The 281,457-nt window shown below is 51.7% G+C and overlaps 7 protein-coding genes and 1 long non-coding RNA gene across 17 annotated transcripts; 4 read left to right on the top strand and 4 right to left on the bottom strand.

Moving 5' to 3' along the window:
• Positions 1 to 21,000: 21,000 nt before the first annotated feature.
• On the bottom strand, positions 21,001 to 25,111 carry IRF2BPL (interferon regulatory factor 2 binding protein like). Its single transcript, XM_059689537.1, has one exon. It carries the CDS (start codon positions 24,176 to 24,178, stop codon positions 21,842 to 21,844), a length of 2,337 nt encoding a protein of 778 aa, XP_059545520.1. The 5' UTR covers positions 24,179 to 25,111; the 3' UTR covers positions 21,001 to 21,841.
• A 33,035-nt stretch (positions 25,112 to 58,146) lies between these two features.
• Positions 58,147 to 60,389, top strand: LOC132231015 (uncharacterized). 2 transcript variants are annotated; one of them, XR_009451973.1, is made up of 2 exons: positions 58,147 to 58,549; positions 58,888 to 60,389. It is a non-coding gene; the product is annotated as an uncharacterized LOC132231015 (long non-coding RNA). The 2 variants fall into 2 exon arrangements; XR_009451972.1 differs by having other exon boundaries at positions 58,147 to 58,553.
• A 19,702-nt stretch (positions 60,390 to 80,091) lies between these two features.
• Positions 80,092 to 97,885, top strand: CIPC (CLOCK interacting pacemaker). 3 transcript variants are annotated; one of them, XM_059689365.1, is made up of 5 exons: positions 80,092 to 80,239; positions 86,347 to 86,532; positions 90,034 to 90,203; positions 91,049 to 91,091; positions 94,126 to 97,885. In XM_059689365.1, exons 2-5 carry the CDS (start codon positions 86,397 to 86,399, stop codon positions 95,058 to 95,060), a joined length of 1,284 nt encoding a protein of 427 aa, XP_059545348.1. In that variant the 5' UTR covers positions 80,092 to 80,239; positions 86,347 to 86,396; the 3' UTR covers positions 95,061 to 97,885. The 3 variants fall into 3 exon arrangements, with proteins under 3 accessions (XP_059545348.1, XP_059545367.1, XP_059545359.1); XM_059689376.1 differs by lacking the exon at positions 80,092 to 80,239 and adding an exon at positions 80,621 to 80,644; XM_059689384.1 differs by lacking the exon at positions 91,049 to 91,091 and having other exon boundaries at positions 94,170 to 97,606.
• A 15,192-nt stretch (positions 97,886 to 113,077) lies between these two features.
• Positions 113,078 to 121,070, bottom strand: ZDHHC22 (zinc finger DHHC-type palmitoyltransferase 22). The gene is made up of 3 exons (XM_059689350.1): positions 120,499 to 121,070; positions 118,132 to 118,671; positions 113,078 to 113,343 (listed from the first exon to the last, which is right to left on the bottom strand). The coding sequence occupies exons 2-3, from the start codon at positions 118,655 to 118,657 to the stop codon at positions 113,078 to 113,080; spliced, it is 792 nt and encodes a 263-aa protein (XP_059545333.1). The 5' UTR covers positions 118,658 to 118,671; positions 120,499 to 121,070.
• A 20,747-nt stretch (positions 121,071 to 141,817) lies between these two features.
• On the top strand, positions 141,818 to 207,830 carry TMEM63C (transmembrane protein 63C). 3 transcript variants are annotated; one of them, XM_059689411.1, is made up of 25 exons: positions 141,819 to 142,075; positions 156,718 to 156,860; positions 171,467 to 171,529; positions 173,934 to 174,096; positions 174,598 to 174,677; positions 175,104 to 175,185; positions 180,069 to 180,106; positions 183,470 to 183,612; positions 185,013 to 185,061; positions 187,696 to 187,804; positions 189,103 to 189,176; positions 189,788 to 189,868; positions 189,983 to 190,106; positions 190,795 to 190,928; positions 192,275 to 192,397; positions 192,843 to 192,996; positions 194,596 to 194,702; positions 195,639 to 195,725; positions 196,252 to 196,317; positions 198,378 to 198,540; positions 198,739 to 198,844; positions 199,259 to 199,426; positions 201,102 to 201,211; positions 202,619 to 202,687; positions 205,119 to 207,830. In XM_059689411.1, the coding sequence occupies exons 4-25, from the start codon at positions 173,947 to 173,949 to the stop codon at positions 205,317 to 205,319; spliced, it is 2,418 nt and encodes an 805-aa protein (XP_059545394.1). In that variant the 5' UTR covers positions 141,819 to 142,075; positions 156,718 to 156,860; positions 171,467 to 171,529; positions 173,934 to 173,946; the 3' UTR covers positions 205,320 to 207,830. The 3 variants fall into 3 exon arrangements, with proteins under 3 accessions (XP_059545411.1, XP_059545394.1, XP_059545403.1); XM_059689428.1 differs by lacking the exons at positions 202,619 to 202,687; positions 205,119 to 207,830 and adding an exon at positions 201,942 to 202,275 and having other exon boundaries at positions 141,818 to 142,075; XM_059689420.1 differs by lacking the exon at positions 156,718 to 156,860.
• A 6,010-nt stretch (positions 207,831 to 213,840) lies between these two features.
• On the bottom strand, positions 213,841 to 218,784 carry NGB (neuroglobin). The gene is made up of 4 exons (XM_059689335.1): positions 218,477 to 218,784; positions 217,090 to 217,201; positions 216,400 to 216,519; positions 213,841 to 214,967 (listed from the first exon to the last, which is right to left on the bottom strand). The coding sequence occupies exons 1-4, from the start codon at positions 218,563 to 218,565 to the stop codon at positions 214,833 to 214,835; spliced, it is 456 nt and encodes a 151-aa protein (XP_059545318.1). The 5' UTR covers positions 218,566 to 218,784; the 3' UTR covers positions 213,841 to 214,832.
• A 3,740-nt stretch (positions 218,785 to 222,524) lies between these two features.
• Positions 222,525 to 267,819, bottom strand: POMT2 (protein O-mannosyltransferase 2). 2 transcript variants are annotated; one of them, XM_059689440.1, is made up of 21 exons: positions 267,572 to 267,819; positions 257,996 to 258,080; positions 253,517 to 253,621; positions 251,692 to 251,800; positions 249,895 to 250,003; positions 248,133 to 248,292; positions 246,733 to 246,839; positions 245,995 to 246,077; positions 243,595 to 243,704; positions 242,958 to 243,024; positions 240,254 to 240,323; positions 236,125 to 236,203; positions 234,905 to 235,056; positions 234,387 to 234,478; positions 232,993 to 233,069; positions 227,753 to 227,824; positions 227,410 to 227,469; positions 227,216 to 227,321; positions 226,044 to 226,184; positions 225,820 to 225,934; positions 222,525 to 224,998 (listed from the first exon to the last, which is right to left on the bottom strand). In XM_059689440.1, exons 1-21 carry the CDS (start codon positions 267,817 to 267,819, stop codon positions 224,893 to 224,895), a joined length of 2,253 nt encoding a protein of 750 aa, XP_059545423.1. In that variant the 3' UTR covers positions 222,525 to 224,892. The 2 variants fall into 2 exon arrangements, with proteins under 2 accessions (XP_059545423.1, XP_059545433.1); XM_059689450.1 differs by lacking the exon at positions 226,044 to 226,184.
• Positions 267,820 to 268,139: 320 nt separating this feature from the next.
• GSTZ1 (glutathione S-transferase zeta 1) lies at positions 268,140 to 278,861 on the top strand. 4 transcript variants are annotated; one of them, XM_059689523.1, is made up of 9 exons: positions 268,140 to 268,278; positions 272,063 to 272,114; positions 273,840 to 273,907; positions 274,395 to 274,475; positions 274,927 to 275,052; positions 276,128 to 276,206; positions 276,701 to 276,753; positions 277,457 to 277,506; positions 278,296 to 278,861. In XM_059689523.1, exons 1-9 carry the CDS (start codon positions 268,264 to 268,266, stop codon positions 278,420 to 278,422), a joined length of 651 nt encoding a protein of 216 aa, XP_059545506.1. In that variant the 5' UTR covers positions 268,140 to 268,263; the 3' UTR covers positions 278,423 to 278,861. The 4 variants fall into 4 exon arrangements, with proteins under 4 accessions (XP_059545506.1, XP_059545496.1, XP_059545486.1 ...); XM_059689503.1 differs by lacking the exon at positions 277,457 to 277,506 and adding an exon at positions 271,449 to 271,786 and having other exon boundaries at positions 268,142 to 268,278; XM_059689493.1 differs by lacking the exon at positions 268,140 to 268,278 and adding an exon at positions 271,754 to 271,786.
• The last annotated feature ends 2,596 nt before the right edge of the window (positions 278,862 to 281,457 follow it).

The raw sequence follows: 281,457 nt of genomic DNA, 5'->3' as shown, positions 1-281,457 counted from the left end.
CATCACTGGTCTCCTAAACACCAACTGCTTAATAAAGCTCTCATTCAGTTCTCACAAATCCTTGAGATAAAGGTTAACTTTTATTTTCCAGATGAAGAGCAAAGAAGGGCAGCATGGTTAAGGAACTTGGTCAAGTTCACACGGGCAGTAAGAGCTGGGCTGAGAATTCAGACCCTAGTTGGTCTGTCTCCAAAGTCCACGCACACTCTGGCCACTTTACCATGCTGCCTGCCTCCACTGTGCATCTGTACCATTGTGTTTTGGGCATTCACTGGAGCTCTGTTGTCCCTCAATCTCCAAACTTACTATATTATTTGGGGTCCCCACAGGAAACAGGTGTTATTCTCCGACAGGGCGAGTGAGGAGCTTTTCAAAAAGGGACCATCCAGAGCGTTTCTTTCCTGCTTTGGAGTTGACGATGAGAATTTCCCTTTCTTCGGGGTATATATGAGCCAACATGTAAATTTCTGTCTGACTCCAAAGGCCTGAGGATGAGGAAAGCCAATGGTGTAAGTCCCAGGCCAAGGGCAGGAGAAGACCCATGTCCCTGCTCAGCAGTCAGGCAGAGAGAAAATTCCCCTTCCTCTGATGTTTGTTCTATTCAGGCCTTCAACAGATTAGATGAGGCTCACCCACCCTGGGGAGGGCAATCTGCTCAAATGTGAACCTTATCTAGAAACACACTCACAGACATACTCAGAATAATGTTTGATCAACTACCTGGGCATCTTGTGGCCCAGACAAGTTGACACATAAAATGAACCATCATCACGCCATGGATGGCAGGGGGGTAGTGACAGCAAAGGCATTCTAAGCAAACTGCCCTGTGGTGTGACCTAGGCAATGATGCTGACTGCCCAGCATCTCTTGGGTCCTGCTCATCTTCCGAGCTGTGTCTCCAGACTTCTGCTGCTGCTGTGAGCATCCTCAAATCCTTCCAACAGCCCTAGCCAGTTTGGCTCAATGGACAGAGCGTCAGCCTGGGGACTGAAGGGTCCTGGGTTTGATTCCGGTCAAGGGCACATGCCTGGGTTGCGGGCTCAGTCCCCAGTCGGGGGCCTGTAGGAGGCAGCCGATCAATGATTCTCTCTCATCATTAATGTTTCTATCTCTCTCTCCCTCTCTCTTCCTCTCTGAAATCAATAAAAATATATTTTTTTAAAAATACATAAAAATTTATTTTTAAAAAATCCTTCCAATAAATCTTTTCTCTGCTGAAGGATTTCAGAATCCATTCTGCTGTTTGTAGTAAGAAACTTGACTGGCACAACCACCCAGAACACATTGATGATGCATATTGTGGTGGGTGGTCCCCTGACAGGTGCACCAGCAATGCCTCTATCAGGGAGGATGCAGCTAAGCTGCCGGTCAGGGAGGCCATCAGAGCCTCTTGGTTCCCCTTCTGAATGAGGGGTTCCTGCCATGCACGAATTAGGCAAGCTTGCTCTGAGGTCATTTGTGTTTTCAGCTGAGCTGCCTCTGAGTCACGCCAGGGGATTGAATCCTACTACGTGAGCTCCACTGCCAGGCATGGTTTCCCTTGGAGGCTGAAGTAGGACAGACTGCCCTGGCCCCAGAAAAGACCCAGCCCATGTGTTCCTGTTCTGGAAGTCCACAGTCATACAACAGACACCCCTCCTGGAGGAATGCTCTGAGGGCAGGGGCCCTACACGCCCCCGGGGGGCACCCCACCCCCTCAGCAGCCTCCCTGTGCCAGAAACCTGCAGCTGACGTGTGTTTGTCTTGCCTGAGCTGCCCCACGGGGAGTAGCCAGCTGCATTGCCACCTCTATCCCCGCCCAATGTCCAGGATTCAGGATTCGGATGTTTCTCTGGATGTTCAATATTTGCTCAGGGAATTAGAAGAAAAGACAAGCGGAAATCACTAAGGTGACAGGCTGGTGCCTAAGGTAACTGGGCTACACCAGCCTGGTGACAGGGAGGGGCAGGGGACAGGGAGGCCTGGCGATCCCCAGACCCAGGGGCAACCTGAGGAAGGGCAGGAAAGAACCAAGTGGGGTGCAGTCTGGCCCCACCTTATCCACAACACCCAGCCCCACCTGGGGCTCCAGCCCAGGGGCCTGTGTGCACTTCAGCCCCAGAGTCCTACCCTCCTGGGGAATCTATGCCCATAAACCAGGGTCAGGGCTCACACTTCACTGGGCTGCAGTGAGAGCAACCTGCCCAAGCTCCCTGCCCTCGAGAGGCCTAGGGCCGTGGTCAGCAAACCGCGGCTTGCGAGCCACATGCGGCTCTCTGGCCCCTTGAGTGTGGCTCTTCCACAAAATACCACATGCGGGCACACACGTACAATGCGATTAAAACTTCGTGGCCCATGTGCAGAAGTCGGTATTTTGTGGAAGAGCCACACTCAAGGGGCCAAAGAGCCGCATGTGGCTTGTGAGCCGCGGTTTGCCGAGCCGCAGTTTGCCGACCACTGGCCTAGGGCTTGTGGGGGACACAGCCAGGTAAGTGTCCTGGTCAGGAAGTGCAGGAAGGCACAGGCGTGTAGCAAGGGTGCCTTGAACCAGCTCCTCTCCCTGAGCCCCCCACCCTCCTCTTTCTCCAGCGCCTATGGCTCTTGGGGACAAGCCTGTGGCTGAGCCCCTAACTGTTTCCCCTCGCCTCCTCCATAGGCACTCACAACAGGCTGGACACGGGTCCTGGGAGGTGATCTGCGGAGACTGGCCCAGACACAGTGGCTGCCTCTGCCCTAAGTGTCACCGTCCCATCCAGCAGCCCCGACTTCTGGGGGAATGGCCCTTCCCCAGGCCAGCCCGTGTGCACCCTCTCCCAGGACGGATGGCCCAGCCCCCACAAAGTCTCGCACCAAGGACAGCTGGTTTTTGCTGATGAGACCAGGAACAAGGCCCCAGCCCATAGTGAAGAACAGGAACTGGGGGGGTGGGGGGGAGCATTGCCCCACACTTCAGGGACCTCCTCACCAGGCCTGAGCCCATCTGTGACTGGGCCACATCAGCCCCACCAGGCACAAGAGGCCTGCCCCTGTCTGAGGCAGCTGAGCAAAGTGGCTCCCACTCAGAACCAGCTCCTGCTGTGACAGCCAGGTCTGGCTCCAGACGGCCCAGGACCAGGGGGAGTCTGTGCATTTGTGAGCTGCTCTCCCCGCTCCACACCCCCACCCCGCTCCCTCTGAGCTCTGTGGGTCAGGAGAGAGGGATTGGGTGGGTTGGAGCCCGCTGGGACTGGGGACCAAGTGCAGGAGAGTCAGCCTTTCATCTTGGCTTTGTAAGGCAACCTGCCCCCCCCGCCGCCCCCCCCCCCCCCCCCCCGCAAGCCCGAAGCTGGCTGGCATTGCACCATAAACCTCCAGGATGCTGCAGCTGTGACTGGATTATTTATAGCTCCGGTCTTCTTTTCTAACACGGAAACGTCACACAAAGGGAAAGGTAATGAAATCTCACCTCTCCTGCTTGTCCCTCACTCCGAACTGCAGGGCTTTCCAGAAGCCCTAGTGGCTGAAGAAGCAGGGGAGAGGCCCGCTGCCCTCCCCCCTGCACCCCCTCCTCTCCCTCCTTCGCTGTCAGTCACAGACACACATTCCCCTCTCGCGGGGTCCCTCACATCGCTTTCTCTCTCACGCATACAATTCCTCACAGAGGCAATTCTGGTCCCTCTCCCTCCCTCTCAGCTCTGCCTGCCCGCGCCCTTCGCGTCCCCCGGACACATTCTGCACATCTTGCCCTTTTTCTCCCATCACGGCTGTCTCCCTGTGACTCACTCCCTTCCTTGTATGTTTGCTTTTTGCTTTGTCAATGAAGAAGCTGGCACATTAATTACCAGCCTGGTCCTCGGTGGTGAGGCACATCAGCATCTTGTCAATAGTGGGTGGAGGTGTCATCTTGCTCTGCCTTTAAACTTCCGTGGGCACTGTCTCCCCAGGGGGAACCATTCTGTGGCACGTGGCAGGGAGGACACACGTCCCGGGCTTGACACACACAGACACACAGAAATCAGGCCACAGAACACGCCTCTCACTCTGCAGGAGGGAGCATCTAAGGATGTGCTCTGCAAATCGGATGCCAGGCTGCGTGGGGGATTTACGGCGCCGAGGACGAGCCGTTCCTCCTGCCTCCTGGGTTACTGTCTCGATGGTGTTACACCATCCCACAGGCACAGATCGGAAACTGAACCCTGTGCAGGCTTCTGTGCAGAGCCACGGCTCAGCCCCCCTCCCGCCTGGCCCCCTCAGCCCCTCTGGCCCAGGCCCACAGAAGAATAATTGGAAATCAGTACCTCCCACGGCCACCCAGCCTGACATAGACCCCGACTCACTTCCATCCAGACAGTCACAGTGAATGGGACTCTGTGTGCTGGGATTCAGGGAAGTCACAGACTATGACAGCTCACCCTGGGCTGGGGGCTGAGGAGGGGGCCTGGAGACAGAAACCCTACAACCCACCATCACGGTAGCATTTCCTGAAAATCTCTCCCCTTTTTTAATACTAAGAATTCATCTGGCCCTAGCCGGTTTGGCTCAGTGGACAGAGCATTGGCCTGCGGACTAAAGGGTCCCAGGTTCGATTCTGGCCAAGGGTACATGCCTGGATTTCGGGCTAGTTCCCCAGTAAGGGGCATGCAGGAAGCAGTCAATCAATGATTCTCTCTCTCTCATCATTGATATTTCTATCTCTCGCCCTTCTCTCTCTCTGAAATATATATATAATTTTTAAAAGAATTAATCTGGCTTTTAGTGTTATTCACTACTAGAGGCTGGTGCACAGATTCGTGCACTGGTGGGGTCCCTCGGCCTGGACTGCACCCTCTCGAAATCTGGGACCCCTCAGGGGATGTCGGACTGCTGGTTTTGGCCCAATCTCCGCAGGCCAGGCCGAGGAACCCCACCGGTGCACGAATCCATGCACCAGGCCTCTAGTATGCATATAATATCTTTGGGTAATCTCTTCCCACCCTCCCCTCTCCCCCCTTCCTCTGAGATTCATCAGTCTGTTCCATGTTTCCATGCCTGTGCATTGAGCGTCTGCCCCGTGGTCCGTGCACGTCATAGCTACCAGTCAAACGGTCAGACACTTAGCATATTAGCCTGTTATATATATAGATAACATGTCTTTTTCATCGCAGTATAAAAATGTCTTGCCCAGCCAGTGTGGCTTGGTGGTTGCACATCAACCCACAAACCAAAAGGTCACGGATTCAATTCCAGGTCAGGGCACATGCCCAGGTTGCAGGCTCAGTACAGAGCATGTAGAAAGCAGGTAATCAATGTTTCTCTCTTATTGATGTTTCTAACTCTCTATCCCTATCCCTTCCTCTCTCTCTAAAATCAATAAAAATATATATATTTTAATGTTTTAAATTAGTTATAATGAAATATTTATTTTTTTCTGAAATCTTTAGAAAAGATTCTTGACCTTCCTGGACTCAAAAACCCACTGGCTTATCCTGAGACTCTGAGGGTGCAAACAGCCCAGTGGAAGATCTAGGGCTCTAGTCTCTGGGGTAAGGATATGGGTATGAATCCATAGGGTGAGGATAAGAACAAGACTCTTGGATTTACATCCTGGCTTTGCCAATTGTTAGCTGTGTGATCTTCACTAAACCACTTAACCTCTCTGTGCTTCAGAACCTTGGCCATAAAATGGGCACAATTATAGTACCTGTCACATAGGGCTTTTATGAAGATTAAAGGCATTCATGTATTTAAAGTGCTTAGAACAGCAGCTGGCACAATAGAGATGTTTATAATTATTTTTCTGTGGAAGACAACACAGTCACCAAATCAACCACAGGGACTGAAATTGGAGCTCATTCCTGCCTCCCTCCTAGGACTTGCTTCTGTCCCCAGGGCCTCCCGCTGCAGCCTCTGATCAGGCATTCCATCTGCAAGACAGTCAACAACTTCTATCCTGTTCCAGGCATTGTGCTGGGTCGAGGGTCAGTATCTCAAAAGACCTTCTAGAGGGGGAGGCAGAAATGTACAAGCAACATTTTGACCATATTCCAAATTGAAGACCCAAAGATGAATAAATGTCATTCCCTCTTTCAAAGAGTTCCTGCCTCGCTGCAGGGAGCAGGAGAGGCAGACAGATTAAAGAGGTGAATGCAGCACAGTGCGATTCTGACGATACTGTCCAGCGGCCTGGAACACACTGCCTCATGTATATATCAGGTCTCTTTCCTCATGTCACCTCACCTGCAGGGCCTTCCAGAACCACCTGTATGTAGGAAATAACGACACTCTCCCCATCCTGTCAGTCCTGACCTACTTTGTCGATCTTCTTAGCTCTTACCACCACCTGACATATTTAGATATGTCTTTAAAAATATATATATATAAATTGATTTCAGAGAGGGAGAGGGAGAGAGAGAGAGAGAGAGAGAGAGAGAGAGAGAGAGAAACATCAATGTTGAGAGAGAATAATTGATCAGCTGCCTCCTGCACACTCCCTACTGGGGATCGAGCCCACAACCCGGGCATGTGCCCTGACGGGGAATCGAACTGTGACCTCCTGGTTCATAGGTCAATGTTCAACCACTGAGCCACACTAGCTGGGCTAGATATATGTCTTTGTTGGTGGTTTTCCCTACCAGCATGTAAGCTTCCTGGGTGCAGTACCTTAGCTCTGCTTCCTCCTGAATCCCCTGTGCTTGGAGTAACAATTGGAAAGTAGTAGCTGGCCTATAGGTGGCTGTTAAACTGTGGGCAAATCACTCTTCAGTGTCTTGGCTTTCCCTTTGATGAAATTAGTGAGGAAACCTCACTCTCACTTGCCCCATTGGGAAACTATAACTTGAAAAGAAGTCATACATGATTATCAGACATGCTTGTGGGACTCACCCATAGATAGATGCACATGAATTCAGCTGAGACCAAATCCACGCATGGCTCTGCAGTCCCTGCTGTTTCAGCAATGAGGAGGGGCTGTGCTCAGAAGCCGACCAGACGTGCCCACTCCTCAGGCTCTGCTCTGAAGTTGGTCCATCTAGTCCTGGAAATGGTGTACACGGGCTCCTCCATGCTCAAGTGCAGGGAAAACCTGGGAATTCCTCTTCCCTACGCAGTGAACTCCTCTTCACTTGTCAAAACACAAGCCAAATTGCCCAAACTAAAGCCGTTGCCTCTTTATTACCAAGTTGTGGGTTTCTGGAACTTTTCCCCGCTAGACTGTGAGCGTATCAGTGACAAGGACTTTGGCTTATTTATGACCACGTTCTGAATGCTGAAGAAATGATCATTGGCCAGATGACCAGACAAAGCAAGGACAATCCATGTTTCCTGCCTCTGGGAGCCTGATTTCAGCTGTCATTCCTCCCGCATAACTCAGACGTCAGCTTGGCTGAGGGGGCTGGACGTTCCTGTTTGGCAGGGACAGTTCCTTGCTTCAACCAGATTGGTATCTATCCCAAGTTCTTTTTGTTTATATTCTGGGGGCTGGGGATGAGGGAAATGATTACAGAAGCCAGGGGGGACTGTGTCATTCATTCTGTGGGGACCCCCTCCTCTTAAGGCCATGGGCCTCTGGCGAAGGTTGCTCACCTCTTCCCCCAGCCTCTAATTTCCCCACAGCCCCGGGCTGATTAGAAACAAGAATCCCAACAGGTGTGGCCTGTCAGCTTTCCAGACAGCCAGGAGCCCCGCCTCTTCAGGGGTGGAATCAGCTGGGAAGGGAATGTCACAGCCCCTGTGGACTAACAGGCCCTGGGGCCCAGCACTCTGGCAGGGCGCTGGGTGAATTCTACCCTGAGGTCCTGTGAGCACCTGCTCCTCCCGCGGCAGCCTGGCAGAGCCAGTTTCTCGACTCTCCCAGGGCGCTGGTGAAGCAAACACCCCGCCCACTGCGGCCTCTCCACAGCGCAGGAGTCTCAGGGCTCTGGAACAAAATCCACCTCACCAACAACCTCTGGCCTCGGCTTGTCGTCCCACAACTGCCTTTACTCACCCTGAAAGCAGAGAGACAGGGAGATAACAGGCTCCGTGTGTCCTAACGGACAGCTATAGATGACTTCACAGTTTACAGTCATGGATTGTCACATTTGATCCCCTTTGCCATGCTGAGCAGGGCTGTTGAGGACAGGACATGGTGGCCATCCCTCCTTCATAGAGCAGCCAGGAGTTGGAGCCGATTCAAGGGCAGGTAACACACACAACGCTGAGAAGGAGGCACTATTCTTTCTGCTTGACAGAAAAGTGAAAGCTCTGAGAGCACTAGTACAGAAGAGATTTGAACCCCCTTCTGTCCGATCCCAGAGCCTGAATGAGCTCCTTCCAAATACCCCATCTCTGATTTTACAGCCTTTGCTAGGGGAGCACGTGCTGAGGAAGTAAACACATAACCTTAATCCCCCAGCACGAAGGGGACCATGCGAACTTCTCCCCCAAAGGGCTAGAGAGCGAAGGACATCAAATTCCGCTCTCAGCCTCTAAGCTCCCTGCTCCCCAAGTCCACAGCCAGAGCTGGGCTGTGAGGTTGTGGAGCTGCAGGACGGAGGGAGACCGGCTCCAGCCCAGCTCAGCTGATCTAAGACCTGGAGCGCGAGCCTTCGGCTGCCTGGCTCCTGGGCTCATCTCTAGGGTGGGAGCGCCCACAGTGCTTTGCAGGGCTATCTGAAGCCTTAGAAGTCACGCGGGGAAATGCCTGGCACTCATTCCGTCCCTTCTCTCCCCTGGAATGTGACATTTCCTTCAGAAAAACCTCATCGCCAGCTTTGGTTTATTACCGGGAGGAATGCAGGGCTTCAGGTGCTCTGTGCCGGGCACTCAATGAATGTCTGTCCCGTGGAGCGGTGAGAGGGAGACCAGCTGGACCGGCACTGGGGGAGGGGAGACAGAGCTGAGCAGAGAGTGGGCAGGGTGGGCAGGTAGAGATGTGGAGGTGCCCTCTGACTCTCAGCCCGTGCTCAGGGGAGGAGCAGATGGGCGGCGAGGGTGGTCCCTCACGTCTCACTCAGGGAAATGGGAGGAGTAAGCGAGGCCAAGAAGGCTCTGTTCCACCTGCCACTTGTTTGCTGGTGGCCCTGTGGAAACGGCCCGCTCCTCCCTTTCCTTTTTTATTTATTTTTATTCATGAGGATATATGTTGTCCATTTGTTTTCAGAGAGAGTGGAAAGGAGGGACGGAGGGAAAGAGGGAGAGAGAGAGAGAAACATCTATGTGCGTGGGACACATGGACCTGTTGCCTCCTGCACATGTCCTGACCAACCGGGGTGGGGAGTGAACCAGTGACTCTTCCATGTAAATGGGCCAACGCTCTAACCACGGAGACGCTGGCCAAAGCTGCTCTTCTCTTTCTAGGCGTTTTCTCTCTGCGAAGTGAAGTGCTCTGGAAGGTCCCTCCCACCTGGAATTTTCTAGCATGCTCCCGTCAGCCTTCTCCGGGGCAGGTCCTGACAGTGCTCAGGAGGCCTGGTCTTCCTGCTCCACGACAGCCTTCTGCCGCCTTCTTAGTCTCCCACCACTGTACCCTCCTGCCCTCTCCTTCTCAGACATGCGGGGTTTATTTTTAACCAGAGTTTGCAAGCAAGATCTGGAAAAGCCAGTCGCAGAAGTTCCTGCAGTTGCTCCCTTCCTCCCCCACAGTGGGAGGGTGAGTCCGCTGGGGCAAGGCGATCTGCCCACAGGTGTGGAGTGAAGGGCAGCAGACCTGGGGACTAACACGGCTGGGTCTTCCTTAACCAGCTGGAGGACTGGCTGGCCCTGGCTGTGCAGGTGGGAAGGAGAGGGAGGGAGGGGTGTGGGGAGGGAGGGGAAGAGGTGGAACCTTTGGGCTTCCTGATGTCACCTCCCCAGCAGGGTCTGATTGGCTCAGGGCTTCCCTCTCCCCTGGGGAGTCTCTGGGCAGAGTGGCCCATTGCCCTGTTACTGCGGGCCAGGCCTTTGTCCTGCTCTGGCACAGGGGATGGGGCAGGCAAGGCCAAGTTACCCAATAGGCAGATTAAGCATGTGCTTAGGGCACTGGCGGTAAAAGGGCATCAACAAAGTGTTTGATTTGGTTTGTTTGTTTTTTAAGGTCTGATTCTCAGTATTTCAAAATAGTAAGGAAGTAGTCATCCTGGGGAAAATCAGAACTTTGTGAGACTTCCTCAGACAGATTATAAGGTTTAGGGTGGCTTTTATTTTGAATTTTGTGTGTGGGGGGGTACACTTTAGCCTCTCATCTCTCAGGGCTGCTAAAGGTCTTAATCCAGCTCAGGGTAAATCAAGGATCAGAAGCGTGGGGCAGTGGGGCGGCAGGGGGGGGGCGGGGAGGTAGGAACAAGCAGGTATTGAGAGGAAGGAAGCATGTATCCCCTGGAGGGGGAGGCCTCTGGACAGAGGGGGCGCTGCACTATTAGAGGGAAAGCTGGGGGAGCCCAGCCACCCCGGGATCGCGATCGGGGATGGGACGGGGTGAGGCCTGCATTAGAGTACGCAGATTCTGGGGAACTAAGGTGTGAACAGTGTCGGGGAGTGAGGGGCAGGATCACCCAGGGCCTGGAGCAAAGCCCAGCAGCCTGGACCGGACCTAGAATTTGTTCTCCCTCTGCTCACTCTGGAAATGGCAAGGCTCTGGCCCAGACGTGGCCAAAGGTGTGGCCCCTTTGGAAGGGGAGCTGGCAGCCTACTTCCTGGATGATGGTTCCACGGATGGCACCTCTGGAGGGCACAGCAGGGACTCCTGTGCTGTAGAGTAGGAGCAACTGCCTTTCTGGCCCAGCCAAGCACTCGACAGCCAACATCTGCTAAGCATCTACTATAAGCCAGGCACTCTCCATGTATCACCTCATTTAACCCTCATACCACGCGTGCTGCGGCCACTGCATTTCCATCCTGCAGATGGGGAAACAGGCTCAGAGATGTCCAGCACCTACCGAGGAGCGCGCCCCTAGCTCGCGGCAGGGTCAGGACGCGGACCCAGCTGTCTGACGCTGTCCAGCACGCTTGCTTCAGTACCACCCATCTCACCCTTGCCCCAGGCCTCTGCAGGGACAAAGGTGCGCTACCTCCCCCACCCTGCTCACCCCACCACGCACCTCCCGGCTCCTACCAGGCCAGATACAGACGCGCTCCCTCCCTTATGGGCAAGGAGACAAACAAGCTTTCCAGGCCCCGAACCAGGACAGGCTACACAAGGCCCAAGGCAAAATGAAAACGTGGGCCCCTTGCTCAAAAGTCTTCAGAATTTTTCAGATGGCAACAGCAGACCATTAAGTCGCCCTCGAAAATGGTGGGACTGCATGGGTCATATCCATGATGCCAATCCTTCCCAGAACCCACACTATCCCCAAAACAAACTCCTCCCTCACCTGGGAAATTAGTCAAGTCAGGCGATGTGGAGCGCCAGGGCCCCAAGGGTACTGGTCTTGGGAAGCAAATGCTGCCCTGGCCAGAGGCCCCACCCACTGCCTCAGGTGCTCAGGACCCCCGCACTCTCATCTTCCAGGTCACACCTGCAGGTAACTAGGGCTCTGCCCCCCTGTAGCCTATAGAGTGCTGTCTTAGCTGAGGGTATCTAATGGTATAGGACTCAGTGGTCGGCAAACTCCTTAGTCAACAGAGCCAAATATCAACAGTACAACGGTTGAAATTTCTTTTGAGAACCAAATTTTTTAAATTTAAACTATATAGGTAGGTACATTGTTATTAACTTAATTAGGGTACTCCTAAGGCTTAGGAAGAGCCACACTCAAGGGGCCAAAGAGCCGCATGTGGCTCACGAGCCGCAGTTTGCTGACCACGACTATAGGTTATAGAGCAGACTAATCCCAGCACCTCCTCCTTCACCTGCTGCTTAACCCTTGCTGGAGACGCCCTCTTTCCTCATCTGATCAACATTTAGTGAGCACCTAGGTCCTCGGCTATGGATTTAAGAATAATACTGATAATTTCACTCCAGAACAGAGCCTGCCCCTGCCCCGGGGATGTTCCCAGAAGTGGAAGAGGTAGTGTCTGTATAATGTCATTTGGGGTCGGACGTTGTGCTGAGCAGGCCTCCTCACACACCTGATCTTGTATCATCCTCCCCACAGCCCAGCAGGTGGGCATCATTCTCCCTTTGGCCTGGGAGGGGGCTCAGGTTCTGAGAGTAACATGCAGAAAGTCCCATAGCTACTGACTTCAGTGAAGAGACTTGGATCTGGGCCCAAGGGTTTCTTTGATTCTAGCACAGACTGCTTCTAAACCTGCCTGCAAGGAGCCCTGTCTGACCCAGGAGAGAGCCCACAAGTAGATGAACACTGTGCAAAGGGCCCTCTGCCAGCCCCAGGCCAGCTCCCCTCTCCCAGCCCCAGTGTAAGAGGCACCCCATTCTGTCCCGGGTGAGTCCCTCCCCCTGTGTGTTCTCTGTACCAAGCCCTTCTCTGAGTGTCTTTTGGACATCTACACATTTAGTCCACCCATAGCACCATGAAGCAGGCACAATTCTCATGCCCATCTTCCTGGTGGAGAAACTAAGAGACAGAAGAGCGAAACAAATGAATGGCAGAGCTGGGGTTCCAACCTGGGCTCCATGGCCCCAGAATCCATCTCTCGACTTCCACTCACACTGCTGGAAGCACCTTTCTCAAGTTCAAGTTCTGGCCCACCAGCAGCACCACCTTAGCTCTGTAAGCTTCAGCAAGCTATTCGTTCTGTGTCTGGGTCCTTCATCTGTAAAACGCGGATAATAGCACCTACTTTGTAGGGTTGTTGTCTGGGCTAGATGGGTTAGCGGCTAACCGTTAGCCTGTGTGGAGCACTTAGAACAGTGCCTGGCACCTCGTAAGCTCTGAATGAATGGTGGCCATTAGTGATATGACTGCTCACCTGTACTGCCTCTCCTGCTGTCTCCTCCCCCTTCAGAGCTGTCACTCAATAATACCGTCCCCCTTCTGATATATTCAACCTCTCATTCTCGACTAGTTCTTTCCCTATAAACATGCTATGTCTCTCAACTGCCATCAGAAAACCACCCCTACCTGTCCGCTGGCTGCCAGCTTCCGTTCAGATACAAGACCCAGGGACAGGCTAGGCCTTCCGCTGTCCCCACATTTTACCCGCTGTCACCTCACACCACCCCGTATTCTAGCTTCTGCCCCCCGCCATCCTGCACATACCGCTCTGGCCAGGGTCTCCAGTGGCCACTCTGCTGCCACACGGAAGGGACACCTCTCAGGCCTTATCTGCATCTTGTGGCATCTCCTTTGGCAGAGAGGACACTACTTCCTGTTATTGTCCTCCCACCTCTCTCCTCCTCATTCTCCGCCCCAGGCTCCTCCCCCTCCAACCCTGGAAGGGGAGCCCCTCCCAGCATTCCATGTTTTCTCATTCTGCCCACTTTCCCTCAGGGACCTCATCCAAATTCTTACCTCCACCACCACCCACAAGAAGACAACACCTCTCAGCTCCTGCTTGGGCCTGTCTGCAGAGCCCGATTGGCATGTCCACCTGCTTACCTGGCATCTTTCCTCCCCACCTCCACTCCACCCCCCACTGGCCCAGAGCACCGCAGGCCAGTGTCCAAAATTAACCTCCCCTCCGCCCCTAAACCTGCTCCAGTGCTGCCTTCCCTGGGCACCTGAGCTGAGGGCTAGCCTTGCTCCTCCTGCCTCTGCCTCTGCCTCTGCCTCTCCCTCAGGCACCTGGGCACCGGGCCTGCCATCTCTCCTCCTAACAGCTGTCAGACCCTCCCAGAAATGCAACCTCCTCACACACACACACACCTCAACTTGGTTTCATCACCTTCTGCCTGGATCATTGCAATGCGTTGTCGCTGGTTTCCCAACCTTGGTTCTCTTTCCCCACTAACCTAGTCCTCACGCTGCCAGAGGATCTTTTCTAAGGAAAAGATCAGAGTGTGTCCCTCTGTGTACCACAGCCTTCAATGGCCATTCACGATTAATTCTAGGCCACTCGGCTTAGCCCAGGTGGTCCTGCTTACTGGTCCTGCCTCACCTCTCTCCACGCTCCAGCCAAACCAAACTAACTCCTTGCCCTTCTCTGGCGGAATCATGCTCTCCTGCCTCCCACCCCCTTCTCCCCTCTCTCTCCTTCCTTTACAGGCCCCACCTTCTGGAAGGGGTCTTTCCCCAGTGCCCCATCTGTGCTCCTGTAGTCATAGCACTTAAGGATCTCCTTCCCTTCCCAGCACTGGGGAGGAAGGGGGGAGGGAGTAGGAAGGGGAGGGCACCAGAACCAAGCAAGAGTAAGAGTGACAATAGCCAACATCCATTACCAGCCAAAGAACCAAGCTGAGACGGTGCTGACACTGACACACACTAGGTATTTGAATTCTCCCAACAACATCGTGAGGGGTATTCCCATTTCACAGGGCAGTGAGGCCCTGAGAGATCAAGCAACTCCCCCAAAGGTAACAGCAGAGCCAGGATTCCAACCCAAAGACCAATCAGTCAGTGTGTTGGGTGAATCCAAGTCTTTTACTGAAGCACGGACCTTTGATAAGCACTGAAGAAGCAGGGGGTGAGAGAGGACAGAGGGGAGGGGAGCAGCGTTGCAGACGGAAGCAACAGCCTGCTCTGGGCTTCTCCAGCCCAGCTGCCTTGGCCATCCTGAGGGAGCGGGAGCCCTTCACCTGGGAGGGAGGGGGGAGGAGAGAGAGGCCTGGGAAGAAACCACTGGCAGGTGGGACAGGAGATGAAGGGATAAGAGGGCTAGGCTCTGTCTGACTCAGCTGGTTCCCAGGGAGAAGGGCTTGACCTGGACCATGTGGGATTAAAAAAAGGAGGTGCAGGCTGTCAGAGGCCCTCCCTGTTCCCAGGGTGCTGGAGGCAGCCACTGCGGCGGGCTGACCCCTGCTGACCCCTTCTGCCTCGGTGGGGGAGGGGCAGGCTGGGGACAGGTAGGCATCAGTTACAAGGCTGTGCCTGGCGGAGGAGGAGCCGTAGCTGCTGCCCTGCCTCTCCCAGCTCCAGTGGGTCACCCTCCTCACGGAGGCCCTTCAGGGGCAGGACCAGCCTGAAGCCTAAGGAGCTGCCTCCGGGCAGATGGCCTGGCCGGGCAGTTTAATCCCAGGTTGGGGGGAGGACCCCACAGCAGCTCCAGCTCTGGGACCAACCCCCCCCACCCCCCCACCCCCCCACCACCCCCGCAAGCTTTCCCCCTTTCTGTCCTACTGGGAAGCTCCCAATTGCCTCTCTTTCTGTCCCCTAAAACGGTCCTAATTCCAGAGGGCTCCCTCTCCCCACCCCCCGCGCGCCCCAGGGCATGCTGGCAACTGCCCGAGTCAGGAATTGGCTGCCTGGTCTCAGCCGGACAGAGCCTTGTAGGCCTAAGGCTCCAAGCAGACGAGGGGGAGGGTGGAGTTTGTAGGAGGTGGTCACATGACTGTCTGGGCTGAGACCCAGGGACGCAAAGTTAATTCCTTCTTGGTCACGTGGCCCAGCATTCCAGAGCTGCCTCTCCTGGGGTGCTGGCCGCCAGCGTTGCCCCAGGCACCCCCAGTGACCTAAACCTGTTCTCAGAGCAGCCCAGCCTCCTGGAGCTGTGGCTCCTGAGTCACTGCTTTCAGGCTCCAGATTTCAGATGTTCATTCTTTTTTGCAACACAAACCCAGGCCCCGCCCGAAAGGTTTGCACTGGTGGACAGTGCGGTAGAGGGTGGGGCTAGGGTGCGAGGGGGTGACCTTCCAGGCGAGAGGAGTGCTGCCAGGCAGGGGTGAGTTCATTCCTGCTCTGTGCCTTGGTTGCCTTGTCTGTGAAATGGGGATAATAACAGTACCTACTGTGGGTATTTCTCTGTCAAAGGAACAAGTGGCCTTAAGAGTTTGCCGCGATAAAGGAGAAAGAGTAGATCAAAGGCTACACTCAGTATGTTTCTCCCTCCCTTTTTTCTTTTAGCCACAGTTTCCCAGTCTGTCACCTAAGAAAGCAATTCTGCCAGCTTCTCAAAGCTGCCATGGGTGGGGGAGAGGGAGAAGACTGCAGCTATCGGTGAGGAAGGCACTGCACACTGCCAGGGACACTGGCCTCCTCGGCCACCACCCCACCCCACTCCTTCCAGACAACCTCCCAAGCCACACAAGGGTTCCCTTAAGTAGCCCAAGGAACCAAAGCAATGTAGGTGTGGGCCAAAGACACACACACACACACACACACACACACACACACACACACACCTTGCTCAGGAGCCTCTGAAGAGCGGCGCTGAAGTCTTGGACCGGGAAGAACATTGACTGACTTTGGACTGAGTATCTTTTCATGCTGTTTGAATTTTTTTTTTAAATCATGTATATGTAATACCTTTTTAAAAATTAAAATCGTCTCCCCCTGGGATGGAGAAATGGTGGAGGGCTTTGCTTGCTATGCTAAGAAATTTGGACTTTCTCCCGTAGGCAACAGGGAGCCAAGGAAGGTTTCTAAGCGAGGACGGGGCATGCTCAGTGTGTGAGAGAATGCGCTGCCACAGAGCCATGGCCTGCAGTGGGTCCACAGTATGGTACCCACGAAGAAGTAAGTGACCCCAAAAGAGACGGGACAACCAAGGCAGGCCCAAGAGTTAATTGTCACTTCTTTTTCCATAAAACAAGCTCGTAGTGGCAATATTCCCTATGGAGATTAGAACCCCCACCTGCTTCCTGCCCACCTCTCTGTTCAGTCAGAGCTGAGACAGAGCTGGGCTCACTCTCTAATTGAGTTTGGGGGTGGCAGGCAGCGGAGAGAGACTGCAGAATAACAGCCTTGCTCCAGACCCCTGGTTGGACATACTGCTTCAACAGCACCACCATGCGTCCCCAGAACCGAGCCTAGAAAATGCCCTCTCTTTGGGCCTTCCCAGTGCCCCTTCTGTGGACAGCCTTGCTCACTGGTGCTGGCCCGGCTCACATCGAGACCTGGGCCCTACGGGTCAGAAGTCAGAGGCCCTGGACAGAGAGCAGCATAGGAGAGTGCAGGCTTCAGGCTGCCTGGGCCTGACTTGCATATCAAGAATAGCCTTGGGTATTTAACCTCTCTGAGCTCAGTTGGCACATCCACTAAATGGAAGCCATCACACCCTCTTCATAGGCTGGACTGGAGTTGGCCGGCATAATGTGCTTCTCCCCAGCACATCCCACAGCACCTGGCAGGCTGCTTGTCTCCACCACTCCCCCTCCAGTGCCCTCTTCAGCGGTGGGGAGAGAGTGCCAGGCAGAGCTGGGTGACGGCTCAAGGGAAGGCAGGAGGAGTCTGGGTCCACACTCCTTCCTCTCTCCCTACTTACCTCCATGCCCAGATGGCTGCTTACCTGGCTGTCTTTAAACCTTCAGAAGTTTCCAATCAGCAAAGGGAAAGGTGGTATGAAGGTCCACAGCTCAATGGTTGAAAAAAAGACTCCACTAGTTGAGGCCCACCTGATATTTACAGTCAGAAACCTAGAAACTTCTCTAAACATTCCCTTCCCCAAAAGGTCTGGCTGCAAGAGCCCAAAGAACAAATGCTTGTTAGTAAAAATACTGATCCCCACACCACCAGGTGCTCATTCTCCTTTGGCCCATCTCATCATCACCCTTTCTCAAATACAGCTTTACTTAAGCTGCATGTGCTTATGTTTTTTAAAAATGTCTATTTGAACTGTTCCCGAATAGGGATCCAGGCCAGGCTCTGCTTCTGTGTGACCTTAGGCAAGTTATTTCACCTCTCTGGCCCTCATCTCTATAAGGTGGGTGGAGGAGGACCGAAGTTCTAATCTCAAGTTCCATGGATGGGCTTTAGATGTGCATAAACCCCCTTATAAATCAGGGAACACTGCGTGTATCCCAGAAGGACACTGAATGGCAGGGGAGCCAATTGTAGAAAGGAGACCTTACAGTGGTACTGTATTCCCCCTTACATCTTTTGAATTTTGAACCAAAGGAATGTATTATCTATTCAAAAATAAATACATAACATTTATATTAAGAAGGGAAGAAAATGTATGCAAATCCATTTGAGTAGGCGTACCTGTAGGTTCTAGGAAAGAATCCATCATTTTTATCAGGTTTTTCTAAGGGGTCCCTAACCTCAGAAAGGTCTAGAAAGCATTTCACGAGATGACCTGATGACCCATTCCCAGTTCCAGTGTCCTTAATTTGATCAAGTATGAGAGAAAACGAAGTGAATTCCGGTACGCATCATACAGCAGCCTGGGCTAGATGTACTCAGACCTTACGTTTAATAACGTAGGCTTGCAGGCCCACGTGAGCTGAGCAGGTTGACATGTGCATGCCCGACTTGACATTTTGGGTCTCCTGTGGTGCAGCCTTCAGAGATCAAGGTAAATAGAAAGACCCCATTCAACCTATTCTCTTAAAACCTTCTTCACTCTCTCCCTGGCTCGCACCGCTGTCCCCACCGCCCTAAAGACACATCCAGCTTGGGTCAGCTGTTCGGACAACGCATATAAATAAATACAATATGGATTTTTAAGTGCTGGCCACTATGGCTCTCACGGGGGAGTTAGAAGGATGGACAATGGAGGAGGTGGGAGATCAGAGTGAACTGGAGATGAAGGAAGCCCAGGCTCACCCAGGGACCTCCGTCTGAATCTCTGAAACCCTCAAGAACCCCCAGGTACAGGGGAGGGAAATGCTTCCTAGGTCTGCAGTATGGAAGGTTTCAGAGGAGGAGCAATCTAGCTGAGGGATCAAAGCAAGACTGGTTCCTGCCGCCAGACTAGCAGCTGAATTGGTCAGAGCAAAGAGAAAGGTCACATGGTTCCAAAAAAGGAGAAGGGAGTGAAGCCATTTAACAAATGGCCCCTGGCTATGGTAAACTTTAATTAACTGCACCATTATAATTCACTTCCAGTCTGAGTCCCACCCCAACCGACTTTCTCCCTCCCACTCCCTTCCTCCTCTCCCCCAGGTCTCATCAAGGCAGGTTTCCTTAGTGAAACCCACAGGCTGCCTTTGCCCAGTGCCTCATTATTATAGCTACTGCCTCTCCTGCTCCTAATGCACCCAGAAACAGGACCAGAGTGGGGGGGAGAGAGGACAAGCTACACTGTTCTCAGCTCTAATGACAGGCCCCTTTCCCACCTCTGTGCACTAAATCAAAGGTCTTGTAATCCTGAAAGTTCCGGAAGGTAATACTATAGCAATGAAGAGACAGTGGCAGGCCAGCAGGCGCAGATGTGCACACAGGGGCAGATAGCAGGGTTCGCTCCCACTTGGAGTCACTAGGCAGCGCTCACAGGGTCCACGCCCAGACAGGTAATCCACACACCATGTATAGTTCAATGCTGTGGCCGCACCCACCACTCCTTCATTCAACGGTGGTTCACTTACACCCGTGACACTCTATCTTTATTCTCAGGCTGCTGAGCTTTACCCATTTTAAGAGTGTGTGCCTTGAGAGTGGGGGTTGGGAGCACCTCAGAGGATCTTCCAGGCGAAGCATGCTTGGTTTTTATTAATGAGCTTAGGAGAAAAGCCAACCCAGACCTTTAAGTGAAATGTGTGATTGGTAGCCAGGCAAGGATGGGTTTTTAGAATTAACTCTTCCTACAGTCTGCTATGCATTATCACCCCAAGTTAATTACCCCTGAGGATGAAAATAGGTTTCATGACTCATAAGCACCAATACAACACTTGGCAGCAGATGAAAATGCAAGGACACATTTGCAGTAAGCTGACACGAATATCTATTTATATGTGGGGAGATTCTTAAAGAGGTGAGCCAGGCGCCTCCCATGCACCAAGACTAAGAGGCTGCAGCAGATCCATCAACTGCCATTTACACACACACACACACACACACACACACACACACACACAGTCATGGTTTCTACTACTTCAATGATGGTGGTGGCAAGGCAGGAACAGAAACTAAAAGGGTGTTATTAACAGCAAGCCCCAACACCAACCCAACCTCCACACCTCCACACCGGTGATGTTCTGGGCTAACCCGTGATTTGTTTTTCCCCAAACCTGCCCGCACCCATACCACCTCCCTACCCTCTTGCTCCCTCGTTGCTGGGAGGGGGCACGCCAAAAGTCTCCCCTTATTGCTCATTTCTTGGTGGGAACTGTCCTGGCTCAGCTTGCCCCACCAGGAATGGGGTGTGGCCAGGAATGGATTTCAGATCAGATCGCTGGTTGTTTTGCTTCCTCCCTCCTGTTCTCTACTCTTGTTCCATTTGCCTCCCAGGGAAGTACAAGGTTCACACCTGGGTTGTCTGCCCTCCCCAGCTCTGGGCGGGCTCCAGTCTGGACGCTGCCAAGGGGCTCAAAGCTCTAAAGGACATTCCTGTTCCCCAGTCCCCTTCCCCATCCCTCTCTACCTCACAAGTGCCACCAAAAAGCTGATTAGATGAATGATTGCATGTCTTCCCCAGGGAAATGGGCTTTATTTGATAGCGTAAGTGACCTTTACTCAGGAACTGGGTTTGGGGTGTTGTTGTTTTTTCTCTTCCTCTCACCCCGCAACTTTCTTCTAACCAGCTAAGTGTCCTGTCTTTAGAAATACTTGTCAAAACGGGAGGAAAGAAAAACGTGTAATGAATGAGGTGAAATTGCTTTTCCAATGCATCAGCGGGAAGCTCCTGGCTTAGTCGTACATGCATTTGTTTCCAGTTGCCCACACCTCTCCTGCCTCCATTGATGGCTCTTAGTTCTGCGGCGTTTTTGCTTTAAATGTGCAAATACAGTGATTTCTGCCACATCTAAGAGGCAAAGCACCGTAGATGCTCCCCTCCTCCCCCCACGGTCCCCCCTCCCCCCCCTCCATACACTTTACACAAGTCATAGTGCATTTGGGTATCAGTATATCCTCATGGCCACAAGGCAAGGCACCAAAAAGCATTCCTAACTGCCATCTGCAGCTGAGGCAGGGTGCATCCAGGAGAAAATAGAAATGCTGAAGAGTAAACAGAAACTGCTTAGTCAGCAACTGTCCCTGCCCCAGAGGTGAGTGTAAATAGCCTGGTACTGAGCGGGGAGGGGCAGTCAGCCGGCACAGGGCCTTTTACAGACGCCAGCGCGGGAGAGCTTTCAAAGGCACCAGCATTTCTGTTCTCCTTGGAGGTGGGGAGTGTCCCCTATGTTGGAACCGTGTGGCCTACCCCTAGAAAAACACACTTGCTGACGCAGGGCAGAATTAATATCAATTGGATTTATTACAAGTTACTAAGCTCCAAGGCACATTACAGTGTTCTGTTAACTACAGAAATGTATAAAGGACAAACAGAGCAAATTCTCCATGTCTAGCATTTCGCTCTACTGTTCAAAAGCATCCGTGCATCAATAAAGCAAAAACAAAACAACACGTGAAGATCCAACACATTCAGGTCAGCAGAAACAAACCCAAACATTTTCCCTCACAAACTTGCAACGAAAAACACCCCGCCCCCCCAACATCCCCTTTACCATTTTTTGCAAACAAAACAGAAAAAACAAAAACAAAACAGAACAACTTAAAGTGAAGACTTCAACACTTGGGGCTGTTTAGAAAGAAGCTGTCACCATTTTATAGCATCTTTTTTTTTTTTTTTTTAGGCAGCAACACTGGCCTTGGCAAAAAAAAAAAAAAAAGTCATTTTCTTTTGTGTTTTTTCCTTTTAGAGAGTGCATAACATTTACAAAAAATACACACCAGCAGCAGTGTTGCTAAGGGCTATTAATTCTGTACCTAGGCAAACACCCTGCCACCAAATAAATGCTAACAAATATGATGCAAATGACCCAACCAATATTATACTGCTTAACACAAACCAGCTTGTCCTTCAAATGAAGAAGTTACATACCTTAGTTTCAAAATATAGAAACATACGACGAAAATAATGTCTATACATAAGACTAACTTTTTGCAGTTTTGTTATATTCACAATTCTACATCTTGGGGGTGAGGGAAGGGAGGGTAGATGTGGAGAGGGGAGGGGCCCTCTGGATTGGAGAGGAGCTGGTCTAGGTCAAAGGAGGTGGCCGTCTTGTGGTTCAAGGGTCTCTCTCCTTTTTCACTTTAACATCCCCAGCTAAGATCGTTGCGATTTCGCCCTGCATGAAGGCCCAAGGTACATTCGACCCAACTAGGGGGCATTTCTCTCCACTGGGGCAGTACACCTCGCCGGTGGCTCCCTGGGCCTTGATACTCTCTCTTGAGCAAGGGAAGCAGAATTTGTGGCTGGGGACGGATGGGCACTGAACGAAATGCGTGTCCTCCAAACGTTCGTGGCAAATAGTACAGCAGAGGGGCCCGCTGTTGGCCATAGGGGAATCCGGAATGTTTTGGGGGTGCACTTGGTCCATGCCCGGGTGGGTGCTAGGCGGCGGGGGCGCCACCTGCAAATTCAGGTCCCCGTTCCGTGAGGCCAAGCGGCGCTGCCCAGGCACCGAGGCCGGCGACACTGGGCTGCTGCTGTTGCGCCTGGCAGACGCAGTGGTGGAGTGGACGGAACTGCCATCCTTGGGCGAGTGCGCAGTGCCCAGAGTGTCTGCCACCGACATGAGGGCGGCCATGGGGGACGGGCCGTTCTGAGGGGCTGACTCAGGCGGGGTGGTCCGGTTGGAGTGGGGTCCCAGGGGTGGAGGCGGCGGGGGCGGGCCGCCAGCCGCATGCCCCGGCGCCGCAAAGCCCCCGGCGGACATGGTAAGCTTCAGCGCCTCGCTCTGGTTCGCCATCCACTGCTGCCTCTGCTGCTCCTCACCCATCTTCAGCGGGCCCTCGGCGGAGTCGGGAGGCTCGGGGGATGCCTTTCTCTTGCGCAGGCTGGAAGCCGCACCCCGGCCCGAGGGGGTGGCAGGCGGCAGGGCCCCGGTCCCCGGGGGTGCACTGGGGGCGCGGCTTAGACTCACCAGCGCTGTGGGCAACATGGGGCAGCTGGCGTCCAGGTAGGGCTGGGGCAGCATGTCTGCACCGGGCACGCCCTCCTTGAAGAAGCGCACGGCCTCGGGCAGGAGGTCTCCAAGTAGGCGCCAGTCCCCGGACCCGTGCTTCTTCTCGTACTCCAGGTACTTGAAGCCGGAGGAGAGACCCCGGCCGAAGTCCTTCATACAGTCCTGGTACATCTGCTTGGCCACCCCGGAGGCGCTGGAGTACACGTTGCCCGAGCCCGTGGGGTACTCAATAAACAGCTTCAGCTCGTAGTCCATGCCGGGCTTGGAGACGGCGTCGAAGGCGAAGACGCGGCCCAGCAGCGAGTGGTCCTTCTTGAAGCGCACCTCGTAGGGCGTGCAGCCGGCCAGCGTGAGCAGCGTGTCGCGGACCATCTTGGGCTTGTTGGCCCACTCCTCCGCGCGGTTGCGCAGGCTTTCGCTCAGCTCCGCCAGGGCCTCGGCGTTCCGCTGTTTCTCCTTCAGCTCCCGCTCCTGGTCTGTGCTTGACACCGAGCCGGGTCTTTTGCCACCAGCACCCACGCCCACCTCAGCCACCGACACCGAGGTCGAAGACGTCGCGGAGGACGACGTGGCAGAGACGCCCGGCGCGCCCCCAAGACAAGCCGGGCCTCCGGGGGCTCCAGGGGGCGCAGGTGTCGGGGGCCCACGGCTGCCCAGGCCGTGGGGCGGCGGTGGGGGCAGCACGGCGGCGCTGGCCGGACCATTAAGCAGCGTCTGCGGCAGCAAGTTGGGGGGCACGGTAAGCTGTGGGCCTCCGCCACCCCCAGAGTTGGGCAACCCCGACACTAGCCCGCTGTGCGTCCCACGCCGAGACGCCACCGACGCCGATGAAGACGAGTTGGGGCTCTGGCGGTTCAGTTCCGGAGGTCCCTCTTCCGAGGCCGGCTTGGGGAAGCCGTTGGGGCCCCCCAGACCATTGGGCAGCCGCGCGGCGTGGCTGCTGCTTCCCAGGCTCACCGGTGGCGGCGGGTACTCGAAGCGACTGCGCTGCTCCACGGCGGCGGCGGCGGCGGCAGCGGCGGCTGCGCTCAGGCCGTAGCGCTCCAGGCCGGACGGGGCCGCCAGCACCGCAGGTTTGCTGGACCCATCAACGTGGTTCAGCTGTTGCTGTGGCTGCTGCTGCTGTGGCTGCTGCTGTGCAGCGGCCGCTGCCGCCGCTGCTGCCGCCGCCGCCGCCTCCTTAGCCGACAGGGCCACCGTCTTGACCCCGACGGGCGGCGGCGGCCCGGGGGAGCGGCCGTCCTGGAAGCAGCCATGCGCCCGCTTCAGCTGGCGCGCGGTCTCGATCACGAACTCGATGCGATCGGCGCCCTCGTAGTTTACGCAACCGCGGCATACGGGTTCCGAGAAGTCCCAGATCATGGCCCAGGGCATACGAGGCAGGTCGCACAGGTAGCAAGATTGTCTCCGGGACGAGGACACCTGCGCCGCCGACATGATGCCAGCCCTGGGGAAGGTGGGCCCCCGCCCGGGCTGTCTCCGCGGCGCCTTCTCCTCGGGGAGGACTGGCCGGCTGGGAAGTGAGTCCGGCTGCGGGGGAGCGAGGGGGGGCGAGAAAGTTCTGCCCCTGGGGCTGGAGGGAGCGCGAGTCTCCACCGCCGGCGCAACACTTCTCCTCCGGGGCTCCGCCACCTGGGCAGCGGACGAATTCAGCCCGCTACTCGCCCCCACCTCCTCCTGCGGCTGTCTGGTCCGGAGGGGAGCTCGGGCGCCTTCTTCCTGGTGCCGCGGACCCGAGCTGGAAGCTCCAGGCCCGGGGGGAGGGGGCGAGGGTGCCCGGTGCCGGCCGCCGTGGGCTCTTGGCCCCCTCCCCGGAGGGGCTGGTGGGTGGAAGCTCGAAAGGGACTCTTCCTCTCCCTTGAGGGTCCCCCCTACGAGCTGCGTCCTCTCCCCGCCAGGCTCCCTGGGGCGAGGGCTAGAGGGTTCAGTGCCACCCGGTGCCCGGGTCCAATCTTGCTGAAGTCGCGGCTTTCCTGGAGGGCCGGGGCAGGGAGGGGGTGAGAACCGAGAGAGGAGACTCGCCCCTCCGCAGCGTCGGCTGTTCCGCTGGCGGCTGCTGGACTTGCACGGCCACAGCTTCCAGGACGCACAGGAGCAGAGAGGAGCGCTCGCACGCAGGCTCCCGCCGCCCCCAGACCAGGCCGGCGCCCGGACCGCCGCGGCTGGCGGCGCTCACGTTGGCTGCAGGGCACTCGCGCGGCGCCTGGGCACGGGTCGCATCCCTTCCCGCTTGCACTCGCCCGGAATGTGGGGTTGTGATTGTTACTCTACGTTCCGGAGGCGCGACTCGGCGCTCCCGCTCGCGCTGCGGCTCGCGCTGTCCCCGGCTTGGCCGCGCGGGATGCCGCCCAGGCGGAGCGCTGACGTCACCACCATGCTCTGCACCAGTTCTTCCCCCCCACCCCCCCTTTACACTTCCTCTGTCTGTGGAGCCCACTTGTTGCTCGGGAAAGGCGCATGCGCGGCAGGACGCCCAGATTCCTCCCTGTCGGCCCCTCCTCCGCGCCTCCGCCCTCCCCTCCCCCCTCGCCGTGTGTGTACAACAGCTGAGACTCGGCGAGCTAATGCTGCAAGTCCGGGGTTGGGGGGGTGGAAATTAAACAAGACGATGACCTTTCCTTTCCGAGCCCGGCTTTCCCGAGTAAAAACGCATTTAAAAACCACAAGCGCATTTCCGATCCCGCTTCCCACCCGACCTCGGGCAGTGAATTTAAATGTCCTGTTTCAAATTTTCGCTGTGAATTTCACATAGAATATTACCCATTTCATCTGCAATTAAACCTTTCCTCCAGCCCCCCCCCCACCCCCCCGCCCCGGCATGGCTATTACATTCATTGCTAACACCTACTGCTGAAACACCTGCAAAATTCGCTGTTTTCCATTCTTCCAGAAACTGCCTTTTCGATTTGTTTTTGTGTACTAGTCTAGGAACCTGAGCTTCAACGACGGAGCTAAATGAATTCCGGGTGAGCTACCCCTCCCCCCAGCCGCAGTCTAAAAATTTTGGCTGAATGTCTAAAGAAGCTACGAGCACCCGGAGGCCTTTAAGGAAAACAGTCAACTGGCTGCACACAGCTGCAGTTGGGGGCAGGGAGGGAGAGCTGCTGGAGAGGCCAAACAGGTGAGTGGTTTTTACGGGTTTGATAAAAGAAGGTGGGGCAGATTTAATAATACTGATATCTCTTTGTAAAGCACAGCACAATTTACAAAGTTATTTCTCACGTGCTGTGATTTCATTCCATGGTGCCAGAAGGCTAAGCAAGCCCATGGTTTCTTTTCTGTTTACAAGATCACTGCTCCTCATAATGCTTATTGCCGAACAGATATGTTGCTCTAGTTGGGGCATTTCAACTGATTCTTTTAAATACTGGGTCTGGGGTGTTTTTTGCTGTTGTTACTGTTGTTATTTTGCCTTTTCCCTCTCATTAAAAACTGAGATAATCCTGGGTAGGGATGGAGAAAGGGAGGCTATATGGGAAATGGAGGTTCTGGAGTCTGGTAGACCAAGATGGAATTTCCTCTTCATCACTTACAGTACGACCTCACTTAGCATCATCAATAGTTCTATGACCTTAAGCAAAACCAAGTTTACCATAGGCTAATTGTTATAAATGAGAGTTGGGCTCCTACAGTATTTCTTTATCAACATCACTGTTATAAAGAAATGACCTTGAAAGCAATGTCTTTATTGGAGGACCTGCTGTACTAGCTTTGTGACCTTGAACTAGTTACTTATCTTCACATAACCGCACATCTGCAAAATGGGATAATAGCTCCCAACATATTAAAACTGTGAAATTTCATTTTGTTTCTTGTCACAATAGGAGGTAAGTCCACTGAGGCTTGCTGTGAGCCAGGCGCTGGTAGGTGGTTTACTTGTATCATCATTAAACCCTCAATATTGTCTACAGGTAGATTCTATTATTAACGCTGATTTCTAGGCTCAGAAAGTTAAGAGGTTAAATAACTTGCTGAAGGTCACATGGCCATTAGAGAGGGAGCTGAGATCTGAATCCAGTAAATCTAATTTGAGATGTGACTTTGACAAGCTTGGGTTCTCAGAGGTGATTTGGGGTGCTCAAAATTTCCATCAGCCCCTCCCTTATTCTTTATTACATACAATCTCCTGTAAAGTACTATGCAAATACACCTTTATAGCCAACTCCAATCCTCCCCTTCCAAACAGACTGAGCCACTGAGTTCTTCCAAATACAGAAGTTGTGGATCTGCCACTGCCACAGACTGTAACATAAATCACCATACAGTATGCAGAGCACAGTATCAGGCTCATAGGAACCTGTTGGTAAGTATTGTGTATTATTAGTATTGATATTAATGTTAGTACTATTGCTAGTTAACAGGTTAAAGTACTTTGTAAATTGCATAAACTGTAAAGAACATTCTTACTATTACTACTAATTGTAATAAAGTTCAGTTGAAGCAAGAAGTATTTATTTTTATTTTGACCTTCAGAGCCTATTCCCCCATCCAGCACTCGATCTCCCACTCATTCTGGGCCCTAGTTGCGAAGGAAGAGGCGTTTTTAAGGATAGGGAGAAAGGGGAGAAGAAGAGCCCTAGGTAGCCCCTCTTTCATCTCAAAGCAGCCAGATTTCTGTTTTTGCAAAACAGTGAGCTCCCTGTGCACTCCCCAACAATAATAAACTTTCCCTGGCCTGGCTGGCTCTGGGCAGTGATTCCTCTGCAAAGAGCCGCTCCAGGAACCTTGCCTCACCCTCCCAGACTTCAGCCCTCCCCACACCACAGCTACCCTGGAGTGAGTCAAAACATAGGGCTGGGAAATGGAGTGACAGCCCCATCAGCCCAAAACTCAGGGCTCTTTGCTTTGGCTAGACTGGTCTCCCCATTTCTTTACATTAATATTTGTACAGCCCATCCCTTTATTAAACCAAAAATACTGAGGATTAGCAACTTAGCCCCAACCCTCTAGCCAGGCTGCTAGAGAAAGCAAGTTGGATTCTCTCATAGTGTTATGTTTGATATGCGCAAACACGTCTCCATCTCCTTGTCTGTCTTCCTCCTCTTCCCTGTTACTAAAGGATACACACACACACACACACACACACACACACACACACACACACACGGTATCTTCAGACACACCAAGTTACCAAGTTATAAATAAACATGCATTTAAACAAACTTCCATTAAAGTCTCCTAACTCTTTAATTTAAAAAGCATAGCTCTCTTGATACCCTTCCCGCCCTCAAAAAATCAGCATCATTTATGGAGATAAATTAGATAAATTTTGTCTCCATTGCTTGTCTGAGATGGCCCTGTTTAGGGGTGTGCCAGGGATTGTGAGAGGGAAGAACATCGAGGTTTTGGAGATAGATTTTCCCTGAATCCCACATGACAATACTGTGTCCGCAGTGGGAAGGAACGGGCCAGTGGGAGAACCAGAGGCGCTGCTCAACTTAAGACATCAGATGGAGCGAGAGGGACTACTCTGGCGCTGGGGTCTGAGAGGCCAGCAGAGCCAAGACTCAACCAGGAGCAAGAGGAAAGGCCTGCAGCCCTCCCTTAAGGTCTTTTCTATGGTGACTGCTCCCCCCCTCACCCTCCACCCCCGGCTTGCGATCTGAGCTGGCACCCTCAGAGAACCCCGCTCTTAACTGGAACACAAGGTCAGCTCTCCACTTGGCCTTTCCGGAGGCCACAACCCGACATTAGGGGTGAGAAGGTCGCAGCGCACCCAGGCACTTCTGAGCTCCCTGCAATCTCTCTCCTCCTCCCGCCCCCGCCCGTTTGTGGCCGAGATGGATCTGGCGGGGGACTCAGGCCTGGCATCCCTGCAGCCAGCTGGCTGGGTCTTCCAGGAGGCCCGGGCTGAACCTCGCGTCACCCCCGCTGCAGCGCGCGCTGCCAAGCGCTCGGGCAAGAGAAAGCCCTTTTTTGGTAACACTCAGCCCTGCCCTAAGTAGGACCCGGTTCTTCTGCCCGCGAGAGCTAGAGCCGCCTCCCGCTCAGCCGCCTCGGCCTCGGAGTAGAAGAAAACAACCGTCTGGGCTGGGCGCTCCTCCGGTCTCTCTAAGGGCCCCCATCCCGGTTGCCAGGAACGCCCGAGGCTGTGGGGGTGAGGGAATCGAGTCAGCATGGTAATTTACACATTTCCTCCGGGGCGGGTTCGGGGGCGGAAGTATTTGCCGTTTCCTAAAGGATTAATTCTGGTATTAAAATTTTTAAAAAGTATTAGCTTAGGCCAGGACGTAGGGTTACGCAAGAGCCACTCGACCGTGAAATCCCAGGAACAACGTGATTCGCTGAGAACCTCCGGGGAGGGGAGACCGCGCCACCCGCTAAGACCTGCCCAGCCTGGGGCGCGCCGGCCGCCGGGCGCTCCCTTCAAAACTGGGTGGAAGGAAAAGGAGGACGTAGTGGTTGGTGCAGGCGCAGCGGCCGCAGCGAGCGATCAGATCTCTGACTGCTCTCTTCCTGAAGGGGCGGGAAGCAGAGCAGGGAAGTGAAGAGACGCGGGGCGGATGGGGGTGGGGAGGGGGGGGAGGGATCAGGGGGAGTCGCGTCTGGTTCCTGCTTCCTCCCCGCTTCCCTTCCTTGCCAGCGTGCCAGGGCCCGGGGGAGCCCAGCGCTGTCCTCAGCAAAAGCTGATTTTTTATTTTTTTTTTTCGGTCCAAAAATAAAGAAGGCCTGGAATGAGCCTCCCAGGGACCAGGCCTAGAGGAAGCTCCAGACAAGGGTGCCATTCACTGACCCGGTTGGGTTAAAACAAACACCCACACTCCACGAAGGGGGGTAGCTGGGAAGGAGGGCTTGGAGGGCCAGAGTGGGTGGAGAGCCTGGCTGGGACTGTCAAGGCCGCAGGTGCACAGACCCAGGGACCCTCCACCCCACCCCGCAGGCTCATGGGCCTCGGCTGGGTGCAGGAGTGCCAGTGGGTTCCCAGCGGCCCGCGCCAGAGTTGGGGATTTCCACCCGCCAGCTTCGGAGACCCGTCGCCGCCGGCGCTTTCCTGCTGGGGCCGCCAGAAGGCGGGGCCTCAGAACGGGAAGCCCTCCCAGCGGCCTCAAGGTCCCTAGGTCAAGTCTGTTAGTGGCGGGCAGGGATCGCTGCAGTCCCTGGTTGGGGTGGATGGACCAGGACCTCCAAATATTTTGACTTGCCTGAGCTGGGCGGTTCAACCCGAAACTCAGGAGGAAGGGAGGACACTTAGGACTGAGTACATATTTACATGACCTTGTTCCACTTGGAGTTGGCTGACCCTAACAGCTGTTTGACCTTGAGCAAATGACTTGAACTTTCGTCCGTTTCTTAGTCTGTAAAATGGGAATCATTACACTGCCTCCTTTGCCTGACTCATTGGTCTGTGTGAAAAATACAATATTATAATGTACTTACTTAATCAAATGTAAGAGATTATTATGAACAATGTAATGACCAACATTTGTCTAGAGCTCTGAAGTGCATTCCCAGACATTATCTCACCAATCCCCACAGCAGCCCTGTGAGGTAGGTGTTACTTTCATCACTCTCCAGTATAGGTGAGGAAAGCAGGTCCAGAGCTGGTCAACAATGACTGGAAACCAGGTTCTCTGGCTCTAAACCCAGCATTCTTTCTTCTACCTCACCGGTTGCTAGCTTTTTTTTTTTTTTTTTTTTTTTTTTTTTTTGGTGGTGGTGGTGATGGTGAGCGGAAAGATCCCAGATGCGGCTATGAAATGGCAAGAAAGTGAAATGCCTCTCTCTTCAGGAGTGTACAGATGAAGACTGCCAGTGCTGTCCCAACAGATACAAGGTTATGCACAAACTAGCACCAGTTATTTTGGAGTTAAAATCAATTATCGAGAGAGAGGAAGGGAGGAGAGAGAAACATTGATTGGCTGCCTCCTGCACACCCCCTATTGGGAATGGCGCTAGCAACCTGGGCATGCATGTGCCCTGACTGGAATCAAACTGGCAATCTTTTGGTGCACAGGAAGGTACCTAACCAACTAAGCCATACCTGCCAGGGCGGGATGATGACTGCATGTTAGATGTCCACACCTAAGGAGGACCCAGGCTAAATGATGAAGGGTAGGAGGAACGTGGACAGGGTGCATTTATGATGGAAGGAACCTCTTCCAGACCCGGAGGTCACATCACACAAGTAACAACCCTTTGTTCTCACCGAATTCAGGTCATACCTACTGTGCGAACACCCACCGTCCTACACATGAGCTGGAGACCACTTGATGACTATGGCAGGCTGCTGCCCTCAAAGCATTTCTAGCCTAGGGGAGGCCTATAACCCTGACAGTCAAACCTGGCCTACCTGGTAGCTCAGTTGGTTAGAGCATCATCTTGATAGGCCAAGGTCGCAGGTTAGATCCTGGTCGGGGCACATACAAGAATAAACCAATGAATGCATAAATGAGTGGAACAACAAATTGATGTTTCTCTCCCCCCCCCCTTTATCTTTCTCAAATCAATAAATAATTAAAAACAAACAAACAAAAAAACCTGGCTTACCTATCATTGGAGCTAGAAATTGAGGGAGCAGGTGGCCCCCAACCCTGACTCATCTAGAGGACCACCATGCTTTAACCTGAATTTCCCTCTCTGGCCAGATCCAGAGGATTTAAGTCTGATGTGTCCTTAGTGGGTGTGAAACTACCCTCATCACTTACATTTTGTTTCAAAGCTAAAACTTGGCTGCCAGATGGCCTGGTAGGTTTCCATTCCCAACTCCTTACCTTGAGCTTTCCCATTTGCCATCCATTCAGTTATTCAAGTATTTAGTTAGAGAGCACTTTCTCAGTCCTGGGGACTTAATGACCAACCAAGCCAAATTAGCTCCAGCCCCAAACCTAGAAGCTTCCATTTCCTTCTAGGTGTCCTAGTTTCCTGATGCAATAGCCCAAAAGTCACTAGAGGCACTTATTCAACACTCCCACCAGCCACATGACTGATTTAGAGCCATCTACTTATTCTCTCTGGGCCTCAACTTCCTTCCCTGTCAAGTGTTGATATTAAAACCTATCCTCCTTCCTTCAGGGGCGCATGTGAAAATTCTGTATGCTAATGCCTAGGGCTTTAGAAAGGTGGCCCTTGTCAAGAATCTCTTCCAGCACTAAGCCCTTCTTTGTAAAAAAGAAATAGCTGGAAAGTGAGGCTGGTGCTGAGGCCTGTCCACACCCTTCATCTTGCTCTTGGTGGGTTTCTTCCTGAGGTGGCCAGCCTGGCATCTCTGTCCTTCTAGGCTGAAGGACAAAGAAGCAGTGACTACCTGGTACCTAAGCACTAGAGAGACAATAGTAAGGCTAGGCTGTCTCCTCATTTCTCTCCTAGGGGGCCAGGACCGAGTGTCCCCAAATCTCTGGTGGTGCTGAAGACTGGAACCGCTGGATCTATTTGGGGCTTTTACTTTTTTGTTTTGGTCAATTTCAGAGAGAAAAGAGGCAATGACCTCTTCCTTAAAAAACAAAACCAGGCAGGAAGTGTGCTTCGCCTGAGTGGCAGGGACTAAGGGTGTAATTACAGGTTTTTGTTCAGCATTTTCATGTAATTAAATCCAAAGGAAAGCGAGAGCCTGGCCTAGGCTTCTTGGATGTAAGGTAGACAAGAGGGGCGGGTGTGTGTGTGTGCGTGTGTGTGTGTGCGCGTGTGTGTGTGCGCGTGTGTGCGTGTGTGTGTGTGTGTGTGTGCGTGTGTGCGTGTGTGTGTGTGCGTGTGTGTGTGTGCGTGTGTGTGTGCGTGTGTGTGTGCGTGTGTGTGTGCGTGTGTGTGTGTGCGCGTGTGTGCGTGTGTGTGTGTGTGCGCGCTGGGATGGGCAGAAGAGGCAGGAGGAGAGAGATGGATTTGCTTTTCAGGCTGAGAAGAAGCGGGGTTCTCGCCTTTATTAATATCTTTCCATTCTTTTCCCAAAAGGTAGCCAATTATTCATCTTTTATTCGATGCCACTGCACTCTCCTTGGTGACATTTCCCAGCCATGCGCAGCCTTCGCGGCACTGATTTCCCTTCAACCGTGGACTCTCCCCCTCCCCACTTTTTCATGCTGCCGCTTTCTGCCTGGCTGCCCACACAATAAACTCGCTGCAAAATCCACAGCCAGCTTGCTGGCCTACAGCGTTTGGATACCAGCGACCTCCGCCGCAGCCGCAAAATAGTCCCTCCTTTTGTTTTGAACATCTTCTGGCTTTCCCAGTTCCGCTTTCCAATATTTCCACCCCGCCCCGCCTTCCCCGCGGCTGCCTCGGTTTCCCAGGGCAAACACGTCTCTGTGCACACGAGCCTGTGGTCTGCAGCGCCCAGAGCGCTCAAAACGGGTCCTAAATCGCGGGGCGCGCGGCCTCCCCTCCCCTCCCGTCGCCTCTCCCTCCCCCAGCCCTCGTTGTCCCTCTGACGTTTCCTGGACGTTGGGAACTGGCAGCAAGAATGGACCCACTGTCTCTGCTCACATTCTTAAGGGCAGGAAACCTGACCCACCCCAAACCACGCGCTTCAAAGGAAGGGCACTTGCATTTTCCGGGAGGGCGGGCCTCTGCTAGGGTTAGCTGGGCTGGCCTCCGGCACCCCACTCCGTTTCCCCTCCCCCACCAGACCCACCGATTACCACCCCCCCCCCCACCCTGACGCCCCCTTCACCTACTCTTCCCAAGAACAGATTGTTTATCAGAACGGGCAGCCAAGAAGCCTACTCCTGTTTCTAGCCTCTGCCAGATTAATCACAGTTGGGAAAGGCACAGAACTTGCTGTGTTGGGGCGGGGCGGAGGAGGGCGGGTGGAAGGGTGGTTAAAAGGAAAGACCAATAATTCTGACATTTGACAAGCTGACCAAATTGGTGTTACCTTTCCCCTCCTTTCTTTTAGCAAGTCAGGCAGAGGACTGAATTATATTTCATTCCCACTCCCTCTGCCCCTGCACCCCACCCTCCCCTCTCTAAGTCTTCGTCTTGATGCTTTAACAGTCCTGACTGGCTTTTAATTCTGATTAACATTCTCATTCTCAACTGAGGGGTGTGTGTGTGTGTGTGTGTGTGTGTGTGTGTGTGTGTGTGTGTGTGTGTGTGTGTGTTGAGGGCTAGAAAGACACATTCACAAACCTGACTGCCTGACAAATCCCCCCTTTTCATCCTTCCCTTTGAAATGACATCAAGATGGAAGGGGGGGGAGTGGGGATGAAGAGAGGAGGCATGGAAAAAAGAGAGGGAGGGGGAAGCAATTTATGTGCTTTTCTAAGGCAGCTAGTAAAATTCCTAAGGGAGAACAAATGCCAAAATGGACTGTCTTGGTGTATTTTAGACCCGATCATCAGGGTGAGTCATGTCAGGGCTTTGCATTGGACCTGCAGCCTGGAAGCTTAGGGACAGGCATACAAAACATCCCTGTGTCTGGGAGGTGCCCCTCTGAAGGCGCGGGAGATAGGTATTTGCTCTCGCCAGTTTCCTCTCCGTCAGGATTTTTTTTTCTGAGATTCATTGCAAGATGCCTTTTAAAACACACACACACACACACACACACACACACACACACACACACACACGGCTGATAAAGAAAAACCAGGGATAGAAAATGCCCCATAAAACATGGGCCCCAAAGGGAAGGTGCAAAACCCATTTGATCCAAGATATAGATATCTCCACCCTGGATTGTTTTTTCCCTTTGCTTTACAACTCTGCAGACATCAGGTTAGCAAAAGGTAATAAATAGTCCTTGCACAGCAGGGTCTGGACTAGTGAAAACAGTTTACTGAAATTAATGGGCCTCGCCTGAACCAAAACCTCCACTTTGGAATTAATGCCAGACATAGTTTTCCTGAACTCTATCCAACTGCCTAAGCGGCAGACAATTTTTGTTCTATTTGTGCTGGAAAATAAAGCCCGGGCCCTTGATCTCAGTGTAGATTCTATTTTTTTTTTTTTTTTAAATTCAGCACAGTGAACACTGCCAATTTCCAGTTTCTGCTAGTAGAAGCTCTTGTGCTCTGGGCTGTGCGTGACAGTGTGACAACCAGAAGTTATCTGGTAAACTTTCCACTGAAAACCATCTTCAGGCTCCCTCCCTCCCCATCTGTGGCCTCAGAGCTTTCACCACAACACGGTGAGATTCAACAAAGACTCCAGAAACGGGTTGGGTCCTCAATAACCCTCTTTCCCAAGGCTCTTGGAAAGGCTGGATCTGAACCATGCTGCCTGCATGACCTCCATTCCCCTCCCTCCATGAAGCTGCAGAACGCCCAGCCCATGGTACTCAGGGTGTCTACAGTTCGGAAGCTTTTCACTTTTATTTTTAAGGCTGCAACACACACACACACACACACACACACTCTGGCTGTGACACCCAGTGGTTATGGCTGGTACAGCGGAGACCCGTTGCCCTGGCTGTCAGTGTCAGATCCCAGCCTGCCCCCCCGCCCCACCCCCTATTAATAACCGCCCGGTTGCGGGCAGCCGATGTTCTGGTTTTCATTGTACAGTCTGCACTGGTGACACAGGACATGTGGAAATTTTTGAGAGCACTGCGGTGAATGGCGTGGGGAGGGCGGGTAGCGTGAGCAGGGGGGAGGGGGGAGGGAGGGGAGCGAGTTACTTTTTAGCTTCCGCTAAGTACTTGGCAGCTAGCCAGGCCCGGAGGATTCTGGGAAGCGAAAGCCTCCCCAGTATAAACTGCCAGCTTTAAGCAGCCCTGACAGTTCTGCTCCTTCCAAACTTGGCAGCCGTTCAAAGTGCTCTTTCATTTGAAATGCTGGAAGCCTGCCATGTGCAATGCAGATTTGCTGTGCCTGTGCGCAGAAGGAACTGATAAATGCCGTTGCAGTTGCCATGGGGACAGGAGGCTATCAGAATGGCCTTGTGATCCTCAGCCTCTCGGCTCGGCAGGCTCTCGCTCTCCCTCCCTCCGCCCCTCCTCCTTCTCGTCAGTGAGATGGTGAAATAAATGTTCTGGAAAGAGGTTAACCCTCCTCTCCCTGGTTCCGAAGCGGAGAGGAGATTAACCTCTAGGCATTTCCCGGGTCTTAAGTGCCAGCCGCGACCACAGGACTAAGCACCCTCCTGGGCAGGTCACCACCCCCTCCACCCGCGCACCTCCACCCCCACCCAAACAATCACACACACACACACACACACACACACACACACACACACACACGCCCTGCTTCCTGCTCCCTGGGGGCTTGCACAAAGCTGTGTTTTTAATAGAGCTTTTCAGCAAGTCCAAGTGTAAGTCTTTGAGTCATCAAAACCCGGATGTAAACACAGCAGCCCTACATTCTGCACAGTTTGCGTGTATTTTATCTTTTTAATAATATTTTGCTGGCAACTGGGAACTGCAAAGATGCCAGCTACGTTAGCCAGCCGTTTACCTCATGCAGCATCCATCTTAGGGGAGAGTGGCTGCCTGGCCTTTCCAGTTCTCTCTCCGTCCCTAGCCGGAGACGCAGGAAATCTGCAGGAAATCTGAAGGCATCTTATTGCTGTAGAGGCAACCGAGTCCTTTTAGAACCTCGGGGTTTAGAATGAGCATGACATCACCCTGGGCAACAACAACAGAGGGTATGTTTCTGTCGGAGACAAGACACTGGGTGATCTGAGGTGAAACAGGTCTATCATTTATGCTGAGTGGGAGGGTGCGCCAGTCTGGATGGCCGGCCCCCCATTTTGCACAAGCTGCTATTTGAAACACAGACTGATTCAATGCACAGAAACAAAATAGCACATTCAGATTTGGTCCATGTTCAGGTCTATAATGCCAACGCTCCGGGTGGCCTGTTTAATGGGGAAAAAATGAAATACTCCATTCCAGCCAAGGCTTACGGAGGCCAAAGAGGTTTAGTGATTTATTTACATTGAGCAGTAGTCCTCCTCAACCCAACGCGCTATTTCCTGAAGGTTTCCTGAACCTAAACCTTTGTTAACATCCCGGGAAGAGAACATATTTTTCCTGTGGCTTTCAATATTTTCTGCTAAATATATTTCGGCACACTGTTTATCTAAGGTTTCAGCTTTCAGACCTTTATGTACTTTTAACACCTTGAGGCCGTTCCACTGAAAAAAAAAAATGGTGTGTGTGTATTAAAGAGGATTTTTATGTGCTGGGCTCCAAGGCAGTGGGAGTTTCTGTTTGGGTCTGTCTAGATAATGAGGGCCTCAGGATGAGGTCCAAGTGACAGGCCTGTTTGTTTTATGAACCCCTTTTGAGAAAGCGGGCCCTCCATGGCTCATACAAACCTTTGAATACCACAGAATGTTGAACCAAATGAGGTATTTCTTCATAAGTGTACGGCTGACATGGAGGCCAGACGGGAGAAGGATGGAAAATGCCCCAGGTTCCTGGAGCTTAGCTGCGATTTCTTTCAACCTGACACTGTCTGGGTGTCTGCTTATGATTGTCACGGCAATTCTGGCCAGAGCCACGCACACTCGTCTCGTTGGCATTTCCTGACTTCAAGCAGCCCCTTCCAAGTAAATACATTTATCGATAGAAGCCATCTGCTTCACCTTGCCAGCAGGCACAGAGCTGGAAGGGGTAGTGTTCAACGCGGTTTTTAGGATCAATTGGCCCATTAGATATTTGGAGGCGGGTTTAGCTTGGAATTAAACAGGACGGAATTGGGGGGTAGAAATCAGGTGATTCAGAGAGCCCTGCTTTCTCCCCACCCCTCCTCCCACCCTCGCCCCAGCCCCCACCTTCTCCAGACAATCCAGGCAGCTGGGGTTTTGGCTCTGGAAGCTCCTGAGCTTTGGCAAGCCAAAGCACATTTCGTGGTGGTGATTCCTTCCCCAGGTTGACCGACAAGTTTCTGTACTGAGCAAGGGATGCTTCCTGACTGTGCGCATGAATCAGAAGCTGTATTTTTCATCCAGGGTTTCTGGTGACAGTTTTTAAGCTGGAAGAACAAAGCAGATCCTGAGGAACCCTTTATTATCAGGGTCCAGAGAGCATCTGTCCTCGGAGCTGGCCGCACATAGTGCGGATATGTGATTTCCCGTGTTAACCATGCCAAGAGCAGCCCATTCCCCCAGAAGGCGATGCCTGCGTTCACATTTCAGACACTACCCTTCCTCTCTCTCTCTCTCTCTCATGTCCTTGTGGTATTTGCTTATTTGTTGGCTTCAACAGTTCTTCCTTTTTCTTTTTTTCCTCCCAGCCTTCCTCTTCCAAATGGGAAGATTGGCAAAAGCCATTCTGGGGCTCTCGAGTGCCTTCCCAGATGGAGGCAAGCCCCGAGATTGCAAACAGCATTGGCACTGCCCATGCTCTGCCCCTTTACAGTGGGTGGACAACAAAGGGGCGACGGTGGGGTGGCTCCTCTGCACCGGGGCCTGAAGAGGCAGCGTCCCAGAAGCCCATGGATTAGGAAGGTCTGCTGGGGCTGCTTCAGGAGCTGTGGCGGAACAACTCCCTTTTGTTTTGCTGTCTAGCATGTGACCAGAATGCTGCCAGCTAATTTTAACCCCACCAAAGTATGGCTGAAAAAAACACACACACACAAAACAAAACAAAAAAAAACTATTGCATCTGGAGAGAGAAAGGCTGTGGGCTGGAGAAAAGCCTTTTCAGCTTGTGTTCCTTCCTGTTTCAGTTTCCAGACTTGCATTATCGGTAACCTGAAAAATGATGAGTTTCACCAAATTCCTGGATGTTACACAAGAAGACAATGGGGCTATTTCGGGTGCTGTGAGTGTGTCTGGCACAGACCCTGGAAGCCATTGTTTTGGGGAGGGATAATGCTTCAGGCTTTCCTGGTACTTTCCGTGTAGGGTCTCAAAACCCCAAAAGGTAGGGGATGCGGAGGGGGTTGGGGGTGGGGGGCCAGATACAGGCACTCTCTATGGCAACCCTGTGTGCTTCACTCCCAAAGGACCTGGGTGAGAATTGGGTTGTTGATTCGATGATGGTGGTGGTGGTGGGGGTGACGGAGGCAGTGGTGGCCTGGGAGGTGTTAAAAGGTGGATGGAGGGGAGTGTTTGAAGTGGGACAGCAGGAGCAGGAAGAAGTGGGGAGAGGAAAGCTTTCACAATAGCTGAATGAGTGGCCCCCTGGGACAGAGGCCACCAGCTTTCCTACTAAATTTCCATATCCGCTTTCAACACTAGGAAGTAAGTGGAGGGCTCCGTGGAGTGCCACCCCCTGGATACTGGCTTCTCAAAGCATTCCCATGGCAGTTAATTGTTGCTGTCTGGCTTGGTGGCCCATGATGCCCGGTGAAAAGGTATAGAATCTCAGGACCCAGGAAATTAAGCGGTTTGGATAAGCTAACGTGTAGCCCGGCAGCTGCTGCCAGCTGGTCTAAAATCAGGTAGTGAGATGGGCTATCATTAGCCTGAGGTCTACCGTGCAGTGCCAGAAGGCAATATGATGGCAGGGAGACTGAGGGAAAGGCCCCGTTAATGCTACAGCACTCCGCAGACCAGAGGGCTTGGGGGCAGTTGTTCTGACAGCTGCTGAGGACTTCAGCCGCCTAAAAAGCCAATTGCTGCGGCCTGCCCTGTCTGGCCAACCTCTGTGTATTAAAGGACTTGCGTTGGTCTTTGAGGTCCCCTCTCCACCTGAATCCTCAGGCGAAGGCCCCACCTTTGGAAGGGATGGGAACCTCCCAAGAGACTCTCCCACCCTCTGCTATAACCTGTTTACAGGGTCTGTTTATTTGATTGTCCCAAAGGCTTGTTTTGAGCAAGTTGATGCCTTTAATTAAAAAGATGAGAGCTGCCCGGGTCAGGTAACTCAGTTGGTTGGAGCATTGTCCAGTGTGCCAGGGTTGTGAGTTCGATCCCTGGTCAGGACACATACGGAAATCAACTAATGAGTGCATAACTAGGTGGAACAACAAATCTCTCTCTCTCTCTCTCTCTCTCTCTCTCTCTCTCTCTCTCTCTCATCAATCAATAAATAAAAATTCAAAACAAAAGATGAGAGCTCATGAGTAGGTGAAAATATTTTTGACTCTTCACAAATACGTTTGAATTTCTTTCTTGCGTTTCACAGTAAGGGGGCTCAGGTTGGCCAGCACATTTGTCTGTAAGATCACTACGAGCGCTTTCAGTAAGCTAACAGCTGGCTCTTCTGCACAGAACGATAAAAGGAACCCTAAGTCAAGAACTTGTTCCTTGTGCTTCTCTGTCAACAGATTTTTCTGCCAGCATCCAGGTGTCATTAGGACACATTCCTCATTTACCTTTCCGGCCAGAGGATTCCTAAATGTTTCATAATAGCGCCACAGCTGGAATGCAGCTGCTTCAGGGTGGAGCAAAAATAACTCCTTACGGTCGGCAGGGTGAGGGAGGGCAGGGAATCTTGGAGGGCTGGGAAAGTCCTTTCTAAAAGCCAGAAATGAGTGGGGCCTCTGGTGTGAAAACCTTCCAGGTGGGGGAAGGAAGGATAAGTTTTTGCCCACTGCATAGGTTCCAAAAATTCACTTGGTGGGGTGGAGGGGAGGCCAACTATTTTGAAATTGCCTTTAAAACAAACAGCACAAATGTTTAAATTGAGCTGGGAAATGCTTGCTTTTTCCTTTCCCTACAATCCAAGCCTGTTCCCTTGAACATTAACCAACAGGAGAGTTTGTCCAAGCTTCTCTCCTCCCCCATCGCCTCTCTCTCTCTCTCTCTCTCTCTCTCTCTCTCTCTCTCTCTCTCTCTCTCGTTATCTTTGCTTCGGCAGAACTTTTGGAAGCTTTCCCAGGCTGGAGCTATAGAATGTTTCCAGGAAAATGCATAAGGAGTGTCTGTGTTTTGAGTTTCTCTGGAGGGGGCTGGACATGTTTTTCAGAGAGACTGAGCTAAGGGCAGCCAGGTCTTGTGCAAGAGTCCAGCCAAGCAAAAGGGCAGACGCTGCCGGAAAGATCTGTGCGCATCCAAAAAAACGCTGAACCGAAGGTGTGGTTTAGTTGGCCCGCCTGTTCTCAGCCTCTTTCAGCCTTTTATTCACGTGGCTACCTCAATGGCAGTCTGAGAGCGGAAGCCCCCCCCCCCCCCAAGAGATCCACTGAGAACAGCTGGGGGCCAGGGTTTGACCTTTATTCTCAAGTTAGCGGTGCTTGTAATTTCTGCCTAAAGAACACTCTCTGATGTAGATGAAGTGCAGGGAGTCAATACTCACCCAGCAGGAAGGCGCCCCGCCCAGGCGAGGAATGTAATGGGTAAAAGGTGTCCTGGAGATGCTGCCAACCCCCAGCCCATGCCAGCGCTGCTCCACTTGGGCCCAGAAGCACACACACAGCTGCATGCACGCATGTATCAGAAACATCTGGACACAAAACCAGAAAGCGCACACATGAGGCCTGAGGGCAGCGGGACTTGCAGGACCCCTCGCCGATGGAAGTGGCTCTCCAAAGCAAAGGCAGCTGGGGTTTCCCGGAAATACCCTCTTCTTCAGGCCGGTTCATGGGAAAAGGAGGCAGAAGGAGCTCCTAGGAAGGCTGCCCTGAGTGAGCACAGAGCTGCCCCAGCCACTCTCCAGTGGGAAGCCTGCTTCCTCCTGGGCCCGTCCCCTGTGGAGTGTAGTAGCACCCAGTAGATGCTAACGTTTAGGAAGCATCTCAGAGTCAGTGTGTTTGTTCAGTATCTTGAGGACCCAAGACGGACCGAGCAGGGGCCTGCGGTGCTGGAAACCAGAGGACACGGCGCCTGGCTCTCCTCCCACCGTGCGTGCGTTTGAAGACTATTTACCAGGAACACTGGAACTGGTCATGTAAAATCTCTTTTCCTTTCCGTCCAGGGAACACACATTGACTCCAGAAGGCACCTCCCCCACAGCAGGCTGGGAAGTTGCTTAACAGCCCAGGCTTTGGAATACCGATGCAACGATGACAAGCACAGCTAACATTCATTGGACACCCCTTCTGCATCTGGCATTGTGCTAAGTGTCTTAATGCGGCCTCTCCGCTAATCCACACCTAATGAACAAGGTTCAGTGATTGTCCCCATTTTATAGATGAAGAAACAAAGCTCAGAGAGGTTAAGAAACTGGTCCCAGGATACACAGCTGGTAAGTGATGGCTGGAATTAGAATTCAGGGTTGCCTTACTAGAGTCCTCATCCAACGGACCTGGGTTTGAACTCTAGGTCAGCTTCGTGTGACTGTGTGACCCTTTCCAGCCTCCAGGCTTCTTGATCTGTTTTCCTAAGATAAATACATCACATATTGGCAATTTCCTATAACTTAGCCTAAATCTTACACAAGATGTAAGACTGAAATAAGATAATGCATGCAGAGTACTTCGCTGAGTGTTTAGAATGTAGTAAGCACCCAGTAGATGCTAGCTTTTCATAATCATCTCAGCGTCAGTGTGTTTGTTCAGAATCATTAATCATTATTCATAGTCTCTGTGAGTCTCCTTGAACCCTTGAAAGACCCCTCTCATCCCCATATGGGCACATCAGTCCCAAGTCGGCCACATTGCTGATGCCGGGGGAAATAACTTCTAATCCTTTCTTGGTGACTTAATTGGTGCTGGAATCTACACATCTGGAGCACACATCTGTATCGGAGCCACCCACTCCTCCCTTTTGCATTGCCCACTCTCATTCACTTGGGTTCATTAGGGGTTCCAAGTTTTCAAAATCATTCAAATCTGATCACTTCCCAGTCCTGCTTAAACAGTCTTCCAGACGCCGAACAGAATCAAAACAAACCCCTTCACTGCGACACAAGACCCTTGGGAACTGCCTCCAACCCCTCTCTCGGCCTCTTCCTGCCCCTGGATTGCGTGCTGACCACATGAAGCCGCTCTTTGTTCCTGGAATGCCACGTAAACCGTCAAGCCCAGGCCTTTGCAGGCTCTCCTCTCCGCCTAGGAGGGATGTTTCCCCTCTTCTCCTTTGAGCAAACTTGTATACATCTTTCAAAACCCAACTCTTTTTTTACCTTTCCCATGAAACTGGCCTCCAGCATTTCTGTCTCTATACTCCATGGCAATCTGCATATGTCACGAAGAGTTGTAACTACACACCTTCCCTACTGGCAACTTGATGTGGTTCAAGGCTAGGGCTTACCTTCTATCCCCCACATCACCTAGAAGGCCTTAAGTAAATGTTAGTCAAAAGAAGGTGCCTGAATATAGATTTGTGCAATATAATTTTATTGGCAGTAAAATAGTATTTGAGTCTGTATGTATATTATTTATACCTTCCCTGTTCCAGCAAGAATTTGAGGTAGATGTGACTATAAGAATCTTTCTGCCATAACCGGTTTGGCTCAGTGGATAGAGCGTTGGCCTGCGGACTGAAGGGTCCCGGGTTCAGTTCAGGTCAGGGGCATGTACCTTGGTTGTGGGCACATCCCCAGTGGGGGGTGTCGGGGAGGCAGCTGATCAATGTTTCTCTCTCATCGATGTTTCTAGCTCTCTATCCCTCTCCATTCCCCTCTGTGAAAAAGCAATAAAATATATATATATTTTAAAAAGAACCTTTCTTACTCATAACCAGATAGAGAATAGTGCTTGGTACATCCCATAGTAGAAAGAGCCAGGGCTTTGGCGTCAAAGAGTTCTGGGTTCAAATCCTAACTTGGCATCTGACTATGACTTTAAGGCATTACTTCACTTCTCTTGGCCTCAGTTTTCCCATCTGTAAAATGGAGATAACAATAATTACCTCAGTGGGAGACTTTGTTGATTGCTATCCAATTGTCACTACTGCTTTCTTCCTTAGTGCTCTGAACTATTTTTCCAGAAGTCCATGTGCCTGGAGTGGGGCGGGAGAAATCCTGATCAGTGTAAACTTAGCTTGATAAGTTTCCCTTGCTGGTGATTCATTCTGGGATAGATCTGTGACTCAGTTCTGGTCAATGAGATGCAGAGAGGGTTGTTTATGGCGTGTGTGTAGAGAGTTGTTCTAGGAAATAGTCTCCTGCTCTTAAAGCATGAGAGAAACAATTGTCCTTCAGCAGCTGGATGTGATGTCTGAAGTGATGGCGGGGGCCACAGCAGCCATTTTGCTGTGATGAGGACAATGACTCAGAGAACCAAGCCAACACCCTACAGATGATAGAATGGAAACATGGCAAGAACCTGGGTCCTGGTAGCTCAGTTCAGCAGCTGGATTATCCTGCTTTGGAGCCACCCACTTCTGGACTATTTCCTGCCATCCTCAATTCCTTCATTGTTCAGTGAGGGACCACGGGCTCAAACCAATGGAGCTGAGGTTGCTGCTGTTACTTGCAGCCAAAAGCATCCTGACAGATGACCCTCACAGGGTTGTTGTGATGACTAAATAAAACAAAGTTTGCAAAGTCCCTAACAGTGCCTGGAACACAGCAGGCTCTTAAAGATTAAAGACTTTCCTGCTGGGACAACCTGAGGTGAATGCATGACTAACTCTTGATGAGTGACCCAAAGAATGTGGCAGATAGTCATAAAGTCAAATTTAGAGCCGTTCAGAGGTGGGCGGGTGCTGGAATGACAACAAAGATGACGATGACAATAAAGCTCAAACACTGCGCTAATAAGTGTCTGATGGAACTTCTCGAGGCCGTAACAACGGTTCTCCTTTGTTCTTCTCGGGCCTTTTCTTCCCCGGGTCAGAGTGAAACACTGCTAGACACAGCCTTTTCTAATTGTGGGCAGCCACACTTGCACAAGCGGGGTGGTCCCTGGCTTCCCTGGGGCATGGAAGCCCTGCTACAGGGTGAAGGCTAGAGTGTAATTTGTAGCTCCAGGAGGAGCCAAGATTTGGAAGTAGAACTAACATACCCACACGAAGTAAAACAGGGGCAGCAACTGACGAAAAAGCACAAAGCCTGTCCCTTCCCAGACCAGCCCCCGCAGACGTCTACAGCTTGGGAAGGCCTGCATTTGGGGGCCCTGGGCCCTGGCGGCCCGCCTGGCTTTGGGGCCTGCTGACCAGGCCACAGAGCTCCCCTCCATGCCAGCCCCACGGCCCTTCTGACCCTGTTCCAGGAGAGCTCGGCCACACCAGCGTCTGCCAGACTCATGTCCGCCCAGTGCGTGGGCGGCCCTGGCAGCAGGGGATGGAACAGGGTTTGTGCGAGGACATTGTGGCCCCCGTAGCAGGGTTGTGAGAGAGGCGGTCTCACTTCCAGGCAAGCCAGGAGGGAAGCTGGAGGAGGTAAAGAGCAGAAGCTGTAGCCCCATTTCCAAGGCCCTCTTCACGTTAGAATCCTGCTCCAGGCCGTGCACTTCCTGTTGTCTCGCCCCTGCCCAGCCAGGTTCAACATCCACATTCAATTCTGTCCACCAAATATGTATTGAGAATACTCTATGCAAGGTGGCATATTCCTGCCAGCGACTGGGAGTGAGAGAGACACGAAGAAAAACAAGATTAGAGCAGAAAGGACCTCAAATTTCTTTCAGCCTCTATACCTACTCCCCACCCCCACCGCAAGGCCCAAGTATTTAAGAAATAAATAAAAATGTGAATCCAGGCCAGTTGAATCCAGGGCAGGGGCAGGGCTCTGTCTCCTCTGGCCAGAGACAGCCTCCATGGACAGAGTATGAAAAGCCATGGTCTAGACCAGAGGAGAAACTGAGGCCCAGAGAAGTGAAGTGACCTCCATAAGGCACACCCCAGCCAGATTCAAATTCAAGTGTCCGAGCACCTGGCCCAGTGCCTTATCCCTTGCAGGGCCTAGCCCTGGGCACTGTTTCAGAGATCAGCAGGGGAGTAGAGGGAAGTGGACCAGGAATAGAATCCATGTGCTACAGACTAGTTAAAGAGAGCCAATGGTCTGACGCAGGAGAGAAACATCCCTCTGTGGAAGAGGCACAGGGCTGGGCCAGGGGCAGGATGGGCAGGATTTGACAAGGAGCATGGCCAGGGAGTGGTGGGGAGTTGGGGGGGAGGAGATAATTCAGGCCCTGGAGAGAATGATCTGCTAAAGCCCAGCCAGCATGGCTCAATGGTTGAATGTCGACCTATGAACCAGGAGGTCACTGTTCGATTCCCGGTCAGGGCACATGCCCAGGTTGTGAGCTCGACCTATATTACAGTTTTCTCATTTGTAAATCTGTAATAGGGAAGTCTTCCCTACCCCATCCCCTCAAACCAGAGGGGATGTGCAGGAAGCAGCTGATCAATGATTCTCTCTCATCATTGATATTTCTCTCCCTCTCTCTTCCTCTTTCTGAAACCAATAAAAACATATTAGGGGGAAAAAAGATCTGCTAAAGACTGAGGAAAGACTGTCAGCTCAGAGTCCTGGGTTCCAGCCCTGGCTCTGCCATCACAAGAAGTGACCTTGGGCCAGTGGTCTCCCTGAGTGGTTTTGTGTCCTTACCCGTAAAATGTCAGAAGGGTGGGCTAGAATGTTCTACGTGGGCTGTAATGTTCTAATGTTCTTCTATGATGCTTCTCCCTCCCATAGGGCTGCCCTTCACCTCCCCACCGGCACCACCCAGGACACTTTCCAGGGGGCTGGCATTGACATCAGAAGGAAGTGTCCCTGGCACAGTACAAAGCTGGCAGCTCAAGGGGCCTGCCCAGAGTTTGGGGAGCAGTGACAAAGCACGAGGAGGCAGGAACCCGGCCAGAACCGGGTCAGGAGCCATTCCTCTTCTCAGAAGGGTTCATTCCAGTCCAGCCCAGGCCTCAGCCAGTTCTGCTCTACCCAGGCCCACCACGAGGGGGCAGGAAGGGGAGGTCTTGAGGCTGGGGGTGACAAGCCACTTAATAGCTCCAAACCTCAGCACTCTCATTTTTAAAATGAGGTAAAAACAGTACCTTAGTGTTCTCCATTGTGAAATGGATCATTTTAGTATCTCAGATGATGAAATGAGATAATGCTTGTCAGGTGCCTAGCACGTGCCTGGTGTAGAACCACTCAGTACATACGAGATCACATGCATTGCCAGAGGGCTGCCTGCTGGGGAAGACCGCACAATTTGAAGGCTCCTGACATTAAACAGGCTGGTTTGAGTAGGGCCCCTGTACGCCTAACACAGGCTCAATCACAGGAGGGGAGAACGGGAACCGCGGCTGGGGAGGTTGGTGAGAAGGCCACTCGAAAAATGTGCGCGCGCCCCCTGCTGGCTGGGAGAAAAGGTGCAGGCCTGCCGGCTGGGAGTTGGAGGACCCTGGGGGGATGCAGGGCATCCTTGTTAGCACAACCTGCTGTGGCCTGATAGCTTGACCCAATAGTCACATGGTGCCCACCAGGTGTCACCCACTTAGCAACGTGCCAGGCTCTGGGAGGGATGCAAAATGAGTGACAGGTCAGCTAGGTTTGGGGGCCAATTAGCTTTAGAGTCAACCAGGCATCCGTTCAAGCTCAGAGACCACACTCAGAAACTGTCTGTTACAGAAGCAAAGGTCCTTGCGTCTTGGACTTGTAGTGTGTGGAGTGACCTTGGGCAGGGCAGGGGATGCCTCTGAGCTTCAGCTTTCTCGTCTGTAATAGGGAAGTCTTCTCTACCCCCCCCCCCCCAAACCAGAAGGTCGAAACCCTGGGTGTGGGGCCTCCAGGACTCTGTCACTTGGGAGGAGTTGAAAGTCACCACCAACAGCCATGTTGTCACAAGAGAAACCTTATCACTTTGAACCGGGCTGTCACTGGTTGGCTCTTTGGAAGAGTCCCTGTCATGCTCCTGTGGCTTGCCAGGCTCCCCAGGTTCCCCCACCCACCAGATACCCTGCAGACCCGGGCTCAGGCCTTCCTACTCCCAGAGAAGGTGAGAAAGTGAGTCATGGAGTTACCTGGTAGGAGGTGGGTTCCAGGCAGAGGAAATGACAGATGCCAGGGCCTCTGAGGCAGGAACATATCTGGTGACAGGGAGGCTGTCCTGGAGAAAACAAGGGAGAGGAACAGGACGTGTTGTTAGAGAGGGCATGGGGCGGGGCAGGCGGTGTCGGGCCTCGGGCCATCGGGAGGACACTGGTGTGTGTTGATTCTGAGTGAGACCGGAGCCATGGCAGGTTGTGAGCAGATGAGTGATGTCATCTGTCCTGCATTTGAACAGGTTCATTCTGTTGGGGATTAAGGGTTGGAGAGCAGGGGGACAGGGCTATTGGAGGGACGCAGGCAAAGGGACCAGGGTGGTGGTGGCCAAGTTAGTGAGAAGGGACCCACTTCTCAATGTGCTCTGACGGGAGGGCAGCTGGGGTGAGCTGCATGAGAAATCATCCATTCTGATTTCTATAAATATTTCTCTTGCATATTTTATTATGAGTCCCTAAGGTACATGGGGAAAAGGACTAGTGTCCACACGCCCAGCACTGTGGACACAGCAAGGAACTAGAGTGCCCACCGCAAGGCCCCACCCAGCTCCTAAGGTGATGACCCTCACCTCCACAGTGGGAATGGTGTGAGGGCAATGTGCGAACTCTGTGGACTAGATAAAAAGAAGCTACTTTTATTATTTTTTTAAAAATATATTTTTATTGATTTCAGAGAGGAAGGGAGAGGGAGAGGGAGATAGAAACATCAATGAAGAGAGAGAATCAGTGATTGGCTGCCTCCTGCACGCTCCACACTGGGGATGGAGCCTGCAACCCAGGCAAATGCCCTGACCAGGAATTGAACTGTGACCTCCTGTTCATAGGTTGACGTTCAACCACTGAGCCATGCCAGCTAGGCAAGAAGCTACTTTTATTCATGAAATATGGTCAAAGGTCCCCCATGCCCATTTTAACCCTCTTCTGAAAGTTCAGCAATTAGCACCTGTCTTGTAAACAGGACATGGCAAAGCCCTGTCCTGTTTAGAGAAATGTGGTGGGAAGAGTTTAATCAGGGTAGGCTTCCTGGAGGAGGAGTTTGACTGACTTCCTCTCTTTTCAGGTGAAACCAAGGCTCAGTGACATTAAATAACTTGCCTGAGGTCACAAAGCGAGAAACTGGCAGAGAAGCGCTTGTATCAACGCTGGTTTGGCTCAGAAGCTACTGCTCTTAGCCAGGGTGCTGCCATAGTGACCGGCCTTTCCCATTAGAGGAGAATGATGGCCATTCATGAGAGCGCCTGGGACAAGATGATCTGAATGGCCGTCACTCAGTCAGGGTGGAGCACAGGCACCGGAACCTTGGCACTGCCTTGCCAATAATCACAGATTCTCAGTGTGAGGAGCGAGGTGTGCCAAGCCCTGCATCCAGAGTTTTAGATGCACCATTTCATTTAGCCTTCATTTTGCAGATCAGGAAACTGAGGCCTGACAAGGTTACTATTCTCGCCTGTGAGTGTCAGAACTGAGACAAGAACCCAAGGGTTCCAGTCATTTATTGTTGGATAACGATGAACTCGAAACGTTAGTGGCTTAAAACTACAACTTATTATTTCTCATGATTCTGTGAGTCTGGCATTTGGGCATGGCTCAGCTGGTTGGTTTTTCCGCTCCATGTGGCATTAGCTGGGGTCATTCGCTTGGCTGCACGGAGCTGGTGGCTGGATTGGAAGGGAAGGGCCAAGAAGGCTCTGTTCCCAGGCCTGGCGCCCCAGGGTCCCTCTGCATGGCCTCCCGGGGCCAGCATGGTGGCTTCAGGGAGCTGGATGTCTTACCTGGCAGCTGGCGTTTGAAGGAATAAAAGCAGAGCTACCAGGCTTCTGCGGAGCTCGCTGTGGAGTTGGCACAGTGTCACCGCCACCGAATTCTACTGGTCAAGGAAGTCACATGCCGAGAGGAGGGAGTAGATCTCTCCTCTTGGTGGGTGCAGCCGCTCACACTGGGATGTGTGATGTTCATGGCCATCCACAGTGGGAGACTGACTGCCAGCCCAGCTCCTCCCTGCCAGCCTCTCTCCCAGACCCTGGGCCTAACCCCAGGAAGCCCTCATCTGCGGGGACCCAGTAACGCTGCCTAGGCCCCCACCAGAGGGGTGTGCCTGTGTGTTGTCTTACCTGGTCCTCCTGCCCACGGACTTCTTCATGCTCTGTGCCTGGCTTTGCAAGAATTCATCTTCCCTGGTTTCTTCCAGGGCAGGCACCATTTTTTCCGGCTTCCTGTGGCTGCATCACCTGAGTTAGCCTGACTTGTCTTGTCCTCAGGACCCTGAAAGAACCCGGTACATGGCTCACAGGTAGTGAGCCACCTGAACGAGACCGTATTGGATTCACCTTCGCAGGCCCAGCATCAGCACCGGGTCTTCTAGAAAAGCTCGGTAAACAGGGCCTGCTGGCACCTGAGTTCACTTCTCCAGGACCAGCAGCCTCATCACCTGGGAATATGATTAGGAATACGGGCCCTCCCTCCCGACACATCCTGACCAGGGCCCAGGGCCGGGGATGGAGCCTGAAACCGAGGTATGTGCCCTTGACCGGAATCGAACCCAGGACCCTTCAGTCCATAGGCCGATGATCCATCCACCGAGTAAACCGGCCAGGGCCAGAATTTGTAAGTTCCCAAATACCCAGGTGATTCTCATGTGAGACAACGGAGGTCCCCAAGGTAAAGAAACAGGAGCAGGGTGGGAAGACAGGTGCCAGTGAGTCCCCTGGGAAGATAAGGCGTGGGTCTCAACCCTGGCTGATGGTTAGAATCACCTGTGGTGCTTTTAAAACATCCCGATGCCCTGTGTGCGCCCAGATCAATTAGATCCAGGTCTCTGGCAGTCGGGCCCGGGATCAGGATCTTAAAAGCTCCTCGGGCGGGTTCCCCGTGCAGCGGGTTGGGAGCCGCCGGCTCAGTGTTTTGGCTCGTACAGTGCAGTCTGTGGGCCATCGGAACCACATCACTTGGGGCATGGATTAAAGACGCAGTCCTGGACCACACACCGTATTGTGAGTCCACATCTCCTGGGCTGGGGCCCGGGACCCACATTTTTTAACCGTCTCTCGAGGTGATTTAAGCGGCACTGAAGTTAGAGACTGTCGAGTTCAGGACCCTGAATAAGCAATGACAATGGCAATGATGTTTCTAAATGAGAAAATGAAGGGAAGCAAACGTAGGAAGCAAACAAACCTCCATACTCCTCCTGCCTAGAGAGCATCAGGGGCCCCTCTGGGCACCCGCTCTGGAGCAGGAAGGAGCCCCCTGCCCCCCGCCCCCAGAGGAGCTGCCCAGGGCAGGGTCGGGGGTGGACTGGGCTGTGCTCTGCTGCAGGGTGGAGCCTGTCATCTGGCCCGGACAGAATTATTGCCTCAAATTACATGGTTGATTATCAATTACTTGTGTCTGTATGAGAGCATGTGTGCGTGTGTGCGTAAGTGTCTTTGCAAATCATTAAGGGCCGTAATTCTGGATTATCGTTGATTAACGAGAGGGAGACCTGGTACCTCCAGCAGCCGGGATGGCAGCCCCGCAATTATGTCCCAGCTGATCCGTAATTGGCGCATCACAAGATGATCTCTCCCTCTCGGCTGCCTCCTCCCAGCCTCTCCTGCGGCTCTGCAATTAGCGCCATGGCTCATTCCCTCCCAGCCCAGGCTGAGCTCAGAGACCTGCTTTCTGGCAAGCGGGTGCCGTGGGGCTGGCTTTGAAGCCCCCCACTCCGACATGGGGCGGCGGCGGTGGCTTGTGGGGTGGCGGGAGAGGCTCAGCGGCGGGGCGTGGAGCCGGCAGGGTCTCACGCTTGCCGAGAACTGGTGCTGCCCGTGACAGTCTTACCATTATTCCTCCCAGCAAGCCCCCGAGCCGTTCTCCAACCTCCTGCCCCCCCTCACTGCATGGATGGGGAAACTGAGACCCGGAGAAGGAAAGTGGCAAATTAAGGAAAAAAAATCCAAAAACAACAATTCAGAACAGCATGGCCACGTAAGTCCAACCCCACAGAGCCAGGAAGGAGCAAAGACGTGGGAGTCCCTACCCCATCGCTCCCATCCTGGGGGGGCTGTTCGTGTCACCACTGGGGGTCTTCGTTTCCCTGAGCAACACAGGCTTTTGTCCTGCAGAGATGACAGCTCCATACACCCAGCTCCCCAGGTCAGGAGGACCAGCACTGCGGGACGTCCGTGTTAGGTCAAGGCAGCGGCCCCGCCCCCTGCATCAGGGCCACGGCCGCCTACCTGTGCTTCCCGCTGCACCTGGGAGCCCCAGGGTCTGTCACACCGAGACAGAGGATCCTTATAACGCCCTGTTTCACTCCCAGCAAAGCCTCTGAGTGTCTTTTGCATGTCCTCACTCACTCATTCGTTCACACAGGAACTATTTGTTGAGCACCTACTGTGTATAAGGCACTGTGTTAGGCACAATAGGAAACCAAACAGACACAGGCTTACTCCCTCTGCACCATGTCACTCGAGGTGACCCTCAGGATAAAGTTTGGGTCCCCAGTCTCTTTTCTTGCTCCACCCACCCACCCTCTCTACCCCACACAGACACCTCCCTTCCTTGGTCCAGTCGGGTCCCTCTGCCTGGAACCCCATTCCCTCCTCCCATCGTCTTTCTCCTGGGGCACACAACCTGGGGGAAGGCAGTGACGCTTGTGCTCATATTGGGGATCAATTCCTGAGAAAGGGGTCTGTCCTTAGTGGGGACCAGCTGTCACAGAAGCACAAACTTTAGGGCTGGCTTTATAGAGGGAGCAGGGGAGTGAGAAAATGGGGGAAGCAGGGCTGTTCTGGAAACCTGCCCCATAAAGGACTCCCGTGGCTGCAGAGCCACCAGGCCGTTTGTTGGTGAGCCTTGCAGCTGTCTTGGCCATTTTCATTTTTATCTACTTAGGGTGGTCAGCAGGTCATGGCAAGCGGGAGACGCAATGCTAATGACTGGCTGCACGTGGCGACCATTCAGGAAAAAGCTGCAATGTTCTCTCTGCCACATTAATCAGAAAAACACATCAAGAGCTGTTGTGTGGAGACAGCTTTCCTCCCGGTACCTGCCCTGCATACTAATCACCAGCCCTGCTGGCGGTGAGTCAGCTCCGTGCCAGGCGGGCAGGGAGGGAAGGCCAGAAACGCCGGCTCCACGCGTGTGGGGATCAGCCAGAGGGGCGGGAGCCAGCCCCGACCCCCGAAACGCACGCTGCCCGAGACCCTGACCATCGCTGAGTCCCAGGCAGGTGGAGATGGCAAATTCTGAGTCGTCCAAGTGCAAACGCTGGCCCATGTCCTCAGGTCTAAGTCCTTCCCACGGCTACCAGAGAGAACTCTCCGGAAGTCAATCCCTTGGTAGAGTCTGGCTAAAGAGCGGCCTCTTTGCCAGGAGCTTTGATAACAATAAGACAGGACCTTAGTGCTGAACACGCGGCAGGCACACCTGTGAGCAGATGAGGGACGAGCTTGCACCAGCGGCTCTCAAAGCGTGGGCCCTGGCCCCGCAGCATGAGCGTCACCAGGAACTTGTAAGAAATGCCAAGTCATGGGCCTCACCCCACACCTGGGAATCAGGAACTCTGGGGTGAGGCTGAGAAATCTGTGTGTGAACATGCTTTCCAGGGGGTCCTGACCATGCTCATGTTTGGGAACCACTGGCCTGTGCAAAGGCCCCAAGGTGGGCAGGAGCAGGCACGTTGGAGCAACTGGAGGGAGGCCTGCAGGTGGGGTGGGAGAGGGGGAAACAGTGTGGCCTCGATGAGCTGGACAGGGATTGGCTTACCTTGGCCTTGGAGGCGTCCTAAGCATTTCAGCCCTGCATCACTGCCCATCGCCAGGGAGCCCAGCCGGAGGGCTCCTCTGCCCTGGGGACCCTGGAGGAGTAGCAGGTCACCGGAGTGTCCAGGTTGGCCGAAGCGAGAGGAGGGGAGTGGCCACATCAGATGGCTTCCAGAGGCCCCTGGTCACCCGATCTTGCCAATGTGTGAGCTGCGGGAAGCACCGGTCAGACAATGAGTCCTGCTGCTGGGGAAGTGCCTTAGTCCTCAACGTGGGAAAGAACTTAGGAGGAAAGCCCCTCCTTATGGTCCTCAGGAGGCCCTGGGGCCCCTGTGAGCAAAGGAGACTGCACGGCTACCCTCGTCAGGAAACAACCCTGCGCACACTCATACCTGGAGGACCCCGGGCAGCTGAGCCCGGATGAGCCGGATGTGGTCGCACCTGTTTGCAGGAGGTGTTAGCCCAGAAATAGATCAAACACCCGCCACCCCTGGACTCAGCGTCAAGTGACATTTATGGAGTCCTCACTGTGTGCTGGACACCGTGCGGCCCTTTCGCGTCTGCTAGCTCTCAGGGCGGGCTCCCAGGTCTGAGGGCTCCTTCGGCCATTCCGTCCACAAATACATAGGGATTGTTTGTTCTGGCCTGGGCATCGGGACACAGTGCCAAGCAGGACATATATGGTCTCACCCTCAGAGCAGCATGGTGGGGAAACGGGCAAATACAAATGATCCAGAAAAGGTGATTTTAGGGCCAACCACGAGGATTTGGGGTGTTATGTTTATTAAGAAACACTATTTCTTTAAGAGTCCTTAGCAGGGAGAAAGAAACCAAGAGAAAAGGCAGTCTGCCAGAGCTGCTCACACTGGCGTTGCCCACAGTTACTATTAACCATCACCGTAGGACCTGGTAGTGGTTGAGCTCATCAGTGCCCCAGGCCCTTTGCATCTCCTTAAGGACTGGCTGGCCAGTGTCCACTGTCTCCCCAGCCCCGGCTGCCCCCTCTCCGTGGGGCTTTTTCACAAGAGGCTCAGGAAATTCCTGCATCTGCCAAGAGACACCTGCTGTCTTCCCTCCTGGCGTGGCGTCCTGCAAACCTGACAACGAGGATTGGAGGCCACGGGCTCTGGGGAAAGGTGGGGAGCTTTTTAAAAACATGTCCCTGTTGTTTCCCTCGCTGATCTCCCCCACCCCTCCACCCCCAGCTGGCATATGAACTTGTTCTTCCTTTCTAAGACTCTGAGAAAAAGCACCATCTGGCAGTTTCATCAGGCCCATGGCCCGTTTCCACCCAGCCCACTCTGCTTTCCTCCCAGCCCCGGGTCTGCAGAGCGATTCAGCTTTCGCGGGGCACGTGCAGAAGGAGAGAGGCAACAGTAACGGCGGAGACGTGCAGAGCGCTCGCTGCTGGCCCGGAGCGCTTCTGGTTCTGGTTCTGCAGGTGTCGGGGTGCTTGCAACAGCCCCGGGGCCCGGGGTGGACCGCTGTCACCACCCCGGTTTTACAGAGGGAGGAACTGACATGTGGAGACGATCAGAGACATTCTCATGCTCACGTGGCTGGTGATGGTAGACTGGGATCTGGGCCACAGGAAGCATCAGACTTCACTGATTCGTACATGGAAAACCCAGTCTTGGCTAAAAGATGTGGGAAGCAGGGGAAGAGAGTTTAGAAAAAGGGATCTCGCCCACCTGGCTGGGAGAGAGGGATGCCAGAGAAAAGGCCAGTAAATCCACGAGGAGGGGCAGACCTGGCTGACCAGGCTCTGAGCTCGGTGAACAGCAGAGCCGGGGAGCCCCCCAGGACTGGAAAGCCAGGAGCCCCCATGGGGAGCTGGCCAGGGAGCCTCTGGGAGCCTGCAGGAGACCTGGAGACAGTCCTCCCTGGTTCCTTGCCCAGCTCAGGTCCTCACCGCTGGCCCCTCCCTCACTGTGTTCTCGGAGTGATAGGTGAGGCTGCGCCCACGGTGGTGGGGGTGAGCCTCCTTTGGAGCAGAGGGACCTGGGCACGAATCGCAGCTCTGTGGGCTGTGGCCAACTCACCCCCCACCCCATGTCTGTGTTCTCATCTATAGGGCTGCTCCCCTCATGTGAAGAAATGTGAATGAGCTTGGTGTCAAGAACCCAGGTGTACAGTATGTGATTGTCTCTGGCCCAAGCATGTCAAACTCTGGGCCCACAACGAATATTTTTGCGGCCCAGCCAATATAACCGTGTGTAAGAAACGTTTTAATAAAAATTTCATAACTTAATTTTTACAGTATCCTGTTACACATAATTATTAATAATGAACTACAATGTTCGCTAATGACTGATTACTATCATCGTGTTGCATTCATTTCCCTTACTCACCTTACGCACAGGCGCACCATTTTCTCTCCACTAATATTAGCAGCGAATATCTTAGCAGCCGATGGCCACGTCATTGGTCTTGGCCTGACTTGTTTGGTGTGCGCAACAGGAAATATTTCGCTTTCGGAGAACAAGAAAAATAGGTTTCTGTGCGTTACGCTTATTAATTTGTGCAGTTATTCAGTGTCTGGTAAGATAATGTTCAAGAAAACAATATTAACTTTTACTAAAATGTTCTATTATTTTATGTTAACAATGACTCATTTATTCCAGCCCTTTGTATTCAGCATGTCTCTATCGAAGTAAACCTACGTTTCTATAAAAATTGAAGCTTTTGGGTTTTTGCGGCCCACGTAAACTTAAACTTGTTTATTTGGCCGTGTTAGCCTTTGAGTTGGACATGCTTGGTCTATTATATTGTACGCCCAAAACCAATAATGTTACATGTAAAATGTAATTGAAAAAATTTTTAGATTAGGAACATGTTAAAAAGGAAAAACAAACCAAACCAAAAAAAAAAAAAGAACCCAGGTAGGCTCCTGGCACAGAAGAGGTGTGTGGCCCAGGTGTCCTGCCCTCAATCCTTGTTCTTCCTTCCAGAACAAGGAAGGAGGAAGCGAAGACTCCCACGGCGACTGGGGCTGGGCCTAAAGGAGCCAGGCAGACACCCACGCCTCCAGGACACAGGGCTTCCTCCTCAGAGCAGAGCCCCGAGGGCCACAGCCCCTGCCCAGGCCGCTAGGAGGAGGTGGGCAGTGCCAGGCCAGGCAGAGAGTGGAGGGGCCCTGACTCCCTGGGCAGCAAGTCGCTTCGATCCAGAGGCCAGTGTGAGGGCTGTGCCCTAGCCTGGCAGGCAGAGAGCTCCCCAGCATCCCTGTGTGGGCAGCAGCCAGAGGCAAAGCTGTTCCTCCCGCTGGCCACCATCCCCTGGGGGAGGGGGTCAGCTGGCCGTGGGGGGTCCCCTAGATAAGGAGCTTTACTCCACACAGCCCCGCCCTCCTGTCCCTGGGCCTTGCTGGGTCCTTCCCGCCATCTCCCCGGCTGCAGACCCCCGTGGGAGGGGCCGCTCCCCGCAGGCTGTGTCCACCGTGTCTCCCGGACAGCTCACCACCGCGGCGCGGGACTCGGGTCACAAGTCCAGGATGGAGTGTGGGCTGTTCCTGGCCCCTCCATTGTCACAGGAGCCTTTGATGTGGGTGCAGGCAGTGACCCCCACTCAGGGTTTCCCCTTCAAGAGAAGAAACTAAGGGACTCGGGAGGGACCCATTGTCCCAAGAAGTAGGGCACGGAGCGGGGGTTTGGAGGCGGCTGTGAGAGTGTGGCAAGAAGGAAAGAGGGCAGCTTCCTTTTCTTTCTTCTTTTTAACACTCGTTTTTTTCTCTCCATAAAAAAATGTGAACACAGAGCTAAAGAGAGAAAAAGTGAAAAGGTCCTTTTATTCCCAGGTGTGACCCATGTCACTGCTTCCCCAGCAGTGACCTATATTAGTAGTTGGCTGTGTATCGTATATCACTCTGACTTTTTCTGGGCATTTACACACACGCACACACACACATACATGCACACACACATATACATGCACACGCACACGCACTCACGTGTGTGATGCCAGGATCTCTGCTTGTCTTTGCTCTTACATAAATGGGATTGAGCTGACCATATGGCTCTGCAATGTTTTCTCTGGAAATGCACATTCCGGACATGCCAATGACATACAGGAGCACCCCTGTTAGCTTTTGCTTTTTTAAACGTCCGCATAATATTGCTCATGTGGGTGTAACAGGGTCCCCGTTACCCACCCAATCCCGGGAGCGTGGGCCAAAAGGCTCCTGAATGTGGGTGGCATCCCTGGCTCTGACAGTTCCAGCGGGGATGCCGTCCACATTCAGACAGTGGCAGTGCCTTCTCCTCAGGGACAGATAAGGCATCGCCGAGCTTTCTGATCCGTCCTTGCAAACAATCCTGAAGCCAGCGCCCTTGCCCAGCCTCCCGGTGCACACGCGTGAGTCACTCTCTAGGCGTGGATGCCCCGAGGTGGCGCAGGTGGGCAGGGACCCTGCCGTGGTGTGGGAGGGCGGCTTGGGGCCTCCTGCACCCGCGCGGCCTCATCAGTCCCCCTAGCCCACATCCGTCAGGTGGCAGTTGGCTGGGCTGGCTGCTTCCAGGAAATCAATCGCAAAGACTGGCGGTCGTCAGTGCTTGCGCCCTGGAGGCCATCCAGGGAGTAGATTAAATTGTAGGAGAAAAATCGTACTGGGCCCGAGACCACTCATAACGGAGACTCCTCGGTGACCTCTCTGGAGAAGTGAAGAGAACAAAGGTAGACACACTCTCACTCCCATCGCCCACCACAGTCCACCTGCCTGAGCTCAGCCCTCTGCCCTGGGAGAAGCCGCCCCTCATTAGCAGCCTGGTGGGGAGGAGGAGGCCTGGTCCGGGGCTACCGGTGCGCAGGCAGCGAGGCCAGAGGGGGCACCTGCTCCTCCACCTTCCGGAGGAGCAGGTGCCCCCAGCTGACCATCAGGTCCTTAGCTGCTCAGGGTCACGGAGCCCCTTTCTCCAATACCTTCCCCCTTCTGCCACCTGCTTAAGAGGCTGCCTGGCAGCCAGTTAGCAACCCTCCACTGACCCCTCTCTACCTACTCCCCAGGCCAATGGTTCCTCCAGCTGAGTACAACCCACCCCCCGCCCCACCCTGCACACAGGGGTGCAGGCACCTCTTAGTCCTTATTATCCAGCTCGAGACACTGGTCCCGCCCCCCCTGGGCGGAGGCAGGCCTCTCGAGGGCGGTGTGTGTGTGGGGTGGGGGGGCTTGGTGTGGACAAATCCATGCTCCTTAACTGCCAGGGTGACTGGGGCCTTGGCCTGGTTTCAAAGGCAGCAGGTTTAGAAGCCTCACCCTCTAACCATCCCCGCCCACAGCTGGCCTTGCACAGAAAACCCAGCCATGGCTATGAACTTGGGGGAACATGCCTTCATCTTCTACCCCCAGCAGTCTCCCTGCCCTCCAAGCCAACCTACTGATCACGATAAAGATAACTGCAGCTGCCAGGGATGGGGCGCTACTTCTCACACTCTCTGCGAGGTAGGTACGTACGCTGGGATTTACAGGTGGGAAGGGGGGACTCAGAGGGGTTATGTGGCTGGATCCAGGTCACACAACTGTAAGTGCCAGAGCCAGGACTGGAACCCAGGTCCCAATCAGACTCCAGGGTTTATGGGCTTCACCACTGTGCTACCCTGGCTCCCACTGGCTTCCCTTCATTCCCTCTTCTGGGTTGTCCTGAAGACCAGGCTGAACTGGCCAGTTTCCCAGGGCTGCCCCCTGGCGGGGTGGGGCTGCCTCATCTGGTGCGTGGGGCTGTGTGGTAGGGGTTCCTGGCAGAGAAGAGACTCTTACATGCCCCTCCCCTTCTTCTCCAGGTTCTCCAACTCTCTCCTACAGATCCAGCCCCGCTCCAGGCCAGCCAGACCTGACAGGCCACCTGCCTGCCGGGGACTCTTGTAAGTCACTCCCTCCGCTTGCAGGGAGGCAGCGCAGCCTGAGACCCACGGACCCTCTCCCGGCAGCACCTCCCTGCCTGGGCCCAGGGCGGGCTGGTTTCTTTTCCCCAGGCTGCCCAGGTCTGCAGGCTGGGAGAGGGAGGTAGGCCCATTCCAGAGGGGCTTGCTGCCCTCCTGTGGCCTGGTGCCATGGCTGCCACAACTCCCTCCTCCTGCTGTCGCTGCTACGCCTGGGCTCCAGCGGGGAGAGGGCAGGGAAGAGAAATGTGGAAGTGGGAAGGTAAGGGGAAAGAAGTGCAGAAAGAGGGGTGGCCCATCCAGCATAGCTCAGTGGTTGGGCATCCAACCTATGAACCAGGAGGTCAGGGTTCGATTTCCAATCAGGGTACATGCCCGGGTTACAGGCTCGATCCCCAGTGTGGGGCATGCAGGAGGCAGCCGATTACTGATTCTCTCTCATCATTGATGTTTCTAGCTCTCCCTCTCCTTTCTCTCGGAAATTAATAAAAATATATTTTTTTTTAAAAAGAAAGAAAGGTGGGTAGGCATTGGGGAAGGACGGAGCCTTCTGCAGCACCTGGAGAATGGCAACAATAACAAAACTAATAATAATAATTGAAAGGCAGCTAGCACGTAGAACGTTTTACCACTTACATTTTCTCATTTAATCCTTACATTTACAACAATGTGACGAGTAGCTGCTTATGATCATCCAAGGCTTGGTCATTTGTTCAAATGTCCCAACTGGCGAAGGACAGAGCCATCCTCACCACCTCACTGCTCCAGCCTCCAGCTGCTCCTCCCACTCAGGGGGGCACAAAGATGGCGAGCCTCTGGGCACTGCGGGGGGCCCCCAACCCCGTGTGGCTTTGTCCTCTGTCCATCACCCCCGTTCCCTGGCGCTGTACCCTGCTGGGGGCCCACGTGGTCAGGATCACCATCACCAGGAGGTCTGCTGGGACGGGGTGGCCTTGTTTGTGCCTCGGGTCTCCAGCCTCCCTGCTGCCCAAGGACTGATGTTCGGCACCAAGCCACGCGCAGGGCCCAGGTCATTTTTGCTGCTGAGGAGACAGAGGCAGAAAGACCAGGAAATTCCCAACCACCAGCTAACATGGCAGAGCCAATAACAGCGACGGACTGATCCATTGGCCTGAAAAGATGTCCTAGTGCATTGCTTGGTTAAAAAAAAAGAAAGAAAAGAAAAAAGAAAAGAAAGCAGGTTTTAAACCTGTGGACAGAAAGAAAAGATTTTATTAATGAAACAAAATTGTTTTCTATGTATCTAAGTATAGAAAAAGGATATTTGCCAAGATGTTAACCAATGAGTTTTGTTTATTTTCTCTTGGCTGTGTTTTCTATTTATTTTCAATGAGCATTGATTATTCTCATGATTTTAAGAATAAAAATAAACCAATCCCAGACTGATTGTACCTGTCTCTGCCCTTGTGCCTACCCCCAGCAGCCCTCCCCCTCCCGCCCCCCAAATCATAATTTTGTATTCCTGGGCCTTCCCTCTTGCCATGTGCACGTCTTGTGGTGGGTGGGGGCTCCTACCTGCTCCAGCAAGCCTTCGCCTGACTAACAAGAGGTGAAGGCTGCACCCTTGGCCTTTCCTTGCTGACCTGCCTCTGTCAAATGCACCAGGTGGGAGGCCCTGGCTGCCCTTTCGTGGGAGGACGTGCCCAGCTTTCCAGGCATCCTTTGCTCCTGCAGGCTGAGGCCGCCTGCCCTGAGGCCGAGGAGCTCAGGGGCAAGGCCCTCTTGGTCACTGGACTGGAGCCCAGGTCAATGGCTCCAAGGTTGAGAGGTGATTGTTGCAAAATGAAGAGCAAGGGGAAAGAAATCGCAGAAGCGCCTCCTCATCAGAGAAGAAAGAGCAGAGCCTCAGGATGGGGCTAGGCTGGCCCCTTCCAGAAGCTCCATGGCAACGAGGAAGGAAATGGGAACGTAGCTTCCTGAGCCTCTGCTATGTCCAAACAGTGGACTCTACAGACACGCCCCTCCTCCCAGGACACCCTTCCTTTGCACAGGCGGGTGGGGCAGCTGCGGTCAGGAGGTACCTTGCCCTTAGCTTCTTGCATTTCTGGTGCTTCATCTAACATCAGAGTAAGCCCCTAAAATTGAGTCTGGATGGAGAAATCTGTATGGACTGGCAGCATCTTCTCCTCCGCTGCGTTAGGCGCGGCCCAGGCTCCCCAAGAGCCATAGAGACCCCTCTGCTCAGGAGTAGGGACGAGGACCTAGCATTCACCGCTGGGGGCTGGCTTTCAGAGCACCTCCCAGGTTAAGGAGGAAGGTGGCTCTCCTGCCGTGGAAACAGCAGTCATCAGAAAGGCAGCCCAGAGAGCTGGCCTGCAACCCGGCAGTACCAGGGTTCCAGGGTGTCGCCCTGAGCCCTCATCTTCAAATCACATCCCCTGAACTGGCCGCCCCTAGAGACCTGGAAACCAGGTTCCAGTCCCCAGCAAACCTCTTACACACATGCAGGACAGATGTGGGGTTGGGGCACCTAACTGGGAGGCCTGAGAGCCTGGTATTCTACCAGCTCTGCGCCTAATCTGGGACACAGAGGCGAGGCACTCCTCCCCACCACACCCTCCTCCTATTACACAGTGTGGTGGCGTCATGAAAAGTTTCAAAGGGTGAGGTTGAAGGAGGCTCAGCCCTTGCTGAATGGGAGTTTCCTTCCTGAGGGGGAGTCTGGTAATGAGTTCCATGCCCTGAGGATCTCGGGTTGGCTGCCTGTAGTTGAAGTGTGATTAATAGCGACATCTCGCGGACACAATGGGAAACTGCACCCGCCTGGATGGAAGCCACAGTGACAGCCAACTTTCCTCGTTTATGTGGAGAGGAGCTCATTGCAGTTAATCACACTCATCACCTGACAGGGGGAGCCGTCTTAAAGCTGGGAAAGAAAACCTCCAAAAAACAGGAAACAACCTTCCGGCCTCAAATGTCCGTCGGTCTCCATCGATACACCTGGTTCATTTAAAGTTGTCCCATTACAAATATTGACCTGATAGAAGAGTCTAATGGCCATAGAGGGAGAATAATGTCAATAATAATATTAATAAAATGTAATTGACTGTCTATCCTTGCCATGAATTTCATGCATTATCTCCTTTCATCTTTCCAACAACCCAAATGAGGTGCCTGCTCTCATCTGCAATTTTCAGATGAGGAACCTGAGACTTGGAGCATGAGGGGAAGCTGGTTTCAAACCTGCGCAACCTGGCATCACAACCCACTCTCTTTAACCACCACTCTGGGCAACCTCACTGCCCCCAGTGTCTCCCCACACCACCCCGCCCACCGTAATTCCTGAGCCTGGAGAAAGTCTCAATTCCTGGGGCACTGGTTTAATCCCTAGACTGAATGCCCTGGGTCGCCCTCTGTGACAGCCAGAGGCAGGTGGACATGCGGGACTATAGGGTTTGACAGGCCCAGGTTAGAGCCCCAGTTCTGTCCCTCATTAGCTGTGTGACCTTGGGTTTTGTCCTTAAGCCCATCTTCCTGAATTGCCAGATATGGTGCATAACCCCTTGCCTTGGAGGGTGCTGTGAAGATTAGAGACAACATTTGCTGCTGAGTAAGCCCTCCAGAAATGACGGCATTCTTATCTTACCCCAAACCGACCTTTGGAAGTGACAAATTCTGATCCAGCCTCTTTAAAAAGCACCACCGCTAAGAAGGGCTGGGACTCCGATGGAGGGAGGGCCAACCTTCTCACCCTCCGGCTTGTGCTGGTTCAGAAGGAGCTGCTGATGTGTCCTTGTTCGTTCAAAGGATCTGCAAGTGTGCTTGGTCAGGGTGGCAAAGCAGACACAAGATCCCAGGACTCTGAGCCTCCATTTTCCCACACAGACACTATTAGCTAAAGGACAGTGTCCCAGCAGGATTCAAGGCCATGCTTCCAGGGATCTGCAGAGACCCTGGTACCATGAACCAGCCTCACATAGTTCAGGAAGCACAAATTCAAGGCCAGAGTAAAGGGTCTGGATCCTAGTTCCAGCTTCACCTCCCACTTGGACCCTTGAGCTTGGTTCACGTGGACCCTTGAACTTGGTTCTCTTCCCATCTCCGCACGATCACACAGACGAAGGCTTCTCTTCTCGGTGTCTCTACGGCCCCTCCTCCTCCTGCCTCTGCAAATGAATGTTGCCCTTCTTGTTCATATCTGTCACTAGCTGAGGAACAGCATAATGGCCACCAGCCATGAATAGCATCGGGCAGGTGGAAGGTGCTCAGGGCTGGGTGAATGAGTAAGACACCTCACTATAAGGGCTGTGGAGCACACTGCTGGAAATGTCCCCAGAGAGAAAGGCACTGGGACCCCTGACCATTCTAAGAGCCATATGAGGATTACAAAATGCAACTCCTCCTGCTTCGGGTTATACTGAGCCCCCAATATCACCGATATCGGTATTAGTAATCTCTTGCCACACAACACATTACTTTCATACTTAATAGCTTAGAACAATAATAAACATTTATTGTCTCACAGTTTCTGTGGGTCAGGAACTGGGCAATGGCTTAACCAGGTGCTCTGGCTCATGATTTCTCAGGAGGTGGCAGTCAAATGCCAACGGGGGCCGCAGTCATCTGACGGCTCGACTGGGGCTGTGGGATTTGCTCATTCACACGGTGACAAGCTGTTGACAGGAGGCCCCTCTCTGTTCCTTGCCTTGTGGACCTCTCCTTAGACCTGCTTGGCTGGCCTCATGACATAGCAGCCAGCTTTCTCCAGGACGTGAGTCAAGAGGGAGCGAGGAGAATTCACAATGTCTCTTATAACTAGATTAGCTTCTTAGGGCAGCCATAACAAAGTACCACAAACAGGCTGGCTTAAAAGAACAGATATTTACTCTGTCACTGTTCTGGAGGCCAGAAGTTGAAATCAAGGTGTGAGCAGGTCCACACTCTCTCCATAGGGTGTAGGGGAGAAAGCTTCCCAGCCGGTCCCAGTTTCTGGTGGCCGCAGATGTTCCTTGGTTTGTGGCAGCCTAACTCCAAACTCTGCATCTGTCTTCACCTTCTCTGGGTGCGTCTGTTCTGCGTCCCTCTCTCCATTTAAAGGACGCTAGTCATTGGATTTAGGACCTATCCTAATTCAATATGACCTTTGATTACATCTGCACAGACTTTATTCCCAAATAAGGTCACATTTACAAATACTGGGGGCTGGAACTTCGACATATCTTCTTGCCGTACACATTGGAACCCACGGCCGTGACCTAGCCTCAGAAGTTGCAGACTATCTTTTCTGCAATAGCAAGTGTTTATTTTACAAGGATCAGCCCTGTTCAGGGTGGGAGCGGACGCCACCATGGTGTGAATATCAGTAGGTGGGAGGCCTCATAGGCAGTATTTACAAAGGAAGCAATGAAGAAAGAACCAGTTGCACAGCAGTTGGGCCCTTCGACCTATCAAGCATATAGAAAGGGTCCGAGTGTGGAGGACAGGAGGGTTTGGAAAGAGAAAACACTTCAGAGAGAGTAAAACTATGCTCTGAGCTCCACCTCCAGTAGGACTGGAGGCCCTGCCACCTCCATCTCAAGCCTTGCGATACGGGCATCTGTGAAGCCTTTTAGAGCTGTGGGCCCCACACCTGTGCACTGGGATTGGGGCAGGAGCCATGTGAGTGCCCCCTATTGGTCAGATGCAGTCCCGGGAGCAGAGAGGTCCAAAATAGGGTTAAGCCCTGTAGCGCCTCCTAGAGGGGCAAAGGGAGCTCAGCAGGAAGAAGTTGGCAGGGGATCCTGGATTCCTAGGGGCTGAAGAGGGAATCAAAAGTTATTACCTGGAAAGGCAATGCAGACCGGGAACGTCAGGAGAACCCAGGAGATGCCCCCCAAAACAGTGTTCACCACCTGCCAGGCCCAGAGAGCTGGCAACTGGGCAGTCAAAGAAAAATTGCCACTGCCCGACTGGGGTGGCTCAGTGGTTGAGTGCCAACCTATGAACCAGGAGGTCACAGCTTGATTCCTGGTCTGGGGCACATGCCCCGGATGCAGGGTCGATCCCCAGTAGGGGACGAGCAGGAGGCAGGCGATTGATGATTCTCTCTCATCATTGATGTTTGTATCTCTCTCTCCCTCTCCCTTCCTCTCTCTGAAATCAATAAAAAATATATGCAGAAGAAGGAGGAAGAGGAGGAGGAGGAGGAGGAGGAGGAGGAGGAGGAGGAGGAGGAGGAGAATTGCCCCAATCAGGGTGGGGGCAGTCAGGTGAGAAACCAGATAAAATCTTACCTTACCACAGCCCAGTCCCCGAAGGCCCACGCCCCAACCACAGACCTAGGAAGGGCAGGAGGAAGAAGATTTCTCTTCGAAGGAACAGGAGTGGCATTTCATATCTATGTCTGGATGCCTTAAACCTCTAAATCGAAGGTTGATTTTGTGACATAAAGTGACCAAACCTGAATCTAACTAGAAGAGGCGTGGGGTGGGCTGGGCTTCCCCCCTCCCCCTCCCCCCTCCCCCGGGGAAGGGAAAATGTCTCCCTTACTGAATGGTCCAAACGAACAATGAGAGGCTAAGACCAAGCTGCCTTTTGATTGCACCCGCATTCAGCAGATCCGTGTCACTGAGCACGAGCTTTCTCAGGGGAAGCTGGGCCTTATATCCCTACTCCACCCCCGTCACTTCCGTCTCAGCTTTTGTTCAGCATTGAATGTTTACTATTTTTTCCTTTCTAATTTCTGGAAATAACACCAAGAACAACAGCAATAACAAAAAGGACTCCTTGTACCCAAGCAAAACACCCACACCCTCCGAACTCCTCACCCTGCCTCGGCCTGAGTCCACCCGAGGGGAAGCGAGATGAGGTCAGCGGGTCGCCCGTGCGGGAGGAGAGGTTCCTGGGAGGACACGGCGCCTGGGAACACTGGCTGTTTTTCCGAAATCGTTGTGCTCAGTCAAGTCAGTGGGGGAAGGTTGGGGCAAAACCAGGAGAGAGCATCAGGAAGCAGAGTTCTACTAATTTTTTTTAAAACATTCTCCGGGGATGTTGGAGCTGTGGTCTGATCAGTCCTCCTAGTATCTTATTTGTTACTAGTGGGGGTGTGGGGGGAAAAAAGGCTGCCCCTGAGTCTCTCCTCTCTCACTGCCCTTGACCAAGCTTGGGGCTAGCTCAGTGTAGTTTTAGGAGTCAGGTTTTGTGAAGAGGGTCACCTTGGGGAGCAGGCTGGAGGGCCAGCCAGGAGCCGGGCTCTGCAGGGAGCGCAGGGTCTCCAGAGCATCGGTCTGCTGGTCAGACCCCCAGAAGCCCCTAGCCAGGACCTCACTGAGCAGGGGCTGGAATGCAAGTGGAGCTGTGAGCCTGGAAGGTGACCAGCACCACATCTTCAGGGAGCAGAGTCCCGGGTTCTCTATATTTTAGCAGAAAGGATTTATCGTGCTAATGATGACAGTGGTATTTCAAGACCTAAACAAGTTTTTTAGTCTGATGGAGAGAGGGCTCCAACATTTTGAAAACGCTAGGCCCTCAATAAAATCTGTCACCCATTTCTCTCTCTCCCAGATCTTGGTGCCAAGAAGCAGTCACAACCTCAACCAGGCAATGACAGCACCCTGGGATCAGTGTCCCCAAGAGCTTAATCCTGAACAAGTTGCTGTCACGTTGTCTGGAGCTGACCAGCCGGGAGAGGCTCAGGGCGAGGCTTTCCCGGGCGAGAACACGGCCCTTTCAGTGAGCCTCAGTTTCCCCAGGGGAGTAACTCCGGAGCGGCTGAGCTCCGCCCGCATGGGGTTAGAGCAGGGCTTCTCAGCGTCAGCACGAAGGTTGCGTTGGGTCGGGTGATGCTTTGTTGTGGGGACGGCCCTGAGCATTGTAGGATGCTGAGGACAATGCCTGGCCTCCATCCACAAGATGCCAGTAGCATTCCTTCCCTCAGCTCCCCCCTCACTTCCCAAAACTCCCCCAGACATTGCCCAGTGTCCCTGGGTGGCAAAATCATTCCCAAATGGGTGAGAAACAGGCCAACTATTATACAGAAACAGCAAAGGAGAAAAGGTTCTGAGTTGGAGATGGGACAACAGAACCTTTATACCAAAATCGATTTAAGGCCAATCCTTAACAGCCACAACAAAACAGCCCATCCATCTACTACTGTAACTCCAATCACCACCCAATATTGAGAGCTTCCAGGCTCCCCAACGGAGGTTCATGGATCTGGCCCGAAGCCTGGGACAGGGGTGAAGGCTGCCTCGACTTAGGGCTGTCTTTGCTGCTGGGGTTGAGTCTTTGGTAGAGGCCAGTGATGACCAAAGTCATGACTACTTAGCGACACAAGCTGGACTTCCCATGGATATGACACGACGTACCATTCCTTTTTTATTATAACACATGTTTGTGCTGGTGTAAGTGGGTTCCAGGCAGGGGCTCTGCTTTCCCTGGTCTCAGCAGACCTGGTGTTTGTCACTTTCTGCACAGGCAGGATCCTTCTGGTAAATTCAAGAAAGTGCCAGCATTAAGACGTGAAGAAAGAGTGCCCCTGGCTTGGAAAAATCCCAGAGATGTTAAGATATGCTGCATCACCAGTGCTCTTGGCACGAAGGCTGATATTGTCGGGGAAAACACAGCAGTGATTCTGAGATGAAACGTGGCTCAGAAGAGCCGGGTTCTGGTGGAAAGGGCATTCGATGCTCAGTGGGGGTGAGCACGCACACATTCATCTCCTCACGGCCATTCCCATTCCCTCTGGTTGTAAGACCGGCCTCACCAGACTGGATTGTTTTGCACGGTGCCTTAGACAAGGTAATATATCAGGATGGGACCTGGCCGCTCCAGGCCTCACATTTGTGCCAGAGACACAAGGTGACATGATGTGTAGGCACAGAACCACCCTGGGAAGGAGCCCGTCCGCCCGTGGAGGCCACTTGGACGTGATGGAGCTGCCGTGATTGCGTCCAGCTGCCTTTAATAGCGAACAGTTTACCATGCGCAAAGCACTTGCACCTGCACCATTTCATCCCTTCCTCACAGCCTGGGAAGGAGGGTAGACATTGTCATCACTCCATTTCAGAAAACAGAAATAGCAACTTGAAAAGATAAAGGGACTCACTTTCTCAGGGGTCCCCCCTGGCAAGGGACCTTCAATGCCACGCCCTAGGTTCTGCCCACCTTACCCTGAAATCTACCTTCAGGGCAGTCCCATTTCTGCCTTTCCTGTTGCCTGCTCTGGATCTAAGTAGTTTGTTATGTGCTGGCTGTTTTTCTTGGGGGCAGGGCGGGAGAATGGATTAGAGTCTTAGTTTACAGAGAAAATTCTTATGAGTAAGGATGCTGTTTGACAACACAATGTCACATTTGTAATTTCTCTTAAAATGGCTTTCTCACAAATTGCCCATGAGATGGGAACTCTTGTGAATTATATTCCTCATGGAAACAAAAGGTACCTTTAAGGGGGAGGGGGGGCAGTCTTTACCTCATTTTCAAGTCATACAAGAAACCCTCACACTCTCGGGTCTTATGAATTTTGGGATGGGGTTCACAAAACATTCCCACCCCCTAGTCCCGTGGTCGGCAAACTGCAACTCACGAGCCACATGCGGCTCTTTGGCCCCTTGAGTGTGGCTCTGCCACAAAATACCACATGCGGGCGTGCACGTACAGTGCGATTGAAACTTCGTGGCCCATGCGCAGAAGTCAGTATTTTGTGGAAGAGCCACACTCAAGGGCCCAAAGAGCCGCATGTGGCTCGCGAGCCGCAGTTGGCCGACCACAGCCCTAGTCCAATATTAGTATCTACTTTCATCAGTCGACACGCTTTGATTTTTTATTGACGCAGAAGGGTTTCGTTTCAGTTGTTTTGTTTTGTGGGCGTGTTTGCTTGGGTGCAGAGCTCCCTGGGGAGAAAGGTAAGAGTCATGGAAGCACCTGATGAGCTGTCATCCCCATCCTGACCTCTGACCTCTAGAGGGAAGAGTTAGGGCGAGAACAGGAGGAGGAATCATCTGTAAGCCTTTGAGCAACTAAAGGTACGAGCAGTTTTGCTTTGGGACAACAGTGGTGAGAACAGGTAACAAAGTGCAGCCAATCAGCGGAATGGTCATTAGCTCCCCATTGCTCCATCCACCCTCCACGTTGGCAAGTCGGTGGCTTAGAGTGGCCCTGGAGAGAGTGCTGTGCCCAGCGGCCACAGGAGTGAGCACGGTGAAGCAGTGTTCCCACTGAGGCCACACAGGCCGATGAGGCATCCTTTAGGGGGCTGTGAAGAGTTAAACCACCAACGGGGAGGGTGCGGGGCAGAAGCACAGGGGGTCTGCCCAGGGGCCTATGGGACATACCCTGGGGGCCTCTAGGAATAACTCAGAAAGAGTGGCCGGGTGGAGGGCCAGTAGAAAGGTCTACAGACCTTTCAGAGGGGCTCAGAGTTACAGAAACCTAGGTCTGGATGTCAATATGACCTGGTGGGCACCCGGGGCTGGTGAAGTCTGGTTGTGTGCTGTGTGAAACATGACACTTTATCTCCCACATGTCATTCAGCTTCAGAAATCCTACCTTGAGTGAAGATGCCATGGAAGATGCCTATTGTGTAGACTCCTTCCCAGTGCAATTATCTGGGGGACCCCCCCTCCACTGATTGATTGCCCTGCCTCCCCTACCCTCCCAGGGAGGGCCCTTGTGGGGGAGCACCTCTCAGAAACTATCCCCTGGCAGCTGGAGAAGCCTAACTAGGGTTTGGGGGTAGGAGAAAATAAATAGTTTTGTTTCTATGTTAGGCAAAACACCAAATATGATTTGCCAAGGGTTTCTGTGACTAGGTTATTAGGTAAAGAATTCTTGCTATTTCAACTGCCATGTAAAGAATTTAGATTAGAGCAGTAAGGGATTTCCCAATGTCAAAGGGAAATAGATTCTCTATTCTAGGCCCATTTCTAACGATAAAGTGAGAGGCCTGCCTTGTCTGCCAGCCAGCCGCCCAGATCTATTTAAAAGGCTCTCTCCGTGTCTTCTCCTGAACGCCCACCCCTCACCTGAATGCCTGATCCGTCTCTGCTCCGCATCCCCCTCACAGCACTTGACAAAACTGATCTGTGAACCTGTCAGGGATGGAGACTGTGTCTTGTTCTTTCCTGTGTCCTTGACCCTTGGAAGGCCCATGGTACGCAGTATATGTTGGCTGGTTCAGTCGTGAGTGGAAAGCTACTTGGAGACAGGAGAGTGTGTTAGGACCCATTAGAGCAGTGGTTCTCAACCTTGGCTGCACATTAGAATCACCTGGGAATCTTTTCAAAATCCTGATTTCTGGGCCTCATCCTCCGGAAATTCTGTTTCTTTGTTATGGGGTGGGGCCACAACATTAGTAACAAAGAAACAGAATTTCCGGAGGATGAGGCCCAGAAATCAGGATTTTAAAGGGATTCCCAGGTGATTCTGATGTGCAGCCAAGGTTGAGAACCACTGCATTAGAGCAACACGTGCTAGCCCCCTCTGAGCTCATCTGTGGAATGGGCCACCTGGAGGACGGAGAGGTTGTTATGAGGGTGAAATGAGGAAGCACAGGGCGAACACCTCACAGCGCCTGGTCTCATGCAGCCTCCTTCTCCCCTGGCCCTCTTCTGCCTGGCATTGGGTCTGGAAACACAGGGCGGGGGCCCTACGTGAAGACGAGAGGGCTGAGTGATTGCTCCAGAATGACGAAGGATCTGAGCCAACTGGATGATGGTGAAAATGAGCCGAGGCAGGTCTGCACTGGGATCTGGAGAGAAAGTGCGCTGACAAAAGGGGGTGGCAAGAATCCTGGCGCCACGGTACAGCTACCCACAAGAGCTTCCTCTTGTCTTTGTGGATCCTCGTGTAGTCTGTGGAGGGGCATCAGATGGGTGTGGGCAGCACTGTGCCCCAGTGCTGTGAGGACCAGTTACTCCACACCGTGCCCAGGCACCTTCCTGAGGAAGAAAAGATGCCAAGCCAATCCACCAGACACAGCAACTCCAGGGCAAGGGGCTAGTCACCCCCCAGGCTCAGGCTAGCAACCGGCTCCCCAGTGGGGAAAAAACTTAGCTCAAGTGATCAAAAGACTCCCTAATTCAAGAGCTGGAACATCCCAAAGCGCCTCACCCAGTGGAGAGAGACGGATGGCACTGCTGCAAAGCAGACAAAGAAAGGCAAGGGACTCTACACCGGAACGTGCAAGATGGAGGCGGGCAGGCTGTGAACACTGCGCAGCGATTATGCAGAAAGGCTGCGGCGCCACCCTCGCCACCCTCCACCCGCAGCACCCACAGGGTCACACTTCAGCAAGAGCCGTTCAACAGCTGCTAATTACTGAGATTCCAATAAGAGCCACATCTTAGAGGTGATTTTGAACTGATTGCAGCTCTTTGAACTGATTGCTGCTGTAAGCTGTAAAGGAAGGAATCTGAAGAAAAGTGAAAAATCCTTTGATCAAACACAAAGGAAATCTTCCAAAGAAAAATACCTTGATTGTACACATGCATCATCGCTGTCTGCTTCACATGTGTAAACAAACGATTTATACCCGCCTGTTAAACCTATAGGTTCCTTGAGGCAGGGACCATATTTGTTTATCCTTATTCCTCCTTACAGTACCCACATTGAAGATGCTTACAGAATTTAATTGAAGCAATTGCTGTGTTAATAATTTGATCACGTAACTGTTACTTTTTTTTACGAGAATAGGCTACTATAAAACGAATGCTAGGATAAAGCAATACAAAAGGCCATTTTTTAGCTAATTTTTTCTTTGCTTTTTTTTTTGTCTAAAAAGACCATTTTAATACCCTCACGTCTAGGAAAACATACCTATTTTTCCAGAAGCCCCAAAGAAAGATGCAAATACAGTCATTCTTGAAGGCAAGCCAAGCACTCTCCATTCCACAACAGAGACCATGTTGATTGTGCTGTGTGAGTTGCTAGGCAACCACTTGGTAATTCCCCGTGTAATAGAAATGAACCTGTCATCTGCTTCCCTGGCTGTGTGTGACATGCAGAGACGACAGGTGAAGGACAGGCAAGAACGCCTGCACCTGGATGACACGATCACTCCTGAAGTGTGCTGACACCGGAGAAAATCCCCACGCCCTGTCAGAAAGCGCTGGAGGGAAATTGTCATTAAACTATTAGCACAAGAATATTCTTGGGTTTACCCTGTGGGTAAATGCTGTGGGTTATCCTGTTATCCCCGTCCACAAAGTGGGAGACCAAAAGCACTGTCGTTTCGCGTGTGGATGGCTGTCAATAAGAGCTCCAGATCAGCGTGTCCCATGACTCCAGCTGCGGGGAGATTTTACCAGATAAAAGCAGCCTTTTGAGTCTTAAAGGGGACCCTCAATATCTCAAAGTTCTGGATGACTAAACCACACTTTTTTATACCAGAAGAAAATGCTCCTTGTAATTTGTTTGTTTGGAGGTGATTCCCCAGGCATTTGAGGCAAATGAGCTGCCTTGTAAAGACTCCACTCCACTTTAGGTATTGGCACCGTTGTCTTTGAAACAGGCTGAAAACACGACAAGGCACCGGAGAATGCATAAAGGCTGTCTCTAAGCTTCTCTGACATTAAGAAAAAGAGAAAAAATTAAATGCCATTTCAAATTTGGGGGGCTAAGAGGATTCATCTTTTTCACATGAATTTTCAAAAGGACCATCTCCCCAGAATTTTTTTTTTAAATAAAGGATATTTACCGCGCCCCCCCCCCCACTTCCATGAACATCATCTTTGGAAGTTGCTTGCTTTTCAGTCCCGTTTGAGATTTAACTTTGAGATCTTGGACTCTGGGATCAGGCAGTCAGTTATAGAGAAAGCAGATTCTGAATCAAGATAAAATCAACCAGGTAGTTTTTTATCTGGGGTATGTTGTTTTTTTAATATATTTTTAAAATTGATTTTAGAGAGAGAGGAAGGGAGTGGGAAAGAGAGAAACATGGATTAGCTTGCCTCCTGCATGCCCCTCCTAGGGATGGAGCCTGCTACCCTGGCAGGTGCCCTGACTGGGAATCGAACTGGCGACCTCTTGGTGCATGGGATGATGCTAAACCAACTGAGCCACACTGGCCAGAGCTAAACCAAGGAGGGTTTTTTTGTTTGTTTCTTTTTAAAATATATTTTATTGATTTTTTACAGAGAGGAAGGGAGAGAGATAGAGAGCCAGAAACATCGATCAGCTGCCTCCTGCACATCTCCCACTGGGATGTGCCCACAACCCAGGTACATGCCCTTGACCGGAATCGAACCTGGGACCTTTCACTCCGCAAGCCGACACTCTATCCACTGAGCCAAACCGGTTTCGGCTAAACCAAGGGGTTTTGATGAACAACTGGGCAAGGCTTCCACCCCAACATCTGGCGCCCATTTATCCAACCTGTTGTGATGCTGATTTAAAGACGCTGGCCAGCCCCGTGGAGTGAAGCCTGTCAAAAGCGTCTGCCCTGCCTACCCCGAGCTGGGTGTGATGAGTGTGTGTGTGTGTGTGTGTATGTGTATGTGTGTGTGTGTGTATGTGTGCGTATGTGTGTGTGTATGTGTGTGTGTGTGTGTGTGTGTGTGTGTGCGCCACTGCATCTGTCATCTCTACTGACCACCAGGTTTTATTTATAAAGGTCTTCATGGAATTCCAAAGAGTCAGCCAGGAGTTGAATCAAATGTTAGGGTGGAGGATTCAAGGGCATTCTTGAGCAAATGCTCTGAAGGTAATGACCCTCCAATGACAGGGGGTGGGTTTTAGAGTTTGCATGTCAAGCAGTTAGTTACAGGAATTCCAGGTATTGGCAAGAAGATCGTTTTTTGGGAGGGGCGTCCATTGCTTCTGAAATCAAACCTGTGCTGATATATTAACATCCTGACTGTAACCTGAAAGGTATCCATTCCTGTTCCTGCTCTTCCAGGTATCCCCCAAGAATACGAGCCAAGAACTAATCTGGCCAGTGGGGGTCTAGTCACCTGACTGCTAAGGGGAAAAAAGGCCATGTATCTTGCTATCCCCTACCTCTGCCCCTGCCAGGCTGGACCGCTTGTCTCTTCTCGCACTGACTCATCGTTCTGGGACACTGGAGCATACACACACTTACCGTGCCATCAAATCCTCTTTAAACATTGTAATGTGGTTAGCACTATAATACTCGATGCAGGCTAGAAGATAATTATTTTATAGATGGCCAAACAAAGGTTCAGAAAAAATAAAATAGATGCTATCAGATGCCGGTCCAAGAACTGATGCCAACCCTGTAGTGATGTTTCCACTGGTCCTCAGCAAAATTGAAAAAAAAAATGCAATGAATGTTTTCATAAAGCAGAAATTATTCCATTTTTATTTATTTATTTATTTTAATATATTTTATTGATTTTTTTTGCAGAGAGGAAGGGAGAGAGATAGAGAGTTAGAAATATCGATGAGAGAGAAACATCGATCAGCTGCCTCCTGCACATCTCCTACTGGGGATGTGCCCGCAACCCAGGTACATGCCCTTGACCGGAATCGAACCCGGGACCCTTCAGTCCGCAGGCTGACGCTCTATCCACTGAGCCAAACCGGTTTCGGCGAATTATTCCATTTTTAAATTGAGGTTATGGTCCATCTTCCCTCCTGGGTATATATGGGGGAACATGTTGCAATGCTCCTTCTTTTACAACATGATATTGATAAAGAGTTAGGATTTAAAACGGGATCTTTTGGATACATTCACTGCTATTACACTATTTTAATTACTTTTAAATAATTTTAAAATAACTTGTTTTAAACTCAACCTTAAATATTAAAAGAATATTTAAAAATATTTTAAACTATATACTATAGTGTATACCTTAAAATGTCTTTGAATAAAGCTCAGCACAAGATTAACTTTTCATGACATCCTATGCAGGACTGAAAATCCACACCCTGGCAGGGACAGGGCAGGTAACAGCTGAATGAAGTAGACTGGGTGGAGGTGCAGTTTCTGTCCTGCTCTGTGGCACTCCGTGACAGAAGGGAAAAGAAATTCCTACGCGTGGCACCGGAGGGAGCAGGTCTCCCCCTGCTGGCGGTGGTGGTGGTAGAATGAGTCTTGAACCACAACTGGTACTGAGCACTGAAACTGGAAAGGCCTCTAAGGCAAGAAGAAAAAAATGGTGCTTCGAAACCCACGCTCCATCATAGGAACCTCACCTGAGCAAGAGTGTGACAGCAAAGATTAAAGAACTCGTGGCACCAGGAAACTATCAACAAAGAAGCTGATTTCAAATCCTGCTGAATTAACAAAGGAAGATTTCTTTTTCACATTGGTTTGGCTATGCATTTTCATGAATTACTTATTCTGCATGTGTAATCATATAGAACCATACAATGGCTCAATAAAAGTCATGATCGTGCCTATCAGTAAATTGGTCTGATGCAACTGATTCCATTACCAAACTTATCTTTGAAATTCAAGTTATTGATATAGCACTGCTGTGTGCTCATGAATTAGGTAAAATCAGGGGAGTTTGACTTAGTTGCACCTTTCAAGGACTAAACTAATCCTCGTGCCTTTGCTTAATTTACTCTCTTTTGCCTGATATGAATTATGACCTCACCCACTTCTGTTACTGTAAATCCAACTTTTATCTGTCCTTCTTAAAGCTTTACCTCCTGGTCTCTTCATCTTCCAACAACAAAAAACAAGCTGAAGGCTATTTTTTACTCCCTTGATTTTATTAATTAGATTTTCAGACTCCTCTGGCATTTATCACATTCTCTCTCATAGTGTTTTTTATAGCATGTCTTTATTGCCTATATCAGACTCTGAGCTATTTGCCATTACTCTAAGCGGTATTTGCCATTTTAATTATGATGGGTCCTGGTGTGAGCCTCTTTGAGTTCATCTTGTTTGGGACTCAGCACTTCCTGGACTTGTGTGTCTTTTTCCTTCACCAGGTTAGGGAAGGTTTCAGTCATTAGTTCTTCAAATAGGTTTTGGATCCCTTGCTCTCTCTCTCTCTTCTCCTTATGGTACCCTGTGATGCAGATATGCTACGCCTCACGTTGTCCCAAAGGTCCCTTAAGCTATCCTCATTTTTTGAAATTCTTCTTTCTCACCTTCTCCAGGTGGCTCAGTTGGTTGGAGCATCACCCTGTAAACCAGAAGACTATAGGTTCGATTCCCGGTCAGGGTACATACCTAGATTGCAAGTTCAATACCTGGATGGGGGCACGTATGGGAGGCAACGGATTTATTCCCCCCCCCTTTCTCTCTCTAAAATCAATAAAACATATCCTCAGATAAGAATTAAACAATATTTTTCTTTTTGATGTTCTGATTGTTTTCTGCTACCTTGTCTTTGAAATCACTGATTCTATCCTCTGCTTCATTCAATCTACTGTTGTATTTCTTCTGGCAAATTCTTCACTTCAAATATTATATTCTTCATTTCTGACTGATCCATTTCTATGTCCTATTTTTATGCTGTTGTAGTTCTAAGTTCCTTGAATATCCTTATGACCATTTTTTTAACTCTGTATCTAATAAGTTGCTTGTCTCCATTTCATTTAGCTCTTTCTCCAGAGATTTTTTTCTGTTCTTTCATTTGGAACGTTTCTTTGTCTCACTATTTTGGCTGCCTCTTTATGTTTGTTTCTATGTATTAGGTAGATCTGCTATGCCTCCCAGTCTTGGTAGGGTGGCCTTATGTAGTAGGTGTCCTGTATGACCCAATGGCGTAGTTTCCTGATCACCTGGGCTGAGTGCTCCACGAATGTCCCTCGTGTGGGTTATGTGGGCCCTCTTGTTGTAATTGAGTCTTGATTGCTCTTGACTCATTTGTGTGTGGGGTCAACCTTCAGGCTGGCTGACTGTGAAGATAAGCCCTGCCCACAGTGTACGAGCTACTGTGCAGGTGGTGCTGACCACATGAAGTGGAATTTGCCTCAGCAGGGTCTGGGGCCTGCCAAGATCTCCCTTCAGATATGCCACTTGTGAAGCTAATTGCATCCTGGTCTGAAGCTGGCCACTGGGTGTGTTGGTTCTTGGGCCTCTTGGGAGGGACTCTGGTGCAGCCCAATGTCACATCCTGCCTGTGACTGGCTCTCGGCAACCTGTTTGGAGCTACAAAATGATTCAGTTTGTGGCTGCCTCTGCTGGGCCTGGGTGAGTGTGGGAAGGGCCAGGCTGTGCACCAAGGCTGGCTTTTACCTGCACTGGGCCCAGAAGCAGGTCAGCTAAAGTTCCAAGGCACCCCAAGATCTGCCTCTGCCTGCTGGCTGCTGGTTAGGCTCAGTCACTGGTGGTGCTCAAGTTGAATGAGATATGTTCCCAGTGAGTCACCAGGTCGGGGCAAGTTTGATACAGCTTCTACAGATTGACACAGATTCAAACTTGGTGCCAGAGCTGGGTCTGAGGCCACTCAGCAAATGTCCCAGGGTATGCCAAGTCTAGCTGCCCCCCTCAGGGTGCTTGCACACCTTTGTGGTATGGTGGGGTGAGGGTGGGGGGTCTCAGGGAGTCATCAGGGTGAGGCCAGCAGTTTACCAGGCCCAGACAGACCAAGAGTTGTGAAAGGAGGGCTCTGCACCAGTCAGGGATGCAAGGGAAAGATGGCCCTGTTCTAGAGCCACACAACTCAGTCTGCCCCAGATTCTGTCAGGAGCCTGATCTCAGGTTAGGTGGAAGGTGGAGGCTAGTGCATCTCTTGTGAGGGGGAGGTGCCAGTCAGCTTCACGGGAAAGTGGGAGGAATGGCCTGTCCCAAAGCCACACAACCCAGTCACTGATACCCTCTGAGTCTGCCTAGACCTCTACACCCTAACCCAGGCAGCTGACTCATCAGCAGAGCGCAAGCAAGCTCCACAGGATGAGGCAAAAGGGTGGGGCTATTGCATTCCCCCAGGCTGATGCTGTATGAGGGGAGTGCCCCACCAAGAAAGATGGAGTAGGCGGGGTGGGAGAGTGACTCAGCACAGGGATCCTGACAGCTCTCTCCGCAGAGCCACAATCCCAGTCTCTCCTCATGCAATTCTAGTCTATTCCACCCTCTGCCAGAGCCCAGGGTGAATGGCTACAAAGACTTTGTTTGTTGGCCCTTTAATAGGGTGCCTATGTGTCTAGCAGACTCCTCTCTCTCCCTGGCAGACAGAATCCCTGCTGGTTTTCACAGCCAGATGTTATGTGGGCGTCTCTTCCTGGCTCTGGTGCTCTGGCCTGGGGAGCCTGGCTTGGGGTTGAAGTCCCACTCTTCTTAGGGGGAACCTTTGTAGCTGAGATATCCCTCCAGAATCTTAGTTCCCATGCGTGGGAGCAGGGCCAGCCTTTTTCACATCTCTCCCCTTCCTACTAGTCTTGATGTGGCTTCTGTAAATCCTTGATTAGAAGACTTCTCTTCAGCTAATCTTCAGTTGGTTATTCAGGTTGGTGGCTCTACATCTTAGTTGTAATTCCAGGTTTCCTGGGTGGAGGTAAGTGTAGCTTCCACCTACACCACCATCATCTTGCAAGTCCTCAAACTCTTAAGGTATTTGAAGTCAAAGACATTTATACCGTCTCCAAAAAGAGGCAATGTGGCTTAACAGTTAAGATCCCAGGCTTAGCAGCTGTGATTTCTTGGGTATCAACTTCAGTGCCCTCATCTGAAAATGGTAATAGCACCGACCTCATAAATTTGTTGAGGCATCATCAGAGAATGCATGTCAAGTTGCCTGGCTCTTAATTATTTGATAATTGCTATCATTTGTACTCCCTACAAGCCTTACTATACTAGTACACATAGGCTTTCAATGATTGTTGGTAGAGTTTATGCTAATACATCCATGCCTAGTAATACATGGGCGTTGTGTCTGGAGGACGAACGTGATGAATTGTGACCCAGCAGCCCTAAGAAAGGCATGGACTACCTACCTGGGGCCAGTCCCCCTGCTTTATCACCCAGATCATGCCGTCCAATCCCACCTTCTGCGATGCTGGCCACGTACCAGCATCCGAGCTGCCCAATAACGTAGCCATCACCTACATGTGGTTATTGAGGGCTTGAAATGTGACCAGTATATCTAAGCAGCTTATTCCCCCCCCCCCCTTTTTAATTAGTTCAATACCCTCCGAAGATTAGCATTACCCTATTGGACAGGGCAGCTCCAGAACTTGCCGCCTGTCAGGCTCTTTAAATCGTGTCCCCTCCTTTTCACCAGCAAAGGAATATTTTCTAAATGAATAAGCAACACTGATTCAAAGCATCACTTCAACGGGTCCCAACCCTTTTTATTCTTTTTTTAAAAATATTTTTTTTATTGATTTCCTACTAGTCTTGATATGGCAAATCCAGAGAGGAAGAGAGAGGGTTAGAGAGAAACATCGATGGGAGAAAATCACTGACGGGCTGCCTCCTGTACGCCCCCTACTGGGGATGAGTCTGCAACGCAGGCGTGCGCCCTCGGCCGGAAACGAACCGGGACCCTTCAGTCTGTGGGCCGATGCTCTACCCACTGCGCCAACCGGCGAGGGCCACCCCTTTTAGTCTTTAGCGAGTGCAGTGTCTGCATTCTGTCGCTTCACTGAGAGCTGGACGGAGGACAGTGTCCCGAGAAAAAGTAACTTACACACCAAGTGACATGGAATCACCCAACAGGAATGCGGACTGCGTCCCCGCCTGGTCGGCGGGGTGGTGGGGAAGGTAACCGACCGCCCGGACAGGCGTGGCAAACACGTGAGCGGCGCAGGGCGGTCGGGCACGCCTCCGCCGGCAGAGGGGGCGGGAGGCTGGCCGCATGTCCTCCCACGCGGGGCGCCGCCACCCGGGGCGCGCGTGCCAGTCAGCATGGCCTGTCCTGGCCCCCAACCCTGGCGGTGTCCCGGCGTACAAAACGAGAGCCAACCTCCACCCGCTCCCGCAGGAGAATCGTGCCTCCTGCCGTGTCTGCCGGAAACTTCTCCCAACCTTGCCCCGATACCGCACTCCAGCCGCCCGGGGCTCAAGCTCCCCCGTACAAAATGGCGACGGGGCCTGGGAAGAAGCCATAGAGACGCCCGCCCTCCGCGGAGAGAGCGCCGGCCTCTTCGGGACGTCCGCGCCCTCTGAGAGGCTGGAGGGGCTCGCGTTCCGGCGGAGGCGGGGACAGGGTGCGCCTCGAAGGGCCCGTCTAGGAGGACAGCAAGCAGTCTCTATGGTGCCGGGTCCTCCGAGCCTGTCACGTGGCTGGCGGAAGCCGCCGCGGAGGCGGGGGGAGGAGAAAGGGGCGGGAGGCCGAGGGGTTTGCTCCAGACTCGGCGACGACTGGGTTGTCATGGAGCCGCGGGCCCGTGCCGGCGCATGCGCCACCTGACCCACGGGCTGTGCTTGGAGTGGCGACCCCGACCCCGGCCCGAGGTGAGGAAGGGAGGACTGGGCGCACGGGGAGAGGGTTTGGGCGGGGAGCGTGGGAAAGGCGGTGGGAGTAGGGGCAAGAAGAAGGGTCGCGAGGTAGGCAAGAGGGAGAATCAGGACTTCAGGGGGTCAGACAGAGGCCCAAATGGTGGGAGCAGAGGGCGTGCGTCCCTCCCCCAGTTCGTTGGTGGGTTTAGTTTTGAGGGGCGGGCTTTGGTGGGAGAGGAAGTCAAGGGCGAGGAGGGGGCGGAGTACCGAGAGGGGCTGGTGTGGGGTGCCAGTGGGGTGAGACCCTTACTTAGGGCGGGGGGCCGGGTCTAGCCCTGGAGGTGACAGCTGTGGGCTTCGGGGCCGGGCGAGCTGGAGGCCTCCGGCCGGGCTGTGAACTGAGGGGCAGGGAACGGGCAGGTGAGTGGGTGCGGGAGCTGGTAACCTGGTGAGGGCCCTGGGACTCCGGTCTGGGGGCTGGAGGTGGCGCCCCGTTCTGGGCCCGGGCACAGGTGTGCCGTCCTTTCTAGAGACGTGTTGCCACTCACTTGGCTGGTTATTTCTCCTGGGTGGCCAGGCGGCCAGGCCTGGTGCCAGGGGTTGGGGAGATGGGAAAGAAGTGCCAAGAAAGGAGTTAGTGGGTGAGTTGGCGGGGGGGGGGGGGGGGGGGGCTCTGATCCAGGCCGAAATGAGGCTCCCGGCTATTGTCCAAGTCCTGGCAGGTTGCATGGCCTGGGCGTTTGCCCTGGGCGGCTGGTGGTATGCCAGCCACAGCACAGTCCTAGGGTCTGCCCAGTGGTGCCCTGCTGAGCTGGCAGCTGGGGGGGGGGGGGGGGAGAAGGGGCCTGGAGGGCGCTCCTGCTGCCTGGCACAGACGAGCCGCGTGGGCTGGTGCGAATGGGAGTGGGTACTGTTGCTGCGAACCCTGCTGGGGGGGGGGGGGGGCGGGGAGCGCTTGAGGGAAGTTCTCTAATCATCTGCTCTTTGGAAGAGGAGGATGGAGTGAGCCACACCAGGTGCCAACCAGGACGTTGTATGGGAGTGGGGTTTAGGATCTTTGACATGAATCTCTGCAGCCAAGTTGAAGAATGAAAATGGATGTGAAGGGAAAGATGAATGTGAAGAGATCTAGGTATAACCGGGCGGCGAAGGGGTTGTTCCCTGTTAAAATACACAGACATTTCCCCAGAATGGTATCTCCCAACATGCAGACCAAGAGAAAACAACTTCTGTAATGTATTCATAATTCAAACTGGGATTACCCATGGTTTAAGGTCTCTGCTTGGGCTTTCTCTTCGAAGCTCTGTCCACGCATGGCTGTTAGACATGTGACACATTTTAAAGGAAACTTGAGCTCTCGGGAAAGTTGCCAAGTATCTATAAAAGGAGAGATCTGAGAGCAGCATTGCAGATTCTTTCCTTGTAAACCTTGGGTGTCCTTTTTTTATTCATAAGCCTACATCATCATAGAGATTGTTTTTGGATTAGACCAACCTTTAATTTGGTTGATGGATTTATCCCTGAGTTTTCATCTTAGATTAAGGGGTAGATGAGAGATCTTCCTGCAGGAGACCAGAGCTGGAAGGTAGGTCTTGAGGTAACCATGGCGTTTGGAAATGCCGACTCTTGACCTTCAAGCTGTTCAGGTATTTCAGTGACAGCTAAGCTGCTAGGGCTGTCAGCGAGGCTCAGCAGGAGAGAGGATTTGCAGGCATTTATTATTCTGTTGAGTATCTCACACATATTGTTGGGAGCTGAGGTTGCAAAGATTAAAAAAAAAACTGTTGAGGTTGAAGAGACTAATAATTAGAGTCTAATGTTAGAAGTGCAAAAATAGAAGCAGGAGCCAAGTGCTGTGGAGCACTTGCTAGAATTTTATCTTATACCTGTTTATATAAGCCTCTGTGTTTATGTTCACTTTCCACGATAAGTTTTAGTACGTACTGTTCTCTCTGGGAACCTTTGGACACTGTGTTACCTGTTACTTATTAAGAGGCCAGTCAGGGCCGATTCTGACAGCTTGGGGAGCTTAAGTGGGAGTCCTTTTTGTGCAGAGTCAGGCTCATGAGGATCTGAGATGTTTGTAGGTGATGGTAGCAGTTTCCAGTCTGTGCCAGGAAGCAGAGATGGCACAGTGGGTAAGAGCATGGTAACCCATTTTCTTTTTCTTTTTTCTTCCTTTTTTATAGCAAAGGTGGAAATTTATTAAAGAACAAGTACCAATTCCCACGTGGGGAAGGGGAAAGAATCCCACAACACAGACTCCCACGTGGGGAGGGGGAAAGAGTCCCCATAACCCATTTTTAACCCCTAGTCAGCTTATGAGTAAAATAATGCCGAGAAGGAAGAAAATCTTGAGGTTTTCAGACTTTGCCGTTTGTGTGGCCCTGGGTTTGAGAGCAGCAGAAGTAAATGCCATCCCTCTGCTTCTCTCCTGTGGAGAGAGCCTCCCTGTGCTGTGTGCGAGTGGACCCGTTTGATTGATGACCTCAGTGCCGCTTCTGGGGAGGAAGCGCCGCTCCTCTCAGAGCAGAGAGGTCCAGGTTGGGTGTAGCCCTTCATTCAGCATCTTTTTTGAACGTCCCTGGCACTCAGGCTTCCTGTGGCATGAGGAGAACTTAGGACAGGACTTTCACACTTTAGTCACTTTCACATCCAAAGTAGTTAATTTACTATTCTACAGTGCTTATTACCTCCAACTGCCGCCAGTTCCCCAGGATCTAAAATTTTAGCATCTGTTCCCCTTTAAACCAATTTGTCAACGTTTCAGTTTTTTTATTTCATACTCAGTGTTGTCCTGCATATTCTTTTTTTTAAAAAAATATATTTTATTGATTTTTTACAGAGAGGAAGGGAGAGAGATAGAGAGTTAGAAACATCGATGAGAGAGAAACATCAATCAGCTGCCTCCTGCACATCTCCTACTGGGGATGTGCCCGCAACCCAGGTACGTGCCCTTGACCGGAATCGAACCTGGGACCTTTCAGTCCACAGACCGACGCTCTATCCACTGAGCCAAACCGGTTTCGGCGCCCTGCATATTCTTGACTGGCCAGAATAAATTCCTGTTTATCTTCTTGGAGCTCCATTGAATACACTTTAATAACACCAGCAAGACCTTTCTCCTCCTGTCACAAGGATTGTAGAAGGCTAAATTGGGATGCCTTATCTAAAATACCCGTAAAGTAATCCGTATTTTGTAAGATAATTTGAAACTTTGTCAAGTTCTAACTCAGTTGCAACTAACATGAGCTGCTTTCCTAATCTAAATCAACAGTAGGGCAGACTTGAATGATACATCTGATTGGTCACCCACAAGTGACATCTACTTCCATTTTGCAGAAACCTCCTAGTCACTTTCCATGCACATTTCTTGGTTTTCATAGGAAGGGATTCTGATTTACTTGCAGTTGTGTTTATGATTCAGTCTCATTCAGATCAGTGTGTGTTCCCTTTTGCCCCCTTATACTGTGTGCAAACGTATGAACCAGAGGGCTGCTCAGGGACACTCGTAAAGCATCCTTGTCTTCTCTTTAGTGTTTGTTTATCTTGAATCCCTCCTCTGCTTCTGGAGTAGCTGATGTTCTCCATGAGGTCCTGATTGGCAGAAATGTTCAGCCTTGGCCTTGCAGGGTGTTCCAGATACCGTGCTGTTGGCAGGGGGCTCGTGTTTCTCTGCACTCAGGACAAGCGGATGGAGCTGCGAGTGGACTCCAAATTAAAATGCTGCCCGGCTTTGTTTACACCTATTGTCTTAGTCTACTTGGGCTGCTATAACAAAATATCTCAGCCGGGGTGGCTTGCAAACAACAGGAATTTATTGTTAGTGATTCTAGAGGCTGGAAGTCTGAGATGAGGGTGGTTGGGTGGTGGAAGGGGCTAAGGAGCTGTCTGGAGCCTCTTTTATGAGGCACTAATCCTACTTACGAGGGCTCCACCCTCATGATTTAAGCACCTTCCAAAAGGCCCGCCTCCTAATACCATAATTTTGGGGGGTTAGGATTTCAACATAGGATTTGAGGGGAACACAAACATTGAGACCAGCTCGTAGGCAGTTTTATTATTGTCATTTTCCTTGTTGGCCTCCTGTTGTCTTGAGCCCTGTGATAGCTCTTGTGTTCTTATCTTGCTGCCATTCTTCTTTGCCTCAAATGGCCTTGTTAGAATATCTGGAATGCTTTCAGCTTCTGTCAGCCCTTTGAAGGGCTCATTCATCTAATTCTTTGCACTGTTAGCTTAGTTAGGGATCTGCAGTGGACTGGCTCTCACTGGGCAAACCTGTGCTACTTCGTGGGCTCCCAACATGTACATGTGACGGCCGACCAAGCATCTCCACTTGGAAGACCCACAGTCGCTTCTCTCTCACGGCCTAAACTGAACCGCCTCGCCACCACCATATGTCTTCTGGGCTCCACTGTCCATCCCCCAACATGCAGTCACCAAGCCCCATCAAGTCAGCCTTCTAAATAAATGTCTCCAATCTGTTCACTTCTCTCCTGTCACTGCCACCACCTTAAGTTACCGGGATTACATAGTAGTATCTAGATCAGTGGTTCTCAACCTTCCTAATGCCGCGACCCTTTAATACAGTTCCTCGTGTTGTGGTGACCCCCAACCATAAAATTATTTTTGTTGCTACTTCATAACTGTAATTTTGCTACTGTTACAAATCATAATGTAAATATCTGATATGCAGGATGTATTTTCATTGTACAAATTGAACATAATTAAAGCATAGTGATTAATTACAAAAACAATATGTCATTATATATTCAATATGTGTTTTCCGATGGTCTTAGGTGACCCCTGTGAAAGGGTCATTGGACCCCCAAAGGGGTCACGACGACCCACAGATTGAGAACCGCTGATCTAGATGGTCTCAATGCCCATCCGGCCTCTCCCTAAATTTAGTCTCCAGCATCCAAATGCTTTTAAAATGCAGATCTGATCTTGTCACTTTTCTGGTTAAAATCCTTCTGTGACTTCTCTTTGCTCTTAATACCTGAAGTCTTCACAACATCGCTTACAAGGCACTGCCTGTCTGGCCCACACCGACCCTTCTCGTGTCACGTGGCCTTCTACCCCCTGCACTGTGCCCTGGCCCCCTGGGCCTTTCAGTTCTTTGACTGTGTCAGGCTCCTTTCTCCCTAGTGCTTTCAGACTTCACACCCACCGGCCCCCTTCCCCAGCCAACTTCCCAACTTCTGCTCCTTCCCACTAACTCTGTCTTCCTCCAGATCCCAGCTACATGTCACTTCCTCAGGAAAGCCTTCCCTCACCTGTCCCCCCAGACTCTTAGCCCCTCCCCTTCATAGCTGTTATCAAAATAGTAATTAATTGTGTGCTTACTTGATTAATGTCTGTCTCCCTCTAGAATGTAAGCTCCAGGAAGGTAGACCATGTCTGTTTCGTTCACCCTGTATCCCCAGTCCTGGTTCATGGTGGGCACTTGATAAAGATTTTTAAAGGACTGAATGTCACTTAGCTGAACCTCAACTTCCTCCTCTATAAAATGGGATAGCCAGAGAGGAGGACGTGAGAGTTGAGTGAGATCAAATTAACAGCAGTAATGTTGTGGGCTTTTATAGAAGCAAAGCACTGTTCTATATGATCTTATTTGTGCATAAAAGTGCTTTTTAAGCCCAAAAGTAGCATGCATATAAAAGGAGTTGTTTTCACTCTGTTCAGTGAAAGGTTAACTTGAGAAGCACACTATAGGAGGTGGCAGTAAGTGGGGAGCGGCAGAGGTAACCTGGGAAAGCAAGCCCTGTCCCAGATGGGCATCCCCCCTGCTCTCCTCCCTCGGGGAGCAGGGTGAGTTACCCGGTCCAGAAACCTAATCAAATGTGCCTTTGTTAGCCGTTTCAAAGCCGCCAGTGAATGCGGTGTGTGTGCCTTGAATTTGTAATAGATGTAGAGGGCAGGGAGAGGACAGTGGACCTCCTTGTGGGTGGAAACCCTTCTGCGGCTCAGTAAACTGGAAGCCTTTTCAGTTGAGACCTCTGAGAAAATGCAGAGGAAGTGGGTGCGGCCAGTGTTCTTTGCCCTCTTTACTCACCATTTCAGTCACCTGTTTCAGCTCTCCAGGCAGCGACTTCTTATGTAATTGTTGTTTTTCACAGGGCAGCCCAGATGAAAGAGTCCTAGTGAACTCACTGCCAGCCCAGAAAACATGGAGAGGAAAACCCCGTCCAGAGAGAGCCCCAGAAGACTCTCGGCCAAACTAGGCAAAGGCACGGAGGTGAAAAAAGTGGCTCGTCAGCTCGGCATGGCAGCGGCCGAGTCAGACAAGGACTCTGGATTTTCAGGTTAAAATACCTCGTTCTTCCTACATTGTAATGAATGATTTGCCTGAAAGAGGTCCTCCCCCAAACTCCTTTGTGTGTTAGGGATGGGAAACTTTCACATACAGAATAAATAAATATCTGATCTCTTAAAATGACAATTCTGGTGCCATATGGCAGGGTACCGATCAGACTCACCACGGGGTTAGTTCTGAAGGAGTGATTTGACATCTTTTTTAAAAAAATATATTTATATTTATTTCAGAGAGGAAGGGAGAGGGAGAGAGAGATAGAAACATCAATGAGGAGAGAGAATCATTGATCGGCTGCCTACTGCACGCCCCACACTGAGGATCGAGCCTGCAACCCAGGCATGTGCCCTGACTGGGAATCAGACCAGGACCTCTTGATTCATAGGTCGATGCTCAACCATTAAGCCACGCTGTCCAGGGGATTTGACATCTTTTTTCAACTCAATTTTAAATCTTAGAACTGTTGCAAGTAGTTACTGGAAAAAATAAGTACTCATAATTCTGTTGTTTTCACTCCTTTTTCATAGGAATAGTTACATTGCAGGAAAAAATACTGCATGTTGTTACCATGTAACAAATTAAAACGAAAAGAGTATACAATTTGTTAAAGTAACTTTTTTGCTAAGAAAGTAATTTTGCTTTGTTTAAAAATATTTCTCCGCTACAGCCCATCCTCCCAATATCCATGTATTTTGCATTTGGACTTGAGTATCTATTAGAGACGAGAAAGGAGACCAGTTTTCCTTACTAGTTTGTCCAAACCTTACCTGAAAGGGCTAGCTGCATACCCGGTGAACCTTTCAATTTTATGCTGAGGCACCTTTATTTCCAGGTCTGAGAGTAGTGGCTTGACATACCATAGCTCTAGTGTCAACATTTTGGCCCGGGATGCAGAAAGGTGATGCTAGGGGATTCTGGCTGGGTTAGCACCCTGGAATGGAGCCCTCTCCTAGATGAAGACTTAATGTTATCTAGCCTCACAGAGACTAATCAGTCCATGCTCCTGATTTATTAACTTACACTGAGAAATACAGCTGTTAGGAATGTTAGATCTGCCTCATCCTTAGATTGGTATATTATATTTCCTCCCCGTAGGGAGGCTGTGTGAGAAGCCAAATTATAAATAGACTGTTGCTCAGAGAAGAACAGAGCACCTACTGACAGAGGGATTAGAATAAGGACAGTCGGGAAGCGAGGGCCAACGTGTAGCGCCTTGGTTTTTCTTCTCTGTTGCTTAGCACTGTTTCCTAAACTTGCCTCATCATAAGGCTCATCTGAGGCATTTGTTAAAAACACTTGCCAGACCCCGCTCCTGGACGCTGTGATGTTGAGGGCCTTGGGGGAGGGCCTGGGATGTGGGGGTTATTTTTTGTGTCTGGTGAGTTGTGTAATCAGACAGGTTTGGGAAACACTGCAGGCTTACTGTCTCTCTTTTTTAAGGTCATGTTTGTTTTCATCTGTTTTTCATATCACAAAGGTGATACATGCTCATTGTAGAAGCTTAGAAATGTAGAAACTTGGAAAGAAAAATATAAGCATTATCTATCATCCCACTACCTATTTTTTCTCAATACTGTTGACATTTTGGTACCTCTCGTTCCCACAACTTCAGGCAGTTGTTATGTAGTATGTCCCAAAGTCTGGATGGTGTTTCTGATAGTCTCCTTATTCTGTAGAAGTGCTTTAAGCAGTGTTGTGCTGGTCAGACACAGGCAGTGTTAACACCAACCAAACTGGTTGTGCTCCAGAAAGTGACCCCAGGGAATGCCTCCAGCCACACCTGGGCCAGGTGCCAGTGATTTCGTCACTGCCTGAGTTATTATTTCAGTCACTTGGTGAATGATGTAATCTGCGATTCCTAAAAAATACGTTTTTATTGATTTCAGAAAGGAAGGGAGAGGGGGAGAGAGAGAGAGAGAAACATCAATGATGAGACAGAAGCATCGATTGGCTGCCTCCTGCATGCCCCCTACTGGGGATTGAGCCCGAAACATGGGCAGGTGCCCTTGATTGGAACTGAACCCGGGACCCTTCAGTCCGAAGGCTGGCTCTCTATCCACTGAGCCAAACCGGCTGGAGCTAATCTGCGATTTTTAATTAGCTGCAGTCCATAGTCAGAGTTTGCCCATTGTCCCAGTAGTGTCCTTTGGTCCATTCGTTTTAGATCCTGGGTCCATTGACAATTGTACATTTCATTTAGTTGTCCTGTCTTTTTAGTTTTATTTAATCTAGAGCAGCTCCCTCATCTTTCCTATCCTTTTCTTTTTTATTCTTTAATGACATCGACATCTTTGAATGAGTTAGGCCTGTTGTTCTGTAGAATGTCCCACACTCTGGATTTTTCTGATAGCTTCCCCATTACTCGAATCAGGATAACACTTTTTTACAGCCTACTGCACTTTTTCTGTTATATCCCCTCATTGCACACGTAAGGAGACTCTTATGTTTGTCTTATTCTTGCTGGTGCTCTGGTTGATCACTTGCTTAAGGTAGCATATACCAGATTTTTTTAATGTAAAAGTACCCTTTTTTTCTTAGTAATTATAAGCAATTTATGAGATGGTATTTTGAGATTGTGTGACTATTCTGCTCCCCAACAAACTCTTGACCTGTGGCTGTGACATCCATTGATGATCTTTGCCCAAATCAAGCACTACATGTGTGGTTCTGACTTAACTGCAAGTGTTGACAGTTGTCCTCATTTAAATTAAAGTTTCATTCTGGGCCTGCCTCATCTAGTTGACTCTGTGATTCCTGATGAGCGTTTAGGGTATCCCCAGACTCCTAGCAGGGTTTCAGCAGTCTCTGGGGATGCTCCAGTAGATAGCTAAATAAGTCCTTTGTGATGGATTCACGGAGGGCATTCTTATTTTCTTTGCCTTGGAGAGTATCTATCACCGATGTGCAGGGTCCCCGTAGACACAGCAACAAAGGAGATGTGTAACCGGGTAGAGGGAACAACAACGACAGACACATTTTAAACCTCAGCTTTGATGAACTTACCCAGAATTTACAATTAGGAAACTTAGGAAGAAGCTCTTTCAGTTTCCGCATGGATGTAAGTTTTAAGGTTTTGTGTTTATTATTATTTTTTACAATATATTTTTATTTCCAAGAGGAAGGAAGAGGGAGAGAGAGATAGAAATGTCAGTGTGAAAGTAATGAAATGAACTAACTTTGAAGCCGTCCACCCAGTTCTGTAGGCTGGTGATGATTACTTTCACAGGAACCTGAATTGATGCAGGCTTTTGTCTGTAAGAGTTAGAAAGGAGTCCTCGGGCGGTCATTCCTAATCTTTGGGGGCAGAGGTGATAATTATGGATGCCTTTTGAGAGTCCAATGAAAGCTAAAGACCCTCTCCTCAGAAAAATGCACAAAAACCCATCTCACAATGTTCCATTCAGTTTCAAGGAGTCCCGCCACTCCCCAGGAGGCCTGGTTAGCAGCCTCTAGCCTAGAGCCCGGGTGAACTGTCCATTTTCCTGCCCACCAGATGGGAGTTCGGAGTGTCTGAGCTCGGCGGAGCAAATGGAGTCCGAGGACATGCTGAGCGCCTTAGGCTGGAGCCGGGAAGACCGGCCAAGACTGAACTCCAAGGCTGCAAGCGGTGCCTTCCCCACTCTGTCCCCCATGGTCGTCATGAAGAACGTGCTGGTCAAACAGGTGAGGGGGGTGCAAGTTCCAGTGCCTGTGCTTCCTGTGTGCAGAGGCTCCCCTCCGCCCGGGAGGGATTTAGACGCAGAGCACTAGAACCACGCTGCTGCCGAGTACTCTGTCCTGGGGAAAGGATGTTTCCTTTCAACTACTGACAGTGTTTAAAAAGGACTCCAGGACAGCAAGACTATTTTATTTCTGTATCCCTAGTTTATCCAGAGGAGCACCGGAATCCTTTAGTCATGTATAAAAGAACCAAGCAGAAATGTCATAACTTTCATAGTACAGTTAATAGATCACAGAATTCAGGGTATAAACAAAAGAATCTCTTTTTAACTTGAAATGCCCTGGGAATTTAGAAATGTAGGATGCATTTATTTGTTTGAGAAGTGGAGGCAATTTCCATGTTTCTCCTGTCACATTCTGAGCCTTTTCTTAGTAATCAGCCAAGGACGTGCCGTTAGTGGAAAAGCAGCTCTTTGGTTAAGGTGTGGCTGCCCCAGCAGAGTCTGCACGGCATTGCTGTGGAGCTGAAACACATCCTGTTGGGGGCTTGGTTACATAACTATGCATAATATGTGATTATTGTCCAGATATGCAAGAACAGATTTAGATGAAAATCTAAGCCCCCATGTTTGGAACCGAGAACTTAATCAGATGAACTGGGTTCAAGAACACTTAACCTTACCCTGCTTTGCTCTAAAATATATCAGCTCTCCCATGGGGCCATTGATGAGGCTGCAGGAAGCTAGGACATTTGAAACTGGCTTTATGCTGCTGACCTTCCCGCTCAGGTAGAAGAACATACACGGCTGTAGCCTAACATGAAACCTTATGTCTTAACTGTTACCTAGTTATTTCCGAGGAACACAAACAGATTTTCAACAAGCCAACCTGGTGAGTTTGGACAAAAAATTTGGAAATTTTTGCGTGACAAATCACCTCAGCAGGAAAAACAGCTCTGCTTGTTGAAACGAAGAGAGAGAATAAAGACACGTAATGGAGCCCAGATGAGCTTGTCCAGACCCCATCAGTGCTGTGATGCTTCTCAGGGCTTCCTTTCTCCCCGTTCTTTCTGTCCCCGCCTTCCTCTCTGGCTCCCTGTTTGTCAGTCCTTCCTGTGTGTCTGTGTTTATATGCCTTCTTTGTTGTAGGCAGGCTGGCAGCTCCCCAGGGCGGAGAACAGCCCACAGTTGAGGAGTGGGTAGGCTTTTCCAGCAGGGCTGCATTCTCCAGGACAAAGGCCTGCTGGGAGGCTGCTGGCTCCATCAGCAGATGGGAAGCTTGGGGCGGGCGGACCTGATGGAGTCGTCTAGGAGTTTCGTCTTGTTTTTTCACACGTTAGAATCCAGCACATTCCAACATTAAAATAGTGATATACTTTTAAAAATATGTGTATTTTGTGTAATGTCTTGGTTTTATTTTATTTTTTATATATATACTACAGCAGTGGTCGCCAACCTGTGGTCTGTGAGGTCCGAAAGGTTGGTGACCACTGGTTTCAGGAAACCTTTGGAGCAGCAGTCGCCAACCCGTGGTCCAAAGATCACTGGTGGTTCGTGAGGTCCGAAAGGTTGGCGACCGCTGTATTAGAGGCCCGATTCATGCACTGGTGGGGCCCCTTGGCCTGGCCTGTGGGGATCGGGCTGGAACCAGCTCTCTGACATCCCCTGAGAAGTCCTACATTGCGAGAAGACATAGGCCAGGCCGAGGGGCCCCACAGGTGCACGAATCCATGCACTGGGCCTCTAGTATGCATATAAGATCTTTGGTTAATCTCTTCCTGCCCTCCCCCCACCCCCCTTCCCTCTGAGATTCATCAGTCTGTTCCACGTTTCCATGCTGGTGTTTTCCTCTCCTGTGTTGAGTGTCTGCCCCCTGGTGGTCAGTGCATGTCATAGCTACCAGCTGGTCGGCCGGTTGCTTAGGCTTTTATATATATAGATATTTTTTATTATTTCAGAGAGAGGGAGAGAGGATAGAAACATCAATGATGAGAGAGAATCATTGATCAGCTGCCTCCTGCACACCCCCCCACTGGGGATCGAGCCCACAACCCAGGCATGTGCCTTGACTGGGAATCAAACCGTAACCTTCTGGTTCATGGGTCCACGCTCAACCACTGGGCCACACCAGCTGGGCTAATGTCTTGGTTTTAGATACTTTTCTTTTGAAGGTCTGATTTTAGTTCTGCCCCTTGACTGTGTGATCTTGCACACAATTACTTAATCACCTGGGCTTCAGTTTCCTCATCTTCAATGTGAAGGCTTCGTGGAAAATGACCCTGAGATTGTAGCCAAGTCTAAAATCTTGTCCCGTATTCCTTCAGATTTTTTCAACATAAATAATATATTGTAAAATCTAATAATTAGAACCAGTAAGCTTAAGCATCTACTACAGCAATGGGCATAGCAGCATTAGGAAGAATCCAGTGAAATCAGCTTAGGAAAGCAGTGAATTAGAAATTTTCTGGATCCGTTTGCCTCATAGTAGGTCCACCCTTAGGGCATGAGTGACTGGGGGAATAGCCTGATGTTTTCCTTCTGACTGAGCTGGACTAGGCTGATGTCTGCTTCGAAAGACCCCTGCTTTTGGATCTGCTCTGACAGGGAAGTGTGCTAGGCCTAGCATTGCTTGCTTACATAGTACATCCAGCGTATATCTGAATACCAAGAGGGCTTCAGAATGGACTCCCCAAGTGATCCCAACTTATGCATAGGAGATGAACTATAGCTGGCCTAATGTTCTAGCCACACATTGAGGAAGCTCAAAGGTGTGCAAAATGGTGGGCATGTGTGGGAGATAGCTCTCCTCAGCAATGACCACCCCACCAGCTCATATCTTTGGGACCAGGTTGGAACTGGACTGGCTTTTAAATATTGGAAAAAGATAGCCATACCCTTCTTTATTAGCTTTCCATCTGAATCAGTACTTAATTAAAAATGAAAATGCATAACTGAGGAGTACCATAACAAAGGCAATGTAGTAGAATGGTTAGGGTGGGTTTTAGAGCCAGCTCTGTCACTTAGTATCTTGTTGACTTAAAGCACGTTATTTCAACTTTCTACACCTCAGTTTTCTATTTGTGAAGGGAAATGATCACTACCTCACAAGGTTGTTATGGAAACAATCCATGTAAAACATCACACACAGTGCTAGCTTGTAGTAAGCACCAATACCTGATAACTGTTATTATCTTGAGTGGTTTTATGATTGTTGGGTGTCACTGCCTTAAAAAGGGGGCCCATGGACTCCTGACAATATGTGACTTTAATCAAAAGTTGTGTTCAGGTAAAAGAGGGTCCAGATGTAACTCAATGAAGACAGACTCTTGTGTAAAGTCACATTTGTAGTCTTGAAATGAGCACATTTTAACCATGCCAAGCAATTGTATTGCCCATATTTTTTTTGCCTCAATTGTGACCTTAACTATGTTATTACTTCATCTACCTACAGTTTCTCTTCCTGAGTGGTAGCACTTGAATAAAAATAGGTATTTCCTTCAGTTTTGCCTTAGGAAAAGTATAAAAAAAGAAAGAAAGAAAGAAATTATAGCCCTACCCAGTTTGGCTCATTGGATAGTGTGTCAGCCTGTGGACCGGAGGGTCCCAGGTTTGATTCGGGTCAAGGGCATGTACCTCGGTTGCAGGCTCCTCTCCAGCCCGGGCAATGGTCAGAGCGTGTGCAGGAAGCAACCAATTGATGTGTTTCTCTCACATTGATATTTCCCTCTGTCTTTCCCTCTTTCTTCCACTCTCTCTAAAATCCATGGAAAAATATCCTCAGGTGAGGATTAAAAAAAAAATTATAATGGCAGGCCCAAATGGATTTTTAAGCCACTTTTCCAATCACGCTCTTCAGAAAGGGCTACCTGTTTTGTGAGGGAAGCTCTGTATGTGAAATTGTTGTAAATCTCTGCTTTGCCCCTTAGCAGAAGCAGGTAACAAGGAGTGTGCTGTTTTCATCTGCTTTCAGGGCAGCAGCTCATCCCAGCTCCAGTCATGGACCGTCCAGCCCTCCTTCGAAGTGATCTCGGCACAGCCACAGCTCCTGTTCCTTCACCCGCCTGTGCCATCGCCTGTCAGCCCATGTCACGCTGGCGAGAAAAGGTCTGACTCCAAGAACTACTTGCCCATTCTGAATTCTTACACCAAAATAGCCCCACACCCAGGCAAAAGGGGCCTCTCCCTCAGCCCAAAAGAGAAAGATCGTGGAACGCAGAAGAAAATCTGTACTGAGAGACCTGGGCTGAGCCTGCCCGCCAGTGAGCCCACCAAGACAGGTGCTGTGTCATCCAGTCCCCCGACTGCAGCACCCCCCAGTGCCAAGCTGGTGGAGGACTCAGCTCTGCAGGGTGTGCCCTCCCTCGTGGCAGGCGGAAGTCCACAGACTCTTCAGCCCGTGTCCAGCAGCCATGTGGCTAAAGCTCCCAGCTTGACCTTTGCTTCCCCCGCCAGTCCTGTCTGCGCATCAGACAGCACTCTGCATGGGGTAGAGAGCACCTCCCCCCTGTCACCACTGTCAGCTAATTATAGCTCACCTTTGTGGGCCGCAGAGCACCTCTGCCGCAGCCCAGATCTCTTCTCAGAGCAGCTGCCCAGCAAACACAGGCGCTTTCAGAACACCCTGGTAGTCCTGCACAAGTCCGGCTTGCTGGAGATCACTTTGAAAACCAAGGAGCTGATTCGTCAGAACCAGGCAACACAGGTGGAGCTAGACCAGCTAAAGGAGCAGACCCAGCTGTTTATAGAGGCCGCCAAGAGCAGGGCTCCTCAGGCTTGGGCCAGGCTGCAGGCATCGCTAACCCTGGGGGCTAGTCATGCTAGCGGTGACCTAGAAGCATTCTCTGATCACCCAGACATATAGCACAGAAGGCAGACTTTCCTGTTACTTGAATGGTTCTTTTGCTGGTTCTTAACTCTCTTGCTGTTATCTTACTCCTGTTTCCCAAAGCTTATGTAAGGTCTTTTCCTTCTACTCTTAAACTGTTCAACAGTTCACTTATGAAGCCTCATGCCAATCCCTGGCTGCTGTCTTAACCTGTGATCTGTGCCCAGTTTACATATGTCTCTGTTCCACTGAGGACCTCAGATTTGGGGTGTCCTTGAGTCCCCTTTCCTTAGCCTGCCGGTGCTTAGGTGGGTCACGGGGCAAAGCAGAAGAGAGGAGTGTGTGGAGCTCTAGCTGTCACCTCCCACCGTCCCAGTCACTAACCCTGATCACCTCCCACTGTCCCACTCACTAACTGATCAGAGGTGTAGTGACATGGATGAGCGTACTGAATGACACCTGTCAAGCCAGGGAGTAGGTGACAAGGATCCCTTCCCAGATCTTCCCTTGAATATCTTAGAGAAAAATAAGAGGAGGTGTGGTTGCATTCCTTAAGGCATCATGCCATTTGGCCAAAACCTAAAATGCTTTGGGCACAGGCTGGGCCTAGGGTGCAAACACTTAATGACTTAAAGCTTTGTTTTTTTAAACTTGAAAGTCAAGGGAAAAGGGTGGTACCATTTAACTCTGACACTTTCATCACAAACCAGGTTTCTCTTCACTTTAACTGGTAGGCAAAATAACTTCAGCTTTTTAAAGTATGGAACGGATGCAGTACCATCTGGAGTTACAGTTGATGAATTGCTTTTCTGAGTTAGAGTCTGAAGAAACACATGGTCAGTATCCCTTGGTCAGGAGCTGGAAGATTCCAGTAATTTGTGCTTTTTTTCTTTCTACTTTTGAAACAATGCAACCTGTTTTATGTGTGAAAATCTTTTTTTTTTTTTTTTTTGTATACAGAGGAAGGGAGAGGGATAGAGAGCCAGAAACATCGATGAGAGAAACATCGATCAGCTGCCTCCTGCACACTCCCCACCGGGGATGTGCCCACAACCAAGGTACATGCCCTTGACCGGAATCGAACCTGGGACCCTTGAGTCCGCAGGCTGACGCTCTATCCACTGAGCCAAACTGGTTAGGGCTATGTGTGAAAATCTTAAAGATAGCTTCATGGTGCCTGAGAGTGAATGAGTGGTGTAAATTAACCCTCCGCTGCCACTTTTTCTTCTTTTGTTTTCCTAAAAGAGGATGTGATTATTAAGCTCGATAGATTTGAGATTAAAATCATCCTAATAATTTTAATTTCATAAAATTATATGAAATATAAGCCCACAAAGTTGGCTTCTTACCAGTTTCGCCTCCAAAGCTTTCATGTGACACACAGTGACCTGGAGTGAGCAGGAGCAGCGTCTTCTGTGTTTCTGCCATGCGTTGGGTATTGGCAGCAAGCCCAGAGGTGTGGTGTTGCGGATGTGAGGTTCACCTGGGAATGGAGGCTGTGATGGGAATTTACAGACACACATGCTTTCAGCTTCATCAAGGTAAGCTGGATTCTAATAGTAAAGCTTTAAACGTTTCCTCCTCTCATTTAAAAATGTCATCCTCTTGAAAATCTAACTAACAACTTCTGGATGACCAGCTTTTACACAGGAAAATGTTCTTGAAGTTTTACCAAGGCCAGAAAGCAGCTAAAGCTCATATCTGCTAGGTAGTGGTAACTCTAACGTAGTTTAAAAATTACAAGGCTTTGGATCGCCTCCACTTTATTCTCAAACGTGCATGAGTTAGGTAAGGCCGATTTACTAGTAGAAATAAATAACTTGGTAAAATCTCTAGACACCTGATTAACGCAGAACTATTACCTGCCATTTGCTTTCTGAAAGAGTGTCAGAGATTAGAGCCAGTGTGTCTTTAAGCAGACCCAGCTCCTTTGAGTATTTTGTCTGGGCCTCCCCCTTCTGCCTCCCCAAGTCTGCAGTACCACAGCAGCTCTGCTCTGCGCACCATGCCAGGAAGCTTCCTTTTTGGCAGAATGCATTTGGCGGCAGAGCTACAGAGACAGGTGCGTTCGGAACAGCCTGGCGCTAGCCATGAGCCTTACTGAGTGTCAAAATCTGAACACAATTGCTGAGAACCAAATTTATTCCATCCGAAAACCTGGAGCTCTAAGCCTCTTGGAATCTTCTTCCCAGATTAAGGTTTGCATTCCCTTCTGTCACAGTAAAAGATGATGAAAGCCATCGTTGATCCTCACAGCTCTTGTCTGGCCTTATGACTTAGTGCTGGAAGTCTCTAAGCTCTTAGCTTGGGTGCTTGTTGTCTAGTGGAGCTTGGGGTAGGCGAAGCCACGTAGAGAAGGAGAGTCCATTGAAGCTAGCAGACATTGGGGCCAGGGGCCATTTCAGCAAATGGAGGAACCTTGGAGTTGACCAGAAAGACCTCCGTTGGTTGCACAAGGCTGATTTGATCTGGTATGATGTCCCGTGGCGGAGCTACTGTTTTCTGAACGTGTGAAGCCATTCTTAGCTCAAATCAGTCCTTCTGACAGATTTTGTTGGCAATATTTAAAAAAAAAAAAACAACTAGAAAAAGCTGCTGATTGAATTGGTTATGGGAATGGAGTTTAATGACATTGTAATTTATTGCTCTCATTACCGTTTATTGATTATAGTATTGTCTGACTTTATTGATTCCTTCAGCAGAAGGTAACTCATGCATACATCGAAGTGTTTTTCCAGTTATGAGTTCTTTAGAGTAGAGATTTCTTTACCAAATGTGAATTCTTTTGAAGAAGTATGAAGTTTTGTAGAAATTGACTGTGAAATGTCAGATTAAAATAAAAGACACATACTTGAAAATTATTTGGCCTTTTTGCTTTATAACTGCTTAAAAATACTAAGTGAAACCTAGAGTAAATATTTGAATTGATTTAAGTTTTGAACATATGTACTCATGTCATTTGGGCAGTTTGGGATTAGATACTGAACTTGCAGAAATTTATTGTTCGGACTTTGACCAGTGTGCAAACAATCTTGAGGCAAATGAATGGCCCAGTGTTCCCTAGAGTCTTGGACGTTTATATTGGGTAGGTTGGGAGGAGAGGAGAATGGAGTCCAATTATTTCTTCCATCTGATGTGACACTTTCACATAGAGAATTTTTAAGTGACAAAACTTCAGTTGTCCACTAAGGGATAAACTAAAGCCACGTTAAGTGAAGTTCTTTCTACAACAGACGTGCATCTCCAAGCCTTTCTCCACGCTTTCGGAGTTTGATTCCTGATGCTCTGTTCCTCCTCAGGCTTCACCTAGAGAATCCCAAAAGGGTGTGGTGCCCCCTAAGGCCAGTCAGGATACCCCTCCTGGGATTTTTAAGACATTGGAAAAATTAAAAGCTTGTCCTCATTTAAAAGCCTACAGAGATGCCATGGTTTTAATGCTTACAGCCCTATTTCTCTCCAACACAATTTTCTGTCACTTAGAATCCAGACAAGGGAGAGCACCCAGAGCGGACCCTGTGAGACGGAGGAGAGCACCGTTGTTTGAGTGTGTAACCCCTGGCCCCCTCGGCATGATTCCTGCGCATGGAAATAATTCCACCTAGACGCCTGTTCGTGAACATGTCTGTTTAGTCCACATCTTTCATGGCAGCACTGCAGACAGCAACCTGATGTGCTGGGGTCAACAGACCTGCACATGCCTGTCACGTGTTACTCATTAGCTAGGTGACTTTGGCTCAGTCACTGGGCCTGCCTAGGTGTCACTCCTCTCACTGAATAATAAAGTATTGGACCTGGGTCTCTCCATAGTTTTCAGCTCTAACCATTTGTAAGACCTCTACCTAGGTTACAGCTGAGCCATAAAATTAATAGATTAATTTATTTTTATTTTTATTTATTTATTTTTTACCTACAATGTAGGCTCCTAGTGCTTTGTTAGGATAGCTTTATATTCCAGTCAGACTTTTACTGCAGGTGACTCTGGAAGAACCTTTTTGCTAGTCTGTATTCATTGGTTTTGCCTTCCTTGCAGCTAACATGGATTCACTAATTCCCATATAAAAGACTACTCCCAAAGACTTATTAGCCCCAAAGGAGAATAGCTTGGGGTTAAATCAAATCATGGTCTTTCCTAGTCAGTCATCTGCAAAAGCTCTTTCCTCTCATCTGAGATGAAGGACAGACCTGGTTTTATGTTCCAGAGAGTATGTCATTAGGTTTTCTTTCCTTCCTGATTTCTCTCCCACAGCCAGGAAGGATGGTCCCCCGTGTTCTTTGTCATAGGATGTCACGTGACATCCAGGGTCATGGTGAAGTGCGAAACAATGACTCTGGCGGGTTTTTAAGCTGCTCCACAGAGCAAGGCAGGCTCCTTATCCTTTAGGGTTGTCATTTGCTTGGGACAATTAAGACTTTTACCAAAACCTTATTTACAACTAATGGGAAGAGAGCAAATCTCAACTCATCCTCTGTCTGATTTCTTGGAAGGAGTTCGTCTGTGGGTCCAACCACTTTGGCGTTTTCTTCTCAGAATTCCTCCTTTTTTCTTAGAACACGTGGCTTTCCTGTCTTTCTGAAGGGTGGTTATGCAAGACATTAGAGAGCTGCTTGCAAGAACAGCCTGGATGGTTACTGCCTCAGAGTGCAGCAGCTGGAGGAGATGAGCAAGAGAGAGAGAAGCCTGTGGAGTCTGAAGTCAACCCAGCAAGTGGGTGGGAGCTGCGAGGAGAGGAGGGGAATAAAAACGGAAAGCAGGACCCTGCCCGCCTGCGCAAGGGCCCCTGCCAGGTTGCGTGATTAGCGAGCCCCAGGCCTTCAGAGCTGCTTGAGAGCCTGAGAGTAAAAATAGCCGCCTCTGATTTTCCTAAAGACTCAGGAATCCAGTGGTTCTGGGGGAGTGCTCGATAGTTCTGGTAAACGTCTCTGTAACAGAGGCGGCCCGGGGTCTCTCGTCTCCGGGGGCTCCCCTACTTCCACCACTGGGTGGGCAGATGGGAGAGCTTGGCCTGGAAGCTGCCCTTGGGCATCTTTAAGCCCCCTCTCTTCCCCTGCCTTTGGGGCAGTTTATTAATTTGTATAAGGAGGAAGCAGAAATGGTGACGTCAGCCCAGCTCCCTGTCGGGTATGCTTTTACTATCTTGGTATAGGTGCAGGTTTTGGTTTTTCAGGTGCTCCTTCAGCCGGCGCTGCCTCGTATTGAACAAACACAGGAAAGCCTGGTTCTGAGGTGTGGTCCTCCTAGTGCAGGGTCAAGTCTGAGCCTTCTGCTCCCCAGTGAGCCTTCTGGGCTTCTCCTGAGTGTCACTGCTGCCCCGAGAGGCAAGGGAGTGTTCACTTACACCAGCGGGTTCTCAACCTGTGGGCCGCGACCCCTTTGGCGGTCGAACCACCCTTTCACAGGGGTCTCCTAAGACCATCCTGCATATCAGATATTTACATTACGATTCATAACAGTAGCAACATTACAGTTATGAAGTAGCAACGAAAATAATTTTATGGTTGGGTCACAACATGAGGAACTGTGTTTAAAGGGCCAGAAGGTTGAGAACCACTGACTTACACAGACCCCACAGGAGAGGAAGGGCCGGGAACTGCCCAAAGCACAGCCCAGGGTACCCACAGCCGCCAGCAAAGTCACAAGTGTGGTTTAGGCAGCCTGCTTTCACTAAGGGTCCTGGCACTCGGCAGGCCGAGGGGGCCAGGAGAGCTAAGGTGAAAGTCTCTTTTTAAAGCCTCCAAGTTGATGCTTGTCTAGTCAAAATGTATTTGGAAGAATGCATTGCTTTCATTCTTGAAGCATTTTCTCAGCCTCAGTTTCACTGTGAAGACTCTAACTAGTTAGTAGTTAGCTAGTAAGTTCCTAATGCTGCTGGTTGCATTAATCAGGTTGGCCCGCCAGCTGCAGGGGATTAGGAAATGAGGGAGCGCATGCACTGAGTGGGTGGTGAATGTCTCTATCACACAATTTTTTTTAGTCGTGAGGAAAAGGGGCTTTGGAACACATAGGGTCAGAGATGAGCAGGCACTTGACTCAGCCTCAGGGTAGATCCCACTTTAGAAACCTTTAAACTTCCTCAAATATGTGGTCCTCACTACTCTGTTTTCAACACACACCCTTCAAATTTGTATATTCTCAAACCCTGATCATTTCCATTTGTGAACGTTTTCATGATCCCTGAAGCTCACCTGATCCAACATTGTCACTGTAGTTGTTACTTCAGGGTAATGAATACATGAAGTCATCAACACATTTATGTCGCCGATGCTGACCTGGTTGTAGGGTATAAACTGGGAAAAGAAACAGAGGTGGCCCCTGCTGATATTCTAGTGGGAGGGTAGCAATGACCATCAATCAGTCAACCCTTTGATAATTTGGATTTCACTGGGTCTAATACATCCAAAGTTGGGCATGTAAGCCTGGTTAAAGTGATACGTTCTACTCCTACTTGTATTTCAAAGATTAACATAACACTTTGATAACCTTTGGGTTTAACATCCTTTGATTAGTGCAAGAGTCCTTCATTAAAGGACTCCTAATCACCCCAGAGTGTACCATAATGTCTAGTAGCTGAGAACAGAAGTGTTGATAAAGGTACAATATATTAATCAGTTGGTAGATTCACCTCCACACCCAAACACGCTAGGAGAGAGTTCTCGGAAGTGAACTATCCTGTTGGGTGACTCACCTTCAGACTCGTGAGCTCATCCACAACGGCACCTGTGTCTGCTTTCCTCGGCCTGCGCCCAGCCGCTGCCAGCAGAAGCATGCGCACAACCCAAGCATAAGCACCTTCCCAAGTTTTGCAGTAGGCACCTTGCTTATCTCATGATAATCCTGTCCCTGGCAGCACTAACCCTTACTGAGGCCCAGGACCTACAGAAGATCACACGTGGTCCCAGCCTGGGAGCCCTCACAGCTGAGCCAGAGGACATGACTCACAGGGAGAGTAGAAACTCAAGGTAGTATGGCCTGGTGCCCAAGGCCAGCTTCAGATCGGAGTGGAGAGCACTCCAAAGCCTTGAAAGGAACTTGAGGCAAGTTGAGATGATGGGAACAGTGTTTTCACCAAGGAAACGTGCATAGAGGCATCAGGGTGAGATGGGAATATCATGGCTTTGGGTCTGGGCCTTGTTTCCTCATTTGTTAGGTTACTGACTTAGCCATAATGTGGAAAGTGTCTAGAACAGTGGCCTCACATGGGGGGTGCTCCAAGATTGTTACTGTGGCCCAGCCAGCATGGCTCGGCGGTTGAGTGTCTACCTATGAACCAGGAGGTCAGGGTTCGATTCCTGATCAGGGCACATTCCTGGGTTGTGGGCTTGGTCCCCAGTAGGGGGCGTGCAGGAGGCAGCCGATCAATGCCCCTCTCTCATCGTTGACGTTTCTATCTCTGTCTCCCTCTCCCTTCTACTCTGAAATCAATAAGCATACTTTTTAAAAAAAGAAAAAGATTGTTACTGTAGCCGTTGAAGGAGCGAGAATGGGCCGGCTGAGCTGGCCTCAGTCCAAGGTCAACCTTTCACTTTGTACTTCCAGGCAGTGAGCAGCAAGCCAGCGCAGTTCCCACCCTGCCTTCCACACCCCGCTGTACCCAGAACAGAGCCCCTCCTTGGAACACACCTGGTGGAGTACTTGGCAAGCATGCTCTCCCAGCCTGTCCCAGGCCCCACCCCTCTTCAGGGCTCTACAGCCAAGGGGTGGGGAGCTATTGAGGATCAACGGTATTGATTGTCGCCCCCCCCCCCCTAACCAGGATCCTTAATGTCACTCCTAGCCCAGTCTCCTGCCCATACAACCCATCCTCCACAGCTGTATCAGATGAACTTTATTAATCCCCTCTTGCTCACGTTACCTCCTGCCTCAGGCACCTCTGCTACCCATGTTCTAGCCTTGGCTGCACAGTGGAAGCCTCTGGGGACCTGTAAAATCCCACACCCATGTCCAGGCCACACCCAGACCAACTCTCATTCTCTGGGAGGGAGGACCTCGCCCTCCCCCACTCCCGTCAGTGGTTTTTAAAGCTCTGCAGGTGATTGCAATGTGTGGACAACGCTGGCAACTACTGCAATGGCTCCCTATTGGGACTGGGATTGGGTGGTTAAGAGGAGGAACTAGCCAGCACAACACAATGATTGCGAGCAGCAGCACCACCATCCCCCTTGGAGCTTGTTCGAAGGCTCACCTGATTGGAGCCTGTGTTTTACCAGATCCTCGCCGATTCCCACACACTGTCAAGTTTGAGAAGCACTGGCACCAGCTTTTACCCGATGCTCACAGTAGTCCAAGTGCGGTGCCTGGTGTTTTACACACACGTCTCCTTCCATCCTCACAGCCTCTCAGCTATTAGCACCCCCTCTGGCATACAAGGAAGCACCTGCCATTCATTGACAAATCCTCACTGAGCACCTGAGAGAGGCTCCGTGCTGGAGGCTGGGGGTGGGGGGAAGCTCCCTGCTGGAGAAGAGCTCAGAGGCCAAGGGGGTGTGAGTGTCAGCATCGGCTCTTACCAGCTCCGTGCTGCTGGGCGACCTCCGTGGCCTCTGGGAGCGCCAGTTTCCTCTTCTGCAGATCTAGTCACACGCACAGGGCTTCGTGACTTCCCTAGGCTAAGCATCTCCCCACGGCCTGGATCTAGCGAGAGCTCAGGAATGGTCGCTGTTGTTATAAATAAAAATACTCCCAGGTGCTAGGGAAGAGGTGGAGAGGGAGGGGCGGGGATGAGAGTGAGGTGAGCGCTAAGGGGGTGACGCACGGGAGCCTCTGGGGGAACCGGGGTGTGGACAAGGCTGCTCTGTTCTCGCACTTCCTGACCCCATCTCCCCGAATCCGGCTGGTTCGCCCCACTTTTCTGAAGCGTAGATGAGTCTGGGGTGAGACCACTATTAGCAGCATGAGACTGAACCCAGACCTCACCCTTTGTCCCCTGAAGGCCTTTGTGGCTCGGTGGGACAATAAGCCCAGCAGCCCCTTCAATCGGGGCTTGGTTCCCCGTGAGTCCTCCCGGGCGCCCCCACCTTGGCAGGGGGAGCGCGGGCGCCAGGAGAGCCGGGCGCGCGGCCCGGCGGCGCCCCCTTCCGGCGGAGCGAGCCACGGCAGCGGGCCCTGGAGGGCGCCGGGTGCCACGCGAGACGCGGAAACGCACCCGGAGAGGCGGCTGAGCCCCAGCCCCGCGCGCGCGGCCCTGGTCCCGCGGGGTGGGGCCTGGCAGTGGAGTTGCGGCCAGGGACCACGCGGGGGCCTGAGGAATCGGTTTGCGGGGTTCGCGTTCCTCCGAGGGCACCGTTGCTTCCTGTAATTTAATTTTCTCCTGAAAGCGATGCTAATTAAATCCTTTCTCCGGTGAGCCGCGTCCCCCCTCCTGTTTATTAATTACGCAGCACGTGCGAGGCGACTCCTCGGCTGCTGCCAGGCTGGCTCGGGTGGATGGGCCTCGCTGCCCGCTCCCCTGGCTGCCGTCCTGGCTTGGGTCTCGGAGCTCTCTGCACCTGAACCCTGCGGGCAAGGCTCCAAGGCTAAGCAAGAGCGGAACACCCCTTCCCCCACTGCTGGAGACCTCTGCCTTTCACCTCCTCTGCCTTCCCAGGTCTCCAATCATACCCTTCCCTCCTATGGCCACAGCACAGTGCTCGCAGCCGGTTTGCCAGACTGGACCCAGTGGCTACGGAAGGTCACACAGCCTTTCTAGGGCATAGTGGGGGCTAGAGCTCAGACCTCCCGAAGCTTAGTCTCTCAGGGATCACCAACTCAGACGCCTCCAGGGACCAAACTGGGAGTCGCTCTGTGTAGGCAATGGGGAGGGGTGGAGTCTGTGGCAAGTAGAACAAAACAGAACTTCCCCTGCGGGGAGTTACTCCAACAATGTGCCCCATTGAAGGCCACGAGTGTCCAATTCTTGGTAAGTCTAAGAGGGAGTTCAGTATCCAAGGATGGTAGTGATTTGTCCAGGGTCACGCAGGGACTCAATGGCCGAACCACTGGACACTCTGGACTCGCAGTGTGGTGATCTTTCCAGAATGCCACTTCATAGAGGAGGATATGTGACCCCCCTCCACCTTCAGTTCTTCCCATCAGAGGCTAGTTTTACCCCGTGCTGGGGGAGTTACCCATGCTGGTCCCCCTCCCACCAGTCATGCAGGGCCCCCATTCCCCTCAGAGTCCCCTCAGGTCCCCCCAGAGGGGCTTCTCTATCTAAACCTTCCCATTCAGACCACTTCTGGTCCAACCCTCAGCTGTCAGGCAGAAAAAGTGGCAGCTCAAGCAAATCCCTCCCAGAATGTGAAAGGAGGAGTTTGGGGGAGGGGAGCAATGCTATTTTTAAAGAGATATTAATGGTGGGGATTTCAGGCATCATAAGCAAGACAGAAAGGGGGCATTCAGGGACAGGGAGTCTGGGGAGGAGCCCACAGAGGTCTGCCTCCTCTCTGGAGGCCTCACAGCGCTCGCACTCCTCTCCGCTGCTCTTGGCTCAGGGTTCCAGGTCAGTGCCCTGCTCCCAGCCTGCAGAGCTTTGTGCTGAGGCTGCCTTCAGTGGGGAGGACACTAACACGGATCCCGCTGCACCAGCCAGCCCTCTGGCCCCTCCAGAGGCCTCTCTTTTCTCAAATGTCCTAGAGGAGCTTTGGCAGATATCCTTCCCCTCTGAGCCCACTCCATTTTAGGGTCTTGGGTGCCTCCCGTGTCCTGGTTTCTGGCGGGTGGCTGTGCTCAGCTCTCTGGCAGTGTCCGGTCCCCTTCTGCAGGCACTCTTACCCTGCCTGGGAGGGAAGCAGCCCCAAAATAGCTCAGCTCTTTTCCCCTGGCCAGGCATCTCCCTTGAGCCCTGGGGTATGGTCTCCAGCCTGGACTGTCCTCAGGCCTCCACAGTCAACCTCTGAAGAAACTGCTTCATGCAAGGCAACCTGCCCATTATCATCAGCCTGGGAGGGACCAGATACATCCTGCAAACCCTGAAGCCAGCCTGTTTGCATCTGCAGAGTCAGTCACCTGAAGCAGCTGACTGTCAGCTCTGTGAAGGCTGCAGAGGCTGAGCCTCATTCCTTTCTCTGTACCCGCCCATGCCTACTGCATAGTAGGTGCTCAATAAACGTATCAGGATGGTGGGATTGAATGAATCAATCAATCAATGAGTTGATGAATGAAAACTTGAGTCCTTGTTACTTTTCAGCAGGGCATTAATTGGGTGCCTACAATAGCCCACAATAGAAAGATAGTCTATCCCTGGCTGGTGTGGCTCAGTTGGTTGAGCGTCATTCTGTGCACTCAAGGGTTGAGGGTTTGATTCCCAATCAGGGGACATACCCAGGGGTTCAATCCCCATTTGGGGCAACCAATCAGTTTGTCTCTCACATCAATGTTTCTCTCTCTCTCTCTCTCTCTCTCTCTCTCTCTCTCTCTCTCTTTTTCTCTCCCGCCCCCTCCCATTCCTCTCTCTAAAATACATTTTTAAAAATATCCTTGAGTGAGGATCTAAAAATTTTTTAAAAGAAAGAAAGATTGCCGAAACTGGTTTGGCTCAGTGGATAGAGCATTGGCCTGCGGACTGAAGGGTCCCAGGTTCGATTCCAGTCAAGGGCATGTATCTGGGTTGTTGGCACATCCCCAGTGGGAGATGTGCTGGAGGCAGCTGATCGATGTTTCTCTCTCATCGATGTTTCTAACTATCTCTCTCTCCCTTCCTATCTGTAAAAAATCAATAAAATATGTTTAAAAAAAAAAGAAAGAAAGATAGTCTAGTATCTGGGTTCACATGGTTTGAATCCCAGCTCTGCCAGTTGCTAGCCATGAGACTTTGGGCAAGTTATATAACATCTCTGTGTCTCAGTTCCTTCACCTGGAAAATAAAAGTAGTGAAAACAAAACATACCTCAAGTGTTGCTATGAGAATAAATACTTAATACAGGTAAAGAAAAAATCCTATCTAATAATAGACAAAGATTGAAATTAACCATACCTCTGCTACGCTTCCCATTGACTAATCAGCAAGATATGCAAATTAACCACCAACAAAGATGGCAGCCAGCAGCCATGCAGCTGAAGCGAGCAGGAGTCTTGCTTGCTCCAGTGATGGAAGAAGCCAAGCTTCCTCCCTACTGTGGCTGGGCCCTGAGCTCCACTCTAAGCAACAAAGTTGCAATTATAGAAGCTAAACAAACCCCAGATATCTGCTTTCAGCAGGCCGTGGCCTCAGAGCTGGAGCGGCAACAAAGTTTCAATTATAGAAGGTAACTAAATCCCAGAATAAAAAAGAAAAAAAAAGACGAGAGGTTGGGAGCTTCAGTCGCCAGCGGGCTTGGCCAGCCTGAAAACCCTCAGCCCCTCATCCAGACTGGCCAGGCACCCCAGTGGGGACCCCCACCCGTGCACCAGGCCTCTATCCTATATAGTAAAAGGGTAATATGCAAACTGACCCTAACAGCAGAAAGACTGGGAATGACTGGTCACTATGACACACACTGACCACCAGGGGGCAGACACTCAATGCAGGAGCTGCCCTCTGGTGGTCAGTGAGCTCCCACATGGGCGAGCTCTGCTCAGCCACAAGCCAGGCTGATGGCTGCCAGTACAGCGGTGGTGGCGGGAGCCTCTCCTACCTCCTCAGCAGCGCTAAGGATGTCCGACTGCAGCTTAGGTCTGCTCCCTGCTGGCAAGTGAACATCCCCCGAGGGCTGCCGGGCTGCCAGATGGATGTCTGATGGCCAGCTTAGGCCCAATCCTCCAGGGAGCAGGCCTAAGCCAGCAGGTGGTCATCCCCTGAGAGGGCACAGGCCGGGCTGAGGGACTCCCCTCCCTCAAGTGCACAAATTTTTGTGCACCGGGCCTCTAGTAAATAATAATAAGTAATAATTAATACAGGTGAAGTGTGTGTATGACAAGGGCCTGGCATGGAGTGAGTTCAGTAAATGTTGGTCATTATTACTCATGGTTGAATTACAGCATCAACATCGTGTTCTATGTTATGTGCTAGGTATGGGGGAAACCGGAGGATTCCACCATCACCTTCCCTGCCTTCCAAGGTTTACAGCAGAGCAGAGAGATGGAACCCACACAGGAGGGAGTCAGAGCCATGGGTTGCTGCCGCAGGTAGGGGAAGACTCCCCCAGGGGCTGGACCTGGTGAGGAAAGGTCCTGTGGAGATGGGGGACAGAGAGGGGCTGGGAGAGGCCGAGGCTGAAGGAGGAAGTATGTTGGGGCCACCAGGTTGTGGGCTGGAGCTGTCCACCTGGGTGCAGAGGGCCTCGCCAGTCAGGATGGGGGGATTGTACATTGTGAAACTTTATCCCTATGTTTCAGTCTTCAGCCTTTCAGTTCTGCTCTACACCTGGAAGCCATATTGGTAGAAAGTTCCTTCCAACCCCATTTTCTGAAGCTGTATGAGCATGAACGATTGGTGGGGAGCTCCCGGAGGCCCCTCTCGGGGCCCAGAGAGAGGTCTAGGGGTCTCTGATGTTCCCAGGCTGATTCCCTGGGGGAATGAACGTGACCCTCTCCCTGTGATCTCCACCCTGGAGAACTCCACTGACCAGTAGAAAAAGTAGATGACAATCTATGCTTGACTCACACAAGAGGAACAACCTTGAATGAGGGTGAGTCAGGGTTTTATAAGAAGAAGGAGGCAGGGTCCATGGGGAATGTGCCTGCAGCATGTATACTCATGTCCCCAACACTCCTAAAAGGAGACTCACAATCCCAGAAATCACCAGCCATCCCTGCCTCTGCACAGCCCCTCCTACCCCCACTCCCACCCATGGCTCTGCTTTTCTGCCTGGCCAACTCCTATTCATCCTGCATGAGTCTGAGTCTCCTCCTCTGGGAAGTCTTCCAGCCTACCACAGCCAAGGGAGTGCTCCCCTCTGGGCTTCCATAGTACCCTGTCCTTCTCCCTCCCATCAGCCACTGAAGCTTAACCCTCTACAATTGGTCCTTTTCCCCACGAAGTCAGGTAATAGGTCTCATTCATCTTTGAATTCCTGGTTCTTGGCCTCATGCCCGGCATCAATGAATGTTTGAGGAATGAATTGAGGAGCTGGGCCAGCACCACCCACAGAGTGAGGAATGAGGGCAGAGGCAGAGGCCAACACCAAGGCAGCTGAGCTACCCCAGACATCCCCAGCCCCACCAGTAGGATCACCCTGGCTAGTGTCCAGGTCCAAGGTTCTGGCTCACTTCTAACTCATCTCAGACAGGGCAGGACAAGGCATCCTTGCTCCCTACACATCCCCTCCTTTTCTCCCCATCAGGAGGGGCTGCCTCCCTGAGAGCATGCCCAGAGACAGGGCAGGAGGGGGGACAGAGGCGGGGGGCAATGAGGCCAGTTGAAAGACAGAGGGTTCAGAGAGGAGCCAGGGCACTTAGAGGACCAAATGTATAAAGTAACAAAGACAACCATATTCTTAGGAAGGAGGTTGGCTAAAAGATAGCCCCAGGGACCTAAGGACTGGCTTCCTCATGATAGTGGAAGGGAATGTGGTTCAGGTCTCTTTCAGTTTGTCCTTCTCTCATATGGCAGTTCATCTTTTGCCTAATCCGACACTAGAGCCTGGGCCAAAGCAGAGTGCCCACTTTCCAGATGGGAATACTGAGGCACTGTAAGCCCCTCGAGTACAGAGTTGTCTCATCCATTTCTAGCCCCACAATGTGCAAAGCACAATGCTGGGCACATGAGGGGAATGAGAGATGTGGAGTGAGAGACTGAGCTGTGTATTTATCTGGTCAATATTTATTGAACACCTACTAGATGCCTACCTCCTGCTAGGCATCCAGGATACAATGGTGAACAAGGCAGGTGTCTGCCCTGTGGAGTGTAGACAGCCCATGCTCTAGAATGCTCTGAGCACTAGCTGAGCATTAGGGATTAGCCACAGCTCCATTCATCTCCCACCACCTGCCCCTGCATATCAGGGAGCTGCCGCCCATTGGTGTGTGTTCAGGCAATGCAGGCTCCGGCCTAGGCTGAAGGTTGTTCAACAGCCCAAGTAAAATCAGCACCTTGCAGCTGTGTCTCTATCAACCCAGGCCTACACATCTTTAAGATGCATTAGAGGTCGTGACCATTCACCTGCTCAGGGACCACTCCCTGCAGGGCTCAGCCCCCTTCCTGCTGTCCCCAGGGCTGGGCAGCCCAAGGTCTCCAAGTGTTGTCAGTAGGGGCTGGGAGAGCAGCGGGCCCTGGCTGATCCTCAGGAATGGTCAGCCCTGGTTGTGTTGGAGGATCAGGTGGATTCTTCATTCTCCCTCCACCTGTCCTCTGATGTGGAAAGAGGTGGGAGGAGAGGAGGAGTGGGAAAAGAGGAAGTAAGTCCCAGGTTAGACAGCCCATCCTTGGTCCCATGGGTTCATAGACCCCAGCATTGTGGACCTGCAACTGACCATACCCACAACCCTGACCAATCACAGTGGGTTCTGGCTGAAAGAGTGGGCAGGATCCTGGGGGTCCCGCATAGATGCCCTTTTAGTCTCTGGGTTGTGCGGTGAACCAGGGCCCCAGGGGAGGAGCAGGAGCATCTGGGGCAGCAGCAGTCTAGACAAAGATGATGTACCCACTTGAACAGAAGTATTTTTGATCCTGACCTTAAATATTTTAATAGCCAGTATGACTGCGTCGGTACATTCCAGCCCTGCTACCAACCACAGTGCCCATATGATCACATCAAATCCAATTTAAAACCACACATTTTATTGATGTTCTTCATCGACAATGCAGGGTCATGTATACAAATGGTACTCAAGTCCCACAACTGGCAACTTCCCCACCGCTACACCCGCCCCCGTCCCCCCCCCCACACACACACACTGTCCAATCTGCCAGGAGCCGACCTCCTGCAGGTCTCCCTTTGGCTTCCTCCCCCAATGTCCAGCCTCACAGCGCCGAGGCGAGGCTCCGGGAGGCTGCAAATGGCTGGACTGGCTTCCAAGCTTGAGCTGGGGATCAAGAGAGAACCAGGGCCTGGGTCACCCAGGCCTCTCCCCCTACCCTTCCATTCCCACCACCTAAGTATGGCCAGAACGAGGGTGAGGATGCCCCCAATGACTTCTCCATCCAGCAGCCGGGGCTCTCCTTCAGCTTTCTCTGCCATATCTTTCCTCTCCAAGTGACCTGCCCTGCTGACCACCAAGATGGCAGAGTGACCATTTTTCTGGGGGTGGGACTCAGTGCCTGGATGACAGCAACAAGTTGCCCCTGATGGCAGGAATCTCATGATCTTGGTCACTACTGTACATATGTGGCACTAAATAAATACATGTAGGATGCATGAACGAAGGGATATGGGAGGAAGTATAAGCAGATGGAGCCATTAGTACATCAGCCCTCTAGGGGCATTGAAGGCAGGACCAAGGTAAAGTCCTTCCAAGCTCCACCCAAGAACTCAGGGTGTTGTGTAGTAACAATTGGGGTTGCCATGGCCACCAGCTGGGCACTGTAGGGTGTGGGTTTCAGCCCTGCTGCCTGCATGGATGGCAGACTGGCCTTGGGACCCAGTCAGGAGGGGGCACATGTGTTGTCCCCACTCCCTCATATGCCCCAGGGATCTGGTCCTCTGGGTTCTAAAACACACGGCCATGCCCTTATTCAGAGCCAGTCAGATAACAGCGCTGGTCTGGCAATTGCACCCCTATATTCTGGTCTCCCCACTCCACAGCCTCAACTCTCCCAATCTTCCCCTTCCGAGTTGAGCATGACCTTCAAGCTCTGCTCTCCCCACCACTGTCCCCACCTGCCCCTGAACTGCTCCGTCTCCCTGTCCTCAAATGCCAACCGCCTTAACTAGCATTAGCGCCCGGGTAGATTTGTCTCTCCAGAGACTCTCTCCTTGGTGGCTGGGTGGGATCCTAAATGTTTGCATCATCATTTTAAGACTCCTCTGTGCCCATACCACCTCCATGAAAACAAATAACTCTCTACAGATCATCTGGACCTGGCGATCACAAAGCGGACACCAGAATCCTGGGTGGGAGAGATGTTCCCTTCCCTAAGCCTGTGCAGGGATTCTTTCCCGGCGCACCTGCTAGATGACTGCCTAGTCCCTGCTGGAATACCTCTGGTTTGGGGCCCTCACTACCTCCCCAGGAAGCCATCCATCCTAACGTTGAACAGCTTTAGCTGCCAGAATGTCCTTTATACGGGGAAAAAATGAACCCATTTCCTTCTCTCATTCTCATTCTTCAAATATCTCAGCACTCAGCCTCTGTGCCACCCTCTTCCTTCTCCCCTAAGTTCTCTCTCTCTCTCTCTCTCTCTCTCCCTCTCTCCTATATGGTTATGTAGTCACATGCCTCTCATTTATAAGTATGTCCCCTTCCCTTCTCCCTTCTCCTTCCTTTCCCAGCATCTAGCCAAGGCTGGAAGAGTGCCAGGAAAAGAAAGCATCCAGCCAGGCCCCGGACTGGGCTGGGTGGCCAGCTGGAGTAGGTTGCACAGGGGACAGCAGCTGGAAAAGAAATCCCAGACCATTGGCTGCTGCGTCCCAAAGAAAGGGCCTTGCAACTTGGGGGTGGGTGGGCAGCAAGCTACTGAGTTCTTTTCCCCTCTCACTGCCCACAATTCCTCAGAGGGGACGAGGACACTCCCCCTCCTTTCCCAAGCTCCCTGGCAGTTGGCAGAGCAGACTTGGTAATTTTAAACACTTTGTAATTTTCAACAGTTTTGCCAGACTTCAGGTCCCAGGGAGCATCCTATCAGCAGCAAGAATTCATTCCCTACTCCCAACATGGGGCTTAGAGGACAAGATCCAGCAGATGGCAGTGACGACATGAGACATGGCAGAGGGCATGGATCAAGTGGGCAGAGGGGCAAAGAGGGGCCCCAAGGAAAAGAAACAAATGCAGAGGCCTCCTGACACCCGCCTGGCCGGCCCATGGAGAGTGGAACAATGCCTGGGTGGCCATTTTTTCCTCCTTGCCATTGATCCACCAGCCAATGCTGTTTTCTGTGTCACAGACCAGGGGTGGATGCTAGGACATTATCCATCCAGGTTGCAGTGGGTCATGGGTGGGGACAAGGGTGCCATGGTCTCGTGTTCAGGAGGAGTCAAGACACCGAGAGGAATGATGGGCGTGCCTACTTGTCCCGCGGCTTGGAGCTCTCACCTCCGACGTTGAACATGGGGACCAGCAGGCCCAGCAGCCACCGCTTCCCGAACACCTCCTGCAAGTTCTTGCGCCAGGGCCCGGCCCTCACCGCTACCCCCTTCCGCACCTGGTGGCGGGTCTGCCCCCGGAGGATCAACAGCAGCTGATGGCAGCAGAAGCCGGCGCAGGCCAGGCCGACGGCAAACCAGAGGTAGAGCATGAGGATGACGAACATTTCAGAACCGAGGACAGCTCCTGCAGGGGTGGGGGCGGGGAAACACCAGCATCGCTTTACACCCAGGCCACGTACGGACCTGCCATCCCTGCAGGCGCTTTCCGCTCGGAAGGGAGGGAGATTAATGAGATTGAAGCGATATTTTACAGCAATCTCAGCGCTGCAGCGACGGCGAGGAAGGATAAACTAGTTGCCCTAACTTTTTCTTAGTGCTGACGGCCAGGGGAGAACTGGGGATGTCCGGGAGAAGGGAAGGAAGCTGCTCTGCGCGGCGCCTAGATATTAACATCCCTGAGTCGTAGATACCGGTCTTTCTCTGCCTTCTCTTTCTGGTCTGGAAATAGGGAGAGGGCTTTTTCTAGGAGGAGCGAGGGGTGAGCTGAGGGTGCTAGAGGGGGAGCTGGCGCCTGGGCAGCTGTCTAGACTGAAGCACCTGCTCCCATGGAGCCGGAAGCATCAGCGGGAGGGCTCAGGCAGGTGACAGCGTGACGGGGAGCAGGGCCCAGTCATCAAGAAGAATAAGTAACCAGCTCCCAGGGCAGCACAGAGCTCCAACCGAGAGAATAAACCCGTCATTAGTGTTAACAAGAGGACAGTGTGGCCACCAGAACACTTGGCCAGAGCTCTCCTGTCAGTCAGAACTTGCTAAGCCTGGAAGGGCCCCCCGCTCCCCCCCCCCCCGCCTTCCCCCCTCCCCAGGTCACTAGTCCAGCCTCCTGCCTTGGGCCGACCTCCTGTAAACCTCTCTAGACAAGCCCTCTCTGTTACTAGGTTTTAAATGTCATCTGAGTAAGAGATCCCACACTCTTCTTCAGAGTAGGGGTGGGCAGTCCACGCTAAGTTTGAATCTCCCAGCTCTGTGGCCTCGCACACGTTTCTTAACCTCTCTGAGTTGCAGTTTGCTCATCTGTAAAATGGCTCCATAGGTTTGCACGATCCAGGAAAATTGTGTGCAAAGTGGTCAGCTTTCTGGTTCCCACACAGCACAGCGCTCCCTGCTGAGGAGACTTGACCCAAAATGATCTCAGCGTTAACTCCTTTTAGATCATCAAGCTTTCTCGTTCTTCCCAGGGCTTGCAGTCCTAGCTGGGCTGCATCTTTGGCAGCCATGGTAGAGACACCCACCTTTACCTGCCCAGCAGCCAGGGCAGTGAACCCAGGAGAGAACTCGAAAGCCCCCCTCAGCTGCTCTTCCTGCAGGACAAGCCCACCACCATGTCCTCCAGTGAGATGAGGGTACCTGCTCCAGACCCCACCTTACAACCTACTTGACCTCTGCAAATCACAACCATATCCCTCCCTTCTCCAGCTTCCCCTGGCCCCGGTCTAGCTCTTCCCCGGTCTCCCCAGACTCCAGTTTCCAGACCCCTGAGGGTTTGGGGTCTTACAACTTGTCCAGTCTCAGTAGTGATGGACTCAGCCACCGGGAGGATTTGGGTTTGCTCATTAGCAGCTTTCTCTTGCCCTCAGCCCCTGGGAGCTTGATAGCAGGTTTCTATTTGTGAAGTTGGTGACAATAAGTCCATCTGCCCAGGGGAGGGAGGGCTCGTTCCAGCTGGCATTTTGAGGAGCCCCTCAGCTGGCTGGGGGCAGCAGCGGGACGGGGCTCACACTGGGCAGGCCCTCCCTCTGACCCACTTCTTCTTGTCAGCACAGGTTAGCTCAGGAAGCACATGGAGGATGAAGGATCCAGGGACCGGGGTTCCCGTTGGGCTCCGGGAATGCTGACAGGGACAGATGACCCTCAAGCTGGGACCTGAGAACATCAGAGCTGTCAAGTGCGGGCCTGCCTTGCATCTCAGCCTCGGGGACAAGCCTGAGCTGATGGAAGCTGTTTTTCAGGGGCTTTATTTCTGGCACTAAATCAATGTATGCGGAAAAGACCCTGTGGCCTTCTCCTGGCCCCTTGTGGCAACTACAAAAGGCTCTTCTGGTGACCTGCTTTTTCTTGAAATGTTTGAAGTTGGCTAACCTGGCTGCCTCAGCTCTCTGAACTATCTAATAATAGTTCTGCTTCTTTTAGAAAAAATCAGAGTTTTTCTAAAGGCCTGAATGGTCACACCACCCAATCTCTCCCTCCCTGCTTCCCACCAAGCATTTATAACACCTTTGACAGATCATTGCCTGGCATCTTTGACATACATTCAGGGACAAGGGGCTCCCTTCCTCCCAAAGAGGCTCATTCATCAAGAAGCAGCTTCAGAGAGGCAGTGTGGTGTGGTGGAAGGAATATGAGCTCTGGAGGCTAGCAACCCTGAGTCCAAATCTTGGGTTGGAATCATAACTAGTTATGTGGCTTCGAAGCAACTTAACCTTGCTGACCGTTTTGTTCCTGAGCCTTTAAGATGGATATGATAATACCTACCTCACAGAATTGTGGTGAGGACTGAATGAAATGAGACCTGCACAGTGGGTAGCACATAATAGGTGCTCAACAAACGTTAATCCCCTTTCCCTTTCACTGGACTTTCTGGAGGCATCCACCACACTGGTGTACTTATACAAATGTCATGACACAGATCAGATGGCATCATCTCCATTTCCTAGGTGAGAAGAATGAGGCTCAGAGAAGTGACACAATTTACGCTGATCCCATGAAGCCACAAGAAAAGACAACTTCTAAAACCCACCTGGCCAGCCTCCTACCTCTTGAGCATCAGCTAAAGATCCATGGGCAGCAGCCACCAGAAGACCTCTTCTACTTCTAGCTCACAGGGCCCACACTCCCAGCCATCTCATGCTCATGCCGATATAAGTCAGGGACAGTACCACAGTTGAGGACAAGTACCACAGCTGGAAAATAACTGCTCAATCAGACAACTTGGGCCTTCCAACTCCCTCCTGTCCTCCTGAGCAATGAGGTAGGTAGTGTCCTCAACCACTTGGGTTGAGAATAGGGGGAGAAGACATAGGGAGGAAGGCACTGAAGAGTGTACAGGGGAGGGGGAGAAGGACGTGCAAGGGGAACGATGAAAGGTTGGCAAAGGAGGAAGATGAGATGGGAGAGTTTGAGATTACAAATCTTGGCCTTTCTTTTCCTAGTGGGTATGGTGAGGAGGTAAAAGATAATGGCACTCATCTTTCTGCTGGAATGGGATCTGGTCTCCAAGGTAGGCACTTACTGGTTCTGTTCTCCCACCAGAGCAAATACATAGATCCCTGTTTTTTCTTTCCTGCCTCCCAAACCTAGCACATATGGATAGGCCTCTAAGCCTGGCTTATCTCAAATCAAACCATTTCAAGATCCTCCCTTTGGAAACATCCATTTTTATGTGAGGAAACTACTTGCAAAAGAAAGTGTAATTAGGTTCTCTGGCTCCCCTCATCTCTCCACCTGCCTGTGCTCACACTCCACCCCCTAGCTCGCCCACCTACCCTCCCTCCTCCTGGTTATTTCAGTCCCAGCAGCCTCCTATGCCAGCGCCAGGTTCCAGAAGGCCTGAGAGCTCTGAGTTCTGGGCCCAGCTCAGCCACCAGCCCTCAAGGCATCTCCCCTATCTGGGTCCTTCCTGGGTCTCTGTGTTCCCTCTGCCAAATGGCACAACAGTTCTATGCCTGCAAAAGATTAGGCTGCTGCCCCAACAAAGGCTGAAATAATGGCTTCCCCCCCCCCACCCCCCCAAGAGAGGAGCAAAATTTTTATCAATGTCCAGCCCAGGCACATCAAGACAATGTTGGCTTCTCAGTGGAAGCAGCTGCACTTTCTTTGTCCCTGAAAGGTCAGTGGCTGAGGAAACATGCTGTGTTCCCTGTGCTGCTGTGGGAAAGCCATTTAATCCATTTGCGCCTCAGTTTGTTCATCTGAGAAATAGAGATATTGATACCATACACACATGTGTGTACACTATCAATTGTAAAAACCAGGTCAATCAGAGTCAAAGGCCAGGGGAGGATGGAGAGGAAGGAAGTGAGGTAGGGACACGTTGCAAGGCCAGGTAAAGTGGTAAGAACTGCCACAGGTCCCTCTGGGCCACGTACCAGGGAGCTGTTCACAGGACACTCTATACACAGTCCTCACCAGGGTGCCCAGCTGAGTGTCACTTCCAAGGCCCACATGTCTGGCTCCTGCAGGTGTACGAGCCTCCTGGAGGATCAGTTCCCACACCAGTCCCATCACTGTGGTGTGAGGATGCAACCATTAAACATGGCTGCATCTCCAACCAGGTGCCGCCTGCTTTGAGGCATCTGCAGGCTGGGACCACCTGGTGGGGTCAAACATCATGGGCAGGAGGGCAGAACTTAGTCTCTTGCTGGGGCTGGCTGGTACCCTGTTGATCTTACTGTGGTTGGTTGGCAAGATGTTTGGAAGGCAAAGTCCTTAAGGGAATGCATGAGGAGCATTGGGGTCCAGGCAGAGGAAAGGTCAAAACATGGGTGCCCCTCACAGGCCGCATGGAAGGGGAGCCAGCACCCAGCCCACCTGGCACAGAGCAGGTGTATTGCCTGGATCACCACATCTCTACGAGCCAATGGGCCATGGTGAGCACAAAGGAGATGATGAACGAGGTTGGGGTAGGGAGAGAGGTTGCCAGATAAAATACAGCATGCTCAGTTAAACTGAATTTCAGATGGGTAACAGAACCTTTTTTTTTTTAGTATAAGTATGTCTCATGCAATATTTAGGAGTTACTTATACACTTAAAAGTTATGCATTGTTTATCCAAAATGATAATTTAATTGGGCATCTTGTTGTGGGGGTTTTATTTTTATTTATTTATTTTTGCGAAATCTGGCAAACTTGGGGTTGGGGTTGGGGTTGGGGTGGGGTCTTTGTGTAGGGCCCAACCTGCCTGTCAAGACCCACTCACCAGAGAAGAACTGGCTGATGGAGGTGGGAAGGAGCGTGAGGAAGGCCAGTGGGTGCGCGAAGGAGATGGAAAGGACTGCCGAGATGTAGGCCACGCCCGCCACCATGGAGTAGAGGCAGGCCAGGGAGGTGTAGAGGCAGAACAGGACGAAGTTGCGCATGTTCCTGCTGCCAATGCAGTTGCCGGTGAAGAAACAGTGGTGGTCGTGCCTCAGGGTGACTCTGGCACACACTCGGCAGAAGTGGGTGCTGGGCGGGGCGGACAGAGCCTTCCTGGCCGAGGCCCCCTGGCAGGCGTCCAGGTCGTCGGGCGAGTTCTGGATGACCAGGACGTAGTTGCCCAGGGCGTTGGTCGAGAGGAACAGGAAGAGTGCCCCGTGGAGGAGCGCTGGCGAGCAGAGCCGCGCGGCCGCCGGGTCCTCGCGCATGCTGGGCAGGAAGAGGAAGAGCTGGAGCGCGAAGGTCACCAGGGAGATGCACAGGAAATAGGCGGGGGCCACCACGTTGAGCAGCCTCAGCGCCAGCATCTTTGATTACATTCCTAAGGGGCCGGGGAGAGAGGAAAACTTACTGCGGTGTCCAGGGGGCGCCCTAGGGCGCTCCCCAGGCGTCCTCCGTCGGCCCAGCTTCACACCAGTCCATGCTCCCCATCCTTGTCCCTCCACCGTCCGTCCTCTCTTTCCTAACCCGGGTGGAGCAGGCATGAGACCCCGAGACTCACCGCCAAGGCCTCTGAGGGTCAGACTCTACTTCCCCGTGCTGGCTCCATGGTTTCCGAGGGACTTCGGCGCCCTGGCACCCCGGAGTCAGACACAAGGAGAGCGCGGTTGGGGCTTGTTTGTAAGGAAAGGAGGGGCAAGGGGTTGGGCTCTGTTATGGCTGTGGAAAAGAGCCCAGGTTTGGGGTTTCTCCTTCAGACCTCCCAGGAGGAGAAGGCAGAGGCTTGGGGTGGGGCCCAGGGAAATTATGGGAGCCCTGCATCACCTCCCCTTTCTCAGCCCCCGCCCCCACCCCACCTTGGGCAACACACTCAGGGACCTCACAGGTCATCTGACTCTTTGGAGGTATGTGTGCTTGGGGGTCCGTGATATTTGGTGTGTGTGTGTGTGTGTGTGTGTGTGTGTGTGTGTGTGTGTGTGTGTAGGGAGGGTCTGTGTGTGACTCTGTACGTGTAATCTGTGTGTGCCTGGGTGTCTGTGTTTGTGTATATCTGTGTACACACACGCAGCCGCTGCCACCTGGCTTTTAAAAAAATCGATTAAAACAATCGATCCATTCACACAGGCGCTGAGGCATCTAGTGGGGTGAGGCGGGGGCAGCCGGAATACCTGTGTCAGCCGGTCTTGGTCAGCCCACCTCTCCACGCTGGCAGCCCTGGCTATTTCTTTGCAAAAAGCGTTTTCATTTGAGGCGACGATATCCCCCCTTCCCGCCCGCCTCCCGCCCTCCTGAAGCGAGAAATCCAAACAACGCCGATGGCGCCGAAACCCTTTCGGTACCAACAAGCTCGCCCTGGGCGCAGGAGCGGATGCTTGGCCAGCCTTTCGGCTGATCGACCCCCGCCGCCGAGCGCAGCCCCCGCCGCATCCCCACTCCACCTCCCTCACCCCCAGCCCAGGTTCCTGCCCAGCTTCGGAGGCCACCGGTGCATGGAATTCTGGGCGCCCGAGAGAACTTTTCCAAGGGCTAAGGAGTCGGGAGCCCGAGGCGCGAGAAAAGTTCTGGGAAGGCAGCTGCACCCGGGATGGGCGAGTGCCAGGAGGCCACCATCCAGGCTGTCCCATCCCTTTGGGCGACTGATCACCTTGGAGTCCCCTCTGAAGGTGCCAGTGCCCCGGGGACCCGCGGCCGCACGGGGAGCGCGAGTCTCTCTCCGGCAGGGTGCCAGCGCCAGGCACGCCCAAGGGTGGTCGCTGGGGGCTCGGTACTGCCTCTGGCCATGCGCTTCCCGGAGCTGCCGCGGCGCTGCCCGCCCCAGACAGAGCCCTCGGCCCCGGGCTCCGGTGAAGCAAGTGTCTTCCCCACGCCGGTCGCCAGGGGGGCGCGGGAGCAGCCTCCAGATGCGCCGCGGCGCCTGGAAGGCGAAGGACTGGGGCTGGGGGAGTGGGGGGCGTTGGGCGGGCGGCCGCAGCCCGGGCCCTACGCGGGAGAGAGGACGGCGGAGACTGCCCGAGCCGCCCGGGGACTCGGGGAGCTGTCCGTTCAGCACTGGAGCCTGCCTCGCCCGCAGCGGAGGGCGGCACAGCAGGAGCCCCAGCGAGGCGGCCGCCGGCTTCTCGGCCAGCGCCAGCCGGGCGCCCGGGAAGCCGCCCCCTGCGCGGCCGCCGCCGCCGCCGCACCGCCGCAGAGGGGTGAGGAATGAACTCACCGAGCTCCGGTCGCCGATAAGAGGAGCCCTGGACGCCGGCTCTCGCCCTCTCCGAGGCTGCAAACTTGTGGGCTCGGCCCCGCTGGCTCGCAGCCTTCTCACGATTCGCTTCGGGGACTGGGCAGGTAGCGGGGGTGTGGGGAGGAGGGAGCGGGCAGCGCGGTCCTCCCACTTGGGCGCCAGCGAGTGGGGGCCAGGAAGCGGCGGGGATGGCAGCTGAGTACCCCCAGTCCTGTAACCCCCTCTTCCCCTTCTGGGGGCGGCTCCCTGACCACCCCTCTCAGCATCGGGGACTTGCCCCCCACCCCTCCCCTGGTTCCCTTGCAGTGGGCTGGGGCGCCCTGCCTGACTTCAGCCACCGGTTACAACTGGGATCTGGATTCAGCCCTGATGTGGATGCTCTCACCATCATCTGCTCTTGCCTTTCCGCTGTGGCTGACAACCCTCCCTGCTCTCCACTCTGGGACAGAAAGGAGCCTGGGGGTTTTAGAATTCAGCCTGCCAGGGGCAACACCCATAAAGACCAGTGTCATTGTCACAGAGGGGTTGAGACCCCGACTCTGGAGCCTGTCCCCCTGGGTCTGAATAGCCACCATTCACTACTGTGTGATCGTCAGTTTCCACTTCCTCATCTGTAAAACAGAGATGTGAGGATTCTATGACAATATACGCAAAGCCCTTAAACAGGGCCTGCCCATGGTAAGCACTAGTTAAGCAGTAGTGCCTAGTTAGTGTCACTATTTACTGGGCTCTAGAACCAGGCACTGTGCTAAGCTTTTAGCATAAGGCAGCTTTGTTAACCTTCTCAGCAGAAGCTCAATGATCCCCACTGTGTGGATGAGGAGGTCGAGACACAGAGATGCTAAGCCACATGCCCAGAGCCACACAGCAGGTAAGTGGCAGAGCCTGGATTTGAACGAATGCACCCTCTCTCCGCCTCTACACACCCCAACATCACTCTGAGACCCGGGGGGGTGTCTCGTTTGGGAGAAGGGGGGACAACAGAGCTTGAACCAGGAGCATCTGCCCGGCATCCTGTCCCATCTCCCTGTTCCCATTCCTTCCCCTCCTGACTCCACTATTCTGAGGTGGGTGCTGAGGGACACCAAGAGGGTGGGTGCAGTTGGCCAGTGTGTGTCAAATGGGGGCGGGGGTGAGGGACGCAGAGGCTTTAGAAAGACAGCACGCATATTGGAGCCACCACGACTACTTCAGTTTCCCGGGCTGTCATGTCTCACCTCCCCTTACCCTCACCCTGTTCCACTCCTCTGGGTGAAGGCAAACATAATAAATAAATAATTGTTTCTCAACCGGTTGATTAAAACAGGAGCAATCCCTTAAAATGAGGGCCATGTGCTTATCAGCCCAACCTATAGTTTTGAATCATCAGATACTGTTTTCTCTGTATTTTATCAGTGTACATTACAATAAAAGGGGAGGGGGCAGGAAACCTTATGTATAAGCAAAAACAAACAAACAAATGCAAAAAAAACTCAGCTTGGACACGTTTGCCAGGTGATGGCCTCTGAGGCTCTGGTAGCCCTGTGAGTCCCAGCGGCCACAGGGCGTTCACGGGGAAGCACAAGTGGCATTTCTTCCTTGAGAGCCGCTTTGTGTCAGATCATGGCTGCCTGCGCCCTTTTCACAAGCTCTGCCTGCCTCTCAACCTGGCCCTGGAGGCGAGGAGCCGGGAGGGCTTGGTTTGGGCTGTATTGATTGAAGATCTCTGTTCCCTAAAAACCTTGAAATTCCGGTGGTATTTCTAATTTTATTTTGCATATGGGTGTGTGGTGGGAAGGTGTGTGTCTGAATTGGTGTGTGTGTGAGGGGAGGGAGAGAGAGAGAGAGAGAAGCTAAATGAATGTGGGAAGATGTCAGTGGGGGAAGGGAACATTCAGCCAGGGAAGAGACAGAGATCTGGCTGAAGGGTGGACAGGAACGATGATTTATTTAGAAATATAGTTGATCAACTGAAAGGGACATTAAAGCTTCAGAGTTGGAGTTAGTAGCCCTCACCCCTTGAGTGAATTGAGTAAGAGGAAGCATGGCCAAATGTTATTTGGTTTTCAAAATTTGGTGCTTACCCTGACAAAATCGATAGGGAGGTCAATTTTAAAACTTCACTTTGATCCTGGCCCCATCAGAATGAGGCAGCCTAAGAACAAACACTTTCTTGCCACTTACCAGCTGTGAGACCTGAGCAAGTCACTTCACCTCTCTGTTCTCAGTTTGCTCATCCATAGAATGGGATGACAACGTCACCTTGTGATGATGATGATCGGATGGGATCATGTAATCTAAGTGCCACAGGCCCAGCAGGGGATTGGATAGTGTTAGCTTCTTTCTCTTCCTCTCTCTCTTCTGGCCCTTATCTTTATCCACAAGAAAGTCTCCTCTTTCCAACTAAAACGAGAGCTTTTGGTCTATGTTGGAAATATATTTTTGGGGGGCGGGGGGGGAGGGGGTCTCCTTCATATCTCCTAGCCTGATGATTTACCCAAAAGAGTTCAAGTGTCTTGACAGATGAGTTGATACTGGTCTCTTTCCGAGAGGAAAAGCTGTGTTATGAGGTCTTTGAAATGTCTGGTGAGGACACATTTGCCATTGATCTTGCAGTCCGCTGCCACCCACACCAACTGTAGTTTCATCCTTCACAAACAGCGTCAGAAAATAATTTATAAACCTCAGTCTCCATTGCCTTTGTCATATATTCATAGTTAGGCTCTGGCTCTACCTGCAGGCTGTCCCAAGGGGGCAGTAACACAGACAGGCATCTGATTGCTGTCGAGTGCTTTCCCAGAAATATGTGCCATAAATCTTGCTATTTGGTGGTGTTATTTGAATAAAATGAGTTCTCTCCCAAGTGGCGATCATTCCATTTTGTCTCGAAATGTTGTACACAAAGAGAGGAGCTCCGTGCAGCAAGCCACGTCTGCCTGGGTGGGGAGCCGCCCACACATGTCTGTCTGGCCCTATAACTTCCCAGGAGTTTGGGGTGGAGAACATTCCAAGATGCAAGGGCCACACCCAAGGAGGCTCTGGGGATTTTCCTTCATTGTCATGCTCCTATTTCAGATTGATCAGGGGGAGTGGAGGATAAAGGCTGAATGGGGTCTCCAGGTTAACCAGGTCCTGAAATTAAGGTTTTAATAGGCATCCTTGGACAGGATATTCTTTACTGCCAATAGCAAGTCAGAGGCAACCACAAAGTGCTCCCCAAGTCTCAGAAGGCTTAGTGAGATGCTGTCTGGCCTGCCTGGACTTGGAAAACAGATCAGTGTGATTTTCATCTTAGCCAATCGAGTACGTGAGAATTGGATTGTCGCAGATTTTCTATTTGGAGGTGATAATTTACTTGGCCAACTATGTCTTCATTTTAACAATAACATTACTTTGATGTAATAAAGTGCTTAGTAACCTTACGAAGTACATCCACAAAAATCAAAATTTCATTCCATGAGCCTCTCAGTAGCCCCATAAACTAGCTGGGGCAAAAATGATTAAACCCATTTTTCTTATGAGGAAACTGAGGTTCAAAGATTTGCTATACATTAATTTGCAAGCCTTGCCCACATTCAAATTAAAATGTGATTTCACATGCAAACATCCTATTGATACTTACATTTTCTAGAGCATGTAAGTATGGCACTTGCATAAAGGAAGCAGGTATATAATCTACTCCCTCGGGGTAAACGACCTGCAAGATCTCTCTTTATGTAAGATCTTTATGTAAAATTACATAAATAAGTAAGCCTGCAGCACATTAATCAAACGCTCTCAAGCACTTTGTGGCTTGTGGCGCTAGAGTGTGTATGTGATGGGGGCAGTGGTGCTCACTCATCATCCAAACCCACATGTCACGGGAGAAACAGCCGGTCTGAAAGTCAGCACTGGGTGACAGGAAACCCCAGCGGTCTCCCTGGTGACGGATGCCTCAGGGTGGAAACCTTGGCTTGGCTTGGCAGAGCCTCCTTTGGAGCATTCAGGCTGTGGAAGAATGAATGTGATCCTTTACCAATTAGCACTGGTTTCCAGGGAGCTCTCAGGCAGTCCTGGTGGGGAGGCCTGTGCCTGTGGGCCAGGGCGCAGCTCAGCAGAGGTGGTGGCAGCAAGATTAACAGGCCCTTTTGTCTCAAAGCTCGCAGGAGGGAGAAAGAGGAGGTATGGGGAGGGAAAAGATGGGGAGCAGACGGGAGGAGAGGGAAATGAAGAGAGGAAAGAAGAAAAGGGGGGCTGCAAGAGTACACACTCATCTGACACAACCTTGGTTTATGTCTTCATGACCAAGGTCGAAGGTCATAGGAAGTGCAGGGGGTGATCAGCTGTCTCCTTGAGAATCCTATAATGCCAGGTGTCCTGGATGGGAGGGAATGAGCCAGAAGGTTAACATCTCAATTAGAGAAGGAGGGACGTGAGGCCAGGAGAATGAGGTCACTGCAGTGCCCTTGGCTGTTTAGAGGACTCTTTAAAATGGTGTTATGGTCATAGAACAGCAGGCCACACAGAGCTCACAGCCCTGCCTCCATCTATTGCCCTGCTCCAGCAGAGGTGACCGAGGCCCAGGAGAGAGGCAGTGTGGCGTGATGAAAAAAGCATGAGCTTTTGGCGTAAGCTTTGACCTGTTTTCCCATTCATTCGCTGTGTGACCTTGAACAACTTCCTTAGCCTCTCTGAGCCTCAAATTCCCTATCTATGTAATTAATCAATCAATTAATTAATTGGAGCTATAAGTTATAGAATTTGTCATGAATTTTAAATGACAAAGATACCATCTCAATAGCACCTGCCTTTTCCACTGAAATGTCCCCCGGCTACCAGCTGCCAAATAACCCTGCTTGTCGCATAGCACTTACTGCCTCTTTGATGATTTTGTTTGTCGGTACCTCTGTTGGCCTGTTTATTGCCCCTTTGTATCTGATAGACTCTAAACCCCCAAGGACACAGATTTACCTGTCATCTTCGTTTTTGTAATCTAGACCCAGCCCAGAGCTTGGCATACAGTGAGTGCTCCGTAATAAATATTAGAATAAACAAGAAACCGTTTGGGGGGACAAAGGGCATGAGGGAACTATTTGGAAATCTATACCTTGATTGTGATGGTGATTACATGACTATGTTTGCCAAATTGTAGAACTACACCCCTCAAAAGGGTGGATGTTACTGTATGTAAATTAGACTTTAATATCTGACCTCTAAATAGGCTTGAGGGAGCAGTGGATAAACAGAATTCAACCAAACAAAGATTCATGTTTACTGACACCCGTTATGTGCCAGGTTGCTAGAGGGCCAGGTGCCTTCGCATTGGTTGCTGTATTTAACCCTTGCAACAGCTCTGCGTGATGAGAGCCTGACTCCTCCTGTTTTATGGAGGGGGAAGTGGAGGCCCAGAGTGGTTACAAGACAGGCCAAGATTGTAAAGCTTGTTGGCAGTAGAAACAAAATCCAGGTCACTTGCTTTCAGTGCCCAAGTCTCACCCAATGTTTTTCCTTCTGTGTCTCTCACCCGGCAACCCTCACATGGACATAGAAATAAAGAGCCCATTTCCCTTATGGAGAGGTAACGTATTATGCTGTTGTTGATCTTTTGCACTTTAGCATGAATTAGCCAGTCAGAACCTTTTCTCAGTGAAGAGGGGCAAAGACAGAAGGGCTTTTTGCTGGAGACTAGGAGTGGGGTAGGATGGGAAGTAGAGTTAACATAAATAGACCTGCAAAAGTGTCAGGTGGGGCCAGAGGATGGAAAGGAGCAGAAGGAGATAGAAGCTTACTTCACTCTCACATTAAAGAAGTTTCAAGGCACCAGTCTGGGACTACTGTAGAGGCTTCACGATAATGTGGGACCCAGACCCTTTCCATCTTGTTGCTCCATCATACTAAGCATGTTGCCTCATGGTTCATTAGCCACATCTTACTGGGCAGGAGCCAGAGGCTTAGGAAAATGTTTAAGAGCTGACAGCTAGTAAATGGTGAAGGACCCGAATCATCCAGGACAGACAGACATACTTTACTTGACCCAGACAGGCAAGTATACCCTACTTCATTTCCATAACCCTGGACCTCCATTGGACTGTGACCTCAGGAAGAGTAGGGACTAGGGTTCTGTCCATGTGGTACCCACACTATCCAGCATGTAACCTGGCCCGTAGAAGCTATTCAGGATATGTGCACAGAGTGGAAGGAAGAATGAATGGACTCTTAGGGGCCTGGGTGACAAAACTATGGGAGACAGATTGCTACAGATCCTCTGTACGAGCCACAGGCAAGAAAGATGAGGGCAGGACTTGAGCTGACATGGCAGCAGGGACCCTGTCATTTTTTATTCTCTCAAGTAAGAGAAGATGCATTTAGGGCTGCCTACCCAGTTGGTCAGGCTCTGTACTTTACAGTTCCTGGGGGCACTGTTTTCAAACTTCAGTAATCACAAATTTGCGTAGTACTTATGTCAATTTTCCAGTAGATGGCGGTAAAGCATCTTGGGTTGGGGCACTTTTTTCCACGCAAATGCACTATCTGGGCAATCTGCAGTGCTGGGTGCACCTGTCTGCCACCCTCCAGTCTGTTGCAAGGTTGCCCAATACCCCCTTTCCAGCCTTGTCCCACCTCCTCTTCACTTCAAGGCTTTTCTAAACGATACCCAGGGCCTTACTGTTGGCCTAGGAACTTCAAGGGAAAGAGCCATTAGAGCCAGAAATCTCCAACTACATCCTTTGTTCCAAAGAAGGTAATGTTTGTGATCAGAAGCCCTGGGTTCAAGTCCAGCGTGTCCTAGGACATGATCTTGGGCAAATGGCCTTGTAATTCTGGAACTAGCTTCCTGTTCTGGAAAGAGTGCAGGAATAATCCCTGCCCTGAACGTGGCCATGCACCGCTGGCTGTAAAGCACCTCTGCCCAGGACTTCCCAGGTGACCCTGGGAGGGCATTCTGCACTATTGGGGTAGGGGCGTACTGCAGATCATGTGACTCCAGTTTTTTCATCTGCCACCTCCAGCCATCTTCTCCTAGGGGATCTCTCTTCTGGTCTCCACCATCCCCTCATCCCCAGGGGTTGCTTTGGCTCCCTTCAGTCTCTGCTCCAAACTCCTTAGTCCAGTTGAGTAAGTCAGCCAGTCAACAAATATTCATTGAGCATCTACTATGTGCTGGGGGCTGAGCCAGTGTCTTCCGGTTGCTTATAGTCCCAGGTGGGGCAATACAGTCAGCATAGTCACCATCTTCTTTCTGAATCTTCAGACCTCATCCCATTCCTATGGGACTCTAAGGAGAAAGAGGCCCTGCCCAGTCCCCTTCCTTCCTACTTCCCAGGCCACTTAATGACGATATTATCTTTGACCCCCACCACTATACACATCCTCTAAGGTCTAGAGAGGCTTAGCTGGGGTCTTCCCTGCCCCTCTCCTACTGAGGGAAGCCCAAGTCAGGGAAGCAGAGAACAAACTCACTATGGGTTCCCCTAGAATTTGGTTTGGCTGTGAAGGGGCAAGAAACCCAATAGTGGTGGTGGCTTGAATTAGGCAGACATGTACTGCCCTCTCAAGTAAACGAAGTCCAGAGCCAATACAGTCACTCTACAGTATCAGGAAGGACCCAAACCCTTTCTAGTACCCTGTGCTGTCATCCCTCGGTTTCGTTCTCATCATATGGTGGAGGTGGCAGTTTAGGGCTGGCAAAGCCCTTCGTGATATCAGAGCTGAGCCTCCTTCTGTATCATTTCCCCATCATTCTTAGCATGCAGCTCCCACCTCATGGTCCAAAATGGCTGCTCCAGCTCCAGCCATCAGGTCAACCTTCCAGCAGCATAAACAGGAAAGAAGGCTGAGCAAGGGCGTAATCTCTCCGCTTAAGGATACTCCCTGGGAGTTACTCATGATACTTCCATTGGTTAGAACTTAGTTATATGACTATGTATAGAAGAAAGAAGGCTGAGAAATTAGTCTTTATTCCAGGTAGGTCCAATTCCTGGGGAAGGAAAGGAGAATGGTTATTGAGCAACCATGAGAATTCTCTGCCACATCTTGCCTATGAGGTTCCATCTGCCTACAGAGGGTGCCTCTACCTAGCAGTCTCCTCAGACTAAATTAGCCAGGAAAATAACCTAATAACCATAAGATCACAAAACAATAATTATGCAAAGACAGTAATGAGGTAATTTGCTCTCCGAGTATAAATGACATTTGTGTTTGGCTGTGATTATCATCATTGCCAACATTCAGTACTGTCAATCCCCATGCTTTCAGCTGCCCACAGGCCTGGTCCTGCTGGTCCACAGTATCCACTCTGTCACCCCTGACACAACCCCCCCCGCCCCATGCACCCAGCACTGTCCCCTCCTTCCTTTCTGGAATGAAATCCAGGGGAGCAGTGAGGGGGAGGCCCAGCGACAGCAGCTGCTGCACAGCGGGATCAGGAGGCGGTTGCCTTGGTGAGTTGGGCAAAGAGGCCTCGGATGCTGTTAAATGTATTTTCCTGACGGGTCTTCTCTTTCTTGCTTAGGAGACATCTCTTGGGGGCTGAGGCCTTTCAGTCCCACCTTGTCTCTCCTCTCCCACTTTTAAAACACTCATTTCTCTGATCATTACCCATTCCTGGAAGAAGGGGACCGCAAGCCCCCAGGCACCCTAGGGTGTGAGGGAGGACTGCATGTTGACACTGTTTCCCACTGCACCCTCACACCAGCCCTGCACCTCAGGTACTTCATCCCCATTTGACAGATGAAGCCACGGAGCCCGAGAGCTGTCAGCCCGTTGGCCCTGCTCCCCTGGCTCTTAGGTGGCAGCTCTGGGAATGGAAATAGCTCTCTGACCATAAAGCCCACAATACCTCCATGAGTTCTCTGTCCCAGGTAAGATTCTGATGGCAGAATTTCAAGCAGGCTGCCAGATGGCAGAGGAGATGTCTGGGGCAAGAGAATGTTTACAAAAAGTGAAGGGATTAAGAAAAGAAAAAAAATTCATAGACACAAGCAGCAGTGTGGTGGTTACCAGAGGGACAGTGGGGTGGGGGAGGTAGAAGAGGGTAAAGGGCATAAATGGTGGTGGAAGGAGACTTGACTTGGGGTGGTGAACACACAACACAGTACCCAGATGATGTGTTATACAATTGTACACCTGAGAAGTGTATACAATGTTATTAATCAATGTCACCCTAAAAAGTTTTAAAAAAAGAAAATGTTTGCAGCAGTGACTGTCCTCCCCCCTTCTCTCTGCTTTTCAGGGATAAGCTTGGAGCAGGGAGAAAAACACGACCTTGCTGTGGTGTTAGCATTAAGCCACGTAACTGGCCTGCCATTTGGGGGGACACTTGAGAGAAGTGCCCCCCTGAGATGCCTGCCCCATGCTCCCTGGCCTGCTTCCCCATGCTCCAATCCCTGATCTCCAGGGACACTGGCTCTGCCATCTCTCCCACTCCCCACCCCACCCCACCCCCCCAGTCATTCCTCCCCTTAGCAAGGGAGGCTCATACCCCTGCCCTTCATTCCCTATTCCACCACTTGGCTCCTCCCTCCCTACTCCCCAGTCCCAGAGCTTCTAGATCAGGGTGATGCTGGGAACTTCTCCCCTCTGCAAGGGCCAGTTCCCCAGAGAGTCCTGCACCTGGAGGCCTGCTGGGCAGCATGCTCACCTCCTGCACAGCTCCATTCATCAATCTAGGAGGGAGAGAAGCAGGTAGGGGGCTGGGAGGGCAGTTAGGGGCTAAGGCCGGCTCAGCCTACATCCTGAATTAGGACTTGGGGAGCAGGAGCTGGAAGTTCTGAAAGCTTATACAGATACATCTGCTCCTACATACAAATACATACTCACACACACGTCAGCATGCTTGTACTCACACACCCAAACATTCACAAATACATACACACACACACACACACACACACACACACACACACACACACACATGCACCTTAGTTCAAATTCTTCTAAGGCAGTACACGCTTGTGGTCCAGAGCCTGAGCTCTGAGATCAGACGTGTGCTTCCCACACTGCAATAAAGCTTTTTAAACCATGGTTTCTCGTTTCAGAAGGCAGCAGGAGATCTGAACAACGCGGGGATGCAGTCAGTGCAGGGTCAGCTTCCCACCCCCTGCGCCCCGTCTCTTGTTCCCTCCCCCGCGGCAACTGTTGTCACCACTTCATTGTGTCTCCTTCCAGAGATGGTCTCAGTTGACAGCCTCTATTTCAGGACATGCTTACTCACACGCACACACGGCAGGCCACTGGCACATGCTCTGCACTCTGCTCTAGTTCCTGTTTGTGCGAACGCGCCCTCCGGGCCATCTGCAGCGCTGGTGCCCGTCTGCCAGGCTCAGGCTGCTGAAAGTTTGCCGGAAACCCTTTCCCAGCCCCATTGCGGTTGGTTCGACGCGGCACCCGCTTGTGTCCATGCACACACAGAGCGCCTCGGCCTTTTGGTGGCGGCCCGGTGTCCCATCACGCAGGCGCACCTCGCGGTGTTTACTGTGCCTGACCGGGTGAGCCGACTGTTTCAGTCGCTTGTGTGCTTTATCTGCTGCTGCCTGTGTCCTTTGGGAGTGTGTTGCTCTTTGGGAGTGTCTGTGTGTACACGGTAGCCCACGTGGGCGTGCACATCCGCCAGAAGTGGGTGTGAAGGTGTGACCTGGGCGGTTATTTGGCCTCTGGTACCTCGCTTTCTGAATCTGTAGATGGAGACAGTCAGAGCATGGACCACAAAGGGTGAGGAGGCGCTAGCACAGTGCCCAGCACAGGACAACCAACCGTAAATGTCAGCTCCTGAGGGGAGGAGCTCAGGAACGGGGTCAGTGGGGGCCCAGCTGCCTGGCAGGAGGCTGCCAGCTCCCCTGCTCAAGGCCACCCAGGTTGGATCGCAGGGCCTCAGCCTGGGAAGTCCACACCCTTGTGATTGGGCCAGAGATCTGTGCCCCTGGCCAGCAGTGTGGCTGCCACAGGGAGGAGAGAGGGGAGTGAGTTAGGGGGTGTTAGGGGGCCCAGCAGCTGCACTGGAGCAGAGTGAGGAGCAGGCCTGGCTTTCCTGCTGAGTCATTCCCATGGGGCTTTGAAGGAGGGAGCAGGCCTACTGAGAAGAGAGAGAGAGAGAGAGAGAGAGAGAGAGAGAGAGAGAGAGAGAGAGAGAGAGAGACAGAGAAGAGAGACTTATTTGCAACACACACACACACACACACCACCCTCCCAGCCTGAGGAAAAGGAGCCCCTCCCAGCAGACTGAGGCTTTGTTCTCTATCAAATGTAAAAGGCACGGAAACAAAGGGAAGGCTGCTCCTGCTGCCCCCTCCCCCAGATGCCCCCTCCCCCAGCTGCCATTTCTTACCCACTGTCCAGTCCTACCCCTGCCCCTAGGACCACCGTCTTGTATAGCCCAGGATGACAGACAGTCCCGGGGACAAGCTGGCCACCCTACTTGTCCTTCTCCATTTCCCTCCTCATCCTGCACCTGCCACCTGGTCCAGTTCCCCTGTCATCACCCCAGCATGACCCCTGGGGGTGACAGAAGCTTCCTGGCTTGGAGGGGTGCTTCGACTTTGATGAGACTAGTGTTGTGGGGTACAGAGATGGGAGAGGCTGGGTCCCTGTGCCCAGAGAGGCTTATACTCTGGGGGTACAGCGTGGAGAGGCTGAGGACAGAGTTGTCTGCTAGAGCTCGTGGGTGCTGGGTGACGGGGTGGGTCTGCCTGTGACACCTGTAAGTGACAGGGCTCTGGATGGGCTAGAGACTCAGAGGGCAGGCTGCATGGGGGACATCACGATTCCTTCAACTAAAGTCCCTTTTTGTCTTAAAACAAAACTCCAGCACCTGACTGTTGTCTAACACCCGGCTTTACACCCTTCTGGACATGTTTCTATTCACATGGACCTGTTTATGGAAAAGGCTGAATCTGACAGGATTCAAACAGGAAATGTTTTTGCTCTGTCTCTTATCTCAGCCTTCGACTATGAGTGGTTAAATCTCTTCTCCTGGCCCTGAACAATATTCCTGGTAGATTCTTAGTTTTGTGATCAGATTTCCCAGGTTTTTTTCCCCGGTTATTAAGAATCCAGATCAGTCTAGTCCAATTTAAAAGTTAAACATCATATGCAAATGCAGGGCAAGTCCCCTCTGCCCCCAGTGCCCAGCAAGGCTGGGAAGGGGGCTGGATCCTCTCCCTCCCCCATCAGAGTGCTTCGTGGGGGGTGGGGTAAGAGGGAAATGAGAGCTAGAGGAGAGCAGCCACAGGCCTAGTCTCTTGGCCAACCCTTCCTGTGATTAGTGCCTCTTGGGAGACAGGCTTCCAAGTGGGGTGAGGGGTTGAGTTCTCAGGAAAGGGCTTCTCCGGCTAGACTTTTCCCAACACACCCTGGCAACGTGAACCCCAGAGGCCCACCACTGTCATCCCCTGCCCAGCTACCTCCCCAGTGTTTACCTGAGCCTCAGGAGACCCCTGCACCCTGCCCTGGACAAATGACACATGGAGGCACGCAGGTCACCTCCACTGTCCCTGCTCTACCCATTCTCCTTCCCAACCTCCTTCCTATAAGACACAGGACTGGTGGACCTGTCCTCAGGTACCAAGCTGAAAGATGAGATGCCAGCCCCGCCCCTCACAGGCACCCCACTCTCTGTGACTAAGTTTCTAGGAGCCCTTCCCCCACTTGTCCTAGCCTGGGAACCTCTGACCTGTGTAGTCAGTTGTACAGGGCCCCATGCCCAGAAGCACCCCATGCTAATGGTCTAATGCTCTGCTGTCTTGAAATTCTTCATCATTTTTGAACAAGGGCTCGCTCATTTTTATTTCCATGCCCCCTCCTCCCAAATTATGGTCCTGGAACTGCAAATGCCCCAGGAAGTGCCTCACTCCACAGTGATCCCCACCTCTCTTTAGCTGAGGGCTGCCCGACACCCCTGGTCCTCCCATTCTGCTGTCGAACCTATGTAGTGAAATTTTAATTTCAGTTATTATACTTTTCAACTTCAGAATGTCTATTTGTTGTTGTTTTTTAAATATATATATACTAGAGGCCCGGTGCACAAAAATTTGTGCACACAGGGGGGGAAAGGGGGTCCCTCAGCCCGGCCTGTGCCCTCTAGCAATCTGGGACCCCTCGGGAGATAACAACCTGCTGGCTTAGGCCTGCTCCCGGGTAGCAGAGGGCAGGCCCAATCCCTAGGCGCAGCCCCTGGTCGGGCTCAGAGCAGGGCCGATTGGGGAGTTGGGGCGCCGCCCCCTGTCATGCACAGAGCAGGGCGGATTGGGAGGTTGCGATGCCACCCTCAGTCACGCTCAGGGTAGGGCCGATTGGAGGGTTGGGGCACCACCCCCTGTCACACTCAAGGCAGGGTCGATGGGGAGGTTGCGGCGCCACCCCGTCACGCACAGAGCAGGGCCAATCAGGGGGTTGGGGAGCTCCCCCCTGTCACACACAGAGCAGGGCCCGTCAGGGGGTTGGGGAGCTCCCCCTGTCACTCAGAGAGTAGGGCCGATAGGGGAATTGGGGCACCGTCCCCTGTCACACACAGAGCAGGGCGGATCAGCGAGTAGGGGCACCACCCTCTATCACCCACAGAGCAGGGCCAATCAGGGGGTTGGGGCGCCGCCACTGTCACACTCAGGGCAGGGCTGATGGGGAGGTTATGGCTCTACCCCGTCACACACAGAGCAGGGCCCGTGGGGGGGGGGGGGGGTTAGGGTGCCGCCCTCTGTCACACACAGAGCCGCAGGGCAATCAGGGGGTTTGGCCGCTGCCCCCTGTCATGCTGATCCCGGTGCTAGGAGGCATATTACCCTTTTACTAGATAGAATAGAGGCCTGGTGCACGGGTGGGGGCCGGCTGGTTTGCCCTGAAGGGTGTCCTGGATCAGGGCGGGGGTCCCCACTGGGGTGCCTGGCCAGCCTGGGTGAGGGGATGATGGCTGTTTGCAGCTGGTCACACACCCTTCAGGGTGGAGGTCCCCACTGGGGTGCCTGGCCAGCCTGGGTGAGGGGATGATGGCTGTTTGCAGCTGGTCACACACCCTTCAGGGTGGGGGTCCCCACTGGGGTGCCTGGCCAGTCTGGGTGAGGGGCTGAGGGCTGTTTTCAGGCTGTGGGTGACTGAAGCTCCCAACCGCTCCGTTTTTCCTTTTTTTTTTTTTTTTATTCTGGGCCAGCTTTAGCTCTGAGCCTTGGCTCCAGCTCTTAGGCCTCGCGGCTGAAAGTAGGTTTCTGGCCTTTGCTTACAATGTTGCGATCCCGCTGGCTGAAGTCCGGCGGTATTTGTTACAATGTTTCTTAAACTGCAGGCTCAGAGGCCTGCAGCCGCAGGCAGGGAACGTTGGAGTCCTCCGTCACTGAGGCAAGCAAGCCTCATGTTAGTTTCAAGCTGCCTGGCTGCCGGCCGCCATCTTAGCTGACAGTTAATTTGCATATCTCGCTGATTAGCCAATGAAAAGGGTAGCGGTCGTACGCCAATTACCATGTTTCTCTTTTATTAGTGTAGATATATATATATAATTGATTTCAGAGAGGAAGGGAGAGGGAGAAATAGAAACATTAATGAGAGAGAGATTCGTTGCTTGGCTGCCTCCTGCATGTCCCCTACTGGGAATGGAGCCTGCAACCTGGGCATGTGCCCTGACCAGGAATCGAACCCTGACCTGGTTCATAGGTCGATGCTCAACCACTGAGCCATGCCGGCCAGCCTTTTTGTTGTTTCAGTTTCTATCTCTTTATTGCTGTTCTGTCTGGTGAGACACCATTCTCCTGGCTTTCTTGAGCTCTTTAAGCATATTTAAAATGGTTGATTTAAAATCCTTTTAAGGAAGTCCAGTGTCTGGGTTCTCAGGAACAATTTCTTCCATCACTTCTTTTCTTGTATATGGGCCATATTTTTTTGTTTCTTTCAATGCCTCATAATTTTTTTTGTTAAAAACTAGAAACTTTGACGGGGTGTAAGCTGACATGGTCCTTAAAAAAACAACAACAAAAACCAAAAAAAAACTAGAAACTTTGAATATTATAATGTGGCAACTCTGGGAATCAGATTCTTCCCCTCTCAGGGGTTTGCTGTTGCTGCTTGTTGTAGTAGCAGGTGTTGTGTGTTGAAAGTCTTTTCTGAGCTAATTTTGTACAATCTACACTTTTGGTGTATGTGGCCACCGACGGCCCTATTCCATTAGCTTTGAGGGCAGCTAGTGCTTTGATAGAGATTTCTTTAAATATCCGGAACAGAAAAAATCTCTCCTCATTTGTGCCGATGGCTCTGTGTTTGTGTCGGGGCATACCTGCAAACCTCCGGCAGGCAGCTTACAACGGTGCCTTCATGCTCGCCTTCTGCTGGCACCAGGAATCAAACCCAATAGTGGAAGGAGACAGAGGCCAGGCACAGGAGGGAGCTTGGGGTGCACCACGCAGCAACAGCAATGAATACACAACAACTGCATACTACAGCGTGACCGGATCTTTAACAGTTAATGCTGAGTAAAAGAAGCCCAAGATGAAGTATATAGAGACTGTTTCCATGAATGTCCGCTTAAAAAACAGACCAAACCGCCCAGCCGGCACGGCTCCGTGGCTAAGCATTGACCCATGAACCAGGAGGCAGCTGATCAATGATTCTCTCTCATCACTGATGTCTCTCTCTCTCTCTCTCTCTCTCTCTCTCTCTCTCTCTCTCTCTCTCTCTCCCTTCCTCTCTCTGAAATAAATAAAAACATATTAATAAGACACACAGACCAAAACAAACTATATTGATGAGGGGTGATAACATGATAAAGAAAAAGAAGGAAAAATTACCATTAAGGTCAGGAGAGGGTTAGCGCTGGTGGGAGACAGGTGGAGGAGAAAGGGGTGTGATTGGAAACAAGGTAGTACCTGGTGATGATGTTCCATTTCTTGCATCGGGTAGTGGCTACCCAAGTGCTTGCTTTATGAGTATTCATTATAGTGCTCATTTTCTATACACGTCTCTGTATGTGTATTATATTTCACAGAGTTAATCATTTATAAACAAAGACAGGGTTCATTACGGAAAGCAGCTGCCAACGCCCAGTGATGAGCACAACAAAGCTACCTTCAGGAGCCTGGCCAGGGAGCTCAGAGGAAACCCAATAGGAAAGGCATGTTCTGTCCCAGGAGGATCTGCTGGGGAGGGTCTTAACCTCAATAAAAATCAACACAGGGACCCAGTATATACATGTTGATTTCAGAGAGAAAGGAAAAGGGAGAGAAAGATAGAAACATCAATGAAGAGAGAGAATCATAGGTCACCCTCCCCTGCACGCCCCCTACTGGGGATCAAGCCTGCAACCTGAGCATGTGCCCTGATTGGGAATCGTGACCTCCTGGTTCATAGGTCGATGCTCAACCACTGAGCCACACCGGCTGGGCTGGACCCAAGTGTGTTTTAAGGACCTAATCCTGCAGGGCATCAGCCAGGGTCAAGAGGGAATTGAAGTGAGGTGGCACAGGCTTCCCACCTCAGATCTACCTGGAAATGCTGTTTAGGTAAAGTCTGCCTGGGAAACCCTCCCTCTCAGATGTCATCAGGATTCCAACACAACAATGGAACTTCCTTTGTGATGTCATCAACATTTGCCTCTGACCTGGCCCATCAGAAGTTTCCAATATTGATAACTGCTGGTGGCTGTTGGGAGCGGCTGACAATGACTTCGCACCAATCGCGGATTTCCCCTCTTCCAGGAGAGAAGTACTAGTAAAAGGGACTTCTGCTAGCTAAGAGCGCCTGCCTACTGGGGTCCTGGTGAGTGGGGCCCTGCCCGAGCCAGAGGGAAGGTGGACAGGGAGGCCGGGCTGTGCCAGCAGAGGGGAGGCCCCGGTTCTCTGCTGTGGAGGGCCAAGAGGTTAGAGGGTCCTGCTTTCTCCACTCTGGCCCCACCGACCTGGGGGAATGCCAGTTTCTAATCAGGGGTCTGTGCTGTGTTCTGGACCTAAAGTTGAGGTCTGGCCTAAGCCCAAAGTGTGGCTAATCAGAGGAGACTAGAAAGTAGTTTTCCACTTCAATACGTTGCTCCCCTCCCTTCTGTACCGGAAGTCGAATCCTCTTCCGTTTGGAAAGGCAGGTTAGAGTGTGTGATAGAAGCCTGAGCTCTGTCTTGGAGTCTCGATCTGGCTCTTGGGGACAGGGGATACCCTAGAGCAGCGGTCCTCAGCCTGTGGGTCGCGACCCCTTTGGCAGTCGAACGACCCTTTCACAGGGGTCGCCTAAGACCATCCTGCATATCAGATATTTACATTATGATTCATAACAGTAGCAACATTACAGTTATGAAGTAGCAACAAAAATAATTTTATGGTTGGGTCACAACATAAGGAACTGTATTTAAAGGGCCAGAAGGTTGAGAACCACTGCAGAGTATCTGGATTGTCTCTTCATGTGTGAACAGTGATGTGGTTCTACTTTTGAAAATACTGTCTCCGTCAGTAACATAGTTTGCATTCTGACTCCTACAGCAAAACCTGCCGCGTTTCATTCCCATCCCCCGTACGAACCCCCACCTCATCCTACTTACTCCCTGCCTGTCAGTCTCACAAAGCACCAGGCCCTGGAGTGACGGGACATGAGTGTGGCTCTCCTGCCCCAAAGCCTAAAATCACTGGAGTTGGCCCAGCCGGTGTGGTTCTGGGGTTGAGCATTGACCCATGAACCAGGAGGTCGCAGTTCGATTCCTGGTCAGGGTACATGCCTGTTGGGAGCGTACAGGGGGCAGCCAATCAATGATTCTCTCTCATCACTGATGTTTCTATCCCTCTCTCCCTCTCCCTCCGTCTCTCCGAAATCAATAAAAACATTAAATCACTGGAGTTGAACTGACGAGAAGCAGAGAACACACCTTGCGGACTCTTTCCTGAGCCTCCCACCTCTTTCTTCCCTCTCACTTTGAGTTTTCCTGATCATCAGGTGTGGGCAGTGCAGAAAGGCCACGTGCAGTGGTGTAGATTGTGCACAGCTGTGTTTGTTTTAAGCAATTACAATCTGTTCTGCAATGAATAGTTTTGTGTGCAGGTCTTTCCGAGCTCAGGGGAGAGTTCCCGATGAAATGACTTCCAGACAACAGGGGTGAGGCCCCAGGACCACCGTGGACGCATCACACTCTTGGCAGCGAGGCTGTGCCTTTGCAGCTCTTCACTGGCATGGTCTAGGACCCCCAGCAGTTTCATTAATCAGTATTTCAAATCCGCTAGCAGGCCTCTGCCACCTCCGGCATCCAAGGTAACACAGACTTGACTCCCATAGCCATTAAGAAGTATCTGTGCTGGATACTAAGAATAAAAAGAAAAAGGAGAAACAATCTGACCTTCCCAGGACTTATAATCTAGTGGAAGATAAAAATAAATATCAATGAATCAAAATCTTTCTGCCCCTTGAGGAAAAGTATCATCTTGAATGGCTGAGTTTTTTGGATGCCGAAGATTTTTATCCATAAGCATACAAGTTTTATTTTTTAAAAATATATTTTATTGATTTTTTACAGAGAGGAAGGGAGAGGGATAGAGAGTTAGAAACATCAATGAGAGAGAAACATCGATCAGCTGCCTCCTGCACACCTCCTACTGGGGATGTGCCCACAACCAAGGTACATGCCCTTGACCGGAATCGAACCTGGGACCTTTCAGTCCGCAGGCCAATGCTTTATCCACTGAGCCAAACCGGTTAGGGCACAAGTTTTATTTTATCTTAACCATTTTTGTTCAAAAATGCTTTCTAAATATATCATATAATTGCTTTCCTTTTAAAATAAAATTTCAATCAGAACATTATATTTCTCCTAATGATTCAGGGTTGTTGTCAGTAGCATATTTCCAATGTCACCCTGTAATACAATGATGTCCCCAAGCCTCAAGGAGTGACTCTGAACCAAATGGCCCCAAACATCTGAGTTTTCACAGTTGTCCTATTTCCTCTAACTCTTGACTTTTGCTGATTTCATGGCGCTTGCTTTTTTTTTTTTTTTTAATGTCCTTTCTCCTTCCAGTATGCCCCTGCTCATCCGCTGTGGACTTGAAAATCAGGAGGCTAGGTTTATCAGTGAGGTTATTGGTTCAGCTGCTGTCATAGAGACCAAGGTGGTCAGCAGTCCAGGGCTCTTCTCCTCCAGGTCAGCGTGAACTCAGGTTCTTAATGTCTTGTTGATTGGCCAACCTTAGGGTGTTGACCTTGTTGGCATCATCAGAGCTGCCCGTCACCTCCATCCCCATGCCCACAGTCCAGTTTGCACAAGGGGAAGTGGACAGCATGCAGCTTCTTTTCAAGAATGTGGCCAGCCCAGCCCGAGTGGCTCGCTTGGTTGAGCATTGTCCCGTGCACCAAAAGGTTGCACGTTTGATTCCCCATCAAGGCACATACCTGGGTTTCAGGTTTGATCCCCAGTCGGGGACTGTATGGAAGGCAACCAATCAATGTTTCACTCTCATCTCTCCTCCTCCTCCTCCTCTTCCTCCTCCCTCCATCCTTCCCTCCCTCCTCTCTCTAAGCATGTCCTCGGGTGAGGATTAAAAATAGAAGGGTAAAGAATGTGTCCCAGAAGCAAACATATCCCTTCCATTCACATTCGTTTGGCTAGAACTTAGTTGTATTAGTCACAGTCACTCACTGAGGTAGGTACTATGATTGGGCTCATTCAGTTGCCTATGGTGCCCATTTTACAGACGTGAAAATTAATCTCAGAGTGGTTAAGGAACTAGTACAAGGTCACACAGCAAGTAGGAGGCAGAGCCCAGATTTAAATCAAGGTTCAACTGTATCCAAAGACCATGCTCTCCCCACGTAACACAGCCTTTCTAAAGGGACAGCCATTACGTCCATGCACAAGACCCTTGGTTCTTCCTCCCTGGGGTCAGACACTTGTCACGAGGAAGCTGACAGAGGACAAACTGCTTCTGTCCAGGTTCTACTCTTCCCCCAGTACCATCACAGCAGCAACTAATGTTTACTGAGCATCACCCACTTGGTATACAATCTCTCATTTAACCCTCACAACCACGATTTAAGGTTATTATTATTTTCCCCATTTTATAGATGCAAAGAATGAAGCTCAAGAGGTCAAGTCCTGTATTTAAGTGGCCCAGACGTGATTCAAATCAAGGCAGCCAGAGTTCTTAAACACTGCTCTTTTATGTATCTGGCTTATCTTTGTTATCCTAGAAGAGAGTGATAGAAATGTTTGGACCAGAGGGACCTTAGATCCGGACTAGCCCAGTGCTTTCTGTATTATAGATGAGAGGGAAAACAGAGAGATCAAGCAAGTTACCCAAGATTGCACAGCACACTAACAGCTGAGCCAGGGCTAGAACCAGACCCCTGATGCCCTCTTGCTCCTGTACAATAGATGGCCAAAAGCCTTACTGTCCCATGAAAGTATAAAAACTAATGAATGGGTGAGTGAGAGAAGAACTGGACAGACAGAGGTGTCTTGTGGCTCACTTTGAATTTTCATAGACCGGCTGGATCAGAAGGACCAGAGGGTAGGGATTGGGGGTGGGAGGCGGTGCCTGGCAAGGAGAGACATAATCAGGGTGTGCCCACCTGGAGGGGGCACTGTGCTGCTGGGTATGGGGAACCAACCCATGAAAGCATAGCTACCCTTTGAGCCCCGCCCCCTTAACCCTGTGTTCACACTGCTGCCTCTATCACTTTCTTAGTATATTGCTAACATCTCTAACAATTTCTTCCCATTACAACACTATTGAGAGCCACGTTCACATCCTGTTTAGCAGCCCTCCTCTCGCATTAGCTTTTGTACAGCAAGTCCTGGGTAATGTCTATTAGATAAACGCACCTAGGCCCCTCCCTGGGAGAGAGCGAGAGAGGCTGTTGACTACTGCCCCTTACCTTTCACACCGACCTTTGGGGGTTCAGGCACTGGCTCCTGCCTCCAAACTATTCCCCTCTAGCAGAGTGGCCAGGATTTCGATGAAACTGGAGACCTGCAGACTGTGCCCCACAGCAAACTGGACACGACCCAGCCCACTCCCTTGGACTTCCCGAGCGAGCGAGCGGCCAGTGTGTGGATCTTTCCTTCGCTGGGGAAGAAGGGGCGGAAACAGCCACTGGGCGGGTGCCAGGAGCTGGTGCCTGGGTGGGGCCGAGCGCTGCTACCTTTGTGGGATTGTGCGTTTGGGGGTGTTCTGTGTTTATGCTTTGGCTGGCAGGGTTGGGGAGGTTGGTAAGGAACATGCCTCCGTGGACAGCTTGGGTGGGGTGCGAGCTGGAGGGTAGGCAGAGAGGAGCAAGACAGTCGGCAGTCAGGGACCCGTAGCCTGGTGCGTTTGCGGTGGTAATTTGCAGACGGTTCCTGGTCTAGGTGTCTGAGGCGGAGCCTGGGCCTCTCCGAGATGGTCCCGCCCGGGTTTCCCCAGCGGCTGGTCAGAGCAGCCTGGGGCGGGGCCAAGGTCGGCTCCAGCCCGGGAGGAGCCGGGGTTCCGCTCCCGCGGTGCTGCCGGGGGGAATTTGCCGACTGTCCCTTGGCAGAGGGGCTGGCTTCACCCACCCGGTGAGGAGGAGGACCCGCTGGCAGTCTCCTCCCAGATCCGGAGCGAGTGCCTGTCACCGCATCTCCGCGGCCTGAACACCTTGCCTGGGGCTGGGCCGTGGCACGGAGGGCGCAGAAGTGGTGAGCACGCGGGTGGTTTGAGCCCCGCATCGGGGTGGGAGGAGGAGCGCAGAATCCGGGTCTTATACGAGGTGGGGGGCGGGGGGGAGGCTGCGCTCTCTGTGCTGTCAGGGTCCTCTGAGTGGGAGGGGTGGGGGTGGGGGCGACTGCGCCACACTCCTTTGCCTCGCTGGCTGTGGCCCGGCTGGACCCAGGGGAGGGTGGATGGAATGAGCCGCCGACTGGGGAGGGCGGAGGGCCGTGTCTGGGTCGACCGTCTTCACTGGGTGGTGGGGGAGGAGGGTGGGCGGGAGGCTTGCCTGGGGGTCCCCGGCCGCCTGCTGACAGCCAGCTGGGAGTTGCCTCCCTAGACCACCCCCACCCAGGGATTCCCCGGGGCTGTGCCGCCCACTCTCGGGCTGAGCTGGGAGGGGTGCGCGCTGCCTCTGCGATCTTCTCCACCGTGAGGAGGTACCACAGCATCGCCACTGAGCTGCTGCCGATGGGGTCGCATTCTATGCCGGGTGGGCTGGGCTCCCGGGCCCCCAGGGGCAAAGGATGCGGCCTTTTCTCCCAAGCTTTCAAAGAAAGCTTCCTGCCTTCATCCTCGCCTTGGCCGAGAGAGAGAAAGTTTGCATTTGGATGATCGACCTGGGCAACCTGAGCTCCAGGGGGGCTGTGATTTCGGGGAGACCACTTAGCAGGTCCTACCGAGCTGGCCTCCCAGGCAGTGCCGTGACCGATGCTCTCCGGAGGGACAGGGGCCAGTCTTGCTGTCTAGACCTCCAGTCCAATCTGGAGTGGACTCCCCCACCCAGCGCCCCTTTCCTCATCCCTGAGGACAGAGGGAGTTACAAATTCCGCCTGGGGCTCCAGGGTGTCATGGGAACACTGTGGGGATCTGAATTGTCTGGGACAGGAAAAAATTGCTCATGAAAACTGCTCATCTGAGCAGAGGGTATATGGGCCTTGGGGAGAGGGTGCCCAGTTCCAGGCATCAGGCTCCTATCCCAGCCTTGATGGAAGCCAAGTGGCAGTTCCCAGGCCGCTGGGGGAAGGATGGGGGACAGCCCACGCCTGCAGGCGAAGAGGCAGGAGGACCACGTTGGCCAGTCTGCCTTCTCTCAGCATCACCCTCGTGGTGTATCCCCTCATCCCTGCTCTCTCCCAACTCCTGTCCCCAGGAGAAATGGGCCTGAGATTTTGCCCTGGAGGGGAACTTTTCCCGAATTCACCTCGTCCTCCCTCTCCACGGGGCAGGTGCCTTTCTTTGGAGGAAAATTGAGGTGGGGAGAGAGTGATATTCTCGAGCTGGAGCCAGCCAGCATCATTGGGTGGATGGGGAAAATGAGACAAGTTTCTCCAGGTCTCTTACCTACATACAGGCCTCCTGACGCCCTGCCCACCTCAGGGCAGACTGGACAAGGCCTCCTCCTCTCTCCTCTCTCCCCCCACAGTCCCCAGCCCTGGTAAGAGGAGGCTCTGAGCGCCTCCTGGTAGGTGGAGGGGGTGTCAGTAACAATGACAGCCCCAGCCTTTTCTCTTCCTTTAAGATACGTTTTCAAGTTAACGTGGGAAAGAAGCAAATGGAACAGGGAGCCAAAGTGACTGGGTCATCTTCTCGTGGTGCACCCACAGCGGACACACAATTTCTAGGGGTTCTCAGAGCCGAGAGCAGCTATCTCTCCTGCCTGGGTGCCCGCAGCGGTGACCACAGCAGGAGGGGCCCACGGCAGAGCGACCTCTGTGACAGCCTGTTATTCTGAGTCGAAGGGAGTTACCTTGTGTGTGTTTCAGACACACCCTCTGAGCACAGAGCTCGGAAGCTGGCTCCTGGGGATCAGGCATGCCCTGGCTACATGAGGATCCCCAGTAATCACTGGGGTGACCTGTGGGAGAGGTTGGGGTTCCCAGGAAACCAGATGAGACCGGGCTGCCAGAGAGGGGAGAGGATCCACCATGTGTCGGGCTCCTCTGCTGGGCTGCCAGTAGGGTCCCTGCCGGCTCTTCTCCAGGAGGAAGGCCACTGCCTCACAGTCCGGGAAAGTGGTGGCGTGTCCCTCCCAGCGAGGAGAGGCAGAGAGAGGCCTCTGGGCCGTGGGAAGAGAGCCTCTTGCAGAATATAGCACCTCGTTCTGGACCAGAGCCCCTATAGGCTGGCACTCTGCCCTCAGTTTCCCTACCTGACAGCTGGGCATGCAAACACCACCCCCAGATGGATGGGCGGGCTTTGGAAACCTGTCAAGTGTTTATTAGAGATGGGAAGTGGTATTCCTGGAGACTTTGGGCTCATTTGAAGCCATCTGTTCCCGGCCTCCGCGGGGGAATGGTGGCTGTTCCCTCTACCCCCAGGGCCAGTCCAGAGCACCCTTCTAGGCTTGGAAGGCAGGCTCTCCCCCCCAACCCACTTCAAGTTGTGTCTTGGCCCCAAGGACCTCCCCCCCCCTCCTCACTGCCTGTGATATTTAATAGGATTTCCATAAAATGCTGGTGACTGGCAGCACAGCAGACCTTCCTATAGGCCAGTGATGGCGAACCTATAACACGCATGTCAGAGGTGACACATGAACTCATTTTTTTGGTTGATTTTTCTTTGTTAAATGGCATTTAAATATATAAAATAAATATCAAAAATATGTCTTTGTTTTACTATGGTTGCAAATATCAAAAAATTTCTATATGTGACACGGCACCAGAGTTAAGTTAGGGTTTTTCAAAATGTGGACATGCCGAGCTCAAAAGGTTCACCATCACTGCTACAGGCTGATATCCTCCCCATTGATTCTCGGATCCCATGGACTCTCTTCCTGAAGAGCAGCTGGTGGGAGAGCCATAGAGATAATGGGCATAAAGTTCTGGGAGCTCTTTGCACAGATGGTCCAGGATGACAGGCACAGGGCATTCAGGGCCGTGAGCGGGAACAGAAGTGCTTAGGGGAAGTGCTCAGCTTCCAGTGAGATCAGCAGCTTTCAGTGCATTGTTTGCCTGAGGTGGGCCCGGCACTCACGCCTCTTCCCTGTCCTGGGAGAGCATGGTTTTCGCAGCTTACACACCTACCTGTGTGAGTGGTGTCGATCAGATTCCTGTTCTTGCCCATGAGTTGGCTGGTGCAACTCATGCAAAATAGGATCACAGAGGGAGCTGAGATGAGAACGGGGGGGTGTGGGAGGGTGGGGGGCAGCTCTAGAGGTATGATGTGTTCTTGTTCTAGATCTATCTGGATGGCTCTGGCCCAACCGAGGGTGGCTCTTTAGAAGAAGAGCAGCTGTGGCCAGAACTCTGCGTCCTATGTTTCCAGGGGAGGGTTGGCACCTGAGCTGCCATGTTACTTCCCAGCACCCTTGGGGCTGGCACTGAAACATATAGAGCCTGGGTGAGAGAAGAGGGGGTGCCTTCTTGTTACCTCCCGCCTCCTCCTGGTGATTGGTAATGTTCCAAAAGGGAACGAAGCCTGAACCTGCTTAGAAAACCAGGATCCAGGTGTCCTAGGCTCTCGCCTTCTGCTTTTCCCTCCCTTCGACTCTGCGGTTTTGCACCAGCAACCTCACGATGCCCTCAGAAGAGCTGGGCTGGGGGTGGTGGAGATACAACACGACCCTGGGTCTGCAGACCCTTGTTCATGCCAAGTCAGGGCCTCTGTCATCCTCAGAGGCAGGCAGCTTCCAGCGGAAAGCCAAGCCTTTCCTCCCCCTCACTGAGTGGTCTCACTAAAGAAAGTGGCCCTGGGGACAGGAGTCTCCCCCCAAAACTGGCTGAGTCTTTTCACAATTGCGTCCAATCAGAGAGACACTGGCCTCAGGCCACAGGGTCTTGGCAAAGAGCAAGGCATCCTGAGGTCTTTGGAGAGAGACATATGGCCAGTTGGCCTGGGATCTGGCTGTGTTGAGTTTTTGATGTGGAAGCCTCATCACCTGGGGTGTCTTGAGTGGTAGTGACTGATAATAGGCTGGAAATGCCACAGAAGGTACTGGACACTCACCCTGGGCTCCGTGGGAGGCCAGCTGTGCTTTGGAGGGGTCATGGGCGCATGGAGGACAAGGCAAGTCCTGGGAGGCACTGAGGAGCTGCGTTCACGCCTGCTTCACGCCTGCTCACTTCTCTCCTGTGCATCTTTTCTTCACAACATGGGGAAGTAATCCCAGCACAGGGCCATCGAGGGTCAATGGGAGGAAGCAGAAAGGTGCCCAGCATGTGCCTAGTGACTGAGAGCCCCCTTCTTTCTATTTGCTCGCCCCTTTCCCTGCTCAGTGGCGGGCTGCCCAGGGGTCTCTGGGCTGGTAGTGCTGACCAACAATGTTGATTGCTCCAGGCGCTCTTTGAGCCGTTCCCTTCAAAAGAACTTCAGATGCCCGGAGACCTGGCAGAGGGGGACATCTTCTCAGAACCAGAGGGTGTTGGGGGAATTGACAAGCATGGGGGTACAGCACACAGGTGCTGGGAATGAGGAATCCCTGGGCTGGGACTTCGGGTGCTCAGGCCTGGGAAGTAGGCCAGGCTTTGGGGAGACCCTCCTGGGCACCAGAAGAACAATAGCCTGCACAGTGTCACTGGCCTGAGTCCTGGTGCCACTCAGCCACCTCACATTCCTTCTCCCTCCTTTTTAATCCTTTGCACACCCCAGGGGAAGGCAGAGTGGATGTGAGTAGCCCACTTGATAGATGCGAAAGCTGAGGCTCAGAGAGGTAGTAATAGCCACATAGCCACAACCACACAGATGCACAGAAGTGGCAGAACCCAACTGTCCCCCTCACCCCTCACCCCCACCCCACCCCCCGCCACAGCAGCCTGACCCCAGTGGAGTGTTCCTCCCCCTGAGCCTAGCGGGCACCCCCCAGCTCACCTGCTATTGCTCTGCTGGTGGTTTTGCTGAAGTTGCTTAAGGCAAAAGGACTTGGAAGTGAAGGTCGTGCATTTCTCCCCTTCCCCTCCACTCTGGGCAGGGTGCCCAGAGCTGGGTTCTGCTGAAGGACAGCAGGCAATGGAAAGATTGATTCACTTACCCCCACCCCGCGCCCTGGGACACATTGAAGGTGTGTTTAGGGGGCCCAGCCTGAGCCGAGGCAGGGGGAGGGGACGCAGTACAGCCAGGCCCTGGCTCCATGCTTCATGGAGGGGCTCCTTGGAGCCCTGGCTCGGGCACCTGCATGGAGCTGTGAGCTGTGGGGATGGAGGGGACAGGAAGCAGTGTGCAAGCCCCTGGCCCTGGGCTCATAGAGCTGCAACGTGGAGGAGCAGGAGGGCCCAGGTCCCAGAGCTCTCCTGTGGGTCCAGGGAGGACACCCAGCCCAGGCAGCTCAGATCTGTTCCCGACAGAGCCTGCAGAGCAGGCTCCGGGTCTAGGCCTTATTCCAGGGCTGGCTATTTTGACTATCTGCCTGCTTATTGGATGAATCATCTTTGAGCCCAGCTCTGACCCGGTCCATTCTCACTGGCTCCCCAGAGCCTGCCTTGGAAGACTCATCTGGGATTAAGCACAAACTATCTTTTCTAGCCTGCCCTCCTGCTTCCTGGCCCTTCCCTCACCCTCTGCTCTGGCTCAGGGGCTCTCCTGGGTGAGCAGGATGGATCAGATCAACTTGAAGTTTTTACAAAATACACACACCCTGCTTTCTACCCTGCCCACTTCCTGCTTGACTAAGAACCACTACTCTGGCAAATCAAACATGTCCAAACTGTCTCATCCACCTCCTCCCCCAGCCCAGTCCTTGTCCTCATCCCCATCCTCATCTGTTCAGTCTCATTGCCCTTCAATCCCAATTTGAATGCCACCTCCTCCATGAAGCCTTTCTTGGATGGCAACCAGAGGAGGTCTCATAGCCTTGAATGTACTTTTCCCATTTTAATCTGTCTCTTCTACTAGACCAGTGGTCAGCAAACTGCAGCTTGTGAGCCACACGTGGCTCTTTGGCCCCTTGAGTGTGGCTCTTCCACAAAATACCCCGTGCAAGCGCACATGTACAGTATGATTGAAACTTCGTGGCCCATGCACAGAAGTCAGTATATATATATATATATATATATATATATATATATATATATATATATATATATGGAATTTTGTGTTTTGTAATCATCTAATCTAATAAAAGAGTGCCGGGGTCCTGCCCCAGCGGGTCCAGGGGTTCCCCAAAGGTGTGGACGGAGTCGGCGAAGAAGGAAGGGCATGGAGACAGTGTTCAGTTGATCTCTTGCCAGGCTCTGCCTCCAGGCTCCGAGGCCAGTCCCTGTCCAGGATCCTCTGGCATGCTCTCGCCAGCGAAGTTCTTCTGTCTCTAGGCTCCATGTAGGTTCTGTCTTCTTGATTCTGTTCTGAGTTCTGAGTTCTGAGTTCTGTCTCTCTGTCTGGTTCTGTGTTCTGAGTTCTGTCTCTGTCTCTAGATTCTGAGTTCTGTCTTGTTACAACTGTATTTATACCAGTTGATTCAATCCTATCAATCTCTATTACAAAGGTTAGGGCGTTTCTTATCTCCATTCCAGGGGGAAAAGATTATGTAGTTTAAGCATGATTGTTCATAGTTAAAGGGATTAATTACCCGCCTGGCACTTAGTTGAGGGGTTTTATCCCCTCCCTGACTTCAGGGAAAAATCCCTACCTGGGGAAACAACCTTTCTCCGAGAGGTGACCTTGGTTAAAACACACAGCGCTAAGGGGAGCAAACATATTAAGAACAGTATGCCATATATGCCAGGTCCCTTGAAACAGCAAGGATGGACCGGCTCCCGGCAAAAGAGAAACATGCAAATTGACTGTACATTTGCTACAACCCCCAAGCCATGCCCACCAGCCAATCAGAGCGACTATATGCAAATTAACCCAACCAAGATGGCAGCCAGCAGCCACAAAGTGGGAGCAAGCAGGAGGCTTGGTTGCCTCGGCGATGGAGGAAGCCAAGCTTCCTGCTGGCTCTGGCCTCCACTGAAGGCAACAAAGTTTCAATTATAGAAGATAAATAAACCCCAGATACCTGCTTCCAGCCAGCCTCCACTGGGAGCTTGGGTGGCTGGGGCCATGGCCAGCCTGCAAACAGCCATCAGCCCCTCACCCAGGCTGGCCACACCCTCATGGGGTGAGGGTCCCCGCTGGGGGGCTTGGCCAGCCTGCAAACAGCCATCAGCCACTCACTCAGGCTGGCCAGGCACCCCAGCAGGACCCCCCCACCCTGAAGGGGGTGTGGCCAGCCTGAAAACGGCCCTTAGCCCCTCACCCAAGCTGGCCAGGCACCCCAGCAGGACCCCCACCCTGATCCAGGACACCTTTCAGGGCAAACCAGCTGGCCTTCAGGGCAAACCATGCACCAGGCCTCTATCCTATATAATAAAAGGGTAATATGCAAATTTACCCTAACAGCAGAATGACTGGGAATGACTGGTCACTATGACACACACTGACCACCAGGGGGCAGACGCTTAATTCAGGAGCTACCCCCTGATGGTCAGTGCGCTCCCACAGGGGAAGCTCTGCTCAGTCACAAGCCAGGCTGACGGCTGCCAGTACAGCGGTGGTGGTGAGAGCCTCTAAGGATGTCCGACTGCAGCTTAGGCCTGCTCCCCGCTGGCAAGTGGGCATCCCCCGAGGGCTGCCGGGCTGCCACAGGGATGTCTGACTGCCAGCTTAGGCCCAATCCCCCTGGGGAGTGGGCCTAAGCCAGCAGGTCCCAGACTGCAAGAGGGCCCAGGCCGGGCTGAGCCCCCCCCCCCAAGTGCACAAATTTTTGTGCACCGGGCCTCTAGTCTATATATATATAAAAGCCTAAGCAACTGTCAGACCGTCCAACCATCTGACCAGTAGCTATGATGCGCAATGACCATCAGGGGGCAGATGCTTAATGCAGGAGTTGCTGAGCTGTGGTGACTTGGCAGCTGTCATTCTCGGACGCACCCGGAACCAGAGACGAGTGAGCCCGATTCCGGTGTGGGTCACCCAAGAACCACTCTCTCGCAATCCGGGCCCCGTTGGGGATGTCAGAGAGCCAGTTTCAGTCTCATCCCTGCAGGCCAGGCCAAGGGATCCCACTGGTGCACAAATCCGTGCACCGGGCCTCTAGTACCTTAATAAAGCTGGTATACACATACACATTTCTGTATTAACATGAATAAATCTCAAAAACAATATTGCAAAAAAAAGGGAAACGCAGAATAATGCCATTAGTGAAAATTCAATGTTAATAACAATCACAAAACAATGCTATCTGTAATTTATGGATGCAGACTTGTTGCCGTGTGGCATTTCTACCGAGTTTATGCTTCTAGTTATCTTCAGAGAGGGAAGGGAGCTGGGACAGGGAGAAAGGCAGGCCTTCTCATTTGTCAGTAACACTTTTAACAAAAAGATCTGAAGCATACAAATGACAGAATGTTACCATTGGTCAATTCTGTTGGCTTTATACTTTTACCTGTTTTATGTTGAAATTATTTCAAAATTAAACAAAAAAGTAGCCTGGGACATCAGAGGAAAGGTGCCAACTTTTCCCTGGGAAGTCAGGGGAGGTTGGGAAGGAGGTGCCAGCTGGGTGTTGAAGGCAGGGTGGGAGCTGACGTTGAACTGGGTACGGGGAGCTGGAAAGGAGATGCAGGGGTTCAAGGCCAGGGACTCAGGAGCAGGCTCTTGCCCTTTTCCGTGTTGGATGAATGACTTGTGTTTGTCAGGCTGCCCCTCCCTCGCCACCTTCCTCAACCTCGTCCCTGGTTCCAGCTCCTCGATCTCTGGGCTGTGAACATAGTGCATAGGCTCTGGCAGCTCGCAGGGGCGTGGGGATGATGTGTCATGTGCTGATTTTTTAAGTCTAGATAATCTAATAGCCAAATATATGAAACTGAACATTAAAAAATGGGAAGCAGCCACTGATACAGGAAAAATAGAATCCGTAGAGGATACCATGCTCGACCACATGTAAATTCAGTTGAAAACCAACTGAAACTGATAGTTTTCTGAGAAAATATAAATCATTAGTTTGGCTCCAGAAGAACTAATTAGAAAACCCCAACAGGCCAATAATCATGGAAGAAATTGAGTGTTCATCAAATTCCTCTCCAAAAAAATTCAGGTTTGGCTGTTTTAATTTCTATCAAACCTTCAAGGAACAGATAATTCCAATGTCATTTAAACTGTACCAACGGTACCAGATCACAGGTAAGGAAAGATTCCAAATTATTTTATAAAGCCAGCACAACACTGACAAAGATCACACAAAACACACACAAAAATTACTCTTAAAAATCTTACTTATGAATATTGGTGCACATTTTATGAATTAATAAGAACAAATAGAATCACACAGCGTTATGTTAAAAAATGAATACACCACAAGCAAGTGAGGCTATATTCCAGAAATACAGATTCAATATTAGGAGAATTATTCATATAATTGAACAAAGTAATAGTTAAAAAGAGATGAAAAAAATCATAGAAATAGCTCCATAAGTGTTAAAAATGCCTAAAAGGCATTTGATAAACTTGAACATATGTCTATAATAGTTAGCAGAAATAGATGGGCCCATGTTGAACATGGTTTTATGCACATATGTGTATATGTGTGGTATACAGATATACATACATACAAGGAAAAAATTACCACCGTTCCCTTTATTCTTTAACACTTCTCTAGAAATGCAAGTAAATACAAATTTTGAAAATAGAAGTTATAAAAGGAGGCCAATTTATCAATTAAAATTGCAGATAAGATTGATCTCCTGGAATAAAAAAGAACAAGACAGTCTACTGAAAACAGTGTTTTAGAAATAATAAAAATATACTAAGATGACCGCTAATAAATATTAAAACAAAAATTGTATAGCTTTTCTATGCATACGTGTTAGTCTCTTAAAATATAATGGGAGGAAACATTTGCAATATCTGTAAAAGTGCTAAACATACGGAAAGTCTAACCAGCATTGGCAAGAACAGCTCTTATTAATGCTGTTTACTCCTTGTTCCCCAGCCCTGAGACCTAATACAGCGTGGGGCAGCCCTGGCTGGTGTGGCTCAGTTGATGAGAGCATCCGCCTGTGGACCAGACCGAAGGGTCTCAGGTTCAATCCCTGGTCAAGGGCATGTACCTGGGTTGCAGGTTCAAACCCCAGCCTGCGTGTGGGAGGAAACCAATCAATCTCTCTCTCTCCTCTTCCCTTTCACTCTCTTTAAAAATCAATGGAAAAAGTATACTTGGGTGAGGATTAACCAAAAAAAAAATTTGTTAAAAATACAGTGTGGCCCTGACCAGTTTGGCTCAGTGGATAGAGCGTCAGCCTGGGGACTGAAGGTTCCCAGGTTTGATTCTGGTCAAGGGCATGTACCTTGGTTTCGGGCACATCCCCAGTAGGGGGTGTGCAGGAGGCAGCTGATCGATGTTTCTCTCTCATCGATGTTTCTAACTCTCTATCTCTCTCCCTTCCTCTCTGTAAAAAGTCAATAAAATATATTTAAAAAAAAATACAGTGTGGAGCAAAAGTAGGTTTACAGTTGTGAGTACATAAAACAGTTTATTCTTGTATTATTATTTGTTAATTATTATATTGTTTTCCATAGGAGCAACTGTAAGTCTACTTTTGCCCCACCCTATAGATATTGGTCCAGTGGTGGAACTGGCTCACAGATCAATGGAACAGAAAAGTGTATTTAGATAAAGACAAAGCACATTTGCTATGCAGCGGTGATCATGATAATCGCCAACTTACAGTGATTCCCATGTGCCAGGCACTGTTCTGCACCCCCCACCTATAGCCTAACATGTTGGGTCCAGTTGGTCTATAGTGTTGAAGATATTTAAGTCCTCTGTTTCCTTATTGATATTCAGTCTGGTTGTTATACCCATTATTCAAAGTGGTTTATTGAAATCTATTTTTGCACCACTATTTCTCCCTTCACCTCTGTCAATGTTTGCTTCATATATCTGGGTACTCTGCTGTTAGGTGCATATATATTCATAATTGCTATATATTCCTGGAGAATTGATCTTTTATAATTATACTAGAGGCCTGGTGCACAAAATTTGTGCACGGGTGAGGTCCGTAGGCCTGACCAGTGATCAGGGCCGATTGGGGCCGGGCCAATCGTGGCCTGCCAGCCAGGGGAAGGACGGGGGGGGGGGGGGCGCTTGGAGGGACTGCAGGAGGTTGGCCGCCAGCCCCAGGAGGGAGTTGACCCTTGCCCCCCCTGGGAAAGGGGCTGCATCCATTGCCACATACCCCTAGTTCCCTGTCCCATCCTGGGGCCTGTTGGCCAGGGGGAGGGACCGCGGAAGGTTGGCTGGCCGGGGGAGGTTGGCTGTGGGAGTGCACTGACCACCAGGGGGCAGCTCCTGCGTTGAGCGTCTGCCCGCTGGTGGTCAGTGTGTGTCATAGCAACCAGTTGTTCACTATGCACCCCCTACTGGCGTGGCTTGATGGGGTTGGGGCCGGCTGGGTCTGGATCTTGCCCAGTGTAGGTGGGGCTGGCCAGATCTAGGTCTCACGCAATTTCAAGGTGAGACCCAGACCTGGCCGGCTCCACCCCCATTGGGTGGGGATGGGGCGTGGCCTGAGGTCCCCTGCCCCGGCCCAGCGCCATGCAGCCTCAGGTCCCTGCTGATCGGTCATTACAGCAACCCCGCCTCCACTGTGGGTGTAGCCATTTTGTGATGGCGTGACAGGGTGAGGGTCAATTTGCATATTACCTCTCTATGATATAGGGTCGTACCCTTCTTTGTCTTTCATGGCAGTATTTGACTTAAAATCTATTTTGTAGTATAAGTATGGCCATCCCTGCTCTCTTTTTGTTACCATTTGCATGGAATGTCTTCTTCCATCCTTTCTCTTGCAGCCTGTGTGTGACTTTACAGCTGAGGCGAGTCTCCTGTAGACAGCACATGGTTGCATCTCTCTCCACCCTTTATCTGAAATAACTCATTTACTCCTCACAGTAACCCTCTGCAGAGGGTGCTATTGTGGTCCCCACTTTTAGATGAGGAAACTGACACACAGGAAGGTTAGGAAACTTCTAGATCTCATGAAATTGGAATTTGAACTAGTACTTGACTCAGAGGTCATGCTTTCTATACCCATTCTACTACACAGATAAATTGAGATTTTTAATCTAGAGGGAGGGTGATGGTGGGGGAAGGAAATGGGAAATGGATTATTCAAACATGATTTTGGAACAACTATCCAGCCTCTTGGGGGAAAAAATAAAACTGGGCCCTATCACACTCCTTACACCGAAGCACTAGTAAATTCTAGAAGGAAAAGATTAAAATGAAGGAAAGATTAAAAAGAAAGAAAGAAAACCCTAACAATACTCATGAAAAACACAAGCAAATATTTTTAGGATCCTCTAGTAGGAAATACTTTTGACTACAGAAAAATCTGAAATTCATGTAAGCAAAAGATGCCATAAGTAATGTTTAAAATGAGACAAATAACAATTTGCAATACACATGACATAAAGTTAGTTGCCTTCATTCGTAAAAACCTCTTAACAATTAGTAAGATAAATTAGGAAAGATACAGACAGTTCACAGAAAAATAAATGCAAAGGCCAATCGTTCAATAAACACAAAAAGAATGTCTGCCCTTTCTAATGATTAAGAATTAAACATTGAGCACGGCCAGCATGGCTCAGTGGTTGAGCATCGACCTATGAACCAGGAAATCACGGTTCGATTCCTGGTCAGGGCACATGCCCCAGTTGTGGGCTCAGTCCTCAGTGTGGGGCTTGCAGGAGGCAGCTGATCAGTGATTCTCTCTCATCATTGATGTTTCTATTGCTCTCTCCCTCTCCCTTCCTCTGTGAAATCAATAAAAACACTTTTAAAAAAAAAAGAATTACACATTGAAACATGATATCACTTTTCATCTCTCATATTGGCAATATTGGAAATTGGATAATGCACTGTGCTGTCGAGGGTGGAGGGCAGAGGCACCCTCATGCACCGCTGGGCAGTGCAAACTGGTTCATCCTCTTTGAAGGCGATTTGACACTATCTATCAGAACCTTAGATATACCTAAATTTTAACTCCTAACCCCGGGATTTATTCTACAGCTAACATCACACATATGCACAAAGATATGTAATCATAAGCAGTCATTGCAGCTTTGTTTGTGCAGCAAAAATGTAGAAGCAACTGAAACATCCATTGACAGGATAGATTCGTGTAAATTATAGCCTCCTTCACGGGAACTCTATGAGCTGCTACATGAATGATCTATGTTGCTATGGCTAGATGTGTGATGTATGTTAACTAACACAGAGTACCAGGAATGTGTCCCTGGTTGGGTTTAAAATAAAACACAGGCATAGATATGTATCTGTCAATATTTATGGAAAAACTTTTTGGAGAAAGCTTAAGGAACTTGACCGTGTTTATATTTGGGGTGGAACAGAGGCCTGGGATAGGAGGCAGACTTTTCATTATGGGTATTATTTTTAGTGGTTTTCTCCCGCCCGCCCCCCCCCCCCCCCGCCCCATAAGCACATTATTTTCTGAATTTAAAAAGAGTATTTATAAAGGAACTAATTATAAGGAAGAATACTATTTAAGATGCTTCACCCTGAACTTTCTTTTCAAATTCTTTCCTCAGTGGGTTCACCAGGTTTTTTTGTTTGTTTTGTTGTTTGTTAAAAAAATATATATTTTTATTTACTTCAGAGAGGGGAAGAGGGGAAAGAGAGATAGAAACATCAATGATGAAAGGGAATCATTGATCGGCTGCCTCCTGCATGCCCCCCACTGGGGATCAAGCTGGCAAACCCGGGAATGTGCCCTTGACTGGAATCGAACCTGGGACCCTTCATCCACAGGCTGACGCTCTATCCACTGAGCCAAACCAGCCAGGGTGGTTCACCAGTTTTGACACTAAAATTTTACATCTGGAAGGGCCCAGGAGACTGTTTCCAACCTTCATTCTGTCCATGAGGAAAGGGAGGCCTAGAGAGGTTTCAGCAGGCGGCCCAGGCCCCCTGGCCGGTCTGTCTGCAGAGACTGGGCTGCTCTGATGCTGCTCTCAGGAGAGGGACCGGTGGCCCCTTTATGCATGTGACCAAAGCTCCGTCCTTGGACTTTTCCCAGCACATAGTCCAGCGAGTCTTACTCCATGTGCATCGACGTGGGGAGCCTATTACAGTGCAGAGTCCCGGGCGCCTTCCTGAAGTCTGATTCAGTGGGCTAGGGCAGGGCCTTTAAACCTGCTGTTAGCAATGTCCCCACCAAATGATTCTGAAGTCCCACTTGAAGTCACCTGATGGCTCTGGGCCCTCTGACCTCCCCCGCGCAGTCCTGCTGGTAGTGTCTGTGTATCTAGGCTGAAGCCCCCCACCCCAGCGAGGAAAGTAGGGTGCTCCAGTGGAAGTGCTTGGACCCCCAAGGCAGTGCTCCATCCATGGTCCCCCTCCCCTCTGGTCCCCCCTTCAGCTGAGATGAAGGGTGGCCCTTGCTCACTCACCCCAGGGTGGGGGGCAGCTGGATGTGGAGGTGGGGCAGACTGAGAGTCGTAGCTGCATCTGGGGTGCCCCTCACCCTGTCAGGGCTCCCCTGAAGCAGGCCTTGGGGAAAGATGCTGACCAGCATATTGGACCTGGGAGGGGCCTGGCCTGCTTGGGGGGTTGAGGGGAGGAGCCCAGGGAGGCCAGGGAAGGCCTGGGATCCATGCCCGCCGGCACTGACAGTGCTTCATTGTCCCTGTGCCACAGAGCCTTGCGCCAGCCACCTTCGTGGTTGGGAGTCCAGCTGGGCGGTGGCTGGGCCCCTCGGAAGCCCCTGACGACAGATCGAGAGGAGGGACGGCTGGTAACAGCCCCATCTGCCTGAGCCCCAAACCTCACCTGCTGCCCAGGTAGGTGCTCTTACCATTCTCCCACTCAGCAGGGCTAAGCCCCTCGCGCCAGCTCCTTCCTCAGCCTGGGAAATGTGGCCTGAGGCTCTCCTGTCAGTGCTGGGCAAAGGCCATCCCTAAGCCCCCAAACCCACAACCTGATGGGGAGGGGGTGCAGGATGGGCCCATCTCATTTCCAAAGAACACTATTCCAGAGGACCCTGGCTCCCAAGGCCTGGCGGGTGAGGTGGCGGGGGGGGGGTCAAAGGCTCTCTGGCTCTGGTTAGGATGCCCCCTACTCCACAGAAATGCCCCCCACAGGGCTGCCAGCTCGGTCCCCGGAATGGCTCTTGCCCAGCTGGCCCTGGTTTGGGACAGGCCCAGAGCCCAGCCAGACATGGCTGTTCTGAGAGTTCCCTGCCTCTCACCCCCTTTCCTTGAGAAAGGGTTATGACAAATGGAATCTTCATAGACCATTAGAGCTGGGAGGGATCTTAGTGGTACAGTGAGCTTCAATCTCGTTTGACTTCTCAAGCATTAGTGTCATTTAAAATGCCCTGGCCGGTGTGGCTCAGTGGTTGAGTGTGGACCTATGAACTAGGAGGTCATGGTCCGATCCCTGGTCAGGGCACATGCCTGGGATTGTGGACTCGATCCCCAGTAGGGGGTGTGGAAGAGGCAACTGATCAATGATTCTCTCTCATCATTGATGTTTCTGTCTCTCTCTCCCTCTCCCTTCCTCTCTGGAATCAATAAAAATATATTCAAAAAATAAAATCAATTAAAACATTCAAAAAAATTTTTAAAGGTTGTAACTGAACAGCTCAGAGGACTCAGGTATAAGCTGGTCAGAACAGCACAGGAAGCCGGGGTCTCAGGCAGCCCTGCTCGGTTCAGCTGCCTCCTCCCTGCCCTGCCTCCGCCAGCTCCTACACACACACACACACACACACACACACACACACAGCCTCTGCCCCTCTCTCCTTTCCTATCTTTCCACCCATCTGGTGACTCCTAGCAACACCCCCGCCCCGCCCCTTGTGAGGGAGACGGGAGGTGATTAAACCTCCAAAGCTGGAAGGTATAAAGCCAGGTTAGCATCTAGGTGAGGCTTTCTTCCCTATTAAGTAGACAAGTTAATAACATCCAGAAAGGATTGGTTTGTCAAGAGAAGCTATAATGGTGATAAGGTTTCTTTATTTGAGAGTGTCTCTAAAATCTCTTTCCCATGAAAGAAGTCATCCTGTGTGGGCTGTTGGCCAAGAACATTGCCATCGTTGTTATTATCAAGGAAAGTAATCTTAGGTATAGTTCTTCCCTGTGCAGATCAAAGTGGACGATGTTCACACTCCCTTACAATTTCTTGGCCTGGCTTGTGAGCGCTCTCCAGGGCAAGGAGGCTTAGCTGCAGGCGGTATGTCACTTCTGTCCCTTGGCCATGCCCACTGCCCAACCCGGTGCTGAACCCTTGTCCATCCAGCCGAGGTTCCTGGGAGAAGCGGGATCAAACAGAAGTAAAGAGCTCAGGCTCGGGAGTCAGGTGGGCCTGACTCCCAGCTCATCACCCACGAGCCGTGTCATCTCTGTGTGCGTCAGTCTTCTCATCCGTAAAGTGGAGATAATGCCAGTGAAGACTGAAATTAGTAACTGTAAAGTGCTTGAAACCACATCTAGCACTTACTACGTGCTTAACATGTTAGTTCTGATCGTTATAAAAGCCTCTTCTCCCCGTCCGCACCTGCTGCCCGATTAGCCTCCCTAAAGCCCTCATCTCACACCCCTGCTCGAAAATCCCCCGTGGCTCCCACTGCACGGTTAGTGACTGTCCTCTGACCTGCCCTCGAAGGGCCTCAGAGGCAGAAACTCTATCATTTTCCGTGAACATAATAAGAAGTCATTCACATTTGCTGGGGGAGTGCCCACCCTCAAGGTAGGAGAACTGAGACCCTCAGGAACGGAAATGCGGCCACCTGCAGCCCCAACCTGAAGGTGAGGACAGGGATGTCTGGCCACAGGCCAGAACAGGCAGTCACTGCAGTTATAACTCACACTCAGCGATGAGCTCAGGCCGGGGGGCAGATGTGACATCATTGTTCTCATTCAGCCCTTGAAGGTGGCCCAAACCTCAGCTCCTATAGCTCAGGTGGGAAGCCTAAGGCAGCAGAGACACCCCCCCCCCCCCGTCCCTGCCCCCGATCTGGAGCCCTGGACAGAGAACACAGCAAGCGTCACACCCTGCATCTCAGCTGGCAGAAGGCAGGCCAGTGTATGGAGGAAGGGGCACTGGGTTGGAGTAGGGAGGCCCGTGTTCAAAACCAGACTCTTCACCTGGTGGGGAGAACTTGTCCGTGTCAATGAGCTTCTCTGAGCCTCTGTTTTTCCATCTGTAAAATGGGAAGATAATACCCATTTTGTAGGAATGGAACAAATGCCAGAGCACCTGTACAGTGCCCGCATGGGCACTCAGTAACTTGCAGATGTTCTGCTCGGTCCATCACAGCTGTTCTTCCAGACTGCCAGCCTCTTGTTCTCTGTAGCAGAAATTTTCCTCACCTGGCCTGCACCCCAAGATGAAGGAAAGGGGTGGTGTTTTGGCAGAGGAGGAGAGGAGGAACAGTCCAGATCTTCCCAGGTTCCTGGCAAGCGTGAGAGGCGCAGCAGGGGAGAAGTAGTTCTGTCTGGTTTTCCCAGAGATTTTTCCACTCGGGTGATGCCAAGCTCAGGAAGCCAGAAGTAAAGTGACAGACCCTGCTGCTGGTTCAGGCAGGGTGGTGTTTTTCTCTTGATTCATTCAACAAATGAATGGCTTTGTTGGGATTCCAGGCACCGCGCTTGGCACTGGGACATTCAGCAGCCAGTAGAACAGACACAGGCTCTGCCCTCATGGGGCCTTCGTTCTAATGCGGGTGGAGGCGATAAACAGCATAAAGTATGGGTGAAGTACGTTAGAAGGAGGTACAAGCAATGGAACCGAAGGAAAGAGGGATTGGCAGTGCCAGGGACTCGTGTCAATAATAGGGTCATCAGGACAGGCCTCACAGAAAGGGGTCATTTGAGATGCCAATCACCTGCTCCCCTGAGGAACCCCTGGGAAGCCTGTGGGCTCAGAATCAGGGCCAGTGCCTTTCATGAGGTCCTAGGAAAGGAGCAAAATCCAGAAGGCCTGGTCCCAGCCTGGATGGCACGCCTTTCCTCCAAAACCCTAAAATGACATGCAGATCATTCAGCCTGAGGTGCAGGACCTCACGGTCTAGCCCCAATGTGTCTGTTTTCTTAGCAGATCCTTCTCACCCTACCTTTGCAGCCAAGCCAGTCAACCCGGCCATTTCTGGAGTATTCCACCCTCTGCTTCCCTCCTCCACTCATTTGTCCCCTTTGCCTGCTCCCGCTGGTGTCTGTCAGCCCAGACATCCCACCTGCCACCTCTCTGAAGCCTTCCCCGGCCCCCCTGGGGCGGTGGTCTCTGAGCCCCATCACCTTGGCGTGTACCTTTCTAGAGCCTGGCCCTTCCTCTGGATGTAGGCATTGGCTTAACTGTCTGACCTCTCTGCTGGGCAGGAAGTGCCCTGGGCAGGGCCTGGAGGTCTTTCACCTCCTGCAGGTGGGGGCCTCCGCAAGCTTTGGCTGAACTGAGTGTGTGGGGAGCTCAAAGGCCCCCAGCAACACTGGGACAAGAAGGGTAGGGGAGCCTCTGGTCTCCTCAGACAAAGAGGCAGGTGGAGGCCAGCAGGAAAGGAGAGAGGGAACTGAAATGAAGGAGCTAGTGAAGGAAGGGGAGAGAGAAGTCCGCACCAAGTGTCCTCCAGAGAGGCAGACTGTGAGATGGATGAGTCTCCCCTGGAAACAGCTACTGCTCCCTCCCCTCAGCATCTCAGGCCAGTGCTTCCTTGTGTCTAACTAGAATACCTCTTGCTGCAGCTGGAGCTCGTTTCCTCTGGTTCCATCCTCTGGATTCAGGCTGCTCTTTGAATCCTCATTCAGCATGAATCAGAGTGGCTTTCCTGACCCCCCAGTCGTTCCCAACCTTCCTAATGCCGCGACCCTTTAACACAGTTCCTCATGTTGTGGTGACCCCCAACCATAACATTATTTTCGTTGCTACTTCATAACTGTAATGTTGCTACTGTTATGAATCGTCATGTAAATATCTGAAATGCAGGCTGTATTTTCATTGTTCGCCACCCGCAGGTTGAGAACCGCTGCAGGCCCAAGGGGCATAGCAAGGCCATCGCGAGGCTGACCCCTGGCCTGGGGTTTGTGCTTTAGTTGAGGAGGCCACACAGAGGCTACCTGGGGGCCAAAGCGTGGGGGCACCACGGGTCACAGAGGTTGTGCCAGCCAGCCGCCCCCCCAGCCTCTCTCAGAGCTGACCCTCCATACAAGCAAATCCATAAACAGAGCCCCACCACAGGAGCCCTGTGATTCTCAGCCGCTGGTGCTCTGGGCTCTCTGCCCTGCAGGCTCTGTGAAGCCATGTGAGCCCGACTCCCAGCCTCTGCCCTCTGGCTCCCGCCCATTGCCCATCGCTGATCGCTGGAGCGGCTGAGCTCACAGAGAGAGCCCCTCCACCGCTCTCCAGTTCCCCACCCGACCCTTGGCAGCCAGCGTCTCCTTTCCTATTTAGACAGATGGGGCCAGAGCCTGGTGTCCCTCCCATCTCTGCTGCCCCAAGGGGTGGTGTGTTCTCATCTGGGGACCCCTCAGGGGAAAACCTTAACACAGTCTGAGTCCAGCTCCCCCTCTATTTTAGTGCAGGCATGGTCTCCTCCTGGAATGCCCTGCCCCTGGCCTCCACAGGGCAACTCCTCTTCAGGGGGAAAGCCCCATATGCACTCAGAGCTGAGAATGTGATTGCTGGACGCAAACTGTCTGAGCTCAAATCTCTCTACAGCCGCAGTAGCTCCCATCTTGGGGTTGTTGTGAGGATTAAGAGAACTCATACTTGCAGCGTCTTATCACAGTGCCAGCCGTAATCCTTCAGTTAATGTGACTGCTGCTATCCATCCTCTAAGAGCTCCCTTGGCTAACACCTCCTCCAGGCAGCCTTTCCAGATTGCCAGGGCTCAGGCAAGTGCTCCTCCTTTGTGTTCCCCGCACTCTTTCACCAGGCCTCTGGAGTCTACTTATGCATACCTGTCATGGTTTCTTTGGGGGATGGAAGGTCACTAAAATCGTATGCCTAGTCTCTAAGTGCCTTGAGAACAGACACCGGAATCTGGCCCATTATTTTGCTGAACAAATGATTTCATGAGTGGCATGTGCAGCTGGGAGAGACAGACTGAGAGACTAGGACTGACTTTCCACGGCCTGTCCTGGAAGACCAGACGCCCACGCTGAGCAATGTTGACCTCACCCAGGAACTTGTTAGAGGTGCAGATTCTCAGGCTCCATCCCAGACCTGCATCAGAGACTCTGGGGCGGGCCCAGCCACCTGTTTAACAAGCCCCCCAGACGATGCCCACGCAACGTGGCTCTGATGTTTCACAGGAACGCAGATTCAGAGGAGGTGGAGCCCCTCTCGGGGTCTCTGCTCTGCTGAGGGCTTCCAGGAAGGCCGACGGCTGGGCCCCCAGGGACTGGCCCCTGCTGGACCCACACTCCTGAGCTTGAGACCCTTTTGCTCATAGGACAGGGGTAATGGGGGACACTCTCCACATAGACCTCCCCTTCCCCAGGTGGCCCAGGACTGAGGGGTTGCTGCTCCAACCTGGCTAGTCCCCCTGTTTCAGGTGTACAGCATAATGATTTGATATTTACATATATTGCGGAATGAACACCATAGTGACATCCATCACCATGCATAGTTACATGCAAGGTCATATTCTGTGGCTCTAGATGGACATGACTGTGGGAGGAACACTATTCAACCCAGTACCTCTACACGTCCCAAATCACACAGGTACAGAGACAGAGGGACAGGGACGGAGACAGAGGGACCGACACACCCAGCCCCGGGGGAGGAGAGCTCTCAGACCCTGAGGCGGGGCGAGCCCCCCAGTGCCAGAGCTGCCCGTTCCTCGGGGCCCAGCACGAGGTGGGTCGCACCCTATGATAGCGTCTGTCCCATGGTGATGCTTTTCATGTTGGCTTTGCTTCCTGTTGTTGTTCTGTTTGGTTAGATCTACGCACAGCGCGAAACTCAAAAAGCGAAAAAGGGAATATAATGAACGCAAGCCGTCCTCTCCCTGCCTCAGCCTGTACGCAGTGTCTCTCCCAGAAGGCAGCACTGTCGCGTTTCCTGGGTCTCCTTTCAGAGAAGCCCAGCCCCGGGCAGGCTTGCAGAGACTGTTCTGTGTGCCGCCTGCTTCCTGCTTGCTTCGCTGAACAGGCATCTGTTACTCTTTTTTCTGATTGGCTGCTTTCACATTGTTTGGGTCGTCCCGCCCCCCCCCCCCCCCCAACTCCCCACCTTACTGTGCTCTCACTGAGGGCAGAGCCGTCTGTGATTTGTCTTTCCTCCGCACATCCTAGCTCAGTGCCCACACAGAGCAAGTGTTCATTTAAGGCTGGTTCTCTCTACACATCGACGAGTCATCAGTAGCTGGTTGGGTCTGTGTGGGCTGGGGCTCAGCCTCCTGGCTCCAGAGGTCTCTCTGTCTCCCCCGGCTTGTGGCACCATCCACCAGAGCCCGTCCTGGCAGCAGGCGTTGCTGGGTGGGTGGCGCCCAGCAGCATCCTGCCTGTTTGCTCCTGCGGCTGAGCGCCTTCATCCCGGCTCGAGGCTCTAGCTGGGGCTGGCTCTGAGATCCGTGGGGCGTCTGCCACGGCTGCACTCCTCTCCCTGCCCTTTCTCAGTCCACTCAGGACTCCTGCAGGGCAGGGGGTGGCAGGGAAGAGAACAGCACTGTGAGGGGCGGGGAGTGCGGCTGCTGTGGACCCCTTTGCCCAGAGGCCTTTGCTAGCTGAAGGCTTAGTCTGGACTTGTTACCACGGAGACGGGAATTACTGCCATAACTCAGGGTTGAACTGGAGGCTGCAGCTTCGCCGGTTCTGGGGGGAATGTATTTGCTCCACAACACGCAGATAGGAGATGTGCCACATTTTTTCTGTATCAAGACTGGAATGCTGCCTCTGCCCAAGACTTCACCATGTCCTCCATGTCCTGATGGAGCAGAGCACCAGGGGAAGGTGGAGCTAGCGCTGGGCAGGGGCTGCCAGCCCTGCGCGATGGGAAGCCGAGGCAGCGTTCGCCAGCAGCACCCTCTGCTCCTCTGTGGCAGGAGGGGCTTCGGTTATAGGATTTGAAAGGGCCCCTCCTGCCACAACGCTCTCAGTTTGAGATCGTGGGGCCAAATGAGCCCCCTTAACCCCACTGTCCATCATTCCTTTCTCCAATCAATATTTACAAAGCACTGAGCTCTGCCCAGCACAGCAGAAAAAATGAGCAGACACAGCCATGGGCTCTGTCATCGAGGAGCTTTCCATCCACTGGAGGAGTCAGCCATTGGCTACGTCATCCCATAAATAAACAGCACAGTTCTAGGTCCTCACAAGGAAAATGATACCTAACCGCAGTGAGGCATTGCCGGGCGCTAAGCACTGTTCTGCCTCGTGTGAATTGGTCCATGCTGTCCTCACATGCACCCAACAGATGCTGTTAACATCTCCATTTTACAGATAAGGACACTGAGGCTCAGGTTAAGAAACTTGCCCAAAGACATGGGGCTAGTAAATAGCAGAGGCAGGGTTTGGACCCAAAGAGCCGAGGTCCCCCTAGGAACCCAGACTTAAATGCTACATCATGGCAGGCTGGCCCCCACTTGCCCAACTGAGGGCTGTACTGGGGGGACAGAACCCCCTCCCCGATCACTTGATCACTGCCCCTGGGTCTTGATGCTGTGGCCAGCCAGCACCATGCCACATCTGGGGAGAGAGGGATGGGGAGGGACCACTGGCTTCCTAGAAGAACCCCAGGGGTCTGGTGGTTACCATGGCCCACGTGATGCAGGTTTAAGCCTTGATCTTCCTGCACCAGGCTCAGCCAGACCCTGAGGGGAGGGAGGAGGGGGTGGCATCAGATTTAGGCCTGAATCTCTCTGAGTAGGCAGCCTGTACAGAACCCCCGGGCCCCTGCACTCCCTCCGCCCCATCGACAACCTTGAGCAGGAGCTGGTAAAAATAGGGCACTTGAAGAGGGAAGAAAGATTTGATGCAAAAGAATGAAGGAAAGATGATTGTGTGCATGCCTGGAAGTATCAAGCCTTCCTTTCTAAATATGACTTTTTCTAATGATAAACAGTAGCGCATGTTCCTGTTAAATAATTTGTCAAATTCAGAAAAAAGTTAAAAAAAAAAAACCCACATTTTCACCACCCAGAGGTAAATGGTCTTTTTTTCCTACAGGTATAATTTTTTTTTTTACTCTTTCTTTCCCTTTTTCATTTTTAGAATTGGGAGCGTCTAGTTTAACAGCATCATATCTTGCTGTTGTTACTTCCTTGTCTTTTTAGCACAAGCAGGGAGTCACCCCTTCTCCGGTGTCTCTGAGTCACTGCCCAGCTCCCAGGGGCGTGGACATGGATGACGTCCCCACTGCTGCCTCCTCCTCCTGCCTCTGGCCCCATTTGGCAACTATTATGGCTACTTGCTGACTCAGGGCCATGGACAGAAAGGCATGGGCCCCTGGATGGGGGTGCAGGGTCTTGAGGGGAAGAAAAGGAACCTTCCTGGCAAGGAGAGGGGTCCCAGAGGGGAGGTGGGTGAGGGGGAAGCCCGCACTCTCAGCTTCCAGCCCAGGGCCAGATGGCCACTGTCTCCCCTTGCTGCGCTCCAGCTCCCTCAGCCCCCCGGCATTTCCTCCCTGTTAGCGGAGGGGCCCTTAGAGGTAGTACAGATCTGTACCCCAGAAATACAGCCCTCCTGGGATGGGCAAAGCAGCTCCATCCCCAATGGTGCCTCAGAGGCCCCAGGATGCAGTGGAGCCAGACACTTAGAGTCCAGTCCTGCCTCTGTCTCTCTCCAGTTGTGTGACTTTAGGCCCATTATTTAACCTCTGCAAGCCTCAGTTTCTCTACCTGTAAGCGGGGATACTGATGCCCACCTCTTAGGCTGCTACCTCTTAGCTTGCTCGTGAGGCGTCATTGATGGTCAGTGAGATAACCATAAGGAGGCACCCGGTCCCATGCCTGGCCCATGCCAATGTCCACGTCTTCTCCCCCTTTTTCTGAGGCTTTCTCAGGGGCTGTGCCCTCTCTGGCCTGGAATGTGTTCCCAACACTTCCTGTCAGCGTTTACTCTTCTCCATTTAGCTTCTGTCTTCAGCCTGGGGGCTCTGTTCTGGAGCGGGTTGGGGAGTCAGGTGTCCTGGGTTGAGATCCCACTGGTCACCGGCTGCCTGACCTGGACTAGTTACTTGCCTCTCTGTGCCCAAGATTCCTCATCTATAAGATAGGATATTAGCAGAACCTACCTGTTCTCTAGCAAAAACCACTCTAAGAACTTTAAGCAAAGCAGAAGTTAATACAGGAATTATGTGCTCACAAAATCATCAGAAGAGTTAAAATATGGGTCTTCAGAACCGAGCAGAATTGCCGCACCAGACAGCTCCTCAGCCACAGCCAGGACGGGACTCCTGGAGCCTCACCTGCAAGCCAGGGTCAGGGAGCCTCTGCAGCCTCTCGCTCCTCATCCACCCCTCACCCTCCAGGACCCAGAGGCTGGGCATTGGCCTGCTGCAGAGAACTGCTTCCTCTCCTCAGCCCTGCTTGTCAGCAGAGCACAGCCCAAGCAGCAGGAAGGAGGGCCCCCTCCCCCCTTCCGCCTTATAAATCTACCCCCAGCACATGTAATTGATGGAACCCTCTCTGCAGTCAGAACCCCCGCTGCAAGGGAGTGCTGGAAATGTAGTTTTAACTTTCTAGCTTCTGCAGTATAGCAAGGCACATTAGAAAGAGGGAGGAATGGATGCTAAAGGCCATTGACTAGATCCAACATGTCATCTGATAGGTGCATTAAGAAAGCTGGCACACTGCACTGCCTGGCACATAGAAACCTTTCAGTAGATGTTAGCGGTGAATGTTGTTGTTAGGCCAGGGGCATCCGCAGGAACTGCTGGGCGCTACCCACAGAACCCTGGCAAAGAAAAGCAGCAGCAGCAGCAGTAACTGCAGCGGGTACGTGGCGCTGTCCGTGGTGCTGAGCGCCCTTCTGCTGCTCCCGGATGCTGGCTGGCTGGCTGCCTGGCATATTATTGTAGTGGGCTGGATGGCAAGGTGGAACCCTAGTCCACTCACCTGAGGGGGCCATTTGGGGCTTCTGAAGGAAGTCTTACCTCAGTCCTAGGAAGAAGATAGCAAAGGCAACATTCAACATTTGTGGTACTCCCAGTTTACAGAAATGTCTCCACATACCCTCTGCTTTAACTCTCACAGCCACCCTGATGTAGGCAGGATGGACATAACCATAGCCATTTTATTTTATTTTTTTAAATATATTTTTATTAATTTCAGAGAGGAAGGAAGAGGGAGAAAGAGATAGAAACATCAATGATAATAGAGAATCATTGATTGGCTGCCTCCTGCCTGCTCCCCACTGGGGATAGAGCCCGCAACCTGGGCATGTGCCCTTGATCGGATTCGAACCTGTGACCCTTTAGTCTTCAGATCGACGCTCTATCCACTGAGCCAAATTGACTAGGGCATCATATCCATTTTATAGAAGAGAAAACTGAGCAGCAGCAGGTTAAAGTGCAGTTAATCAACAATAGATCCATATTTACACCCAATCTCCTGACCCCAAATCATACATTCCCTCTACTCCATGCTGTGAGCTGGAGAGCAAGACTTGCTCCTGAGTGTAGCCCTGGATAAAGGAGCATCTATCTTTCACTGAGGCCACCAACATGCTGGTGGTTGTGGGAGGACCACAATGACGAGGGTCCTGCCATCAAGGAGTCCACAGATTTGCTGGGGAACTGGCTGTTCGTGTGCCTGCAAAAATGAGAGAATAGTGCCAGGCACTGGTAGCAAAGGCCAACTGTGTAAAGAGGGTGGGGACAAGGCACAGACTGGGCTGCTCAGTGGAGGACGGTTTCAGGGAATAGGATTTGAGTTGGGCTCAGGGGCTGTAAATGCTGAGGAGACCAAGGTTCCAGTGTAGCCAAGAGGAAGTGGCTCAAGCTCAGCCACTGAGACGTGAGGACAGGACAGAGGGCAGGCATGGTGCCCCATGAAGAAGAGGCCATGCCGGTGACCTCTGGCACAGGGAGAAGTGCAAGAGTTCGTGGATTCCAGTGAAGAGGGGGTGTGGCCTCTGTAGGTCTCCAGCCAGATTTCCTCAGACTCAGCTGGGGGTGGGGGAGGGGAGAGCTCCTGAGAGGAGGCTATAAAGAGCGCAGGTCTCATGCCCCACTGCAACATGGTTTAAAGCAGCAGTCGCCAACCGGTGGTCCGCGGACTACTGGTGGTCCGTGAGGTCCGAAAGGTTGGCGACCGCTGGTTTAAAGGGCACTGAGCTACCATCCTTTACCCCCAAATCTCTTTATTCTCCCTCCTTATTTAGGGGGAGATAGAAAACATTTTGGATGGTCAAGAACTCCTGATTCAGATGCCAGTAACCCTCATAACGTTAAGCTGGTGTTTCTCTATGTTGTCTGTACCTAAGAACTGACTGGAGATTTTCATTCTTAGAGTCCAGAGTCGGGTGTGAGTATCTGGATCTACTAAACACGTTCCGGGTCATTCCAGTGCCCCCCCCCAACCCCACCCCACACTGAGGACTCACTGATCCAAGCCCAAGAGCACTGAATGTGGAGCCATAAATTCAAATTCAAATACTTACCCCAGCCTTAGGCAGATCTCTTAGCCTACTGGCAACCCAGTTTCTGCATATATGAAGTTGGGCAAACCATTCCCTGGTGTGAAGATATGAGGAGATTGGGGCCCCAGGGCAGTTTAGAGCAAGGAAGAGCTTACTGATACCTAGGAGAAGATGCACGGCCAGCCGGCATGGTGGGCAGGGAAGGACATTAAGTGGAACCCTCATTACAGTGACACTCCACTCCTCCAAAGGACCTGCGAACCTGGGCCACCGAGCTGCTGTCCTGAAAGGGGGCTGGGGTGGCCAGTCTGAGAGCAGTGGGCATGGAAGCGGATGTGAGCAGCATCCCAGAGCAGAAGGGGAGCTGGGAGGGGGTGCCCACGGCCAGGAGCTCCAGTTTATGTTCACCAGGTCCAGAACCATGGGAAATAATCTTTGCTGTGGGTAACAAAATGGTGATGAATTATTGAAGAGACTGAGAAGGTCAGATGGCAGCAGGGGGTGGGTGGATGCGTTGCTTTGGCTTTGTGAACTCTGGGGGGTCAGGGTTAAGGGAGAAGGTAGGTGGGGTGGGCCCTCTCCACCCCTCCCATTTGCTCTCCAAGCACAGCAAGAACAGAGGCAGCAGTCCCCTACCAGCTGCAGTCTGTGGGGTACGGGACGATTCTTCCCATACTCCACATCCTTCCTCTGCTGGTTCCAGAACAGAGTAGGTGGAGGGTTACTAGGGATGGTCCCGTCTGGGCTAATATCGAACACATACAGTTCTCAAGGACAGTGCAGAGGGCTTTATAGGAATTGTTTTATTTCCTGTTTACAATGACCTGTGAGGCAATCTTGTTATTATCCCCACTTTCCAGAGGTGGAAACTGAGGCTCAGGAGTTCTGATGGTCCATGGTCACACAGAGCTAGCAAGAATGGATCTGGGATTTAAACCCAGTCAGTCTGTTCCAGAGAGCCCATATCTCCCTGACACCCTGAGCAGCCTCCCTGAGCTCTGCTTTGAATGAAATTCATGGCCAAAGAGAGGCGTTCCCTGATGCTCCCCTCTTTCCACTCCCACCCCCACCACACCCCCAACAGGCAGATCGGTGCCTCTGCTCCATGTTCCTTTAACCGACTCAGATTTCAAGCTTTGCTCTGTCCAGTGTGGCGCTTCGACCTCCAGAAAGCTTCGTGTCCCTCTTCTTCACACTCAAAAGCTAACTTTCCCTCCAGAAGGTCCAGGCATGGTTTAGGGGCGGTGAGAAAAGGTGGGGTGCTGTACTAGGTTTCCATGGCAACAGTCTCCCTCATTACTGTCTCCACTTGCAGCTTGAGGAGGGTGGTAAGATGGGGGTGAGTTCTCTTCTCTCTTCTCCTTCCTCCCTCCCCTTCAGGCTGGGTGGCCAGGGGAGTGGAAGCCTGTGCCCAACCCAGCCTGCCGGGTGGACTCCACCACTCCAAGCTTAGACGCTGGGAGCTTGTAATGGGGGGCCTCCAGGCAGAACAGGAACCCAGGCCAGACCTCCCAACAGCAACCCTCCTCCCAAATCCCAAAGGCTGTGAACCCCACAAAGAGGACCTCTTGTTTATACCTCCAGGGTCTATACAAGGCCTGGCAAGAGTAGCTACTCAGTGAATTCTTGTTAAGGGTTAAATGAGCAAATGAAAGAACAAGCCAGCGAGCCATCCCCAACGCTAGCCCCCGAGTCTTCATTTCCATTTTCCTACCACACCACGCTCAGTCTCTCCGCTGGGCTCTGCCCACACTTCCCCACCGCACTGTGCTGGTTCCTGCACCTGCTCACGGCTCCCCCTGGAGGTCACATCCTTGCAGAAGGCTCCTCTGACTTCTCCCATGGCTCCCTTTACCCCCGGTGGCTGGCTAGGGGGGCATGTGGTAGCCTTTGCCTCCTGGCTTGCATGTCTCCTCAGCGAGTCTCACAGCCTCATGTGGGTGGGGACCAGCCTTCCAGGCCCCCAGAGCCTGGCATGATGCCTGGCTTGGGGTAGGTACTCAACCCTTCCTTGTGGGAGGGAGGAAAGGAGAAAGGGATGAAAGGGGGAGGAAGAGAGGGAGGGATGCTTTTGGGATGGGAGAGGATGAGGGAGTGGGAGTTGAGTGGAAAAGAGCAGCATCCAGAAGGCAAACCTCCTTCTCAGAGCCAGATGGGTGCCCAGAGCTCTTCTCAGCCCAGAACCCCTCCCCCCTCCGCATGCATAGTATTAAGCAAATAATAACAACAGTCCTTACGGTTGTGTAGCAGTTCACCCAGTGCTCTCCCATCCTGGGCCTGGGTCCAGTCCCCAGACAGACCCGAGACAGGCTCATAAGCCACTGGCCTCTTTTAAAGGTGAAGATTCAACAAATGGAGCCACATGGAAAAAGATGAACTTGGACTCTTATCTCACATCATACGTAAAAATTAACTCAAAATGGGTCATAGACTTCAATGTAAGAGCTAACATTATAGGATTTTTAAAAAAACTTATCCTTATTTTGAAAGTATTACAGACATCCCTCCTTCTCCCCCCATTCATCCCACCACCCCGCTCCTGCCCCCCTAACATTATAATATTTTAAGGCACAAAATCTTTAAGACCTTGAGTCAGGCAAAGATTTCTTAGATATGTTGCCAAATGTATGGTCCATAAAAGAAAATTGGATGAATTGGACTGTGTCAAAATTCAAAATCTTGATGCTTCAAAAGACACTGTGATGAAAATGAACAGACTGGGAAGGACTATGTGTAAAACACACATGTGATAAAGGACGAGCTTCCAGAGCATGGAGATGAGGAAAGGGGCCCTGAGGGATGTCACTGCCAGAGAGGAGGCCTGGGTAACTGAGCCTGCTGGTCTCCCCGCTGTGTTTGTTCCTTTGCAGCAGCGGGGTAGCTGAGTGGAGCCTCCAGGCCTGAGTTGGCCCCTCGCTGGAGAACTGACCCAGGTAAGAATTCTCACCAAGGCCTTCAGACGCGCCAGATTTGCCTCCCTCCCTCTCCCCATCTGCTTCCTCAGCGCGGCTCCCCCCAGTGGCCACCAGCAGAACTGTAGCTTCTGCCGCAGGGGACCAGCACGGTAAGAAAGCTGCCTGCCACATCCACCAAGAGACCCCAGAAATGCCATCCCCGCCACTTCGACCTTCGGGCAGAGGCTGCTAAAACGTACCACGTTCCATATAAACTACTTAAGTTTACACTTTACTAACCGTGTTCGCGTAAACGAGTTAACCAGTGACCCGGTTATAATAAAACAGTGGGCAGCCTAGGCAGAAGGAGAGGGGAGCAGAAAGTAGGGAAACTTAAGATAAGCAAGAGGCTCCCTGCTCCTGTTAGAGGCCGACTTGGAGGGGAGGAGGGTGACTTTTGTGCTCTTTTTCCTTTTTCTCACTGTGCCCTTTCTTCCCTATTTTTGTGAGTTAGCACAGTAAGCCCAGATGCCCAGGCTACCTCCCACCTCCTGCATGCCAGGCCCTTCACCTTTATCCCCCCTCCATCCCCACCTCCTAACTCTCCCTGGCTCCTGAAACCATTCCCCTCTGTCCCCTGGAACTCTGTGCCCACTTTTCATTTCACAAACACCTCCGTGGTGCTCCCTGTGCTCCAGGCATTGGAACGCTTCCCATCCAACCTATCGGCGCACTTGTTGGCTTCACCTTCAGAATAGCTCCAAAACCTGCCCACATCTCACTGCCTCTACGGCTTCCATCCTGGTCCGAGCTGCCATTACCTTCTTCCTGGGTTACTACAGTTTCCTCAAACGGACCCCTCTGCTTCCACTTCTCTGCTTGCCCCCACCCCATTCATTCCCAAGTCAAGGATCAAAGTGAACCTGTTGCCCTAGTCATTTGCCTCAGTGGATAGAGAATCAGACCATCGACTAGAGGGCCGTGGGTTCGATTCCGGTCAAGGGGACGTACCTCAATTGCAGGCTCAATCCCCGGCCCTGGTTGGTCAGGGCACGTGCAGGAGGCAACCAATCGATGTGTCTCTCTCACATTGATGTTTCTCTGTCTCTCCCTCCCTTCCACTCTCTCTTAAAAAAAAAATCAATGGAAAAAATATCCTCAGGTGAGAGGGAAAAAAAGTGAATCTGTTAATACATAACTCATTTCATGTCACTCCCTGGCTCACCTCCCCCGCCCCCCACCCCGCCATCTGTGCCCTCATTCTCCCCTGTCCAGCCACCTGGGCTATCTGCTGCTCCTCAGCACCCCAGGCAACATTGGCTCTGCCTGCAGTGCCCTGTCCCCCGTAGCTGCATGGTTTGCTCGCTCTCTTCAAGTCTTTGCTCAAATGTCACCCTCTCAGTGTGGCCTTCCCCAATTACCCTCTTTCCAGTTCCTACCTCACCCTCACCCCTGCACTGCTTCTTCCCACCAGAATCCCACAAGAGAGGGGTTTTATTTGTCTCGTTCACTGGTAATCACCAGCATTAGTCTGGCACAAGGCAGTTAGTTGTTCACTAAGTATTTGTTGAATGAATGAATGAATGAATGAATGAATGAATGAATGAATTAGAAAATTCAGTAGAAAAGCCTACTTTTCTTGAATGAAAACAAAGAGTTTCTAGGTTGAGATGAGGTCTGGAGCCCAAACAAATGATCTTTTAAAATCAGGACAACATTGCAGATAAGCCCAAGCTGTTATCAGTGGCCTCCAATTTTTACCCACACCTTCCACACTCATCCCTGCCTGAAGAACACGAATCCAGTGACCATGAACCCTGCAACCAAGTCTTCCCAAAATGCTCAGGCTCCCTGGATTGGCAGGTGCTGATCTCCCAGGTTCGAGGTCAACATTAGACAGTGACGTTTACTGAGCATTTCTTACCTAATTTTTGTGCTCTTTCTTACCCAATTTAGTCTTTGGAGCCATTGCCTCTTCTAGGAACTGGGTCTGAGAATTGTAGGACGTTAGAGGTGAACACCAGGGAGCCCTGTCTGTGGGGGTGTCCCGTGAATGCAGTGGCTCCATCCTCTGAACCTCATATTTCCACTCAGATCTGATCCACCTTTATGAAGTTTGCTCACTTATATCCAGGAAAAGCTTTACAGAGGTAGAACTAAGAACATTGAGATGTGCATTTTACAATTCTTTTTGTAAAGGGATCAAGTGGTGCAAAATGTACTCGCTCCCCAGCGAGCTGGGATACTCTGCCATCGTGGCCCCGGGTTCGAGGAGGTTGTTTTCTTACAGAGTGGGACTGCGTGCCATCTCAGGGCAACCCTCCTGCCTCCATCAGCTCCAAGCGGGCACTGGGTGCTCGGTGCATCTCCCCCAACTCCCCAGCAGGCTCCTGCGTCTTGCAGAGAGATTCCTGTGTCTGACCGGGACCCCTCTGTTCCCCAGGGAGCCTCACAGGATGGCTGCCTCATCGGGCAACCTGAATGTGGTGGAAAAGGCAAAGAACCTGACAGAGGACGACTGCTTCCGCTCTCGGAGCACCGTCCTGCAGGGGCAGCCCTTCGGGGGCATCCCCACCGTGCTGGTCATCAACATCGTCCTGTGGGTGGTGAGTCCTGGGCAGGGCCGTGGGCAGGCGGGAGGTCTCAGCTGGGGGCGGACAGTCGAACTTTCACAAGTGATGGACACCAGCCACAGTGTAGGGACTCCCTGAATGACAGTCCCACCCAGGGGTGGCCCGGGTGGGCCTTGGGGAGGAGGGGCTGGAAGTACAGGCTGCCCTCCATGTGCCATTGTCCAGAGGCCCCCCTGGCAGTGCCCTGGGGCCTCCCGGCACCCTTCCCTTGCTGATTTCTTCAAGGAGAGTCTTGCTCGATAGTCCTAAACATGTCCCAGCACCTTCATTCAACCAACACTGAGCATCCACTCTGCACCCAGAAGCTGCTGGGCACTGGGCTTCCAGAGTTGGAAAGGTGGGCCTCCCCGACAGCTGGCGACCTCCTGGGGGAGTCCCAGGACCTCAGGACAGGGTCTCTGCGGGGAAGTCCTGGGCCCGGCCAGGGAAGGCATCACGAGCTTCTTGCCCCATCTCTCCCTTCCTGGCCTGCAGCTCGTCATTTTCATTTACTCCTTCCTCCGGAAAGCCGCGTGGGACTATGGGCGCCTGGGTCTGCTGATACACAATGACAGGTGAGGAGGCGCTGGGGTCATGCCCAGAGCTGCTTGCTCCCTGGAGAATGTGCTCTGACCCGTGCCCAAGCAGTCATTAGGGTCACGTCAACGGGTGGCATCTCATCCCCCATCCCCTCCCCTGCCCTGCCCTGCCCCTGCTGACACGAAGGTGACTTGGAGGGCAGCCATCTCTGGGCACAAGGCCGCTTTTTCCCCAGACTCAGGCTTTCTGGATCCCGTGACTCCCAAGAGGTGTTGGGCACCTGGAAACAGGGGTGATCCCCATGTGTATCCAAAGCTGTGTGCTCAGCAAACGAGCTCAGGGGTGTCTGCTACTGGGCAGGAGGTGACTGCAGCCCTCGGCCCAGGGGGCAGGCGGGAAGCAAGGCAGGCACCTGAGGCCTCTCTTCTCCTTTTCCTCCTCGCTGCTTTTCCTGCCGGCAGCCTGGCCTCGCTGATCTACGGGGAGCAGAGTGAGAAGACGTCTCCCTCGGATATTCCCCTGGAGATGGAGCACAAGGACAAGGTGAGTGCTAGGTAGGCCCGGCTGGGTGGGGTGGGGGTCCTGGCTCAGCAGTAGCCCTACTGTGTGCAGGAAGGACCATGGTCCTGATTAAGGGCTTTGAAGCCAGCCAGACCCACCCACTTCTGGCACTGTGACCGTGGACACATTCCTCAGCTTTGCCAAGCCTGTTTCCCGATCAGAAAAATGGAGATCGCAGCTGTACCTACCTCCTAGGGTGCCAAGGAAGCATGAGGTGGTCCTAATGCTGTAAAGGGGCTTTAGAAACTATTATGTCTACTCTTCCCAACTCTCCAGCCCTTCTCGCAGCCCCAATCCTGCCCCAAGCTCCCACTCTGAGCTGAGGACTCACCTTCTTCTTCACATAGAAGATTCGAGATATCAGGCAGGACCTCCCAACCCGCCCGTCCTTCCTTCTCTTTCCTGTCGAATGCCACTCCTCCGCTGGGGCCTGTTTGTTCATTCAGCCAGTTGCTGGGAGCACCTGCCGTGGGCCAGCCACTGGTCTGGAGGCTGGGCACTGGGCAGGGAGTAAAATGGAGCCAGTCTTGCCTCCTGGCACTTTCTTCCTGGGTGAGACACAGACAGAGGCATGCAGGGCAGTGGTAAGTGTGTGAAGGAAAAAGGGACAAGGAAGGCACTCAGAAGGATGGAACGGAGCTGAGGTACCACAGACAGTGGTCAGGGATGATGTGGGGCCTAAGATGACATTTGAGCAGGACTGAAAGGTAGAGAGGGAGGGAGCCGTGAAAACTTCCCTTGCCCCCCAAAACCCCCAAAACGGCCGGTCTCCCCCTGCCCTGCCACAGCCGCCGTGTGTGCTGTATTTTCTCACCTCCCATACACTCCTCAGCTCCCTCCAATGTGGCTTCCACCCCCACCACTCCACAGATGGTTAATCCCCCTCCCTGGTTCCCTGGTCCAGACAGCCCCAAGGTCATCGTGGTCCCAGGCCGGGTGACCCAGGGGACATTCCTCAGCTCTCGTCTCATCTCTCAGAGCAGCTGATCCTGTAGCCCATCCTCCCTGTCTTAAGCAGGCACTTCCGGTTGCTTCGGTCGACTTCATGCTTTCTGAGTTTTCCTTCTACCTCTGTCTGTTCCCCTCACGCCAGGAGCCCCCACAGCTGACCCCAGACCCTCGCCTCCCCCGCCTCACGGCAATGTCATCCCCATTCATGACTTCAGTTGCCACCTCTACACTGATCCCTCCTACGTCTCCATCTCCAGCTAAGCCTTCCTCTGGGCTCCTGCCCCATTTATCCAATGGCCTCAACACATCTCCTCATGCCCTGGCCAGTGTGGCTCAGTGGGTGGGGCGTCGTCCCGGGCACCAAAGGTTATCAGTTTGATTCCCAGTCAAGGGTACATGCCCGGGCTGTGGGCTGGATCCCCGTGGGGGCGTGCAGGAGGCAGCCAATTGATGCTGTCCTCACCTTGATGTTTCTCTCTGTGTGTCCTTCTCCATTCCTCTCTCTCTAAAAACCAACAAATTAGTTTAAAAACTACATCCACATGAATACTGTAAAGGCACTTGTATTTAATATGTCCACACAGGCCATGATCTCCCTCCCTGGTTCCCTGGTCTCAGGCTCTTCCCACCATCCACCAGGTGCGCCTCCTGTGCTCTTGCCCAGGCCCCTGGGCACGACCAGCTCATGATCCCGTTGTGTGGCTTTGACCTTCTCGGCTTTGTTTCCCTCCACCCCTGCCCCATCCCTGTCCAGGCCCCTGTCAGTCTCTTGCTTGGATGACTGCAGTGGCTGTAACTGATTAGGTCCACACTGGCCCCAGATCCCATCCAGAGTGATCCACGTGAGTGGGGACACCCATTCCCCTGCTAAAATTTCAGTGGCTTCCTAATGTTCTTGGTGTAAATTCCTAGTGCACCTTTATCTCGTGGTTTGGCCTCTTGCCCACTTGTCAGTCTATCTCCTTCCAACTCCTTCACCCCTGACCCCTGGCCATCTTTTGGATCAGGGGTGGGAACGTCCAGCCAGTGGGCTGTATAAGGCCTGCGGAATCATTTGGTCAGGCCCTGCCAAGGCATTAATTAGGGGTGAGTTAATTAAGTGTTTGACCAAAGGTAGCAGGCTGATTTTTAAGTTGATAATTTTGTATGGCCCGCGAATGATGTTAAAAAAAAATACAAATGGCCCTTGGGAGGAAAAAGGTTCCCCACCCCTGTTTTAGGGCCTCAAAAGCCACCTCCCTCCCCTGCTCTTCCCTCTCCCCCTCCCCCACTGGCTCTCTCTGAGCCAACACACCCACCCTGGTTAGACTCCAGCTCAAGCACCACTTCCCCACCCCATCGGGGTCCAGATCCTTTGCTATCTACTCACGGGGAAGGCATCCCTTTTCTTCAGCGCCCCTAATGCAGCTTGTAATGATACACCCACCCTGCAGCCCAGTGCGGGCGCTTCCCAGTGAGAGCCAGTGCTGACCTGGGCTAGCTCACTGCTGTCCCAGCACCAGCCCAGCCTGTGGGGTATTAGGACTTGACACAGCTCCAGCTGTTGGGTCCAAGGAGTAAGTAGAACCATATTCCTTCTGGTCATCCCTCCAAGAGAACGGGTCCCTTTACCTGCCAGGATCTCGCGATGGGAGTGGGAGCCTCAGGCAGGTTCCTCCTCCGCAGAGCAAGGGCAATCACGCCTGCCTCTCGGGTTTATTTTTAGAAACAACACTTTGGTTATTTTTTTAAATTTTTGTAGTGACAAAAATCATTTTATTTTTAAAGTATTAAGAGAAAAATCATCATGGCAGCTAAGGGGCAGTCAAACTGAAGAGAGTAGAAGTTCGTTCCACAAGGAGGGCGAATGCCCCAGCCTGGGTGAGGGGACTGAGCCGGGCTGAGGGGTGTGGGAAGCAAACCGTCTTGCCAGCTGCCCGAGCCTGTCAAGGCAGCCAGCATTACCCCGTATGGCAGAGTGGGGAGGATGAGGCCACCAAGAGGGGTGCGGTGAACTGGCCACTGTCACTGGGTCTTGCCAGCTAAGCTGGCCCCTGGAAACTTGTGGCCATTTCCTGCATGGGGTGGGGAGAAGACGAGAGGCGGTTCTCGGGCCCAGTGTTCAGCTGTTAAGTTTTATGAATGCCTCTCAGAGCTGCGATGTGTATGCAGGTGTGTATGGATGTGTGTGCGCATGTGTGTGTGTGTGTGTGTGTGTGTGTGTGTGTGTGTGTGTGAGAGAGAGAGAGAGAGAGAGAGAGAGAGAGAGAGAGAGAGAGAGAGATGGGTCCACACGTGCTCACCCGTCTGTGTCGAAGTGATTTTCATGGGTACATAGGCCACGCTTCTCCTTTCCCAGCTCTGCCCTGTGCTGTGTGAACTCCAGGTTATGTATGTACCCTGTGACGTGGTTCCGGGAAGGTGTGTGCATAACCAGGAGGGGCTGTCAGCAAACCTACTTGTTCTGTAGTAAACCAGCCTGTCTGCCCAGGGATGGGCTGTGGAGAGGCTCCAAGCAGCGAGGAGTGGCCACAGGACTCAGCCCCACTCTCCTCTAGCTGTTCCCCTCCCTGGGGACCCTCCCAGTCGCTGCTGCCCTCATCCTGCTATTCCTCATTGTGGTGCTGACTCATTCCTGGGCATCTGACCTTACTTCAGTTCCCCAGGGCATAGCTGGGGAAATGGTCCCCCCGCCCCCCCCCCCCAGGTGCACTCTCCCCATGGACATTCCCACTGTCAATCAACTCAACACAGGGACAGGGACTTAGAAGGTGGGCCTTATGCCGAAGGGAGCAAGGAACACCTTCATTCCTTGTTTGCCTGCCCCTCATTGTTTCCTATGGGGACACACCCCCTTCCCAATCTGTGTGGCTCCAATGACGGTCAGCCAATGGGCCTGCCTGGTTCACTGATGTACTCCTGACCCAAACGGGGCCAGTCGAAAGCTGCAACCTTTTCCAAAGTTTTGTCAAACCCCCTGGGGTCGCAGAAGGAAGCATGCACCAGGGTAACTTACCCAGCTGCCAGACTCTTACAGCGCTGGGCCCCAGCCAGCCCTCGTGCCCGCTCTTCCCAAGCGGGCTCCAGCTCTAGGCCCTCCCAGCCCTGCCCCCGGGGCCCAGGCTTCCTTTCTCCACCACCCAGACACTCCAGAGAGCCAGAGCCCCAGAGACAGGCATACGAACGGGACCCTCAGGTGCAAGAGAAGAAACCCAACTCACACTAGTGTTACACCAAAGGCTAATGTGTGGCTTGAGGTGGGGAGGTCCAAGAGAAGCAGCTGCTTCAGGTACAGCTGGATCCAGCAAGTCTAGTGTTGTCACCAGGATCCCCTCTCTGGTCCTCTCTCTTCTGAACCGGCCTTTTCTCAGACAAGATCCTGCATGTGGCATGGAAGAGGGCGCCAAGCCACTCCAGGCTGCGTGGCATTTACCAAAGTGCTGGAACCCTCTCTCCCAACACCCATATCAATCCCCTTAGGAGAATCCTGACTGGCCCTAGTTGGGTCATTCTCCTGATGGTCACCTGACCATGTTGGCAGCTGCCTACTTGATGGACAGCCTGGGCACTGGGCTACCTGCATGGGGGAGGGCCATTTCCCAGAAGGAAGCATTGAGAGGCAGATGGAAAGTAACTGATGTGCACCCCAGAAAGAGTCCCGTCTCTCCCTCTGGCCCAAGCATCATTTCCTGTAACAGGATGCCAGGCGGCAGGAATGTCAACTCACTCACGGGGAGACATCTCTCTCAGCAGTCACCACCGGCCCCAGCCCGAATCGGCCTCCTCCCAGGACTCAGGCTCTTTCTCTTGCCTGGGAAGGAGAGCCGCATGGACACTGCCTGCTGCCTGGGATGACGTGGCTGCCTGGGTTCCCAGAGCTGGGTGGGGCTGGCCCAGGCCTGGATTTTCTCACACTTCCTCTCCTTTCCCCCCAGGGCTCCTATGCCTGGTTCATCAACACCATCACCATGAAGTAAGTGCCTGAGCTTTCTGAGCTTGTGACAGCAGAGCGGCCTCCTTGGGGGAGGGTGGGCGGAGCCTCCTACCTGCATGCTGGCCTGGGCCTGATCTCTGTGTCCCCATCCCCACTCCCCCCCCCCCCATCGCACCCCCCCCCCCAATTATGGCTCAGGCAGAGGACGCTCTCCGGGGTTGCAGTTGGTGACATGGGACCTGGATGAGGCCCACAGCCCATTTTATCTCTGCCCCAAGAAAGGGCCACTTCCACATGCTCATAAAAATGCTTTCATGAACTCCACACCAGGAAAAGGACACCCCTCCCCGGTGCTGTTTGCTTTGTTTCTGTGACCGTCATTCATCAAATTTGTCAAAATGGGGGGAAACCCACTGGGCAGAAGGGTGGGCTCTCTCTCTCAACCTCGGCGCCCGATGGCAGAGGGACAGCCCCTCGCCCTCCGCCCCTTCGGGATCCCCTTAGCGCCAGACCCATCTGGCGAGGAGACAGGCCCCTAGTGACTGTTGTCCCGATCCTCCCATTCCAGTCAAACACTTCAGTCAAGCAAATCCTTTCCAGAGCTCTGTGGCCCACTGCGTGTGTATACATATGCGCCCACACGCATGCACACGTGCACGCATGCACACATGCACACATGCACACAGCTCTGACTCCACCTCAGAGCCCTGCACGCTCCTGGGCGCTCTCTAAATATCCCCATTCATCCTGCCCTGCTTGTCCTTCAAACTCCTCCTCCAGGTTTCTTTCCTGCCTGGTGATGCCTGCCCTGGGCTGTGACCTCACTGTCCCCGCACCCCCCACCACCCCCAGGCCACCTACACAAGGGAGGCCTGCTAATTTGCTTCTTTTCAAAGGCTCAGAGGACTTCTTTCTCGTGGGCCTCCACACCCACCATTCAAGGGCTTTGCTGGGAGCATCCGCACATTGTCCCAAGCCCCCAACTGGGTGAGCCACACCAGGGCAGCTCTCTTTCCCCAGACGGTTGAAGGGCCCAGGAACTGTGGGAGCACAGGGCAGCCTGGCGGGCCTTGGGAATCCAAGCCAGGCTTACGACCAACAGCCCCTGGTGTTGAGCCCCAACCCCACTGATGGGGAGTTCCCCAGGGCCTTGGCCTCCAGTCTTCTTTCATGATTCCTTGAGTCCCCAGAAAGCGATGTGGAAATGGGTGTGTGGTTCAGGAAGCTTAGCCACATGTGGGGGGGAGCAGAGGGGAGACTTTTATTTCTTGGCGCCTCCTCTAGTTTTGCTTTGTTAATTTTTAAAGCATGCACAAGCTCACATAAATACATTTCATTAAGAGAAACATACATGTCCGCCTTCAGTCTCTCACGCCCCTCTTCACGAACCCCTCCGCAGAGGCAAACCCTGTCAACAGTTTCAGGGGAATTTTCTTTTCTTTCCAACCAGCATTTACTATTTTTGCATTTTAAAGACAACCGATAACGCATCTGAACATTCAGAGGCTGTATGGGCTGGCTCTAGGCTCCTGGGTTAGCAAACTCATGAATGATGGCAAATCAGGCAGCCCTTTTGCGTGGGAAAGAGGGAGGAAAAACTGGATGAATGGGCCTGCCCATGCTGACCACATCCTTGGGTCTGGGAGCAAAGGTTAGTTTGAGGCCGACTTTCTGGATTTTCTCTGCTGTTTGCTGACATGTCAGTGGATATACACAGGGCAGGGGAGAAAGTGTCTGTGTTGGGAGGGAGGAACATACATGCAAAACGTAAAGCTTATGTAGTAGGTGTCTGTGTGATGTGCATGTGAGTATGAAATAAAAGATGCAGGTCACTAAGTTGGTGCAAATCGGTGTGTACAGCTGTTCCTGTGTGCACACCTGGACCTGGAGGTCAGTGGGAACTCAGTGTGTATGGGCGGAGGGGGGAGGGTGTGTCTGTGTGAGGATCCTCTTCCCCCTGCCCCCATTGCACCCCAAGGCCCCTCCATCAGAAACACATGAACACATGACCTGGGAAGGGAGGAGGGCTGGGCAGTGCACTGTGCATCCTGCTGACTTTGAGAGCAATGTCTAGAAGACAGCTTAATACACTTACTGAGCAGGGACAAGGAGGCCAGAGGTCCAGTGCATAAAGGCCATGCAGTCTAGTTGGAGAAGCAAAGGGTTAACAGGACTTACTACAAATACCTAAGAACGAGAAGGTTATAATTGCTGTGCAAAGGGCATTTAGGAGAGCAAGAAATTCTAGGAGGATCAGGAGAAGCAGAGTTTTGAGCTAGGCCTTGAAGGATGGGAAGAATTTCACCACTGTGATGTGAAGGCCCATCAAAATAAAGACTTGTGTGAGCAAAGGTTTGGGGCAGAGATGGGCAGGGAATGTCCCGAGTGGTGATTCTTCTGGTGTGGCTAGAAGCAAGGGTACATGGCAAGAGAGGAGCTCACAGTTTGGGCTGGAAGGGCCAGCTGGGATCTTGGCTACCATACTGAGAATCTCAGTGTGATGGAGATCTAGAGGCAGTAGCAAGCTAATCCCTATTTCTGAGCAGGAAACTCAGGATGGTGTCTGTTTATAGATAGGAGTGTGGGGGTGGGGGGTTGGTGAATGGCAGCTGGGAAAGTTCAAAGGTGAGGTGAGCAGCTGCTCACATAGATGCATATATAGGGTATCCCTAAAAATGTATGCAAACGCTTTGAATAATTATAAAGGCAGTATTTATTAAAATACATTTCATTTAACAGCTGTCAGCTCTTAAAGTATGTATACATCTTTTTGGACACTGTATATCTCACAATTCTAGTCCATTCCACCTTTAATAGACATTTAGGTTGTTTCCAGTTTGGGACTATTACAAATATGCATCTATGGAATCCTTATACATGCCTTTTGATGCACAGGTGCATGCATTTCTGTTGGATATAAACCTAGGAATGGAATTGCTAGGTCATAGGATAGGGGTATATTCAGTTTCTAACTTTGGCCAATCTGGCAGTATGAAGTGATATCTCGTTGTGATTTTAAGTGCTCCTTTTTAATGTAAAGAATTAAAATAAATAACTTGTTAAAAGTAGGATGCATCTAGTGGTTTGTCAGTTGCCTGCACCTTAGCAAGCACTTAAAATGCTTGAAGACGCAAGAAAAAGACCAAATGAATGCCTGATTTCAAGAGTGTTCTGTATTAAGTGTGGCAGAGCCTCTAACTTTGCTATGCCTGTGAAATTCAGTGAAATACGTTTCAGGCATAACAGAGGCCTTAAAAAGAAGGGTGATATTTCAAAAAAATTCAAACTTCAGGTTAAGGTGGTAATCTTCTCTCCCTTTCCTCTCCCTCCCTCTCCCCACCCCTGACTTAAGCTGTGGCCACATTGGCTCCTGAGGAGTGTCCTTGTCTATGTCTCTTCCAGGAACAGAGATCTGATCAGCAAATGTGGAGATGATGCCCGCATTTACATCACGTTCCAGTATCATCTCATCATCTACGTGCTCATCCTCTGCATCCCCTCCTTGGGCATTATTCTGCCCATCAACTACAGCGGGAATGTGCTGGGTAGGCAGCGCTCAGCAGGCCCTGGGCCTGGGCCACTAGACCTGAGAGGCAGCCTGGTAGGCAGGACAGAACTTAGGTCCTGGGAGTCTAGAAATCTACATTTTAATTCCACTTCTCAGAGTTAGTTATGTGACCTAGCAGCCTATCCTTCAGTCTTCTCACCTGGAGACTGGAAATGATACCTCCTTTGTCACAAGTTTAACCCAGAGCCTGGCACCTAGCAGACACCCAGGAATAATTCAGTCTAGAACTGAATGATGCCACCCCATACCTCACCTGGCCAGGTGTTCCTGGAGGCCCTTTTATGATGTAAAGTCCCTGAACCTGAGTTCTTCCTGTATCCACTCTGATGGACAGATCATAAGTGCAGAATTTGTCTCATAAGGTGTCTCCCCACACTTGTTATAAAACAGAGTAAATCCTTTTGACAAAATAGCATCGTGGGTGAAGGCTTGGGCTTCAAAGACAGAAAAACCTTGATTCCCCAACTTTGACCCACATCTACTTCCCAGAAAATACCTTTGCCCAATCTAGCAAATTATTTAATCTTATATTTGGTAAGTCCATTTCCCCAGGGCTCCGTTTCCTGGACTGTCATGAGGATTGGGAGATGATGCGTGTTGAGTGCCTGGCACAATGCCTGATGTAGTAGGTGCTCGGTGAATAACAGCCAGTGTTTCATTTAGAAACAGGAAGATGGACAGAGCTGTAGGAAGGCTGGACAGCAAGGTGGTCTAGAATAGCACCTTCAATGCCCCGGTGATGGCCAGCTTTACCCTAATTGCTCAGGTTTCTACTTATTTTTCCTCAGGCCAGAGGTAGACCTCCGTGAACTCAACATAGCACAGTCTCCATGCCTTAAAATACCACCACCAGAGCAAACTTCTGATCCTGTCTTTCCAGAGTCTCATCCTAAGCTAGTGCGTTGGCAGTGTCAGTATAACACAGGATCTCACAAAACCTGGAGATGTCTACACGGACAAACACACTTAGCCAGAAGGATTTTTCTCTGTCCGAAAGAGAGAGCATCACATTTTCTGGAGTTTCGGGTCCTTGCATGGTTGCCAGTGGTAACAGTGCTGCTAATTTCATTATTCCACTCATGGCCTGGTTCCCTCAACAAGCAGTAACGGGTGTCAGTTATGTGTCGGTCGTGCTCTGGGGACGCCACACCAAGACTCGGTCTTGCCTGATGGCCAAGGAGCCCCCAGCAGCAGGCCCAGGGGAAAGAAGAGGTCTCTGCCGTTTCTGTTGGGAGCTGGGGAGAAGCTCTGGGGAGCTAGAAGGAAGAGCAGGTCGCAGGCCGGCATCCCTGGGCACTCATTCGAGAGCCTTGAATACTGGCTCCCCATGGCAATCGAGGAGCCGGGCTTGAGATCAGCAACTTTCTTCTCTTGCAGACTGGCATAGTCACTTTGGTCGGACCACCATTGTCAATGTCTCCACAGAGTAGGTACCTGATCCTCTTACCTCCCATTCTACGGGCTGGGAGTGTTGGTGGGGAGAGAAGGTTCAACGTGAGGTACATAGCGTGGGCACCATTTTGCTGATAAGAAAGGCCTGATTTCCTTGGGAACCCAGGCCCTCCGTGAGATGCCAGTAGTTATATTCTCTTGGTGGGGCAGAACTCATGGTGCCCCAGTGTTCCCTATAAAGGGCGGAACTACCCAAACCAGCCATTCCTGAAGACTTGGAAAGATGTCCCTATTTGCTTAGTCAGTTCCCAACAGGCAAAGACCCCATAATAGCCAATAATTAAGGTATTGCTTCCCTGCCCACAAAATAGGGCCAGGTAGTCGAGTGAAGCATAGACCTGATTCCCACAGTGGAGGGATGGAGGAACCTGGGTTCAGGCCCCACCTCTGCCACTAGGTGCCCTGGGTCTGGGACAGTGCACCCACCCCTCTGAGCTTCATCCCTAGTTTGTGGTGGGCGAAGGACTGTTGGACATGATCTCTAAGCCCTCTCCAGCCCTCATGGTCCAGGAACCATGGGTTTTAACCTCAGCCAAACCAAAGGGTGGTCAAATCAATTTGTACTGAGCCCAGTGGAGCCCTGCTGGTCATGCTGAGAAAATAGATGCCCTAGGTGCCTTGGCCAGGTGGGGCCAACTTCCTGAGAAAGCAGAAGCAGCAGTTCCAGCAGGTGTGAGTGGGGGTTCATACACTCTTGCCCTGCCTCCCCTCCCCCACCCCTCTGCCTCTGCCTCCACACCCCTGCAATGCACCAAACTCCCCAATCAGCAGAATGGGGTCATGGTCTTCTTTCACCTCCCTTTCAGCCATCTCCTCCTGGGGTGCCGCCAACCCCAGAGCAGAGCTTACCAGCTTCTCCCCGGGCCATCACTCTTGTGAGGAACCTATACCTTCCTGGCAATTCTATATAAGGCAGTAGAGTCTTCAACATCCATAAATCCATATTGGCAGAGAGCCGGAGTGTTCCTTAGAGACCACATAACCTTGCCCCCTCTGAGGAACCTGAGGGTCGACACTAGATGAGGAATGTTAGGTGAATGTCAGGCACCAGGACAAGTGGTGAGGAGGTATTTTGAAGCAAGGCAGCCTTTTTCTCCAACCACTCCAAATAAGGTGGGCCCTATTTCTGAACAGTCATCCTGGCCAGATGCCTGGGTGCCCCCACTCTTCCGGCCCCAGGGGAGGTGTCATGAATCCGCGGGCCCTCCTTCCTCCAGGCCTGAGTATGACCCCAGATTCCCTCATCCCAGAGGTCGGTTAGCTGTGGGGATCTGAGCCACAGCCGCTGGCAGCACGACATAGTGGTGAAGAGTCCAAGGGCTGCTGCTATGGCTAGGAGGGACCTCAGACAGATCACCTACCACCCTGACCCTCGGGGTGACATGAAGATAGTCACCTGGTGTGAGAGTCTAGTGAGAAATGTATATAAAGCATCTAGTCCCACCCTGAGGGGAGACTGTGGGTCTGGCATATAGTAAGCACTCAATGAATGTTAGCTTCATTAGCGGGCGGGACACCCCCATCTCGCCATCGCCATCCCTTCCAAGGAACCCGAGTGTCTGGAAGCAACAGAGGGGCATCCTGGGGATTCTGTGTGGGTGGGAGAGGGGGTCCTGGGGAGGCTGTGGGTGGGAGAAGGGGTCCTGGGGGCACTGTGTGGGTGGGAGAGGGGGTCCTGGGGAGACTGTGTGGGTGGGAGAGGGAGTCCTGGGGATTCTGTGTGGGTGGGAGAGGGGGTCCTGGGAGACTGTGTGGGTGGGAGAGGGGGTCCTGGGAGACTGTGTGGGTGGGAGAGGGGGTCCTGGGGAGACTGTGTGGGTGGGAGAGGGAGTCCTGGGGATTCTGTGTGGGTGGGAGAGGGGGTCCTGGGAGACTGTGTGGGTGGGAGAGGGGGTCCTGGGGAGGCTGTGTGGGTGGGAGAGGGGGTCCTGGGGAGACTGTGTGGGTGGGAGAGAGGGTCCTGGGGAGACTGTGTGGGTGGGAGAGGGGGTCCTGGGGAGGCTGTGGGTGGGAGAGGGGGTCCTGGGGAGACTGTGTGGGTGGGAGAGGGGGTCCTGGGGAGACTGTGTGGGTGGGAGAGGGGGTCCTGGGGAGACTGTGTGGGTGGGAGAGGGGGTCCTGGGGAGGCTGTGGGTGGGAGAGGGGGTCCTGGGGAGACTGTGGGTGGGAGAGGGGGTCCTGGGAGACTGTGGGTGGGAGAGGGGGTCCTGGGGGGACTGTGTGGGTGGGAGAGAGGGTCCTGGGGAGACTGTGTGGGTGGGAGAGGGGGTTCTGGGGGGACTGTGTGGGTGGGAGAGGGGGTCCTGGGGAGACTGTGTGGGTGGGAGAGGGGGTCCTGGGGAGGCTGTGGGTGGGAGAGGGGGTCCTGGGGAGACTGTGGGTGGGAGAGGGGGTCCTGGGGAGACTGTGTGGGTGGGAGAGGGGGTCCTGGGGAGGCTGTGGGTGGGAGAGGGGGTCCTGGGGGGACTGTGTGGGTGGGAGAGAGGGTCCTGGGGAGACTGTGTGGGTGGGAGAGGGGGTTCTGGGGGGACTGTGTGGGTGGGAGAGGGGGTCCTGGGGTAACTGTGGGTGGAGAGGGGTCTCACCGCCTGTGTCTTGCCCCTGGCAGTAATAAGATCCTGTGGCTGCACACCTCCTTTGCCTTCTTGTACTTCATCACCAACCTCCTCTTCATGGCTCATCACTGCTTAGGGTTTGTGCCCAGGAGGAACTCCAAGGTAAGTGAAAGGAGCTGCCAGAACTGCCCCCTCCCAGCTGGAGCCCCTCCCCAGCTGGACCTCCCCACTCCCAGCCTCAGAGGCTTCTCAGTGGGGCACATTCTGCACCCCTGTGGGGAGAAGTCTCTCCTTAGCCCTCTGAACTGCACAGCCATCCCAGTCGTGAAACCACTGACTCACTTCCAAACTGGTTGGTAAATAGCTGCTCCCTGGTGCCTCCTACCCCTGCACCCTTGCTGCCCTGTCCCCTCTCTAGAGACCCCTGGATCTCCTCACCATCTGAAAACTCAAAAGTTAAGAAACCCCTAGCCCAGCAGGGTCCTGCATCCTAAGTGGCCAGTGTCCCCTGCTGAACCACTGGGTACTGTAAATATTTTCACTAGCCTGGCCCACTGCAACCATGCCCAACCTCCTTGGCCTTCCAGAGTCTTCCTAAATTCAGCAACCCCATGTCTTGCTCCTGTGCCTCCCCACTGTCTTGGTTTGGGTTACCCCTACCCCATCTCCCATGCAGACCCCGAAACAAGGATTTGAGTAGCATTGGTTTATTTGGGAGGTGATTCCCAGGAAAGACCACTGGACCCTGGGGGGAGGGGAGGAGGGCAGTGGGACTAGGAGGAAAGACCTCTGATAAAGGGGCTGGAAGGGGCAATTCACCACTGTGGGAGCCAGCCCCTAGTCCCATGAGAAACGCTGAGAATTGGCCTCTAATCCCATGGGAAACGCTGAGAATCGGAGTAGTGTGTGTGCCCTAGAGTTGCTGAAGCTAGTGGGGAGAGTCGGGTGCACTTTCCCACCTACTCCCTCTCCATCGCTGGCTGAGGGCTGTGTTTGGGGCTTTAACTCTTCTTCACTCCTTGCTCTGCACGTGGGCTGGGCAAGCTGCCAAGGTCAGGAAAGAGGCCCCGTGTTTGAAGTGCTTGGGCGTCTTTGGGGTGTGAGGGGAGCGCCCAGGGGCTGTGGGCAGGCACCGCAAGGGGAGGGGCGTGCGAGTGGTGCGGCTCTGGTGGGGAAGGGAACCAGCTCAGAGGAACATCCCTGGCTCCTGCCCTCAGCCTTTCAAAGGTTCAATGGAGTGGAATCCGCTCCTTCGAGGCCATCCATCCTGATGAGCTGATTGACTTGACCTCACCCCAGAACCCCAATCCACAAACCCCTGAAAGAGCACCCCAAAGGCTTCTGCCTTCCAGGCCTGGCAAGTAGCAGGCCTGCTCTAGATGCTGCAGGGCCCCCCAAAGCCCCAGACATCCAGGTCCGGAGTAAGCAGTCTTCCTTCTCCATGTACCCTCCCCACCTAGGTCACAAGGACGCTGATGATCACCTATGTCCCCAGAAGCATCCAAGACCCTGATATCATCATAAAGCATTTTCAGTAAGTGGGTTGGATGGACTAAGCATGGATGGCCTCCTCCCAGTAACCCTGCCTGGATTCTTCTGTGGGTAGTGAGTCAGCACAGGAGGGTGAGGTGAGAGACACCCCAGGTGGCAGCTCACCCTGGACTGGGCTAAAGATCAGCCTTTCAGAATGGGGGAGTCCTAGAGCCACAGCAGGCCTTCTAAAGTCAGGGGTTCCCTGCACAGCATGGGTATCGTGGGGGAGCTAGTTTCCCTTTCCCTCGTCACTCCAGCTACGAGCCCAGGGTGTTCCTGGGCCACAGTCCCCTAGGATCAGTCATCTTGGGGCATCTGTTGTCACCCAAGTGTCCAGCCCCAGGAGCTCTCTCTCGCTCTCTCCATGAGCAGCCATTCTGGCTCTGCCCCTGGGCCCTGTTCTGGGTCATCTGGGAAGGATGTGGCAAATCTCAGATTACAGGGATCAACCCCAAAGTTTGGCTTTAAGAGCAAGAGCTGGATTCTCCATCCAAGACCCAGGAACCATAGGCAGCTGAGCCCCCAGCTCTGTGGGCTGTAGCTCTGGGCCCAGGGTGGGGTGGCACATCCTCAGCTCCACAGCTGGCTCAGCATCCATGTTTGTGGCTGCAGCGAGGCCTATCCAGGGTGCGTAGTGACCAGAGTCCACTTCTGCTATAACGTCAGGACCCTCATTGACTTGGACGATCAAAGGTGAGGCTGCAGGGGGGCCGTCTGCCTCTGGGATGGGGGTAAAATGGGAGGGTGTGGCTCCGCTGACTCCTGACTGCAAGACCCTCCCGCTCCCCATTGCCTGCCGGCTGACAGGCGCCATGCGATGCGGGGCCGGCTCTACTACACGGCCAAGGCCAAGAGGCATGGGAGAGTGATGATCAGGATCCACCCCTGTTCCCGCTTGTGCTTTTGCAAATGTTGGACCTGCTTCAAAGAGGTAAGTGGCACAGGTATCCGGGGACACAACAGAGGAAGGGCTGGGGCCCTGGGTCTCCAGGCTCTGTCCAGGGCTCAGGAAGTGGCCCAGCCTGCACCCTCAGACCCCAGGCCCTGCCTTCCTCCCCACCCCTCCTGCCTCCGTGGAGAATGTAGAGGAGGGACCAGGGAGGCTTGCTTTGTCCCACTTCTAGTCTTGGATGGGAGGACCAGAGAGAAAACACTGGGCTGCAGTAGCCTGCCAGGCCTCGGGCTTTCGAAGAGATAGGACAGGAACACTTGAAGGCAGTGGGCTTCGTCTTATCACCCACCCATTGTGGCTGGAAGGCGGCCTCAAGACTCGAACACTTGCCTCAGGGCAGCACTGAGCTCTAGTCAGAGAAAGAATCAACCCCCTTTCCTGAAAACGCTGCAAACATACTCTTTCACTCCTCTGGAGTCCACCTTAAATCCAAAAGCACCCCTAACCCCCAGCTGTGCCTCACTTTCCCCAGACCTAGAAGCAGGGAGCCAGTTTTAGAGTTGAAGCCTCTTCCTGTTCTAGAGTTGGGTGCTTTGAGCCCACCTGGGTCCTGAGCCAGGCTTCCCTGGGAGCTGGGAATGAACAGAGGCCTCGGGCCCACGGCCCTGTGTCCAGGCGAGGCCTTCCCGGAGCTCTGCCCCCAGCTCTGAGGGCCCCTCTCTCCCAGGTAGACGCAGAGCAATATTACAGTGAGCTGGAGGAGCAGCTGACGGATGAATTCAACGCCGAGCTCAGCCGCGTTCCGCTGAAGCGTCTGGACCTGATCTTTGTCACCTTCCAGGACACCAGGATGGCGACGCGGTGAGTGTCCCGTCCCAGGAGTGGGCCTCTGCTTCTCTGAAGCTACTTCCTTCCCTGAATTTCAGCCAAGGGGAGGATGAGAGAGCCTCTCTCCAGTGTGCAATATCCTGCCCTCCCCAGCCCCTGCATATCCTCACAGGCGGCGCCATCTCCTGCCCAGAGCAGGGCCACACCCTTTCCCCCAGGGGCCAGCTCAGCTTGTCTCTGGTTACACCAGGTCCTGAGCGCCTCACTCCCCTATGTCCTTGCCGCAGTCACAGGGGTGGTCAGAGTAGCCTTTGAACTCTTGGTTCCTCTTCTGGGACAAGAACGATACCCATTTTCTCCCTCATCACTCATCATCCGCTCCTCACCACAAGTGACGGTCAGGGTAGAGAAGACCAGCTTGCATTTCTCCTCTCCTGCTGCAGGCCTCCCCGTTCCTGGCCTTCAGCCTCCTCTCTCCCGGACCCCAGCCTCTGGCAGCCCCACCTTAATAAGGAGTGGATTATGTCCACTCTAGAATGTTCTGGACGGATCCTTAGATCCTTAGGACTGGATCAAATAGGCGAGAGCCCCAGAATCAGCCTCTTGAGGGTCGTGGGGGCCCACCTCTCCCTGAGGAGCCTAATCATGGACAACACTGTCCTCGCCCACCCAGCCCTACAAAGGAGCAGTGGGATAGCCTAGCAATTAGTCACGAATAATTGTGTGCAACTCTGCAAATCTCAGATTTCTTGTCTGTCAAATTTGCTTACTTAGATCTTCCCTGTCCAGCTCCCAGAGGCTTAAGAAAGGATATATGTTCTAATTAGTGTGTGTGTCCTATGAAACACTGCGTCTACATAAGACTGTGCTTCTTATGTTCTGAGACGTGGTTAATTACGGCGGAAGTGTGGAGGAGAAGGCCGAGATGGGGTCCTGTATGTGTGTGTCTTCAGGCACCTCAGTTTAGTAATCTGTGCCATTGGGATTATGTTAATCACCAACAAGCACAGTGCTGGACGCACAGGAAGAACTCCGTGATTGGCAGATATTGCTATTTGGATGAGGGTGAAATTAGTACCTCCCTGTCAAGCTCTGAGAAAGAACATGTCTTGGTGTTATCTCTGCTGTCAAGGGGCCAAGACATTAACTGAGAGCCATGTGGTCTCCCCCCTTCCTGGGCGGTCCCTCCCTCTAACACCCCTTTCCTCCAGCGACTAGACCTCAGGATCTGCCCACCTCTAAGGGCCTGGGAGACATATCCAAGGCTTCAAGAGGCCCCAGGAAGTGTATGAGCCCCCACCTGGGGAACCCTGGCATGAGACCCCCCAAGCCCGTCATCTTCACCCCTAGACTTCTGTCTCCTTCCCCCATCTCGGCAGCATCCTGAGGGACTACAGGTTCGTCCAGTGTGGGGTGCGCCCCCAGCAGTCCTCGGTGACCACCATCATCAAATCCCACCGCTGGAGGGTTGCCTTTGCCCCGCACCCCAAAGACATTATTTGGTAAGCCCCCTCTTCCGCCCCCTCCCCTTTGAGACTGAAGAAGGCAACGGGCAACAGGACGGAAGATGAATCGGGCCCACTTTGTTGCCCATTTACGGCCCCCTCTGGGCTGGGCCATATCCTCTCCTGAGGACCCCAGCCTCTGCCACCCCCAAGCCCACCCCACCACAGGTGAGGACGGCACCAACTCCTGGGGGAAAGGTTTTTCCTGCAGAGAGAACTCATCTATTTTTTTGGCTCACCTGTGTGATATATTGAGAGCTTTTACGAAGGGTGTGATTGAGGGAAAGGTCCAGAGCCAGCGGCATGCAGGTCTAGGTCCAAGGGGCTGAATGAGACCAGGGCAGCCTGGCCCACAGCTGGCATGCAGGAAATGACGTGTGGGCTCTGTCGAAGGGCTGGGACCTGGGGTCCTAAGTGCATCTCCTTCATCCATCCCTCCCAGGAAACACCTGTCTGTCCGCCGCTTCAAATGGTGGACCCGCTTCATCGTAATCAACACCCTCCTCTTCTTCCTCTTCTTCTTCCTCACCACTCCCGCCATCATCATCAACACCATCGACATGTATAACGTCACTCGCCCCCTCGAGAAGCTACAGGTACCTCCTCTGCTCAGGCCAGCCTGGGGCGCCAGGGAGGTGAAGGAAGAACTTAGAGGAGGATGGAATGGGGGGCCCACGGCGACATGGATCCAGAGCCCATGCACCAACACTTTGGTGGAGGTGGCATCAGGGTAAATGGTGGATGGAGTTTCCTTTGTTCTAAAGGGGACGAATACTCGTTGCTGCCCATCTTAGGGACTGGGACTGAGAAGCAAAGGGAGAGTGGGGGAGCTGCAGAGAGGTTCTGGGGTGAGTTTGGAGGAAAAGGATGGTCTAGTCCAGTGGTTCTCAGCCTTCCTAATGCCGCGACCCTTTAATACAGTTCCTCATGTTGTGGTGACCCCCAATTTCATTATTACAAATTGAACTAATTAAAGCATAGTGATTAATCACAAAAACAATATGTAGTTATATATGTGTTTTCCGATGGTCTTAGGCGACCCCTGTAAAAGGGTCATTCGACCCCCAAAGGGGTCGCGACCCACAGGTTGAGAACCGCTGGTCTAGTCAATCGTGGGCTCAGAGACCTTTTTTAGATCCACCACCCAGGCCTAGCGGTGCAGAGGGGCAGCCGAAGGCATGGCAGGTGCGGCAGCTCTGGTCCCCCACGTTCTAGAGCGGGGCCCGTGTGTGAGGGATAGGGTTGAGGGTGGGAAGAGTGCGGTAAGCTCCAGCACAGCCTTCTGGTAGAAGGAACACCCCAGATCTGTGTTGAGTCCCTCACTTCCAAGATGGGAGTGCTGGGCCCACAGGAGCCATTCCTGAGTCAGAAGATGCTCCATACTGACAGGGGGTCCAGGAACCAAACTGGCCCATTCCAAATTCTATAGCCTCAGGCTGTTGTCACGGGCCTAGAAGGCCTCTTTTCAGATTATCCTCACTCTCTCTCTCTCTCTCTCTCTCTCTCTCTCTCTCTCTCTCTCTCTCTCTTGCTTACTTGGGCCTTCCTTTGTCATCTTCACGATAGGCTCCAGGCAGGAGCTCCACAGCTTTCCCTGGGGATTCGTTATATATATTATTGATCTCAGAGAGGAATGGAGAGGGAGCGAGAGAGAACCATCAATGATGAGAATCACCGATCTGCTGCCTCCTGCACACCCCACACCAGGAATCGAGCCCGCAACCCGGGCATGTGCCTTGACCTGGAATTGAACTGTGACCTCCTGGTTCATCCACTGAGCCACGCAGGCTGGCCTCCCTGGGGATTCTTTATTCACATCCTCCCCCTTTTTGCCACTTCTCACACAGCATCACATTAAGCACAGTATCATCTCCCCGAGGTATGAGACATGAGTGACAGCAGCTGGTTCTGGTCCAGGCTGTCCCTCCAGCGACCTTAGCATAGAAGGTCTATGCCCTTTGGATGCCACTTGACCTTAGGATGGGAGCCTCTGTGTGCCACCAGCCAAGCCGGCCCCTGGCCAGGAAGGCAAGTGAGAAGGGCCAGGCCCACTGTGCACCTCAGGGAAACCAGGCCTGCGCTGGGACCAAGCTGGAGAAGAGGCCAGGTGTGCGGAAGAAGGCAGAGGAGGCCTGGAAGGAGAAGGGGCCTTCTTGCACTGATGTCTCTCTCCCTCTCCTGCCCCGCCCCTGCAGAGCCCGATCATAACCCAGTTCTTCCCCTCCCTGATGCTCTGGGCCTTTACAGTGATATTGCCTCTGATCGTCTTCTTCTCTGTCTTCCTGGAAGCCCACTGGACCAGGTGAGCTGGGGCCTCCTCTCCAAGACCTGTTCTTCCCAGCCCTTCCCCTGTCCTCCCCCCACTACCCACTAGCCTGGTGCTCTGTCCTCCCATCTGGCCTAAGGAATGGAATTGGATACCCAAAGCCATCCCAAAAGGGTAAGGGGAGGGCTGCATCGTCTCTGGGTCTCTGGCCTCAGGGATGCTGAGACAGGGCCACTGTATAAGAGATGTGGGGCCAAAACCAGGTGTCCTTGGGCGAGAGCTTCCAGCTGTGCACTGAGGGGGTGGAGCTGTGGGCAGAGAGGAGAGAGCAGGACTGGTTTGGAGAATGTCCAGAAGGCTGCTACGGCCAGCGCAGAGGAGCCCGTGAATTCAAACTGACTGTGGACCCATCTAGCCCATACAGGGCCCACATTTTAAGCAATCAGGAACCATTTCCCATGGGTGAGCCCTAGTAGTTCTATGGTGGCTAATTGGATGGAAAGTATTTATTATATCCTGGGCAGGTGGACCTGCTCTGGTCTGAGGGCTACATGGGTCTCAAAAGTTATTTCCTGCACCAACATTCCTACCATCTTACCAGCAGCAAGCCAGGAGGTTTGTCCTAACAAATCCTTCCTGGTGTCTCCTGTGGCCAAGAGCAGGGCTTGTGTTGATCATTGAAACGCCAAAGGTATTTTGAATATCATTGGTAATGTCCCTTTAACTATGTGGCACAGATGCCTCCCCTTCCTGTGCCCAGGGTCGATAGCACTAGTTGATCATGCGATGCTTTCCTGCTGCTGCCAGGCACAGCACGCCTCACAGTCCTCCATGGAGAAGGCATTGGTATGCGCTAGTAAATCCATTTTCTAGGCCAGGTAGCGGTCTCTCTCTCTGTCAATTCATTCTGTAGTTTTAAGCGTTTGGTTCCTATCACATCTCACTCACTGATGAATCTCTGTTCCCTTCCAGATCAAATCAGAACCTGGTCATCGTGCATAAGTGCTACATCTTTCTTGTGTTCATGGTGATCATTCTGCCCTCTATGGGACTGACCAGGTATCTCACCTTTAATTATTTCTCCTTTCTCAGTCAGGCTCAGCCTAGCGTTGGAACCTCCTCTTTCGGATACTGTAGGTCTACCTGTAGTTGCTGCAAATCCATTCCCCGATTGGCAGTCCAGGGGGCCTGTCATGAGCCTAGCATGTCCCAGATATCATGCTAACTCTAAGGTGTCAGCCACGAACGCTGCCCTCACAGAGCTTACCATCGAGCTGGAGTGACAAGTCATGCCTACCAGCTAACTGAAAGCCAAACTGGGAACCACGCAGTAGAAATTCAGTAGAGAGCACTATGGGAGAAATGGCTGTGGGAGAAATTTTGCTAAAGGAGGTGGCCTTGAGCTGAAAGGCCAAGGGCTAGGGGCAGGATGGCCCAACATCAGGAAGGAAGAGAGGCAGCTAGAACATTAGGGTTCAAGACTCTTTGGGACTTGGGAAAGGGAAGTCAGTCCAAGAAGAATTGAACCTAAGGCCTTAGTTCATAAATTCATTAACTAAAGGGCCTGCCTTGTTCTTGCTTCTAGTTTGGATGTCTTTTTCCGCTGGCTCTTTGACATCTACTACCTGGAGGAGGCCTCCATCAGGTTCCAGTGAGTACTCGAGTGCATGTTGCAGGTGCACTCCCAGCGTGCACTGGGGCTCTGTGGGTTCGCACGAGGATGTGGATGTGTGCACCCTTTACTTGTTCACACAGGAAGAGGCGAATGCACACAGGCACCTCATTAGGCAGCCTCTTAACCTTTCCTGTGCTGTGGGCTCCCGGGGCAATCTGGTAAAGCCATGGCCCCTTCTCTGATTTTTTTGAAATAATTGTAGATTCATAGGAAATTGTCCCCCCCCCCCAAAGTGCCCTGTGTTCCCTTCATCCAGGGTCTCGCAATGGTAATATCTTGCATGACTCTAGCACAATATCATACCCAGGAAATTGACATTGAAGCAACTCACAGAGCTTATTCAGGTTTGGCCAGTTTTACATATACTCCAAGTAGATGTCTTTAAATACACAACATACCTGGGTTACAAAGAATAGCAACTGCACTGAAGTCTAGTTATCAAGTAATTTAAAAATCAAACTTGTAACACGATCTTTGTAACACATTTAATGGCAGGACAATGCGTCTGAAATGTAGGCAAGCTAATGTTACGCTTTATTGTCTTAGAGGCATCAGTGTGAATGCTGATGTGACTCCGCTGGAAGAAGAATATTAAATGGGGTTGGGGGAGATCTCTGACAAGGCAACAGGCAGGTCGTGTTGGACCTCCAGCCAATTTCAATTTTATGTTTTATGTTTAAGATTGCCAATGTTGAAAAGCCCAATTTTCAAAGACGTAATGTTGCTAATGACACCCACGCTACCATAGCTTGCTCTGTAGAGCAAGCACCAGAATTCTCAAAGGTTTCTGTACTTTCTGCAAACCCTAATTGCAATAAGTTGTACGTGTTTTCCCAAGATGAATGAGTTCGTCTTTGGCTATTTTACATCTTGAACACGGTTTATATATGAGAAAGAAAAGCACTGGGAGTTCATGACAACTCTGATGCCATGGAAGGACAGCTTTAGAAGGAGTTCTGAAATATGTCCAGGGCTCACTGACTTCTCTCTTCAAGGAAGGTGACAGAACTGTGTAGATGAGGACACCAGTGTGAGACCAGGCAGCTTGGCCATTAGGTGGCTGAATGACTCCTAGTAGAAGTTGGCTAGTTATCTCAAATACACATCGGCAGAGAGGAAATTTTCAATCGGGCGGGGTCTAGTGACATGCCGGATAACGCGCATCATTTTGAAGTGGGGATCAGCACAGATGATACTGTAAGATGTCAGCAATGACTGCAGCGTCATATAAAACAAGGTGATTTCAGTGGCTGACAGACCCACAGCCATGGCTGACATGGCGGTGGTTCTTTGCTCACATTCTTAATGGGAGGAAATGCTGAATTGCAGTTAGAAGTTAGTGGAAATAAAGATGTAATTTTTCTCCATTTAATGTATTTTTATTGATTTCAGAGAGGAAGGGAGAGGGAGAGGGAGAGAGAGATAGAAACATCAATGACGAGAGAGAATCATTAATCGGTTGCCTCCAGCATGCCCCCTACTGGGGATCGAGCCAGCAACCTAGGTATGTGCCTTTGATCGGAATTGAACCTGTGACCCTTCAGTCCACAGGCCGACACTCTATCCACCAAGCCAAACCGGCTAGGGCTATTTTTTCCCCACGTAAAGCCACAGAAACTCCCACCTCCCCCTCAGATTCTACTTGTGGACTCTCCAGGGTGTGTGGGTCCAGGACAAACAGCCTGCTTCAGATAAAGCCAGCACATGTATCTCCCAACATATCCACATTTTATGGACACCATCCCCATCCCTGCTCCAAGGGGCCCTTGCTAACGTAAACAGGGCTGGGAACACATGTGTAAGAAACTTGTTCTCCCAGCTTGACAAGGCAACAGGCAGGTCATGTTGGACGTCCAGCCAATTTCGATTTTGTTTTTTTTATGTTTAGGGTTACAAACGTTGAGAGTCCCGGTTTTCAAATATGTAATCCCCACCCCTTTGGTTCCTTGCTTCGCTCCCTCTCCTCCTCCCTCTCACACCTCTGCCCTTCTCTCGCCCCTGGCTCTGCTGCTGTCTCCCACCCCCGCCATGCCCAGGTGTGTGTTCCTGCCGGACAACGGCGCCTTCTTCATCAACTACGTGATTACATCAGCTCTACTTGGCACGGGCATGGAGCTGTTGCGCCCGGGGTCCCTCTTCCTGTACACCACCCGCCTCTTCTTCTCCCAGTCGGAGCCAGCGAGAGTCCACATCAGGAAGGTGAGGGCCGGCTCTCCCCTAAGCACAGCCCTCAGAGTGGCCCTTGGGAGGGCGTCAGGAAGGGGGCCTCCTGGAAGCCCCGAGTGTGAGGGGCGTGGTGGGAGGGGTGCTTCTTGGGCTTGGGAGGCAGGCTCCCAGACTGATAAGGAGCCCCAGGAGCAGCCGGGCCACCTTCGGTGACTCCTGCTTCCTGCCCAGGACCAGGCCATGGAGTTCCAGTACGGGCGTGAGTACGCGTGGATGTTAAACGTCTTCAGTGTGGTGGTGGCGTACAGCATCACCTGCCCCATCATTGTCCCTTTCGGTGAGTCACACCCAGGGCTGCACGCCCTCAGTCTGGAAAGAGGAGGAGTCGAGCCCCACCACATCAGGCCACGCTTGGGAACAGGAGGAAACAGGATGGGATGGCCTGTCAGCTGGGCAGGGGTGTCAGGGCCAGGGCCGGGTCAGGAGGTGGAGGTGGCACGGCTATTGACATAGGACGTTTGTTAAGTGAATGCGTGAGTGAATGACTCTTCACCGAGTTGGCAGAATAGGTTCTGGGGCTCACGGGAAGATGCTGGTTCCAGGGGTTGGCACCACGGGGCTGCCACAGCCTGTCCTTGGCCCTTGCTGCTCTGACTTCTCAGTTGTGTGTGGGCCTTGGGATAGCATGAGCCCCGATGTGGGCGGGGGGGGGGGGACAGCCACTGAGTGTGGCTCTGTTTTCCGGCCCCAGGGCTGCTGTACCTGTGCATGAAGCACATCACGGACCGCTATAACATGTACTACTCCTACGTGCCCACCAAGCTCAACGAGCAGATCCACATGGCCGGCGTCAACCAGGCCATCTTCGCGCCGCTGCTGGGTCTGTTCTGGATGCTCTTCTTCTCCATCCTTCGATTAGGTCGGTACCAGGCCTGCCCAGCTACTCCGTCTGCCTGCCCCCCTCTCCTCCCCACGGCTCTGCTAGAACAGGAAAGGCGAGGGGAGCAGGCGCTGCTCATGGAGCACAGCCAAGCCCAGGGGCTTCTCGAGGCCTCGGGGCTTCTAGCAGAGCCTTTAAGATAAGGCGAGGACCTGGACCTCCGCCACCCAAACCCTTTGCATTTTGGTTCACCACCCTCAGGGAAGAAACGTCTTATTCCTTCCTTCTCGCTCAGGGCTGGCAGAAAATAAGATATTAGCTCTCGGGCTCAGTTCCCATGACATTCCCTCTGGGAGCCTATAGGATGGCTGGTCTGATGAGTTGCCCAAAACCCGGAGGAGGATTCCGAGTCTGCCCCCCGGCAGCCAGCTTTTGCCTCCCCTTGGCTCCACGCAGCTGCTGTCCCTGTTCCCACGGGCCAGAGACTGGAAATCCGCTCTGAGGCACAAGGGTCACGCTGACCTCCTCTCCGCCTTCCTCCTCGGGCCCCATACTGTTTTCTGCCTCCCCAGACACGGGCCTTCCCTCGGGGACACTTGCCCTTCACCGTCTCAGTGGCACGGAGAAGGGAGAATCCCCGCCTCCATGGCACCTGTAAACACGCAGCTCTCAGGCACCCCCGGTTTCATATCCCCCTCGCCTTCTCCTGCCACCTCGCAGATTTCGCTTTTATAATGCCCTTTTCTAAGTAGGAAGGACTGCATGTTTATGATCAAAATCAGAAAGGTCATCATTTGAATCCTCTGGAGCCTGAGGGCAGCTGCTCCCAGGCCTCATTCTGTGCACATGTGTTTGGTTTATTTTGGGGGGGGGGGGCGAGCAGGAAGGGCCAAGTGGGAGGGAGTTTATAGATTTATTGCTGCTTTTTGAAATTTTGAAATTCTCTTTATAACATTCAGTCCTGTATCCCAAGTTTCTTCACTGAACATTATGTTCTGAGCAACCTCCTGTGTTATTAAAATACTATTTGAGCTCATGCCTCTTACTGGCTGCATTAAACCAGCAGTTTTTAGTCAGTTCTCCGTTGTTGGAGATCCGTGTTGTTTACCGTTTTTTGCTATTATAAACACATAGGGATAAGCCCTATGCAGCAGTGACGTAAAGACTGATCTTTAATATGTACCTGGTTACTCACTGCTACCCTAAAAAAGTTACCAAACAGCACCAAGCGAAACATAGATGACTTTTACTTATTTTACTTTTGTTTTTTTATATATATAAATAGTTCCCTTTTTTAAATTGATTTTAAATAGAGAGAGGGAGGGAGAAGGGGAGAGAGAAAGAAACGTCAATGTGAGAAACATGGATCAGGTGCCTCCCGCAGGTGCTCCTACTGGGGCTCAAACCTGCAGCCTTTTGGTGCATGAGACGATGCCCCAACCAACTGAGCCACACCAGCCAGGGCAACAGAAGTGACTTTTGAGTTCTGGGTTGCTTTTCAGAGCCCTTCGCACAGATCACTGTGCGTGCGCACTTGGAAAGGGCTCACAGGAAAGGTGTGGGTCACAGACTGTAAGTGGGGGCAGAGGCACAAGCGAGTAACTCCAAGGTACTTCCCAGGGACTGTGAGAGAGGAGGTGACTGACGGGCGGAGAGGGGCATGTTTAATGGGCACAGCTCCGTTCCTCAAGCACCAACCCCTTCTCCTTGGCAGGTTCATTCCACAGCATCACCATCTTCTCCCTCACCTCCCTTATCGTTTCCGTGGTAATCGCCTTCCTGGGCACTCTTATAGGGAGGCTTCCGAGGGCAGAAGACTATGAGGTGAGTTGCCAGCCTGCCTTTCCTTCACTGGTTCTCCCCAGCCCCTGGGGGACAGAGCCCTAGGACACCCTCCTGACCTGGGCACCCACAGCACCACATAGATGAAAGGCTCTTGCCTTTCTCTCTGATTATGGGGTGCACAAACTCAGTGTGTGTGTGTGTGTGTGTCCCTGGCACTGCTCCCCTCACAGGGTGGGATACTTAGAAGACAGTTGTCCTCTCCCCTTCTCCCCTCTGACACCTCCTCCCAACAGCAGGCCTCTGGCCCATGCCTGCTACAGTGCGAGCTGCTCAGCACTGAGCCGGGAGCACCACCCCAGGGGCTGGCGAGCTAAAAGAGGATGGAGTAACGCAGAAGGGCAGGGGCAGTGAAGGACAGTGGCCTGGGCACGGCGTAGTCGTCACTTTTAGGAGTTCCGCCATCTTGGCCTTGAGGGTGTCTGGAGGGGCGCCTGGCTCTCTGGGCCCCGTGACTCCTTCCGCGCTCTGCCAGTGGGGCCCAGCCTAGTCAGTAGAGCAGGGAGCCAACCCCTGCCCACCGAGGGCCCTGCCAGCAGCGCTGTGCGCTCTCACCAGCATTTCCCAAAGGGAGGCGTCTGTGTATGCGCTGGAAGGACTTCCAGTGGGCCCTGACATGCTTTTTCGTGGTGACACGTTTATTTTTCTGTGGGTTCCTATTTATTTCTTCTTCTGCTTATAGCAACTGACACAAGTTTTCTGTTTATACTAGTGAAGTGTTTCCTTTTAAAATGCACTTATGTAACGAAAAGAAGTAAGTTGATCTGCAGCACTGGCACCGGCGGAGTCCGAGGAGGGAGCCTCTGGGAAGAGGAGCCTCTTGCTTCTAGTGGATCTGCCGTATCTGGGACCCTGGGCACAAGCCCTCACTGCCCTCCCTTCCTGGCCCCCTCCTCCATCCCCTGGCCCGAGTGCCAGGCTAGCGAATGACACCTCTGGCTCTGTCTTCCCAATACAATGATGCCACGTGATCGTGTTGTCTGAGTGTCCCCTCTGGAGAAGGAAGGCGGCAGGGGACCTAGACCATAGCGGTTTAGGATGCGTTCCAGCTACAGGGGGAAATTCTCGGGGGGAGAAGAGAGATTTGAAATAAAGGCATTTCCTAGACTCAAAGCAGAATCATCTTTGAACCCCGATCCCAAAACTACGTTCTTCCCCCAGTGTGGCCCTTGGGAATGGTGCGTCCTGGAGGGTCGCCCTAGCATCCCAGTCGCCTCTCTGTTCCCCTGGCTTCAGCTGGGCTGCAGGTCTGGGAAAGCAGATCAGTTGAGTTCAAAGGGAGCAATGGGCCCAGGTCCAGGGCCAGGCTCCTCTGGACGTGGGGAGGGAGAGGGCAGAGGGCAGATACCCCCATTCTGTGACCCTCCACGTTTCTCCCCACTGCTGCAGCCGGAGGAGGAGATGGAGACCGTGTTTGACATGGAGCCAAGCAGCACCTCCTCCACACCCACCTCCCTTGTGAGTCAATGCCTTCTCCCCGGGGGACAGGTCAGAAGGGGATGCCTAGAGGGGGGCTACTCCAGTGGCACTGTGGGGGCACCAGCATTTAGTGCCTGCCCTGGGTATTGGGGAGGAGACGGGCCCCCTCCCTGGGCTCCCTCCTCTGATGCAGCAGGACTTGGCCCAGGTCCAAATGCTGCCGTGGCCCTGGCTGAAGAGCAGGAAAGATGGAAGAGCCACGTTTAAATCAGCAATCTCTAGAAGGAAGTCAAAGAGGAAGAGAGAGGTCAGGGTGAACTCGGACACATCCACAAAGAGCTCAGTCGTGTAGACGCAGGGACGTGCTGGGGCTCGGCCTCAGGAGCGAAGGCTGCCTCCAAGGGCACAGGTGCGCAGACAGAGCTACAGGGAGCTATTGCAGGTCTGGATGGAATGGTAAGGTCGGGGCAGCGCCAGATGAGCGGGCCCAGCGGCATGTGAAGAGACGAGCCGGACTCAGAGTGCAGGGGTCCAGCAGGCTGGGCATTGGCTCCCGCACGGCGGCTCAGCCTAGAGGGACATGAGCACTCACCCACCTCCCGGCCACAAGTATGGATGCAGGGCCACCGAGTCCAAGGCCCGGGCACCTTGGAGGAACACTGAAGAGGGCACTCAGGGAAGGCTTCCCGGAGGAGGAAGGGACATCTAATCTCACTCCTGGGATGGGAGTCAGGGTTGCCAGGTGGAATAGGGTGTGGGGGAAGAGCATTCGAGGAAGAGGATCAGCCTATGCAAAGGCCTGGAAGAGACGATCGGGAACATGTGGGGAACTGAAGACAGCCTGATGGAAACTCAGAGTGGGCGGCAGGGCCCGGGGGAGAGCAGGCTCTTTAGTCCTGGCAGAGCAGGTGGACGTGCAGGAAACTCCGCCATTCTCGCTCTCGATCTTTATGATAAACCCACACAGTAAGGGTTTTTATCCTCATTTTACAGATGGGAAAACTGAGGCTCAAAAAGGCCAATTAATTTAGACCCCAGGGTGCTACAAGGCAGGGAAAGGCATAGCAAAGATTGAGCCAGGTCTGACTCTAAAGCATGAGCTTAAAAATAAAAATTACTGGAATTGATTTTTCTAATCTTTCGTCATTGCAACAGTGGTATATGCAGATATTAAGGGGGAAAACAGCTAAGCAAAAATAAGAAAACAAAAAGCCCATATTTTCACCACCCAGAGATGAGCACTGATACCTAAGTTATAATCTTCCATATATAAAATTTTTGCTAAAGTGAAATAATATCTGTATACCGATATATAACGCATGTTTTCGTTAACGATCTCCATCTTTCTATATAAATTTTTACCTCTTCAAATACTCAGTCCATATTCAAATTGTCCTCCATGGTCCAGAAATATCTTTCACAGCTTGTCCAAAAGAATCCATTCTCTGTGCCCCATTAATCCGGCCCTTATGCATGTCCCTTTAATTCTAGCACCTTCCCTTTTTAATGCTCGTTGGAAAAACCAAGCCAGTAGTCCTGCAGAATGTCCTACCTTCTGGGTTTTTCTGTTTCTTACAGCAAATTCCACTGTCTCCTGTACTTCCTAAAAACTAGAAGTTAGTTCCAAAGGCTTGATAGATACCAGTTTGACACTAGGTGCCAGACCACATTCCAGGCAGTGCTGTGCCTCACACCAGATGTGTCATGTCCCTCTTATTCCCATTCATGGTGCTGAGGTGACTCCCTGATCAGAGGTGACAGCCGGCTTCTTCTATTGTTCGGTTACAATTTCCCCACTTACCACCAGCAGGTCATCTGTGGGGTTTGCTTTGGCGTTAAGCAGATGTCTAGACTCTTCTGTAGGGAAATTGTTCCCGCATCAGCGAGGGCTGCTTGGTTTCACTGAAATGAATTCCTACAGGAAAGGCTTAATTCTATCCCATAATTACCTACTTTTAAAATAAGGAGTTGGTTTGAAAGCCGTTCCAAGTGCTATCCCTAGTACTTCCTGTGTGTCTTCCTGGGTTTGACAGGTCATATGACCAAGACCTCAGTTAACAGTCTCGGTTTCAAATCCTGATTCCCAGCCAATGACCCAGCCTGAGGGAGTTGTGGATGCGCCTTTGAAATTGTATTAGAAAGTCACTAGCTCAGGGACGGGGGGAAGGTCTCCCCAGACCGCAGCACAGGCCAGCATCTCCCTCCGGGTCCAGCCTGACCCGGCACCCAGAATGAATGGCACAGGCGCTGGAGGAACAGTGCACTGACTAGGCCTGGGAGCTCGTAGATGCCCATTCAATGACCAAGAGCAACTGGGCAGGGGGATGGCCAGGACTTGGGCAGCTGTTGAAGAAGGACCGTGGCTTGAGGGGCCAGAGGCTTTGGGGGTAGGGCGTAAGGTAAAGGGTGTGTCCGGGATCTTGCCCCAAATGTGACCTCACTTCGATCTCCCCCTGTCTGTCCTGAGCAGCTGTATGTGGCCACCGTGCTGCAAGAGCCAGAGATGAACCTGACCCCCGCCTCTTCGCCCGCCCAGCACACCTACGGCACCATGAACAGAGCGCCAGAAGAGGGAGACGAGGAGAGTGGTGCGAGGGGCTTTGCGAGGGAGCTGGACGCGGCCCAGTTCCAGGAAGGCCTGGAATTGGAGGGCCCGAGCCAGTACCACTGACCAGGACCCGAGGCCTCGCCCTGGCAGCTCCAGCCGGGAGTGGCAGCCAGGGGAGGGCCAGGCAGGGGGAGGCAGAGGGCAGCCCGGACCTCCCCACGACTTCCTGCAGACTTCGGAAAGGCCTGAGGCAGACGTCTGCCCATCTGGCCATTGGCCACGTGGAGGGCCCCGGCCTGCTGACCAGCTAGAATGGGAGGTGCTGGGCAGTGCACAGGGACCCCAGGATGAGGTAGAGGACAAGGCAAGGGCCATGCCTTGGGAGAGGTGGCCGAAGCCCTGGACACAGAGCCGGAAGGCTCGGGACCTTCCTGGGGTCACGATGGAGAAACGTGTGCATAAGGGAAGAGGAAGAAAGAAGCCCGCTGACGACTCCCTGGGGTCTTCACCGCCCTGCCAAGGAGCTGCTGCTGCTCCCACCCACCCTGCCCCACTCCCGGCCCCTCCCTCTGAGGAGGCAAAGGTACGTGTGCTGGGCCTCATGGACAAGACAGAGACCACCTCACCCCGCTTCCTCCCCTGCAGGGGGTGCTGTAAAGAGGACATTTCTGCCTCCACCGGGCAAGGGGCAGCTGAGACCCAAGACTAGAGAGAAGGTGATGAGGCCCTCCTGTTCCTCTGCCCCCGACAGAAGTCCCCGGGGCAGCAGGGCAGAGACCCTCCCCTTTCTATTCCTGTAAGAGTCGCTGGGACACGATCACTCAGGACTCATTAAACAGGACCTGTGTGCATTTTGATAAAGGCAAACCTCGGCTGTTCTCTAAGGGGGGAGGGGCAGAGGCAGAATTCACGGAGTGGGGGTCTTCTCCCAACACGTGGGGGATGGGAAACCAGGTACAGCTCCCCAAGCCCCAGGGCCTAATCAGAGGACCCCACAGGCCAAGGAGGTGGCCCCTGAGAACTGCTCCTGCCTCATGCCCGCCTCAGTGCCTGGGCCCCGTGTGGCCGAGGTGGGCAGCAGCTTGGGGTGAGGAGCCCTTGCTTCACCCTGAAGCTCTGGCCACTCCCCGCCCTCCAGGTAAGACCTTGCCTCTGTTCTTGGACTGAAGACTCCAGTGGTCTCCAGGGTGGTCCTGGCTGTGACACTACGGGGCCCAGCAAAGAGTGGGTTGGGGTGGGGCTGGGACCTCCACAGAGAAGCTCCTTCTGGCAGAGGAAGACTGCCTCCCAGAGCTGCCACCTCCTGAGGCCTGGAGCCAAATCCTGAGCAGAACCTATGCTGGGGACACCCAGGACCTTTGCCCCAGGCAGGGGGTGCGGGCCTCTGCCCCCGGGGACAGGTCTCCATCAGGACTACCAGGCGGCCCAGCAGATGCGCACACAGAGAAGGGCCAGCGGGGGCCCCCGTGGACCAGAACGAGCCAAGTCGAATGGGGTCTGCATGCTCTAGAGCTCCTTCCTCCGGAGGCCGGGGCCCCTCGCTGCGTCCCAGGCTCATGGGTGACCCTGAACTACGTCCTTGCTTCATCCTTGCCCACATCGCAGCTCCAGAAGTTTCAAGCTTCACCCAGAGATTCTCCTTGGCCCAGACTTTGGCTTGAGAAATCTTTCCAGAGAGCTTGAGTCTGCTAGGGAGGAGGCAGGCATCCCCCTCCTACTCCAGCTCAGAAAAGGAGGGAATTATACCCAGTCAGTCCCTCATAACCCAAGGCCCCTCCCCCGAGCATTCCACCAGCCACCAGAGCATAGGTCCTTTCCAGAGCAGGGTGGTCAGGGCCCCCAGCAGAGAGCTCCAGGCACTGCCTGACCCCCAGAGTGGTTTTTTGTGTTGTTGTTTTTTGGGGGGGAGAGGGGGGTCCTGCCAAAAGCTGGCCTGTGGGCTCGCCTTCACTGGGCACCTACCTCTCCTCTCTCCTCCCCTGCCCACCTGGCAGCCTGTGGAAGCTGCATATGCAAAGGGTCACAGCAGATGACAGGACAGTATGTCCAGAGGGGGGGCTTCCCCCTCTGAATTGGGGTCAAGTGCAGACTGGTTCTGAGAGAAGGCCATGCGAATGTTAGGAAAGTTCCAGAATCCTCACTTCGCTAGCCTTCCTGGAGACCCAGGGCAACTGGCAAGGCCCCACCACAGCTGCTCAACCTCCCTCCATCACTGTGTGGGTGTGGGTGTGCTTTGGCTCCTGACCCCCCACATCCAGGCACCTCCCCCCACCAGCTTGCTCTCAGCCCACTCCTGCCTCACGCATTGGCCTCCACCTACCCCACTGGCCCACTTCCCAGCTGTCCCACCCCTCTCAGACCTGACCCATTCTGGAGGGAGCTGGCTCTGGGGTGGGGGACCCGGTATAGAGCCTTCAAGAAGTGCCCCCCTCAGCCTAGAGCAGCTCCACGCCTGCCGGCCCCTTCCTCAGATGCTCCTGGAAGCCAAGTGCCTATCAGCAGCATTGCCACCTCTGGGGACCCACGTGAGGGGTATGACTTCCCTTGGCCACCACCACTGAAGGAATGTGCCAGAATGCCGAACCTTCTTGTTATCAATGCTGTGACCGTGCCTTGAATAAACAGTCCTCCCAACCTCTGCTGCCTGTGCCTCTGCCTCTGCCCCACCCCGCCAGCGGCTTCCCTCCACCTGGAAGGGATGAGCTCACGGGGATGGAGCACCACACCTTCATGGCTCTGGCCCCTGGGGACCCCTTCCCCCTGAGGCCTTTGGTGGCCCCTGTCCTCCCAGGCAAGGCCTGCAAGTGCGCCTGGTCTGCTGGAGAGAGGGGGCGTGAATCTGCCCATTCTTTCTGCTGGGGTCCCCTGAGAGCTCCCTGAGCAATAAAGAACTCTGCTCTGTGACTACCCAGCAAGCCCTCGGCAGCCTCCCTGGGCAGCAGGAGCCCCGGGGTGAGTGCTGGGCCCTGAGAGGCTGTTGGCCAGACTAGAAACCGGATGTGACACGATGAGGATTTCAGATGGAAGCCCCCAGAAAGCGAGGCAGGAGGTCTCGGGTCTGCACCTGGGGCGGGGGTGGAGAGGTTGGGTGTTAGGAGGTGTGTGGGCTGGCAGGTCAGGCCTGAACAGGCTAAGAAAGACCCTCTAGCCCAGCCGTGGGCAAACTTCGGCCCGCGGGCCGGATCCGGCCCGTTTGAAATGAATAAAACTAAAAAAAAAAAAAGACCGTACCCTTTTATGTAATGATGTTTACTTTGAATTTATATTAGTTCACACAAACACTCCATCCATGCTTTTGTTCCGGCCCTCCGGTCCAGTTTAAGAACCCATTGTGGCCCTCGAGTCAAAAAGTTTGCCCACCCCTGCTCTAGCCAGTGCTAGCTCTGTCTGCTGTTGTACCAAGGAAAAGAGGCGAAAAGTGTCCTGCCCTGGGCCGTGCGTCCCGGCCAAGGACACCAGGGTTCTGGCCTTCCTCTCGCCGCCGCTTGATGACCCTGGGATGGTCATCTCATCCAGGAAGGAGGGGCAGGAGGAGGAGGCTGGCTGCTCTGCCTCAAGACTGAACACAGCAGGTCCAGCCGGGACCGAGGCAGCCTCCCAGGCGGGCACAGGGCTGTCGCCGGCCTCCCTGGGCCCTCTCCTGCACCTGTCAGTCCGCCAGTGGGCCTGGGCTCACAGCCCCTCACGGCAGGGCCCATGCCCTTGACCCTTCTCCCCTCAGAGTCATCTTCTCCACATCAATCAGATGAAATGCACGAGGGCTGCCTCAGGGGACGGAGAAGTATGACGGCCACCTGGCTGCCTGGGAACGGGGTGGGGCTAACGGCTGCCGTGGGAACAAGGGCCTTCTCCTGGGACCCGTGAACTCCCACCCCGACAGCTGCCTCTCAGGGTCTCCTTCCAGGGGCCGGCAGGCTCAGGGTCCCCCCTGCCGCCCAGGCCGTTCCTTGGTCCAGCAGACCTCTCAGGGGACTCTGCTCAGGCAGAGACAGACGTAGAAAGACAGAAGCTGGAGAGGGAGGCTGTGGTCCCTCACGCGCAAAGTCCTGAAGGGAGAGTGGGGTCGGTCAGTCTCCTCTGTCCTCAGCAGCTGTGGAGACTGGAGGCCCGGAAGGCAGGGCTGGGCAGGGGGTGGGACTTGGGGACAGGTCAAGAGGGGGGCCCAGGACACTGGGTTGGTGGCTTCTGCCTAAGAGGGCCCTGGAGCTCCCCGGGGCTGGGAAGGAGGCAGGAGAGCCTGGGCTCCGGGAGGCCCTCCAGGGCCAGCACTCTCCCAAAGCCATGGGGGCGGTGGGGGGGAGGGGGGAAGAGACTCAGGTCCGTCCAGTGACCTCCATGCGGGCCCGTCTCCAGGGGTCTCAGTCCGCTCCGTGGCAGGCATGGGGGAGCCTGTTTGTGGGAAGGTGGTCCGCAGGTTTTCTCGGCAGAGGGTGTTTCCTGGACACTTGACTATCCCCAAGCCTTGACAACCAGCCCGGCCCCTCTCAAGCCACCAAAGCTGGGTTCTCCATCCTGGCTGCAAATGAGCCTCCTGGAGATTTCAACAACCCCAGGTCCAGGACAAACTAAACTTTCTGAGGTGGGGCCTGGGCACGCCTAGTTTACACAAGCCCCCCAGGTGACTCCTGAGCCAGGAGAATTGAGTCCCTGGAATGGGGGGAGCTGGTCTCAGCACCTCACACTGTCTCACCTGGGGAGGGTGTGGCCCTGTAGCCTGGAAATAATTACAGCCCTCAGGCCGGGAACCCTCCTGCACTCTGCCTCCAGGGAGTACCTAGTAGGTAATCAAAGGTTAGGCCCAAACAAACGTTTGCTCTCCGGCTTATGAAGGATTAGTACCCAGCACAACTCCTCTGTAATCTTACTTGGCAGTAAGTACTACTGTGTGGGCCACACGCACACACCAGGCCTCAGGGTCACTTCTGGCTACCTCTTCCCTCCCCTCCAAGCGCAGAGCTCAAAGTGGCCGAACTGAACTGTCAGCCTTCCCTTTTCAAATGCAACCAACATCAGCACGATAAATGTATATAGTGCAGCCCTAGCCAGTTTGGCTAAGTGGATAGAGAGTTGGCCTGTGAACCAAAGGGTCCCAGGTTCGATTCTGGTTAAAGGCATGTACATCGGTTGCAGGCTCCTCCCTGGCCAGGGCCCTGATCGGGGTGCCAGCAGGAGGCAACCACTCTATGTGTTTCTCTCACCTCGATGTTTCTCTCTGTCTTTCCTTCTCTCTTCCACTCTCTCTAAAAATCAATGGAGCCCTAACTGGTTTGGTTCAGTGGATAGAGCATCGGCCTGCAGACTGAAGGGTCCCAGATTCGAATCCGGTCAAGGGCATGTACCTTGGTTGCAGGCACATCCCCAGTAGGGGGTGTGCAAGAGGCAGCTGATCAATGTTTCTCTCTCATTGATATTTCTAACTTTCTATCCCTCTCCCTTTCTCTCTGTAAAAAATCAATAAAATGTATATTTTTTAAAAATTTAAAAAAAGTAAAAATCAATGGAAAAATATCCTCGGGTGAGGATTAAAAAAAGAATATATATAGTGGGTGTCAGGTAGGGATAAACTGGATCATCCTCCGGAAATTCTGTTTCTTTGTTACTAATGTTGTGGCCCCACCCGCTAACAAAGAAACAGAATTTCCGGAGGATGAGGCCCAGAAATCAGGATTTTAAAAAGATTCCCAGGTGATTCTAATGTGCAGCCAAGGTTGAGAACCACTGCTGTAGAGAATGAAAGGTTTGACACAACCAGATGCAATCGGTGGCCCTTGGTTGCACCTGGGTTGAACAAACCAGCTGCAGAAAGACATCAGGGGATTTCAAATATGCACCGGGCATTAGGTGAGGTTGAGGAGAGTCTGTTCATCTGGGTAGGTGAGTTGATGGAATGGGTTAAGAGGTGAACAACGTATCAACTAGAAGTTCATATGGAAGACGCTACTGGTGAAAGGCCAGGAAGGTGGGATTTGCTTTAAGACTCTCCATCCAAATGAAAGGGGTGGGGAGCTCTTGAGCACTCACCACTGATGCTGGGTGAAGGGTACGTGGAGATTCATGAGGCTCTGATTTTTGTGTATGTGAACATTTTTCCATAATAAAACGTTTAAAAATAAGGAAAAGAGTGATCAACTCTTCCCAGTGCTGCTGAGCAGAAGAGAAAGATGAGGATGGAGACATGACCCTGAATTTCCCAGGATCAATGTTGTTGGTGACCTTGACCGGAACAGATTAGGGTGGGGATGAAAGCCTGGTTGAAATAGGTTCCCATTTGCTCATACGAGGGAGGAGATGAAAAACTGCCAAGAAAGACAACTCTTTTAAGGAGTTTTGCTACAAAGGAAGTAACAGGGTGGGAGCTGGGGAGAGAAGAGGCGTGTAGGTGAGGCAGTTCTTTCCATAAGATGGGACACGTGAATGGATAAACTGAGGAGGGCCCTAACCGTTTTTTGGCTCGGTGGGTAGAGCGTCGGCCTGTGGACTGAAGGGTCCCAGGTTCGATTTCAGTCAAGAGCATGTACCTCGGTTGCGGGCACATCCCCAGTAGGGGGTGTGCAGGAGGCAGCTGATTGATGTTTCTCTCTCATCGATGTTTCTGACTCCCCTTCCTCTCTGTAAAAAATCAATAAAATATATTTTTTAAAAAAACTGAGGAGGAATAAAGGAGGGGGGGATTACAGGGCTAAGAGAGGGAAGAAACTACTCCTCCCCCACACACACACACACATACACATGCACACACACACACGTGCACAGGCAGAAGGGTAGCCTTTAGGACAGGAGGAAAGCAGTCATGCTTGGGATGGCTCAAGACACAGGTCAGAGGAGAGTGCTTGGTCTTGCCGAAGCCAGGTCACCCCGGTCGCCTGAGCGGGTGTCAAACACTCGGGAACCGTGGGCCTGAGTCTAAGCTGTTACCAGATCTCACGGTGGAAGAGGCCCTCTCTCCGTGGAGAGTGGGGCTCAAGGAAAAAATGCTTTTGGTGCCACAGTGGGAAAGCATCCCTAACATGCTCCAGACCCACTGTCTGTAGTCACCCCGCCTGGCAGGCCTGGCCACCTGAGCCCGGCTGGGAGCTGGGGGTCTGCTGGCACCAGCCACATGGTCCTGGCTGAGAAAACTGAAGCCTCAGGGTGAGGACAGTGGCCCGGGTACAGCCCTTGAAGCCACTCACAGCCCAGCTCTAGGAACCCACACCTTGGAGGCCAGGAGCATGTCTGGGGTTAACCTGTTGATATGATACCTACTCCTTTTTTATTGAATTTATTGGGGTGACAATTCACAAAACCATATGGGCTTCAAGTGTACAACTCAACAAAACATCATCTGCACACATTGCATCGTGCAGTCATCTCCCCAAATAAAGTCTCTTTTTGTCCCAATCACCCCCCCCCACACACACACACACACTTTTGCCCACCTCCACTCCCCTATCCCCCTGGCTATCACCATACTGTTGTCTGTGTCTGTGTCATATTTGCTTAATCACTTCATCTTCTTTCATCCAGCCTCCAGTCCCCCTCCCGTCTGACAGCTATCAGCCTGTTTCATGTATCCATGCCTCTGTTTCTATTTTGTCATTTTATTTTGTTCATTAGATTCCACATATAAACGAGACCATATGGTATTTGTCTTTCTCTGACTCATGATATGCCCACTCTTAATGCTGCTCCCTCCCCAGGCCCTGGCTAACTCTCTGCCCCTATCTGCCTGAGCCTCCCGAAACACACACACACACACACACACACACACACACACACACACACACACACCTGCTCTTCAACTCCAGTATATATATTCCAGGTTAACTCATTTACTGTCCTTAAAATCCTTGCCCTGGGATTGGTACCTTCCCCTCCAAGTAGGATCTACAAGACATCCTCAGAGTCTTTGGTGCCCTTTGCTGCTGTCTTGGCATCTGGCCCATTCCTCTCCCTGGCCTCACCTTGTCCACCAGCAGGTGGGAGCTCCCAGGTCCCTGACCAATGACCTACTTCAGATCTGAATTAGCATGGGCATGTGTTGTAACAAACCAACCCCAAAATGTATCATGGTACAAACACAATAGTAGTGTACGTCTCTTTCCTGTAAAATTCAAAATGGGCGAGTGCCTGCTGTACCTCCTGGAGAAGTACCTGGCCCCACCAGGCACTTGTGAATAGTGGGTTCTCTCCTCCAAGCAGTGATTCAGGGACCCAGGCTCCTTTCACCTAGTGGCTCTACCATATTCAACACATGGTCCTCAAGGTCGCTGTGAGGTCTGCATCAAGCCAGCAGACAAATGACAGAGCACAGAGGAGCATGCAGGAGTTTCGGGGGGCCAGGTCTGGGAATAGCATACATGTCCACACATTCTATGGGCCAGAACTTGGTCATATGACCCATCGAATTGCAAGGGAGGCTGGGAAACGTAGCCCAGCTCTATGCCCAGATGGAAGAAGAACTGGATCTGGTGCCCTGCCAGGCAGTTTCCACCACAGACCCCTAGCTCCATCTCCACCATTGGCTTCCCCAGGCCCCTCCCTTCTTTTTACCTGTTCTCACGTTGGCCCTCCTGACCCCAAACTCCTGCCCTGTCCTACATCCGTCACTCTGCAGCTTCATCCTGCACAAGCTGACACCCAAGAAAAGACCAGTCCCAGAGGGTCAGAGAGGCACACAGAAGAGGTTTATTCCTCATGGGTTTACACAACCACAGCACAGAACAAAAGATAAAGTGCAGACAGCTCAGGGCGAGGGCAGGGTCCTCTCACACTGCCTTCCCATCTCTCCACCCACCTGAGTAGGGCACACACCGGGCATGAAAGCTGGGGAGTTGTGGGCCCACCGTTGGGTGCTGGCAGAGGCAGAAAGGAGGGTCAGGAGATGAGACCGGGGCCCTGCTGGGGTGGGTGGTGAGGAGGAGCTGCCCGCACTCAGGTCTCTCCGAATGAAGGGGCCCCTCCTTTCTTGGCCTTCCGCAGCCGCACCCCACCCTGGCTGGCTAGCTGGTTCCTACAGAGAGATGGTAAGGGAGCTGCCACCACAGTGCTGAGTGAGGGGAGGGGAGAGACTGCAGTGACATCTCAGTAGGCCCCTGAGACCCCAGGGAGCCCCTCACAAGCCAGGTCACCTGTCCCTTCAGCAGTTCTCCTGATGACCTGCCTGTGACTCCACCATGAAGGCTAAAGCTGTCCCTCCCTTTCCTTGTGAAAAGCAAACACCCTGGGAGAGAAAAGCATTCAAAAGGTGCCTGGAGCTCGGCCATCCCACCCTCCCCAACCCTCCCCAACTAGACTCAGGCTCACCCCAGAACGGTGGCTGATGGAAGAGCCCCTTCTCTCAAAGCCCAATACCTCCTTGGACCCGGGACGCCAATGCCCCCAAAATGCTGCTCCTCCTCATGGCAGAAAAGGGGACACCAGAGGGAGAGAATGAGGCAGGGAAGAAGCCACTGGGGTGCAGGGAAATCCAGAAGCCCTTTCCTAGAGGAAAGGCACACCCCTCTGTACTTAAGTGGGGGTGGGACGGGGACCCAGCCCTGCTCCATCACCCCTGCAGTATGGTCAAGGGGACAAGGCTACGCCAGACACAGACCAACAGACAGACACAGTCAGATGAAGGCCACCAGGTGGAGGCTGCTGGGTAGAAAATGCCTCTTACTCGCCATCCCAGCCTCGACTCATGGCCTGTACCACGGCCCCGTAGAGCTGGCGCCAGGCTGCTCGCACGGCTGGTGTGAAGGCAGGGCCCAGGCACTTCTCCAGCATGTAGAGCAGGGCCTCGCCCACCGTCTGCAGAGGCAAGGAGCACCTTGTCATTCCCAAGGCAGGAAGGCATCACTCCATTCCACAGGTGAGAAAACCGAGGCCTGGGGCTGGGACGGGCTCCTGGGCCTTTCCTCTCTCCTGCACAGGGTTCATGCTTTCTGAGCAGGATTCTGCCCCAATCCTTGGGTACCACACTGCACCCACTTTCCCCCTTAGAGTGAGCCTTCATAGTGAACAAAGCCTTTCACCCCACTCCCAGCCTTGAAACCACCCAAGGAGTGAGGCAGAGGCATTGCCTGGGACTCCCAGCTCAGACCAAGCAGAGCCATTGCCCACAGGCCTGTTTCCTCCTCTGCAAGGCAGCACTCGTGGTGTGAAGAGCCCGGGGGCTCTGTAACCAGCTGGGCCTCGGTTCACTTTCTGACTCCACCACTTATGAACTGCGACCTTGAGCAAGTTACGTCACCTCTCTGAGCCTCCGTTGCTTCATCCGTTAAACCAAGAAAGTAAAACCAAAAAAAAAGTTCTGATTCATTGGGTTGTTGAAATGATTAAATGAGGTCATCTATAAAAAGCTTAGTATATCATCTGCGCACAGTAAGCCTTCAACAATAATAATGGCTCTCATGTTTAGTCATAATAAAATACGATTTATTTATTCCACTAATATTTACTGACTGTCCACTGGAGACCAGGCACTGTGCTAGCGTGGGAGATGAAGAGCGCCAGACAAACTCGGCCCCATCCTCCAGTGCCTACCATCTGGCAGGATGACTGGTCTATGTGGTAGACAGCCACGTCAGTGCCCCAGTGAACCCCATCTTGAGTAGGGATCCTCCCCCTTGACACTGGGCTCAGCTGTGTAACTGGCTTTGGCCCATGGGCTGTTAGCCAGATGAGGCATTAGCAAGAGCAGTACAGGCAGAGTCTGGGAAAGCACTTGCACAACGGGCTTGACCTCTTCGAACACTCCCTCTTAGAACTCAGCTGCTGCGCTGGACAGACGCTGGGCCAGACCACCGAGTGATGAGGCCACAGGGAGAGAGACCCCGAGGATGCCAGGCCACCCTGGACATTCCATCCCCAGCCGAGCTCCAGCTGAGTGCACTGCATGAGTGGCTCTACCACACCACATGGAACAGAAGAGAGCCCAGAGAAATTAGGCATCGTTGTTGGTTTGAGATGGTCCTAGACACGGGAACAGAAAACTGAGCAGACCGGCTAATCCCACAGGCTCCTTGACGTTCTATGGTTCTAAGAGAAGTCACTCCAGAGAAGAAAAGTTGGAGGCTCAGAGAGGTCAAGGCAGCACCAGGATCACACAGCACGTGTGTAACAGATGCAGGTCCCTCGCCCAGTCATGTGAGGGTGTAGGAAGGGGGAGGTAAGAGAGGACCGGGAGAGAGTGGTGGCCTCAGGTCAGGAGCTCAGGAGAGAGAGGAGCCCCTCTACCCACCGAGAAGGAGCTGAGCTTCACACCCACTGCACGGTGCTTCCGGCCCAGGCCGGCCAGGTACTCCTCCAGCGTGGACAGGTCCTCCACATTGGTCACCGCGGCATCGATCACGAGCATCACCTGTCAAGGCCAAGGTAGCAGTGAGACAGGCAGAGCCATCTTCCTGCTCACACCCACAGTCCAGAGCCTGGAGGTCCTGACTAGAGGTAAGAGAGTCATGAGAAATGGAAAGCAACCTGTGTCTGTATACAGTAGGTGTTCAATGTGTGATGGCCGACATGGTGAGAGAAGCCTCTGAGGGGCTCAAAATTCTAAACATGCCTGCGGGACAGTGTTGTCTGCCTGGGACAAGGGGAAACCGAGGCCCTGGGAGAGCCTCTAAGAAAACCCAGCTTGGTTTTCACAGGCAGATGGACGGCCCCTAGTAGATGAGTGCCAGCACCACCCAAAGGAGCCAGGGACGAGGCCTAGGGCAATGACAGAGCTGGGACCAGCTGGCTGAACACAGGGTGGGGAGAAGGCTGACTGGCCCAGACAGGTCCAGCTCAGTGCAGAGGGAAAGGAGGAGGGCAGTAAGCCCAGGCCTGGGGCAGAAAACCAGTCATTTTCACTACCCCATGTCCCTCATTCTCTCCCAGGAAGGTGCCTGCTGGATCCTGGAGGCCACCCCCCAGCTCATCCTTCCCTCACCTTCCTGATGTGGTCCAGGAACTCGGGGGAGGAGAGGCAGTCCTCAGGGCTGGAGTACTGGCGGCAGTTGTACTGGAAGAGGGGCAGCAGGTCGGGCTCCAGGTCAAACAGCCTGCAGGGGGAGGCCTGCATCAGCCCGGGTGTTAGCCCCAGCAAGCCCCGCGAGCCCTGGCTGCCACAGTGGGAGTGGGGGTGGGCCAGAGGTTTGGCCGTAAACGACAGCATACCCTCCAACCTGGTACCGACCCCTTCACCAGCTTTGCCGAAACCCCTTCCTAGAAAGAACTTGGGTCCCCAGGCCACTCTAGGACCCAGCATGTTGAGGGGACTGGGCAAGAAGGGATTCTCAAACAGAAAGCCTGGGAAAAGGCTCTCTCTCTCTCTCTCTTCCCGCAACCCTTCCCATTTTGGGGTCAGAATCTCCTAGTCTCGTCGTGTCTGAGGGGGCTCTGGCCAGGATGATAATAATAGTTAAGAACTCCTTACCTATTTTATGGAGGAACAAAAGCCCAGAGAGGTTAAGGATCTTCCCTAGGGCCACACAGTTCAGAACCACAGAGGGGGCCCGAGCAAGCCGGGGAAAGCCGGGAGACACAAAGCAGAAGCTCTCAGCCACATCTGAGAGGGAGCATCTGGGTCCTGGGTAACTGTGAATTTATTTCCATTTTGGGGGGAGGCAGTGGGGGAGGGCTGGGGGGTTGGGGGTTGGGGTTTGCAAAAGCTTCCTCAGAAGTTCTGTTCTGGCTTAGGAAAAACTCTGGTGGAAGGAAACTGTGCCTCACTGTGATGGCCCAGTGGTTAGAGACCCTCAAGCTGAGGTTGAAGATTTGCCTCCTCCTCCCCCTGAGGGGCTGGCACCCTCTTACCCCTCTTCCAGGCGGTGAGACTCGGGCATCTGTCCTCCCCCGCCTGGGGGTTCTCTGTCCTAGCCTGGTCTTTTCCTGGGAAAGGTTGATCCCCCTGTTAGTTGGTGGAAGTGCACTTTCCTGGGGCCTGGACCCCGTGCTCTGCCAGCCAGGCACCCAGCGCCCCCTCCCCACACGGGCGGTTTCCCCTTACTGGCAGCGGCCGGCACCCCTGGAGTTACTATCCCAGGAACAAACTCAGGAGGCGCAGAGCCGGGGAGGAGGCCAGCGCCTGGGGTGGTGTCTGCTGGCCCGAGTGTAAGGAGATTCCGGAGAGGACCCACTCCGCCCCCAGAGAGCCTCGTTGGGCAGGATGTGCCGCGCGGGAAGCAAGAAGGGGTCCTGGGCCGGCTCCTGTGCGCACATCTGGAGGCGCCCGGTGCAGAGGCAGCGGTCAGCTTTCCCTCCTCTGGAGCCGCCAGCCACCTGGAACCCATTCCTGGCCAGGTCCCCTGCCCGCCCTGGCTCGGGGCCACCCTCACCTGGTGAACAGGACGGTGCCGTGCTCCAGGGGGCTGCGGCTCACCGCTTGCCAGCTCTGCCGGATCAGCTCGGGCTCGGGGCGCTCCATGCTCGCCCAGGGACGCGGGGCGCAAGGCTGGAAGCCTCGGGGCGCGAGACCGTCACCGCAGGTGCCGCGCCATCTCCGAAGCGACGAGGCCACTCCGCACCCTTGGCAGCCCTGACCTAGTGGAGGCGCCCCAACCCTGCCGGCCCCTCTGGCGCTTCTGGGGACCCTGCTCTGGCCGCAGCTCCCTGCGCCCCGAGAGTGCCCCAAGCTGCACAGCCCCGAGCAGACCTACCCGGCGCTTTAAAGCAAACACGGCCCCGCCCCCTCCGGCCATCAAAGCGCACGTCTCTGGGCAAGGCTCTGGCCCAGACCTGGTGGCACGGTCAGTGCCGGCTTCAGAGCTGCACAGAAATCATGGAGCCTGCACTGAATTTGATTGTCTCAGGTAGGCTCTGCATGAGCCACCTTTCCACAAGCCTCTCAAACATTTCCTGAAGCGTTTGAGTTGTCACCCCCTGCCACAGGGTCTCCTCCCCTCCTTCCCAGGGTCAGGCCGGGGGGGGGGGGGGGGGGGGGGATGCCAGGGCTGCTACCTTTACGACTAGGCTGAGGTTAGGGGTGCCCTCTGCCCTGGTTCTGGATCTGAGACACCCCCACTCCTCAGGGGCACTCACCCTAGGGACAGGGCCCGACCGCAGCCATTTCCAGCCAGGCTGGGTTTTCCTGGACTCCGTGCGTAGAGACCTGTGGGCTCCAACTCCAGCCCCAGTTCTGCGTGGCAGGGTGGGGTCGCAGCTGCAGCAGCTGTGAGCATCGCCCTATGTGGACTTTGAGGGAGTTAAGCGCAAACAGTCCACCATCCCATGATTTTTAAAATATATTTTTATTGATTACAGAGAGGAAGGGAGAGGGAGAGAGAGTAACATCAATGAGAGAATCATTGATCGGCTGCCTCCTGCATGCTCCACACTGGGGATGGAGCCCACAATCCCGGCATGTGCCCTGACCAGGAACTGAACTGTAACCTCCTAGTTCATAGGTAGACACTCAACCACTGAACCACGCCGGCTGGGCCATCCCACAATTTTTAATAGATTTTTTAAAGGATTAAATAGAAGTACTATGTATGTTATTAAATAGAAGTTCAGGCCCAGAATCTCAGGCTTGCCATTCAGGGTGTAAAGTTGGCCACCTGTCAATTAGACCCAAACTTTCCTGTTTCAGTCATGAAGGTTCCTCAAGCTCCACCAAGTTCTAGGGGCCCAGGTTTGGGAGAGCAGGCACATTGCTCACCATTTCTCATTATTTGGGAGTGTCAGAGCCCATCTCCCCTCAGGCTGTCCACTTCTCTGTGTCCTCAGCTGTGTTCAGTGTACAGCTGGGCTGGGTCTCCATACCCAGCCTCTCAGTCCACCGCCTTTGTTTTCACGGACACGAAGGAGGGGCGGGTGCTCTGGGGCCATCAGTTATGGTCAGGCTGCAGCTCCACGGCCAGCCCTGTGCTAGGCATGGAGTGCTGAGTCCCTGCCTTCTAGAACTTCTCCTTCTGGCCCTGAATCCGGATGAAGCGCCTCAGCAGAACTCGCCTTTCCTGCATCCAACTGAGCCTGATGAACCCGTCCAGCTGCTCTCCCTCTTCCAAGGACCCAGGAGTTTGTGTACCCCTAGTCATCTCTCCCCCGTCTCTCCACACAGCTCGGCTCTCTGGGCTGGGGCAGGGAGAACAAGGCTGTAAGGCAGCCTGGCTTGTGTCCTAGAGTCTAAGAGAGCCCCAGGTAGGAGCACAAAGGGACGGGAGGCTGAGGGGAGAAGGCCAGGGTGCTCAGGGACTAGTCTTCCAGAATGGCACCCCCTGGCCCTGCAGCCAGGTACAGCAGGTCACAGGGAAAGTCAAGTCTCAAGCGACCTTTACCTTCTTTCAGTGACCAGATGCCCAGTGCTCCCTGCAGGCCAGCTGGCTCCTCAGAGGTTTCCCACTCCACCCAGTTTACATGTCCTGGCATTGGTCTACACTGGGACCCTCTGGCCTCCTTCCTCCGTGGGACAGGGCCTGGGGTCTGATGCGTTAATGGCCTTAGCATGTAGGTGGTGAAGTCAGCACTCCCTCTGCCTTTCTCGAACCAGGAGGAGGCAGGGGAGGGCTGAGTACACTCTAACCTCTGTTCCCCTGGAGAAAAGGCCTGGGGACCTGGCTGGGCCCAAACATTCCCACCAGAGATGGAGGGTCTGAATCCATATTTGAGTGACTGGGGAAAAGTCATAGGAGCTCCCCTCCCTGCCTGGCATCTGCCCATGATCGGGGCAGGAGGTTCTAATCGAGGAAGTCAGATACTGTTCTGGAGCCAGTGCTGTCACTGGGATCAGTCACCACCAATAACAAAGAGCTAGCATTATTGAGCATGTATGTCCAGACACTGAACAAGGCACTTTGCATCTTTTTTTCATCTTGAGCTCTTTTCATCCTCACAGTAACTCTATGAAGTAGGTACTATTTATTATACCCCCTTTTTACCATTGAGGAAATGGGACAAAAAGGTTAAGTAACTAACCCGAGATCATAGTTAGTAAGTGGCAGGCCCAGGACTTGGCCTCAGGTCTCACTCTGGCCCATCCTTAGGCCTCCATGCTCCATGGCCTCCCTCACTTTAGTGGACTGTGACCAAAAGGTATCTCCATAGTTCAGACCAAGCCAAGGTCACTGGGTCTGGGTCAAGATTGTATTGGAACTGGCTCCTTAGATGGCTTGTGAGAGCCCAGTGTCTGCACCTTTCCAACTCCTACAGTGGCATCAGGTTGGTAACCTGAGGCAGGACATGGTAGGAGTATTTACACCATGAGAATTGGCAAATGCTACAAATCAGGGCTTTTTCCCTCCCGGAAACCAGAGGCTGGGTGCACCAGGAAACACCGGGCCCCAGATGAGCTGTCAATGTGTTAAGCAGAATGTGCGAAGAAGCAGGCGGGCTCTGCACACCTCCGAGCTGGGCCCAGGCCTTCTCCCCAGGGACCCAGGTCTGCCAGCTTGTTCTGGGAAGGTGCTTCTAGCCCCAGGATCAGGCTGGAGAAGCAGAAAAAGCCCACGTTGGTGACTAGGCCAAGTTCCACTAATCACTCATCGTGGGACCTTAGGCCAATAGTTTAATCTTTCATGGGTAGAATGGGGACAAAACCAGCAATGACTTCACTGGACCTTTATGGGGACAAGAGTCACAGATGTCGGGACTTGGTAAACTAAGCTGTGCCAGCCAAGAAGTGCTCGGTCCTCTTCTAACCTACCTGCCCTCAGCATTTCCCATCTCCTGAGGGTCTGCATGGCCCGCCATCCCCGCCTCCAGCTAAGAGGAGGGTGGTCCTAAGAGGGGGGTGGTTAGTTAGTCCAGAAGCCCCCAACTTCACAGTACAGTGCTACTCCTCCCCATCTCACCCCCCCCATCTGCTGTCCAACACATCAGCTCTCACCTGCTTTGGACCCTTAATATCACTCCTGAAAACAGACAACCCCTGTCAAGATGGGGGCGGAATGGAACTTGCTACAATGCTGGGCCACTCAGCTGTCTCAGAAGTCAAGGACTGTTGCTTTTCTCCCTCTTATCTACATTGGTGTGGGTAAGTTAAAAGAAAAAAAAATCAGGTCCAGCTTCCTAGTTACTTTGAAATAAATTTATATAAAACAAAATAACCAACATTACTCAGGTAACCTTATTAATGGAGGGCCCAAATGCCCCCCGGGGTAAAATCAGGCTCCCCTGCCCAGCCCAGGGCCTCTGCTGGAATTAGAATGGCCTCAGACCAGACACGATACACAAGAGAACAGTTCTCACACTGAAAACACAATAGTTTGGGGAAGGCCTGGGTAGGGGCAGGGGAGGGGGTGAAGGGGGCAAAATGGGAGAAAGTGGGAGACATCTGTAATACTGTCAACCATAAGAAATAAAAAAGAAAAGAAAAAACATTCTTCTCCTCTTTCCAGGAGCCAGAGGGCGAGTCAGGTTCAATTAAGTGCAACAAGAACAATGGAATTCAAAATAACAGCTATTTATTACAAAAGCAAATGACCTCTGATTATCTGTGGAAACTTTTTTTAAAAATGTGGCTCAAGAAGCTGGCTGGAGGTTGTTCTTCTAACCAATGTCTTCTTTCTCCACCAGCAAGTGTGTGGGACGTGTCACATTTCTGCCAATTCCTGGGGGCTGGAGGCCATTTCAAAGCACCACCCCACAGCCCCTCTCCCCGCATCTCCCAGCAACAGAACCGCAGCACTTGAAGCTGCATCAAGCCATGTGGCCTTGTCCCCAGAGAAGTGTCTGCCAGTCTGGGCAAGAGAGGAAGAGGGAATGCGCAGACAAGTCTCCTTCTCCCACCCTTGCAAAGCAGTGGGAGAGAGAGAGGAACCCTTGTCCCCACTGTGGCCAAATCAGCAGGAGAGATGGGCAGGGAGCTGCCTGCGATTCCTCCTTCCTCACCCTCACTCAGAGTGGCTGCCCCGCTGACTCCTTCAGAGTCCTCCCTTCCTACGAGTCCCCACTGGGAAACACAAGGCACAGGGAACACCAGCCACCTCCCGGATGTCACTGTGGGCCGTTGTTCTTCACTAAGAGCCAAACGCCGACTCCTGCATTCTCCCTCCAGGAGAGCCCCCCACACGGCTGCCCTGACCCAGCTCAGAAGAAACCTACTCCACCGATGGGAAGAGGGGAGGGCGAGGGGAGGATGGAGGGCAAGTAGAGGTTTCTCCATCCTGTTCTCCTTCCCTTCCAGACATGCAATTAAGCAAGCATCCCAGACTCAGCACACAGGCAGTGTTTCCTGCTGGGGGAAGTCAAAAGGGCTGTAGCCCTGGGAGAGGGAGGTTATCAGGCCCCAGATCTAATTAACAAACCTGCCTTGCTTTTGATGTTGCTATATTTCCTCTATTAACATTAATGATGGTTAGTCTCAAGGTCCAAGCATGGCCAGAAGCTTCCCTTCCCATCACCCAGTAGGTAGCACAGCCTGTCCCCAGGACCAATTTCCAGTCTCCGTGGCAACCGCCTCCGAAGATGCTCTAAAGAGCTCTGACCCTGTCAGAGTTGGTAGGGGCTACAGAGGAGGGAAGATGGAGTGTGGCAGATTGGGCATTAACCTTGAAGCATCACAGTCCTCTGAGACAAAATAAATACTCTGTCATGCACTGGGAAGAGGGAGGCAGGCGGAAGGCTGGCCTCGGGTTGGTTCAGTTGGGACCCCAGGGCTTTCTTAATCCCTTTCATCTGGGGAGGAAGTGAAAGGAACAGCTCTGAGCTTCCTGCTTGGGTTCAAAGTAAGAGAGGTGAAGCTTTAATGCATTTCTAGGTGCTCCGGGTCTTTGGGGAGAAAAAGAGATTGATGACACCGAGACACAGAGAAAGGGAAATGAAAAGGAGTGGTAGAGGGTGTCAGCAGGGGAGAACTGAGAAGTAAAAGTAGGGAACACTTAGTGAGTGACCCCCGCCCAGCACCACACAGACCCCTGCCCTGCCACACATCTGCCTTGGCTGCTCAGCAAGGGGCCCAATGGCTCTGCCAGCCACCAGGAGAACGCATCTGTCCTGTCGTCACAGCTGGATGCAGAGGGAAGGATGGGTAGCGAGAAACCGCCTCTAACCCCCAGGGCCTTGGAACACAGAGTAGCCAAGGATGGGACGCCATTCCTCCCGCCAATCTCATCGGGTGACATTTTCAGATGTGGCGAGTCCTCAGCTGCCTCGCTGTGGCCACCGCAGACAGGAAGTCCAGCCACCTGCTGCCACACAGGAGCTGTCCCAACAGCAGCCACGCGGGGAAGCAGCTGCGGGCCGCCCACCAGCTCAGGGGCATGCAGCGCACTGGTTTATTGTGAGGAGGAGGGCAGCACAGCTCCGCCAGTCCCTTCTGCTCCGCCACTGCTGATGTCCCAAGAAAGGGCCAGGCTCTCATCCCCCTTGGAGGTCAGAGAATTGTTGCTGGGTCTTATAAACCAAATCCAGTGTGAAAAAAACACCAGAAAAAACTACTGTAGCCCTGGACTCTCTTAGAGTTTATGACACAGCTGTCCGCAGCCACAGTCCACATTCCACAGGTGCCTGGACAAACGTGCCCTCACCTCGCACTCCCACCACTCTCGCACACTCATCCTTCCTCGTGTTGCACATGTGGGGCAGCGGCCTGAGAGACATCCTCGGTGCCGAGCCATCCCCAGCAGTGGAATCAGCAGACACAGCTGTGGCTCTCTAGTGTTGGGTTCGATTCCAGGTCTGCTCCTAGAGCTTGGTCCTGCAGGCGAGAGAATTCCTCAGGCTCCTCGGGCAGCTTTCTCCACAGCTGGGAGGGCTCAGGGACTGGCTCCACAGCTGGCTGTCCCCAGGAAGTTCCAGGACTAAGGCTGTGGCTTCAAAAGTCCCATGATTCCAGCCACCTTAGTCCTGCCATCGGACTTTGGGGGTCCTGGGCTAGGGGACCAACCATCCCGTAAGCGAGAGGATGGAAGAGGTAGAAGCTGTGAGAGAGAATCAGAAGGAGGCAGTTGGCATTTGTGGAGACAAGCAGCCAACTGCCCTACAGATCTTTGGAATGCATCTCCTCCTGCCGGCCTCCTCAGATCTTCTCACCTACAACACCCATTCCCTGCCAGCCCCAGAGTTGCCTGAGTTTGCCCGCCCTTGGGCGGCTGTAGCCTAAGACCTTATAGATGCTGACTTAGTGACAGTACAGGAAAGGGATCTTCTCCCAGAGGCCAAGGACAGAGACCGGTCAGGGGGTCTGCTCGTGGGCTGTCTGGCCTATTTGTCAAAACGTGGAAATGCTCTCAGGTCACAGGTCACCGTTCCCTGTTCACGTTTTCATGCTGCCCCCGGCCCCCTACAGGCCAATGCCTCTCAACAGGGGATCTGTGAGACTTGCAAGGTGGAGAGAGGCATGGCTTTCCAAACAACACCCTCCTTCCAGTTATTCTGAGCCACACACACCCTGTACCCCTGGACCCTCACCCCACTGAGCACTGCTCCAGGAGGGAGCCACTGGGATGGAAGAGGGGTACCCTCCAGGTGTGCCTGTGGTACCAGGCTGGGAACCACTGGCATAGTAAAGAATGCAAAGGATAGCCCCATGCTTCCCCTACGTGGCTGCACGCTAGGATCACCTGGCAGCTTTGAAAACTGTCTGACAGGCCCAAACTGGGCTCAAGTGAATCAAACGTCTGAAGATGGGCACAGGCACCAGCACCCGTGGGGAGTACCCAGGGGATTCTAAAATGCATCCAGGGCTGAGGCATCGGGGTGGGGCCGGGGAGCAGCAATGCGATGTGCAGGGAAGGCTCACCTGTAGGCAGTTCCCAGGAGCAGGCTCAGGACTCCCCCCATGTGGACACCGCTGGCCAGCGAAGAGGCGGCCAGGCCGCAGGCACAGAGCCGCAGGAGCGTGTCCCACAGAATGCCTAGTGAGAGGACAGACACCTGGCACAGCCTGTCGGATGGCCCTGCTACTCCATGGCGGCCTCCTCCCCACCCTGCCCGCCCTCCACCCAGTCCAGGTGGCAGTCTGACCTGTGAGCATGCTGGAGAAGAGCATGGCTGGGAAGTAGTGGTGGAAATAGAGGACCCGGCCCATGAGGAAGAAGGGGAAGTAGTGGAGCGCCCAGCCCAGCAACAGCTGACCGCCTCCTCGCAGCAGGACCTGGGACAGCCCTGCCCAAGGAGCACAGCCCCAGTCAGCGCAGGGAGGGGCGGAGATCCTGGGCTCCAGCCCAGCTCTGCCCCATCCTTGCTGTGTGTCATGAACAGGCCACATCACCTACTGGGCTTCCTTCCCTCTCCTGGACCAAGCCCAACACCTCCAGCAGCTGGCAGAGGAGAGGAGCAGCTGGCTCTCAAGAGCCCTGCTCGCCACCCACCCAGCCCGCCACCCAGCCAGCCCGGTGAGGCCTCAGCACCCACAGCAAGGGTGCCAAACACCAGCGGAGGCCACCCACCCAGCCCGGTGAGGCCTCAGCACCCACAGCAGGGGTGCCAAACACCAGCGGAGGCAGCACCATCCCTAAAGAAACCAAAATCCTACACACCCCACAGACAGCTTCCCCCACTTCCATTGCCCACATCTTTGCTGCCACACAAATGTTTGCAGCAGCAGACAGGGCCAAGGTGAGTCAGAGGGGAGGATGGAGGTGGGATAGAAGGATCTGGGATTCTTGCTGTTCAGACAGGGAGCTGCAGAGGCCGAAGCAGCCCAGGTGAATGTCTTAGATGCTGTGGTCCGTGGCCTGGCAGCTAAAGTTACCAGGACCAGCACTAGAATGGGAACCCACAGACCGTGCCCTGGGGGCTCCTCTCTCCCCACTAGAAGACAGGGCCACGGAACAAGAGGGGGCAGAAGAGAAAAGACAGCAGCTCTGTATAGAGCACAGAGGTTGAAAGTGAAGACTCTGAACTCGGGCTACTTGGATCTGAACCTCAGCTCTGTCACCTATTAGCATATGTCCTGGGACAAGTTCCTTAACCCCTGTGCCCTGGTTTCCTAGTCCATAGAATGGGGCAGTGATCCCTACCCTGTAGGGTTTTTGGGAGGATGTGTGTTGAACACGGCACCAGGCATTCGGTGACTGTGAGCTTTAAAAAGCAAAGGAGAAGGGGAAGAGGGGCCCATTCACAGGCAGGCCTTCCCCTGACTGCAGGCTCCCTGCCGCTGCCAGGTCAGGGAGGGAGAGGCCCAGGGACCTGACCTTCAACCTCCCCAGGCAGATGCGCCCCTCTCTGCACAGCGACGGCAATGATGCTCCCTGAGAGGAGGTAGAGGACAATGCTCAGCAGATTCAGCCACCAAACCACCTGCACGGAAGTGAGACAAGAGGGTGAGAGGAGAGCTGCGCTCTCACAGGCCCGGCCCGAGGGTGTACCGGACACATGCGGCACTCACCGGGTTGCCGAGCAGGTACACTCGGAAGTCCGTGTCATTGATCCCCGAGAAGCGCAGGCCCTGCGGAGCAGAGGACACACTGCTGATCTGGGGCCCGGCTCATCCCCGCTGCACAGGTTCCAGGACGAGGGGACTGGTCACCTTTCACAGACAGGGAGCCTGGGCAGGAGGCTCAGAATGTGAGCTCTCTGGGAAGGCAGCGCAGAACCAGGGAAGAACAGAGCCCCGTCCTGGCCACCCCATGCCAGGCATGAGGCCTCGCCCAGTCACCCAGCACACCCCACCTCCACCAAGTCTCTTTCTTGGCTCCATGTCCTGGGAGGAGCTCTAGCCTCTGGCCTACCTGGTAGTTGATAGGCCAGTGCCAGGGTTTGGATGTGAATTCATTGTCCTTGGGTTTGAGGCCATTGTTCCCCTGCAGGAAAGTGGCAGAGGAAAGCTGGTCAAGAGAGATCGAGGGCGGACAGAGGTGTGCGGACCAGGTTCTCTGGTAATGGCCGAGCGTCAGGAGAAGCCCTCCCTCCTCTCTCCCTTGAGGAAGAACCAGGTGCTCACTCTGGCTCACTGTCCACCTGCCTACGCCATCACCTCACTTCTCCCAACAGGAAGCCTCCAACTCCCTCCTGAGACAGTCCAGTCAGACCTCCCTGCTTGAGAGAGAGAGGAATAAGGGACTTGTTTCCTATGGGCACAAAACATAGACCCATCTTCAGGCCAAAGATACGTGTCAAGAGGGTGTGGAGGGGGCATATAAAATCAGGGCTGACTTACTTGTCCCCTCGGAAGACCAACTTCAAACACAAACCCAGGAATGCTGATGAGTTCCTGGACTTTGAAATTTTTACTTTAGACCAGTGTTCTCAACTTTTTAAATTATTGCCCCTCCCAGACTTTTCAGACTTTTTTCTAAACACCTCCCACCATGACATTGTAATATCACAACTATACTATAAATCTGTTTATATATTATACTAGAGGCCCGGTGCATAAAATTCATGCATGGAGTGGGGGGGGTCCCTCAGCCCGGCCTGTACACTCTCACAATCTGGGACCGCTGGCTCCTAACCGCTGGCCTGCCTGCCTGATCACACCTAACCACCTCTGCCTTGGCCCCCACCACCACAGCTTCGTCCGGAAGGACATCTGGAATGATGTCCAGAAGGTCGTTCGGCTGTCCGGTATAATTAGTATATTACGCTTTTATTATTACAGATGAATACCTGTGCTTTATACATTACAAAGTTAAGGGAGGTTGCCCTCAAGAACACATTTACCCACTGGAAGTGATATTATTGTGGTTGAGAATGCACATTTAACCCGAGGGACTCCGCTCCTTTAATCAACAGCCAAGAATATCCAACAGCCTGTGTCTGCATGGTAAAACCCGGCCTTTACTAAACAGGAAGGAAAAGGATCAGGATCCTGGGTGCTAACCACCAGGACTGGCATCAGCCTCATCATCAGGGCCCACTGAGAAGGCATTTCCTGAGGAGGAGTCAGGTGCCCTGGGCTAGGTCCGGGTTTCTCCACCTCAGCACTACCGCCTCTGGGGCTGGAGAAGTCTTTGGTGTGGGCTGTCCTGTGCAGTGTAGGATGCTTAGCATCTCTGACCTCTGCCCACTAGATGCCAGAAGCAGCCCTACCCCTCAGCTATGCCAACCAAAAATGTCTGCAGAGACTGGGGACCAAGATGGCGGCATAGGTTAACGCCGGAGTTTGCTGCTTTGAACAACTACTTCAAAAGTGAAACCAAAAAACGGAAGGGACATCACCCAGAGCCACAGGAACGCTGGCTGAGTGGAAGTCCTACAACTAGGAGGAAAGAGAAACGCATACGGACACTCAGAGGAGGCGCGGTGCTGAAGTCAAATTCTGAGGTGCGGAGTGCGCGGAGCGGGCTGGCAGCGGAGGGCGCGGTTGGCGTTTTCAATCGGGAGGGAGTCGCAGACTCTGAGCACCAGATCCGGGCGAGTCTTTAGGGACCCAGACTCAAACGGGAGAAGCGGGACTGTCTGGCTTCGGTCAGAGCGAGTGCAGCTTTCTCTCCGAGCTTTGCAGCGGGTGCTGGGACTCAGAGAGGCAGAGCCCCTGGGGACAGGACTGAGAGCCGCCATAACTGCTCTCTCCGGCCCACCCTGTTGATCCTGTGCGACCCGCCCCGCCCAAGCCCTGCACAGAGGCATTTGCCGGATAGCCTCAGGCAAAGGCTAGATTAGCACCTCCCTAGAGGACAGAAGTTCTCTCACTGCTGACACTCATAGCTGATTCTCATAGCCACTTGGCCTGGAGGTCAAACCCTCCCTGGAATTAGCTATAACAATCAAGATTTATCTATAAGACTGCGAACAAAGACCACTAGGGGGTGCACCAAGGAAGCATAACAAAATGCGGAGACAAAGAAACAGGACAAAATTGTCAATGGAAGAAATAGAGTTCAGAACCACACTTTTAAGGTCTCTCAAGAACTGTTTAGAAGCTGCCGATAAACTTAATGAGATCTACACAAAAACTAATAAGACCCTCGATCTTATATTGGGGAACCAACTAGAAATTAAGCACACACAGACTGAAATAACGAATATTATACAGACGCCCGACAGCAGACCAGAGGAGCGCAAGAATCAAGTCAATGATTTGAAATGCGAGGAAGCAAAAAACATCCAACCGGAAAAGCAAAATGAAAAAAGAATCCAAAAATGCGAGGATAGTGTAAGGAGCCTCTGGGACAGCTTCAAGCGTACCAACATCAGAATTATAGGGGTGCCAGAAGATGAGAGAGAGCAAGATATTGAAAACCTATTTGAAGAAATAATGACAGAAAACTTCCCCCACCTGGTGAAAGAAATGGACTTACAGGTCCAAGAAGCTCGGAGAACCCCAAACAAAAGGAGTCCAAAGAGGACCACACCAAGACACATCATAATTAAAATGCCAAGAGCAAAAGATAAAGAGAGAATCTTAAAAACAGCAAGAGAAAGAAACTCAGTTACCTACAAGGGAATACCCATACGACTGTCAGCTGATTTCTCAACAGAAACTTTGCAGGCCAGAAGGGAGTGGCAAGAAATATTCAAAGTGATGAATACCAAGAACCTACAACCAAGATTACTTTATCCAGCAAAGCTATCATTCAGAATTGAAGGTCAGATAAAGAGCTTCACAGATAAGGAAAAGCTAAAGGAGTTCATCACCACCAAACCAGGATTATATGAAATGCTGAAAGGTATCCTTTAAGAAGAGGAAGAGGAAGAAAAAGGTAAAGATACAAATTATGAACAACAAATATGCATCTATCAACAAGTGAATCTAAGAATCAAGTGAATAAATAATCTGATGAACAGAATGAACTGTTGATTATAATAGAATCAGGGACATAGAAAGGGAATGGACTGACTATTCTTGGGGGGGAAAGGGGTGTGGGAGATGTGGGAAGAGACTGGACAAAAATCGTGCACCTATGGATGAGGACAGTGGGTGGGGAGTGAGGGCGGAGGGTGGGGCGGGAACTGGGAGGAGGGGAGTTATGGGGGGGAAAAAAAAAGGAACAAATGTAATAATCTGAACAATAAAGATTTAATTAAAAAAAAAAAAAATGTCTGCAGACATTGCCAGTTATTCCCTGGGAGGCAAAATCACCCTCTGTTGAGAACCACTGGTCTAGCCCAAGAAAGGTCCAGAAGGTCTGATTCGGTGAACCACCATCCAGTGCTCACTCATCCAGCTACTTGAGGAGTTGGGGTCATTTGCAGACCTCCACGTGGTAGCTGGGTTGCTCTTCCAGGGTCAAAGGGCCCAGCTGCCCCACCAGTGAACCACCATGGCCAGGTGAAGGGCCTCTGAATGAAGAATGAATCATTCTGAACCCTAGAGCATCTGCTGAGGGAACACAATTCCTTCAAACCAGTGCAGTCCAGCCCCAAATGCAGGGACTTCAGCCAGAACCATAATAATCCAAGGGCATCCTACTCACTACATTAAACTCTGAGAAATGTGCTCCTTTACTAAACCAAGAAACTGAAGGAAGGAAAAATCTGTAACCAGTATAGGCATATGCATTTGTACACTATTCTCTTTGCTTAAAACCTACAGCGGGCTTGATCCAGCTAACCTCACCAGGCACGGCAGCCTTTCCCGCCAGCCTTAGGCCCTCCCCGCTCTCCCCTGCACTTTCTGTGATCTAGACTACTGTGGTCTCTCTCCCTGTTCTGACTCTACATCGGCTGAGTAAGTCCCCTATGTCCCTTTTCTTCTTGGACTCTTCCTCTTCAATAATAAAATAAATGTCCCTTTTCTTGTTGGACTCTAACTCTTCAATGATGAAAGAGGAAATAAGACTAGTTAGACTTAGTCTTAAAATTCTACCTAGACCCAGAATGATACTTGGACTGACAGACACATATTGAAAACAACTATGTCATCAAGCCAAAGTGACAGCTACAAGCAAAGAGACAGAGAGGAAGTGACCCAGAGATTGCTTGCTGTCAACTCATCACCTGCCAAAGTGCAGAAATGACAAAATTTGAATTTTTAAATTTAATCTGGTGGTTTAAGTCAACTGTATTTACTGACACTGCTTCCATAATCACTTCCAGGAAAGTCCACTTGCCATCGGCTCATAGGGGGAAGTAACAACTGCTACACCTCTCTGCAACCCTGTGGGCTGAGAAACAGTGATTCTTCAACACCATTCCTACAGAATGCCGGTTCTCCCTAAACCAGAGTAAAGGGGTTTCCCCTGAACATCAAAACTGCAGCAGGGTCTTTCCAACCACAGGGGAGAATTTAAGCTAGTGGGTAGAATTGCTCAATTTAAGGATTTCCTCTCTCAATTGTTTTTAAACCTCTGATGCTACAACTGCTGTCAGTTACTAATGATACAGAGCACAAGCAATGAGTCTTAAAAACTTTAAAAAGAATCGGCCATGTACCCTCATGGTTTGTCTTTGTCTGCAACAGGAGTGGCTCATGGTTGGGATTTTATGCTGCGTGTCAACAACACACTCAAATTAGCTCTTCATTTTAATTAATCATAACTTCCTATGATGGAATGCACTGTCACTCTTCAACCAAGGACACTGGTTTTCAGGGCTCTGCCACTTGAACAGCCTGGAGAATCACTTCGAGCCAGAGGAAGGTAGTGGGACGAGCACTGACTCGGAGAGCCTGCCAGCCTGGCTTTGAAGCCTGGATCCGCCTCCCACATTTAGCTGTGTGACTCTAAGCAAGGTATTCATCTCTGTTCCTCAGTCCCCTCCTCTGTAAACCGGGAACAATAATCTCCATAGGATTGTAGTAAGTATTAAATGAGTTAGTATGTGTACAGCCCTTAGAGTAGCGCCTGGCACATAAGAGCTACATAAGTTTTCACTGGTGTCATCATTATTGTCATCATCTTCATCACCACCATCACTCTGTGATAAACAGAAATGCCTTTAAAGACCAACTCAACCAGTAAGTGAAGACACTTTCAAAGTCCTCCACAAGGGGGCAGTGGATCTAAACCATGCTACTGGTTTGTGATCTGAATTTGTGGATGGGCCCGAGCTCTTCGAGAAGACACCAAATGGGAGGGGGCCCTCTTACCCGGATCATCACCATGTGGGACTCCAGCAAGATCTCAGGAAAACTGGGCTGCAGCACGTCCAGGCTGATGTTCGGCACTAGAAAAAGAAATGACCGAGTAGGAAACGTTTGTCACATCTTCGCTCTCACAGCTGTCCATGCATCCACACAGCTGCCAGAGTCTGAGTGCAGCTTTCCTGACAAGCGGACTATCAAGTAGGTGAAAGTGTTGGGGAGATGGAAGAAAACTTGGCCCAATTCTTGATTATTCCTTCAGCTTGTATGAAGCACTCATCAGGCATTCTGAGAAATACAAAGGCAACAGACGACAAGGCCTGGGTGCTCTGGCAGCTCTCGGCACAGTCACCCTTCATTTCAGTACTGGCACAGCTGCCCTCCCTGCTAGGCAGAAGGGCTGTAAGGATAGGGACCAAGTCTATCCCGTTCACCAATATCTCCCCAGGGCCCCAGATGGTTCTGTCATACTCAATAAAGAGTTGCTAAGCCCTAGCTGATTTTGCTCAGTGGATACAGCACTGGTCCACGAACTGAAGGGTCCCGGGTTCAATTCCAGTCAAGGGCACATACCTCATTTGGGAGCTCAATCCCCAACCCTGGTGAGGCAACCAATCAATGTGTCTTGTCTCTCTCACATGGATGTTTTTCTCCATCTCTCCCTCTTCCTTCCACTCTCTCTAAAAATAATCAATGAGAAAAAACCTTGGGTGAGGATTAAAAAAAAAAGAGTTTATTTAGATAATTAATTAGCTGGTTGGTTAAATTAGGTGGTAAAAGAATGAAATGGGAAGCAGGGAGAAAAGAAATCAAGCAAGAAGAGGGCAGTCTAAGAGAATGGGCAATGAATCCAAAGATTCGCTGAGTTGAAGATGACACTAATGTGGAAATGTCACACTGGAGCCTGGGAGTATAGATACAGGGCCCAGGTCAGGGCTGTGGCTGTCACTTTCCGTAAACGTGTTGGCTGGATGTGGAGAGCTGAGGAGCTCTACACAGGGGCATAGAGGGAAAGCACCAGCCTACTCTAAGCCTTGAGGGTGGGAGGTGCCCATGGTGCAGGAGGGTGAAGAGCCCAGAAGGAGACAAGACAGACCTGCATTACAGAGGCCACGGAGAAAAGAGTCCAATCTGGCGAAAGACAAGGAAAATGAGAAGAGACAAGTAGCTCTGGCCTCGAGTGAAGTCACTGGTCATTTCAAGGAGAGAAAGTGTAAGTGGATGGGAAGCAAAAGGAGCCGCCTCTCTAGACAACTCATATGAAGAGATTAGGTTTAAAAAGGAAGAAAGTGGAAACAATAAGATAAAGCAACAGCAGTCTAAAAGGTTTGTTTTTCTAAGATAAGAGTTACTTATAAATGTTTCCCATAAGAGGCAGCCCAGGAAGTAACCTCACTCACACTTGGGATTGATGTGGTCCTCCACATTCCAGATGGAGTTGAGGGTTTCCTTTAGGTACGGAGTGCAAGTAACTTCCAGCTGCTCCCAGCCCCTGTGAAAAACAGTCACAGGTGTCTCCCAGAAGACCTAAAACTCACCAGAGAGCACTGTTAACTGCCCTTACGTCCATGGAACCCCTCTTTTTTCAACCCAGTGGCCATGTTTTTTTCAACCTTGAGCTATCCTAGGAGTATTCTAGCACACAGTATGCCCATTTTAGAAAGACAGACAGATCCAGAGAGTACAAACATTTGCACATGTACAAACCTTCAACTATCAGAGCACATAAAACACCAGGGGAACTCTGGAACTCTGTGCTCTACAACACACCTGATGCTTTTCTCCCTCCACCTACCACTCAAAATAAGCAAACATTAGGTGAACATTGACAACTGGGAGACTGAATCTTCTGGAATACTTGTAGTGAGAAAGGAACAGCATGAGCCTCAACTAGAACATCAAAACCCCAGAGACTCACCACTTGGGCAGAGCCTTTCCCGAGGAGCCCAGGACACAGCCTGTGACCAGATGAATGAAGCGAATTCGACTTCTCAGCACTTTGATCCGGTTTCCAAATTTTCTGTTTATAACCTCAATCCGCCAGAAATCATTTGAGTCCCCTGTCCCATTCTAACACATAAGGCAAGGAAAAAATGCAAAGAAAATAATATGACTTTAGAGAAGACATTTCAGATGCCCCATGTTACAAAGGTCAAAGACTAAACTGACCTCGATGACTGAGGTGGGGAAGGGAACAAAAGGGCCTGGAAATATTTCAAGTGATGGATACTGCTCCAGCACTCACTATCCCAACCAAGAAAGTTAGTATAACTCCTGGAACCTGATGTCCAAGCCTGCACTTCATAGGACAAGAGTTTACATTCCAAATAGATGTTTCTGCCCTTAAACCAAACTCAAGACATCACCCTGAGCCAACAGAAATCGATTTGGGCCATTTGCATCCATGACCTTGGCCATGTGGACACCCATTCAGCTAAGCCAGCAAGGTCTGGCCTGGATATTGTACTTGGAAATTAAGACAGTTGTGCCTAATTCTCCTCGGGAGATGCCCACAAGAAAAAGGTGACACTCAGAGTCTTGGCTCTAGCACACACTGGGATGAGCAAACAGGGTTGGAAAATCCATTTTATGAAACCCAGAATTTTTACTGATGCACCAAAGCCCTTGGAGGGGAATGTAACTGATAAGTTATAAGTCTAGTTACCCTCTTGTTTTTGTTTTCAAATTACTGTCCAAGCCATAAGAACTCATTGAGCTTCCTCTATGAACTGCATCACCCAAGGTAGTGAAAATCCAAAAGCAATGCGGTGAATATCCCCCTGCAGAGGGAAGTAATCCTTAAAAACAAGGCAAACAGGGATTTGGGACCTGGCAAAGGATAAATGTCCATAGTCGTCTGGGGTCACGTTGTGGGTCTGTGGCGTCTACATCCAATGTAGATTTAAAAGGGACCCACACAGTATTCATATTTGACATTTATTAAGTGTCAGAACATAAAAGTGGCGTGGTTATTATGGGAGGAGAGAGATGGAAACAGACAGACTTCATAGGCTGCTTTTGCCAAATGCTGAGTCCCTGTACAGCCTCCATCCTTAGGAAAATGCCAGAATTCTGGGGAGGATGTGTTCTGCCATATGGCCCTGAGTCAAGCTGCGCACACTCCAGTTGCTCACTTACTATGCCATAGCCAGTGACCTGGTAGTGCTTCCGGGTCAGGGGGGCCTCATGATAGTGACTGTGCAAGTTCCGAGAGGTCCTAGAAGTTAGAAGAGAGAAGTTCCATTATCTGAAAGAAAAGAGATGTGTCGTTTCTTCTTTAACAAAGGATACTTAGAGTCACCTGTTCAGATCTTAAAAAGAACCTGAATAGGAAATTCATTGTATCAGGAACTCCTTGACTATTTACTCACAAGAAATACCTAGAGAATTGGAGAACTGCTCAAACCAGGAGGGACAAATGGTAGGAGTACCAGACTGTGTGCCAAGAAAGGGGCTACCTTCAGGTGGAAGGTGCGGGTGGAGGTAGTGACAACACATTTGGTGGCTTTGAAGCACTTAGCTCGCAGGTGTGGGTAGAAGAGTATTAAAATCTATAATCTGCATATCCCAGAGATAGAAACCTCTCTCTCCTATCTATTTTCTATTCCCACCACCAGTTTTATAAAGTGGGGATCTATAGGGAAAATAGGGGTTTAATTTAGCTTTTATTTATTTTGTGCTTATTTTAATCCATAATAAGAAATAGATGTTCATTATAAAAATTCTGGAAATTCTCAAAAATAAATTTAATAACAAATTTTAATTTATTAAAAAATAAAAATTGCCGAAACCGGTTTGGCTCAGTGGATAGAGCGTCGGCCTGCGGACTGAAAGGTCCCAGGTTCGACTCCGGTCAAGGGCATGTACCTGGGTTGCGGGCATATCCCCAGTAGGAGATGTGCAGGAGGCAGCTGATCGATGTTTCTCTCTCATCGATGTTTCTAACTCTCTATCTCTCTCCCTTCCTCTCTGTAAAATATCAATAAAATATATTTAAAAAATAAAAAATAAAAAAATAAAAATTATTTAATAATGAAATTAAAATTTTAAGTATCCATGATCATACCAGAAAAAAAAACTCTCATAGCTTTTCTATATATATAAAATTCTGATTTTTTAAAACAATCTGTATCTGATAATTCTAGTATATGAAACTTCTGAGGGCTGCTTCTGCTATGTATTGTTCCTGCTTATTCTTGCATGTGGGGTCCTATTCCTTGTGTGTTTAGTTATTTATACTATTTATTATTCACTGTCACCAAAAAACCATTGATAAGAATAGGTCACAATGTTTTTTCCAAAAAGATTTAGAAGTTAGAAGAGAGAAATTTCTTAAGGCACAACTGTCTTAATTTGCCTTTCACCAGGTTGCTAGGAAACATTGCCAATCTAGGATTATGTGCATTTAAATTCCTGGCTTGAAGATCTTGAGACCATCCGGGTGAAATAGCATTGGGCTGCAAACCCATGTGAGGATCAACTGGTAGTTACAACATCTCAGGCACCAGAGACAGAGCCTCCCAACCCCCGCTTCACCCCTCCCAAGCACACTCTGCTCAGCACCAAAGTCACTTTTCCAGAGTACACGTGGACAGGGCAAATTTACCCAGCCCTAACCCTTTTGGGGCTCCCAATTTGGGGGAAGGATCACTTAGTAAACTTACCACTTTGGGTGAACCTAGAACTTTGACTTTAAAACTCCATCTGTTAAGAGGCAGTCCAAACCAAAGTTCAACATTCAAGATTGTGGGATCATGGCAGAAGTGGCTACAGTGTCCCCCTTTTTTCTCAGATCCTCCCTTTATTTAGATTTTGGCTTGGTAACTCCTTACTATCTTGTCAGCTCTTTGATGCTTTCTAGAAGATGCTCTTATATTATTCCAGTTTTATATTTTTATTCCAGTTTTCATATTAGTCATTTTCAAGGATAACGTTGGGTAAATAAACTAATTTGCCATATTCTTGAAAACACGTTTACATCTTTCTAAAGGTAGTCACTTAAGAAGCAGCTTGGGAGAAACCAAGATGGCGGCATAGTAAACACCAGAGATTGCTGCCTCGCATAACCACTTCAAAAATACAACTAAAAGACGGAACGGACATCACCCAGAACCACAGGAAGGCTGGCTAAGGGGAAATTCTACTACTAGAAGGAAAGAGAAAAGCATACCGAGACTCAGAGGAGGCGCAGTGCGGAAGTAAAATACTAAGGTGCAGAGGTGAGTGCGGAGCAGGCTGGCGGCTGAGGGCGCGGTTGTCTGTTTCAATCAGGAGGGAGTCTCAGGCTCTGAGCTCCAGTTCCGGGCGAGTCTCTGGGGACCCAGACTCAAACAGGAGAAGCGGGACTGTCTGGCATCGGTCGGAACTCGAGGGCAGCTTTCTCTCCAAGGTTTACAGCAGTTGCTGGGACACTGAGAGGCAGAGCCTCTGGGGACCGGACTGAGAGCAGCCATAACTGCTCGCTCCGCCCGCCCTGTTGATCCCCTGGGACCTGCCCTGCCCAAGCCCTGCACAGAGGCATTTGCTGGATAGCCTCAGGCAAAGGCTAGATTAGCACCTCCCTAGAGGACAAAAGTTCTCCCACTGCAGACACAGCTGATTCTCACAACCAGTTGGCCTGGAGGTCAAATCCCCCCCAGTGTTACCTACAACAATCAAGGCTTAACTACAACAAGACTGCGCACAAAGACCACAAGGGGGTGCACCAAGAAAGCATAAAAAATGCGGAGACAAAGAAACAGGACACAAATGACAGAAGTGGAGGAAAGCAGACTGCTGGATATAGAGTTCAAAACCACACTTTTAAGGTCTCTCAAGAACTGTCTAGAAGCCGCCGATAAATTTAGTAAGGCCCTCGAAAAGACTGGTGAGACCGCCAATAAATATAGTGAGATCCTCAAGAAATCTAATGAGACCCTCGATGTTGTGATAAAGGACCAACTAGAAATTAAACATACACTGACTGAAATAAAGAATATTATACAGACTCCCAACAGCAGACCAGAGGAGCGCAAGAATCAAGTCAAAGATTTGAAATGCGAAGAAGCAAAAAACACCCAACCGGAAAAGCAAAATGAAAAAAGAATCCGAAAATACGAAGATAGTGTAAGGAGCCTCTGGGACAGCTTCAAGCGTACCAACATCCGAATTATAGGGGTGCCAGAAGATGAGAGAGAGCAAGATATTGAAAACCTATTTGAAGAAATAATGATAGAAAACTTCCTCTACCTGGTGAAAGAAATAGACTTACAAGTCCAGGAAGCGCAGAGAACCCCAAACAAAAGGAATCCAAAGAGGACCACACCAAGATACATCATAATTAAAATGCCAAGAGCAAAAGACAAAGAGAGAATCTTAAAAGCAGCAAGAGAAAGAAACTCAGTTACCTACAAGGGAATGCCCATATGACTGTCAGCTGATTTCTCAACAGAAACTTTGCAGGCCAGAAGGGAGTGGCAAGAAATATTCAAAGTGATGAATACCAAGAACCTACAACCAAGATTACTTTATCCAGCAAAGCTATCATTCAGAACTGAAGGTCAGATAAAGAGCTTCACAGATAAGGAAAAGCTAAAGGAGTTCATCACCACCAAATCAGTATTATATGAAATACTGAAAGGTATCCTTTAAGAAGAGGAAGAGGAAGAAAAAGGTAAAGATACAAATTATAAACAAATACGGATCTATCAACAAGTGAATCTAAGAATCAAGTGAATAAATAATCTGATGAACAGAATGAACTGGTGATTATAATAGAATCAGGGACATAGAAAGGGAATGGACTGACTATTCTTGGGGGGAAAGGGGTGTGGGAGATGCAGGAAGAGACTGGACAAAAATCTGCACCTATGGATGAGGACAGTGGGTGGGGAGTGAGGGCGGAGGGTGGGGTGGGAACTGGGAGGAGGGGAGTAATGGGGGGAAAAAAGAGGAACAAATGTAATAATCTGAACAATAAAGATTTAATTTAAAAAAAAAAAAAAGAAGCAGCTTAGGCAACTGAAATTTTTTCTTTTGTCCTCTAAGAAAAGGGAAGCTGAAAGATACCTTCAAACTTCAAAGCTCCTCAGAGCCAAACTAGGTAGGCACAGGCTCATCTGCTTATTTCACGGACCTTCCTAATGCGGCTCTATGTCCTCCCCCAGCAGCTTGTTCCATTTGCCAGAGCCTTGTTCAAACCTGACTTCTGTTCATTTCCAGCTTAAAAACAACTCCTTACCTTTGGTGCCCATGCCACTCATTTATCCCAAAGAGCAAACTTACTTACTCTTTATGTTCTAGTCGAATGATGTCTCCATGTCTTACAAACTCCACTGGGAATGAGGGGTCTAGGGGATCTGCCAAGAAGAAACAAGCACTGTTACTTGAAACCATTCGCTCACCGGGCCAGTACTGACTGAGGGCCCACTGGGAGTTACAGTGCCTGGCAGGTGCTAGAGATGCTGTCAGGAGACAGAGAGCCCAGAGAGAAAGGTCCGGACTGTTTCAGAGGACTGGATAAGGGTGTGTCCCAAAATAACATTTGAAATACTCTTAAAGGAGAGGGAGAATTTTGCTAGGTGAACAAGTGGGGGAAAGTCACAGAAGTGTGAAAGAGCAAAACTCATTTGATGGTCTCCTGTGGTTAAGGGGGCAGGCAGGAAGGGTGGGAATGGACGAGTGTGTGAACAGTGGGGCCAGGCGAGAAATATGGCCATCTCTGACAGGCACTGAAGCCCCCACTGGAAGATTTCTAAGCTGGGAAGGCAAGTAGTACTACGATTTTCCTTTTAGTAGTAAAAAAATAGTCTTCCAAAAATTAATTCCATGCAAATTACCATTTCCAAGCTCTCCTCAAAACTCAAATGTTAAGCCCTGCACATTTTGCCAGTGATTATCTTGTTCCTGGCAATATACTTGCTAAGTCTTAGGTAAAGATAATGATGAAATGATGAAAAAAGGGACTACAGTTGACACTTGAACAACATAGGTTTAAAATGAGCAAGTACTTATATATGGATTTTCAAAATAAATACTACAAATGTATTTCCTCTTCCTTATGATTTTCTTAATAATTTTCTTTTCTCTAGCTTACTTTACTCTAAGAATACAGTCTATAACATATATAGCATATAACGTATGTGTTAACCAACTGAGTATGTTATTGGTGAGGCTTCTGGTCAATAGTAGGCTATTAATAGTTAAGTTTTGGGGGAGTCCAAAGCTATACATGGCTTTCTGACTGCGCAAGAGGCCAGTGCTCCTAAGCCCTGCATTGTTCAGGAGTCAGCTGTACTTCAGTATCATCTAGAAGTCAAAACTGATCGGGATCTAGAAAGGTGATGACGATGGAAAAGGAATCAGCAGTAATCGCAGCAACACAGAGGAATTCTTGCAAATTTCCATCCCAAACAGTGAGACACGAACACTCCAGGTCAAGAAGACAAATTTACTAGCACAAATCATGGCTCTCAAGTGAATCAGAGAACTTAACTACAGAGATTCCCACTCCTATGTGGACTCTTAAGGTCTCTTTCAATTTAAAAGTTTAGCCCTAACCAGTTTGGCTCAGTGGATAGAGCATTGGCTTACGGACTGAAGGGTCCCAGATTCGATTCTGATCAAGGGCATGTGCCCCAGTTGCAGGCTCGATCCCCAGTAGAGGCGTGTGGGAGGCAGCCGATCAATGATTCTCTCATCATTGATGTTTCTCTCTCTCCCTCTCCCTTCCTCTCTGATGTCAATAAAAATATTTTTTAAAAAAATAAACTTAAAAAAATTAACTAGCAAGATGACATTAAAAAAAAGTCAGTGGGAGGGAAGTTTTCTTTCATAGAAATTTACTTCATATAAATTTATAGCCATCAAGGTCTCAACGACCTCAGGATGTTCAGAGATTCGGCTATGCCCACATGACTTTCAAAGTAAAGCTGGTCTCCCCTTACTAACAACCTCATTGTGATAGACCACTTAAGTTTGGCCTGTTGAATAAAAACCCAATCAATACCAATATTAAAAAGGTATAGACATAGAACCTGCCCAAGAGTGTCATAATTAATATTACTAAAGAACAGGATGCAAAGACAGTGACTGTGTATGCCATATTCTGATCCAAAAACCACAGCAAGAAGAGGAGTGGGGAAAGGAACAAAGAAGGTGAATTCACATGATCATCTGCCCCTTCTCCACAAAGGCTCAGGGGCAGCTGACTTGAGACAGGCTGAGCCAGGTGGTGTTTGCTGGGGAGTCACAGAGGATGCCTGTGGCACAGGACAATCTGCAGGGGCTCAGGTGAGTGGGAGATGCCCTCTGTTCTCTCGCAGCTGCAGCAGAAGGCATAGCCTGCAGAGAGCTAGCTGCCTGACCAAAAAAGCAAGATCCAGATACAGCCCATGTCATAGGCCCTGAGAGCCCAACAGGTGTGCCTCAGAGCAGCTTTGTCCGGTGAGGCAGAAGCAGACTACCAGGCACTGAGTGAGGTACCAGACAGCAGCCTAGACAGGGGCAGCACAGGGCTGGCAGGCCCTCAGATCTCCAACTCACTGCCCAGTCCAAGGATGACCAGTAGGCAGCAACACTATCATATCAAGACAACTGGAGCTGCACCATATGCTAGGGTCTGCAATGCGTGGCATGTTCTAAATTAGAAATGAGAGCAGCCAGCATGTGCCCAGTTGGGGCTATTCACCAGCCCCTGGTGGCATGCCCAGGTAATCGTCTGGATCAAGTCTGAGCTTTGGTCCTGCTGTCTTCAAAATGCAGCTCTGAGAGCGAGATCATATCTGTCTTGCTCACTGCTAATCCCCTAAGCTGCCAGCACTTTGAACTAGCAGGTGCTCAATAAACAACTGTTGAAAGGATAACTGAGATAGTAAACACAATGTCAAAGAATGCTCAGGAAAGCCCATCTTGTTACCCCTCTCTGGAGGCATGAGGAATGTGGAGGACTGAGGGTAAGTAATCACACAAGAAGCATCAGTTCCCCACATTACCTGAGTCTGTATTCTGCTTCTTGATAATCCACAGGTTGTTGTAGTCCTTGTGCAGATAGGTGGTGACCTGGGTGAAGGTGGCGGGGAGGGGGAGGAAGGAGGAGGGAGGAGACCATCACTATCAGCGCAACCAGCCACAGGACAATCAACATTGCTTAAGCCTTTCTGAACCCCAACCACCAACCCAAGGGACCACGTTTCCCAGCAGGACCCAGAAGCAGCACTAAGTGAGATTCTCTCCTTCCTTGTGCATTGAGAGGACTTTTCCCACAAGAAGGAAGAACCATGATACCTTGTGTAACAGAGAGGATTTAGTGAATTTTAAAAAGTAATTAAGCCATGGCCAGTGTGCTCAGTAGTGTCAGCCCATGCACCAAAGGGTCTCAGGTTTGATTCCTGGTCAAGAGCATGTACCTGGGTTGCAGCTTCAAACCCTGGCCCTGGCACCTAATCCAGTACCAGGGAATCCAGTATCATGGTGGTCAGAGGGGAACACTGAAGCCTAAGTTGAAGCCTAAAGAAGCCGAGTTAGCCACGGCAAAGAGGAAGAGGCGCAGGAAGCAGGGGAAACAGCGCAAGCAAAGGGCGGGCGGCAGGAACAGGAATGGCAGGTTCGGTGCAGAAGAGGCTCACGGACCTGCTGCTGGCGGGCGCCAGTGCCCTCAGGATAGAGGTGCCTGTGGGAGTGGAGATAGCCGATGGCCATCCGCAGGTTCTTCACAGTGATCACAGAGCCGAAGGCCAGGTCTAGGGGGAAGGAGGGGGTGGGGGGTGAGTAGTACAGGGCTAGAAGCCACCGCTGACTGGGAGGGGCCTCCCAAGCCCTAGGGCTCATAACCCTCTTACAAACCCCACTGGGCTGAGGATACCCAAAGCAGGTGTGCCACTGCCTTCACACTCCTATAGGGTCAACTTAGGAGGGAGTTCACCCCAGGGTGCCCTTCTTCCCTCCCCACTAAGCACTTCGGAAGAACCTGGGTAGTAACAGTGTGATTAGAGCGCTGTTTGTAATAGTGAAAGATTAGACCCACGTGTCCTTCAGTCAAGGTCTGGACATACATTCAATGGAATAAAGGAAGAAGCATTCTCTGTCGTTATCTGGAATGTTCCCCAAGATATGATGGTATAATAGACGGTTAAGACAGACTTCTGTGCTTCTGAACCCAGTACCATATGGAGTAACTATTTAATGGTATTTGGGCTTTTTCTTTACTCCAAATTAAAAAAAACAAAAAGGGCAGAGTAAACCTCATTTCCTTTTTACTGTCCCTCTTTTCTCAATCCCTCAAACTGTGGCCACCCTGCCATTCCCCACTCCACCAAAAGAGGTCTCTCCACCAGAGATGGCCCACCCTGTCTTCCTTTGTCCATTCACTTGGTCAGCAGACTGTGCTGATTACACTTGGATCCGAGGTGGAGCAGGCCTGGCTGCACCCACAGCGAGCCCAGTCTTGGGGAAAAGGGCTTCATGCATTGACAAGCACATGACAGTGGGCAAGTGCTTTGGCAAAGGTGTGACAACGTGTGACATGGGGGAGCCCAGACAGGGTAGGATGACTTCTCACCCCAGGAGTAAGAAGAGGATGTCTTGATGGAAGAGATCACAGTTGAGCTCGGCTTTATAAATGATGAACAGGAATTTGCACACTGCTGACCACCTTTGCTTTTTGAAATGCTCTCTGTTCCTCCTTCTTAGCCCCATACTCCCTCATGAATGGCTCCTCTGCAGCTCCTTCTTAGGTCCCCTTCCTCCTGCCATCCCCAATGACCTGACCTCACCCTTTTTCTCTTCCTCTCTGCAGTTTCCTTATGGGTCATAGCACTGCCACCACATTAGTCACCCCTTTACCTGGCTGACTCCTCCTTTGAAAGCTTCAGCTCCAAGCCCACTGGCCCCATTGCACGATTTCCCCAAGTACCTCAAAGTCTCTGATGTAGAACTCAATATCTGCCTTTCCAAACCAACTTCTTAGCCTTTCCTCTTTCTCATTCTTTCCACTGTCTGGGAGAGCCCAGGGCTCTGGGCACTGTACAAGGCACTGGGGAGACTAAAAGACAGTCTTTGCCCCAGGAAACAATCACCTGGGCTCAGGTCCTTAGTGACATCTTGTTCCCCCTTTCCGTGTCCAACCTCCCTTGTCTATGCCCGGTTGCCTTACCTCTGTGCCCAGCTCAATGCCTGCAACAGCTTCCCAGAGGACATCTCCTGCCTCCACTCCCATGCCATCCTATACTTAACCACCAGTCATCTCCCTAAGGCGCAGCCTTCCTGGCCTCCGCCCTGCCCAGTACCTCCACTGGGTCTCCAATGCCTGTGTAATGAAGCCAAACACCTCATCCAGACATTTCAAACCCTCACTATCTGGCCCAACCTATCTTTTCAAACTTATTTTCAGGTACTTTTCTGCATATAATCTGTGCCTTGAGTTTTACCCTGTCCTTGGCCTTGACCATGCTGTCTCTTCTGCCCAATATGCCCTCTCCTCCCTCTCCATCTGTTGAAATCTACACATTCTGCCAGGGCCTGACTCCCAGACCACTCATTCTATCTCTCGCACCCTGTGTCCCCACTTTATGTTCTCAACCCAACAGTCATATCAGGCATAGACTCTGCACTTCAGACTCTACGCTGGAGGGCGTCCACCTACCGCTGCCAACATGGCTAAGGCTTGCTCAGTAACTACCTGTGAATAACAACACACGCGAGCCACAGCACTCCACGGTGGAAACTGACCAGTGGCCCTGAAGGTCCAAACAGAGTCTCTCTGGTTGGCCTTCCCACAGAGCTGGCTTGGATGTTTTCACAGCCGCAATGGAGAAGTCTCTCTTTAGTGACAAAGAGTTTGCTGCTCAGAACGTCTACCTCTGCACTTCCTGTGTCCCGACCCCCTCTCTTGAGTACTCGTACTGGAAATAACTGGATCTTTCTCCCACTTTGCCCTCTGCAGACCGAAATAACTCAAACTATCATAGTCATCTTTTCTAATTCAACTCCCAGAAAACCCTCTGCCCTGCATCAGGCCCAGGAGACACTCACACTCAGGGATGGAAGCGTTGTGAAGGCTGTTTCCTGAAAGCCGGGCCTGGAAGGCGGAGCTGAAGAAGCCATCGCCAGGACCACTGTGGGAGAGCAGGAGCAGGGCAGAGCCCAGTGAGTGCAGTGAAATCATGATTTCCCAGGAGCCTAGAAAGAGCCCTGCTCGGCTCGTTTAAGGACAACCAGAGTGGCAGTGAGGCATCGGGAGACAGACATGGGTGATGGAGGAGGAGAAACTGGGTCCAAATCCCAACTCAGCCACTTACTAGCTAGGGGGCCTTCGGAACATACCTAACTTGGCTTAGCCTCTGCTCCTCATTTATAAACAGGGGTTTAAAGATTTCAAAGTAATTACGATTAAATGAGAAAATGGGTACAAAATGCTGAACATTCCTGACACTCAGTAGCTACTCGTTAAATGGGAGCTGCTGCTGGTGCTACTGTTATTACTATCCTCATCCCAACTGCACACCTTATGGTGGCTCATCCCTGTTAAACACAAGGGGCTTTGTTTAGGGAGAAGGGGCTTTGGGCTGTTAGGAAATTCTTTACTAAGGGTGTTGGCCTTTCTGAGCATTTTGGATACCCAAAAGATAGAACACAGGAGAAAACCAACAGGAAAACACCCTGGGTCCCCTCCTGTCATCCCAACCACAGACCCAGGAAATCACAGGGCCCGTCCGCGGGCTTAGAGGCAGGAGGAAGACAGAGTGAGCGGCTAGAAAGGCTCTGCTGTACCTCTGATTCAGCACCGCGAAGTGAACAGCATAGATGGCTGTGTAGAGAGCCAGCGGCAGCACTATGAGGCACAGGATGCGCGCAGTCAGGTGTTTTCCCACAGTCACCTGTAGGCAGAGCCAATGTTATTCCTTATACCTTACATGTGCATTATATGTGTTTTCATGTATAAGTCATAGTCATAATAAAATTGAAAAACTAACAGCCATAAAGAAAAACTATGTGGAAATGCTTTCCATAGCACCCACCACTGAAACAATGCCGGGGACTGAACAGGAGCCAGGCCCCTGCTGGCTGTCTGAGCCCTCACCCTGGACCCCAGACTGTCACTGCGCCACCAACAAAGCGCTGCCTATATCTTCAGCATCGTCACTCATCAGTCCCCTGTACATCCCAGTCACACTGATCCCCTGCACTTTCCCCGAGCTTCCTGTACTGGCCAGCCCCACCCATCACATGGATGACTGCTCCTTAATTCAACTTCAGGCCTCAGTGTCTTCCCAGAGGTCTTCCTGCATCACCTGAGACAGGGTCACACCTTCCTCTGTGCTCTCACAGAACTTGTTGGCTGAACTATAATTGCCTGCTCACTTATTTCTCTCTCTCTCTCCATTGTCTCTAGAGGACAGGGATCATTGTTTTATTCATCTGCATGTTGTGTCTCACACTTAGAGGATAGCATGTCTGTATTTTCTGAATAAATAAACTTGTTGGGACTTGGTTCAGAGGCAATGGAGCAGCCTTTAGTAAGCAGTCTGCCTTCCCTCAGTTTGAACCCTAGATCTGCCCCTATTGCCTGTATGACCTGGGGCACATTATTACCTCTCTAGGTCTTGATTTCCTTATTTGTAAAGAGAGGGTAATAGCTACCTACCACATAAGATTGTTATGAAAAGAAAATGAGATAATGAAGGTAACGCATATTGCATAGTGCCCAGCACAGAATCAGCCCTTAATAAACAATATTGTAATAAACTTTACTGGCTTCCAAATCTGAAAAGCCCGGATTGGGAAAAGAAAACTGTGAGTTCAGAAAGTCTCCCTGACCATTTCACCCAAGGTCCCCTGCGTCAGCGCCTGACATATACCAGTATTTGGCATGAGCCCAACTGGACAGAATCCTCTAGCTGGGTAGTTTGCAGAGCATTTTTAAAACATTTCAGAAACAAATGCCAAAAATGAATTCCAGGAATGTGAGTCTATCCTCGCCCTTTATACCACTCCAGCCTCTCAGCCATTGCCCACTCCCCCGTCCTGCTGCCTACAGAGAGCAGCTGGTCCAGCTTGCCTGGGCCCAGAACACAGACACTCCGTGCCTGCAGCAGAGGCAGAGGTAGGCCACTGGCTCTGCTGAGCAATACTGGGGAGCAAAGACATTTCTACAAGCACTTGGTTCTCACCAATGAAAGACTGAGGTCTCCAAACAGGTGCCAAAGGTCTGATACGGTGTTCCACCCCACGTGCAGGATGATAAAGAGGCCAACAAACTTGACCCCTATAGCACCAGCCAGATTAATGCCAGTCAGGCTGAGCCAGAACCACCAGGGGGCAGAGAAGGGCCTGAAAACCAACAAGACACAGAGTTCAGTTTGGCAGCTGGAACCAAACTCAAAAGCAAGAGCATCAGTGGGCAAGGGCACAGGTTCTCTGACTCTGAGGGGCTGTGCTGTGCCCTCTATGCGAGGGCTCCTAACCTCAGGGGACCATGAGGCTCCAAGAACAGCATGGTTTGTGAAACTTGAAACTGCAGGAAGCACAGTGTGGGTGGGAGTGAGGAGGAGCTTTTTCTGTGAGAGGGATCAATGCTTTCCTGGATAAGTAAGCAAGAAGCTTTTCTTCAAGGGATAACCAATCACGTGGAGGTCAAAGGGAAATCCGGAGAAGCCACTGGATTGAGTCAGCCCTCTCTTTTGCCACCTCTGGACCTGTCAAAGCCAGCATTTGTCAAGTGCTTACCATGTGTCAGGCACTGTTCCAAGTCTCTACACAATTAACTCTTCAACTTTCGCTAACCCCATGAGGTAGATCCTATTGTTATCCTCTTTTACTAGTGCACATGGGGAAAGCAAAGGACAGAGAGGTTAGGTAATACAGCTAGCAAGCGGTGGAGCATGGTTCCAGCCAGGGAAGTCGGTGCCAAGGTTTGCTGTACTTACAGCTCCTAACACACTGTGCTGCAATTTTCTCATTTTCTGGTGGCCTCCCCTGCCAGAGCGAACGCTCCTTAACAGCCAGACCTAAGTCCCGCTGTACCTCCAGCTCCTAGCACAGTACCTGGCACAGAGTATGCATTTCAGAAACGGCAGGTGGAAGTGAATGTGGCAGAGACAGAAAATAACCCAAAGCCAGAGAGTCCTGGATCAGGCTTTATTAGTGTAACATCATTTAATGAGCGTTGTCATGGTGAAACCAAGTTGACTTCTAGAAAAGCCCAGATGAGCCAGCTCTTTGGTTTGAATAGAATGAATGTATTCTACTCTCTCAGAGGTAGAAGGATGGTCTGGAAAAGACTACCCTGGGGAAGACGAGGCCCTCTAGTACAGCTTCAGAACTTTGCAGGGCCTGCAAGGATCCTCTTGACTGCTATAGACCATTCAAGCCAACCTTTATGTACACTATTCCCACCGTTAGGTCAGGGCTGGATGTAACAACCACCGAGGGCAGGGAGACAAACACTCCCAAGCAGGATCTACCCTGGTTCCCTCCCCTCTAGGATGGAGAATGTGAAAGATAAAGTTGTCCTGGGATCTCCTAACCAGCACTGGTGCCAAGGGGTGGCTTATAAGTTGGTGGGAAGGCATTAGGACGCTCTATAATATCCACAAGCCCCTATCTAAGCCCACCCCCACTGTAAAAATGATAATATTCTTGAAAAATACAATCGACATTTTCTTAGTCTTACGTAAAGCAAAAATAAATCTATAGAAAACCTTTTCAAATCTATTTTCATGATCTAAAATGGGTAATCTAAGTTTTTAAAAAAGTTGGATTGCCTTAAACTCAGCCTCAAGACAAGTCCTCTAGGCACTTACCCTGCCCCTGGCCATTACAGAAATTCTGGAGCTGCCGTAGCCTCTGGACCACATCACTCCCCCGCTCCCCTGCCCCCCACCCCCACCCCCCAACACACACATATGCACTCCCAAAGACGGTGTTCCTGACCTGTCAGCACAGGAGTTGTACTTGACCATGCTCAGCATGGCAGCCATGATGAAGAACATCAAGATGGGGTCAAGAAGGATGTACTGGGACAGAGTGAGGCATCCTGTGTCTGAAAAACATGAGCTCAGTGGTCAAAAAATGGGATCAGAGATGGGCCCCCAAGAACCAAACACCCCAGCAATAAGTCCCCCTTGGGCTTAATTGAAGTCAAGACTAGATGGGCCACTGAGTCACTGGGGAGGTGGAAGGTCACAGCTTGGGGGTACACCAAAGCCCAATGATACGAAATAGTATCCCACACGTCTTCCAGGCCCTTAACTCAAGAAAGGATCACGTCACTCATTCAGATAGAGCAGTCCTGAGGTGAGGGCTCTTGCTCATTTCCAGCCTTACAAAGTGAGTTCTGCCGCCCGCTCATATAGCCACAAATGGCCCACACCGAGGGCAGTCTGACCATTTTGTAAAAAGTCTATATTGGGAGCTGATTCTCCAGATAGGTGCCGAAGTGAAACACAATTTCAGTACATCATGCCCCTGCTTACACTCTCCAATGTCTTCCCATCTCACCCAGACTAACAGGCTCCTCGTGACGATGCCAAAGCCTGCACGGTCTCCCTCCTATCCAACCTCCCATCCCAACACCCTCTGCCTCGCTCACTCCACTCCCGCCCTACTGGCCTTCTTGCTGTTCCTTGAATCCACTAAGTGCCACCTTATACCAGGACCACGCACATGCTGTTCCCACTGCCTGAACACTCGTCCCTCACATCTCTGCATGGCTTAATCTTCTGCTTCACACAGGTCTCTGCTCAAGGCCACCTCCTTAAGCAGCTCCTCACTGGCCACCCTACCTAACACAGGATCATTCCTCATGACTTTATTCTTCACCCGACTCTATTTTCTACATTGCACTTATTGCTTAGAATGTTACAGTATAGACTTAGTAATTTACTGGCTTACTTATCATCTGCCCCACTAGGGAGTAAGCTCCTCATCCTCTGAGGCCGATAAAAGTGGCCTAGAAAGAGGAGATGCTTTAAAAATAGTATTGACTGAGAAAATAAATAAATGACAATAAATAACTGAAAAGGAAATTAAAGACACAAAGAAAAAGACACCAATCCTCTACAAAGAAGCCCTATAATCTTGCAACATATCGATCAAAACAAGGCCAGAATCACCCCTAAAATACCCACCTACAGTGGTCTGGACTTCCTAAATGTTAAGCTCTGTAAGGTCATGAATGCACTTTCAGAAGAACAAGGCTAGCAACAAGATCGGTTTCCATGGATCAGCTCTCATTTAGCCATGGGCGGATTATCCACAGAAAACATGTAGGTTCCCATTTTATTACCCCCTGCTGCCGAGCTACTTTGAGGCATCGCCCTTGCATTCAGCTAAAATTCGTTTAAGGAGTACAAACTAATCTTGATAGTAACCTAAGAGAAGCAGAATTAGAATTGTAGGCCTCCTTCACACACACACACACACACACACACACACACACACACACACACACAGCTATCTTCTTATCCAATCCAAACTTAAATCTTAAATGTGGACAACTGGAGATCATCTATGCCAGCTCTCCCTTCCAATAATGTAAAGGCTTGCTACATACAAGTATATATATAGTAAGTATTACTAGTGAATTAAATAAGATTTGTAATACATTTACTCAATCCTAAAGTTACTTAACAACTGGGCCCATAGACAGACCTGTAAATGTGTTGATTTCCAGCTACATTCACAGTGTAGCAGACAATTTCCCAAGAAACGTGATAGAAGACAACTTACCAAAGGTGAGGAGGGCAGCGCTGAGCAGTGCTGCGGGGAGGGACTTGGACAGCTCCAGTACAGTGAGGTAGGCAAAGGGGATCAGCAAGGAACCGAGGAACGCACAGAACTATGAAAGGAAAAGAGAAGCAGTCAACCAGATTAGCTAAGGCTCAGAGACCTACAAGCTCAGGTCTAAGATGGAAGACCCCAATGAGGACATGGTGACCTAAAATCAGCTGGCACATGTATGAATGAGAAAGGGGTGGTGTAACCGTGAGGCATCAAATCAAGCAGCATTTAGTTCCCACAGAGCACCAACTTGTGCACTGACACGAAATCAGCAAAGTTCAGCCAGGGAGGCGTGAGCAGGATGGCACACTGGTCTCAGGTGGGGGATGCCGGTTAGACTGCCTATCACTATTAGCTGTGACCCTGAGGAAGTCACATGTCTCTTTACTCAGCCTCCCCATCTGTGTAATGTGAAGAATCAGAGTTCTTACCTCAAAGGGTTTATACTCTGAAGATTAAATGACCTAAAGTTTATTAACACACAGGAAGTACTTGATAAACATTAGCTTCTATTACAAAACTATGGACACAAGTTAAGACCTCTCTGACGTGTTTTAATATTGTAGAGAATTCTGTTATTTCTTTCTTAGCCCTTTTCTTCAGTCATACCAGGAACCACTCTTTAATCTACAGGTGGTATTTTTATTTTAGCAAAAAGAATGCTTTGCGCTTCAGTAACTGGAGGGTTTTTTTGTTTTGTTTTCAACCACAAGCCTTCTCTGTACCTCTCCACCTTATCCATCAAGAGTAAACAGGCAAGCCCAAGGGAGTGGAAATTCTCACATTTGGGCTGTCGCCTTTTGTTAACAGAAAGCAATGTACCCTAGTGTGAAAGGGAACACCGCTGTCATATTTGCCTTCTCAATTCCCATAACAAGTTCACAGTGAGTCAGGCCTATATCCAATTATGCATGCTTTATGGTATTCAAAAGTCATTAAGAAGACACAGGATCACTTACAATATGAACTTGAGGGTATGGGACACTTCTTGTTTAATATGGTATCATATGACCATGCAAATTATCCAACAATTTGTCCAAATAAGCACTTTGTATTTATCTAAAGTGTTTGAGCTCCTCAATGAAAGGGGTTTGTAAATGTAACTTGCTTTGAGAGCTCTACGTTGAAGGTCAGTTTCTTCAGGTCTCATTCAGCTACAGGTATGGAGTACCCAGAGTTGGGTGTTGAGGCCCTGCCATGCTCCATCAAGGCTGCTGCTGGGACACAGGGAACAGAGGAAGCGGACACATGGTCTCCCTCCAAAGACTGGCACACTCCTTGTGTGTGCCTGAAACCTTCATGAGAAAGAAGTAGGAACCTGGTGCCAGGAGTGTGGGGATGCTGAAGTCTTAAGAAAGGGCCCTCAGAGATAAGCAATGCTCCAGCAAGTGTGGTCTGAGAGAGGAAGAACATGTAGCTTGCCAATGTGCTGAGGCCAATGCTGAGAATACAGGAGACTCCTGGCTGCCTGGCTGCCTGGGTCCCAGGCTGCTCTCCAACCTGCAGTCTGATGCCTCACATGGGCATAATAGATGACAGGGTGGGCTTGCTCCTATCTGTGTAATCTCCATTATCTGTGGCCTCCCCTTCCCTTCTTACCCACACCAGTTCCGAGTCTCTACGCCTGAATTTCTACTACAGGGCATGGATCCAGTCATCCTCCCCCCACCCCAAAGTCCGTGTACACCTGCCACCACCCCAGGATTTCCAACTGTAACATTTGTGAGTGTGGCCACAGGGCTCAGTGAGGCTCTTTCAAGTCATGAAGCCTTACTCCTCTCATTCCCATGTAGTTGTGATGCTCGTATCTGTCCCCAGGCTTCTGGAACATAAAGGTGCCATCATATCCACTCAGGTAGCCAGCAAGACCTATCAGCATCTGAGAGAGAGAGAACAAACAGAAACAATGAGAGACCTTTGAGAGGAGATTCCTTCATCCCCTAAACTTCCCTCCAGCAGCACCCAGACTTTGGTCTCCCTTGACAACTGTCCATAGAAGGAGTTGACAATGTGACATTTTCTCCTGCAGCTGTTCAAAGCAAGAACCTTTTGTCTATAGAGCTCATTGCTTGAAACAAATCCTCTCTTGTGTTAAGGACAAGTTCTTGGGAACAGTGCAGACTGGACACTTAGAAAGAAAAAATCCCACAGTTTGAAGGGCAGGGCCAGTGAGGGGCTCGCTCATCAGCCTTCTTTTTATTTGCTATAAAATAAAAGCTGATAGCTCATTGTGGGGGAGGGGAAGGAGAGGGGCTGATTCCTGGAGAGACTGGAAAATGAGGTTCCAACTCAGAATGAGGAGGCAGAAAAGTGGCCAAGTTTCTACACATCAGGAATAGAGACAGGGAAGGGGGTGGGGGGGGGGGGAGGAATAGAAAAGAGAAAAGACAGCTGCATTTCCCCAGAGGGGAACAGAAAAGTCCCAGTGGAAAAAATGCCAAAAGGCCAGAGACTGGCTTCTACTTTTTCCAGTATTCCAAAAAGTGGCAACCTTGGCACATCCCAAACCAGAACAAATCAACCATAAACTATGACGAGAATCCTTCAAAACATTCAGGAGGGTCAGCCTCTTTCTATCTTTCCTTGGCCATCAACAATGTAAAATTCTTTTCACACAAGCAATCAGAAGCAGCAAAAACATAAAAACTGCCAGCAAACACCAAGCATCTATAACAGCCCCAGGCTGCCCAGTCCAACCAGTGTTCGGTTAGGCCAGTGGTAGGCAAACTCATTAGTCAGCAGAGCCAAATGTCAACAGTACAACAATTGAAATTTCTTTTGAGAGCCAAATTTTTTAAACTTAAACTATATGGGTAGGTACATTGTTATTAACTTAATTAGGGTACTCCTAAGCTGACCTTTGCTAAAAACGTCCTCAGTCTGATTTGAGGTACATTCGCTGAGGTCGACCCTTCCCAACTCTCCCATCCACACGCGTCTTGTATACTTGTTTCGTCTATCTCCTTTCGTTCATCCTCTCTATGTCCAAACCATCTCAACATACCTTTCTCAATCCTCAACACTACGTCTTCTTTCACTCCACAATGTTCCCTAAAATTAACTTAATAAACTTTACTTAAAGTTTTAAGTCAACTTCGCACTGTACGTGCGCGCCCGCACGTGGTATTTTGTGGAAGAGCCACACTCAAGGGGCCAAAGAGCCGCATGTGGCTCGCGAGCCGCGGTTTGACGACCACTGGGTTAGGCTGTGTGGAGGGGAAACCTGTCCCAGCAGCACTGCTTGTGGGGGCCTGGATTTGGACCACTAAACCAGCTCACTCTTTTCTCTAAGTAGTTCCAAACAGGGTTGCTATCTATAGTTCCATGTCGAAGTATAGAACTCCAAGTTCAGCAGTAAGTGATTATAAAGCCTTGTTTAAAAATAAAAAAATAAAAAGAAGGAATCCCAGGGTCCAGAGGTTAATTTAATATAATTAATTTAATACAAAGTAATGTAAGGTATTAGAAAGACAGAGTCATCCAAATACCCAGATGAACTAAAACTGGCAAGTGACCATCACAGCAGATGCTCCTACCTATCTGGGGTCTCAGAGGACAAGCTGCCTGGTGCTGGTCTACATTCCCAGATTGCTTGGCTGGTCAGGCTGTTCCTTCTCAGTTCCCTCAAGATTAAAAGTAGCCCTGAGCTAATTTCCTAACTAAGAGACTCATTCAAATCAATAAGAAAAGGAACAACCTACTAGAAGAATGGGCAAATTCATAGAAGAGAAAATACAAATCACTAATAAACATATGAAAAAGAAATGTCCAACCTAACTCATAAAGATGCAAATGAAAACAGTGATGTACCACTTTTTACTTTCAAGTTGGAAGTTTTGACAGTATAATCACACCAGTGCTGACAATGGTGTGGGAAGCAAACACCCTCATACACTGTTGGTGGGACTATATATTATTGCAAAAATTTTCAGGAAAACCTAGCAATCTCTAACACAAATTTAAATGTCCCTTTAACTCTCTAGTTTGCCCCCTGAGAATCTTTCAGATACACTTGTAAAACTATGAAAATATATACGTACAAGGATGTTCATGCAATATCTTTTGTTATGACTAAAAGTTGGAAATAACATAAATGCCCATGAACTGAAGAGAGGTAAAATAATTTATAGCACATCTATATAATGGAATAATATAGTCATTAAAAAGAATGGAATACATTTTTATGTGCTAATGTGGAAAGAATTGAAGAAACATCATGTTTAAAACACAAGTAGCTACCCTGACCGGTATGGCTCAGTTGGATGGGCACTGTCCTGTACAATGGAAGATTGCCAGTTTGATTCCTGGTCAGAGCACATGCCCAGGTTACAGGCTTGATCCCTGTGTGTATGTGTGTGTGTGTGGGGGGGGGGGGGGGGGGGGAGTGTACATGAGGCAGCCGATTTATGTTTTGCTCTCATATTAATGTTTTTCTCTCTCCCTCTAAAAAAAAAAAAAAAAAAAAAAAAATCAATAAACTATTCTTTTTTTTAAAATACACGTTGCTGAACAATTTTAGTCTGATCCAGTTTGCATAATGTGCTGTTCATATGAACTAATATTTATGTTTATAAATATGTACACACTTATCCTATATAACAAAAGCCCAGCAACCGAAATGGTGGAATGACCAGAATGACCAGAGACCAGAACACCACTGCCCCTTGCCCCGGCTTGCCCCACCCCCCAGGGAGCAGTTAGGGGCAATCAGGCAGGCAGGCAGGCAAGGCAGAGTGTTTAGGGGCAATCAGGCAGGCAGGCAGGCAGGCAGAGTGTTTTGGGGCAATCAGGCAGGCAGGCAAGTGGTTAGGGGTGATCAGGCAGGCAGGCGAGCAGTTAGGAGCCAGTGGTCCCAGATTTCGAGAGGGATGTCTGACTGCCAGTTTAGGCCTAATCTGCAGGAATCCTTGCAGGATCGGGCCTAAACCAGCAGTTGGAAATCCCCTGAAAGGTCCTGGATTGTGAGAGGGTACAGGCCCAGGTGAGGTACCCCCTCTTGCCCCCGTGCATGAATTCCGTGCACTGGGCCTCTAGTATTTGTATAAAAAGTTTCTGAGAGGATATATAAGAAACTTAACAAAGGAGACCATAGAGTAACCTCTGAAGAATCGAAATGAGAGGGAAGTTAGCTTTTGACCTTCTATTTCCTTCTGTACCGATCACGTTTTTTACTATGTGCAGGCATTTTTATTTCTTTAATAGTACCTATTTGACTGGAGCCCAGGTGCCCAGGGCTGGGATCTGTGTGAAGTGTCAGGTATGGGCTTCAGTACTGGAAGAGAAAATGCCCTACTCACTCCTTAAAGGGGCTTTGACTGGCATAGCCTCAGAACCTATGGAAGCTACTCTGCTCTCTTTCACGGTTTTCTAATTTGCTCATCACTGTCTTTCAGCCAAGTAGAGCACAGGACCACTAGGAGGTAAGTGAGAGGAGCAGGAGGACTGCACTCCCTGGAGGCAGGCTTAGAACGAAGCCTCACGTGTCTCCCTCCACACAGGGCCAGAGTGAGGAAGGGAAGGCTCAGGAAAAACAAATCAGCCACTGTTTTCCATCGTCACTGTGCCAATCACAAGGGGACGCCAAAAGCCACAGGCTGAAAGACTAAGCTGGATTTCCTACAAAAAGCCTCCTCTCCAGAGGTCCGGTTCCCAGGCTTTATTCTTTCTCTCCATTTATTTTTTATTTTCAATTGAGATAAAAGTCATTGTACTGTAAAATTCACCATGTTAAAGCATACTAAGATTTTAGTCTATTCACAAGATTGTGCATCCATTACCACTACCTAATTCCAGAACATTTCATCACCCCAAAAAGAAACTCCGCACCCATCTGCAGTCACTCCTCAATCCCCCTCCCCCCACACCCTGGCAACTACTAATCTTCTTTCTGTCTCTGTGGATTTGCCAATTCTGGACATTTCATATAAATGGACTTATACAATATGTGGCCTTTTGTGTCTGGCTTCTTTCACTTAGCATACTGTTTATAAGTTCATCCACGTTGTAGCATGTATCAATCAATACTTTGTTCCATTTTTATAGCTGAATAATATTCCACTGTATAGATATAACACATTTTGCTTATCCATCCATCAGTTGATGGACTCTCTCTCCATTTCTGAGCCCAGAGGACCCCTAAAAATACCAAAGATTTTTCATGAAAGCAACTGGTCTGGAATGTCAGGGAATTCTTTCTATGAGGCCAAGAATTAAATCCAAAACCAAGACTTGGCTGTTGTTCACCACTGCTTACCTTTCCCAGAGGAGGGTGCACATCAAAGAAAAAGGTACGGTTAATATAGTAACTTCCCATTTTTCCAAAGTGAGTCTCATCCCAACTAAAGGAAAAACAAAGAGAAATGAGAATTTTTAAGTTATCATACAACCCAAATAGCCTTAATAGAGCATGATTAAAATTACAGTTAAAACCAAAGACTATGAGTTTCAAGCAATTAATGAGAAAATGTGAATTTAAAAAAAAAAGTTTTTGACATAGTGATTTGAGGAAGCAAGACATCAAGCTGTTCATTAAACTTCATTTAGATAAATTTTTAAAAGTCAGCAAATATTTACCAACCATTTATCATAAATTTAAGTGAATCTATACTTATTCTGTACCTTGAGTTTCTATTTATTTTAAAGAGGCAGAATTTTCTTATAATATAGAAAGGTTTGTAGTAAGGGTTTTCTTCCAAGGCTGTTAAACTTCAAACTCTGAGACTACATTTGCTACTAGAAATTACATTACTATAATCACAACCTACATTGTGGGCTACTGATCAGAGAGAGCCTAGAAACCATGGTGTTACAGAAGTCTGATTTTGTTTATCAACCTGTGGTAATTAACCTGCTGACTATGAGCTTGCTGGTCTTATTACAATGAACTATTATGTAAAAGTTGAGGGTTTTCTTACTAAGTTAAGAGTCTAAAATATATTCTCACTGCACAAATAATTTTGCAAGGCAGTAAGTGATTCTAACACATTATCTTTTAAACACATTGCAGTCTTGTTCTTCTATACAACGACATAAAACTTTTTTTTAAATATATTTTTATTGATTTCAGGGGGGAAGGGAGAGGGAGAGAGAAACATCAATGATGAGAGAGAATCCTTAATCGGCTGCCTCCTGCACACCCCATACTGGGGATTGAGCCAGCAACCCAGGCATGTGCCCTGATCAGTAATCAAACGTGACCTCCTGGTTCATAGGTCAACGCTCAAGTACTGAGCCACACTGGCCGGGTAACACATTACCTTTTGAACACAATGCAAAGTCTTGTTCTTCTATACAAGAGTACAGCCTTGGAAGAAAACCACATCAAACTTTTACACCCCACATGAGGGCTTTGCAGTGGCAGCCCAATTACCCAGCAGAGCCTGGCCATTTCTGTTTGTCAGTCTCTCTCTGCAGCTCAGAAATGGTTGCTTTCTGGTGACTATCCCATCTCCAGGCCAGCTTCCATAACTATTCATTACTGACCTGCAACATAACAGGCAAAAGATGCTTTTCCAAAAAATAGTGATGTCCAAGGGAGAAATAACTTCCAAGCAGTGTGACAAAACAGATCTGCAGCAAGAGAGATCCAGTCCAGCGCCAGCCCTTCCTAACAGCATGGCCTAGCGAAATCACTCACCTTCTCCAGATCCATTCGCATCTACACAATGAAGACAGTAACAGCATCTGCTACGATCACTCACAGGGAGGTTTTAGGGCTCAATTCAGATGACACACATGAAAAAACTCTATGGACTAAAAAGTCTCACACATGCAGGAGAACCAAGATGGCGACATAGGTTAACGCAGGAGTTTGCTGCTTTGAACAACTACTTCAAAAGTGAAACTAAAACACGGAACGGACATCACCCAGAACCACAGGAACGCTGGCTGAGTGGAAGTCCTACAACTAGGAGGAAAGAGAAACGCATACGGACACTCAGAGGAGGCGCAGTGCTGAAGTCAAGTTCTGAGGTGCGGAGTGCGCGGAGCGGGCTGGCGGCGGAGGGCGCGGTTGTTGTTTTCAATCGGGAGGGAGTCGCAGACTCTGAGCTCCAGATCCGGGCGAGTCTTTAGGGACCCAGACTCAAACGGGAGAAGCGGGACTGTCTGGCTTCGGTCAGAGCGAGTGCAGCTTTCTCTCCGAGCTTTGCAGCGGGTGCTGGGACTCAGAGAGGCAGAGCCCCTGGGGACAGGACTGAGAGCCGCCATAACTGCTCTCTCCGGCCCACCCTGTTGATCCTGTGCGACCCGCCCCGCCCAAGCCCTGCACAGAGGCATTTGCCGGATAGCCTCAGGCAAAGGCTAGATTAGCACCTCCCTAGAGGACAGAAGTTCTCTCACAGCTGACACAGCTGATTCTCATAGCCACTTGGCCTGGAGGTCAAACCCTCCCTGGAATTAGCTACAACAGTCAAGATTTATCTATAAGACTGCGAACAAAGACCACTAGGGGGTGCACCAAGGAAGCATAAAAAATGCAGAGACAAAGAAACAGGACAAAATTGTCAATGGAAGAAATAGAGTTCAGAACCACACTTTTAAGGTCTCTCAAGAACTGTTTAGAAGCTGCCGATAAACTTAATGAGATCTACACGAAAACTAATAAGACCCTCGATCTTATATTGGGGAACCAACTAGAAATTAAGCACACACGGACTGAAATAACGAATATTATACAGACGCCCGACAGCAGACCAGAGGAGCGCAAGAATCAAGTCAATGATTTGAAATGCGAGGAAGCAAAAATCATCCAACCGGAAAAGCAAAATGAAAAAAGAATCCAAAAATGCGAGGATAGTGTAAGGAGCCTCTGGGACAGCTTCAAGCGTACCAACACCAGAATTATAGGGGTGCCAGAAGATGAGAGAGAGCAAGATATTGAAAACCTATTTGAAGAAATAATGACAGAAAACTTCCCCCACCTGGTGAAAGAAATGGACTTACAGGTCCAAGAAGCGCGGAGAACCCCAAACAAAAGGAATCCAAAGAGGACCACACCAAGACACATCATAATTAAAATGCCAAGAGCAAAAGACAAAGAGAGAATCTTAAAAACAGCAAGAGAAAGAAACTCAGTTACCTACAAGGGAATACCCATACGACTGTCAGCTGATTTCTCAATAGAAACTTTGCAGGCCAGAAGGGAGTGGCAAGAAATATTCAAAGTGATGAATACCAAGAACCTACAACCAAGATTACTTTATCCAGCAAAGCTATCATTCAGAATTGAAGGTCAGATAAAGAGCTTCACAGATAAGGAAAAGCTAAAGGAGTTCATCAAACCAAACCAGGATTATATGAAATGCTGAAAGGTATCCTTTAAGAAGAGGAAGAGGAAGAAAAAGGTAAAGATACAAATTATGAACAACAAATATGCATCTATCAACAAGTGAATCTAAGAATCAAGTGAATAAATAATCTGATGAACAGAATGAACTGTTGATTATAATAGAATCAGGGACATAGAAAGGGAATGGACTGACTATTCTTGGGGGGGGAAAGGGGTGTGGGAGATGTGGGAAGAGACTGGACAAAAATCGTGCACCTATGGATGAGGACAGTGGGTGGGGAGTGAGGGCGGAGGGTGGGGCGGGAACTGGGAGGAGGGGAGTTATGGGGGGGAAAAAAAGGAACAAATTTAATAATCTGAACAATAAAGATTTAATTAAAAAAATAAAAAAATAAAAAAAATAAAAAGTCTCACACATGCTGGGCACGATTTAAACTGAACCAGCATTTGTGGTTAGCTATGAAGTCTGTTTGGAAACCTACTGACAAAAGGGTATGAGATTTTTCATTTCAAAAATGTCCCAGGTAAAACTAGTACAGTAAGTCCACACTTAACATTGTCAATAGGTTCTGTGACTTTAAGCAAAATGATGTATAACAAAAACAATTTTACCATAGGATAATTGATATAAACAAGAGTTAAATCCCTATGGCATCTCGATATTACAACAAAACTACGATGAACGAGACTATGTCAATCAATGTTAGTAGAGGACCTGCTATTGCAGTATTCACATTTCTTCTTGGCTTTTATTGCATGCTTGTGTTGAGAGAAACAGTCCTCCTTGGATCTCTTGCTCCCACAGACCTTGCAGGGTGTCCCAAGGATGCAAGACCCTGACCACTCTTTACTCGGGCCATTGCTCAGGGCTATGGTTAAGCAAGCAACCTTGAGGGAAGAGTTAGCGTCTCCCTCTGTAACAGAAGCAGTCTGTTTCCTGCTTGTTATAACACAGCGGAGTCCCCAAGCTCAGTATTCCTCAGCTGATGCAGCCCAGTGAACATGCAGGCATTCATCCACCCATGGCATCACATGGAATTGGGGATAAAGGGAACCAATGCCAATGTGCTGATGCTCATCCTGCTTGCTGTGCCACGAAAAATAAGTCCTTTGTCTCTGACCCAGGACTTTGTCTTCTGCCAGCATCCACAGAGCCGTGACAGGCTAACTTCTTAGCTTGCAAGTAGGGTAAAATAAAATCCCAGATCCTGACAGTATTTGGCGACAAGCATAGGATACTGAGAGATAGCTTTCTATAAGAGAAAGGACAAGGACCCCCCACAGGCCGGTTTAGAGGATATCAGAAGACTCCCCAGAATCTGGTAGTGAATGCTCTTGCCCAGTGATAGGCAGGGAAGGTAGTAAAAGTCCTCACTGTCCTACCTGTGCATGAGGCTGAGCAGAGAGAGAGGCAGGATTGAAACCAACCGCCTAAGCCTTGGTTACTGCTCACTCTCCTCTGGGTGGGAGGAAGAAGAGATGTGATCATGGCCATGGGCAGCAAACCTAGGAGCCCCTGCCCAAAGGCAATATGGATGTGGCTGCTGAATCAAGAAGTCTCTGAAGCTTACATCAATGGTGCCAGCAGTAAGGACCTTAATATTCACTGTAGAACTTTAGGTGAAATGAAAACTTTGGGTGAGCTCTGTACTCAAGCCAAACGTAAATGCTCCTTGCTTAGATGTTCAGAGCCATTTTCTCCCTCCGTGTCCCATGATCCCTCCCCTTCTACCATAACCTCAGCTGCTTTAAAAAGTAAGATGATTAAAGGTAGGCCAAGGTCTCACTGTCCCCAAAGGGGGCTGAAGGCCATACACACCCATCCTACCATGCTGGGCAACTCCAGGGAGGAGAGGCACTCAAGACTCTATTGGAATCAGGGGCCCACATCTCCAGCCCCCCTACTCAATCCCATGAGAGGAGGATTTGCTGGGTGCAGGGGTTACCAAAGGTGCTGAGGAATGCATGGAGAGCCACAGCAGTGTGTACAGGGACTGAAAGAAAAGGGCCCCTAAGCCTGGGGCTCACCAGGCACATGGCAGTACATTGGGGAGGAGGTGGTGCTAAGCCTATCAAGGGACTAAAGAAGGAAAAAACTTCCTCCACCCGTTGCATCCAGCACTCCCCATACTCACTACTGGGAAATGGTGTGATCTCTGTGTGGCTGTCACTATTGCTACTGATGCCCAATTCAATTGGAAGGTTTGAACCAAGTTCCCAGTGGGAAAGTGAAGATAATGTGACCTTGTGGGTAGTGCTCTTCACCATTATTGTGGCTTACACTGCTGAATGTATAACTGGTATTGATCCCGTAAGTGTCAAGGAGGATTATCCCATTCAGGGACTGTCACTTGCTGAGCTGATACTATCCCCTCCTTGGTCCAGGAAAAAAAAAAATATTTAAATCCCAAGAAGAGAGAGGGAAAGCACAGCTTTAAAGATGGAATAGCACCCCCTGCTGGACGCAGGCACCAAGTACATACTTTTTTAAAGGGGCAGCTATCAACCTACTACCATACTAATTAAGCTCTTGTCCAAATTGAGTGCCTGCCATGAAGGCCTTAGGACCCCTGCCACTTTGGGGTGGGCCAACTTGGAATCTATGCCTAATAAGGAAAGGGATCAACAAGCCTCACTGGTCAAATGGAAATGGTATACTGAAGAGTATAGCTGACCCGGCCTTAGACATTTTGATTTTACATGAAGAGATGGTAGCTCTTCCTTTGGGAAAAACTACCTTTCTCTCCACCACCTAAAGCAAAGCCGCTGTCTCAGTGGAGCCCTTGATGCAGAGGTTCTTCTCAATGCTTGTGCCTGGTTCACTGATGGTTAGACTAAACTAAAAGCTGATGGAGTCCACCAGCAGCAGCAGTCATCCTGCCCCTGTGACAACTCTGGAAGGCTGCCTGCAATAAGGGGTGATGGTCATAATGGGCTGAATTGGAAGATTTCACAACCTTTGTCTTGGGCAATACTCCTAAGGAACGAACAAGTTATATTTATTCTTGGGCACTTGCCATTGGCGTAGCCATCTGTTGTGCCACTTGGAAGACTATGTATTGAGAGATTAAAACATCCCTCTTTGGAGCCAAGAACTGCACGAAAAAATCATGCTGCCTACTGATAGGACAACCTGGATCACTCACATGGATGACCATGGTAAGGGCTGGTACATCTGATCAGACTGACTGGAATTAAGCTGCTGATCAAACTTGTGCCACAGACTGCTGCCATTGCACCAGGCCTGGAAACACATCTACTATCGTGGACTGGGTGCAAAGTAAAGGATTCTATGTTTCTGAAGTTGAAGCCATCACTGCATTGTGGCAGCCAAAAGTTGGCCTGTTGGTCTTCCAGTAAAGGAAGCCAATTGCACGGGGCATTGACTGCTCCAAGGAAAGTGACTACAGTAGGACTTTGTTACCCCTCTGCAGTATCATTGGTGCCTCATTTCAGATTACAGTGTTGATGATGCTGTTCCAGTACAATCATCTGACTCAAGATACACCAATGTGGACCTTTAAACTAAACCAAGTCATGTTTCCAGCTTTCCAAAGCATCCACAGTCTGACAATGGTGCCTTTTTTTTTTTTTTTTTGCAATGGCCACCCAATAATGGGCCAATAGTCAAGATATCTGATGACATTCCACACTCCCTAGCATCCACAGGCACCTGATATTGTCAAGGACCGAACAGTCCTCTCAAAAAGATTTCTGACTCTACTCTCTCCTGGTTCACACACCTTAGTAAAACAGTTCTGTCACCTAATGTAGTCAGCACCAGGAACGGTTCGCCTCCTCTTGGCCACCAATTGGGTAATGGCAAGGATAAAAGGGGTAGAGGGCTGCACACCTATTTTGAAAACTTGAGATTCTTCCCAAACCATTCGTGGGCGTGATTCCCTAACAGCAACCCCAGATCAGCCTGGGGACAGCTATGGGCTACAAACTTAATTCTAGCTCAGGCACCAGAAGCTTGAGGGACATGGTCCTAGAGTATAAAGATAATGACCACTTGACTGCTTGTCAAGCCCCCTACAGTGACTCATCTGGTCTCTGCCAATTTTCTAATAATGGTCTTGGCAAAAAAAGGTCTGGATATTATAAGGGATACCTGGAGAAAAGGTGAAATTACAGGTACTAAATACACCCTAATATAATTATATGATGGCAGAGGAAGAAAAGAAACAATTTTGGAAGCTGGGAAGGTAACATCTTAGGCCTCAGGAAACATAAAGAAAAGGGAAACAATTAATGATCCTTTCTCCTCGAGGTCCAGAACCAATGCCTGGTAAACATCCATATGGTCAATCTAAATCAGGTGGTAGCTATAGCTGGCAATCTGACTTTCTACTGAGTTTGTCAGTGTGCTATGAAATCAGAAAAACTCATGTAGATGTGGCCTATCTTGAACTATTCTGACGTGGCTGATAGCATCAGCTCCCAAACACAGACATCATATGTGTGCAAACATGCAAACTGGAACAACCTTCTCTCAATCTAATACAAATTCATATGCTCCTCCTGGCACTCTAGGGGCCTTAGGTTATGCCTTGTATAGCAACTGAGGCTGCAACAACTCAGTGACACTCACTGCCCATGTGGCTTAACCAAACTACTGTAATGCAATCTAAATCAAATTTCATGGTGATCCAAATAAAATTTACAAAAAGTCCTAAATTGGAGTGGCCTGTGCCCCATTCAGGTAATATATTAGGAAGAGTGGACCACAGAATGTCTTCCCATTGGGCATGAAAGTTGCTTTTTTTTAAATGGAGGACCCACTGTAATTATTGACAATGACACCAAAGATTAGAAGTCAGTCTAAATACCTGTGCAGAGATCATAATGGGTAACATACTGGTCTCAGACTTTTTAAAATATATATGTGTTTTTATTGATTTTTAGAGAGGAAGGAGAGGGATAGATAGAAACACCAATAAGAGAAGCATCATTGATCAGATGCCTCCTGAATGCCCCCTACTGGGGACAGAGCCCACAACCCACACATATGCCCTGACCGGGAATTGAACTGTGACCTCTTGGTTCCTAGGTCAACGCTCAACCACTGAACGGTCAGACTATATCCCAGCTATCTAAAATAAGACCTACTGGTCCTTTCCTCACCCCCTGATCTGTACACTTAATTATTCACAGGTGGTTGGATCTAGAACCTGGGGAACATGGTTGAGATTAGCACAAGTTGGCCTCATCCTGCTGCTTAGAAATGAAAGCAGCCTTCATTAAATGAACAAATTGAATAGATTTGGTTCCTGCCTCTGTCAGCCAAGTTAATCAGAGTGGCCAATGGAGTTGCATATTCATGTGAGAATTTGCTAGAAACCAAGACAGTGTAGGATCGAGAGGTGAGACTATTGGGAGATACAATCCTCCATGAGTCTCTTGTACGTCCACACGTCTTGCTGGGTATGCCAAGAATGCAAGGCCCTGATTGCACTTTACCTGGGCCATTTCTCAGAGCTGTGTTTACATCAAGCAACCTTGACTAAAGAGGTAATGTCTCTCACCAGGACAAAAAGTAAGCTTGCTTACTGCTTGCTATAAAATAGTACATTCCCCAAGCTGTTGTTCCTCAAAGCTGCAAAGAAACCCACTTGTGTGCAATCATCCATCTGGGCCCAGAGCATGACCCTGTGGGACTTGCGGGGACAAGGGAAACAGACTCCAACATGCCACTATTCATCCTGCTTCCTGTGTGGTGGTAAAATGTCCTTTGTCTCTGACCCAGGAATCTCATGTCTTCTGCCAAAACTCATGAAACAAGCTAATTTATTAACTTACAAGCTAGCAGTTTGTTAGTGTGCTTGCTTTTTTAGGAGTTCCATTTCTAACATCCCCAACACTAACTTTCTCCTCGGTGATAATGAGAAAATATGGTATTACTTGTTGGTCAAACAAATGAACCATCTTCAGATTGTATAAAACTTTTCCTCCTCCCAGCTGGCGACTTTTTAAGCTCATCTAATGAAATCTGACCATACCTCAGTCCTGCAACTGACTCTACAACTAAAATCTTTCAGAAAATAACTATCTCCTCACAGGATGGGCCCCAGACCTGCTTCCTAGAACCCCTGTCACCAACCCGGGACACCCAAGTTGTCCCTGCTCCCAAGGATCAAGGTACCCAGTTAAGAATTCCCCCCTCCACTGACGCTTGGAAATTCTGCCGATCAGGAACTCAGACCTTAGGAAATTCAGTACTAAGGATTTCCGGTTCTCCTTGGAAAGTTCAAAGCACCTTTAAGAGCCGCAATTTGAGAGCCAGGTGAGACCCTGCAGCATAACCTGGAAGGCATCCAGGCTGCTTCCTGAGATCCCAAGAATCCCACTGCCACCCACCGGAGCAAAGGTTCAGAGTGCTATTCGCCAGGGGCAAACACCGGAAACCTCAGTTTCCCTTCCAGCGCGACCCCGCCCCTCTCCCTGTGGATCCCGCCCCCTCCGTGCCCCACGACCAATCAGAGGACGCGTCCCCTTCCAGGTTACCAAGGTGCCCGCCGAGTCCCGCCTGTCACTCACCAGACGTGAGGTGGCTGGTCCAGACGATAGAAGCGGGTGGCGAAGGCCAGCAGCGTCACCAGGGCCAGCAGGACCCACCGGCACGACGCCTCGGAGGGCCGTGAGCCCGGGGCAGGCCGTTTGGGGCTCTGCGCTGCAGCCTCAGCGGCCTCCTCCGGGACCGCAGCCCTAGCCGCTTGGGGCCCACAGCGGCCCCTCCGAGGACGTAGCTCGGACCCTGCCAGGCCTCCGCATACCGCCGACGGCATCCTTCCCCTCCTCAGGATCGCCCTCCGGCCCGTGGGCACGCTGGCCGTCCTGCCTAGAAGCCACAAAGGGGCAGCTCGGGGTGCCCTGGGAAATGTAGTTCCCTGCGCCGGCAGCGGGGCGCGGACCTCGGCCGCTGGGCTGGGCGTGGAGCGCGGTGGACTCGGCCGCTAGGAGGCGGCCAGTGGCGCAGAGCATGACGGACCAGAGGGCCATGCGGGCCGGGCCCGGAGAAAACGGGTTCCAGGAACTGCAATTCCCAGCAGCGCCGGGCCTGGGGCGTGGCGAGCTAGGAGGGACCATAAAGATCATTCTAGTCCAACCCCGCGCTTTCCCCAGACGGAAGCCTGGGTTCCGAGGTATCGGTGTCCCACGGGCCTCAGGAGTCGACGAGTCGGGGAGTCCCAGACGCGATTTCCTGAACGAGGGGTCGCCGGAAGTGCGAGATGCAAGTGGGGAAGGTCTGTGCCTCGCATCCGGGGAGAGGGGCGCTACTCCAACACTGAGAACCTAGGGGCGGGGTCATGGGGAGTCGGCCCCGCCCATAGTTCCAGCCACGACTCCCAGCTTGCAGTGCGCTCCGCTGGTCCTGCTTCGCGCCTGCGCGCTGCCTGATGGGGGCTGTGGTCCCGGGAGGGTGGGACCCGCGGCGGCGCACCCTCGTGGGGCCCTGCCGTGGAGTCGGGCAGCCGGTCCCACGGACTTCGCCGGATTCCCCACCCCTCTACCTGGGCTCCCAAACATCGTCCCTCGCCAGCCGGGCCGGCAGAGCCCGGCGTGTCGGCCCGAGAGAACAGTTAACATATGGCTTCCAGGGTTGCTTGCATTTTGAGAGCACATCAGGGGCGAGGGGCGGCGGTGGCGCTTCCCAGTCCCCTGAGGAGCTGCCTGTGTCAATCTCTGGAGGAATGGGCCCGAGAATCTGCAGGTTTTCATACGCGCCCCCGAAGGCGGGTGGCAGGCACATCAGGTGGGATATAGCATCGCTTCCATACTGTAGAGCTCGCCCAGTCCCAAATGGGATTTTAGGGGTCTTTCTCTGAAGTCATGACGGTTTAAAAAATCGATGAAAACCATATCCTCGGGTGAGGATTTAAAAAATAAATAAAGTCTGCTAGAGTGGTTAGAATCTATACTCAAATTGAAAATAGAATTACTCCCAGAGTGGTGGTGGGAGGGATACTTGGGCTTAAAATTCAGCTCTGCAAGTGTGAAAAGGAACACGGGATGGTTTGTGTAATTGTTGGTAAAAGAGTGGAACCTGCCCATCAGTATGTCAGCTGATGGCCCATAAGGAGACAACCTGAGGTCAGAGGCGTTTACAGTGACTCTGCTCACCCTTAGTACAGGTCAAAGGTGTAGCATTTAGGAGTCAGGAGGGCATTGCTTCAAGGGTTCTTGAGCTGACGCCTGCCGCTCTCTAGGGGTCTGTCCCGCCAGCAGTCCCTATCCTGGCCCCTGGGGCCTCTCTAGTCTGGCTCAGTAAGGGAAATGATGCACCTCCGAATAAGGGACACCCAGCTGTAGCCACCCAACTCTTGCCCTTCTGAGGACACCCGCTGCCCATCACCTGCCCTCTGTGCCAAGACAAAAGGTGCCTTCAGTACAGGCTGGAACTTCCTGGCTCAGGAACCACCGTGGGCGGGCCTGGGTTATCACAGGTGCCCTTGCCCACGTATAGGACAGAACTGGTAGTTCAGGGATGATGTGAGCGGGTTCAGATCGCAGCTTGGTGTGCTGGGGAACGCAAAAGGGAGAGGGAACTTCGGTGAAATGTTGGTAGTCAGAGGAATAGTAGAAAAATTCTATTTTCTCCCTCATCCATGTGGATACATGTGTCTGCCAGGACATTCATGAGTGCTAATTACTGTCCTGGGTCCTGCTCTGAAATGCAGGTTACCCAAGAAGCACCAGAGGAATTATCTTTGAGTCTCTTAAACTTTAGAGGAGAGGTCACATACTCAGCTGCAGAGGCCTGAGGACAACAAGAAAGAAGTGGGCCATGGCAGACGGGAGAAGGCGTGCCCTGACTTAAGGGGACCATTAACTAGCTCCAATAAATTGCTGCTCAGGAAGCCAAGTCCACTGCCTCCAGATTTTATAACGAAAAAACAGACAACAGGATTTGTATATGAAACATCCTGATTTTTTAATGTTGGCAACTACAGTCATCCCTCGATGTCCACGGGGCATTGGTTCCAGAAGTCCTGTCCCCCACAGATACCAAAATCTGAGGATGCCCAAGTCCCTTATATAAAATAGCATGGTATATTTTAAATCACTTCTAGATTATGTATAATCCCTCACATAGCATAACTGCTATGTAAGTACTTGCCCTACTGTATTTAGGGAATAATGACAAGCGAAAAGGTCTGTACCTATTCAGTACAGACCCAACCAAGGCAACCATCATAGGCTTGACTACATAGTACACGTCAATAACAATGTAATGTTTCTTCTGAATATTTTCCAAATGTACTTGGTTGAATCCACACCTTCAGATAAGGGGAGAGAGAAGTGTAATCGAAACATTTTTAAAAACTGTGTAGACCAAACAGAACCTTGGGCTGCCAGTTTGCGACCTCCGCTTTGGGGTGAATGGGCATAGACCCCAGCTATTTTTATGAGACCGGCTGATAGCCTAGAGGACTGGTGGGTCGGGTTTGAAAGCAATGGACACAAAAGTATCAAGAATTAGAATTCCTAGGGAGCAAAAGCGGGGGAAATGGGAGACATCTGTAATACTGTCAGCAATAAAAGATAAAAAAAAAATTAGAATTCTTGGTCTTTCTGCTACTGCTGGTGCCGGGGTCCAACCCCAGCGGGTCCAGGAGTCCCCAAAGGTGTGGACGGAGTCGGCGAAGAAGGAATGACAAGGAGACAGCGTTCAGTTGATCAGCAGCCTAGCCAGGATCTCCAGCCAAGTTCTGGTCTCGATCTCCAGAGAGGTTCTGCTTCGGATCTCCAGCCAGGTTCTGTGGCCATGTTCCCTCACTAGGTTCTCCAGCCAGGTTCTGTCCAGGTTCTCCAGCCAGGTTCAGTCACCAGGTTCTAGTCAGGTTCTCTGGCCAATTTCTGTAGTCAGGTTCAGTCCAGGATCTTTTGCCATGTTCTCTCCAGCGAAGTTCTTCTGTCTGTAGGTTCTGTGTAGGTTCTGTCTTCTGAGTTCTGACTTCTAAGTTCTGTGTTCTAAGTTCTGTCTCTTGCTGTCTTGTTACATCTGTATTTATACCAGTTGACTCAATCCTATCAATCTCTATTACAAAGGTTAGGGCGTTTCTTATCTCCATTCCAGGGAGTAAAGATTATGTAGCTTAAGCATGATTGTTCCTAGTTAAAGTGATTAATTACCCGCCTGGCACTTAGTTGAGAGGTTTTATTCCCTCCCTAACTTCAGGGGAAAATCCCTACCTGGGGATTCAACCTTTCTCGGAGAGGTGACCTTAGTTAAAACACAGCGCCAAGAAGGTGAGCAAACATATTAAGAACCGTATGCCATATATGCCAGGTCCCTTGAAACAGCAAGCATGGACCGGCTCCCAGCATGCTGGAAGGAATCTAAGCCATCATTTTAGGGCAGCTCTTAATTTTACAGAATAGAGAAGGCAGGGGTTTACTATTTTTTGTCCAGGGTCATACAGAGCTGGTTCCTGCATGGGGATCAGACCTCCATATGCCAGCTCCCAGCCTATTGCACCCCCTGAACTACTTACCTCAAAACTAGGCTACCCTGTCTGCCCAGGACACCAAGCCTAGCTCCACCAGGAGCGTAAGACACCTCCCAAAGTTTGGGAAAAGGTGCCCCTTCAAACCTGAGTCAAAGTCCCCCTGCTGCCTGCCGAGTGCAGCTTCCCCATTGGCTCATGGGATCTGCCCCTTCCGGATCCCTCCCCCTGTCCTGCTGCTCTGTGACGGGACATTCCTCAGGAGGCCAAGGGTCACCACGGCACCATGACTGAGTCTGGCAAGGTAAGGAGAGCCCGTGCAAGCTGGCTGTCCTTTTGGGGGTTCTTGTCAGACCTCAGGAATGCACGACAGCACAGTTTGGAGCTGAGGGACTACACAGTACTCCTGAGGCCTCTGACCCAGATGCTCTGCCTCTGGCCTGAGGGAGGAGGCCTGGCGGGATGGGGAGGCACAGTGCTGGCGTGGACCCCTGGCGGGGCTGGGGCCTCCTCTCCAGTGGGCTCCTGGGCTGGGACCCACCGCATGGGTTAATGTACCCCTTGTTCTCTCGTTCCTCAGCCCATCCTCTATTCCTACTTCCGAAGCTCGTGCTCCTGGAGAGTTCGAATCGGTAAGAGCTGCGCCTCCACCGCAAGCCTCGTTGGGGCGGGATGGGGTGGAGGAAGCCCCAGGTGACAATGATGACCTGGGCCCTCGCCGGTTTGGCTCAGTGGATACAGCATCGGCTCATGGACTGAAGGGTCCTGGGTTCGATTCCAGTCAAGGGCACAGTAGTTGAAGGTTCCCAGGCCCTGGTTGGGCTGCATGCAGTAGGCAACCAATGGATGTGTCTCTCTCATATCTATTTTTCTCTGTCTCTCCCTCTCCCTTCCACTCTCTCTAAAAATCAATGGAAATATATCCTTGGGTGAGAATTAACAGACAAAAAAAAAAGATGGCCTGGGACAGAGGGGTGCTCTACTGGACAGGTCTTCTCCTCCCCTCCAGCAACCAGCATCCCAGTCCTGGAGCCCTCAGCACTGAATGGCACCTCCACCCAGGAAGTCCAACCAGAGGAGGGGGGGGGCGGGGTACAAGGCCTGGAGGGTTGTTTTTTCTCTTGGGCCATGCCTCTCCCACCCTGCCCTCCAGAGCTCCTTAGCAACCATGCTTAAAGCAGGCTCACACATCTACAGGACCTTGGTAACTGGCAGGAAACAGCTGGCCTTCCTCAGGTCTTATTTGATCTGGCCAATCAAACAGAACTGGCCATTGTCCACCCCAGCTTAATCCTTCCCTCCCGCAGTTTAACACAGCCCTTGGCAAAGGTCAGAGTCCTAGCAGCTCCTGCTGAGGGAGAATGCGCTGAGTGCTTTTGTGTGCATAATTCCATTTAAACCTGACAACCCTAGGAGGGAGGTGCTATTATTGTCCCCATGGTACAGATGAGGAAACTGAGGCTGGGGAAGTTACTTGCCCAAAGCTTCACAAGCTAGCAAATGAATGTGATGAAATCTGAAGCTGGCCCTGACTGGGAAGCCACCCTCCATGACCCCGCCCCCATCCCACGGGCATTTGGAATTTGCTGGAATCAGTAGGCAAGGGCACTGGAGGGCCAGAGGGCACATTTCTCCAAGAAGATGCCTTCCCTGGGCCCAGAGCTTCTGCCGTGGCTGAAGGGCCTGCAGATGTGGTCTCTCCATTCAGTCTCAACCACGTTCATTCTCCAGAATGGAGCTGACCAGTGCTGAGGAGGAGCCCTTGTCTCCCAGGCTCCTAGCTCCTCTGCCCTTGCCTGAGACCGGCCATCACCATATTTAATGCACATGTGAGCATGGACACACCTACACACTAGCACTGACGGAGTTCCTACCCTGGCCTCGCCAGGGGGAATCATCAGAGGGGATGGAGAGGAAACCTGGTCACTGGGGGTCACAGCAGATGCTGTGCTTGCAATCCGCAGTAAACAGAGCAGAGAAAATGGATTGCAAAATGCTTCTTCTCTAAACAGTGTGCTCTGCCTGTGTGTGTGCTCTATGGTCACGTGAGCCCCTTCCCTTGGCCCTGAGAGGCCTTCATGAGGGAATAACTGCGTGTCTCCAACACAAAGCCCTACTTGCGCTGTCAGAGGCCCTGGAGGAGGAAGAGGCGAGGAGGACACTTCCCTGCTGTCCTCCAGCGCCCACTGTGCCAGGGCAAGAGGCAGAGTGTCATGGACCTGGGTTGGGGCAGTGGGTGGTGCCCAAGGAAGCCGGACTGCCTAGCAATATGGAGAAAGGAGCCTCCCCCTGCAGCCTCCTGTCGCCCTGGGAGCCAGAGGCTGTCCCCTGACTCTACTGTCGGCTGTCTCTCCTAGCTCTGGCCTTGAAGAGCATCGACTATGAAACAGTGCCCGTCAACCTCATAAAGGATGGGGGCCAGCAGGTAAGGAGGCTGCCCCTGGCCACAATGTGGGAGTTGGAGGCCTTGGAGAACCCAGCAGGGGTGCAGAGGCCCCCTGGCAGAGGAGGCTGCTGGCTCTCCCTCATGGGAATGGCTGGCAAGCTGTGCAACAAGAGGAGCTATGGGAAGGACCCAGGCTTCAGGCTCCATACCACAGCCCGGCCTCTCAGTGCCTGACCCCCAGGAGGGTGGGTAGCGAGTGTGCCCTTGTCCCATGCTGGGCCCTCCGCATGTACCTAGGTGGCCAGAGTGTGAGGGGCTCATGTACAGGCCATTGGGATGAAGCCTGGAGCTCGGCAGCCACTGGAGGCTGGGATACTGCACAGATCAGCTAGGCATCACCTCCAGCCTTCGAGCCAGGGCCTTCCCCAGGGGAGGGAGGTGCGGGGGTGGGCAGCAGGCCTGGGGCCTTTCTGCTTTAGCCAACTCAGGCCAGGCCACCCAGCCCACCAGGACCCTCTCTCCACAGTTCTCCAAAGAATTCCAGGCACTTAACCCCATGAAGCAGGTGCCAGCCCTGAAGATCGATGGCATCACCATTGGCCAGTCGGTGAGTGCAGGGCTTGGGAGGCCCCTCCAGGGAGTGGTACCCCAAAAGAGAGGGCCTCACAGCTCATCCTTGCCTGTGTGTGGCCACAGCACCCAGCTCTTAGTAGGAACCCACAGCCATAAATCTTTGTTAAAGGGAGGTAGGTTGGCTGGTTGCTTTGGGACAAGAAGGGAGACTCAAGCGTAGGGAGAACAATTCTGCAGGATGAGGGTCCAAAAAGAGCTCATCTCCCACAGGGAGCCTCTTGGATTTATAGGCTTCAAGCTGAGTAGGACGAGGAGGAGGGAGAGGAGGAGGGAGAGGGGAGAGGGGGAGGAGGGGGAGGAGGACGAGAAGGAGGAGGAGGGGGGGGGGGGGAGGAGAAGGGGGGGGGAGGAGTTTGCGGGCCCTGCCCCTCCGGTCCAGGGGCCCTGGGCCCTCTCCTGCTCCCCTCACTGCTCCCTCTGGACAGCTCGCCATCATCGAGTACCTGGAGGAGACTCGGCCCACTCCGCGGCTCCTGCCTCAGGACCCAAAGAAGAGGGTCCTTGTGCGCATGATTTCCGACCTCATCGCTGGCGGCATCCAGCCCCTGCAGGTGCAGCACTGGTGTCTCCGCACTCCCTCGCTGACTGGCCAGCCCACTAGGGGCCCAGCTTGGGTGTGAGGTGGCAGGACAGGGAGGGATTCTGGAGAACTTAGACTAGATCACGCGGTGGGGCAGAGGCATGGGAGGGATCCCCGAACCCCCCACTCTGCTGGGTCCCCACCCGCACTGTAAGAAGCCCTGGGCATCCAGAGGTGTGGAAGGGGAGGGCCCGGTGAGGGGGGGAGAGGGGAAGAGAGTCTGAGCAGCAGAGCCCAGGCCGCCTGCCTTTAACCAGAGCAGCCTCCCTTTCATCTGTTTGGTAAAATAGATTGGGATTCCCATAAGATTTTTATTTTGTGAAGTCATCACTGATTTTTTAAAAAGGTAATACAACAATTCACCTGTGCTAACCCCTGACTTTGCAAATAGGCAATAGCCCCAGAAAGGCGGAGTGACTTTGCAGTCAGTTAAGTGTGACAGAGCAAGGACTGGAGCCCAGGACCATGGCTGTGCACCTGTGCCCCCACCCCCATGTCCCTTTGATTTTTGTAACAAAGGAGGTTGTAGCAGACAGTCATCCTCATTTTATAGATGAGGAAACTGAAGCCCAGAAGTGAAATGGCTCCAGGTGTGTGAGGATGGAACCAGAGTCCACATCTCCTGACAGCCAGTCCTATGTGCCTTCCCCACCCCCACCCCACCTCCATATCTTACTTCCACTCCTCACAAGGGACCATGTATGGGAGAAGGGATGCAAGGGAGATATGCTGGGGTTATAGCCGCACCCATCACAGCCATGGCTGTGTCCTAGGTCCCCACCCTTGCACATCTCTGCCAGAGTCACAGGCTTCCAGACCACAGGGACCACTGGGGCAGCCTGAGAAGGTGGTTACTGAGATCACTGCCCCCACCCCAACCCCTTTAACCTGGGGCCCTGATAGCAGGAAAGGGCTCAGAGAGTCTGGGGGCAGAGAAGAACAGGTACAGCCAGGGACGCTTGGGAACTAAGCTTTCCTGGGGGGCTTGGCTGAGCAGGCCAGCCTGGCTCCCAGAACCAATCACAGACTTTCCTTGGGCTGCACAGAACCTGTCGATCCTGAAGCAAGTAGGACAGGAGAACCAGCTGGCCTGGGCCCAGAAGGCCATCAGTTCTGGCTTTAACGGTGAGTCCTCACTCCTCTCAGAGAAACAGCCCTCATGCCCACGGTCCTGAGCATCTGAAACAGCTTTCCAGGCTCCTTGGTCTTGACGATGGCATAGATGAGGGTGGGGGGCAGGGCTGAGGAGGCAGTGGGCTGGGCGGCATCCAAACCTGGCCTCCACCTCTGGGAAGCTCAGAACTTGAGGCCCTTTGGAGCTGGATGGCCCAACCTCTGCTTCAGGAAACCAAGGCCAGCAGAGTGCCAGCCCGTGAGTGTAAGAGCTGCTGCCTGGGCCAGTGGCAGGCCTTTCACCTCGGGGAACAGTAGCTGGGAAACTTCTCATCCCCATGTCCCTACCAACTCACTCTAGACATGGCTGCCAAATTCCCTCCAGCACATGTGCCCCAGCCTGTCACTCAGCTCCCACCCATTTCAGAACTATGGAGGCCAAGGCCCAGAAAGGCCAGTCTCCCCTTTCTGTGCCAGAGTAAGCTTATTCGTGTCCCCCCCCACAGCCTTGGAGCAGATCCTGCAGAGCACAGCGGGGAAATACTGCGTGGGAGATGAGGTGAGCACCCCCAGGCCTGCCCACAGCGGCCTCCTGCCTCATGTCGACCCTCTCCCACTTAGACTAAGCCATCCCTGCACCCCAGGGCAGGCTCAGCAAGGGGGGGGGATGGAGAGGAGTAGAGAGCGAGGTGGTCCTCCCTGTGCCAAGCAGAAGGGAGCTCTGCTCATTTCTAGCCAGGAAGGGAGTCTCATTCCTGCAGGTATTCACGCTGAAGATCTCATGTCTGAGATAAGGAGGTGGCCTAGGCAGCAAATGAGGGATTAAACTACTAGTAGATGATGTCTCCCTTCCCTCCCAATCCTGAGATTCTAGGGCTCAGTGCCATTGACTCCTACTGCTAAGGCCCTGGCCTATGATAATTCTCATTCTAGCATCTCCTCCATTCTGGGAGCCCTCACTAAGGGCCAACGATGGCCCTTAACAAGCACAGCACATCCACTAAGGCAATCAGAACTTCTCTGGCCACCCACAGAATTGGTTGTCAGGGCAACTGGAGCAAGGCCCTCAGCTCTGGAGACAGACCACAGACAGGCCCAGGGAAGACAAGGAGGGGGAGGGGGCAGTGGGGATGGATGGAAGAGCCAGAAGCAAATGGGAACCTCAGGGCTGACACCCCAGTACTGTCACCAGTAGACACACCCTCCCAGCCTGTGAGTCTGCGGTGCACACCCTGATGCAGACCCACCCAACTCTCTTTCAGGTGTCCATGGCTGACCTCTGCTTAGTGCCTCAGGTGGCAAATGCTGAAAGGTAGGCGAGGACTCTGCCACCCTCCCTCTTCCTCCCGGCTCTTCCCCTCCAAGTGCCCAGCCTCCTCCCATAGTCAGCCCCTCCACCCCCACTTCAGCTACTGAGGTAGCATCTCACGCAGAGACCCTCCTGGCTGGCCCCTGTGCCAGGCCACACAAGCCACTGTGGCCTGGGAGAGACAGGCAGAGGTCTTCAGTGGAGCATCCTCTCCCAGGCCCAGCTGCAGTCCAGGTGATCCTGCATAGCCAGCACCTCCTTCTAAGAGGAGGCAGCTCAACTGGTGGACACCCCTAGAGGAAACCCCCAGAGCCTGCTATCCCAGACATGCTGTGTCTGTGTGAGCTCCACCTCTGTTTCCCGCATCAACCGTCAGGAAAGCATGAATGGGAATCTCTTTGTGGAAGGCACTGCGTTGGGGACCCTTAGGGATTCAGAAATGTATGATCCATCCCCTACCCCCTGGAAGCTTATGACTCGGGTGGAGAGACAGTCTTCATTTATAAATGCCTAGCACTGTGTCTTACACATAGTAGGTTCTCAATAAATAGCCATTGGTTGGAATAGGAGCGGTAGGCAACAGAGACATCAGACAATACTGCATAAGAGCTAGCCCTCCCCAGAGAGCTGTCTGTGAATAAGCCTTCCACCTGCAGGGTCACCTTCCCAGCCCTTCCCTGGCCAGCCCCGGGGGCCTCCTCCAGCCCTGCCTCTGTGCTGCCCTCACCGCCCACAGGGCAGTCTCCCGTACCCCTGCTGACCTTGCCTGAGGTGGGTGTTTCTCTGCCACAGGTACAAGGTGGATCTCACTCCCTACCCTACCATCAGCCGTATCAACAAGGCACTGCTGGCCCTGGAGGCCTTCCAAGTGTCTCACCCCTGCCGGCAGCCAGACACGCCCCCGGAGCTGAGGGCCTAGCTCTCAAACCATGCCCACTGGTGCAGGAGCAGAAGCTGGGTGGGCTGAACAGGCCTGAAAATGAGCAAGCCCTAACTGGAGAAGCAGAAGACTTGCACTCCTAGCCCTTGAACTTAAACTATAGCTGTGGATCTGCCTTAACACTGAACCTCATTCTGCCTTCATCCCCTCATCTGTCAAATGCAGTCAGGATGGGGTGGGAGGACTCTGGGAGGGAGGGAGGGAGGGAGGGAGGCAGGAACATTACCTGCTCCCTAAGTCACAGTGCAGTCATTAAGGTGAAGTGAGAATGCAGACTGAACTGCCTGGCAAGCTTGCCGGAGAGCCATAGGAAGTCTGTGTGCCGCCTCCCAGACCCTCTACTGTACCTGACTCCAAAGGATGCCCACCTGCAACTTGATCATTAAACTGAAGCCCAGGGCTCCTGGTTGTTCATTAAGACTGAGATGTCCAGGTTTTGGTTAAGGCAGTTCCTGAAGATGAACATTCTTTCTAGCTGGAATTGCCATGCCTGGACCAGGAGAGGAAGTCAGCAGCCCCTTGCCCACCCGGTGGCCCCTGGGACCTAAGCCCAAAAGATTGCCTGAGAGAGTCAGACAAGATACCGAGGAGAAGAGAGATAATAAGCAGGAAAGCCCGGCCAGCATGGCTCAGTGGTTGATTGTCGACCTATGAACCAGGAGGCTAGGGTTCGATTCCCGGTCGGGGCACATGCCCAGGTTGCAGGCTTGATCCCTAGTCGGGGGCAGACAGGAGGTAGCCGATCAATGATTCTCTCTCACCATTGATGTTCCTCTCTTTCCCTCTCCCTTCCTCTCTGAAATCAATAAAAATATATTTTACAAAAAGAAGCAGCAGGAAAGAAGGCACTTGTGACCAGCTGAGTTCCCAGGACTCGGAATGGCACCCTTAAGGGTTCCACTCCAGCACGGACAGGGAAGTGCCCTCCAGCCCAGTCCCTCACCTTTAGGGGCAGCATTCTCTGGACCAATCCCGGATCAGGCACTGAGGGTAAATCCAGTCATGAATGAATGGTCCGAGAACTGGAGGCAGCCTCCTCCATGGGCAGTGTGAACAGTTACCGACCAGACTAGCTCAGGAGACCAGGCAGGTAACAGTGTGCCTTCGGTTCCCATGCCGAGCAATGTTCATCCACAACCAGGATCACCACCTGGCAGAGATGTTGTATGGAAATTGGGGTCCCATACCTGCGACTGCATCTCCCCTGCATGGCTGAGGTTTAAATAGGGATCTAAGATATATGTGTCTGGTTCAAATGGAAGCCACCTTTCTCAGCCATGAGTCCCTTTTCTTCAGCCTTAACCCCAGGGATCTATTCTTCTCTCTCATCCTGGGCTCCCTGGGGCTCCTCCTTCTCTCTTGGACAACCTGGGTTTCAGGCTCTAGAATGACCCAAGTGGGCCACTCTAGTTCCCGAGATGAGTTTGTCCTGGTAGGGGCAGCTCTCGCCCAGTCCGTAGCAACACAAGCTGGTCTCAAGGCCAGTGCTGGGACCACCCTTGCTGCCTTCTTCGCCTAGAAACAAGGAGAGAACCAACCCAGGACCAGCTCAATTCTCAGGGGCCTGCAACTTTTCTGATGTCTCCTGTGGGTTTCAGGGACGAGGGCTGTGAGAAGTGAGGGGATCTGGGGAGATGGAATTGGGAGGGCTGCAAACAGAAGGCAAGCCCAGGGCAGCCACCAGCTCAGATCAACTAAAGGATGGAAAAGCAGTGTGTGTTGGGGGAAGAAGGGGACCAATGGGACGAGTCCAGGTTGTGGCCTCACCGAATGACCACAGCTAATGAGAAAGAAGAGCAGTCTGCCTGACTTCTGGGCCTGCAGTTTTGAGGCAGAGTGAGATTATCATGTGTTGCCAGCCCTGGGGCTTCCATGGAGTCCAGGTCATCAGCATGGTTAGCTGCTCGGCTGGAGATCTGAGATTTCGCTGGCTCCAGCCCTCCTCATAGGGAGCCATCCTCAGGAACCTGGGGCTGGCTTCATGGGAGAGAGAAACCTCTCTGCCCCTAGAGAACTTAGCTGTGATTTAGGGGTACAAGAAAGCATTTCTGCACCATCTCCCCTGCAGGAGGGCGGCGTTCCCCCAAGCTCCTCTAGGGCTGCACTCCCGTCTCCCTTCTGTTACCCAAGTGCCAAGCAAGGTGTAGCTTTGCTCCATAAATGTCTGTTAAAGGAAAGATATCCTTCCTGTGCAACCGTGGGTGGCCTCCCTGCAGGTCTCTCTCCTCCTTCGGGCCCTAGAAGGTCATGAAGGAACAAATATTTCCCCAAGTGCATAGACTTTTGTCTAGAGGTCAGACCAAACGGCTCCAAGACTTAGCGATAATTACGCTTCTATAAAGTGTTTTGAAGATTATTACCTCCGCTTCGACTCCTTCCAGTCTGCAGATAAATTCTAATTTTCAGGGGGCGAATGTGTTTCTCGATCCAAAACTATCACCCCTCTAAGGGATGTTTTCCAGTAGGGGCTTCTCTCCAAAGGCTAAGCGAGTGGTAAAAGTCCACATCAGTTGTTTGATCTGTGGAGAGCAATCAGCAGGCACCTGATCCTGGCCTGGGAGGCCACAGGGAGACGGGATCTGCAGTCTTCCCACAGTGTGTGTGGCCACGGGGTGAACAACAGATGTTGGGGTGGCCTGATACTGGCAATTAGATGGAAGTAGTTAAGTCCTGGCAAATACTTTAGAAGGATGAAAGCAGCGAGGACTTGAGAACAAAGCCGAAAATACAGGATTTTGTTCCAAAGCAATTTTTACATATCCATTAAGGAAAATAGTACACTGACGGGCAAACAGGTGGAGACACACATTCTTAAGATAAGTATTCATTTTACTGGCTCCTCCTAACTTTAAACACAACTTATTTACCTTTTGATTCCAAGGTCACAGCAGGCATTGTTCCCCTTTGTGAGGATACCTGGCTAAGCTGCCGAGTACAGCCAGAACCTCACGGGTTAAAAAACATCAGCTGAAGGTCAAGAGTTGCAGTCTGTGAGCTTCCTTATATAAGCCTGA

This window comes from Myotis daubentonii, chromosome 1 (genome assembly GCF_963259705.1).
Source record: "Myotis daubentonii chromosome 1, mMyoDau2.1, whole genome shotgun sequence".
NCBI classification, from domain to species: Eukaryota; Metazoa; Chordata; class Mammalia; order Chiroptera; family Vespertilionidae; genus Myotis; species Myotis daubentonii.
The sequence above is the reverse complement of the archived record's forward strand: the minus strand, read 5'-3'. Positions and strand labels throughout refer to the sequence as shown.

Excerpts from the sequence above, each read along its gene's own strand:
- ZDHHC22 (XM_059689350.1), bottom strand. The coding sequence starts at position 118,657 with ATGCTGGCGCTGAGGCTGCTCAACGTGGTGGCCCCCGCCTATTTCCTG. Across the intron at positions 113,344-118,131 it reads CATCAGCCAGTTCTTCTCTG|GAGCTGTCCTCGGTTCTGAA; the intron begins GTGAGTGGGTCT and ends CCACCCCTGCAG.
- CIPC (XM_059689365.1), top strand. The coding sequence starts at position 86,397 with ATGGAGAGGAAAACCCCGTCCAGAGAGAGCCCCAGAAGACTCTCGGCC. Across the intron at positions 86,533-90,033 it reads CAAGGACTCTGGATTTTCAG|ATGGGAGTTCGGAGTGTCTG; the intron begins GTTAAAATACCT and ends CCTGCCCACCAG. Across the intron at positions 91,092-94,125 it reads ATTTTCAACAAGCCAACCTG|CAGAAGCAGGTAACAAGGAG; the intron begins GTGAGTTTGGAC and ends TTTGCCCCTTAG.
- TMEM63C (XM_059689420.1), top strand. The coding sequence starts at position 173,947 with ATGGCTGCCTCATCGGGCAACCTGAATGTGGTGGAAAAGGCAAAGAAC. Across the intron at positions 190,107-190,794 it reads GTTGGACCTGCTTCAAAGAG|GTAGACGCAGAGCAATATTA; the intron begins GTAAGTGGCACA and ends CCTCTCTCCCAG. Across the intron at positions 195,726-196,251 it reads CCCTCTATGGGACTGACCAG|TTTGGATGTCTTTTTCCGCT; the intron begins GTATCTCACCTT and ends TCTTGCTTCTAG.
- NGB (XM_059689335.1), bottom strand. The coding sequence starts at position 218,565 with ATGGAGCGCCCCGAGCCCGAGCTGATCCGGCAGAGCTGGCAAGCGGTG. Across the intron at positions 217,202-218,476 it reads GGCACCGTCCTGTTCACCAG|GCTGTTTGACCTGGAGCCCG; the intron begins GTGAGGGTGGCC and ends CTCCCCCTGCAG. Across the intron at positions 216,520-217,089 it reads TCCTGGACCACATCAGGAAG|GTGATGCTCGTGATCGATGC; the intron begins GTGAGGGAAGGA and ends TGGCCTTGACAG.
- IRF2BPL (XM_059689537.1), bottom strand. The coding sequence starts at position 24,178 with ATGTCGGCGGCGCAGGTGTCCTCGTCCCGGAGACAATCTTGCTACCTG.
- GSTZ1 (XM_059689503.1), top strand. Across the intron at positions 272,115-273,839 it reads CTCCTGGAGAGTTCGAATCG|CTCTGGCCTTGAAGAGCATC; the intron begins GTAAGAGCTGCG and ends TGTCTCTCCTAG. Across the intron at positions 275,053-276,127 it reads GCGGCATCCAGCCCCTGCAG|AACCTGTCGATCCTGAAGCA; the intron begins GTGCAGCACTGG and ends TGGGCTGCACAG.
- POMT2 (XM_059689440.1), bottom strand. The coding sequence starts at position 267,819 with ATGCCGTCGGCGGTATGCGGAGGCCTGGCAGGGTCCGAGCTACGTCCT. Across the intron at positions 246,840-248,132 it reads GAGACCTCAGTCTTTCATTG|GTGACTGTGGGAAAACACCT; the intron begins GTGAGAACCAAG and ends CTCTGCCTACAG. Across the intron at positions 234,479-234,904 it reads GGAAAGGCTCTGCCCAAGTG|GGGCTGGGAGCAGCTGGAAG; the intron begins GTGAGTCTCTGG and ends TGTTTTTCACAG.